The sequence below is a fragment of the Caretta caretta genome, chromosome 20, assembly GCF_965140235.1.
Source record: "Caretta caretta isolate rCarCar2 chromosome 20, rCarCar1.hap1, whole genome shotgun sequence".
Lineage (NCBI taxonomy): Eukaryota > Metazoa > Chordata > Testudines > Cheloniidae > Caretta > Caretta caretta.
Genome location: NC_134225.1, coordinates 4,676,186 through 4,962,058, shown reverse-complemented (window position 1 = coordinate 4,962,058; position 285,873 = coordinate 4,676,186). Strand labels below are relative to the sequence as shown.

General features: G+C 48.3%; 7 protein-coding genes and 1 long non-coding RNA gene across 13 annotated transcripts; 4 read left to right on the top strand and 4 right to left on the bottom strand.

Moving 5' to 3' along the window:
- Nucleotides 1-24,619: 24,619 nt before the first annotated feature.
- On the bottom strand, nucleotides 24,620-42,513 carry LOC125628910 (syntaxin-binding protein 2-like). Its single transcript, XM_075121430.1, has 10 exons — nucleotides 42,406-42,513; nucleotides 40,179-40,608; nucleotides 34,316-34,381; nucleotides 31,908-31,957; nucleotides 30,439-30,517; nucleotides 29,601-29,704; nucleotides 28,220-28,457; nucleotides 28,029-28,113; nucleotides 25,228-25,334; nucleotides 24,620-24,736 (listed from the first exon to the last, which is right to left on the bottom strand). The coding sequence occupies exons 3-7, from the start codon at nucleotides 34,350-34,352 to the stop codon at nucleotides 28,434-28,436; spliced, it is 294 nt and encodes a 97-aa protein (XP_074977531.1). The 5' UTR covers nucleotides 34,353-34,381; nucleotides 40,179-40,608; nucleotides 42,406-42,513; the 3' UTR covers nucleotides 24,620-24,736; nucleotides 25,228-25,334; nucleotides 28,029-28,113; nucleotides 28,220-28,433.
- On the bottom strand, nucleotides 42,500-80,309 carry FAIM2 (Fas apoptotic inhibitory molecule 2). Of its 2 annotated transcripts, XM_048831905.2 has the most exons (13): nucleotides 80,006-80,309; nucleotides 76,244-76,433; nucleotides 67,652-67,755; nucleotides 66,829-66,893; nucleotides 66,249-66,302; nucleotides 62,864-62,914; nucleotides 62,097-62,136; nucleotides 60,686-60,723; nucleotides 59,346-59,433; nucleotides 58,382-58,477; nucleotides 53,537-53,590; nucleotides 50,263-50,408; nucleotides 42,500-42,548 (listed from the first exon to the last, which is right to left on the bottom strand). In XM_048831905.2, the coding sequence occupies exons 1-13, from the start codon at nucleotides 80,018-80,020 to the stop codon at nucleotides 42,515-42,517; spliced, it is 975 nt and encodes a 324-aa protein (XP_048687862.1). In that variant the 5' UTR covers nucleotides 80,021-80,309; the 3' UTR covers nucleotides 42,500-42,514. The 2 variants fall into 2 exon arrangements, with proteins under 2 accessions (XP_048687862.1, XP_048687864.1); XM_048831907.2 differs by lacking the exon at nucleotides 42,500-42,548 and having other exon boundaries at nucleotides 44,794-50,408; nucleotides 80,006-80,306.
- Nucleotides 80,310-111,871: 31,562 nt separating this feature from the next.
- Nucleotides 111,872-126,679, top strand: LOC125627726 (aquaporin-2-like). Its single transcript, XM_048832161.2, has 4 exons — nucleotides 111,872-112,308; nucleotides 121,401-121,565; nucleotides 122,658-122,738; nucleotides 124,683-126,679. Exons 1-4 carry the CDS (start codon nucleotides 111,946-111,948, stop codon nucleotides 124,896-124,898), a joined length of 825 nt encoding a protein of 274 aa, XP_048688118.1. The 5' UTR covers nucleotides 111,872-111,945; the 3' UTR covers nucleotides 124,899-126,679.
- A 17,538-nt stretch (nucleotides 126,680-144,217) lies between these two features.
- LOC125627552 (aquaporin-5-like) lies at nucleotides 144,218-149,560 on the top strand. Its single transcript, XM_075121429.1, has 6 exons — nucleotides 144,218-144,613; nucleotides 146,099-146,263; nucleotides 146,728-146,811; nucleotides 147,349-147,530; nucleotide 147,632; nucleotides 148,749-149,560. The coding sequence occupies exons 1-6, from the start codon at nucleotides 144,251-144,253 to the stop codon at nucleotides 148,857-148,859; spliced, it is 906 nt and encodes a 301-aa protein (XP_074977530.1). The 5' UTR covers nucleotides 144,218-144,250; the 3' UTR covers nucleotides 148,860-149,560.
- A 19,477-nt stretch (nucleotides 149,561-169,037) lies between these two features.
- LOC125627643 (exendin-3-like) lies at nucleotides 169,038-174,870 on the top strand. The gene is made up of 5 exons (XM_048831968.1): nucleotides 169,038-169,213; nucleotides 169,973-170,081; nucleotides 171,883-172,035; nucleotides 173,076-173,144; nucleotides 174,575-174,870. Exons 2-5 carry the CDS (start codon nucleotides 169,981-169,983, stop codon nucleotides 174,582-174,584), a joined length of 333 nt encoding a protein of 110 aa, XP_048687925.1. The 5' UTR covers nucleotides 169,038-169,213; nucleotides 169,973-169,980; the 3' UTR covers nucleotides 174,585-174,870.
- A 6,685-nt stretch (nucleotides 174,871-181,555) lies between these two features.
- On the bottom strand, nucleotides 181,556-257,150 carry SLC4A8 (solute carrier family 4 member 8). 2 transcript variants are annotated; one of them, XR_007354052.2, is made up of 26 exons: nucleotides 257,039-257,150; nucleotides 233,669-233,750; nucleotides 228,546-228,680; nucleotides 226,013-226,148; nucleotides 224,798-224,958; nucleotides 221,851-222,039; nucleotides 220,279-220,370; nucleotides 218,218-218,375; nucleotides 217,717-217,804; nucleotides 216,452-216,598; nucleotides 214,028-214,119; nucleotides 211,379-211,553; nucleotides 209,308-209,441; nucleotides 208,096-208,341; nucleotides 205,185-205,290; nucleotides 201,129-201,290; nucleotides 199,291-199,404; nucleotides 198,325-198,486; nucleotides 196,873-197,124; nucleotides 195,174-195,242; nucleotides 194,516-194,689; nucleotides 193,562-193,699; nucleotides 192,550-192,650; nucleotides 191,518-191,630; nucleotides 190,421-190,523; nucleotides 181,556-189,841 (listed from the first exon to the last, which is right to left on the bottom strand). XR_007354052.2 is itself a non-coding variant. In XM_048831786.2 (25 exons), the coding sequence occupies exons 1-24, from the start codon at nucleotides 257,084-257,086 to the stop codon at nucleotides 190,436-190,438; spliced, it is 3,249 nt and encodes a 1,082-aa protein (XP_048687743.2). In that variant the 5' UTR covers nucleotides 257,087-257,150; the 3' UTR covers nucleotides 181,556-189,841; nucleotides 190,421-190,435. The 2 variants fall into 2 exon arrangements, 1 of the variants encoding a protein (XP_048687743.2); XM_048831786.2 differs by lacking the exon at nucleotides 191,518-191,630.
- A 3,412-nt stretch (nucleotides 257,151-260,562) lies between these two features.
- LOC125627729 (uncharacterized) lies at nucleotides 260,563-267,747 on the top strand. The gene is made up of 2 exons (XM_048832166.2): nucleotides 260,563-260,859; nucleotides 264,748-267,747. Exon 2 carries the CDS (start codon nucleotides 264,771-264,773, stop codon nucleotides 266,385-266,387), a length of 1,617 nt encoding a protein of 538 aa, XP_048688123.2. The 5' UTR covers nucleotides 260,563-260,859; nucleotides 264,748-264,770; the 3' UTR covers nucleotides 266,388-267,747.
- A 5,537-nt stretch (nucleotides 267,748-273,284) lies between these two features.
- On the bottom strand, nucleotides 273,285-283,582 carry LOC125627560 (uncharacterized). Of its 4 annotated transcripts, XR_012665629.1 has the most exons (6): nucleotides 283,043-283,579; nucleotides 281,529-281,798; nucleotides 280,516-280,642; nucleotides 277,886-278,430; nucleotides 276,231-276,290; nucleotides 273,285-273,829 (listed from the first exon to the last, which is right to left on the bottom strand). It is a non-coding gene; the product is annotated as an uncharacterized LOC125627560 (long non-coding RNA). The 4 variants fall into 4 exon arrangements; XR_012665628.1 differs by lacking the exon at nucleotides 281,529-281,798 and having other exon boundaries at nucleotides 277,886-278,895; nucleotides 283,043-283,582; XR_012665626.1 differs by lacking the exon at nucleotides 281,529-281,798 and having other exon boundaries at nucleotides 283,043-283,572.
- Nucleotides 283,583-285,873: the final 2,291 nt, after the last annotated feature.

Genomic DNA, 285,873 nt, shown 5'->3' with positions numbered 1-285,873 from the left:
CAAACTTACTAATTGTTATTTTAATTCCGGTTTTTTTATATTTGTTGGGCGTCTAAAGATATAAAAATACAGACATGGATTCATATCATTGTCGTGCAAACATCCCCATTTCATTGTTTGTTTTTAAAGAAAAAAGTACAGGACTAGGTTCTGGCAATTTCTGTATTGAGCTGTAAAGAAAGGTATTTTTAAGGGGTTTGAACTATCGAAACAGAGGCACAGAGATTGTCTCACATAGGGAGGAGTGGGTGATGCAGTGCACACTTTCCCAAGCCAGCAGAGTTGCTGGACCCCAAGAGATTCCCCCTCTATTCCTGAGCCAACCTTGGCCAGAAGCAAGCAGACAGAAGGACAAAAGTAGCTCTCCATTTTAATAAAGGCTCTTGTAACTTCCTGGGTCAACTGGTCCCTTCCATTCTTTAGCTGACTATTACTCAGGCTCTTTTCTTACTGGGGAACTTGAATTTTGATTTTTCTACGTCATGGCCAGTCTTTATCGTCTCTCTTGTAAACTTGAATATGCCAATCCCTGAGAGGACGTACTTTCTTGTTTTTTCCTGATTCGGCAATCATAGCTCTGGGGATTGAGCTCCCATTTAAGGTACTTTTAATGATGACCCCCAGTCCTTTATTTCATCTATCAGGATGTTCAAAGAGAGCAGCTACCCTTCACTGAATGCCACTGCTCTGACTTTGGATTCCCTTGTAGAATGTGTGGGGCTGGGGTAGTTGTCTCAGCTGGATTCTTAATCCAGAGGAAAGACGCTCTCCCCTGTTCAATCAAGATCAGGAATGGCACATAGATTTGGGAGAAAAAGTACATTTTACTTTTACTCTATTTTCTTATTTCTCAAAAGGAACAATCAATATAGGTATTGATGTATCTTGTCTGAAATGGGACAGCTGCTCTTCTACTCTCGGGATGGATGCTATATCAATAGATAAGATAAAAAGACAGGCCTAACTGAGAGACTGAACCCATAGGAGGGCCAAATTCTGCTGCTCGGTTACATGAGTACGTCGCTCCCCGACTAGGGCCCAAATCTGTGTAAAGAAGAGTAAATCTGGTCCCGAGAGTGTATCGAACAACTTCCAAACTGTATAAGGAGGGTGGTTGAGTCTACACTATAAAGACAGTTCCAAATATGGACCGCAGTTCAGGAAAGCAGCCTTATGCATCCAAGCATATGAATGATGTAAGAAAATTCTGAAAATGTGGATCTTAGATCATGGTCATAATTTAAAAAAATTAATGGACACAGCGGACACCATTCACATTTGAAACATAAAGTAGCTTAAAACTGTCCTAGCTTGAAGTGGTTTGAAACTGCTTCAGGAAATGTGGTCCTCTTAGAAGTGTAGATGTGAGGTTGCACATATGGTAAAGCCATGTATACAGAATACATGCTGATTTTAATCCTACAAATGTCCTAAACACTATACAGAATATCTAATTGCTTATTTTTGAATCCTAATCAGAGAAAAATTAAAATGATTTGTGCAAATAATTGAATTCTAAGGATTGTATAACAACAAACACTCTTATTTTCTAGATCTACTGAGAGCTAGCTCTGAGAGAACAAAACAGTATTTTCAGTGTTTATGGTTCTTTACTGAAGCAGGTCTATTCTTTATCTAAGAACAGGAAAACAAAAGAATTCACAATATTGTTATCCCTTTTGACCTGAGCAATTAGTGAATATTTTGGGTCTTGTGAGTTGTTTCCATTAGGGGGAGAAATGGATGATGGAGTCAGGCATTTTTTTGACACAATCCTGCTTATTTACAAAGAATGTACACGAAGTTCTATTTCCCTAACGACAGCAGGAATAGTTTCTTGGCTCACAATTCCAAGCCTCTTTCTATCTAGCAGTCTCCCATAAAGCGCGCACGCTCTCTCTCTCTCTCTCTCTCTCAACTTTTTCTGAGATCACACTACAAATACTTCCCTGGGGCTCCTTTGTGCTTCTGCGGTGTCACACTCCCTCTCTTCCTCCCCGCTCTGCCCCGAACTCCATACACCTGCATTTGCATTCAGACCCCAGTGAAAGCCCCTTCCACTGTACTGCTCAACTCCTATTCCAGCTTTACTTGATGGTGACTTCTATTAAGTCAGCCATCTATTCCACAAAAGAGCTTGATTGTTTTTACATTGATCGTGAATAAAGGACAACTGGTATGCCCAACAGCTTCAATAAGGCTTCCCCTTTCCCTGTTTTCATGTTGTTTTTATAAATCTGTATCTTGTACATGTCCACAAAACCCACAGCATTCTTTTATTTTTACTAACCTGAAACAGGATATTGAATGCATAATTTCAGTTACACCAATGTAAATCTGTGGTAATTCATTAGAATTATTTATCCTGGTGACAAAATATGTTAGCACGTCACTAGAGAAAACATGACACTTTTTGCCGGCATTGTTGCATTGTTGCCGGCACCGAGTGCCGAGAGGTTGGTTCGTTACCCGGTGTGCTACACCCAATAATCACAATGGGGTGAAGAAGCAGAAAAGTTTATTTGCAGCTGCAAAAAGGTACAGGGAGAATAAAATCTCCAATCCTGCACCCAGAGCAGGAAGTTACACAGGCTTTTATACATCCTTTTTCCCAGCATACCTATCCAACAGCAAGCTGCCCTAAGTATCCATATAGCCAGCCAATCCAGTTCCCAGCTAGTTCCCTTGTTCTCTGTATCATTTGTTAAACCATACATAAAGCTGCTTTATTCAGCATTGGTCTTCCATATCTGCCCTGTTTGGCCTTGTTTAGTTTCAGGCAGTCTGACTCTGCAACATATTGTTGCAGATCCTCAGCATAACTGCTGCGAGTGCCTCCAGGCCGGGGGCCAAGGACACTTGGGCCTAGTACACAGAGCTGCTGCGAGTGCCTCCAGGCCGGAGGGGGGGGCAAGGACACCTGGGCGTAGTCCTTGCCCCCCATCTGAACTCCCACATCTGAACTCCCAGCCAGAGCCCGTACCTGCTCCACCACTAGAGGCCCTGATGCAGCAAGCCACCCCATACAGCAAAACAAAACCACTTCCCACATGGCATTAGGCTGGCAAACGCTAATAGAGAAAGATGAGAACTTGCTGTAACAGGGGTTCTCAAACTTCATTGCACCACGACCCCCTTCTGACAACAAAAATTACTACGCGACCCCAGGAGGGAGAACCAAACCCTGAGCCCGCCCAAGCCCTAGCTCCCCCGGGCCAGAAGGGGCCAAAGTCAAAACCCAAGGGCTTCAGGCCCAGGCAGGGGGTGGGGGGAGCTGTAACCTGATCCCAGGGCTGAAGCCCAAGTCTCAGCCCTGCTGCCCAGGGCTCAGGCTTGGGCTTCAGCCCTGGGCCCAGGCAAGCCTAACTCCAGCCCTGGTGACCCTATTAAAAAGGGATCCCGACCCACAGTTTGAGAATCGCTGTGCAGTAACATGCACTGATTATTGGTGATACTTGGTTTCCTCACAAAGACATGCACAAGGTTACATGGAACTCATCAGATGGTTAAACCACAAACCAGACTGAGCACATGTCAGGAGACCGGGTTGTAGGTGGTCAGGCATAGTGGTCAGACTGGGAGTCATGCCTAGTGGTGAGTGTCCAAAAGCCAAAAGCAGGGATTGAGACGGGGCCAAAACCAAGAAGCAGATCCAAAGATTCGAACTAGAGTCAGAATCCAAATGGCAGAGCCAAGAATCAAGTAGGGTGACCAGACAGCAAATGTGAACAATTGGGATGGGGGTGGGGTAATAGGAACCTATATAAGAAAAAGACTCCCAGATCAGGACTGTTCCTATCAAATCGGGATATCTGGTCACTCTAGAATCAAGAGAGAGTCGGAGTCAGGAATCAGAGCCAAGGGTCAGAACCGGATCACCGGGGGCAGGGAAGAAGGGAGCAGGGCTGGTTCTGAGGCAGGAGCAAGGCTGGGTGTAGGACAGGATCTGGGCTGAAGCTGTGGAGGAACAGAGCAGAAGCAGGGCTTGGCAAGAGCTGGGCCCAGGGAGGCAGAGAATCACTGAGCACCCAGCGAGCGACTGGTGCTGCTGAGTTTAAGAACCAGACAGCTAACTTCTTCAGCCAATCTGGCAGGGTGGTCCAAGCAGGACAGTGTTGGAGGATGGTGCCGTGGGGAAGGCGAGCAGAGCTTCATCATCATGGGCTTGCTTCTGGACGGCGCCGTGCCTTGTGGTGCCGGAGGTCTATCTTGCCTGGTGGGAAACTGCGGTGCCATCATGGCAATCAAGTCCCTGGCCACCTCAAACGTGTCCAGGATGGAAGGAAGCTCCTGCTGCTCCACCTGGCACTCTCTAGCAGGAGGGTCCAGTGGCACCAGACTTGACGGATCCCCCTGCAGGCCCAAAGTCGACAGTGCTGATCCCTGCTAATATTCTGTTCGCTTTTTTGACTGCTGCTGCACACTGAGCAGATGCTTTCAGAGAACTATCCACAGTGACCCCAGGATCTTTCTTGAGTAGTAACAGCTCATCATTGATATGGTAAACCCCCCTCATTTTATATGTATTGTTGGGATTATGTTTTCCAATGAGCATTACTTTGCACTTACCAACATGGAATTTCATCTGCCATTTTGTTGCCCAGTCACCCAGTTGTCTGAGGTTCCTTTGTAATTCTTCACGGTCTGCTTTGGACTTATCTGTCTTGAGTAAGTTTCTATCATTTGCACTTTTTACCACATCACCATTTACCCCCTTTTCCAGATCATTTATGAATATGTTGAACATCCCCCCCGTACAGATCCCTGGGGGACACCACTGTTTACCTCTCTCCATGCTGAATATTGACCATTTATTCCTATCCTTTGCTTCCTGTCTTTTAAGTTACTGATCCGTGAGAGGACTTTCCCTCTTATCCCGTGACTGCTTACTTTGCTTAGGACCCCCACCAAAGGCTCTTTGTCAAAGGCTTTCTGAAAGTCCAGGAACCTCATGTCTCCTGCTTTGCCCCATGGGCATTTTAACCCTCCAGACCCATTGGGTAACAGTGTGAAGTACAGAGGGAAACTGAGGCATGCATAGAATTATTTAAAAATGTTACAGAAAATTCCCACTTTATTAAGGTCTGGTACATTTTAAACCTGATGCTGCACATGGAAATGTGTCCAGCTGTCTCTCAGGCATGGGCCATGCCCCTTGTGTGCTCCTTTCTCCCCAGTATCACACTTATGACAGAGTGCTCCCAAGCAGGGCACAGCTGGGCACCTGGGAACAGAGCTGAGCCTCCCCTGAGCACAGCCAAGGTCACTGACTCTCAGGAGAACTGGTGGCTTTCTTAAAGTCCCAGCTCCTGGAGTCATGTGAATTTGTGAGAATTCCAGTTTTTGCTTAGCCAATGAAGTCAGTGTCTAGTGCTCATGGCTGGGGAGCACAGTCCAGCAGCTCCATGGAGGGATAAATAAAGAACCCAAACTGATCAGTTTTGTAATCCCATGATTTTGGGGGCCTCACTTCTGAGCTCTGAAGCTGGTGACGCTGCATAGATGGTGGGCTCTGTGTGCCTATTAGCTCCAAAGTACGCCAGCAACAACCAGCACAGAGATGTCCTCTGAAGTAGCTGCCACTGTTAATGAGGGGAGCTGCAAGGCTTAGCTGAGCCACTGGGTGGGAAAGGGTGGGTTGTGGGGTGGGATGCTGGGTGGGGCAGGGCAGGCTGGAGAGAGTGAGGTGGCAAATGGGGAAGACTGACTGGGTGGGGGGAGGGAAGGCTGGCTGAGGGTGTCAGGGAAGGCTTATGGGGAAGGGGGTGGGGCGGTGGCAGCAGCAGGTGCTGGAAGGAGGGTGGCAGGCACTGGGTGGGAAGTTGAGGGGGTGTTGGTTGCGGGAGGCTGGGTTGGGGGAAGCAGGTGCTGGGTGGGAAAAATTGGGGGGCTGGGACATGGGGGGCATGGGCGGTGGGCTAGAAGGGGCAAAGGCTAGGCTGGGATTGGCAGATGCTGGGCAGGGAAGGCTGGGCTGGTGGGGTGGGGTGGGGAAGGCCACGGGCACTTTGCTTGGCCTTTCCACACAGCATCTGTCTGTCCAGCCCTCTTATCAGGGCGTGGCCTTGCTTGCTGATCAGTCTTCAGAGGCTGCTGCTGCAGTGCAAAGGCAATCCAGAGCTGGATTAACCTGACTGCTTCTGCCCCATGCCTCAGTGGACACCCTGCACGAGAGCCGGCAGAGGGACCCTTGCGTCCTGAGCAAAGCTCCCTGCCAAGGGGTTCTCCCAGGCAGCCTTTCCTTCTGTGCCAGAGCTTTGGGGTGAGAGGAGATGGCTGCCCTGGCAGGAATCTGGGGCCCATTGATCCAACACCCTTTGTCCCTTGGGTGGCTGTTAACAGCATCCTGGGCTCATCTGTGAGCCTGTGTGGGATAGAGGGCGGCTGCTCTTCATTGATCCCTCGTTATCTGTAGGCTCTCCCTGGCCGATAAGGGGGCTACAGGGTGAGGGCAGGGCGGGGCCTGGAGCCTGAGCTTTGGCAACCTGCCACCGACTGCCATGCCGGTGTTACGGTAACACCAGGACTCTGATTTGAACTCTGCTTCATGCTGTCACCTTGGGCCTGGAGCTTCGCCACCTGGCGTTCGCCTGAAGGGGGCGAGTGGTTTTCTTCTAATGGTTGAGCCAGCTCAGCAGCCTGTAACTAGACTCCTAATAGAATCAAAATTATAGTGGAAAGAGGAGGAAGTGCAATTAGCATGTAAAGCCCTCACAAGAGGGGGGGGGCATGCCACCAAATATTAATACCCATCCCCAGCCTCTCTCCCTTCACAGCGTTTTGGAACCCATGTCCCTTGCCTAGTGAGTGCTACTTAGTTGATGGCGAGTCCCTCCATCATAACAAAAGGCCAAGTACAGTTCCCCTGTCCTTGATTCCCATAATCAGGGTAATAACAATTTATTCTTCCTGCCCCAATAACAGAGACAATGGGGATCCCACAGCAGCCAAAGTGACCATTTGGGCAGCTATAGCCTCATTCTAGGCGGGGTGGGTGTGCCTATGCAAATGAGATCGGCCCCTGAAGTTCTTTTCCACAACTTGCCACACCTCACCACCAGATGTCAGGGTGGAGCTCATCCCGATTCTGCTTACAAGAGGAAAGTGATCAGGAACAGTCAGCATGGATTCACCAAGCGCAAGTCATGCCTGACTAATCTAATTGCCTTCTATGATGAGATAACTGGCTCTGTGGATGAGGGGAAAGCAGTGGATGTGTTATTCCTTGACTTTAGCAAAGCTTTTGACATGGTCTCCCACAATATTCTTGCCAGCAAGTTAAAGAAGTATGGGCTGGATGAACGGACTATAAGGTGGATAGAAAGCTGGCTAGACTGTCGGGCTCAATGGGTGGTGATCAATGGCTCCATGTCTAGTTGGCAGCCAGTATCAAGTGGAGTGCCCCAAGGGTCGGTCTTGGGTCCGGTTTTGTTCAGTATCTTCATTAATGATCTGGAGGATGGCGTGGATTGCACCCTCAGCAAGTTTGCAGATGACACTAAACTGGGAGGAGAAGTAGATAGGTTGGAGGGTAGGGATAGGATACAGAGGGACCTAGACAAGTTGGAGGATTGTGCCAAAAGAAATCTGATGAGGTTCAACAAGGACAAGTGCAGAGTCCTGCACTTCGGAGGGAAGAATCCCATGCACCGCTGCAGACTAGGGACCAAAAGGCTCGGCCGCAGTTCTGCAGAAAAGGACCTAGGGGTTACAGTGGACGAGAAGCTGGATATGAGTCAACAATGTGCCCTTGCTGCCAAGAAGGCCAGTGGCATTTTGGGATGTATAAGTAGGGGCATTGCCAGCAGATCGAGGGACGTGATCGTTCCCCTCTACTCGACATTGGTGAGGCCTCATCTGGACTACTGTGTCCACTTTTGGGCCCCACACTACAAGAAGGATGTGAAAAAATTGGAAAACGTCCAGCGGAGGGCAACAAGAATGATTAGGGGACTGGAACACGTGACTTATGAGGAGAGGCTGAGGGAACTGGGATTGTTTAGTCTGCGGAAGAGAAGAAGGAGGGGGGGATTTGATAGCTGCTTTCAACTACCTGAAAGGGGGTTCCAAAGAGGATGGAGCTAGGCTGTTCTCAGTGGTAGCTGATGACAGAACAAGGAGTAATGGTCTCCAGTTGCAGTGGGGGAGGTTTAGGTTGGATATTAAGAAAAACTTTTTCACTAGGAGGGTGGTGAAGCACTGGAATGGGTTACCTAGGGAGGTGGTGGAATCTCCTTCCTTAGAGGTTTTTAAGGTCAGGCTTGACAAAGCCCTGGCTGGGATGATTTAATTGGGGATTGGTCCTGCTTTGAGCAGGGGTTGGACTAAATGACCTCCTGAGGTCCCTTCCAACCCAGATATTCTATGATAAGTCTCTGCCTGCTCTAGAGCTTAAGTCTTTGCAGTTAATTTAACCCTTCTGAAACAGGAGGGAAGTTACTCAATGTTCCAGCTGAGGCCACATCTATATTGGGAGCATTTTGCCAGTATAGGTAAACTAGTGTGGACATAGAAGAGCACTACTGTCCCCCACTGAATGAAGAGCCTTTACCCTTAGAAAAGAGCAAGAATACAAAGAGGACGAACCCACTGCTCAGGCTTGCTCTGCATGGCTTTTCTATCACTAGAGCGATGTTGGCTAGGGGTGTGATTCCTAACCAATACCATCATACCAGTACATCATCTTAACACGTGGAGGCAGTTATACCAGTATAAGTGTGCTTATACCTGTACAACTAATATACACTGGCACTGGAGAGCTTAAAATAAGATACTAGACTGAGAGGACAAAAGAAAGGAGCAGATTCTCCTCTTAAATATACAGCATTCTCGCCCAGGATAGAAGACTGCGAAGTGGGACTTGCAGACAGATGTACACTGAATAGAGTTATTAGCAATATGAAAAAAGATGGCTTAGCAGCTCTCCTGCTCTGATTGCAAAGTAAAGAATTAACTGCAACATCAGATCACTTCTGCTTTGGCCAGCCAGAAGGCATCCATATAACACTGGCTGCATTTGCTCCATGGCCTGAAGTGGGAAGTAAATAGCCTGGTCCCATGAGTGAACTGTTGGAAGAGAATAGGATCCCATCACTGAGCTAGGTATTCTGAAGAACCTGTTTCACCTTTCTTCAGGGTAAATGCACTGATCTGAAGGGCATTACTAAATATGAACTGGATGCTTTTACTAAGTGGTAAATGGATGAGCGATATAAATATGAAATAAAGACGGCTTCTTCCAGCCTAATAGCAAGTGAAGGCATCCTTCTAGCAAAAGGCAGCACAGCGTACTGAGCTCACCATGCATTAGCATTTACAAAAATATGATTTCCCAAGTGCATTAGAGACCTTAACATCCCATCCTACCTTCAGAGTAACAGCCATGTTAGTCTGTATTCGCAAAAAGAAAAGGAGTACTTGTGGCACCTTAGAGACTAACCAATTTATTTGAGCATAAGCTTCCGTGAGCTACAGCTCACTTCATCGGATGCATCCTACCTTCCTGCACTTTATCAGATGATAGGGAAACCAACAGGCCCTGATTCGATGATACTTATCATAGGGACATTGTATTAACCTCTCTGGATCCAAAGCATCAACTGGAAGAGAAGGAATAAAAAGACAAAAGAAAACATTCTGTAAAACAAGATCTAAGTTCATCATCAACACAATTAACAAGAGTGGAAGCATACTAGGTACTGGAGCTGCCCTCTAACGGGGTTAAGCCATCAATTTTTAATAGCCGAGATAAAAATGCTAAACTGCTAAGTTGGCACTCACTGTGTGAACCCAACCAAATTCACTTCGGATTTTGGGTGAGTGGAATATTCAATTAAAAATGAGGAAAGCGCAATCAGTAGTGCAGAGTGGCCGGTACATATTAATGACTGTACTTATGCAGAACAGTGAGCTGGAAATAAACATTACTATAAAAACCCTTGAAGCTACCAAATGAACTAGTTGTCCAGCAGTGACATGCTAAGGACTGGCAGAAGCACGGCATTCTGAAGTAAATCCTTTTGCATTTACCTTCATACTCCAAGGCCATCTCTGCTGGATTTAGAAAAACATCAAACTAAAACAAACATGTCTGGAGTTAAGGATGCAATTTGCACTACAGTGCACTTGGCCCTGTAAAGTGCAGAGGTTGGCAGGTGCTTAAGAGCCCAACACTCTCTGAACATAGTGAGGGGCTAAGTCACAGGCACTTTTTGAAAATGTTCCCTCCTAGTCCATACTATGACCCAGAGACAGGCACGAGTCACCTTAATCACTTAACAGTTACACAGAAGGGACAAGGTAGGGGAGGACCAACTTCTGATAGTGAGACACACAAGCTTTCAAGCATACATAGACCTCTTCTTCAGGATTCAGTTTGTGTCCATGCAGCAGTTTTCTTGCCATCACAAATGTGTCTCCCCTCACACCTTCCATGCTATTTATCCGCGTTTGTATCAATGTACAGAGGGCATGCACAGAAGGAACATGGGCCAACGGACTGTGGGAGGTTTTCTAGATAGCTGGAAGTAAGGAGGACGGGCCAGATTGATTACATAAATCAGTATTTTTCAACCTTTTTGATACCAGGGACCAGCTTAGAATCATTGAATATCAGGGTTGGAAGGGACCTCAGGAGGTCATCTAGTCCAACCCCCTGCTCAGAGCAAGACCAACACCAACTAAATCATCCAAGCCAAGGCTCTGTCAAGCCGGGCCTTAAAAACCTCTAAGGATGGAGTTTCCACCATCTCCCTAGGGAACCCATTCCAGTGTTTCACCACCCTCCTAGTGAAATAGTGTTTCCTAATATCCAACCTAGACCTCCCCCACTGCAACTTGAGACCATTGCTTCTTGTTCTGTCATCTGCTACCACTGAGAACAGCCTAGCTCCATCCTCTTTGGAACCCCCTTTCAGGTAGTTAAAGGCTGCTATCAAATTCCCCCTCACTCTTCTCTTCTGCAGACTAAATAACCCCAGTTCCCTCAGCCTCTCCTCATAAGTCATGTGCCCCAGCTCCTTAATAATTTTCGTTGCCCTCCGCTGGACTCCCTCCAATTTGTCCACATCTGTTCTGTAGTGGGGGGACCAAAACTGGACGCAACACTCCAGGTGTGGCCTCACCAGTGCCAAATGGAGGGGAATAACCACTTCCCTCCATCTGCTGGCAATGCTCCTACTAATACAGCCCAATATACCATTGGCCTTCTTGGCAACAAGGGCACACTGCTGACTCATATCCAGCTTCTCATCCACTGTCATCCCCAGGTCCTTTTCTGCAGAACTGCTGCTTAGCCAGTCGGTCCCCTGTCTGTAGCAGTGCATGGGATTTCCTTCCTTCCTAAGTGCAGAACTCTGCACTTGTCCTTGTTGAACCTTATCAGATTTCTCTTGGCCCAATCCTCCAATTTGTCTAGGTCACTCTGGACCCTTCCCTACCCTCCAGTGTATCTACTTCTCCCCCCAGTTTAGTGTCACCTGCAAACTTGCTTAGGGTGCAATTAATCCCATCATCCAGATCACTAATAAAGATGTTGAACAAAACCAGCCCCAGGATTGACCCCTGGGGCACTCTTCTTGATACCAGCTGCCAACTAGACTTGGAGCCATTGGTCACTACCCGTTGAGCCCAACAATCTAGCCAGCTTTCTATCCACCTTATAGTCCATTCATCCAATCCATACTACTTTAACTTGCTGGCAAGAATACTGTGGGAGACCGTACCAAAAGCTTTGCTAAAGTCAAGATATATCACATGCACTGCTTTCCCCATATCCACAGAGCCAGTTATCTCATCCTGGAAGGCAATCAGGCTGGTCAGGCATGACTTGCCCTTGGTGAATCCAAAGCTTGCAGCCTTTCTAAACAGTGTCGGGGAGATCTGAGGGACAGGCCATTGAGAAAGACTGACATAGGTACTTAGGACAAATGGCTACTTGTGACAAAGTGGGAAGTGTCTTAGTGTTTGTATGAATACTGTGCACGCCTCAGTTTTCCCATTGTGTTGCACAAGTATCTAGGTGGTGGGATAAGGGTGTGTGACCTTTGCAGATACCCCAAGAGGGAAGGTGCAAGTGCCTTCTAGCTCCCTGGGCCCAGACAATAGATGTATCTTGGCAACTGATTGCCGGGGCCCATCCTCTGCAAGAGCCAGTGGGAGGAATTGGAGAACAAAGAGAGGTGGAGGCCAGGTGACCGGTTTGCCTGGGGAACAGCATACAGGATGGAGGAGGGGCAACTGAGTGTGACTGAAGGTGGGCTGCTGGAGGCTGGTCAGACTCCTGGTTTGGGACTCAGGAGGAGAACCCGTGGCTCTGGGTCTCCTCAAGATGAACTTTGCTGTAACTTCCTGCTTTCTGTGCTAACAAGATTCTGCTCTATGCTGTGTTCCAGACAACTAATAAACCCTTCTGTTTTACACCGCTGGCTGAGAGTCACTCCTGACTACTGAAGTCGGGGGTGCATGGCCCCTTTGGAGGGCGTGTAAGGTTTCCCCAGGTGTCCTATTCAGGTGGCTCACTGCAGGGAGCTTATGGCATGCAACAGAGATGCTGAATGCTCCGAGGTCAGACCAAGGAGGAGCTGAAGCCCAGGAGGCTTGTCCTAGTGAGAGTGTGCCCCGAGGGGTAGTCACACTGCAAGAGGGTCCTGGTCCGGGGGCTACTCTTCACCAGACTCACTGTAGCTGCACTAATGAAGGGCAGTAGTGTAAACGCACTATGAAGACCAGAGAGCGCTTTCCTGTCAGCATAATTACTCCACCTCAGCGAAAGGTGGAAGCTATGACAGAATGAGTGTGTGTCCCACTGACTTAGCACCGGTGCGGACAGCTCAGGGGGGTGGCTTTTTCATGTCCGTGACCGACATAAGTTACATCAACTTAAGCGGAAGCGTAGACAAGCCCTGAACTTCATTCAATGGTTCCAGAGCACCAAGCCCGTGCATCCATGAACTACTAAGGGGGGAAAAAGTCCCCAATGCCTCAAACCAACACCATACACCTGGCTATGCCTCTGGAGAGGGCAGCACCCTTACCTGACCATGGTACTAATTAGGGCTGTCGATTAATCACAGTTAACTCACGCCATCAACTCAAAAAAAAATTATTAAAAAAATGAATCGCAGTTACATTTCAATTGGTATTCTATTGTGTATTACACATTTTGGGATGTTTTCTACATTTTCAAATATATTGATTTCAGTTACAACACAGAATACAAAAGGTACAGTGCTCACTCTATTCTATTTAATGCAAATATTTGCACTGTAAAAATGATAAACAAAAGAAATCGTATTTTTCAATTTACCTCATACAAGTACTGAGGTGCAATCTCTTTATCGTGAAAGTGCAACTTACAAATGTAGATTTTTTTGTTACATAACTGCACCCAAAAACAAACCAATGTAAAACTTTAGACCTTACACATCTACTCACTCCTACTTCTTGTTCAGTCAATCACTGAGAGAAACAAGTCTGTTGACATTTACGGGAGATATGCTGCCCACTTCTTATTCACAATGTCACCTGAAAGTGAGAACAGGCATTTGTATGGCACTTTTGTAGCCGGCATTGCAAGGTATTTACATGCCAGAGATGCTGAACATTCGTATGCCCCTTCCTGCCTCAGCCACTGTTCCAGAGGACGTGCTTCCATGCGGATGACGCTTGTTAAAAATATAATGTGTGTGACTGAACTCCTTGGGGGAGAGCGGTGCGCCCCCTGTGCTGTTTCCCCGCACGCCGCCACAGATTCCCTGTTATAGCAGTCGCGGATGATGACCCAGCACAGGTTGCTCATTTGAAGAACACTTTCCCTGCAGATCTGACCAAACGCAAAGAAGGTACCAATCTGAGATTTCTAAAGATAGCTCCAGTACTCGACTCAAGGTTTAAGAATCTGAAGTGCCTTCCAAAATCTGAGAGGGTCGAGGTGTGGAGCATGCTTTCAGAAGTCTTAAAAGAGCAATACTCCAATGTGGAAACTACAGATCCAAGCCACCAAAAGAGAAAATCAACCTTCTGCTGGTGGCATCTAACTCAGATGATGAAAGTGAACATGTGTTGGGCCACACTGCTTTGGATCGTTATTGAGCAGAACTCATCATCAGCATGGACACATTCTCTCCTGTAAATGTAAACAAACTTGTTTGTCTTCGCAATTGGCTGAGCAAGAAGTAAGACTGAGTGTACTTGTAGGCTCTAAAGTTTTACATCATTTTGTTTGAGAATGCAATTTTTTTGTACATAATTCTACATTTGTGAGTTCTACTTTCGTGATAAAGAGATTGCACTATATTACTTGTATTAGGTCAAGTGAAAAACACTATTTCTTTTGTCTTTTTGTACAGTATAAATATTTGTCATAAAAAAGAAATATAAGTGAGCACTGTACACTTTGTATTCTGTGTTGTAAATGAAATAAATATATTTGAAAATGTAGAAAACATCCACAAATATTTAAATGGTATTCTATTATTTTTAAGTGCGTGATTACATTTTTTAATTGCTTGACAGCCCTAGTACTAACAGGATATTAACCATGTTGCGTCTGTAGCAAAACGCATTTTGGAGCCAGCCACTGGTAATAAAGTCAATTATGAATTATGGCAAGGACAGGGCCTTAATAAGAACAGTCACTTCACTGGGATGATCCCCAGGAAACTGATTTAGGCCCTGGCTGCACAAGACATGACTGTAGCTTTGTAACCAGTTTGTACCTCACACAGCAAATTTGATCTGCTAGTTGGATCATCCATTTCTCCAGACCACAGACATGCTGCAGCTGGGGGACATAGTCCACTAGGTCAATGTGGGAACCCACAAACCATGATGCACACTGTGGAGGACTGCAAAATGGCAACTTCCTGGAGGTCTTCATGCCTTGAACATCACTGATAAGAAGGCTGAGGCTTAGCTGGATCGCATACACTAAATAAATAAAAGGAACCACACACAGCTGAGTTACGCCCCCACTCCAGCCTTCCTGGCTCACAAAGGTTGGGCAGCTCAGTTATCTTTTCTTATACACGCTTAAAGTAATACTCTATCCTGAGCCCCTCCACCTGCCTGAGAGGTCAACACTTTTACACCTACCTTGTGGCTCATGATCTGTATGAAGAACTTGGTTCCTGATGTTTTAGTTAAAACAAACAAACCAAAAACACAAAGAGTTAGATTCTCTCCTGTCTTCACTGCAATTCACACAATTTGAATGCATCAGCCATCTAAAAAAATCCTTCCCCCCAAGATTATAAGTCTAAATAAGACAGAATTTAAAGGACTGCACAGTCTAGAGTCAACCTGAATCTCAGATTTGGTTGCCCATGAGAAAATATGTTTACTACCCCGCCGGCAAGTTGTCACTTCAGTCCCATGATGTGCTTTTGCTCTGAAACGTGACTGGCTAAAAATGGCATCTCCTTAGCTGGCCTGCTCTGTGTGTGTGTGTATTGGAATCAGAGCTGTGACGGTCGTGACAAAAATGAGAAGGGGGAGGATTTGTTGCATTTTGCTCATCTTAACTCTGCAGAGCCAGCCCAGCTACAGGAGGGAGAGCTCAGGTCTATTCTGCATCATCATTGTTATTATTTATTTGTATTAGCATAGTGCCCAGGAGCCCTAGTCATGGACAAAGATCTGTTGTGCTAGGCACTGTACAGTGATTAAACAAATGCAACATTAACAGAAAGAAAAGGAGGACTTGTGGCACCTTAGAGACTAATCAATTTATTTGAGCATAAGCTGAATTAATATCATATTGCCTCTATATAAATCCACACTACATTCATATCTTGAATACTGTGTGCAGATGTGGTCGCCCCATCTCAAAAAGATATATTGGAAATGGAAAAGATACAGAAAGGGGCAACAAAAATTATTACGGGTATGGAACAGCTTCCTTACAAGAAGAGAGAAGACTGGGACTTTTCATCTTGGAAAAGAGAAGACTAATGGGGTGAAAGTAAATACGGAAGTGTTATTTCTGCTTCTCATAACACAAGAACTAGAGGTCATCAAACGACATTAATAGGCAACAGGTTTAAAACAAACAAAAGGAAGTATTTCTTCACACAATGCACAGTCAACCTGTGGAACTCCTTGCCAGAGGAAGTTGTGAAAGCCAAGACTATAACAGGGTTTAAAAAAGAACTAGATAAGTTCATGAATTAGTCAGGATGAGCAGGGATGCAAAACCAAGCTCTGAAGTGTACCTAGCCTCTGTTTGCCAGAAGCTGGGAATGGGCCAACACTAGGTAAGGCGGAATTCTAGGCTACCCTGAGCTGTATGGTTATGACACTATCTGACCCCCCTGCTGGATCCCAAGGCCATAGAGCCCTTCAGCCAAATGGATGGTATTGAGATGGGGGACTATGACCTGTTCAAACAGGCTTTGCTGCTGAAGTTTGAACTGACCCCCGAGGCGTACAGGAAACGATTCCGGGGTGTACGCAAGACCCCAGGTGTCACTTACAAGGAGGTCACCAATCTGCTGGGGGAATATCTCCGTAGGTGGGGGAAGGGCACAGGGGCCACTACCGCAGAGGAGGTGTGTAACCTGGTGGGGTTGGGGCAGCTGTATGACATCTGCCCTCCAGACCTTAAGGTGTGGTTAGTGGACCGGAAGCCTAAAGATCTGCGCAGTGCAGGGGCACTAGTGGATGAGTTTGTGAACAGCAGATAGGGGTCAGGAGGGAGACCCACATCAGGGACTCAGAAGGGGAGTTGCGGGGGGGCGCTGATGTGACGAAGTGGGACTGTTCTTAATGTTTCCTCTGAATAGTGTGGGGGTGCCTCAATTTCCCCTTTGCAGTTCTTAAGTATCTAGGTGGTGGGAGAAGGGTGTCTGATCACTGCAGAGCCCTAGAGGGCAGGTGTGTGCAGGGGTCTGGACACAGAGAATGGCCGACACCCTGTTTCCTGGCCACTGATGGCCTGGGCCCTTCCCCCCTGCAAGGTGAGAGCTAAAGGGTTGGAGAACAAGGGAATCAAGTGAGCTCCTGGCCCGGGAAAGGAACAAAGCCCAGAGGAGGAGGGGCTGGAGGGAGTTTCAGTTTGGGGCTGGCTGGGACATGGAGCGAAGGGCAGATGTGGTTGTCTGGCTCACTGCCCCCCAAAATGGACCCAGCTGAGGGGTCCTGTTCTCTGCACCTACCAGCTCTGTTTTAGACCATGTTCCTGTCGTTTAATAAACCTCTGTTTTACTGGCTGGCTGAGAGTCACATCTGACTGCGAAGTTGGGGTGCAGGACCCTCTGGCTTCCCCAGGAGCCCCGCCAGAGCAGACTCGCTGTGGGAAGCGCACGGAGGGGCAGAGGATGCTGAATGCTCCGAGGTCAGACCCAGGAAGCTGTGTGAGCTGTGTGTCCTGCAGACAGTCTGCTCACAGACAGGAGACTTCCCCAGAGTCCTGACTGGCTTCATGGGGAGCAGTTCCAGAGCATCGCCTGGGGATTCCATGACAGCTATCAAATCCCCCCTCCCTCTTCTCTTCTGCAGACAAAATAACCACAGTTCCCTCAGCCTCTCCCCATAAGTCACGTGCCCCAGCTCCCTACTCATTTTCATTGCCCTCCGCTGGACTCTCTCCAATTTGTCCGCATCCTTTCTGTAGTGGGGGCCCAAAACTGGACGCAATACTCCAGATGAGGCCCTCACCAGTGCTGAATAGAGGGGAATAATCACTTCCCTCGATCTGTGGGCAATGCTCCTACTAATGCAGCCCAATATGCTGTTAGCCTTTTTGGCAACATGGGCACACTGCTGACTCACCTCCAGCTTCTCATCTGCTGTAACCCCAGGTCCTTTTCTGCACGTCCTTTTCACCAGTTCCTTATCCACCTTTCAATTCTCAGATTAAAGCCCATCTTCTCCAATTGAACTAATAATTTCCCAATTGTATCAAATGCCTCACCTACATCCAGATAGATTAGATCATTGGTTCTCAAACTGGGGGTCACAACCCGGTTAAGTGGGGGGGTCACGAGCCCTGACCCCAGCGCGCGGCTGTAAGTTGCAAGCCCCAACCCCTGCACCAGGCTGTCAGCCCTGACCCCTGTGTGGAGCTGCGGGGCTACGAGCCCCAACCCGGGCACACGGCTGTGGGTCCTGACCCCTGTGCTAGGCTGTGAGCCCTGACCCCGGTGTGCGGCTGTGAGTCCCGACCCCGACCCCTGCGCCGGGCTGTGAGCCACGACCCCGGTGTGCAGCTGTGAGTCCTGACCCCAACCCCTGGGCCGGGCTGTGAGCCCCGACCCCGACAGGGAATCGTGGTTGCGAGCCCCGACTCCAACCCCCACACAGGGCTGCAAGCTCAGACCCCAGCCCTGGCCAGGAGCGGGGCTGTGATCCCTGAGTCCGACTGCCACATGGGGTTGCAAGTGCTGACCCCAACCAGGAGTGGGGCTGTGAGCCCTGAGCTGGGGCCTCCAGGACGCTGTGAGCCCCAACCCCTGTAATGGGTTTTCAGGCAGAGCCCGGCCATGCTGAGGGTTATCAGCCGGGAGCACACACAGGGTTGTCAGCCCCGAGCCCCGCCACCCACTGTGTTTTAGTCTTAATTTAAAAGCAGTGAGTAAAGGTAAATTCATTTTAAGCAATAGGGTTTAAATTTAGTATTTAACATAGTGTTAAATATCAAAAATGTGTTTTTAATTTTTAAGGGGGGGGTCACACTCAGAGGTTTGGTGTTCGAAAGGGGTCACCAACACAAAAAGTTTGAGAACCACTGGATTAGATCTACTGCATTTCCTTTGTCTAAAACCTCAGTTATCTTCGCAGAGAAACAGATCAGGTTGGCCTGGCAGGACCTACCGATTGTAAAACCAGGTTGTATTTTATCCCAGTTACCGTTCACCTCTTTGTCCTTCATTACTTTCTCACTCAAAATTTGACCCAAGACCCTGCAGACAGTTGAGGTCAAATTAAAAGGCCTGTAGATACCTGGACCACGTTTTTTTTCCATTTCTTAAAAATAGGAACTATATTAGCAATTCTCCACTCCCCCGCCCCAGAGTCATCAGAAATCCTTGCTATTGGGCTTGCAATTCCATGTGCCAGTCCCCTTACTCTGCATGGATGGAGCTTATGGGGTGCTAGGGGCTGCAGTGAGTGGGGTGGGAGGACCCAGTAGGGGGCACTTGCCCCTTCTAGTCTGTGCCGGCCCCAGCATAGTGCTCAATTTGTGCTATTTTGGGGGTTGTAAATCTAAGTTTCTGAGCGCTTGTCACTAAGGAGCCCATGTGCAGTGCAGCCTGGTCATAGAATCATAGAATATCAGGATTGGAAGGGACCTCAGGAGGTCATCTAGTCCAACCCCCTGCTCAAAGCAGGGCCAGTCCCCAATTTTTGCCCCAGATCCCTAAATGGCCCCCTCAAGGATTGAACTCACAACCCTGGGTTTAGCAGGCCAATGCTCAAACCACTGAGCTATCCCTCCCCCCCGGCTCCCTGGCCCAGCTCCCCACGCTCTGTGCAGCGCAGTGCAACTAGGTGTGGGATTCTTCACTTGTCCTAATCTACTGTGCTGTGTGGCTGTTAAAGAGCTGCTCCGTCCCACCCCAGAGGTGGCTGCATCTCAGTGCTGGGCAAAGGATCCCTGTATAAATAGCCCCTGCACCCCACCCCAGAAGTGGCTACATCTCAACCCCAGGGATGAACTGAGTGACTGGAATACAAGTGACTCTAGTCCTGGGAGTGACCAGGGCTGCTGGGCCTCTTGCCAGGGAGGTGGGCAAGGCCTCAGCAGAGATTGGGGCCCTGGGGTGGTGCAAGGCCGGGGCCGAGATTCTTCTGGCTGTGGGAGCCCAGTGACTCAGTCAGTGCCCCGCTCCCAGCCAGCCCTCCCCATTCACCGAGCCCTTCGTGCCAGCCATGTCGCTCTGAGTCACACTAGGTGCCACTCGATAGGTCACCTACAATCACACGGTTTCTTTTCGGTGCCTTGACTGGGCAGCGGGTAATGAGCGGTGGATAACGGATTCTCCAGGCCAGGACTACAGACCTGCTCCCCCGCTGTGCCAGGGATGCCCCGCTGGTCCCATCTCTGCCCCAAGAGCCTCCCCCTGCAGTCCCTGGCAGAGAAGGGATTGCCCCACTGCCAGTGCCCAGCAGGCCTATGTGTGACATGAGTTTGGGGGTCTCAACCCCATCCCTAGGGGGATGGGTCCATGCTCTGACGGGCATTAGCTGACAGCCAAGGACTGGCCAAGAGTGCCTTCCCCGCCTTCTCGGGCAGGGCAAGGGGTGGAGTACAGAGTGATCTGCTGTGGGGCCCAGGCCCTCAGTCTCTGGGGCTGGCAGCACTGCCCCAGCGATGAACCTCCCCCAGGGGCAGGGAGCAGCTGCCGGGTCCAAAGCATCCCAGCAAACACTGGCCATTCGGCACCAGCCAGGGGAAGGTCTCGCACCCAGGCCATTCTGGATCAGAAGCGTGTGTGGGGAGATGGGAGCTGAACACGGACCCCTCTCCAAACTCCCAGCAGCCCCCAGAGCCTCGTCCCTGCGATCCCTCTAACGCCATGGGCACAGGGACACTCAGCCAGCATCCCCATAGGACCCAACAGTGGGGAACCCAGCCCCTTACCTGGCTGGCCCCTCCCACGGCCTTGACGCTGGCCCCAGTTCAGCCCAGTTCCCCCACTCTGCAGGGCACTGGAGAAGCCTCCACTGGCAGCTTTGCCGCTGGCATTCTGTGGCAGCTCCTGCCGAGGCCCCAGGGCCCAGGCCGGGCAGCGCTGCCCTCCCAGGGGGCTCGTTAGCCAGGGCCATGCAGACGCCTGGGGCCCAAAAGCCAACCATGGCTCCCCAGCCGGGAGCGGGTTTCCTTGTCACCTGGGTACCCCAGGGGGCCAGATCCTAAAGAGCAGGAGGGGAAGATGCAGAAAGAGGAGAGCTGTGCCCGGGGCCGTGGAGCGGGGGGATGGGACAGAGCGACGTTTAAACCAGAGGGGCGGAGGGCGCGCCCCATCTTCCTCAGAGCCCTGGGCTGGCCTGTGCCCCCTGGCCCCAGGGGTGGGGGCTGGAAAGTGACTTGCCTTGCCCCAGAGTGCCAAGGCCACTGGCTGTACCGGAGAGGCCGTGCGGCTGCAGGAAACACCCCCCACCCCCCCACCCCGAGCCGGGCTCCGTGGGGCCAGGATTCAGGCCTGGGGAGCTTTGGGCCTTGTGGAGGGGACTCCAGCACTGGGGAAAGGGCCAGCTCGACGGCCCCAGAGCCCAAGGCTTGCGTCACACCCCCATCCCCCACGCCAACGGCCCTGCCCTGAAGGGACCCATCTAGGGGCAGAGCGGAGCTCAGGCTCTGTAGCCCCACCGTGCCGGTCCCACAGCCGGCAGGCAACGCGGGTGCTGTCCCAACAGGAACTGGACTGAGCCCCTCTCCACAGCCACCCCCACTGTCAGACACTGCTCCCCTGGGACAGATTCGAACCCGTGCCCCAGAGAGGAGAGACGCCCCTACCCCGCTAGCCCAGAATATTATTATTCATCTTACATAGCACTGTCCAGCAAAACACTTCCCAAAGGAGGTCAGTGTCATCATCCCCACTGTACACATGGGGAAACTGAGGCAGAGGGCAGGGAAGGGATTTGCTCAAGATCACCCAGTGGCAGAGTCAGACATAGACTTCCAGTCTGCTGCACCCCAGTTCAGTGCTTTACCCACTAGGCCACACTGCCTCCCTTGAATCATAGAATCATAGAATATCAGGGTTGGAAGGGACCTCAGGAGGTCATTTAGTCCAACCCCCTGCTCAAAGCAGGACCAATCCCCAATTAAATCATCCCAGTCAGGGCTTTGTCAAGCCTGACCTTAAAAACTTCTAAGGAAGGAGATTCTACCACCTCCCTAGGTAATGCATTCCAGTGTTTCACCACCCTCCTAGTGAAAAAGTTTTTCCTAATATCCAACCTAAACCCTCCCCCACTGCAACTTGAGACCATTACTCCTTGTCCTGTCATCTTCTAAAAGAAGACTCTGTGGCCATAGCTCGGGAGCGGCTTTCCCTCCACGCGCTGCCAGGGGGAGCCATGAGATGTTTAGTATTGTCTGTCCCAAGTGTGGGGAGGCACGAGCCACCCCGGGTCCCACACAGGTGCCTCTGTCCTGATGGCAAGAAGGCCGAGCGGGCCCATCAGCTTTGGTGCCCCTCTTGTGCCCCAACATTCAGAAGTCACTAGTCAGGCCTCAAAATCATGAGATTTGCTTAAAAAAATCACAAGATTTTAATATTTGTTTGCATTCTGGCATGGCTGTGTTTGGGAGGAGCGAGGTCTGGGGCTTCTCCTCCACGCCGAGGGTGGGCACTTTATCTAACGAAAGTGAAGATTCTTCATTACTGATCCCATTCCAACTTACCCACCCACCCACTGCTGGGCTCACCATGCAATGATGGGCGTTGGCAATGCTGGCCATTTAAGGGTTAAAGTGTGACAGGGCGTTGGTCTACCTTGGCACTAGAAGGGCAGCAGGAAGAGCAGCAGCCCCACAATTGAGCTGCCTTGGAAATTTGGGGGTGTGTGTGGAACCCTTATGTTTTCACCCCTTGCAAAAAATTTTCAAAAGCCAAAAATGTATATGTGTGTGTGTAGTTTTTTCCATCCCTTCCCATCCACTTTCCAGTAGATGAGAAAAGGACAAAGGGTAGAGAAATGGGGGAGGGAGGGGTAATTTTTCGAAGGCTTTTTTTAAATTGCTCATCAAAAACCTGAAATGTTTAGAAAGAAGCAAATTTTTTCTACAACACTGTCAAGAAAAAGGCCAATTTACCAACAAAAAGGCTCAGGCTTTAGTTTAAAGAGGAGCGAAAGAAGCAGGGCTGAAATAGGTACAGAATATAATGAAAGGAGGGGGGTGCTCCTATTTGCCCCCCCTTCACCTGCCCCAGTGTTGCAAGAGCAATGGGACGCTCTGTGAAAGCAAATGTCAAGGGAAGTTACATAATTAGCCAGGGGAACTCACTGCCACTAGATGTCACTGACATTGCGAGCCTGGCAGGATTCAGACAAGGATGGTGGGGGAGCAATGGTGTCAGGACAGAATTTAGAAAACAGGGCACAAGGCCACTGCTGACTGTCAGGATGAGGGGGATATGCCCCCCTTCCCCGACTGGTTATGTCATCATTAGCCACTAGGAGAGGGTTCTTGCACCTTCCTCTGAAGTAGCTGGTGCTGGGGCGGCTGGCCCCATTGATCTGGTTTGGGGAAGGAGGCAGCAGAGAGAGGGCGGGGTACTGGGCTAGATGGGTCCTGTGACGCTAGCAGACCAGGTGTCAGCTCATGCCCAGGCCCTTAGGCCTCACTGAACACTGACAAATGCAGAGCTTGACCCAGCCTGTGTGTTAGCCGTGTAACAACAGCTGCTGATCAGCGTGTGTGGAGTGTTTCGACTTGTGGAATTGCTTGCAGGATTGATCTCTCCCATAACCTCTGTAGCCCGTGGTATAAAGTTAGAATGAACGTTTGCATCATAAACCTCTGTAACTGCTCCACACCACTGAGTTTGCAAGGCAGCTTACGTCCACCTAACACTTCATACCATTCAGATAATTTTTTACATAATATAATATAATATAATGTAAAATGTATAATGTAATAAAAATTCATAACATTCAGATTCCAGTGCCAGTCACAACAGTGTGCTGCCTGGATTCTCTGCACTTCCAGCCCCACACACTGATCACCTCCTGCCCTAGACTCTTGGGCAGCGCTGCTGGGCGGCTGTTAACAGCTGCCTGCCACTCCTTAGGAAGAATTCAGCCCTGGTGAGGAACCCCTGTATATACTGCCCATGCCCCACCCCAGAGCTGGCAGCATCTCAGCACCGGGTAAGACAACTCCCCTGCACTCATGTCTATGATTTAAGACCCCTAAGGATGGCAGCAGGAGAGGATTCGCTGATGAGCCCCTCACATGGCTAGAGCCCTGCGCAGATACAAAAATGTGGATGTGCATCAGCCTGCGATCCACAAGCCGCCTTTTACCTGTATCTGCATCCACACCGGCAGCAGCTAGCGAGGGTGGGGAAGGGGTCTTGCAGGGAAGAGGCAGTGTGGAGGGGGCAGGGTCTCGAGGAGAAGGGGCAGCTTGGAGGGGGCGGGGTCTCGAGAAGGGGCAGTGTGAGGGCGGGGTCTTGAGGAGAAGGGGCAGTGTGGAGGGGGTGGGGGCGGGGTTTCTCATCACATGCCGCTCCTGGGGGGTCACGAGCGTACACGGCAGCAGCAGAGCATGTTGCACCACAGTGGGGTGGAGGGGTGGGGTGCCGGGGCCTCACCCTCTCCAATCCCAAATCCTGCTGCTCAGGAGCTGGTGGGGACATTGGTGCTGCTCGAGCTGCTGGACAGGAAGCCACGCGGTGGGGCGAGTGGGTGCCGGACAGCCCCAACTCCGACGTGTTGCCTAGCCACTGGCTGCGGGCCGGCGGCCCCGAGTGCCCTGCGTGCCCCGGGCTGCCTGAGCTGGATGCCGCGGGCCAGGCGCTGCTGGGGAGTAGAGCCCTGCACGGTTGTATCTGCAGCCGATCCACTATCCGCAGAAATGGGGCACGGCTATGCAGGGCTCTACACATGGCTGACCCCAAACCACCCCCTTGGGCCCAGCCTGCCAGTTGTGACCCCAGTCCCCAAGGCCAGGAAGCAGATGGCCCGGTACCTCCATGATGTCCTTGAGCATGGGGATCCAGTGGGAGAGCTGGTAGCTGGATTCCAGCCGCGCCTTCCTCTTCGGTCGCAGCTGCCTGCTCTGGGGGAGGAAGGGAGAGGGGGTGAGAGGCAGCAGGGAGGAGGTGCGGGGTGGGAACGGGGGCAGACAGGGAGAGCGTGGCCTACCTGAGTGGCGCCAGCCAGGCTGGCAGGGGAGAGGCAGAGAAAACAGAATGGATCACTGAGTGAGAGAGAGAGAGACTGATGGGAGAACAGAGCTGCTTCCCCCCATTCGCCGCATGGCCACCCCAAGCAGTGGTCACCAGCTCCAGCTCGCTGGCGATCTGAGGTCCTGACTCCCAGTATCCTCTGCCAGGGCAGAAGAAGTCACCCCAGATGGGGAGTAACTCGGGGGTCACCCTCATATGGGAAGGGCGTCACCCCACTGTACAGGGACAGAGGCCACCTCTGTGCTGGGAGTAGGTCACTGCCATAGGGGGGCACCTCCAGGATGGCCTGGGCTCCCCTGTGCAGCACAGATCTGCCCCTTGGCATGGGGACAGCTGCTGGCCCCTGGCCCCAGTCCCTTACCCCAGGCGTGAGAGAGATGCCCAGGAACAGCATGTTGTGGATGATGTCTCTCTGCTGCTGGATGTTGGCATGCTGGATCAGCTTGGTGAGGTTCTCCTTGTCCACACCTGCACGGGGACAGACAGGTCAGCCCTAGCACCCCTGGGACGCACCCACAGCCCAGGCACACGAGTCCATGGCCCCAGGAGTCCTAGTTCCCCGATCAAATCCTGAGATCCTGCTCTTCCCACCCCTCTCAGAGCTGGGGGTAACCCCAGGAGTCCTGGCTCCCAGGCCCCCTCTATCCCACTAGACCCCACTGCCCTCCCAGAGCTGAGCATAGAACCCAGGAGTCCAGGCTCCCAGCACCATCCGCTCTAACCCACTGAAACCCACACAGTTAATGATCTGTGAATTTAGGTTCTTGCTGCTCCTCCCTCAACAGGTTCTCTCGGGTGCTGGGGTCAGGGGTCTCTCTAGTTCCCCCTGGCAGTGCAATGGGAGCCCCCGTCCCCCTGATCTGGGCTATTCCTATTCCTGCCTCTGCCACCTACTCCTGGCATGCTGCTCCATGCCTCAGTTTCCCCCCCTGTAACATGGGGATAGTGCTTTCACCTGTGACAGGGAGGCTTGGCAAGAGCCTCAGGAATATCCCCGGGGGGACTCAACGGAGTCACAGCAGCAGGGTGTGCACAGAGCAGGATTTTCCCTCCCCAGCGCCGCTATCAGCTCCTGAGAATAGCCCAGATCAGACTGGGGCTGCAGGCTGGAGCCAGCTCTGCTGCAGCAAGTAGCTCCGGTGGTTAACAAGCATGCTGTCAGTCTCTTCCCTGGGTAGATGGTTTGGGCAGCCAGGTGTGTGCCAGGCTCCCCTCTGGAGGCAGGCCTGTGCTGCCAGCTGTGAGTTACAGAGCATCTGTGCCATGGCAGCCAGCTATCCCAGAGGGGGCCCCCCTGCCCGAGATTGGTAGCATTATCCCCCTTTTACAGATGTGGAAACTGAGGGGTAAATAGGGGAGGTGACTTGCACAAGGTCACCCAGCTGGGAATAGAGCCCGGGTCGCCCGTCCCAGTCCAGGGCTCTATCCACTAGGCAACACTGTCTTGGTCGATGGGAAAGTAGAGAGGAATGGTGCAGTCATGGATCCACAGGGTCGGTGCCAGGGTCCCAGCTGTGGAAATCTCTGGGAGGAAGCCCTTTGCTGTGCCAGACCCCAACAAGTCTCTCTCTTCCTCCAGGACAGGCCACATGGCCTTCCCGCCTCCTGAGACTGAACCACTAGGCTTCACCCCGTGAGCCCTGCCCAGCGAGTCCAGCTGGGACAGATCCTGGTAGAGACCCGTCCACTCCACAGGGCCCGACGCCCCTCAGCCCGGGTGACAGGGCCACTCACCCAGCGTTGTCAGAACAGTCGGGTTTCTTAGGCACCTGGACCCCAGCCTGGGCAGCCCAGCCCACTGAAGGTTAAAGCAAGAGGCCGTTCTGGTCAGCCCAGAGCCCGGCCGAGCTGCAGAGAAACCTGTTTTCAGCTCCGGGTCTCTCACTCAGGGCCTGTCTACATGTAAACCACTTCAGCTGCTCCGCTTCAGTGACGCTGCCTTTCCCATACCCCCGAGCGACACAGTGGCACTGACCCAATTGCCTCGTGTAGACCAGGCCTCGGCCTGACCTTCGTCAGTTCTCAGGCGAGAGCTCCCAGCTTCCCGCACTCATCCCCCAGCTCAAACCTTCCAACCCTGTGTTCTCGAGCTGGGGGCCCTGCTCCAATTCCCTGCTGGGAGCATCCAGCCAGGAGTCATTGGAGCTGGCACGGTCTTTCTGGCCCCCAGGCTGATCTGTGTTGGATTCTCTTCATTTCACCAAGACAGGGAGGTGACACCCCCCCCCCCGCCCCGCATGACTCTTACCTTCCCCGAGAATCCTTCCCCTTCACCCCCTGCCAGAGAAGCCAGGAAATATATAGGGAAACTGAGGCACGCATCAGATTCATAAAAGATATTACAAACATTCCCAGTTGGTCACAGGTGCACAGTCTCCCAGCAACTCAGCAAAGGCTGGAAGCAAGAGCAGAGGCAACAGGAGAGAGAGATCTGGGCAGGCCTTGGATTTTACATCACTTTGCTTCTCCTAGGGGGGGCAGGAGCTACTGGGTTTCCTGTGTGAGAATCCAGGGCAGGGTGGGTTTGCAGCTGCCCTCTGCTGGGGGTGGGATGGGGATGGCAGGAGCTAGGGGAAGCCCACAGGCCAGGGCTGACTTGTGGCTAAGGCTCGGGAGAGCTGGGTTCTATTCCTGCTCTGGCAGACTCCCTGTATGCTTCAGTTTCCCTTCTGTAACACAGGCCACCCTGCCTCCCCTGGGAGGCTGAATTCATTAGTGAGATTCTGATACCATGGTGATGGGTGTAGGAGCACACACAGACAGGAGTGTCCAGGTGTGGAAGAGGCTCTGTGTGCGAAGCTTAGTTCTCTGACCGAACTGCCCTGTTTATAAACAAAGAGATTATGCTGGGCACACACTTCCCCAGTTGGTGCCTCGGTTTCCCCATCTATACAGAGGGGATAAGGACACTAGCCTTTGTAGAGCACTTTGAGATCTGCCCACAGCCAGTGTTAGAGAAGGGCTGTGGCCATTAATCCAGCCACACAGGGAATGCTATTGTTCTGCCAACCCCTCAGGATCTCCAAGGGTGTCTAGACCCTACCCCTCCCCCCGCCAGGATCTCCGAGCAGGTTCTAAATCACTCCTCCTTCCTTCTACTTCTCATGTGCTCCCCCGCGGCTCTGTCCTATGGCAAGGGCATGGCCAACACAGCTTGCTCACCTCTCCCATGCTGGGCTCGTATGCCTTGAACGCCTTGAGTTTGGCCAACACAGCGTGCGCCAAGTGGAAGTTATCTTCATGGTCCCTGCAGCAAAGACAAACCCTGTGGGTCGGAAACAGCTCCTCCCCCAGGGGCACATGCACTTCCTGTAGGAGGTAACCAGGTACCCTCGCCCTTTGGGCACACTCACTTCCTGTAGAGGATGGCTGGGTACTTCTCCATGGCACACTCACTTCCTATAGGGGATAGCTGGGTACCCCTTCCCCTGGGCACACTCACTTCCTGTAGCGGATGGCTGGATACTCCTCCAGGGTTTCACACAATGTGGCAATCTGCTCTGCCAGATTCTCCATCTGCTTGTTCTTTTCGAAAAAGCGGTAGGGGCTGAACCAGTTGTGGAAGCTCTATGGCCTCTCCAGGGAGTACACCTTGGGGACAGGGGAGAGCAGAGATCAGACCCCGGTGCCAACTGCTTGCAGCCAGGCCAGCTGTGTCCCATACCGCGCCCCTAAGATGCGCTGTTGGATCAGGCCAGCCTGGCGGAGCTGTAGCGAGCCCCTAGTGAGGGAGAGATCCCTTTGCCAGTGCCACTCCTGTTGTGGTAGAGGGATAGCGAGCCAGAGATTCATGTACCAGCCTGGGATGAAGATGCCCCAGGTTCAGGTCCTCACTTGGCTGCAGACTCCCAGGTGCCCTCAATGTTGGGGGAGGGGGCTTGGCAACGCTTCTCGTCTGGCGAAAGCACCAGCATAGCCACGGGCAAACCCGGCATCAAGGCGCGTCTGCCGCTGTCGCTTATTTCACTGGACGAACAGAACGAGCCATTGGGACAAACGTGCTTGGACACCAATAAATAGTATCGGCCCACGAAGGGTTTGCTGGCGCAACGGGACGGGTGAGCCAGCAAAGCCTCCTGACGGACACTCAGCTTATACCAGCCAAAGCTTCTCTTAGCACAGCTGGCACCGGTACCCCAGATGAAATCAGCTAGAGTGGCGAAAGGACTGCTTTGCCAGCGTAACGGCACCTACCCGGGGGCTCTGCCACCACAGCTGCATCAGTTACAGGGGGGATTTTTTCTCTCATGTCCCCGTAACAAACCCACACCAACAAAGCTTTTGTGTGTAGACCAGGCTCATGTCTCTCTGTGCCTCAGTTTCCCCATCAATGCAATGGGGCTGACACCCCAGTCCTGCCCCTCAGGGGCAGGAGGGGGGAAATCCACTGATGACACAAGGAGGGGATGGGGTGGTTGGGTAAAGGGCAGGCGTGTGGAGTATCGGGCTGTCTTGCAGGCCTAGTATAAACCACCAGTAAGAGCTGGTAAAGCCAGGGAGGCAGGGCCCTCCTCCCCCATACATCTACCATCCCCACCAGGTGCAAGCCAGCGATTCCACAGCTCACAGGGTGTGAGCAGCCAGCTAGTCCCTGCTGCCCTGTGCTGGCGTCAAACCCGGGGCCCTAGAAGGGAAAGGTTCCCCCGCCAAGCCACATGGAACACTAAGGGTGGGGTGTCGTACGTCACCATCTGCCCCGCGGACCTGCTCCTCCAAAGCCCGGCCACCCCTCACCTGGCTCTCATAGGGCAGGATGGCCATGTTGATCTCCTTGAGGGTTTTGATGACCTTGGTGATCCGTGACTTCCTCAGCTCCTTGAACAGAGGCTCAGGACAGGCTGCAAGGCAGAGGCAGTGGGTGGGAGTGACAGGCACAGGGCTCAGGACCCCCAGCACAGCGCCAGCCCCCACGGACGGGGCCAGACCGGGCACAGCAGGGGCAGTCGTGCTGCACGCCTGTGGGGAACCTGGGCAAGCCAGCAGGGCCACACAGGAGTCAACGATGAGTCCAGCCCCCACGAACCAGAGTCATGCCGGGTTCTCGCCTTCTGCAGCATCAGCAGCGAGGGGGAGCCACAATCTCTCCTACGCAGCCCCTGTCTCACACCCTGCCCTCAGCCCCCCCGCAGGGCTGAGTGACCGGAGTGTACAACATAGGATGATGCACAAGGAGGAACGGGGACTTGGGCACCCCCTGCCGCTGTAATGGGGAGAAGCAGATCTGACCCTGACACACTGGGTATTCTGGTGCTGTCCCATCCCCCCACCGAGTTGGGACTGATGGAGCAATGCATGCTGGGAATGGTAGCCAGAGGCCGCCTTTCTGGGCACATGCTGCAGGTGTCTGTGAGCCGTGCTGGCTGGAGGCAGGCCCGTGGGGGAGAAGAGGGGGAAGGGATAGGTGGGGTCATTCGGTCTGGCCTGCTGGGGCTGCATCCCCTGCAGGAGGGCAGAGCATAATCAGGGTGCTGCGCACTGGCCTGCCGGCAGAGAGAGACCCCCCCACCCCCAGGCTCCAGTGTGCCACTGCCCAGGCTCCCAGCTGGGGGATCCCCCGACCCCCGATACTCACGGCTGAGGAAGAAGACGTGAACTGCCTTGTAGTTGAAGGTGGGGGTGCCCTGGAAGTCATTGATCAAAGCCTGCATCGACTGCAAAGGGGGAAGAAAGGGGGTGTTAGCACCTGCCGAGGCCCCTCCCTGCTGCTCAAATGGCCCAGCCCATGCCCAGCCCCTGGGGACTCAGGGCCTAGCATGATGCCATCAGGAGGTGGGCTGGTTTTTACCCCCCTGGCTCTGGGCTCCCTCCCCACCTGGAGCAGGGCTTGTGCCCATGTGCCCGGGGTATCCTTAGGGCCCAGTCCTATCTCTCGCTGCCACAGAAGTGTCCATGCCCGGCCACAGATGGGGCCTGGCATTGCCTTGCTGCTGAACTAAGTGGGCTCTGAGCAGTGCCCAGGGAACAGCCGGCCGAGCAGCAATCCCAGGCAACTACCATCAGGGTCCCCTCCCTCCCCGGGCGCCATGCTGGTCACCTGCAGCTTCGCCACGCCAGCTAGCCTGGCAGGGTGTTTGGAACCTGTTCAGACCCCTCGACCAGCCATTGTGACAGGTGAGAACCTGGCTGCCCTGTCCCAAGCCCCAGGCCCCAGCTCGCAGTCCTCTCCTACAGCGCTCCCTCCGCGGGCAGCCCCTGTGGGTTCTGGGCTTCACCCTGCTCTGCCAGCGCCCCCTGCCCCTGGTCTCCCTCCACTCACCTTGCTGCTGCAGATGCAGGAGCCTCCTCCCCAACAGCCCCTGCTCCCTGAGCCTTTGCCTCAGCGATTCTCCTTGGCTTTGAGTCTCAGCTGAGGTTGCCTCTCTCCGCCTGCTGCACCTGCCCATCCAACCCCCACAGGATTGCACTGCGGAGAGGTCTGGGGGACAGTCTGTGCCTCACGTGGCAAAGAACATGAAGCCCAGCTCCGGGGAAGCAGCCTCCTGGGGAGCCCCTACTGGCCCCATTCCCATCCTGACCTTGTGCTGCGCACAGAGAAATGGAACGAGGGGAGTCTCCGTGTTCCCCTAGGAAAGCCCTGTAGGCCATTGGCCCAACATCTCCACCACCTTCCTGCCGTGCCGAATGCTCCCTCTGCCGCACCGGCCTAACCCGCTGCTCCACATCCCCCAGCCCAGTCCATGCCGGGGGCTCAATAACCTTCCTGGCCAATGGTGCATACTGCCCCATGCTTGGCACTCTCCTGCTCCTCCTCCCACCCAGGCTGATTCACTGGTCCCAGTGGTCTGATCCGGTGTGTGTGTGTGGGGGGGGGGAGATATGGGGCTAGCTGGACAAGCTGGGTCTGATCCAGCGCGGTGGGAAGGCAGACATACCCAAGCCTAGCTGGGGACGGATGATGGGCTAGACAGAGCAGGGATCTGATCCAGCCTGGAAAAGCTCAGGTTCCTAATGAATCTCAAGAGGCTGGAGGGGGAGGAGCATGATATATGGATACAGCATATCCCCAGGGGGACACCAGGGCAACAGGTTCGGCCTGCTTACCTTCCATTCTCTTTCCTTCTTCACGCTGTGAAGGACAACGCTGAGGATCTCTGCGAGGGAAAGAGATGAGGATCAGTGGTGGGGCTCAGACGGGATGGCTGTGCCCTGAGCCAGGACCCACTGGCTGGTGGAAGGACGCCTCGGGGAAGTGGCTCAGAGGCTGCTTTCAGGCCAGATAGCGATGTGCTCCTAGCCGAGCCCCCAGTCGGCGATCGTGGTGGGGTGACAGGCTAGATGGGCCATGGGTCTGATCCCCCTTCCTTTCTGCCAGGCTGGATACGAGCGCAGCTGAACGAAGGATCTGGCCCCGTGCAGGAAGAAAACAGATCCTGTCCAGCACCTCTTGACTGGAGGGGATCCAGGGACCCTCACTGTGTATGGGGGACAGCAACACAACAAAGACTTCAAATTCTGAGTCCTGCACATAGAACCCCTCCAAGGCATGCCCCACTCAGGGAACTGCTGGCCTGTCTCCTGGGCACCTTCCACGGCCCACCTAAGCAATTAGATAGTCAGCTCTTCGGGCCAAGCACCATCTTTTTGTTGGTGATGACTGGCGCTCCTGGGCACCACTGTAATACACCTAATGAATAATGTACAACGCCTTGCAAAATGGGGCCTTGGTCCATGACTGGGGCTCCTGGGTGCTACCATAATACATCTGTTTGTTTTACTCCTACGAAGCACCTGATTCTGGCTGGCCCCGTAGGGCAATAGCCCCGAGACCCTGACCTGTGCTCTCACTCTCACTCCCACTCCCGGTAGCTGGTGTGCGTGAGTGCACTGCCCAACACACTATGTTTCCCCCATAACTCAAGCAATGCCTCTCCCTACCCCACCTCTAGCCCATCAGGACTTGGCTGCTCGGTCCTAATGAGGCTCCAGGGGCTATTCTGCACCAGGACGCGCTGGCCTCCCTGCTGCTTTCCTGCAGTTCCTTTACACCTGCGGCATGCGGACGCCCCGTTCACTGGGGCACGTGGGGCTCGAGTGCACGGTAAGGGGCCGGCAGCACAGACTGGATCCAGACATGGCGAAGGCAGACACGAACCTGCTTTCTCCACGCATCTCCGCCCAGGCATTTCGACCCTGAACTGCAGCTACACCCCCCCCCCCCACCCAGGCCAGCCCTGGACTGCCCCCACCAGCTGTGCCAGTGTCCCTCACTACTGACTGGAGCCCTTGCTATCCCAGCCCTGGGCTCCCACCCACTCCCAGCTCCGCCAGTGCCCCTCACTCCTGTCCACAGCCCCCTGCTATGCCAGCCCTGGTCTGTCCCCCCCAGCTCTGCCTCACTCCTGACCTGCAGCTATTCCAGTCCTGGGATCCCTGCCTCACGGCTCTGCAGATGCCCCTCACTCCTGACTGCAGCCCCCTGCTATCCCAGCCCTTTGCTCCCCTCCCACCCCCCATTCCCAGCTCCACCAGTGCCCCTCACTCCTGACCCGCAGCTATTCCAGTCCTGGGTTCCCCCCCTCACGGCTCTGCAGATGCCCTTCACTCCTGACCCGCAGCCCCCTGCTATTGCTGTTCAGAGACCCCTCTTGAACCAGGGCAGTATGGCCCACCCCAAGTATTCAGAAGTCACGTGTCAGGCCCTCCTAATTGTGCGATTTAGTGAGGAAAAGCTAAGAGAAGAGCTAAAGGTTATTAGCACCACTGGCCGTCCTGAGCTGTGGGCCACTTTTGCTCTGTCCCAGTTCCGGGGGCAACCATGGAACATCAGAACTGAATCCACTTTCCAAGGGTCTTTTAAACCCCAGGTCTGTGGTCTGGATTTAGCCACAGGCCCCTCCACTGCAGCCTGGGCTGGAGATTCAGCAGTGGGTTGGGCTTCTGAAGTGTAAGGCTTTACCTTGATCTCTCCTACATTACAGCGATAGCCTACGCCAGCTCTGTGTTGGGGCCGGGCAGAAGTGTACTGCTTTACTATGTTACGAAGTGGCTATGACGCCATTTTTCTCCTCGCGCGCAGCTGTTACCCGTTCTGACAGGCTGTTTATAATGCTAACTTTACTAGTTTTCAGAGGTTGTGGGGGGGGGGGGGGGGGGGGGAGTGTGCAAGGTGGAAGTTTCCCCCCTAGTGCACAAAATATCCTTGCACCGGCCCTGGTGGGAGTCATCCTGATGGAAAGAGATGACGACGATGACGCCCCCGCAAAATGCAGCTCCTATGGGAGGGGGCAGCCCTTGGGGGTGGGGCAGACAGCCTCCTCCCCTTCCTGGTGTGTGACAGGCAGGCGGGGGGGAGCTCTCTGCTCCGACTGACTCCTAATCCTCCCCGAGGGTGAGACACCCCCAGGAGCACCCCTCCCAGGGCTCCCCAACTGGGCCCTGCCCCCCCCCAGATCCACACCCAACCAGACCCTGCCCCCGACCAGGCTCAGACCCCCCGGCTCCGCACTCACTCTTGCGCACCACCGCCTTCAGTCCGGACGGGGCCATCTCCGCCTCTTGCCACGTCCCCTCGAGCCCTGTGGGTAGAAGTAGGACTCAGCTGTGTGCGGGGTGGGGCTGGAGTCAGGACTCCTGGGTTCTGCCCCGGCTCTGCTCCTGACCTTGGGCACGCCCTGGCCTCTCCCTGCCTTGCTCTGGGGAGTGTCTGTGACGCTGGACGACGGCCCCTAGTGACGCTGAAATCAGTCACTGGTGGACGGGCCCGGCCCCCCCTAGTGTCACTGATGGACGGGCCCAGCCCCCCCAGTGACTGATTTCAGTATAAAGCAACTGGGGTGCTGGCGGGTCGATGTCTGCAAGGCTGAAGACGGCCGAATGCTGCAGCCCCCCACTTCTGGCGCTGCGGGGACTGGGCCTGGGCACCAAGGGGCGGGCGCCCAGTGACAGGGCCACGCAGGTCCCCACTGAACCACCACCTGGTCATGTGGGGCGCAGAGGGAGGCGGGGGCCTCGGGCAGGGTTAAGGCGAGGACTGGGTTGGGGTAGTGGGGCCTCAGCCCGCTCCAGTCAGGGCCCCCCACTGAACTGCAAGTCCCCCCTCCAACCAGTGTCCCCCCTCATCAGGGCCATGATCACTGTAAACAACAAGATGGCGGTCACAAGATGGCAGTTCAGACGCCATCTTGGATTGCTGCTCTGTCTTTACAAACCCCATATTGAATTTAATATACACATATTTTAACAGACTATAATCCTATAACACACACCCAACTGTATACAGAGCAGTATAAACAAGTCATTGTCTGTATGACATTTTAGTTTGTCCTGACTTCGCTAATGCTTTTTGTGTAGCCTGTTGGTGTACCCCCTGGAAGACCTCTGTGTACCCCCAGGGGCACCCGTAACCCTGGTTGAGAACCACAGGGTTAGAGAAACGTGTGTGAAGGTGTCACCTCCACTCCTCCCCTGAGCACACCCTGTCCCCGCTCCTCCGCCTACCTCCCAGTGCTTGTTGCCGCTAAACAGCTGTTTGGCAGCGTAGCAAGCTCCAGGAGGGAGGGGGGAGAAGCAGGAATGTGGCGCGCTCAGGGGAGGAGGCAGGAAAGAGGCGGGGCCGGGCCGGGGATTTGGGGAAGGAGTCTGAATAGGGGCAGGGAAGGGGCGGAGACTTTGGGGAAGGAGTTGGAATTGGGGTGGTGTGACGAAGTGGGACTGTTCTTAATGTTTCCTCTGAATAATGTGGGGGTGCCTCAGTTTCCCCATGGCAGTTCTTAAGTATCTAGGGGGTGGGGTAAGGGTGTATGATCATTGCAGAGCCCTAGAGGGCAGGTGTGTGCAGGAGTCTGGACACAGAGAATGGCCGACACCCTGTTTCCTGGCAACTGATGGCCTGGGCCCTTCCCCCCCTGCAAGGTGAGAGCTGAAGGGTTGGAGAACAAAGGAATCAGGTGACCACCTGGCCCGGGAAAGGAACAAAGCCCAGAGGAGGAGGGGCTGGAGGGGGTTTTCAGTTTGGGGCTGGCTGGGACATGGAGTGAAGTGCAGACATGGTTGTCTGGCTCACTGCCCCCCAGAATGGACCCAGCTGAGGGGTCCCGTTCTCTGCACCTGCAAGCTCTGTTTTAGACCATGTTCCTGTCGTCTAATAAACCTTCTGTTTTACTGGCTGGCTGAGAGTCACGTCTGACTGCGAAGTTGGGGTGCAGGACCCTCTGGCTTCCCCAGGAGCCCCGCCTGAGCGGACTCGCTGGGGGAAAGCGCACGGAGGGGCAGAGGATGCTGAATGCTCCGAGGTCAGACCCAGGAAGGTGGAAGCTGTGTGAGCTGTGTGTCCTGAAGACAGGCTGCTCACAGAAAGGCGACTACCCCAGAGTCCCGACTGACTTCATGGGGAGCAGTTCCAGAGCATCGCCCAGGGACTCCGTGACAGGTGGGACCGGGGCAGAGTTGGGCCGGGGCAGAAGGGGATCGAGCACCCATCAGTGTGAGCAGAAGTCAGCGCCTCTGTGTCAACTTACTGCGGTAGTGTACACATAGTCTAAGTCACGGGCAACTTCGAACTTCTCTGTTAGGCTTTATTCTAGCTATTAGGTCTCAATCGGATAGCTAGGGCTCACTCAGATGACCGTAAAGCCTTACTGTGGTCTTATTATGGCAACTGCACTGTTGCTAACAGTCACAATTTTATCATGGGTCTTGCAATTTTTGGTGAATTTCTTAAAGCCTTAGCTCCCAGCCTCAAGAGACTGCATAGAATCTCGGCTTTCATTTCAAACAAAAAATAATTTTCTAGTCCTTATGGTTGTAGAGAAAAGCTTGAAAATGTAGAGTGCAGCCTAAAGGCTGAAACCAGGAGTCGAATAAGTAGAACTCCAAACTTATTATTCTTGAAAAATCTCATTAGTTTTAAGCCAATCTCATGATGCTTGGGGGGTCTGGCTCATTATTTTTGAGCATTTGAGGTTGGCAATAGGGCAACTGGGCCTTGATCTGGTGTTTGGGCCTCACTCCAGATGTGCGGACCCAGATCCTCAAAGGTACTTAAGCACATAACTCCCATCAATTTCAGTGAGAGTTAGGTGCCTAAATACTTCTGAAATTAAAATCTGGGCCTAAATCTCACTTTGATGACTAGAGTTCACGGCGCAACAAGGCCTTGTTCTGCTAACTGGGTCTTACTTCATCAACAAAGCAGGAGTGAAGTTCTGGAACAGCCTTCCAAGAGCAGTTGTAGGGGCAAAAACCTAACTTGTTTTAAGACTGAACTTGATACGTTTATGGAGGCAGTGCTATGATGTGATTGCCTACAATGGCTTATGGCCCATCCGTGACTGAGAACAAGAGCAGGATTTGAAAAGGTTTGTGACACCATCATAGGACCTAATCACATTTGCCACGCCATCAGGGGCTCGTTAACCTGCACATCTACCAATGTGATCTATTTCAGAGTAACAGCCGTGTTAGTCTGTATTCGCAAAAAGAAAAGGAGTACTTGTGGCACCTTAGAGACTAACCAATTTATTTGAGCATGAGCTTTCATGAGCTACAGCTCACTTCATCGGATGCATACCGTGGAAACTGCAGCAGACTTTATATATACACAGAGAATATGAAACAATACCTCCTCCCACCCCACTGTCCTGCTGGTAATAGCTTATCTAAAGTGATCATCAGGTGGGCCATTTCCAGCACAAATCCAGGTTCTCTCACCCTCCAACCCCCCACACAAATTCACTCTCCTGCTGGTGCTAGCCCATCCAAAGTGACAACTCTTTACATAATCAAGTCGGGCTATTTCCTGCACAAATCCAGGTTCTCTCACATCCCCCCCACCCCCATACACACACAAACTCACTCTCCTGCTGGTAATAGCTCATCCAAACTGACCACTCTCCAAGTTTAAATCCAAGTTAAACCAGAACATCTGGGGGGGGGGGGGAGCAGGACAGTGGGGTGGGAGGAGGTATTGTTTCATATTCTCTGTGTATATATAAAGTCTGCTGCAGTTTCCACGGTATGCATCCGATGAAGTGAGCTGTAGCTCACGAAAGCTCATGCTCAAATAAATTGGTTAGTCTCTAAGGTGCCACAAGTACTCCTTTTCTTAATGTGATCTATGCCATCATGTGCCAGCAATGCCCCTCTGCCATGTACATTGGCCAAACCAGACAGTCTCTATGCAAAAGAATAAATGGACACAAATCTGACATCAGGAATCATAACATTCAAAAACCAGTAGGAGAACACTTCAGCCTCTCTGGCCACTCAGTAAAAGACTTAAGGGTGGCAATTTTGCAAGAGAAAAGCTTCAAAAACAGACTCCAATGAGAAACTTGGGTTTGAATAGAGCCTGTGAGTGGCTGGGTCATTACACATATTGAATCTATTTCCCCATGTTAAGTATCCTCTCACCTTCTTGTCAACTGTCTAAATGGGCCATCTTGATTATCACTACAAAGGTTTTCTTTTGTTCCCCCCCCCCCACTCCTGCTGATAATAGCTCATCTTAACTAATTAGTCTCTCACAGTTTGTATGGTAACTTCCAACTTATCTGTATATATATATATATATATATATATATATATATATATATATATGTTCCAGTCTATGCATCTGATGAAGTGAGCTGTAGCTCAAGAAAGCTTATGCTCTTATAAATGTGTTAGTCTCTAAGGTGTCACAAGTCCTCCTGTTCTTTTTGCAGATACAGACTATCATGGCTGCTCCACTGAAATCTATGGAAGATGAGAACATCCAGTTGTAATACACAGGAAAAAATAAAAATGTGGACCTGTGTAGAGGATCCAAGAGAGGTGAGGCCAAAACGAAATTAACAAAAGAAACCAACATATCCTCTTTGAGAAGGCCTCATAACCAACCCCAGCCAGTGCAATTCCTAGTTCTCTTAGGCAATGCCTACACTTAAAACTAAAACTAAGGCTGTGCGACTGTGGTGCTTGAGTGTAGACATTCACTACAGCTACGGGAGGGGTTCTCCTGTCGCTGTAGTTAATCCACCTCCCCAAGAGAGGGTAGTTAGTTCAACGGAAGAATTCTTTCCATAGACCAAGCGCTGTCTACACCGCCATAGCTATGTCTCTAAAGGGGCGTGGGTTTTTTGCATTATTGATGTCGCTGTACGTTTTCAGTGCACATTCAGCCCTTATTATTAAATTAAGTGCACTGACAGGCTCTCTCTTTTTCCCTTTGGCATCAGGTCGGGGCGGAGCTGCTGAGCCCAGATCATACAGCTCTTACCGCAGAGCCTTGAGTCAGAGCAACCAAACTTCTACTCTGAACAACAAAGGCATGAGGACCGAGGTCAGGCTAGCGATCTGGGGGGTTGCACCCTATAGCAGCCAGCATGGCTCCAAGTTCCTCCTCCCTTGCTCAACTTCCTTCTTCCTGTTTATATAGCCCAGCCCCCAGGGCAGAGCGAGGGACTCCTTGATTGCGGTCCGGCTGTCTGGGCTATCCGCTCCAGACCACTGTTCCCTCTAAGCTGTGCACGTGTGCGCACGCACCCAGATCCTAAACCCCACGCACATGGTGAAACACCACGCACACAACAATTTGCACAGAAGAAATTTTTTGCACACGTGGCCTGTCAAAAGTTAGAGGGAACATTGTTCCAGACTGTACCTTTTAGAGGTAGTACACCCCATCACATGGTGATATAAGCCCTCATGCTTCAGGGCATAAACCAACCTCTAACTGAGGGGGTTAGGAAGAATCCACCCTGGAAGATACCTTAACTCAGGTTAGGGTTTCTTGCAACTTCCTCTGAAGCAGCTGCTACTGGCTACTGTCAGACATAGGATCCTATCACTGCTTTGATCCCAGACAGCAGTTCCCAGGAGCCAGGTCACCCACCCTCCCTTTCTGAGAATTACCTGCTGTTATAGCTAATGGTTGCATAACAAGAGTGAAACTGAGCTAATTAAACGCTGCCACTCAAGAGGCCAAGTGTCAAAAGCAGCCTGAGTCATCAGCAATTGATTCTGTTGGGGATCAGGTTTCAGAGTAGCAGCCATGTTAGTCTGTATCCACGAAAAGAAAAGGCTTTTCTTGTTAAGAATCAGAACATGATTCACCACAGAGCGTTTCCCTCCTAGATAAATGTTAATGGATAGAATGATGTTTATATGGCAGTGACCCAAGTCAGTTGCTTTTCTAGGAATTCCTACAAGTATATAATATATTAGAACATAGAATATTTAGAGGATTGTAGTAACCAGATACCAGGCCCTGCTAAGTTATATAGCACATAGCTGAAGCCCCTGACATTTGTGGGACAGCAGCAGGGAAAGCCAATGTGCCTCATTTTTCCACATCCCACTTCCATTGGAAGTGGGAGTTTGGGTGTGACTCACCATGCTAGTGCCTCCTGCTGGTCATCTTATGGACCAGCTCCACAGGTTGGTACATCGGCTCCCGGTGGTGTCTCGCCCACCGTCACTTCTGCTTCTGGACCTGTGTCGCCCCAAGGACCGAGGCGTCCGCTTCCGGGGGATAGTATTGCAGTCTGACAGGCCAGCTGCTTCCTCAGTGCTAGGGGGAGGGGACCCAGGCCAATCCACTGCTCCGGGTCCCAGCCCAGGGACCCTGTAGATGGCAGCCATGCGCTGTGTTCCTTCCAACCCCACAGTCTACTTCTCTGGGCCAATTCCCCGCAGCTCTAGCACCTTCTCTGCTCTTAACTCCGGGCCTTTCTATGCCAGTCTTAGCAGCCAGCCAGGAGTTCGCTCTCACTCCCCAATCCTGCCCAGCACTGGTCTGTCCAAGGTGCCATCTTTCCTCCTCCTGCAAAGAAGCCAGTTGTCCCTCCTCAAGCTCCAGGGAGCAACTGAAGCTGCTCTGCCCTGCAGCCCTTCTTATATGGGCCTGCCTGGCCCTGATTGGTTGCTCCTCACAGCCCGTCTCTAATTGGCTGCCTCCTGTGCAGGCTCCCTACGGCTCTATTAACCCCTTATGGGCCAGTGTGAGCAGATGCCCCATCACATAGGGGAAGAGGGTTAGGGGAAATCACAAAGTGTGGCCACACCATACAAGGGTTTCAGGTCCCTATAAACCTGATCCAATGACCATTTAGGTGCCTAATTCTTACTGAAAGCAACCACAGTTAGGAATCTAAATACCTGCTTTGAGGATCTGGACCACAGTGGCTACAGGAGGCACTGGATCATGCCATGTGGCAGCAAAGAAAACCTTCCCGGAGCTTCAGTAGAGGATCACTTACTTCCCATACAAGAACTAACCCCTGAGTATAATGCATGCTTAAATCTACATGTTACGGGAATGTTAAGCACACTAGCATCACAGATTGGAGTGGTAAAGCCCATGCAGTCTCAGCATGGGGATGGGGCAAGTGACAAACAGGGGGGAATCAAACCTGGTTAGGGCTCGTCGATGCTCCTGTTGTATTAACCACAATAAATCCAGATTTAACAGGTGGCATCCAGTTATTCGAATGGAATGTTCCCCTTCTCAACTCACTCAGCTTCTCTCAAATCCCCCAGGATCTGCCTTTCTTCTCAGGGCCTATTCCCAAGGACTGGTTCAGTTAATCAATGAATTATCGCTATTTGCATGTTGGTATTATTTCTCCTTAGCCAATGGCAATGCTGGTCATTCCATCCTGCTTTTACATGCCTTTTCTTCTTTAGTTTCAGCTGGATTCCATATTGTTCTCATTTTCTGTCATGCATTGCTGTGCTATTTAGACGGCTACTACCTTCCACCCCCAGAGGCAGCTGCATTTCAGAGGTTGGGGAAAGTGCCTTGCGGGTTTGGATCCTCTGAGATGAGGAGTGCTCTGTGCCTTTAAGGAATTCTTTTCAATTCGCCACTGGAACTCATTGGCCTAAGCCAGTGGCCCTCTACCTTTCCAGACTCCTGTCCCCCTTTCAGGAGTCTGATTTGTCTTGTGTACCCCCAACTTTCACCTCACTTAAAAACGACATAAAAATACAAAAGTGTCACAGCGCACGAGTACTGAACAGTTGCTGACGTTCTTATTTTTGCCATCCAATTAGAAATATTCCAATATTCATATTCTAATTCATTTCCTTCCATTTCAGTGTATAGTATATAGAGAAGTATAAACAAGTCACTGTTTGTATGAAATTTTAGTTTGCACTGATTTCACCAGTGCATTTTGTGTCGCTCGTTGTAAAACTAGGCAAATATCTAGATGCATTGATGTACCCCCTGGAAGATCTCTGTGTACCCCTAGGGATACATGTATCCCTGGTTGAGAACCACTGGCCTAAGATATTGTGAACTAAAGCACAGCAAGATTCGAAAAGGTTTGGAGAATTCTGGGGCAAATGAGACCATCCGCTGTTATACTGAATACGCGTAAATAAAAATGGAGAAGGGTATACAGAATCTGAGAAAGGGGAGGCAAAAAACAAATTAACAAAAAAACCCCATGTCCCCTTTAAGAAGGCCTGTGAACCAACCCCAGCTAGCAAAGTTCCTAGTTCTCTTAGCCCTGGTCTAGGGGGGAGGAGGGGTGGGGGGGGAAATTGATCTAAGTTATGCAACTTCAGCTATGTGAATAACGTAGCTGAAGTTGACATACTTAGATCGACTTACCATGGTGTTTTCACCGTGGTGTGTCCATTGCGGCTGCTCCCCCGTCGACTCCGCCTGCACCTCTCGGGGGTTGATTTATCACATCTAGGCTAGATTTATCCCAGCTGGATCAATCGCTGCCCGCCGATCCGGGTATGTATACACTGCAATTAAAACCATGTGGCTGGTCTGTGCCAGCTGACAGGCTCACAGGGCTTGTGGTAAGGAGCTGTTTATTTGCAGTGTAGACATTCTAGCAGCAAGCCTGAGTTCTGGAACAATTCCACCTCGCAAGGTCCTACAGTCCAAACCTTTACCCTGCAATGAAAAAGCTCTTCCACCCAAGCCCCACGAGCCCAAGTCAGCTGGCACGGGCCAGCCACGGGCGTCTAATTACAGTGTAGCCGTACCTTTATGTTTAACAAACTGAACGGGCAGGTTTCTCCCTTTCCCTTCGGCATCACGCCGGGGAGGAGCCGCTGAACCCAGATCACATGGTCCTTACCACAGAGCCTTGAGTTGGAGCAACCAAACTTCTACTCTGAACAAAGTCACGAGGGCCCAGGTCAGGCTAGTGACCTGGGGTGGGGGGGGGTTGCACCCTATAGCAGCCAGCATGGCTCCTACTCCCTCCTCCCTTGCTCAGCTTCCTTTCCCAGTTTATATAGCCCAGAGCGGGGGGCTCCTTGACTGCACCCCAGCTCTCTTGGCTGTCTGCTCCATACCATGCCTTCTCGAGGTAGTACACCCCTCAGTGCACAGTGATATAAGCCCTCATGCTTGAGGGTGTAAGCCAACCTTTAACTGAGGGGGAATCCAGTAAACAGGGTACCCCCTTAACTCACGTTAGGATTTCTTGCACCTGCCTTTGAACCAGCTGATACTGGCCTCTGTCAGACAAAGGATCCTACCACTGCTTCAATCCCAGATGGCAGTTCCTTTGAGCCCAGGCACGCACCTTCCCTCACTGCGAATCATCGGCTCTTATACATTGCGTTTGGCACAACAAGGGTGAAACCGAGCTAACGTAGCACTGCCGCGCAAGAAGCCGTGTGTGTCAAAAGCGGCCTGAGTCATCAGCAATTTACTCTGTTGAGGATCATAACAGGCTTCAGCACTGAGAGTTCCTAATTATCCCTCTCATATATGGTAATGGATAGAATGATGTTTATATGGCAATGACCCAGGTCAGTTACCTTTCTAGGAATTCTGTCCCATGATAGGTTTCACATTTAATAACTGCAATATATACACACACACACACACACACCCCCCTACACCAGTGATACTTAGACTGAGGCTTGTGAGCCACAAGTGGCTGTTTAGTGTCTCCTGCAGCTCCTTGCAGCACAGGAAATTAAAACACCGCGTGATTTAACGATTAACCAATCTAATAGGATGCTTTTACTATGTTATTAACCAATTGTAGTTGATAAAATAATAATTCTTAGTCATTTTGCTATGAGAATAAAATTTTATATATATATGAGCTCAATTAGTTTATCCAAAAGAAGAGGCGACTTGGTTAGTGCATACATACCTTCAGGGCATAGGCCCTGACCCCAGCGCTAGAGCACCCACAGAAAAAAATTTGTGGGTGCTTGGCACCCACTGGCAGTCAGCTCCCCCCTCCCGCCTGCACCTCCCGCCCGCCTACTGCCCCGCCGATCAGTGCCTCCCCTTCTCTCCCAGCGCCTACCGCCTGCGCGATCAGCTGTTTTGAGGCATGCAGGAGGCTCTGGGAGTGACGGGGAGGAGTGGGCATGGGGCATGCTTGGGAGGAGGGGGCGGAACTGGGCGGGAAGAGGTGGGGCGGGTGGGGGCGTGGGAGAAGGGGCAGAGCCTGGGGTTGAGCGAGGGGTTGAGCACCCCGTGGGCCCGGAGGAAGCTGGCGCCTATGCTTCAGGGGGAGAAAAATATCATCTGCTAAAGAGCTCTTTAATCTAGAAGAGAAAGGCAGAACAGAAACCAAAGGCTGGAAGTTAAAGCCAGACAAATTCAAATGAGAAATAAGGCCCTCTTTGTTTTAACACTGAGGGTGATTATTGGACAAATTCAAATGAGAAATAAGGCCCTCTTTGTTTTAACACTGAGGGTGATACAGCCGTGGTGGATTCTCCATCTCTTGAAGTTTTTGAATCAAGCCTGGATGCCTTTCTGGAAAGAGATGTTTTAGTCAAACACAAGTTACTCAGCTCAATCCCGGAGTAAGCAGATGAAATCGTCTGGCCTGTTTTATACAGGAGGTCAGACTAGATGATCACAGTGGTCCCATATGGCCTTAGAATCTATGATCTAAAGGTTCTTTCTGGCCTTAAAGAAAAAAAAACAACAACAACTAATCTACAAAGCCTGCTGTACATTATTCTGCCTCTACCCTCGCCTCCACCAGAAAGAAAAACAAGGATCTTCCCAGTTTTGCAACAATTTATTAGCAATGTCCAGAGAAAATACAAAATTTTATTTACAACAGAATCAAAGGAATGGAAGGAGGGAGGGAGGAGTGCACTGGTCACAGGTGGACCTGGGATTTCGAGGCTCGAGAACAAGTGCAGAGCAAGAAGAGCTGTATGGATGGAGACAAACAATCCCGCATCACCCAAGCCCCTGTAGGGAAAACCCAGCCCTTGCCCTCTGATATGTCTCCCTTAGGGCCCCTATCCTGCGTCACTGAAACCAACAGAGACTTCGTCCCTCTCGGTGCTAACATGTTCCTCATCCCTGTTGTATCTAAGCGCCAGGGACTTTTGCTGCTGGCTTCAACGGGGAACAGGATCAGGCCTTTGCTTGGAGAGCTGGATCAGCTGAAATCCACAGAGGAGGCTAAATAGCATCAGTGACAGCAGCAACCGGAACAGATGGGACATGCAAGGACGGGAGCCCCTGCAATTCCACCAAGAAACACAAAGGGGCAGCAAGCTATTCTGGTTTAATTGTTTTCCCCTGGAGAGAGACGAGCAGGTGCCATGCAGGTGTTTTCCACTGCAGTAGCAGCAAGTCAGGCCTTGGTGGTGAAAGGTGAATCACTCCACACTGCAGAAGAGATTGGGCCAAGTGGCCATGTTGGGATCCAGATCGGGGCTTCTCCCAAAGTATACCTGGCATCTGGATCAAGCCGCTTGTAGAGAGAGGGGGCAAAGTTTGGACCAGGAGCCAGATCCAAATTTCTCCCGAAGTCCAGGAGGCATTTGGATTCAGGGTTCTGATTCAACCCATTGTAGAGACGGGAGGCAGCTGCAAAGTTTGGACTTGGATTTGGACTTTTCCTTAAAGTATGTGACTGTCCACATCCAGGTCCTTCTCAGGCTGGAAGATTGCAACTCAGGAGGCTGCTAATGCCTCAAAAAATCAGCCCTGGCCTAGGTGCAGAGGGAAGCATTTGCCCTTCTCTGCAGTAGCTGTCTGGGGGTAGGTAATGAGGTAAACTGTGTTTTCAGTTTCTGCTAAGATCCTTGCAGAGAGGGTTCGACTAGGGGGTGAGGGGGATATCCAGACAATTTCTCCCCTGTAATCGCATCCCTCAAACCATCTGTCCCCTGTTTCCAAGTGCTCAATAATTTTCTTTGTCAGGGCACTTATTTCCTTTCCTCCATCCTCCTCTCTGTATTAAGGGTTGCAGCATCCTGTGCAAGATATTGCACTGACCCAGCTAATATATACGTGCACCACCACACGCTACAAGATAGAAACATAATTCATATGTGTGTCATAGGCCCTATACTGCCAGCATCTAATGGAGATTCTCCTTTCACCCAGTGGGTTGGGCTTTTGGACTAGAAAGATCCATGGTCTATCCCTACTGTCACTGTGAAGTTCTAAATGGCCACTGCGTGCAGTGCAGCAACATCTAGGAAGAGCCAATGTGATCATGGATTTGCTACAATATATAACAGCCTATTTGCAGCTTCCTTTGCACGCCGTAGGGATTTCATAAATAAAGGAATCTGTGGATTAGGGGTTGTCTTTTGTAAGAACTCATTCTCAAGGAGACAGGCAGGGCGAATATGTTAAGAAGCAAATTGTGCTGGGACCAGTATGAACCCAGCTCTCTCCTTTCACCTGGTAGTAATCAGGCCTGCTTCTCTGCTAAACCTGCACCATGTGTCATCATTTACACCTGCATTTTGTGCCCACTTTGCACTGGTGTAAATGAAGAGTCATGTCGCAGGGCCATGGTGAACTGGGTCCCGGCTTGGAAAGCTTCTGCAGCCAGCACTTTCTCTCTTCTGCTCTTTTGATGTCCCCAGAATGTAAGGGAATCAAACTCTTAGCATTTTAACCTTCCATTAGCAATGGGGTCCTGATCTGTGAGCTCCAGGGGCTACGGCAACACAAAATAATAATAATAAAACTCACTGGCCACTGCTGATGATTTTGGCCTATATGTCTGTAAACAGCTCTGAAGACGGTAAGTGCTAATTATTATTACCAAGAAGTATAACTTGAGTAAACAGCTGCCACTTTCTGCCAGCAGATCTCTCAGGATGCTGACCCAGCCAGAGTCTATACTGTAATGGTGGCAGGTAGGCCTGCCCTCAACCACCGAGCACACCTAAAAACAGCAGTACGGGCTGTTCAAGCCCACCTGGAAGCCAGGGTACGTACTCACACTGCTAGCCCGTGCCGGGGTCCACCCTGCCAGGGCTTCGCTGCTATTTTTAACCCCGCTGGCTAGATTCAAGCCAGCAGAGGTATGCCTACCCGAGCTGCAATCACACCTCCAACTGACATGTCGACATACAACCCAGAGGGGCCAAATCCTGTGCTCTGTCCCCACTGCTGTAAATCCAGAACGACACCATCAACTCTCCCCCATTGTCGCTGTGAAGTTCAGAGGGGCTGCACTTTGCCGCATCTCTAAGTCCCTGCAGATGGAGCCTTCCACAGACGCCCATCCCCCTGGTAGAGTGCCCGCGCTGTGTCCTGAATGTGTACAAAAGTGATGTCCTTGGATCAGGCAATAAGGAACCGGGAGGGACAGGGGTGTGGGAAGAGCAGGATTATCTCTGAACATGAGGGATCAGCAGAGGCGCAGTAAAGGAACATGAGATTTACTTCCTACAACCCTGTGCACAGTAACTTTCCTCTGCTTCGCCCAGCGCGGGGCCGAGGCACGTGTGGAAGGCGTGTGCATGCCTGGGAAGCAGGACAGCAGCAGAGAAGGAATGTACAGTATGGAGATCTTGGCACAGGTTCCCCCTCCAGCGGGTTGGAATGGCTAGAAGCAACCTGCTGACGCACATGCCCTGGTCTTCCCAGGGAGATTTCAGATAAAGGGCCCTATCGGGGGAGAGATCGCCTTTTAAATAAGCATTAAATGCCTCTTATCTTATCTCAGCCTGGGGCCCTACCGTTAATTAGCCAGTTGATTTCCAAATGGGGGATATTAACAGGGCAAAGATGGAAAGATACTGGTGCACTCGGGGTTGTCCAAAGGGCCCAGCTTGGAGGGGAGGGGAGCTGAAAATGAGGGCCTGGATAGCTGAATAGCAAAGGGGCTGCTTTCACTACCTGGCATTTCAGTTAGTTCTGTGAGAGAGAGCCCCGCCTGGGTGGTTCTTGGGTCATCCTCAGTGATCCATCCGGATAGTGGGCATTTCTCAGGGTGCCACTCTGTGTCAGCAGCATGGGCATTCCCCCTTTTCTCCTTACACATCCAGGCTCAAGTCCAAACTTACCCTTTTTCCTAGTGTCCCCTCTACCTTTAAGGTCCATAACAACAATTAGAAACGTCTCACCGGAGCTTGCGCATGAGTTTTGCTGTTTCTGCAACTGCTCCCTGAAGGGCCTCCTCTGTTCCTGACCCTAGTGCTTTCTCTGTCTCAGGGAGACACTCAAAAATTCCTTTTATATCCTGGGTTGAGGCTAATAGGATCCACCTGATCTAGCTGCCAGGATGAGTCAGCAGGACAGCTCTTTTTGTCCTCAGGGTCCTACAACCTGGCACAAGCACACTAAGACCTGGCACTCTATTCCAAGTGGTTTCTTGGAATGCCACCTCGGTAGCCCTCCCTAAATGATGTGGGTATTTCCTGGGTACTCCTGGGTGTATCCCTCAGTTTCCTTCTTCAAAACTGCATTGGGTTCCCCTGAACGTGTAACAATGGGGCAGGATAACCCTAGATCAGCTCCTCTGCCACGTTATTCACGCTGGTAGAATGGACTTTTTTAAACGGGGATATTGGTATTTGGTCCAACTTCATTTGGTTCCGTCCCTGCAGAACTCATCAGACTCTCTCTCCTTAGCGACAGGCCGCACGTCAGCTATTGTTCCTTGAGTACTAAGTGCCTTCTGAGGAGAGGTGCTGAAACATCTGCTCACCAGCAAAGGGTAGTGCAAGAAACATCTAGCTCGTCATGCTTTGTGCCAGCTCACACGAGGCAGGCCTGGCAATTGCATGGAGATCCAGCTTTAGGGGACCTGCAGCTGGCACCCCGTTCTTGGGTGACTCACGTAACGTCAGTGTTTACAAGCTCCACAGTTTCAGCATCTCAGAAGTCGCCTCAGGAGAAGGAACCTTCTGCTGCCCTGCTGCGATGGAGGACGGAGGGGGGTCAGGGAATCTTGTTCAAGAGCATTAATGCCACCCAACCCTGCTGGTGGATGTGATGCTCTCCAGTGGTTAGAAAGAAGACCTCTCCAGCACCTGCTGTCCAATCTGCAGTCTGGGGAGCTTGCATGGGGGCATCCGTGCAGTACCACCAGGGTGTGATGCAGACACCTCTCTGCCCTTCCAAGCTGTGCATGCTCACCAAGCAATACAACTGCATTCGTGGTGGTGGTGACCCCGGATGCACTGTACGATGGAGCATCTAGAGTTCGAAGCCATTATTGTAGGACACTAATGAATCCATGAGTCCCTAGGGTCTTCGTCCAATCTCGCCATCTTCCCCAGGGGCACAGGATTCCTGGCTTTGCATAGGCTGGTGCTTCACCTTTTCCATCCTAGGACCCCAGGACCTGGCTCCCATCTAGCCAGGATCTAACTGGGACCTACCTTCCCTCCCCATTTAGTGATATAGAAAGGGCAAGCTGGTATCATGACCCCTTGACACCTGTTTGCAATCCCGCCTGGGGCCCATCCCTTAGACAGCTCCAATCTACTCATCCCCTGAGGCAGCTGGCTGGGTAGGTGAGTCCCACATCAGTGATCAGCCTGGCCTGGGAGGCATTATGGGAGGAAAGGGGGTTCTCAGTTTTGTGGTCTGGTAGAAAGGAGACACAGGAAGGCCTAGAGGGTGCTGGGGATGTCTCTTAGGGGGCTGCCCCTGATGGAGAGCTGCTCTTCTCGCAGCAGGTGGATGACTGCTAGCGGGACTACCAAGAGGCGCCATTCACTTCTAGGCTGCGTCTCTACTGGAATCACATGACTCAGATTGCGCACGGAGGCGGGAAGGTGGATACCTTTGCAATCCTGGAACCCTAACCTACTCCCTTCTTTTGTTCAGCTGCTGGTTCTCCTGCCAGGACCCCAACAAATTCCCAGCCCCCATCTTTTCCCCTTTCACAGCCAGGCTCTGCATCTCGGCAGCACACAGCATACCGTGCCTATATGCAATAATGTGCCGAAGCCAGAAGGGGAACCCTCTGCAAATGGGAGAGCCCAGACTTCTGCCCTGCCGGCACTACCGACCCTGCTCTGGTTTGATTTCAGGGGGTGGGAGGAAGCATAGCATTTCCACTCCAGTTTGCTTTCTGGGTCACAAAGGGTTAACAGCATATGTACAGGCTGCAGAAGGAACCAGGGGGGTTGCTCAGTAGATGGAATGGAGCTGGCAAAGGGACCAGAAAGGTTGGCTATAATTTTCCCCTCTTTTTTTTTTTTAACATTTTTCTGTTTCGCCGGGCGAGGACAGACACTTTCTCACTGCACTTACTCCCGGCTGGAGCCAAAGAGCTGGAGGAAGAAGGAGAAGATGTAGACGATGTCCAGGTAGATATTGAGGGCTCCGAAGATGTATTCCTCTGGGCTCAGTGAGTACCGGCGGTTCCCCATCAGCAGCTGCGTGTCGAATGCCAGGAACTGAGGGGAGAGAGAGGGAAAACAGACCCACAAAGACATCGCATGCTTGCCACAGGACCCTTTTGCCCCCAAGGAGCCCAATCAACAGCTACGAGAATTGCTTAATTATACCCACTATTAAAATGCAGCTGGTTCTTGGGTGGAACTCAGCTGCTGTTTACCACCCCATGACAACACTTCAAAACTTTATCATGGAGAGGCAGCATGGCCCAGCGGGCAAAGCAGCGAATGGGAACTCAGGAGACTTGGGTTCAAGTCCTTACTCTCCCACTGGCCTGCTGGGTGACTTGTGTAGGGGAGTGGATAGATATTGCTACACTCCAAAAGGAGATTTGGCCAGGCTACCACCCCATTATCCCGCAGTGCATTGGATTATTCCCAAGGTGGTCGAAGATGCAGGAGGAATTATGCGCTGTTTTGTTAAGGATGCAGCTCCCAGTATGGCTCATGGAAGCAGGTCACAACAGTGACCCAAACTGGTTTCACTCCAGCCCTGCCCATAGCGCTGGGCAATTCAATTCCAGCTGAGGATAAGGAGGGAGGGCTCTCTCCATGTGGGAGTTGAGAACCCAATCTTAATTTCCAGGCTAAACAGCAGCCAGGCACTGGTCAGCTAACCCTCTTTGTCTGAGTGCCACCCTGGCATGCACCCACTTTGCTAGAGTCTGGTACCAGCAACAGATGAGGTGACATGCAGATGAAGGGGACTGGAGTGACTGAAAGCATCAGGGTCACTGTGTTCCAGGGGGACAAGGGTGAGGGGGGCCTAGAACCAGGGACCCTGCAGGCTCGCTACTGAAACTCATGACCTCCTAAGCTTTGCAATCCTTAAGCAACTGTTTCTATGAGTTTCAGGTTATTACTAAACTTTTGCCTGGCTCCACTCCACCTCTGCCACGGACTTCTCTGATAACCCCAGGGCAACTCACATGCCATCAGGCCAATGCCTTTGCCTTTGCACCCAGCAGGGCTGCCCTCTCTCACCACAGTGACCTGGCCCCGAGCCACATCGCGTACAACCGAGGGCTCTGTCTTGTCCAGTTTGCAGGTTCTAACCCACGGAGCTTTGGCCACGTCCCCTGGGGTGACAACTCCGCAGCAGCACAGGTCTCATGGTCAAGCAACTTATGCTGATGCTACCTCCTTTCTTAGTTTCATTCCATTCCTCCCAGTTATACCCCACCCCCAGCAATTCCTTGGTGCTGACTACCTTCAGGGACTTCCATCGCCTCACCCCCGGAGCCCCCCGTCTTGGCTGCCGCTTGGCCAAGGAGCCTGATTCTTCCTTGCGAGTCCCTTCCCCCAGCCCCGGGATTGTTTCTGTTGCTGTTCTCTGCATTTCCTCCCACTTGAGCAATACCCGCCTGGTAACGTGCTGTCCCAAACCCAGCACAACATTCCAGGCACAGTCACGCTACAGCTATAAAGAATTATACCCTTCCCCTCCCCGCACGGTGACTGGGTGACTTTGCCAAACGGCGCAGAGAGGGGGCCCGGTCTAGGAGGTGGGGAATCGGGGACCTGAATGGCTCTGCTGCTCACCTGTGTGACCTTGGGCTGGCCTCTGAGCCTCCAATTCCCCCTACCACCTTACGTCTGTCTCATCTATCAACTTTCGCCGCGTCCCTGCGCCTTTTCTGGTTGCACTATGCTCTTTGGGGCAGCGTGTGTGAAGATGCAATGCCCAGCGCAATGGGGTCTGGGTCTCCTAAGGGCTTCTGTGACAGAAATAATAATTGGCCCGAGAGGCCCGGTCCATCGGCTTCAGCAGTTGAGGGTCTGATTGTATATGTTTACGAGCCAGTTATATCCCATTTAACCCTGGGCACATTTTACAGGGCGATCGTAAAACATCTGAGTTCTTCATAACTGACTTTATTAGCTATTAAAAGAATTGCTCAACTGCTATTGTATTTCCCCGCAGGCCCAGATGGCACAGCCTCGCCCCAAGGCAGCTGTCCTCCTGACCCCCCATTTGGGGTGGCACTTTCAGCGGGTGCTTCCTGCTTTCCGAACGGCAAACATGGTTCTGCTAATGTACGCTCTGGAGAAACACTTGCTCGATAAGCTGCCTGGAAGCTCCCTCGTGTACGGGCCCAACGTTTGTTTTTGGTATAATAAAGCAAGTATTTTTGACCCAAAAGGGTAGGGGCCTCGGGAGTGGGGGCAGGGAGATCTGCATGGGACCCACAGCTCTGACACCACGCCCACCCCTCCCGGGGTGCAATGGAGCACCCCTCTCCGCCTGCTATCTCAGTCCTAAATTCTACACATGGCTCTGCCAAGCGATGTCCATCCTGCCCCCGTGTCACACTCTGCTACTCTAGTCTCGGGCTGCCCGCACCCACAGCTCTGCTAGTGCCCCTTGTCAAGGGCCCCACCTTGGGGCAGGATGCAGGATTGCAGGGGGCCCTTCCCTCCAGCGCCCCCTTGTGACTGGGCTTCCTTGGCCCCACAGTGGCCCGTTTCGGTCTGGGTCACCCTCCAGGCAGGAATTTAGAAGTTCAATCCCCTTTCAAGGTAACGAAGGTCTAGCTGTAGCTCCCACTCCCAATCAATATCCAAACAAATCATTCTCTTGCCCCTGTTGGGCAACACTGAAGGTCTCTGCTTCTTGGAGCTCTGCAGAGTTCCTCCCAGCCTGCTACGTCACCAGCAGGTTTCCCCCTCACTGCCTCCCTGCCCCAATCCTAACCGCTTCACCCCCAGAGACACGCACTGCTTTGCCAAGGCCCCTCCATCCTGAGCTACTCTCCCAGCTGTGCTGATGAACCTCACTCCCGTTGCTATTCCATACCATGACTGGCCTTAAACCAGGGTCACCAGCCAGGCCAGACGCTGCCCTGATGTGGTGGGAAAGACACAGGCACACTAGGGACTAGGCCCAGATGATCCCATGGATTGTTATTTGTCATCCACCTTTGGACATGAAGGTCTCCTGAAGGGAAAGTCCGAAACACGTCCCTGCTGCTCTGCAGTACAAAACCCACCACCTCCTTCAGTACAAACACCCCACCTCCTTCCCCCTGCTCGTCTTGCCTTGCAAGGGACAGGCGATTTGCTACCCGATTGATTGATTGATTTGGCCAAGTTCAATCTCCCATTCCTTGGGATTCGGCGTCACTTACCATAGTAAAGACAATTGCACCCAGCACGGCATAGATAGCATGGAGCCACGGCACCTAAAGGAAAGAGACAAATACACCAGTCAGCTTTAGGGAGAAACCCGACCAGCAAGAAGGGAGGGCTTGACTCACAACATGGAGGACACAGTTTTGGGAAAGAAGCATAGGCACAGAGACTGGCCCACAGTATCCCAGCAAGGCAGTGGCAGAGATGGGAGTAGAACCCAGGTCGCCTAAGCCAGCAAAGGAACCACCAGACCACACTGAGCACAGGAGCCAGTGACAGAAGGATCACAATGACCCGTAAGAAGTGGCATGATCTCACACACACCTAGGCCTTACAGTTAGAAAAGGGACCACATGGATCAGGATTTTGGGTGCCCAACTTGATTCACCCAGGGCTTACTTTCAGAGGCAGGACCTCTCCCCCCCCACCCCTCAGGCCTGGTCGGAGTTCGCTCTTCCCTCATCCATCCCCACACACACACTGCCCCGGCAGGAGCTCACTCTCCCCCTTTGCCCCCCACCCCCAGGGCCGGAGGAGTTCTGTGCCCCTGACGATTATTGGGGGTGCCCCTGCTTCCCCCCACTTTGTGCACACCCCAGGCTGCCATTGACTTCAGCTGGCATGGCGAATGCTCTGCCATCCATGGCATCTCACACTGAGACACCCCACATCAGACGCCCCTTTTGAAATCACTGGTCTTCGTAGCTACATGTCCTCAAGTCATGAGCTAAAGAACGTGGCCTTCAAGAAAGAACAGGTTCCATTCAGAGGCCAGTGCTGACAGTTGCTTAAAGCAGCTGCGATCAAAGATGAATGCAGCCGTCTCCAGCCTAGAGGAACGTGCCCAGCTGCTTGGGGAGCCCTGGGAAAGCTGCTAGAGCCCAGTCAGATACAAGTAAACAACTGCGGTACCCAAAGCGATTAATGGAGGCTGCCAGACTCTGGGCAACGTCCTCCTTTGTCAACATTTCCCAGCGTCTGTTGAGCGCTCAGCGCAGAAGAATTGCAAAATAAAAGCTCCTGGATCGAGAGCAAGACGTCAAAGGCTGGGATGCCAGCACCTCCTCCCCCGCATTGCAATCAATCACCGTCATTAGCCACCTGTAGCAGGATGTCGGTCGGGAACAACCAACACCTTTGTTGCAGGTGAACAGCGTCGGGTGCCAGAAGCATCCGCCGGAGTGGAAAGAGACAGAAAACATGGCGGCAAAGGGGTGATGGCAGGAGGGTGGCGAGGTAGGTGAGCGTGACAATAATCCCCCAAGAGCTGGCCGCACACATGTGGCCCTGGGATATTGCTGGTTTTATGCAAACACACTGATCAGTAGCCAGTGCTTTAGTGGCTAGAACAGGGGCCTAAGTATCAGGATTCCTGAGTTCTATTCCCTGCCTGGGGAGGGGAATACAGGGCAAGGGTCAGAGTCACTGACTGGGCCTCTGGACTCCTGGGTTCTGTTCCCAGAATGGGAAGAAGAGTGTGGTGCTGTGGTTAGACCAGCGGACTGGCCATCAGGACTCCAGGCTTTCATTCCCAGCTTTGAGAAGGGAAGATGGTTAAAGCATGTAACTGGGCGCAAGGAAATGTGGGTTCTACACCCAGTTTTGAGGGGGCAGCACGGTGCAGTGGTGAAAGCAGCTAACAGGAAACCCACTCCTGGGTTCTAAGCCAAGCTTTAAGAGTGGGGTGTGCTGGACTGGTTAGAGCAGCTGATTTATGAGCCAGGGCTCCTGGCTTCACTTCCCAGCTCGGGCAGGGGAATATGGTGTAGTCATTAGAGCGGGAGAATGGGAGTCAGGACCCCCTGGTACCTTTCGCTTCGGTGACACCGGGGCAAAGGTCATCATTTTCAGCCAACCCAATCTCCCAGGAAGGAACAAATCCTTTAATTCAGTTGGAGCAGATCTCGTTATCGGTTACTCGAGTGTCAGCCTAGGCTCAGTGCCACTCCCAGGCAAGTCACAAAGGGCAGAGGTTGGGGCCGAATGAGGACGTCTGGCATTAATCCAAAAGGGACCGAAAACACATGAGCTGGGTTTCCAAAAATGCCCACATTGCAGTCGCAAGAGTGATTGCAACATACGCAGATGAACCCAAACGAACCTGACTCCAGCTAGCTCAGGGACCAGTGGAGCCACGGCTGCATGGGGTTCAGTGCAATCTGGGCCCGTGTGTAAGTACTCAGCCCATCCACACTGAAGTCTGGGCTGCTACAGCTTCATTGCAACTGCTTCGTGCACTAGCTAGATTAAAGTTAGCTCAGGTATGTCTATATATGCTGCAATCACACCTCCAACTGCAGTGTAGGCATACCCTAAGGGAGTTAGGCACTGAAATCCCATTGATATTCAAGGGATTTGGGTGCCTAACTTTTTTAGGGTACTTTGAAAATCCCAGTCTTGATGCCCTCCAATGTGGGGTTAGCTCTCGATGTGGACCTGAACCACAACCCCAGCTCTTTACTCACCACTTCTCAACATTGGACAGTCTGAAATGCGGTACTGGAGCCATTTCTAGTAAGTCCCCCATGTCCATCTTTGACGGCTGACATCCACCCACAAGGGAATGGAGCTTTATATGGCTTAGAGGATTTAGGGGTGTGGTGGGGAGACCTGAACCTCCAGGTATTCCGGGCTGCTACTCCCAAAAATCCCTAGGACATAATCTGGTTCAGTGCATAGGAAGGAAAATTAGCTAGATAGATGTGTATGGGACTAGATGAGAAAACTAGATGCATAATAATAAACTAGCTCTTCTCAACTGTAGATCTCAAAGCACTTTGCAAAGGAGGGCCGGATCATTAGCCCCATTTTGCAGATGGGGAAACTGAGGCACAGAGAGGGGCCCTGACTTGCCCAAGATCACCCAGCAGGAGGAATAGAACCCAGGTCTCTTGAGACCCAGTCTAGTATGCCCACCACTCGGGCACACTGCTGCCCCCTGGATGGGGCTAGATACAATGAATCACATTTGCCCACAGCACCTGGCTTGTCTATCACCTCCTTCAGGTCCCAGCGTCAACCAGCTACGGGCAATTTCCTGAGTTTATCTGTTAGCTTTTTCTGAATACAATCGCTAAGCTGATATTCAGCTCCGAGATTTAAAAGGTCTGGCTGTTTATTCAACTCTGCAGTAGCAAAGCGGGGGTAGGGAGGGGATTTTTTTTCCCCAAAGCAGTTCAAGTCGCTGCTACTCAGTGACACTGGTGTAAATCCAGAGTGACTCCATGGGGTTCAGGGGGAGTTACTCAGATGCTGTGGGGAGGAGAAAGGGGCGCTGCAGGACTGGATATCGGGGAGTTATTCGTTATTTTCATTACTGTTATATGCATTGAAGTCACAGATCAGGACCCCACAGGGCTAGGCACTGGACAACCGCAGAACAATAAAATAGTCCCTGCCCCACAGAGCTTCCAATCTTACACCCAGTCGGTTTGAACCAATCAGCAACACCAACGGACAGTGGCTTGGAGCAATTCTTTCCCCGGCCCTTTTCTGAGTGGGGAGCTGGAATGCTTCACTCCCTGATAGGACACCCCGGGCGACTCCCCAGTCTTCCTTGCCTTTGCCTTCACCCGCGCTTGGCAGCTGCTTCTGACCCATGGGAGGTTTGGCAGCTCAGCTGTTTGCACTTCCTGGTGGCCCGATTATTAACACGATTGATTGTGACGGCGCCCCCAATCTCCAAGCCTTTGTATCTGCTTCCGCCCACCCCCTCCCCACGGGAGCTCTCGTTCAGCAATTTATCCTCATTGGAAATTCTACAGCGGCTGGAAAACGCTGATAAAGGGGCAAATTACTGTGGGTTCTGGCTCACTCAGAGTCTTCGTTTATCACCCTGAGCCATCACTTCGTTTGTCTAGCCTCGCTGTGCCTAGATGCCCCACACTTCTCCTACTTATGGGCATCTATGGGGATGTATCCACTTACGGATGGCTAAAGGTAGCAATAGTTACATACACACCCATGGGAGCCGACTTACTAAGATCCCGGGGTTGCTCCGCCTCTACCCCTTCCTCCAAGCCCCCACCTCGCCCCCCTCCTCCTGCCCCCGGCCCAACCCCCACTCCACCCCTTCCTCCAAGCCCCCATCTTGCCTGACCTCTTCCCACCCCCTCCCCCACCTCTTCCTGCCCGCGCTCCTCCCCTTCCCCCCAGCGCCTCCTGCAGGCCGCGGAACCGCTGATCACGGCGGGCGGGCGGCGCTGGAAGGGAGGGGGAGGAGCTGTTCGGCAGGAGCACCAGTGGGCAGGAGGAGCAGGGCGGGAGGGGGAGGTGCTGACCCATGGGGCTGCCAGTGGGTGCTGAGCACCCAGAATTTTTTTCTGTGGGTGCTCCAGCCCCGGAGCGCGCCACGGAGTCAGCGCCTATGTACATACTGATGGGTAGCTAGAGGGACACACCCACTTACGGGCCGCTAGAGGGAAATATTCGCTCCTTCCAGAGGCAATGCTGCTCAGATCACATACATACCCCCGGAGTCACTCTGATCTGGGTTACGTTGGTGTCAATCCAGTGTGACGCCATTGGGTAGACACAGCTGTAACTCAGATCAGAACCTGTTGACTCCAGCAGGAGACGCATCCAAATTACTCCAAGGGATGAGCTTAGCCCGGAGTTTGGAGAAGGACAAGGAAGCAGCCAAAGTGGGGGAGGGAGGTCCTTCCCCACCTTTAACCCCATGCCCAAATAAGAGAGGCTGTCCTTCCTAACTAGGAATCAGGCTGCATCGAGGTTTGCACCATGGGCCATCCTCATCTGACGCTGAGCAGCAAGCACCTCCTCCCTGCGGAGAAGGCACCATGGGAGCGGCCTGGGGTCCGCAGAGAGGAGAGGTCACTTACGTATTGGAAGGGGAGGAGAATGGCCAGGATGATCCCGCTGAAGAGCAGCACCATGAGCATGACGAAGAGGACACCTTGGCAGGAGGTGAAGTCAAACTGTGGAGGTAAAAAGGGGCCGTCGGTTTGATTGGCTCGGGGCGCTGGCGGTGGGCAAGGTGCAGGCTGATAGGGCAGGACTCAGCGACAAGGTGCTGGCTCCTTCATGCCCCCTGCCCAGCCACTCACCCAGCATCACACACATCGCCCTGTCAGTCACTAGCCCACCTATATCCCAAACCCCATACCCAGCACCCATCGACCCCACCTACACCCCAAACCTGGCACCCACCATACCCTGTCTATACCCTAAATCCCGTACCCAGCACCCATTGACCTCACCTAGACCCCAAACTCCATCCCCAGCACCCATCCCACCCCGCCCAGACTCCAAACTCCATACCCAGCACCCATCAGACCCTGTCTCAACCCCAAGCCCCCTACCCAGCACCCATCAGACCCCACCTATACACAGCACCCTTCATACCCACACCTATACCCCAAACCTTCTCTTATAGCCCAGCACTCATCCTACCCCAAATCCTGTACCCTTAACCTTATAGCCCAGGACTCAACATACCCCACCTACACCCCAAATCCTGTAGCCTAGCACCCATCACACTCTGGGCCTTATAACTCCAAATCCTATAATTATTATACAGTTCCCCACCTATATCCAATCCTTATGCACCTCAGCATTGCCATCCCACTGCACCCAAAATCCAAGACCCCCCAGGACCCATACTACAACCCCCATCCCTGTCAGACATTCCCTCCTGTACACCCCCATGGCCTTTAGCCGCTTTCCCAGATCCATACTTCCTGGCCAAACCATTTGCTGCATGAATGTCAGCTCCTCTTTCCCTACCGAGATCTCCCTCCCCACTCTGAGATGCATCCCCTGCCCAACAGGCTGGGATAGTCTCACCTTGGTCTGGAAGCTGAAGATGGTGACGGAAAGACACACCAAGGCTGTGATCCCGAGGCACAAGAGAACTGACCTGGTGTTGTAATAGCTGCAAAAGGAACACAGAAACCCCCTTTCTAATTAGATCCCACAAATGGATGGAAGGAGAGAGCTAATTAGGAGCTCCCAGGGGGGCTTAGCAGGGGTGTGCTGATAAAGCAAGGGTGCTAGGGTCTGGCAAACAAGCACCAGGGGTTGAGATTACCCTGCTCTTCCCATAAACAGTGACTGGGTCATTACACATATTGACAGGTTTCAGAGTAGCAGCCGTGTCAGTCTGTATTCGCAAAAAGAAAAGGAGGACTTGTGGCACCTTAGAGACTAACCAATTTATTTGAGCATGGATGTTAAGTGTCCTCACACCTTCTTGTCAACTATCTAAATGGGCCATCTTGAGTCTCACTACAAAAGTTTTTTTTCTCCTGCTGAAAATAGCTCAACTTAATTAATTAGCCCTTACAGTTGGTATGGCTACTTCCACCTTTTCATGTTGTCTCTATGTATATATAAATATATATCTTCTTACTATATGTTCCACTCTATGCATCCGATGAAGTGGGCGGTCGCCCACGAAAGCTTATGCTCAAATAAATTGGTTAGTCTCTAAGGTGCCACAAGTCCTCCTGTTCTTTTTGCATAAACAGTGGGGGTTCCTGGCTAGATAGGTATGGAAAAGCCTGAGAAATGACTGATGTGTGGATTCTCCTTCTGCTATAGATGGAAGAAAACTGCTGGCATGGCCAGCCTTGAGCCTGCAATTTGCTTCCCTCGATCCCTCTTTGTTCCAGCAGGAGCCTGGATCTGTTAATAGTCCTTCTGTGCTTTGCACTAAGAGAGGTGGGACTGTCCCAGAGACACTTCTTCTGCTCCCTACACAGCGGCTGGGAGAGGATGGGAATGGCAGAGCCCTGAGCCAGCATTCCCACCCCTCTCCTGACAGCACCTCCTGCTTGGAGATGCCGCAACAGGAGTGGCGGTGGACTCCCCAAAAGCCAATGCCGCTGCAACGACGCGTGGTGGCGGGCGGGCTCTCTTTGGGGCTGGAGTTGATCTGAGCTTCCCCACAGCCAGCTGTTGGCAAAACACATGGAGTTCACACTGGCTTCCTCCGGAGGTCGCAGCTGGTGTCAAAGGAAGGGTCAGGTTTTGCTTGGCTATGTTAGCAGCTCAGAAAGGAACAAAGGGCCGGTGTCGCTCAGATCATTCTAACGTGGGAAGCCAAGGCAGGGGGCTGCAGGGAAGAGCTGGAACGTGGAGCCGAACTAAGGAAAAGAAATCTGATGCCTAACGGATTGACCTACCTGGAGAGCATTCCAGTGAGATAGGACATGGAGAGAGTCTAGGGATGGGGGGGAGAAAGAGAAACCGTTAGTACTGGGAGACGCACTTAGTTACTCCATGAATAATTACTCAGAGATGTCCCATAATTGTCCTTCATGGAGGCAGGGGGGTGAAGGCAGAATGGTGGTCTTGCAGAAGGCTTTCCAGTTCCCTTGGCCACTAAGGCTGTAGGCTTCGTCCAGGCCTATCCCAGTGGTGAGGCTACTTGTAGGTCAGCCGGTTGCCTGGTTTTCAACTGGAAAGTCAGGTTGAAAAGGGGACCTGACAGTGTCCGGTCAGATCTATTGACCGGACACCCACAGTCCGGTTACTGCACGTAGAAGAGGTGGAGAGACACCGGGTCACCACCCACTCCAGCCCCTATTCATCCAGGGCTGCCTCCTGCCTTCGTTGGGTGCCTGCAGCTCCCAGCCCCGACTCTGCAGGCAAGTCCCTCCTGACCCGGGAAGGGGTGGGTGGGAAGGGAAAAGCAGCGAGTGACTGGGGGAAGGGGGAAGAGGAGTGGACGAGGGTGGGGCCTCAGGGGAAGAGCTAGGGCAAGGACAGGGCTTTGGGGGGAAGAGGTGGGGCAGGGGTGGGGCCTCAGGAGGAAAAGGGGGGCAAGGGAGGTTCCGGCACTCCTGCTGGAGTGTCCAGTTTTTAAATATGACCGTGTTGGCAACCCTAGTTATGTGGACCACTTAGGAGTCACGGAGGGGCAGCAGAAGCTATTCCGACCCAGAGACCGGAGTTGGCAGCTGCGATGGGTCGGTGCTGCAATCCCACAGGCTGGGAACCAAGATGAAACTGGCATTCCTGAATCTGGCCCCATTTTGCTCCCCATCCACCCCCTCAGCTACGGCGGCGCTGCAAGCTGCATTCGCTTACTACGGACAGATGCTCGGCTCCGTCCAGAGACAGGCACCCATTTATTGCAGACGTCTTTCAGTTCCTCCAGTCGTGGCACCCAGCGTGGTCAAGAAGGCAGCGAAACCTCTTTAACAGGGGCCCTAATGGAGACTGTTTCTGGATGATGGATGCTAACCTTCTAAGCGGGGTTTAAGAGGGTACATCCCAATGCGTAGGGCTAAGAATGATGCTTTCATAGTTCCACATGGCTGCATGGGACCCAGATACCCCTCTGCCCCACTGGGCCAGCCTCCTCCTAAATTTTATTTATTTATTTTTTTACAGAGCCTCCCCCCCCCCCCCCATCTCAATTTATCTAGTTCTACCAGCAGGGATTGAGTTTAAGGTAGCAATTACTGGGCCAATCTCTAGGGCCTGTGTGAACAAGATGATCCTAATGGTCCCTTCTGGAGGCCTTAATCTCTGTGAAATTGACGACACTCCAAAAGGGCAGGTCAGTTACCGTGCAGGTACCCTACTTACAAAGATACTCAAGAGGATCAGGTTCCATGGAAAATACCTCCTGCAAGTGAGGTGAAAAGAGCCAGTCAGCAACACTATCCAAAGAACAGAGTGGTTTAAAGGCATTGCATAAGGGGTTGCATAACGCGAATTACATAATTAATTAGACATGCAGCACATGCCGCGGGACGTTAATTCTGCTGGGTAACTATAGCGCTGTGCCCAGGGGACTGCTACGTTGCAACACAGATGGATCCGCTTTATTACAGCGAAGCAACCAGGAATCCCCAGCTCTGGGACAAGACGGCAGCGTTTTCACCGTATAATAATAAACAGCATCTATGGCGGTGCATCACCGAGATGCAACAGCATCACCTCTGCTATTACAGTCACAATCCAACTTTGACTTTTCCTCCCAAGTTGCAGCTCTGACGCAGCGACTTGCAACTGCCCCGTGTGTCAGCACACAACCACGCCATGCGCCAACGCACAACCGCTCCGTGCACCAGCTCACAGCTGCATCATGTCTGCTGGCTAGGAGCACGTGGCCCCCGTGAATCTCTGGCAAGGAGACATAACTGCATTACCCCTGCTATACCGCCGCACTCAGACATGCCTGCAACCCCTCTGCTACAGACAGTGCAGAATCTGGGCTGCGTCTGCTCAGAGATACAACTTTGGCTTGTGCTGCAGCCCTTGAGTCAGGAACATACGGGATTGGAGCCGTGATAGGAAAGCACCAGTACGTCAGTTCGTTGGGTTGTTTAAAGCAGAAGGAAGTATTTTACCTGGGTCCGGAGCAGCAAGCCAGGATCAAGTATGTCACAAAGAACACTGCACTGTGAGAAAGAAGAGAGACACACAGGATGGGTGACGGAGGAAGAACCTGGTGTTGAATGCGGTTGACATGGGAGAGGGAGCGCTCTAGGGCTTGACTGTTCCTGCTGCGTTTTGCTGCTGACGCACCAGGGTGCTATACAGCCGAACTCCCTTAGAACACCCTGGGAAATGGCTTTACCATCCAGATCCAGATTGGAGAAAGGAGGAGGTTTAAGACCTATTCTTAGGGTACGTCTACACTGCAGAAAGAGCGCCACGGTAGCACGTCTCAGAACCCAGGTCAGCTGACTCGACTTGTGCTACGGGGCTCAACAGAGCAGTGTGACCATCCCTGCTTGGGCTGGAGCCCAGGCTCTGAAACCCGGCAAGAGGGGTGGGGCTTAGAGTCCAGGCTCCAGCCTGAGCCTGAATGTCTATATTGCTATTTTAGTCCCGGAGGGCGAGCCTGAGTCAGTTGACTTAGGCTCTGAGACTCAGCACTGGCGGGGGTTTTTTTGCAGTGTAGACATACCCTACGGTATTTGTATGGCATCCATTGCCCTAGTCTCCAAGTGCAACACTCCTCTGAGGCAGAACCGTGCTATAAACCCCCATTTCACAGAAGGGGAACTGGGACTCAGAGGGAGGAAGGCCCAAATCCTCAGAGGTATACTTGGGCACCTAGTGTTAGGCACTTAAATACCTTTGAGGATCTAGGCCTATGTGACGTGCTCAAGGTCACACAGGAAGTCTGTAGCAGGGCAAGAACTCAGCCCCAAGTCTCCTGAATCCCAAGTTAGTGCCCCAACCACCAGACTCTCCTTCCTTTACAATAATACATAAATAAGTAATAATAATAATAATAAATTCAACAAGAAAAGGAATCTGAGGGGAGAATACCTCACAGAGCCCAAAACCTTTTAAACTGGTCCACAAACCAAGCAGCCAAATTGCCAGAGAGTTGACCATCTCCAAAGCTGACCATCTCCAGAGCCGAACATCTCCAGAGAGTTGACCATCTCCAGAGCTGATCGCCTCCAGAGAGTTGACCATCTCCAGAATTGACCACCTCCAGAGAGTTGACCCTCTCCCAGCAACAAAAGGATCCTCCATCCCTCCCCAGAGCATCACACGGCCCTGTGTTTTTCCACAGGGTCGACAGCTATCCTGTAACGATAAACCGATAACCCCTAGTGCCTCAGGCAACCCAGCGGTAGGTGAGAAGGCAGGTTCCAAAGGCTTTGATGGTAATCAGAAAACTGGCCACTCATGTGTCTAATAAATAAGGAACGTGAACGGGGAGGCAAACCTCACAGTCTTTGATAAATGCACCATTGATAGATCTGTGGTCTGGTCCTGCAGGAAGAAGCCACAGAAAGTGCTGGGGACTGGAATAATCATGGAAGAGTGGAAGGAGGCTTCCCACAGACAGAGGGGGAGAGAGAGAGAGAGAGGGCCTGATTCTCATTACCCTCAGGCCTCATTCTGCCTCTCTGGCAGTATAAACGGACCTTTAAGAGGGTGGACTTTACAATCACACCACCGTAAGGCCCCTTTCCACTGCCAGAGCGGTGTAACGGGCTCTTAGTATATATGGGAATCAGACCCAGAGGGAATAAATAAAGCAACAGGATCAATAGAATGGATAGCGGAGAGACATGATGTGTGGCAGGATGGAAGGAAGGAAGGAAGAAAAGAAAGAATAGATAAGTAGAGTGGAGGAAAGGAAAGGAAAGGAAAGGAAAGGAAAGGAAAGGAAAGGAAAGGAAAGGAAAGGAAAGGAAAGACAGAAGTTCCATGATCCAGGATCCTTTCCCCAAAGTAGGGGTTGCAAAAGAACACTGACTGGCGTCAGGTATGTTCCCTGAATTGCGAGGGAAGAATATGGACAAATGAGGAGGCCAGGAGATGGAAAGGCAGCTGGAGAGATATCTGGGGAACCTGCCTTGATAACAAGTATGGGTCCTAATTAGAAGCTCAGATCTGGAACAGGATCTGAATCCACACTTCTCAAAAGGGGCTCTCTCAGATCTACCAAACCTTGCTCCCAGTGCTAAGGAGAACATGTTATCCTTTAAGGGCATGAACACTGCATCATCACCAGCTTCCTCCTTCTGCTGCTATTTTGGGTCTTTCTCCAACTTTCTCTAAGCTAGTTTCTCACCTCTGGGTTTTGGGTGTGAACTAACAAGAAACAGGTTCAGTGTGGCCTGTTAATGGCCATTTGCATCTCACACTCCACCTGCTTAATTAACTGCCAGCATGCAGACACTAACCTTGCAGAGGACACAGGAAATGCTACATGGGCAAATATTTTTAACACCTCGGGGCTCAGCTAAAAAGATACATTCTCCATGATTATTCAGGCCGGATGACTGGTCAGCATGCGCCGTGGGTGGGATCTGAGCTTGAATCCAGTGCATTCCAATCCAGACTCATACGTACTTTTCCGTTCCTCCTTTATACTTGTTGCATTCTTTAATGGCTGACAGAAAGATAGACCTCAGCTGGTGTAAATCTGTGCAGCTTTGACTTCCATTTACACCAACTGAGGATCTGGCCCCAATATGGCAACAGGCAAAGCACATGTAAGCGGCCAGGGATGTGATTTTGCAGCTAATGTAGACATACCCACACTAGCTTGACCTAACTGGCTCACTAAAAATAGCAGTGAGGACATGGGACTGCAGGGGAGGGGCCGGGGATGAACCTCCCCATCCAGGAGCTCACAGGCTGGGCAGGACAGTCCCGCAGGCCGGATGTGGTCCGCGGGCCATAGTTTGCCCACCTCTGATCTAGTCTGACCTCCTGTTTGTGAATGCACAGTGGAATTTTGCCACCTGGTCTTTCTCATCAATTTAAAAAGTGATAGATTATGAGTAAACTTGTCTATGGTGCCTAAGTGACTTAGGACCTCAAGTCAATGGGAGTCAGGCTTCTAAGCCACTTGGGCGCTTTTGAACATTTCACCCTGCAGCTTGGAAAATCCTCTCAGCTCTGGCTTCTACTGAATACAGCAACACCGGTGATATTTCAAAACTGGCTGCCTGGTGGGACCTAACTATATTTTGTTTAAAGTGCCCTGCAGTACATTTGATAGCGTTAAGTGTTTTGTTTGCACTCATCTCAGCAAAGCAGCAAACACTCCAGCTAAGGTTACTTTGAGGTTTCCTGTGTACACTTCTTGTTTTTCACAAGCTCATGTTTGTTCTCGTCTCAAAGGTGAATTTCCTCTCCTGCATGTGGGGTAGGTGTTCAGATGCAGCAGCAAGCTCTAAAAATGCCTCCAAATAAACTCAGCCATACACAATCGGCTCTACCATTTCTGAATGGGAAAAGGCATTAGATACTTACTAGGAAGCCCAGTACCAGGCTGGGTTTGACTGGACATAACCTTTGACTGGCTCACTGCAGGAGAAAAAGAAAGAAAAGTGTGGGGGGGTCATTCACGGGACACGGAACAGCAATCACTTCACAGTCAAGTTGCTGAACTTTTCCAAGTGACGGTGATCTAGTACGAGATCTAAATGTAATTTGATCTATGCACACCCAAAACACTAAGTTATCCGAGCTACAGGGAGCCTGAGACCTGCTTACTTGAGTATAGATAAGCTACTCCCCAAGGGAAAGATACCCGCATATCTGGGGCTGACTTGACAATGCTCAAGGGAAAAATATCCAGGTATCAGAGTGACAGATAACGCTCAATAAAATGATACACGGGTATCAATGCCAGTTAATACCCATGGAAAAGATTTCCAGGTACCTGAGTGACGGACAGCACTCAAGGGAAAGTTATCCAGGTAGCCAAGTAACTGATAATGACCAAGTGAAAACTACTCAAGGACCTGAGTGACCGATACCCAAGGAAAAGATACCCATGTGCACAAGTAAGACGTCAGAGCTGAGGATTGTTGCTAACTCAGAAACCTACCAGAAGGTGAAGAGAGCCACAATGCTGACTGTGACAGACAGCTGGAGCATAAGAATGGCATAGACCTGAAACGAGAAACCACAGTATCTTGTCAGTGTGGGTCAACAGTCACACCCGGCTAGAGGCAGACTCCGCCCCCATGCTCCCCTATGGAAGGAGGCTGGAGCCTCCGCTGATGGAAATCCTCGGTCAGCTCCTCAGGTGATGTACGTGGCTCCATTGACATCAATTAGGCTGTGTGATTTACACCGACTGGCAATCTGGCCCATCGCTTTCAGTGGAGCGACACCAATTTACACCAGCTGGGGATCTGGCCCCATTGACTTCACTGGAGCTCCACAGATTTACCCCAGTTGGGGGTCAGATCCATTGACTTCAATGGAGCTATGCTGATTGACGCCATCTGGCCCAGGAACCATTTTGCTGCCCTAATACTCCTGAAGAACATGTGTTCCAAACGCGTGATGGAGACGGCCCTGCGGTATCACCAGGATCCAACAGGACACCATTAATTAACCATTCGGGGCTCACCCTCCACAGTGGGCAGAGGTGGGCCTGAGCCAGGCAGCTCAGACGCAGATCTGAACGTGCCCCGATTGACATTAGCATTAAGGCCCTGCAGCACGGCGCTCGCTGGGTCTCACCAGCCTGAGCCATCCAAGCCCTGCACCAGGCTAGCGCATCATTGCGCTGGCAGGGACCGTGGAGCTGTGTCTTACTTCATTCTCCCCTGCCGCCTCCCCGCCTCCTCTTGGGGCCCATTAGCTTCAGCCAGGGTTTGGCGCATCCCTACATAAGCTTGGGAGGCTGTCCCAGGTGGTACCTTTCTGACGAACACTCTGCGCACATTTCTGTCATCCCAGTTGAAGGTCGTGAGTAGCTCCGTGTCCCCTGGGTACCCTCCACTGCCGTAGTTTGGGCTGGCACCTGGAAAGAGAAAGGCACATCAGATGACACCTCCCAGCTTTGCTCCTCACCCCAACTGTGCTCTGCCTCTTCCCCAGGGGGCACTGGGGTGTTGTCTGAAACCAGGGGTGGATTAAAGTTTATGGCAGGCCTGGATTACCCCCCCACACACAAACCTCAAGATTTCCCACACACATTGGACCGCCAGCCTAGGGAGATACTTCTGCTAGGCATCCCAGCTTAGACCCTGTCTTCCTGAGCCCTTGATCTTCCTACCCAGCCAACCATATCAAGGACATCTTCCTGTGGCTTTGACTCCGAATTATCCGCTGCCTCCCAATCCTGCCTGAGCTCAGATCCTACCTCAGTCCATGTCTGGCCTGAGACACAAATCAAGAAAGGGCAAGAGAAGAAAAGACTCTTCCCCAGGAGCTCCTAGCTGAGAGGCACAAGCGTTTTGCTGTCCACGCTCCAACAGTGTTAAGGGCCACTCTGCAGAGGAGGAGAACTAAAGGCGCAGATCTCCTGGGAGCTGCCCTGCCCTGGCCCGAAAGGATCGGAACAGTAGCATGCCCCCCTGCAACAACTGCATATGCTAGGGTGTGGGCGGGCAGGATTTAATGCAGAGCCACCGGTCGCCTTCCGGAGCTTGACTTCCCTCTCCATTGTAACGCACCCCGAGGCAGAGAAATCAGGTGCCAACCAGGAGCTGTGGGACATGACCGGCCTGCCTGGCATCTTTTGCTCAGCAGAAGGAAAGAGTCCCTTCAACAGGACGTTGGACAAACTGGCTGCTGGGAGACATTTCAGCTGCTGTGTGTTGTGGGGATGGGGATCTCAAGGCCGAGCGAGGCAACTCCTCATGCTCCCCAAGGATGAGCCCCAGGTCACCTTCTCTTGTACCACATTTGGGTGGGGGTCCCACAGAAGAAGAAATGGCCCCATACACCCTTGTGCCTCAGCCCACGGAGGGAGTCCTGGAGCAGAAATGCTTACGTCATACAGGTTGCAGAGTAACAGCCATGTTAGTCTGTATTCGCAAAAAGAAAAGGAGTACTTGTGGCACCTTAGAGACTAACCAATTTATTTGAGCATGAGCTCTCGTGAGCTACAGCTCACTTCATCGGATGCATACCGTGGAAACTGCAGCAGACTTTATATATACACAGAGAATATGAAACAATACCTCCTCCCACCCCACTGTCCTGCTGGTAATAGCTTATCTATAGTGATCATCAGGTGGGCCATTTCCAGCATAAATCCAGGTTTTCTCACCCTCCACCCCCCCCACACAAATTCACTCTCCTGCTGGTGCTAGCCCATCCAAAGTGACAACTCTTTACATAATCAAGTCGGGCTATTTCCTGCACATACAGTGACCCACTCCGCAGATGGGAGCCCTGGAGAACACTGCCCACCCAATTATCTTTACCTGAACTTGGGCATGGCGAGAGGGCGTTAGGCCACCATTGCACTCTGTATTCTGGGACTGTGCAGGGCTCTGCCCAGTCTCAGTATATATTAGAGCAGCCTTTGGGCTACCCTAACCTCTCATGGCTCCCTATAGGCTCTGAAAAAGAGATAATTGTCACAGCATAGTGTCCTCTGGCCAGGCTCCCTACCCACCTCCTAAGCTGGCGAAGCCCTCCACAAAAGCAGATTCTCAGGGGGTAGTTTAAACCCACTGTGAGTCCACTTTACATTGCCGGAGAGGCATAAAATGGCCTTTGATGAGCTGAGCACTGGGCCCTGTATTCTCCGCGGTCTGTAACTGTTAGAAAGGGAATACCTTTCTGGAAACCTTCCCCTTCCTCCCCTTTGAGCATGGAAAGTTTTAAGTCTGTTAAGCGAGCAGTTTGGGAGTTGCCAAATGTGACAACATAAACGGTCACAATCCACTGTAATAAAAAAAAAAAAAAAAAAAAAAAGCAGCTGTTGATTAACGAAGCCACAACTCAAAAATAGAAAAGAAAAAGTGTGTCCCCGTTCTGGTTCAACAAACTCAGCTGAAGAGCGTTTAACCTCGGAACACTGGCTGCAATGGCCACTGAGCCCAGACGAGTTCTGCCACGCCAGGAGATCAATGGTCCACTTGAAGGCTGCTCCAGGACCTGACCGTCGGGCTGTATCCTGCGGCTTGGGGGTAGACAACGGGGGCCGGGGGGGACGAATGGATTGAAAAGTCGGGGGAGGAGCGGGGAAATGTGTCCGGGCGGACAGAAAACGAGCCTTTTTTGAAAAAGTTCGGCAAGTCGAAAAGCGAAAAGAAAAAATGTGTTTGTATCCAACAAACTGGTTTGTCTCGATCCAGTCAAAACATTTTTCGTGCTTTTGAACTGGTTTTTAATGAAATCAAAAGAAAGTTTCAAACGTGTCTGGGGCGGGGGAGGGGGGGGGCAGCAGCTCTTGAACAGCAAACAAGAGGCGGAGCAGAATCCTGTTTCTGGGGCGAATTTATAGAAGTGGAATCCAGTTATCCAAACTGGAAGTGTGGCCAAGACACGGGGTGAACTATGTCATGGGATCTTTAATAGCTACCCTGAGGCCTCAGATTATACCCTTACTTTCCAGCCATGGCCGGAAGCCTCACCTTTCACTGAATGTTAAATACTCCCACATGGATGCATCTGCCCTGTCACCCACAGCACTCTGCTAAACTAGCTCTGCAATCCCCTGGCGCTGTCTAATGGCCTGAGATTAACAGGTGCCTGCCTCACTTCTTGTGACAGCCCATTTCCCTGGAGATAACTTCATCCTAGAGGCACAGACGGCTTTTTCAAGGAGGGCCTCTGCCCTGCCCCTGGTGTGAGTTACACACAGGGAGGCTGACTGACTCGCCCACAGTCATGGAGTGAGTTGGCACTGAGCCGAGATCAGAGAGAACCCAGGTCCCTTACTGCCTTCTACACCTTTTCCCAAACCACCTGCGTGGAGAGCTCTTCATTAAGAGGCCCTTTTTGCCTATAAGGACACCCAAACAGGGAAGACTATTTCACTAGGAGGGGGGTGAAGCACTGGAATGGGTTACCGAGGGAGGTGGTGGAATCTCCATCTTTAGAGGTTTTTAAGGCCCGGCTTGACAAAGCCCTCGCTGGGATGATTTAGTTGGGGATGGTCCTGCTTTGAGCAGGGGGTTGGACTAGATGACCTCCTGAGGTCTCTTCCAACCCTGATATTCTATGATTCTATGGTTCTTCTATGATTCTAAAACCAAACCTGCCCCGTGGATCATCACTGAGGTTTAGTGCACATGAGCCAGGCCTGCAGCAAATGTCACCCCTGATGTATGGGAAGGTTCAGAGCAGGGAAATCCTCAGATACATGGGACTATCTGGATGACTGAGTTGACAGTAGGGGGCAGGAGGTGATGTAACAGTAGCCATGGCAACCAGTGATGCTGTTGCAGAATAATAATCCTTAGCTCTTATCATCACTAGATCTCAAAGCACTTTGCAAAGGAGGTCAGTATCATTATCCCCATTTTACAGATGAGGAAACTGAGGGAGGGGAAGTGACTTGTTTGAGTCACCCAGCTGACCAGTGGCAGAGCCAGGAATAGACCCTGGGCATCCTGAGTCTCAGTCCAGTATTCTAGCCACTAGGCAATGCCATCTAGTGAGAGAGGGTCAGGGATAACCGAAATGGGGAAACTGAGGCACAGAACAGGCCTACAAGTCAAGTTTAGAATTCAGTCATCTCTGGCTCCCAGCTCTGTGCTCAAACCATTAGTCCATCCTATACTGTACATCAGATCAGGTAGACAGAGTGAGAAATACCATAATTAAACAGATACATAGGCAGGCAGGCACATACAGAGACAATGATGATAGAGAAGTACCATGAATGCCAGAGGCTGATCAATCTCACATAATTCACTGAGATGTAAATACGATAAGTGAGTTGACTGGAAGCCGATGGCACTGTTGATAATAATCACGGTGTGGACAGATGACAAAAATCTTGTAGCTGGTGAGAGGGGCTGGTGCTGAGAAGGAAGTGTTTACCAAGAGATTAAGAGCATACTGCACCTCTCTAGCACCTCCCAGGGAAATGGAGAGAGTCGCTGGCACTGAGAAGGAAGTGTTTACCAAGAGATTACCAAGGCCATATTGCATCTCCCTAGCCCGGCCCATCCAAAGCTCTCCATGATCTTTACAAGCAATTCTGAATTTAGCTCCACAGTCCCCTCGTGTTGCAGGCAGGTGTCAACATCTGGAGGTTACAAATGAGGACACTGAAGCACAGAGGGGGGCGTAGGTGCCTAAATATCTTGCTCAAAGTCACACGGGGAACATTTGGCATAGCCAGAAATAGAACCCAGGATCCTGAGTCCCTGTCTCCCAAATGCCTCAGCCTGCAGTCCTCGCTGCTGGAAGTCCAGTAACTCTTCTGTTCTCGGCCTCAGACCCAGGGTGCGGGTAAATTCAACTCAGCCCTCCATAATCCAACGTACCACATCTTAGCACCAGCCTATGCTACACAATGCACCTCCAATGTCACTCACAGCAAGCTCAGGGATTGGATTTGCCAAACCCAGTCAACCATCTAGATTCATAGATATTAAGGTGAGAAGGGACCATTATGAACGTCTAGTCTGACCTCCTGCACAACACAGGCCACAGAATCTCACCCACCCACTCCTGCAATAAACCTCTCACCTATGTCTGAGCTATTGAAGTCCTCAAATCATGGTTTAAAGACCTCAAGGCGCAGAGAATCCTCCAGCCAGTGACCCGTGCCCCATGCTACAGAGGAAGGCTAAAAACCCCCAGGGCCTCTTCCAATCTGCCCTGGAGAAAAATTCCTTCCTGACCCCAAATATGGCGATCAGCTGAACCCTGAGCATGTGGGCAAGATTCACCAACCAGATACCCAGGAAAGAATTCTCTGTAGTAACTCAGATCCCACCCCCTCTAACATCCTATCACAGGCCATTGGGCCTATTTACCATGAATATTTAAAGATCAATTAATTGTCTAGTCTGTATCCCAGCTCCCACCAGTGGGCTTAGTGCCCATGGCATCATGGGAAGGTGAAAAACACCACCTTGCACGGAGCCTCTTGTGCAATACCATGTGGTCCACAGGGAGCCCTCAAGAACAGCTGTTGTCATATGCTCTGCGGCCTGAAGTGCTGTTACCCTTGTAATTCTCTTATGTTGTGCACATGTTATGAATGGTCTATTATTTTAGAATCCCGGTCTCAAGGATACCCCCTGTGACAGTGAGTTCCAAAGGTTTAAACCCCCTTGTCAATGTGTGCCCTGCCCCCGGTTCCAGAGGCAGTACTCGCCACTGGGAGCCCTAAGCAGGAATATTCTCGAGGGAGGCCCCACACGCAAGACATAAAAAAGCAGATGGGGTCCCCCCTTGAGTTGCTCAGGGCCCTCAGCAATTGCTTAGTCGCTTATGCCTAGCGCCAGCTCTGCCCGCCCACCCCCCGCTCCATGCCAGAGAGGACATGAGTCTGTTACAGCTGCCAGCTCAGGCTATACAGACTCACCTGGTTAGCCCTGTTCTGTCTCTGCTGGGTTGGCCACAGCCTTCACACAAGAGTGTCAAGCACCACAGCTTCATATCTCCCCAAAGAGCTTCTCCTCTCCTCCTTCTTTCCCTCACTGCCACCTGCCCTGTCATCCAGACTTGCAAGCTCACCTCCCAATGGTTCTCATACAGCTCCTCTTACCCTGCAATCTGAACGCCTCGTAGAATCATAGAAGATTAGGGTTGGAAGAGACCTCAAGAGGTCATCTAGTCCCAATCCCCTGCTCAAAGCAGGACCAACCCCAACTAAATCATCCCAGCCAGGGCTTTGTCAAGCCGGGCCTTAAAAACCTCTAAGGAAGGAGATTGTACCACCTCCCTAGGGAACCCATTCCAGTGCTTCACCACCCTCCTAGTGAAATAGTGTTTCCTGATATCCAACCTAGATCTCCCCCACTGCAACTTGAGACCATTGCTCCTTGTTCTGTCATCTGTCACCACTGAGAACAGCCGAGCTGCATCCTCTTTGGAACGCCCCTTCAGGTAGTTGAAGGCTGCTATCAAATCCCCCCTCTCCATCTATAATGCATTTATCTTCCCAACACGGCTCCAGAGGGTGCTATATGAGCTCCAATGTACAGATGGGAAACTGAGGCACGGACAGGCTCAGTGACTTGCTCAAGGTCACCCAGGAAGGCTGTTGCAGAGCAGGGACTTGACCCAGATCCTTAGCTCACACCCTAAACAATAGGCCAGGGGTAGGCAGACTGCAGGTCAAATCTGGACCACCAGACACTTTTGAACAGACCCGGAAAACTTTTTATTTACTTGTTATCATTATTGTTATTTTTTTTATTATTATTTTCTCTGGAGCCTGGACCTTGACTATACCCTGACCAAGAAATTTGGACCTCGACAAAAAAATAATTTACCACCCCTGCACGAGGCCATCCTGCCATTTAAGCCTGCTCACCACAGGCGCCAACTCCGCGGGTGGTCCAGCACCCACTGGCAACCAGCTCACTCCCACCCCCGCAGCGCCTCCCATCCACCGGCCGCCCCACAGATCAACTCCCCCCCCCCTCCCCCCAGCGCCTCCTGCCTGCCGTGATCAGCTCTTCCGCAATGTGCAAGAGGTGCTGGGAGGGAGGGGGAGGAGCGGGAAGGGGGTTCTCTCGGGGGAGGGGGCAGGAAGAGGTGGAGAAGAGGTGGGGTGGGGCCAGGGTGGAGCGGGGGTGGGAAGAGGCAGGGCAGGGGTGGGGGCCTGGGGGAAGGGGTGGAGTGGGGGCGGGACCTGGGGCGGAGTGGGTGTTGAGCACCCTCAGGGGAAAGTACAAGCCGGAGCCCGTGCTGTTCCCTCCTTGCTTCCCAGATGCTGCCACTTCTTTCCCTGCTTTGCCCATTAACTCACTGCTTACCAAGGCAAACACTCAAAGTCAATGAGAATTTAACCTGTGTGAGAGCCTCAGGATCTGGCCACTCTGCTAATAAGGGGAACCCAGTGCTCTTGCCTATTCAAGGGCAGGGCAGGTAATGTTTGGCCTGCCACGCCAAAATAAACCAAGACGCATCTTTGTGCGCCACTCAGTGCCTTTAGGTTTGCCTCTAGGTACTTCGTACGTCACACAGTACCTGTCAATGCAACACAATGCAACGTCACACACACACACAGCCCAGGGATCGGATCCCCCAGCTTGCAGCCAGGCTGGGGTCAGAGAGATCAGAGAAAGAGGAAAGGGACCTGGAATAATAGGAAAGTGGTGGCCAGCAAGGGAGCTGCCAGGGTGAGGCTATGTGGGGGGGACTCCATATGATGGCACGTACAACTGGGCACACAACTGCAGCGTGGGAATCCTGCCAGGCTCATAAACTGCATGGGTCTGGAGTCGATAGATCAAAGCAATCCCCCAGTGTATTTATAACCTTGTAACTCGCAATTACAGGTTATTTATCGCCTCTCTGTTACGGACATGTTCACCGAGGCAGAAGGGGATGAGGGAGAAAGATTCAGAGGCAGTCAAGGTGCAAGTGTCACCAGGGAGCTCCAGATAAACAGCCCAGCGACTTAGTAGCCCTGTGCTTCCCTGCAGCAGGAGGTCTCCATGGACGCACCTTTACTGTCATCGGAGCCCTACTGATGCAGTTACAGGATGTAACAGAAATAATCCCCATACATACACACACCCCTGGAAATTCAACCCAAACAAGCCAGGAGTCAGATGCAGCCACCAAAGACAAGACCCGAGATTCACTATAACACAACCAGCTATTCGCTTACTAAGAAATCAGCCCTGCCAGGGGCTGTACAGTCAGTTCTGTCCCCCACTCTGAGAGGGGGTAGGGCAGGGGTGGCCAACCTGAGCTTGAGAAAGAGCCAGAATTTACCAATGTACATTGCCAAAGAGCCACAGTAACACGTCAGCAGCAGCCCCCACCCTCACTCCCAGCCGCCACCGGTAGCCCTGCCGATCAGCGCCTCCCCCTCCCTCCCCGCACCTCCCGATCAGCTGTTTTGTGGCGTGCAGGAGGCTCTGGGGAGGAGCGGGGAGGAGCGAGGGCACGGCCGGCTCAGGGGAGGGCGTGGGAAGGGGTGGAGTGGGGGCAGGGCCTGTGGCAGAGCCAGGGGTTGAGCGGTGAGCACCCCCTGGCACACTGGAAATTTGTCGCTTGTAGCTCCAGCCCCGGAGTCGGGGCCCAGACAAGGAGCCGCATATTAACCGCTGAAGAGCCGCATGTGGCTCCGGAGCCACTGGCTGGCCACCCCTGCAGTAGGGTCTAGTGGTTAGAGCAGGGGAGTGGCAATCAGGACTCTTAGATTCTATCCCCTGCTCCGAGACGGAGTGGAGTCTACTGATTCGAGCAGAGGCCTGGGGTTCAGGACTCCCGGATTCTATTTCTGGCTCTGCCACTGACTTGCTCTGTGATCTTGGCCAAGTCTCTGCATCTCAGCTTCACTCATCAGTAAAACAGGGACAATAAACTGGCCGAGTGAATTTCACAGCAATGCAGGGCAAGCGAGTACTCACTGGGATCCACATAAGCCCAGCTGGGGTGGAGGGGCACAGACGGTGGAGGGGAGAATGCCTCCGTTTTCATCCTTTCCCCTGAAGTTGCTTCCTCGTACGTCGGGGGTGCCGAGGGGGCGGTTGCATTGTCCTTCTTTTCTCCCTGTCCCTGCTGTCCCTCGGAGTTAGGAGGCTTGTTATTCACAGAGAGCTGCGTGGCAAAGAGAAATCAGGATTAAAATAGCCACAACAGAATGACAGGGAATAAGAACAACCTCACAGCTGGAACCATCAGCTGACACATCACAGATGGCAACTCATCTGTGGTTTGGGCCTAATCCAAAGCTCATCAACGTCATTGGAAATACACCCATCGACTTCAATGGGCTTTGGATCTTGCCTTTGGGTGAATTCAGTCCGGTACACTCAGTAACATTCAGGGTTGGAAAGTGGAGGGTGAACAGAACCTCACGCCAGGCCCCATCCCAAGAGAAGGTGGAAGGAGGTCAAAATGGAGGAGGAGAGAGAGCCAATGAGGGACAGATATGGAGTGGGAGAGGCCAAAATGGAGGAGAAGAGAGGGCCAACGAGGGACATATAAGGAGAGAAGAGGGGAGCGGGAGAAGAGAAATGGAGGGAAGAAAGGGCAAACCAGGGATAGAAAGAGAGGAAAGGAGGAGAGGAAAAAAACATAAATCAGTTGGGGAGGAGACAGAGGATAATAAATTATAAGCAACGGAGCGTGAGAGGAGGCACAGCCAGTGGAAATGACTGAGGGAGAGTCTTCTGTCCATCAGAACCCTTAGAGCAGTGATAATCAGGCCTCGGGGGTTCAGGAGCCAAATTAGCGATCAACATTACCCAAAAGAGCCATAGTCGTGTGAATTCATTGCTTCATATACTATATATATTTATTATTCTCACAGCTAAATGACTGACCACGTATTATTATTTTATCAACTACAATTGGTTAATAACATAGTAAAAGCATCCTGATTGGTTAATAACTTAGATTGGTTAATAATTAAATCACACAGTATTTTAATATCATGTGCTGGAAAGTGCCACAGGAGACACATTAAAGAGCCACTTGCGGCTCCCAAGCCTCAGTCTGAGTCTCACTGCCTTAGGGCATCTCATGGTGGGCACCTAAAATCACTAGGCACTAGCACTGGATGCCAAATGTGAATTAATGACCACGGGACATTTTTTTTAATTGATTTTTTTCCCTGCATTTCCTACAAAAAAGTTCACTTTTTCGACAAAGAAAAAGAAACCACCATTCCCATCACCACGACCCCCTTTTTTTTTTTTACCCATGAAAAATTTCATTTGGGCAAAAAAAAAAATATATATCCTCCCTCCCCTCCACAAGGAAAAGGTTTAGAGAAGAAAAAATCAACCAGCTCTACTTGACAGTTTTGAAAATTCTGGCCTCCATACTTTACACTGAGTAAAATTTTCAGAAACATCTCAGTAATTTAGGAACCTACGTCCTATTGAAAGTCACCTAGGGCCAGACTTGACAAAGGCATTTAGACACCTAAAGATGCAGATAGCTGCCTTGTGGGATTTTCAAAAGTGACTTTCAATGGGAGTTAGGCACCTTAAATATATTTGTAGATCAGCCCTTAGGTGTTTTTTGTCCACTGTCATCAGTCTCTAAGCCAGCACTCCAGGAACTTTCTGTTTCTGTTCTCAAATGGGGCCCATACAATTGGACATAAAGCAGATCCACTTTCATCAGCAGTTTCTTTGAAACTACCATTTAAATAATAGATTTGAAGGCCAGAGAGAACCATTATGTTCATCCGTTCTGACCTCCCGCATTGCCTGGGCTAGAGAATTGCACCTAGTAATTCCTGCATCAAGCCCATAACTTCTGTGCTGGGTCAGGATTAAATATTCCTGCACCACCCCTGACGTGGCCCAGCATAGGAAGCATTCTAGCCTAGCAGACAGAGCACTGGGCTGGAACCCAGGAGAACACGGGTCTATTTTTAGCTCTGACCTGCTGGGTGACCTTGGGCAAGTCACATCCCCTCTTGTGTGCTTGAGTTTCCCCATCTGTAAACGGGGATAATGGTACTCACCGAGTTCACAAAGCCTTCTGAAATCTGGGATTGAAAAGTGCTATATAAGTAGGTATTATTATGAGTATGATTGCTATTATTTTTAAAAGAAATCTTTCGCCATCCTAGTTACTGAAATAATATCCTTGAATAGGATAACTGAAATCAACGATAGCTTGTCATTGACTTTAAGGGAAGAAGGCTTGGGCTCATAAACAATCCCAAAATTATAAAAGAGCCAAAAATGTACCCACATAGAGAGGATATGTACCTGTATAGAGAGAGACAATGAGCACAATACAGGGCAAAGCAGCTACAGATGGTACCAGCCCATTACATGCCAGCCCCACAGTTTGCTTTGTATCCACAAACACCACTCAAAGACTACACCAGCTCACTACGCACCAATCGCAGGCTAAGCTTGCTCCATATGCACCAGCCAACAACTAGATAAACCCAATATCAACTAATCACTGGTTGTGTCATCTCAACGTGCACCAGTCACTGGCAATCTCAACTCAGACCGCACCAATGACGGGACAGGTGAACTCAACCAATGCCAATCATTGGCTAGAAAAAGCCACTATAAATCCGTCACAGCACAACAAGAACCAATCGCCAGCTGGCAAAACCAGTATAAACCGATCAGAGATGACAACTGTCCCTCATCAACCAATGGCAGACATTGCATCAACGCCACATGAGCCAGGATGAGATGACCTCATTCAAATGGGGGAAAAGCCCACGGAAGGTGAGGAAGAGGAACAGAGTCCTTGCAAAATGGTCTTTTCATGCAATGATTTCTTGTCTAAGGAGCTGGTACCCACCCCAGCATCTACCCTCTCCTGTATTCAGACTCCCACTGCATCCCATCAGAGAGAGCATATGGTACCGACCACATGCAGAATACTGGCTCTGACTCTCCCCCTGCCAATCAAGGAGCATCCTTGCCATAGTGACCCAGAAAGAAAACATATCTCGCTGTCCCAGGACAGACCTCTTGCTGGTTATGTAACCTCTGGATACATATCGGCCGGGGGTTATGTAACCAGCTCATATGGGGCTGCAGCACAGACAGCGGGGTAGCTGGCCACCATCTACATCTAGGCAGCCACTGATCTGGTACATACAGTGACAGCACATCATGTCCGTGTGGGCTCAGAACTAAAACTCAGCCAGAGAGAATCCTGCAGCCCAGAAGTATCCAAGATTATATATATATATATATATGTGGTAACCAGAGGATGCTGCATTGCCATGGCAACTGATTTCTCGACGGAGGGTGGGAAAGCACAACCCCCTTCCCCCCACCCCCATTCCATTAATTACATGCCAGGGGACGAGGGGTTATACCTTCTCCTTTTTAGCCAACCTGCTGGTGGTACAGAAAAAATAACCTTCACAAAGCGCCAGGATGGATCTCAACTTGGCACGGGCAGGATACCATGGGGCTATGCACAAATACAGACTGTATCGGGACACTCACCCTATAACCTCCCGGTGATATAACCCTCCACTCCATTTCCCTGCCGGATCCCTTCTGTTATAGGCCCCCGACTCATGCACGATGCAGCAGGGCAGTGCAAGGACGCCCAGGTCTCGGCTCCATCTCAACGCTACGATTTTTATTCCCTGGGCCGAAAGAGTCCCATTCCCCCTTTGCAAAGTTTGGGGGTAGAAAGGTTAGCCTGGTGTTTGGGTCCCGACCTACCTTCCCTTGGGTCATCGTGCCTCACGGATGATGCTCTCCTGCTTGGGACACCGACAGTTGGGCACCAACCCTTGTGCAGAGCTCTAGGAGCAGCAGAGAGAGAACGCCTCTTGCCTCTCTTGTGCCCGCCTGGTGATAGGTTTGCTCGCTGCAGTCCAGCCAGCCTGTGCTGATGCTCTTACGTTCCAGCAACATCCACCGAGCTACCAGTCTGCTGGAGAAAGGACTGTACCATTTCCACTCCACAGGACGGGGGAAGGAAGCCAGGCAAAAAGGGGGGAGGATGCAATCACGTGCCAGGACAAAATCCACCCAGCAAGTGCCAGGATGGAGCTGGGGGGGGGGGGGAGTGGAAGGATGCAGAAGGGATGCTCTTCCTGCAGCATCTCTTTCTCTGCTACATCACATCAGAGCCAATCGCAGCCCGGGGAGGGGGGGGGGGGAGTAATTCCCCAAGGCACTGCAACACCGTCGCTAGGGTGACCAGCCCTCCAGGATTGTCCTGGCGTCTCTAGGCATTAAAGATTAATCTTTAATGAAGGATTATGTCATGTGATGAAACCTCCCCAGGAATACGTCCAGCCAAAACCAGCGGCCCTGCCAGTCGCACATGCCGTCTCCACCTGCCCTGTTGGCAGAGGGACGGACGGCTTTGGAGTGAAAGGCTCTGCTTTGCCCCTGAGCTGCTCCGGGCTCAAAGGAAGGCCAGAGACAAGCTCTATAATGTGAGACTGAGGAGTGAAATGCGCCATGGTGCGGCTCACTTCCAGTGTCATCCCAGCCCCGGCTCTGTGACGCAGGGAGGGGATCATGAACCTCATGGCCCCCACTCACGCACCCAGTTCAAACCCGGGTCTATGGCATAGGGAGGGAATCAGGAACTTCACCGCAACGGGGTGCAACCCCCACACAGACCCCCCAACTCAGACCCAGCTCTGTGACACAGGCAGGGGGTCATGGACCCCACAGCTCAATGGATGGAGCCCCCACTCCCAGACCCAACTCAGCCCCACCCCTGTAACGCAAGGAGGGATTCAGCGGGGACTTCACAAGCCAGGGTCGGAGCCCCCCATTCAGGGGCCCCAGCTCTGTGGCCTGCTGCGTTAGGAGCGATTGTTATTAACATGATCGATCATCTGGAGGGAAATTAGAAACAACAGAGTTTGAATGAAGACAGATGAATTCAGCTACACAGATGAATTCAACTGGACAGCTGGAATGTTCAGGGTGAGACCAAAGCTTCACCCATCACACTCCACCCCAACAAGACCTCAGTGCTGAAGGCTGTACAGCAGGGGCAGCATAACATAAGATAAGAACGGCCAGACCGGGTCAGACCAAAGGTCCATCTAGCCCAGTATCCTGTCTGCCCCAGAGGGAATGAACAGAAGAGGTAAGCATCAGGTGATCAGCATACGGTGGTCTACAGTGGCCCTATGCTATGTCGCTGCCCTGGGGTAACTCCATGCCTTTCATCGAATAACCCAAACACCCAAATTACCATTCTGAGCCGACACCATCCCAAAAATCAGTTGCCAGCTGAAATCTTCGGCTTTCATTTTCCTAACAAAAAAATCCGACGTGTTCAAGAAAAGCAGACATTTTCCCTGAAAATTACACTGAGCCGAAAACCCAATTTTCTGTCAACAAGTTTCAAGAGAAGAATGCTGACTAGCTGCAGGGTTAACCCTTTCCACTCTGCAGCACTTTCACCCTTGTCACGGGAACTTTAAGATAAACTGTAACCAGAAAATGTAAGGGTGGGATTTTACTCCCTTAGGCATCTTCGCAAATTTCATCCTATAAGCAGTGGAAACAAAGGAAGAGGCACTACTGGGAGTGTTACTTAATTATCTTAATGAGCCTTCTCTTCCCTAGCTGTGCACCTTGTGTGGTCATTTGTGCAACATGGGTCTGAAAAAGCTCCCCTTCTGATCTGGGGGCATTTCAGTACACTGCCCTAGGGTGAGCGGCTTTGCAGGGTGCAAGCTGGTGAGGAAATGAGGGCCAACATGTTGCTTCACAGGACAGTTCAAGTATATCCCTATGATCAATACTATGCATCTTCTGGGTGTCTCCAAGGACTGGGCTGTGGGTGGGGATTGGCATATTACTGGCAGTAATGGAATAGTGTTCGTATTTATTTGTATTGCAATAGCACTGTAGTGTAACCCACACACCGCTTGGGTGTGGTGTTCTGTCCCGTCTAGTGGCACCAAGACCACTGAGAGATGAATGAGTCTGTCCTACGCCTGCAGCTAAGGGCCATGTGGCTTTCAGTGCATGCAGTAGAGGCTCACGCATTTAGCTCCGGAGACCCCGGATTCAATCCTGCCTGCCAACGACTGGGGTCTATCGGTGTTACAGCAACAGCTCTAGTTGTAGATCAGGACCCCATGGTGCTAGGTTCTGTACAAACACAGAACGAAGAAACAGTGCTTGCCTCGAACAGCTTAAGTCTACGACCAATTTTGTAGATTCTCCCCTCATGTCCACGGGTGTAAATCTGGTGGAAGTTCATTGCTATGAGTGCAGGGGACTGGACGAGACGACCTCTCGAGGTCCCTTCCAGTTCTGTGATTCTGTGAAGTCACTGCAGTCACTCTGCAGCAAAACCAACGTGAAAGAAACATCACACCCTGCATTGGGCCCAGAGGGCAGGTGTTCGACCCTTCCCCAGCACAAGAGATCTTCTACAAGGAGAGCATGGCTGGTCTACTGGAGCTGAGAGTGGCAAGGGCGTTCTTACAAGTCTGGGCTCCTTCTGAAACCAGGCACAATTGGCAGGAGACTTGTGCTAGGGGCTGAATTTGCTCCCAGATGTCCCAGGACAGGGGCCAGCACAGGGACAAAAGTGTCCCTATAGATCAAATCAAGCCATCCTATAACCACACAATCTATTGCCATAACCTAAGTTCCCTCTAAGCTGTGCGACCGCACGGCTGGCTATCAAGGGCCACGCAGGCGGGGAGAGGTGCCCCTCCCCCGGCCTAGCCCAGCCCCACCAGAGCGAGGCGCCTCTCCACCGGCCCCAAGCTGCTGCAGCAAGAGAAGACAGGGGGAGTCCTCTCTCCCCGCCACAGCCCCAGGGCAGCCTGCACCCCAAACCCCTCATCCCCAGCCCCACTCCAGAGCCCACACCCCCAGCCACAGCCCTCACCACCCCTCACAAACCAACCCTCTGCCTAAGCCCCCTCCCGTACCTCGAACCCCTCATCCCTAGCCCCACCCCAGAACTCATACCCCCAGCCAGAGCCCTCACCACCCCCCACAACCCAACCCTCTGCCTGAGCCCTCTCCCACACCCCTCATCCCTGGCCCCACCCCAGATCCCGCACCCCCAGCCAGAGCCCTCATCCCCTGCACTCCAACCCTGAGTCCCCACCCACACCCAAACCCCTCGGCCCCACCCCCGCCACACATCACCTCCATATTGGTGCACATAACAAAATTCACTCCACACATGTATGTAAAAAATTAGAGGGAACACTGGCATAACCCTTGTCCTTTCTCAATTCTTCCCACCCACCCAGCTATTGTTGGTCGCATTACCTTCTTTCATCGTGTTTAAAATTAGATCACAAACTTTTCTGGGCAGGCATGAAGTCACGTCTGTTCTGTTTGCACCGAAAAAAGTCCGGCGCATTTCAGGCTCCGTCTAAATAATGTGAATGATGGTCATGATAATAACAGGCTGTCGGCATGGAGGGGGTAAAGCCTGCATCGGTTACAATCACTGCAAAGGGGTGGCTTAATGAAAGGGCCACACACAAAAAAGACACCGTCAGCTGGTAAGGGAAGAATGCAGCTGAGCCGTATACAGCTGGCATCTGTACAGATGTGTCCCGCACCATTCAACTGGAAAGAGACTGAGTTATCACAAGTGCTGTGACAGCCTGTCAGGGTCACTCAGCATCAATGAAAAGACCATAACTGCAAGTTCCTCAAGGACTTTCTCCCAGGAGCTGGGGAAGTTCGGATTCTCTCTCCAGCCCCAGCTGAACGGGAATAAATCAGATGATGCTTTCGGATGCTTACCTTGGGATCGGTTCTGTTCTGACCAGGGGGAGGAGCCAGCACAATCCAGCATTTCAGAGAGAAACGCAGGGTATGTCTACACTGCCATTAAAAACCCGCGGCAGGCCCGTGCCAGCTGACTCGGGTTCGCAGGGTTTGGGCGAAGGGGCTGTTTAATTGCAATGGGACTGGCTTTTGTTTGATTGTTTTCCTTCAGTTCCTACCTGTACTTTATCAACGTCTATCCTCTCTTCTTTCCTAGGATCCAGAGCAGGGGTTCTCAAACTGGGGGTCAGGACCCCTCAGGGAGTCATGAGCTGTCAATCTCCACCCCAAATCTCACTTTGCATTTATAATGGTGTTAAATATATAAAAAAGTGTTTTTAATTTACAAGAGGGGGTTGCACTCAGAGGCTTGCTATGTGAAAGGGGTCACCAGTAAAAAAGTTTAAGAGCCACTGATCTGGAGCATCCCCTTTAATAAATCCTCCCCTGAGGGATGGGTCTACCCAGACTGTGTGCTCCTCCGCACCTGTGGGCTGTCCTCCGCCTCTCTGACCTTTTTAATTTTCCATGCCAGCCGTCTGGTTCCATTTTGGTTTAGGTGGAGCCCGTCTTTCCTGCATAGGCTTCTCCTTTCCCAATAGATTCCCCAGTTCCTAAGAAAACGAAATCTCTCCTCCCAACACCGTCGTCTCATCCACGCTTTTGAGACCCTGCTTGTCTAGCTGGCCCTGCATGTGAAACTAGAAGCATTTCAGAAAATGCTACCATGGAGGTCCTGGACTTTAATCGCTTACCTGTCAGCCTAAATTGGTATCCAGGATCTCCTGCCTCCCTTTCCCTATGTCACTGGTATGTACGTGTACCACAACCACCAGCTCCTCCCCAGCATGGCACCTAAGTCTGTCTAGCTGTCTCAAGAGGGGGCAGAAAATTCACCATGAGGTTCTCCCAGTCATCACAAACCCAACTATTTATATTTCTAATAATCAAATCCCCCAGGACTATGACCTGTCTCTTCCGCATAACAGGGGTCCCTTCCCCGGGAGAGGTAACCTCAGTACGAGAGGATACCGTGACATCATCTGGAAGGATACCATACCATCAGCTATGGGATCGCCTCCCTCTGCTCCCGCTGGATGTTCTCCTTCCCCAACACTTTCATTCTCCTCGCTGTCAGACTGGGAGTGGGACCCCTCTGCTGTGTCCAGGAAAGTCTCATCTATAAACCCCTCCACTTCCCTTAGCTCCTCCAGGTCAGCCACTCTGATCTCGAGACCCCAAACACTGTCTCTGAGGTCCATGAAGTGCTTGCACTGAAGTCATACATACGCCACCTGCCCACAGGGCAGGGACTCATCATACATGCTGCTTTCAGTGCAATAAACTGGACAGTTTATGCCTCCACTCTGCTGCTGGACTTCTGCCTGTATTATTTTTACTCTTGATGGGGTCTGTTTGTTTGCTTGTTCCTGTGTGTGGTTTGTGGGGGGATTGGAGAGTGGGCAGGGGGTGGATCTGGCTCTCACACGCTCTCTCTTAATCTCCCCTGATCGCTAGCTTCTCTGGTCACTTACAAACTGGCTTTTTAAATCCCTGTCCTCTCTGAAGGTGCCCCACCTGCTTGTCAAGGGATTTTAAAGGGATTAGGCTCAACAGGTGGCAGACCTCAGCCAGCCTTAGGTTCGGAAGCAAAAGAAACCAAAAACAAAGCATCCCCTCCCCCAGGTAAGTCTCTGAAATGGCAAAAGGAGTTTCAGGCACCGTCAGGTGTTTGTAAGACGTTTGCCTGTTGCTGAGGTCCATTACAAATGCCCAGCAAGAGGCAACCAGCCACTGCCCCAGAAAGAGGAAGGATGAGGCAGTAGTTAGCATGCTAGCCTGGGACTTGGACACCGCAGGTTGAATTCCCTGAGCTGTCGCAGATTTCCCGCATGCCCTCTGCCCGGTCACTGTGCGCCTCCGTTTCCCATCTGTAAAATGAGGCTAAAAGCACTGCCCCATCTTAAAGGGGTGTGGTGAGAATGAACACATTAAAGACTGTGAGGTGCTCAGCTACTGTGGTTGTGGGGTCGTGTTAGTACCCCGGCGTAGGTCTACACAGCAAGTAGATACCCATGGCCAGCCTGTGCCAGCTGCCTTAGGTAGCAGGGCTGTTTGACTGCTGGGTAGACACCTGGGCTCAGGCTGCAACGTGGGAGGGTCCTAGAGCTTGGGCTCCAGCCCGAGCCCGGAAGTGTACATTGCCATGAAACAGCTCTGCAGCCCAAGCCCCGCGCCCCCGAGCCAGCTGGCATAGGCGAGATGCAGCTTTTTCTTTGCTGTGAGACAGGCCCTAAGACAGAAGAGCTTTCATTCCAGACAGGGAGCAGGAAGGATCATTATTATACCTAATTTATAGAGAAGGAGCTGAAAGATCACATGACTGGCCCACGGTCATATAGGAAGTCTGCATGACTGGCCCACTGCAACTTGAGACCATTACTCCTCGTTCTGTCATCTGCTAACACTGAGAACAGTCTAGATCCATCCTCTTTGGAACCCCCTTTCAGGTAGCTGAAAGCAGCTATCAAATCCCCCCTCCTTCTTCTCTTCCGCAGACTAAACAATCCCAGTTCCCTCAGCCTCTCCTCATAAGTCATGTGCTCCAGCCCCCTAATCATTTTTGTTGCCCTCCACTGGACTCTTTCCAATTTTTCCACATCCTTCTTGTAGTGTGGGGCCCAAAACTGGACACAGTACTCCAGATGAGGCCTCACCAATGCCAAATAGAGGGGAATGGTTTGTTCCTGTAACCTCAATAAGGATTCTTTACAGCCAGCTCTCCTGGACTCCTTTCCCGCTCATGTTATTCTCCCAGGGGATCCTGCCCATCAGTTCCCTCAGGGAGTCAAAGTCTGCTTTTCTGAAGTCCAGGGTCCCTATTCTGCTGCTCTCCTTTCTTCCTTGGGATCCTGAACTCGACCATCTCATGGTCACTGCCTCCCAGGTTCCCATCCACTTTTGCTTCCCTTCTCTGTTGCCTTTTCCAATTCTAACATATCTTTTTTGAGATGGGGTTACCGGAACTGCACACACTATTCAATCTGTGGGCATAGGCATTGTTCTGGATTTACACCAGATTAACTGAGAGCAGAATTTGGTTCGATGTACTGAAATGTAGCCATTGATAATTATAGTCAATATTTTTATTTGTGACCATCTGAAGCACACAAATCCCATATTTTGTCACCTAGATAAGTGGCCTTGTTTTCAGAGGTGATGCACGCTGGCAGTTCTCGTTGATTTCAGCTGGAGTTCTGGGTGCTCAGCATATCCAAAAAGCAGACCTAGCTATAGGCATCTGAGGCTGGGCCTGTCAAAAGCACTTATGTGTTTACAAAGTGCCTAAGGCCTAAGGGTATGCCTACACTGGGATAAAAAACCCTCCGAACCCAGGTCGGCTGACTCATGTTCACAGGGGTCAGGCTATGCAGCTAAAAAGAGCAATGTAGACATTCAGGCTCCAGCTCTGAGACCCTCCCCCCAGTGGGGTCACAGAGCCTCTGCTCCAGCCCGAGCCTTGCGAGCTTATCAGCTGGCTTTGCCACAGGTCTTTTACAGCCGTGGAGACATACTCTAAGCATAGGCAGTGCTGCCTAGTGAATGGAGCACAACTGTGCAACTCAGAAACCCGCTTTCCATTCCAAGTTCTGCCACGGGCCCACTGCGTGATGGTTGGCAAGTCATTTTACCACCCCATGCCTCAGTTTCCCCATCTGTTAAATGGGAATAATGTGCCTGATCTACTTTGTCCAGCACATTGAGACCTGCTGATGAAAAGCTCTGTATAAGAGCTAGGGATTGTTATCAGTGATACAGGCGCTCACGTCCCTTTGAAAGTCAATTAGACGTTGGCTCCTAAGATACTTAGTCTAAATAAGCATTTTCCCCTAAATACGGATTTAGGTGGGTGACTTTAGATGACCACCTTGGAAAATCTATTCCAAAATTTCTTTTTTTGATTAAAACAATACTTTACAAATGACATTAGATGCCAGCACATTCTGTAAACCACATGGCTAGTGCATGTCTCAAATAACATCTGGAGATTTTTACACTACGTTATATCCCCTAGCAATAAGGGGCCAGCTACCCTCATCGAAGCTGAGGAGTAATTCATTCACCTCATGTAGACCTATATACTTCAGTGGAAATACTCCAACACTAACCAATCGTTGAGACTGTCCTATGTGGGACAATGCAGATCCCGAAGCCCAGAACAAAGCATGCAAGAGCGGAAGACAAACCATTGTGCACCAAGAAAGATCAAGCTGTTGAATGAGCTTCCAGAGGAGAGTGGGTGAAAGCAGAGCTTGACTGTCTTTAGGAAATCCTGCAGACACCTTCCTCTGAAAAGCCTTTCCACCATACCAAGAACAGCAAGGACACCCCCACCTATCCAGACACCCCAACCCTAAAAACTGTAACAAAAAATCAACCAAAAGAACCAGACAAATAAACAGATATATCCCAAGTAGAGATTTTATCCCTCAGAAATGGAGAAGGGCCAGAGATTCCATGAAGTCCATGAGGGAGTTTGCTGTTGCTACTGGTTTTGCATGCCTACAGTATATGGTAGGAATGGCAACAATATAAACCCTGAAATTTGATTGATAGATAGATAGATAGATAGATAGATAGATAGATAGATAGATAGATAGATAGTAAGGTCTACTTAATGCGAGTAGAGGGGGACAGAGTTTCCTCTGGAGCTAGTAGAAATTCTTCTTTAAACAATCAATGAAAAACAACAAACACTTTGCTAATTTTTCGCTGGTTTTATCATCGACTTGCCCTGTGTAACCATTACGCCCCAAACACAATTTAAGGTTCTGCTGCTCCTTCCTGGAAAATGCAGACATCGTCATATCATATCGACTGCTGACGTGGGCTAGGAATGAGACATCTGCAGATCCCCACATGATGGAAGGGAAACTGCTGACCCAGCTGAACTATGCTAACCTTTAGCCTGTGCCGTCAAGATCTTCTCTTGTGCAATTGTCTCCTAGTCTCAAACCTCCCTTGAGGTGGAAAGATGACAGTGATGGAGCTGGCTAGTTAGCTCCGGGCTATCCCTGCATGGACAGGACAATGTCTATGAAATACTATCTGGTTTCAGCTGATGGGGCAGAGAAGAGGTTAGCTTATATGTCAGATGATCTTCCTTGAGTGATGGATGCCAGACAAGCTGTCCATGCTGGCAGTAGGCTGCATTTTGGCTGCCTTTGCTACACCTCGTGATGCTGACAGGTGTGTATTAGGATGGCAGGACTTGCTCAGTTCCTTTGCTTCTGGGGAGGTTGCAATTGGCAGTGCTAAATCATTTCTCGTTGGCCCTTTGGGTCTGCCATTATGGAACCCTGTAACGACGAGCGTTATCACCATTGTTATTTAGTGCCCACAGCAAATCCAAGCCCCCAGAGACCTGATATTGCACTGCACAACTTAAGATGCCTCCAGCATGCTGGTGATATCCCAGATCTATATTCATCAGATCATGGCCACGCCATCTCAGTGCAGACATGCTGTCTGGCCGGACAGCAGAAGGCATGCAAGTCTTAAGGTCAAACCCCAGCCTGGATAAGATGGAAACAATATTGCATGCCGGGGAGGGGGGTGGGGAACGGGAGTGTCCTATTTACAGTATTGCCAACCCCACATGTTCAAAAATCATGAGTCAGGCTTACTAAAAATCGTGCGATTGGCTTTAAAATCATGAGATTGTGTAAAAATCCTAGATTTGTTGCTCTGTTTATTTGCCTTCTGCTTTTATTTTTTTTTAAAGCCTTTAGGGTGCACTGGGGTCACATTTGGAAGCTTTCTCCACAGCCAAGAGGGCTAGGAACTTACTTTTGCTTGAAGAATGAAGGCTGAAATCATCCCCTATCCAGTTGCCTCCAGGAGCTGGGCCTTTAAGGGAAACAATAATGACCACGAGACTCATGACCAAACCATCAGAGTTGGCATATTCAGCAGTAGCCATGTTCATCGATCTTTCCTGCAAGCAAGTTGACAAGAAGTTGACAAGCTGTACCAGTGCGGCATGGGGGGGCAGGTTGCACTGAGGGGAAGGAGTTTTCTTTTCCTCTCTGGATTAGTTCTCTCCTGGGCCGGAGGCAGTTTCACTCTGGCATAGTCAGAAGCCAGGGCCGTTCCACCTGGACTCAACGAAATGCAGCTTGGTGGCCTCTAAACTGCCAAAGCACCTCCGCGTAGGTCTATGCTGCATCTGGGAGCGAGCCAGACTTCGCAGCATCTGTCTGCCCAGGCTGGGATACCCATGCCCAGCTGCAGTGTAGACATCCCCGAATGACTCAGATGCTTGAGTCCCACTGACTTTCAAAGTATGCCACAGTAGAGCCAGTGGGTGAGAAACCGGCAGGGAATTATAGGGTTAAATTAAAAGGATGATGAGGATTCTGTTGTTGCTACCATGTGAGCTGTAGCTCACGAAAGCTTATGCTCAAATAAATTGGTTAGTCTCTAAGGTGCCTCAAGTACTCCTTTTCTTTTTTCATTATGGCTAATGACAGTCCTGAGACGGACAGGCTGACTAAGGATCACCTGATGGCTCTCAGATGCTACTGGCATTGCAAAGGCCCAGATCTGCAGATACACCTGTGTTCCCATCATTCCCTGCCACTTGCCCCTGGCCCATTCCCCTTGGGCAGGGATGGCACTAAGGGTGGCATACATCGGCATGGAAGGGATTAATCTGCAGGGAACATGGTAGAAGTTCAGAAGTTGGGTGCGCGAGAAAGAAAGACAGGTTTTAAATAGACACTGTCGATATAAAATTCAAATCGATATTTAAATGCCCTGTGGTTCAGACTGGCAGTCTCAAGGACATAGTATTGGACTGGGAATCAGAAGGTGACTGTAGGCAATTATTTTCCATTTTAACCAGCTTGCAGAGGCCCCCACCAAGTTCATGGCCCTGTTGTGCTAGGGGCTGTACACACACATGAGGCCTCTGCCTCAAAGAGCTCACAATTGAAATAGACAGGGCACGGCAAAGGGCGGGAGGGGAAACCAGGGCACAGAGAGGGGACAGGCACAAGGGTACACACTGGAGAGGTATTTCTCCAAAAGGCGTGACTTTCAGTGGGACTTTGGCACTTTTCAAAATTTTTACCCCCCTATCCCATTGAAAGCCCACAGGGAGTCAGGATCCAACTCTTCTGGTTGCTTTGGAGACAGCCCACTCCCACTGAAAGTCAGCTGAGTGGGGATCCCAACTCCCTTGGACACTGGATAATGCATTATGGGCACCTGTGTTAACCACAATCCTGCTATTCATAGATTCCAAGACCAGAAAGAGCCATTGTGATCATCTACTCTGTGTTCCTCTGTAACATAGGCCATGGGGTTTCCCCAGAATAATACCTAGAGTCGATCTTTTAGAAAAACATCCTGTCTTGATTTTAAAATGATCCGTGATGGAGAATCCACCCTGAGCCTTGGTAAATGGCTCCAATGGTTAATTACTCCCACTGTTAAAAACTGACACCTTATTTCCAGTCTGGATTTGTCTAGCTTCAACTTCCAGCCATAGGATCGCATTCGACCTTTCTCCGCTAGATTGAAGAGCCCGTTATTAGATCTTTGTGTCGTTACTTATGGGCTGTAATCAAGTCATCCTGCCCTTCACCTTCTCTTTGTTAAACTAAATGGATTGAGCTCTTTGAGTCTCTCTCTTTACGGCATGCTTTCTAATCCTTTGATCATTCTCAGGACTCTTCTCTGAACCCATGGCCGCCTTTTGAAAAGCCTTATCCTTACTACCTTATGCTTGAGGGCTACCCACTGCGGCTCATCCGGACTTTTCAACTGTGCCAGCTATAGAGAGCTGCGTGATCGATGCCTGTTTCCACAGGAGCAGACGGAGATGTCATCAGACATCCCATCTTGGCACCTGGGAACAGCATCCCCTGCTGGTCCTGAGGGATAAACTGGAGAGGAAAAGGGATAGAACCTTCCCCTAGACAAATTGTCTAATTCTCTCTGGCTCAGTTTATGTTTGAGCATCAGAATGTAGGTAGATAGGACTGGAAAGGACGTCCTTGTTCATTGAGTCCAACCCCCTTCTATCCTACAATCCCCGGCTAAATAATCCCATCCATAAATGTATCAAGCTCCACTTTAAAACAGGGTAGGAAGTTGGAGTTCCATCCAAAGGATCTTGTAGGCTTGTGGGCATGTGTTACTCACCTTCTTTATTGACAGCTGGCATTGGTTCTGTTTGCGTGGATTCCTCTCGAGGGATTTAGTCGGGCACACAGCCCTTATCTTTTTAATTACGTTAGACTTGTTCTGTGAAAGGCTCAAAGGCCTTTGGGCACCAGCAAAATTACGATGACGATGATGACTCTGCCTTTGTTGCCATTATTAATAAGAATAGTCATGGGACGCACGGGCTGACTGCCGATCCCGCAATGGCTCTCAGACGCCAGAGGCTATGCAGTCCCAGATTTGCACAGCAGAGGTGAGGGTGCATCCAGGTTCCAAACGTTCTCTGCCAGTTTCTCATGCCCTGACCCCATTCCATGGGCAAGGAGGGCTGTGATGTGGCATACATCTGCATGGAAGGGATTGAGCTACAGATAGATAGATAGATAGATAGATAGATAGATAGATAGATAGATAGTCACTCTCAGCTGATATAACAGGAACATTTCTGAAAGGAAAACACTCACAACTTTTAAATAGACACTGGCTCAGATTTTTAAAGGTATTTAGACATTGCTTCACTCATCATTACCATGCCTAACTGATTTAGGAGCCTATGTCTCATTTTCAAAAGAGAATTAGACCCTTAAAAGCCTAACTGACAATCCTTGGGATTTCGGCTCCTATGGGGCCTATCTCACTTTTGAAAATAAAATGTAGGGCTTGTCCACACTGGGGCACTCAGGAAAGTCAATCTGAATTCATTTTTAAAGAGACAAGGTTGGGGAGGGAATATCCTTTATTGGACCAACTTCTGCTGGTGAAAGAGACAGGCTTTCATGCTATACAGAGCTCTTCTTTAGGTCCCGGAAAGGTATTCAGAGTGTCACAGTTATACAAGGTGGGATTGTTTAGCATAAGCAGTTAACACATATTCTACGGGCCATTCAAAATGAACTGGCCCATTGACACCTCTGCAGTCATAAAACAAAAAATGACAGGTTTCAGAGTAACAGCCGTGTTAGTCTGTATTCGCAAAAAGAAAAGGAGGACTTGGGGCACCTTAGAGACTAAAAGAAAAGGAGTACTTGTGGCACCTTAGAGACTAACCAATTTATTTGAGCATGAGCTTTATAAATTGGTTAGTCTCTAAGGTGCCACAAGTACTCCTTTTCTTTTTGCGAATACAGACTAACACGGCTGTTACTCTGAAACTTAGAGACTAACCAATTTATTTGAGCATGAGCTTTCGTCAGCTGCAGCTCACTTCATCGGATGCATTCAGTGGAAAATGGGTATTGTTTCATGTTCTCTGTGTATATAAATCTCCCCACTGTATTTTCCACTGAATGCATCCGATGAAGTGAGCTGCAGCTGACGAAAGCTCCATGCTCAAATAAATTGGTTAGTCTCTAAGGTGCCACAAGTCCTTCTTTTTTTTAAAACAAAAAATAGCGCAGGTGGGTGGAGAGAGTCATAAATTACAGATTGTAGAAAAAAAACCATAAATCCGTTTCAGAATGGTAGCTGTGTTCGTCTGTATCAGGAAAAACTTTGTGCCACCTTCGACACTAACAAATTTATTTGGGCGTAAGCTTTTGTGGGCTAAAACCCACTTCATCACCTCTAAGATGCCACAAAGACTCCTCGTTGGTTTTGCATAAATCCTGTGTCTTTACTGAGGCTACGTCTACACTACACCACTTTTAGCGCCATGCCTGTGTCACTACAGCTGTGCCGCTAAAAGTCGCACCGTGTAGACGCTTTTTGTCAGCTCTCCTGCCCACAAAAAAAATCCACCCCCCCACGCGTGGCGTTTGCACTGTCGGCAGGAGTGTGCTCCTACGGACAAAGTGCAGTTCATACTGGCACTTGTCTTCAGCAAAACTTTTGTTTTTCGGGGGGCGGGGGGGGGGGGGAGAACACCTCTGAAAGACAAAAGTGTTGTCATCCAATTGCCAGTGTAGACATTGCCAGACCATGATTTTAACAAAGTTAGGAATTTAAACTCCCAGACATGTGTTTTTTGTCCTATAATTCTGAATAAGAGTGTCTACACTGGAACTTAATGCGGGTTAACTAACCCACTTTAAATTCACACCTTTAGTTCATACAGATTAATTTTCCTGTGTCCCTGTGTAGACAAATCCCCTACCAATTAGGCCTTGCAATGTTTAAATATCCTTAAAAATCTGTACTACCGTTCATAGAAAATGCATAGCAATTTTTAAAAGCTCTTTCTTGCATTACTAACGGTGGTTCAGATTGGGAGGCCACTTATTGACTTCGGTACTGGACTGGGAATCAAGTGACCTGGGTTCTAGTCGCAACTCTGCTGTGTAAATGTGGGCAATAATTTCAATTTTAATCATCTAATGGAGGGCCTCAACTGAGATCAGGGCCCAGTTTTGCTCGGGAGCTGTATGCACACACCTAACATGAAAATTCCTTACAATCTAAATAGACAAGAACAGACAAAGGATGGGATGGTAAACTGAGGCACAGAGAAGGGCATACGCCAGGCCACTTGAAAGGTATTTCTCCCAAAGGAACAGGAGCACACCTGTTTAGGAGACCAGCTTTTGACTTTACAAGGCTGACTGAAGTGTGTGGATGAAAAATTACGAGAGGAACATTGCAAATAATTAATAGGACGTAGGAGCCAGAAATAACCTGGCATCTAGAAGAGGGTGCAAATTCAGAGGAGCTGTTTCCCCTTAGTACTTGCAAAGCTCTTATTCGTTTTGCTAAATGTTTGAAATGCTCATATTAATTTTGCTTACAAGTCACTTCTCCAGGCACCTGGTTGTTTTGTTTTTGTTTTCCTGGCCCCAGAGAGCTTTGCAAAAGACAGATTTCACCATTTGCGGAGTGAATCCTGCTCTCTCATCACGGCACAGGCTCCCAGCTGTCAGTGACAGGCCCTGCTGGGTCTGAAGATTTAACAGACAATTCAGTAAGCACGAGCAGCTTAGCGAGGGACCTCTGCCCTCTGGTTTTATTTTTAAACCTTCCACAATGGTGCCAGTGTTGAAAATACAATTCAGAAAAACCCAGAGGGCTCATGCTGGTTTTGTTTCCATCACTTGGCTCTGGGTCAAAAAAAAAAAATACATGTTTCAAAGCAGAATTTGTTGCCGCGGATGTTGTGAAGGCCAAAAGTATAAATGGATTCAAAAAAGAATTAGGTAAGTTCCCGGAGGACAGGTCCATCAATGGCTATTAGCCAAAATGGTCAAGAACGAAACCCCATGCTCTGGGTGTCCCTAAGCCTCTAACTGCCTGCAGCTGGGACTGGAGGACAGAGAATGGCTCACTCAATAATTGCCATGTTCTGTTCATTTCCTCTGAAGCATCTGGCACCCACACTGTCGGAAGACAGGATAATGGACTAGCGGGACCATTGGTCTGACCCAGTCTGGATGTTCTTCTGTTCTTAGGACAACAGTCAGAAGCATAGACAGGGTGAATGGGAAATCATATTCATACAAACAGTCAGGGGTGAAAGTAACTCAAAGGACTTACCGGTATGCAGGGCGGCCAGGGTCATGGGCAAGGAGGGTGGCTCTGGGCCCCTGGGAGGGGTGGGGCCTTATGCAGAAGGGGCAGGGCTGGGGCCAAAATCCCCCAGCCAGCCCTTCAGCGCTGCCTGGCCCGTGCTGCCCGGGGCTTGACTGGCAATTTAAAGGGTCCAGGGCTCCCAGCCACCACTGCGGGGTAGTGGGGGCCGGGAGCCCGGAGCCCTTTTAAATCGCCAGGCCCCGGGGCAGCTGCCCCTTTTGCCTCTCCCCCCCATCACCGGCCCTGCCAGTATGGTCAGCACTTTCTTGCCGGTACGCTGGACTTACTTTCACCTGTGCAAAGAGGTGACCTGCACACCTGTTTCTAGCAGTCATAACCCATGCAGTAACCCTATTGCTGACAGTGAATTCCCCAGTTGCCTGCAAACCCAGCCATGAGAAAGAAAGCTGAGATCTACAGGCTCGATCATGTACCTGGGGGCCAGCGGTGATGGTGTTCCCTTCCTGACTCTGTCAATGATCTATGGCTATGTCTATACATAAAACACAGCACTTCAGTGTAGACACTACCTACGCCAACAGGAAGGGTTCTCCCATCACTGTAGTAAATCCACCTCCCTCAGGGGTGGTACCTAGGTCAATGTCTATAGGGGGACTTAAGTTGGCTTAACTATGTCACTCAGGGATGCGGATTTCTGAGCAACGTAGCTGGGTCAAACTAATTTTTTAGTGTAGACCAGCCCTTCGTGTGTAACCTCAGGCTAGTCACATCACCTCTCTGTACCTCAGTTTCCCCAACTGTAAAAGGGGAATAACTAGAGCTGGGTGAGAAAGAGCAACAAATTCTGCTCTGAACCATTGCTTTTTTTGACCCAGAGCCAAGTGGAAGAAACAAAGCCATCCCGTGAACATTTTTCCCACTCCAAACGGGGATGAAAAGTTGAAATCTCGAAAATTTTCACACATTGAAAATCTGAGAAAAAATTCAGGTCAATCGAAACATTTCATTTCAATAGCTTTGAAACGTTTCACCTGGATTGTGATCATTTTGTTAAAGCGCGTTTTTAATCTAATGACCTTACATTTTGAAACGAAAAGTCGTTTGGAATCGTGGGAAACAGGCGTTTTTCATTTCAAAAATATTAAAACGGGACATTTGGACAATTTGGAAACTTTTTTTTTTTTTTAGTTGGCAAACTATTTTTCAAGGCCAGAAATTCCCCAGAATGGATGCTTTCCCATGAAAAGTATCGGCTTTGATGCACTGGTATATTTTGGCGACAAAATATTTCTTCGAAAAATCCCTGACCAACTCTGTGAATGCCGCTGGCTACCCCGCTTTGTAAAATGCTTTGGCATCTAGAGAGGGGGAAAGTGCTATACATGCAAAGTCTTATTTAGTATTTACCAAATGCAGAAGGCTCAAATCCACAAAGAGCAGGGCCTGGGATCCAGGATGCCTGGGTTCGAAGGCCAGAAGGGACCACTGTGATCAGCTCATCTAACTTCCTACATAACACAGCCAACAGGATCTTATTCAGTGATTCCTGCATCTAACCCTGAGGTCTGCTCCATGTTCCCTCACTGACTCACTCTGTGATCATAAGCAAGTTACTTACAAAGCTCCCTTTCCCTGCTATGACATGAGGATAACAGCAATGACCTAGACAGTGCCAGGCTTAATTGACATGGGCAGGGGGCACCCCACAGAAATTTTTCACACGGGATGCACAACTCCCCACTTTTTTTCTCTTGGCCAGCTCCCCTAAACGGGCACTCACCACAGCTCCCGGTACTTGCACCAAGTCTTGAGGCTGAGTGAGCCCTTTGGGCACAGCAGAGGGGAAACAGGCTGCTGGAAGCAGGGTGCGGCTAGGCAGGCCTCAAGGGTCTGGTGGGGAAGTCCGGGTGCAGGAGCCGACCCCACAGCCAAGGAGAAGCAGCATTGGCCACCCCACTGCCCACTGAGGTTTGGCCCTGCAGCCCTCTGTCATGACAGAGGGCAAAATCAAGTGAGCGGAGCTATATCTCTCTTCAGTGGGGGGACCGTGGGGGCCAAACTTGAACGGTCAGGTCTGCTCCTCCTTGCCACGGCTGCAGGGCTGGCCTCTAAACCAGGGTTCCCAGGGGGCCTGCCTGGCCTTGCCCCACTTCCAGCAGCCCAAGCCCTTGGGCACCTTTACCCCCGGCACATGCTGTGCATCACAGGCCTGCAGTGGTGGACCTGCGAGGCTGCAAGTCATAGATTCATAGATATTTAGGTCAGAAGGGACCATTATGATCGTCTAGTCTGACCTCCTGCACAACGCAGGCCACAGAATTTCACCCACCACTCCTACAAAAAAAAAAAACCTCACACCTATATCTGTGCTATTGAAGTCCTCAAATCGTAGTTTAAAGACTTCAAGGAGAATCCTCCAGCAAGTGACCCGTGCCCCATGCTACAGAGGAAGGCGAAAAACCTCCAGGGCCTTCCAATCTGCCCTGGAGGAAAATTCCTTCCCGATCCCAAATATGGCGATCAGCTAAACCCTGAGCATATGGGCAAGATTCATCAGCCAGATACGACAGAAAATTCTTTCCTGGGTAACGCAGATCTTACCCCATCTAATAACCCATCACAGGCCATTGAGCCTATTTACCATGAATATTTAATTACCAAAACCATGTTATCCCATCATACCATCTCCTCCATAAACTTATCAAGTTTAATCTTAAAGCCAGATAGATCTTTTGCCCCCACTGCTTCCCTTGGAAGGCTATTCCAAAACTTCACTCCTCTGATGGTTAGAAACCTTCGTCTAATTTCTAATCTAAATTTCCTAGTGGCCAGTTTATATCCCAATACATTAATAATAAAATCCGCCTTTTTCTACATTGAGAATGATCTCCACCCAACCAATACTCAGAGAGATTTTAGCAACAGTCACAAGAACGAGCACCTTCCCCGGCACCACCACCACCGCCAAAAAAAATGCAATCCTACACCTACCAACTCTCCTAGAGACACTGTGTCTAGGCACACACCAACAGCTCCCTTTGGCAAAGATGGTTAGATAACAAGCACCTCTCAGAGGCATGGTGGCTAGACACACGCTAGCCCTCCCCACCAGCAAAGATAACGAGATAGCAGACAAATCACCCCTGGCGATGGAGTCAATTCACACATCAGCGGAACTCCCCACACAGATCGTGAGATAACACACGTACTGCCCCACCCATACACTGGGAATAGTCAAGTCCTATGCCCTTGGACTAGTGACAAAGCTAGGACAGGGGGATGGGTTTGACCCACAAAGCGACAAAGGTACCAGCAAAGTCAGCAAGATAGCTGCTCCGCCACAGAGAGGACGTGATGACGTTGCCCTCGTGAGGAGTCGAGATTTGCAGCCTGTGTAGCAGGGTGTTTCCATCCACCTGGAGGAAAGCCGAAAAGCAAAGAGGAAAGGTGTGCACCGCTGCTCATGCAACGCACTAGCAAAGGGGGCCAATGAGCCTCAGGCCCTGAGTACCTGGGGCACTAAAATATACAACTGCCACTAAAATATACAACTCAAGAAGATTAATCTGTCCCCTGTGACAGGAAGACACTTCAACTGTTGCATGATCCCTATTGTGGCAAGTTTATGCCTCTTGGGTTTCGATTTTTTCCCCCAGTATGCCAGTAGTGCAGTAGGACAGAGACCCCAAGAGTCATTTCTCCTTAGTTCAGTTCCTAGTGAGTAACAGACTGGAACACCTAGGCCAGGGGTGGCCAATGTGAACCTGAGAAGGAGCCAGAATTTACCAAGGTACCTTGCCATACAGCCACAGTAATACACCAGCAGCCCCCCATCGGCTCGCCCCTGATCCCAGCGCCCCCCACCCACCGACCAACGCCTCCCGCTCCCTCCCTGCACCTCCCGATCAGCTGTTTTGTGGCGTGCAGGGGGCTCAGGGGGGGGGAGCGAGGGCATGGCAGGCTCAGGGGAGGACGCGGGAAGGGGTGGAGTTGGGGCAGAGCCAGGGGTTGAGCAGTGAGCTCCCCACCCCCCCCCACCCCGGCACATTGGCAAGTTGGTACCTGTAGCTCCAGCCCCGGAGTTGGGGCCTAGACCAGGAGCCGCGTGTTCACTTCTGAAGAGCCGCATGTGGCTCCGGAGCCCCAGGTTGGCCACCCCTGACCTGGGCAATGTAGGGCTTACGAGATCAAAATGGCATCTCACCAGCATAGCTGGGACCTGATTGCCTCATGGTCTTGCAGCTAAGCAGCAGCAGTCACTGCGTATACATGAGATCCCCCTGACGAATCCAGGCACAGATGCCTGCGGGGTTGGTGATTTAGTCAAGTAAAGGATATTCTTTCGTCGGAAACAGCATTGAACCAGGGCCCCAGATGTCACCTAAAGCTGAGACTGGGTGCAGGTAGGGGCATGAAAAGACTCAGTGGCCCTTTTTGCAGGAGTAGAAGTTTAGGGCACAAGTCTTGTTTCACGCGAATCAATATAGCTCCGCCTACTTTGGTGGCATTCCTCTGCTTCAGGGCCAAGTTAGTGAGATGCACTATGGAAAGTGACGTGTATAAATCTAAAGCCCAATGCTTAGTCCACTTACGCCACTTTTACATTGGTGGAACTCCACTGACTTCATTGGGACTGTTCCTGATTTACGTCAGTGTCAATGAGATCAGAATCAGGGCCATTCATTTATTGGGCCTGATTCTCCCTCATTTTACACTGGTGTAATTCCAATGCCTTCCATTTACACCAATTTAAATGAGGAAGGCCAATACTGGTCCAGATCCCCAGCAGGTGCAAATCAACATCGCTCCATCAAAGTCAATGGAGTGACACTGATTTATGTCAGCTGGGAGCTGGCTCATTATTTATAGGTCATTTCACAAAGACACGACCTTGTATATTCACAGCAGCAGGGTGAATCTAAGGTCACGCTCTCGCTTCTGTCACCTGGAAATGATGTTGCAATTTGATTTTAACCTGGAGTAAGGCTCATGCTTGACTAGGCAGCAAATGAGCACAAACTGTTTAGAAGGACTGGCAAGGCTGGAGGGGTGTATCTCATTTGAAAATCTGCTTAACATGCAGTCCTGGTCTATAGCCTTATCCATTTCATGGATTGAGAGGAACAAGCTATTCTATTAACTGGTCCCCCAGAGATTCTTATGCAGAATATTCCATGCCCTGCCCATGAACTCCACCACTCTGCCAAGGGAAAAAACATTCTTAAAGGGATGTTGTCATCCAACTCAACCCTGTCTTTTGCTTTATAATATGTTATTGCTGGGCCTGGAAAGATCTCTCCTATGAAGCTGTTCTATAGATGATGCATTTTCCAAGTACAGACACAATGCTCTTCCCTCCCTGCCACATCCCCTCTCTCTGCACATTCCAGGCATCATGAGCCTCATGTTAGTATGAAAGAATGTTTCTTCATGCAAATCATGAGAAAGAAAGAAAGAAAGAAAGAAAGAAAGAAAGAAAGAAAGAAAGAAAGAAAGAAAGAAAGAAAGATTCCGCGGCAGACTCATGCACCACGACAGACTACGGACCGAGTGGCTAGGCAGCAGTTCTGCAGAAAAGGACCTGGGAGTTACAGTGGATGAGAAGCTGGATATGAGTCAACAGTGTGCCGTTGTTGCCAAGAAGGCCAATGGCATTTTGGGCTGTATAAGAAGGGGCGTTGCCAGCAGATCGAGGGACATGATCATTCCCCTCTATTTGGCATTGGTGAGGCCTCATCTGGAGTACTGTGTCCAGTTTTGGGCCCCACACTACAAGAAGGATGTGGAAAAATTGGAAAGAGTCCAGCGGAGGGCAACGAAAATGATTAGGGGACTGGAACACATGACTTATGAGAAGAGGCTGAGGGAACTGGGATTGTTTAGTCTGTGGAAGAGAAGAATGAGGGGGGTTTTGATAGCTGCTTTCAACTACCTGAAAGGGGGTTCCAAAGAGGATGGATCTAGATTGTTCTCAGTGATAGCAGATGACAGAACAAGGAGCAATGGTCTCAAGTTGCAGTGGGGGGGCAGGGGGGGGAATTAGGTTGGCTATTAGGAAAAACTTTTTCACTAGGAGGGTGGTGAAGCACTGGAATGGGTTACCTAGGGAGGTGGTGGAATCTCCTTCCTTAGAGGTTTTTAAGGTCAGGCTTGACAAAGCCCTGGCTGGGATGATTTAGTTAGGGATTGGTCCTGCTTTGAGCAGTGGGTTGGACTAGGTGACCTCCTGAGGTCCCTTCCAACCCTGATGTTCTATGATTCTATGATTCCAATCTAGAGTGTATACTGAAACCATTTCAGGATGGGATAGGACTTTGAGAGTTTAGCCTATGCTTTGTGTATACCATAAGAACGGCTATACTGGGTCTAAGGTGCCACAAGTACTCCTTTTCTTTTTGCATACTGGGTCAGACCAGTGGTCCATCTAGCCCAGTGTCCTGTCTTTCAACAGTGGGAAATGCCACGTGCATCTGAGGAAATGAACACAACAGGCAATCGTCAAATGATCCATCCTATCGTCCACTCCCAGCTTCTGGCAATCAGAGTCCAGGGACAGCCAGAGCGTGGAGTTGCATCCCTGACCATCTTGGCTAATAGCCATTGCTGGACCTATGCTCCATGAATTTATCCAATTCTTTTTTGAACCGAGTTATACTTTTGGCCTTCACAACATCCCCTAGCAAGGAGTTCCACGGGTTGACTGTGCGTTGGGTGAAGAAGTACAGCCTTTTGTCTGTTTTAAACTAGCTGCTGATTAATTTCATTGGGTGACCCCTGGAGCTTGTGTTATGAGAAGGAGTAAATAACACTTCCTGATTCACTTTCTCCACACCATTAACGATTTTACAGACCTCTGTCATATCCTCTCTTAGTCGTCTCTTTGCCAAGCTGACAAGTCCCCGTCTTTTTCGTCTCTCCTCCTATGGAATCTGCTCCATCCCCTTCATCATTTTTCTTGCCTTTGTCTGTACTTTTTTGAATTCTAATAATTTTTTTTGAGATGGGGACTACCAGAACTCATGTAGTACCCAAAGTGGGTTTACTTGATTGGGAAAGCTCATGGCTCCTGAAGCTCACCGCTGTTGATGTAAGGAGCTCTCAGTCACCCAGAACACGCTACAGATCATAACTCCAAACACACGGCGCTGTTGTCCACCTTGCCCAAGAAAGACTCAAGCAGGGCCGTCCTTACCCATACGCAAAGCACGCAGCTGCGTAGGACAGCAGAAAATTTGGGGCACCAAATTTCCCGGTGCCCTGCACAGCTGCGTGCTGCTCCAGCCCCCGCTCTGGCTCTTCCCCAGGGCCCCCGCCCCTGCTCCACCTCTTCCCTGCCCCTGCTCCACCCCAGCCCTGCCCCCACTCCCCTGAAGATTGCAGCCAGGCCCGACCCCACACTCATTGCGTGGTCAGTGGAGCGACCCGGCCCCAGCCTGCTCCGCTCCCCTGGCTCCCAGCCGCGCCACCGGCAAGTGTTGGGGGGGCGGTTCCCCCCTCCCCCCAAGCCTGGGAGCCAGGGGAGCAGAGCAGCCTGGGGCCCCAGGCCTCCACGGACGGGAGTGTGTGGGGGGGGGCTGGGCCCAAGCCTCCGTGGGGGACGGGGGCTGGCCACTTCCTGTGGGAAGTGGAGTGACCTGGCCCCAGCCTGCTCTGCTCCCCTGGCTCCAAGGCTTGGGGGGAGGGGGGACCCACCCCCCAGCACTCGCCAGCGGAGGCCTGGGGCCAGCCCCCCTCCCCGCTCCCCCCCCATAGAGGCCTGGGGCCCCACACAGCCCCCTGCGGGGGTGCTGCGTAGGGCACCAAAATAGCTAGGGACGGCCCTGGACTCAAGGAGTGCAACCAAGACTGGACTTATAGCTTACTGAGTTGGAAAGAAAAGTGCCTTGCTAACACACCAGACCCAATCCTTGGCTGACCCTCAGGTACAACGTCAGTGAAGTTATTGAAGTAAGTCAGGGGTGAATTAATCCTTCTGTCACTGTTAAAACAAGAACACCAAACACCGTGGAAGCCAGTGGGACTCAGGATTCGGCTCTAAATGCCAGAAACTGTTGACTTTTTCCATGGCTGACCTGGGCTACGTGTCACGTTAATACAACATGTCAATAGAACGTAAAATCTGATTATCGCCTTTCCATAAAGAACAAAGAGATACTGTGCTCCCGCGATTCTCCTCCCCTGGTGCCAGCAAACTGAGAGGAGAACAATGTTACAATTGTGGCATGCAATTATGAACACATCCGTGCGTACACTGCAGCGACGGGTGCATCTCTTGCACCGTAGCCCAAACAGTCCGATTCCCATCGGCACCTGGTGGAAAGTCTCTTAATGTTCTTCAGAGGGTTCCCACAGCCGGTGGGCCTTGGTACAGGAATGAGGCATTTCGGCAGGATATGAGAACACTCAGGATTTCCTGCTTGATCTCATTCCCTAAGCCGGCGAATTGTCTTGGAGAGGTGCAAGGCAGCACAGCACTTGCAGGAAGCGTTAGCAGCGGACAACCTGCTGCGAGCGGCACATCCAAGTGAGAGCGCGTTGCTCGGCACAGGCTCGGTGGGGGAAACCACAGGCGCCGACTCCGGGGGTGCGCCGGAGCTGGAGCACCCGTAGGGGAAAAATAGTGGGTGCTCAGCACCCTCCAGTCACAGCTGTTTGCCACCCCCACTCATCAACTGATCGGGGGCGGGGGGCGCAGCTGCCAAAAACCTGATGGGGGCACTGCCACCGCCAAACAGCTGTTTGGCGGCTCGGGGAGGGGCCAGGGGGAGGGCGGACAGTGGGTAGGAGGAGGGGGCGGAGCGAGGGCAGGAAGAGGCGGAGAGAAGGCGGGGCATTGGGGGAAGGGGCGGGGCCTCAGGGCTTTGCTGAGGGAGAGCACCCCCCGAGGAGAAGGAAAAGTCGGCACCTGTGGTGGAACCAGAGAAGGGGAGGACAGAGACAGAAGAAAGCGTGGAGGGAAATAGAAGTGAAGGAGCAGATCCAGCCACCAGGTCTGACTCTCCACTACCTTGCGCCTTGGGCTGCTGCACATGGCCATCCGTAGTGGGTGTGAAATGCTAGCGAGCCAGAATTGCTTGGCACGGATATCAATAGCAACCAAGGCAACAGGGAATCAGGCTCAGACCTGACAGAGGCACAAGCCTTGTCTACTCAACAAAACCCACCCTGTGTGTGTCAGCAAGGAATCAGTGACCAACACAGCTCAAGTTGCAAGTATACCTGCCTCTAATAGCACTATATGACCCCCGGCCACCTCACAGTCTTTATCCTCACAATATCTCTGTGAGGCAGGGCCATGCTATTATCGCCATTGTACAGGTGGGGAAACTGAGGCACAGAACAGCTAAGTGACTTGCCCAAGGTCACACAGGAAGCCTATGGCAGAGCAGGGAATTAGGCTAGCATCCTAACGAGGGAACCGTCCTTCCTCTCTTTAGGGGTAGGGTTTCCTGAGGGCAAACTGCCTTTGTCTCTATTTCAGGACACTGTCATGAGAACCCACCTAGAAGCTATGGCTCCATTACTCCATCCACCCATACTCCAGCCCATTTCTGGATTAACACTGCAAATGTAAAAAGGCTCTTCACCAGACACATCACATTCAGATGGACCAAAATTAAAGTTCAGTGGATGAAGAGAGAAGACAGGCAAGGCGTTTTCCCCTTGGCAAATGCCTGTCTATGGTGCCACATACCAGATAAGTTTCCTCCTGAATAGCTTAGACCAGTGGTTTTCAACCTTTTTTTTCATTTGTGAACCCCTAAAATATTTCTAATAGAGGATGGGGTGGACTGCACCCTCAGCAAGTTTGCAGATGACTCTAAACTGGGAGGAGAGGTAGATACGCTGGAGGGTAGGGATAGGACACAGAGGGACCTAGACAAATTAGAGGATTGGGCCAAAAGAAATCTGATGAGGTTCAACAAGGACAAGTGCAGAGTCCTGCACTTAGGATGGAAGAATCCCATGCACTGCTACCAAGTGGGTAGGCAGCAGTTCTGCAGAAAAGGACCTAGGGGTTACAGCGGATGAGAAGCTGGATATGAGTCTACTTGTTGTCAAGAAGACTAACAGCTTTTTGGGCTGCATAAGTAGAAGCATTGCCAGCAAATCGAGGGACGTGATCATTCCCCTCTATTTGACATTGGTGAGGCCTCATCTGGAGTACTGTGTCCAGTTTTGTCCTCACACTACATGAAGGATGTGGAAAAATTGGAGAGAGTCCAGCGGAGGGCAACAAAAATGATTAGGGGGCTGGAGCACATGACTTATGAGGAGAGGCTGAGGGAACTGGGAATATTTAGTCTGCAGAAGAGAAGAATGAGGGGGGATTTGATAGCTGCTTTCAACTACCTGAAGGGGGATTCCAAAGAGAATGGATCTAGGCTGTTCCCAGTGGTAGCTGATGACAGAACAAGGAGCAATGGTCTCAAGTTGCAGTGGGAGAGGTTTAGGTTGGCTATTAGGAAAAACTTTTTCACTAGGAGGGTGGTGAAGCCCTGGAATGGATTACCTAGGGAGATGGTGGAATCTCCTTCCTTAGAAGTTTTTAAGGTCAGGCTTGACAAAGCCCTGGCTGGGATGATTTAGTTGGGGTTGGTCCTGCTTTGAGCAGTGGGTTGGACTAGATGACCTCTTGAGGTCCCTTCCAACCCTGATATTCTATGATTCTATGATATCTTAGACACAGTCTGCGGACCCCCAGGCATCTGCAGACCACAGGTTGAAGGCCACTGTTCTATGGTAATGACAACCTTTCGCGGACCCCTGAGACAAAATCTGCGGACCCCCCCATGGGTCCATGGACCACAGGTTGAAAACGACTGGCATAGACAGCATCAAGATGCATTCAAGTCTCCCCGGTCAAAATGCCTATGTGTAATTCCTGCTGAATGGGGCTCTCCAGATTTTTAAAGAGGGGTGTGGAGCTCTTCCAAGAACCTGCAATGTCACAGTCACCAAATTGGGGAACTACAGTACTGGGCAAGAGGCAGAAGATGTTTCCACTGATGCAAAAAGAACCAGTGATGCTAGGGAAAGGAATGCAGAAGAGGGACAAGAGGGGGACTCCATGAAATACCTTATTTTTACTCATTTCCCTTAGCGGAGCACTTTCAGAAATAGTCTGCTATCTTTGCTCCGTTACACAGCTCTTGACAGAGAGAAGTGGGAGCAAATTGTGGGAGGGACCAAGGACCTTCATTGTCTACAGAGCCAGGGAGCAAGAGCTGTAGCAAGCATGCAGGCCACTGGACCCAGATGATTGGATACAAGCAGGAAAATTGAAAGCAATAAATACTTATACAATAAATATCCCATTCCTTGTGCCTCTGAGGTATTTTACATAGAAAAGAGATAGCATCAGGTGTTTGTGCTGATAGAAAGCCAGGCTATCTGCGTAATCTGGGCACTCGCAGAGGTAAATTTGCACAAAGCACATTATCGGGCTGTTTCCCTAGTTCCCTGCCAGCTGGAGGAAGCAAGCAGCCCCTTGTCCATCCCTCAAGACGTCAGAGGCCAAGAGGAAGCATTCACAAGAAGCATTAATGTTTGATTGCAGTTAAGAGCTGATAACGGCATTACGCATCAGCAGGCTCATTGGTATGGAGTTTTTCTGATTCACTGGTCAGAATAATGGAGTCCGCTGACCTAGTTACAGGATTCGAGGGCTGGTTCAGTCAGAGGCACCAACTTGCTACTGTGCCGGGGGATGCTCAGCCCCCAGCTCTGCCCCAGGCCCCACACCCACTCCACCTCTTCCCCCCAGACCCCACCCCTGCCTTGCCTCTTCCGGCCCCAGCTCCACCCCCCTCCCCTGAGCGCACCCTGCTCTCACTCCTCCTCCCCTGCCCTCCCTCCCCCAGCACCTCCGATCTGCAGTGGGCAGGAGGCGCTGGGAGGGACGGGGAGGCGCTGATCAGCAGGGCTGCCGGTGGGCAGGAGGCACTGGTGGGAGGGGGAGGTGCTGATCAGGGGGAGCAGCTGATGGGTGATCAGCACCCACCATTTCCCACCCCCCATGGATGCTCCAGCTCCAGAGCACCCACAGAGTCGGTGCCTATGGGTCCAGTGGCCCACAGCTACACTAGTAACTCAGCTATCCCTACTGGACCATTGGGTTAACGGTCGAACCTTATTATGGCCTAACTGTAGAAAGGGCAAGGAACTGGGAGTCAGGACTCCTGGGTTCTATTTTCCAGCTGTCTGAGAAAGTGTGCTCCTAGTCACAGGGCCATAGGGAGTCCAGGCTAGTTACTAGCAATAGCCCAGTGACCCAATACCAAGGTTTTCATATTACCCCAGGTGGCAAGCTTAAGGCAGGCAGCATGGTACAGTGGGGTAGGACACTGAACTGGGAGTTTTTGGAAACCTGGTTTCAACTCCTGACTCACCCGCTCACTCACTGCGTGAAAGAAAGTCCCATCTCTCTGTGCCTCAGTTTCCCCATCTATAAAAGAAGAGTAATGATACTGACCACCATTATAAAGTTAGATTGGTGAAAGTTGCAACATATTATCATTAACAACGATTGGAGCACCCTGACTCACAAAGCTGGGAATAGAACCCAGGAGTCCGAGATGCCCAGTTCCCAGCCTTAACTACCGGCCTGCTCCCTTCTCTAGTTAGATTAGGGGAGTGAGAGTCACCTTCTAGGTTTGTGCCAGCAGAATCCCAAAGTTTCAAGATGGGTCCAGGTTTGGTTTGGTCCTTACAGTATCTCACCTAAATATTACCCTTCAGTTTCGAGGACAGAAGACAACCTATATCCATTGCATCAATAGCCATATATTGACTCACCCACAGCACAAACACCCTGGATCATCTGATGAGACAACAGCTGCGGTGGCTCCCAGGTGCACCCCCCTTTGGAAGTGCAAACGATGAAGATTTCTTTTTGCAAAAGCACTTTAGAGAATTCATGCTGCTTTGCTGCTCATTAATTGTAATAGCAAACTGTTACTCATGAATTACCACCTTGCTAGCCACTCGTTAGTATTAATTGCATGAGCGATCCATTATTATTCTCTTTAATTGCTTATATAAATGATCTCACATAATAGCCTATCATTAGCTCAGTGGTTTGAGCATTGGCCTGCTAAACCCAGGGTTGTGAGTTCAATCCATTTAGGGATCTGGGGCAAAAATTGGGGATTGGTCCTGCTTTGAGCAGGGGTTGGACTAGATGACCTCCTGAGGTCCCTTCCAACCCTGATATTCTATGATTCTTATGTTATTTACTGAGTACCGCCAAGTTCTCTGTGCTGCAGCATATAAGAATGTGCTCTCTGCCCTACAGGTTGGTCCCAGTCTATCTAGGTCAGTGGTTTCCAACCTGTGGTCCGTTTGGCTGTTTGGCGGCTGAGGGAGGCGCTTGGGGGTGAGTGGAGAGCAGGGGGCAGCGGGGAGGGGTTGGAGCAGGGGCAGGAAGAGGTGGAGCGAGGGTGGGGCCTCTGGGGAAGGGGTGGAAAGGGGGTGGGGCCTCGGGTCAGATCAGGGACGGAGCCCCCCTGGGGAAAAATAGAAGTCAGCACCTACGTGTAGACGTGCACAAGTAGGTCGATGCAAGGTGGCTTACGTTGATCTAACTTTGTAAGGCAGACCCGGCCTTTGAGAAAGAAGAAAACAAAACCTCATGAGAACCGGTGTCATGTTCCCAACAAATCAATCCAAGCCTGTCAGGAATACATTCACTTGTGTGGCCGGTGCATGGGTTAGGATGGTCTCAGCAAGCCATAGAAAATAAAGATGGATCTGTTGCAGAGCTGGTTAAAAAAAAAAAAAAAAAACCCTTTTCACTGAACTTTTTTTTCCCTCATGAAAAATGGCTTTTAGACAAAACAGAAATTTTCACACACATAACTGATGCAGCAAGCCCAGAGGTGCCGGGGCTGTAAACTGCCAAATTAAGCACTGCTCATAGGGTCGCCAACAATCTCTTATTGCAAGGGACAGCCTTTATTTTTTTCATCTCTTTACAACAAGATCGGGAGTTGCTGCAAAAAGCAGCTGGAAATATCCCTGGCGAATGTAGGTGGGTACTGCATATTCATTAGGATTATTATTAATATTAATAATGATGATGGCTATAATAATAATGATGATAATATCAGGAGGTGGGGTGGGGCAGAGGTGCTAAGACAACAGTCCCTTAGTTTTGAAATACAGTGTTAGCAACTGTAGGGTTCACCTTGGTTCAGCATGATCCTATTAATCTGGTACAGAGAGCAGCAGCATCCATGTCTGTCATCGGGATCCCTGAGCAAACAAAAGCAATGCTGGATACCCCAGGAACAGCTGGGTAGTTGACTATTGTGGTAAGTGACTTGAGTATCTCGGCAGTCAGACACACTGAGTCATTACCTGCACGTTGAGGAAGCAGAGCAATTGTTCGCAACAACAGGGAAAGGGCGATTATGGGGTGTGTAATGCCCACGCACTCAGGAAACGTGATGGTGACTCTGAGAACGAGGCCATGGTGCGGAAAGGCCAGCCCAGGTGGCCAAAAAAGAACCGGCTCAATCCTCCAATTCTCCTCCCCACCCCACCCCCACCCCCGACTCTGAATGAAACTTTTAAAAAGTTCATTAAACCCTCAAGCCACGGAGCATCATTTGCACTGGTCATAATTTCTAGCCAATCATTCTTAGAGTCCAGGTCCTATCTCTGCCTGGTACTTTTGACCCCACCTCACCGGTAGGGCACTCTGAGACAGGGATTCCTTGGTCATAAAGATAATGCACTCTGGAGGCCTGCTGAATCAAGCTCCATTGAGTTTATATATCTCTTTATAGACGCAGCTAGTGGCAGTCACCGATGGCTTTATCATGTGGGGAGTCTGGAATGGCTGGTGCAGGACAACAGTTGCTCTTTCAGACTCCAGCTTCTTTCTGGTATTACAGATGCATCTTTGCAAGATGAGCTCTGCCAATGCAGCTCAGTCCCAATCCGGAGGCCCCGATGCTGTGCCAATCCTGGGCTATTCCACGTCTCTGCCAGTGCACCGCAGGCCTGACCCACAGTCCCCAGGCCCCTTGCTGTTCCAGAACTCCCCAGGCCACAATCCTGACCCACACGTCTCCCCTATGCAAACCTACTATTCCAGTCCTGGACTCTCATATGCACAGTTTTGCCAATGCACCTCAACCCTCACCCGCAGCACCCCCAGTCCAGGGCCCCCATCCAATTCTGCCACTGCAAAAGAGACTTGCTGGCATCACTGTATCCGTCCAGTTCTGGGTCTTTCCTTGGCAGATACCAGCAACCACGTCAAATTGATTGGTGGTTTATGGATACAGACACAAATGCCCGTTATGGACAAGGCTACACCCCACCAGCCAGATTCCGTTTGTGTTCTAACACAGGCTTTGAAAAAGCTAGAGGTTGTGTGCAGCAATGGGCCGGAGCCACAAAGAGCAGCTCGAGCGCCGTGTTCAAACCTTCTCAAACTTCTGGGGCTTGGGGACCCAGGACTTCTAGCTCGGCCCAGTAAAAAAATATGGGCTAGTCCTGCCAAACTTCAGATGGACATGGCGAGGAGCAAGAAAGAAAGAAAGCAAAAGCAATTAGATAGATAGTCAGATAGATAGCTGTGTATGGGGATAGATAGATAGAGTGGGTACATGGGATAGATAGATAGATAGATAGATAGATAGATAGATAGATAGATAGATAGATAGATAGATAGATAGATAGATAGATATTCAGACCTGGATCCAAACTTCAAAGTTTGAGGAAGTTCAAGATTGAGACAAGCTGTTCAGACCTATCTCTAGTTCCCCCAAAACACACTTCCTTATTTTCCCATCCCCACTGAAAAGGCCAGTGGAGGCGAAGAGAGGGGAGAAAGGAATGACTGACACAGGAAGAGGGACCGTAGAAAAAGGAAAGGAATAACGCAGCTCAGCTTTGTGTTTTATGGCATCTCTAGAAGCTAATTTATGAGCACCTGAAATGGGCACATGCCACATTCGCAAGTTAATAGAGGGGGCAGGGTCTGAAGCCAGATACAGCTGGAAAAAAAGCATCATGTTTCCAAAGACCCTGACCCCACCTCCTGCAGCAGCAGATCCCTGGATTTGCTGCACACAGACATATATAGATAGATATCTCGCACACCAGCACCTTTGCAGGCAGCAGCCACAGCAGCAGCAATCAGGCAGCTGTTAGGGTCGTTCCTGGCAAACCCCATGATGTGGGAGCTCCGTTCCGTAGCCTTCACCCGGGCTGTCTTTGCTGAGTTTCTGGCCACGCTGCTCTTCATCTTCTTTGGCCTGGGCTCTGCCCTCAGCTGGCCTTTGGCCCCCCCAGACGTCCTGCAGATCTCGCTGGCTTTCGGCTTGGCCATCGCCACACTGGTCCAGGCCCTGGGGCACATCAGCGGGGCGCACATCAACCCAGCAGTGACAGTGGCGTGCCTGGTGGGCTCTCACATCTCCTTCCTCAGAGCTGTCTTCTACATGGCGGCGCAGCTTCTGGGGGCAGTCGCCGGGGCAGCTCTCCTGTACGAGCTCACCCCGCCGAACATCCGGGGACACTTGGCCGCCAACAGGGTAAGGATTCCACCAGGGCAGGAGCTCTCAGGGGGACAGGAGTGATGGATGGGTAGGGCTTTTGGGGAAACAAAGGCAAGTCAAGCAAGGTCACGTATAGCTGGGAATAGAACCCTGGAGTCCTGCCTCCCAGACCCACCTTGCTCTGACCTGCCTCCCTCCTTCTGCTGGGAATGAACCCAGGTGTCCTGACACCCAGTACTGCGTTCTATTAAACTGTGCTTCCTTCTAGATGTGGGAATAGAACTTGGAGGTCCTGGCTCCCAATTCCCCCCACTCTAAGCATTCCCCAGTGCGGCCTATGAGACCAACCAACAGGAGTCAGGAAATTCACAGCCAAGCTGCCATTTTGACATAAGAGATGTTGCAGAGTTCCTGGCTCTGCCATGCTTAACCCTTCTCTGGGAGCATATTCCACCACCTCTACAATATCCTTGTTGGTGTGGGACTATGTAGTCTGTCTCCTTGCCACGTTAGGTCTTGCCAGTATTTCCAGGATGCTGGTTCCACTCCAGGCACCCGGGCATTAGAGCTGGTACGACGGGTTTTTTTAAATACAATCGCTGCTTCGCATCAGATAATGCCACTCAATGCTTTACTTTCAAAGGCTGGTAGCGGACCCACCTGGTTAATCACAAGTCCCGGTAGAGACCCCTGCCCTGGCAGTGCCACCTCGAGGCCTCACCTGCCCTGGTCTGTAGCAAGTTAGAAGGATTTGACTCTGGTTTCGTACACTGTGCAACATCAAATTGCAGGGAGACATTTAACGCTCTGACTTACAGGCAGAAAAACAAGGGAACTTGGGGAGTTGTACCTAGAAACCCCAGCTGATGCCCTGTCATTAACACACCGGCTCCGGATTCTCCACTGCCTTGCATTTTGTGCCATCATTGACACCTGGGAAAAGGGTGGGGTAGGGAGGTTAAGCAGCTACAAAATCAGAACATGAGCATTATGAATCCACTTTGCAAGGTGTAAATGACACCAGGTTGCAAGCCAGTGGAGAATCTGGTCCCATGCTGACCTAGGAAGACAAGAAAAGCATCTATAACAGCACTGCCAAGTCTCATAATTTGATCGCGAGTCTTGAGCGATTTGGTGTCTTTCTTAAATCCCCAGCTCCTGGAGTCATATGATTTTGAGACAGGCAGTTTTTATTTTTAAAACTTGTAAGTTTCCAGCCTTGATGGCTGCAAAGAAAAGTTTGAAAATGACCCTAGGGTATCCTAAAAGTTCAAAAACTAAAAGGCTACAAAAAAGAACCCCAAATATATTAATAGTTTTAAATCTCATGATTTTTGGAGGCCTGACTTGTGTCTTTTAATGCTTGGGGTTGGTAATACTGCTGTTAACTCCAGCATTCTCATTATGTGGGCTCTCCTTTACCATGCCCCTAATAACAAAAACATTATGGGTCAGGTTCTCGGTTATGTAAACTAGCCTGATATCTCTGGACCAGATTCTCATCCAAATCATCCAAAGCACAGGACTTGGTTGTGACAGGGGACTTCAACTACCCAGACATCTGTTGGGAAAATAACACAGCTGGGCATAGATTTTCCAACAAGTTCTTGGACTGTATTGGAGACCATTTTTTTATTTCAGAAGGTAGAGAAAGCCACTAGGGAAGAGGCTCTTCTAGATTTGAGTTTGGCAAATGGGGAACAACTGGTTGAGAATTTGAAAGTGGAAGGCAGCTTGGGTGAAAGTGTTCATGCAGTGGCAGAGTTCATGCTTTTAAGGAATGGGAGGAGGGAAAAGAGCAGAATAAAGATAATGGATTTCAAGAAGGCAGATTTAAGCAAACGGTTGATGGGTAAGATCCCTTGGGAAGCAAGTCTACGGGGAAAAACAGCTCAAGAGAGTTGGCAGTTTTTCAAAGAGACATTACTAAGGGCACAAAAGCAAACTATCCCACTGCACAGGAAGGATAGGAAGTATGGCAAGAGACCACCCTGGCTTAACCAGGAGATCTTCAATGATCTGAAACTCAAACAAGTATCCTACAAAAAGTGGAAATTAGGTCAAATTTTGAAGGATGAATATAAACAAATCACACAAGTATGTAGGGACAAAATTAGAAAGTCCAAGGCACGAAACTAAATCAAACTAGCTAGAGACATAAAGGGTAACAAGAAAACTTTCTACAAATACATTAGAAGCAAGAGGAAGACCAAGGACAGAGTAAACCCGTTACTCAATGGGAGTTTGGGGGACAGCAACAGAAAATGTGGAAATGGCAGAAGTGCTAAATGACGTTTTTGTTTCAGTTTTCACCAAAAAGTTTAGTAGTAATTGGACATCTAACATAGTGAACGCCAGTGAAAATGAGGTTGGCTCAGAGGCTAAAATAGGGAAAGAACAAGTTAAAAATTAGACAAATTTTCAAGTCACCAGGATGAAGCACATCCTAGCATTCTCAAGGAGCTGACTGAGGAGAGATCTGAGCCATTAGCGATTATCTTCTAAAAGTCATGGCAGACTGGTACGATTCCAGAGGATTGGAAAAGGGCAAATATAGTGCCCATCTAAGGACAACCCAGGGAATTACACACCAGTCAGCTTAACCTCAGTACCCAGAAAGATAATGGAGCAAATAATTAAGCAATCGATGTGCAGACACTTAGAAAATAAGAAGGTGATAAGTAACAGTCAGCATGGATTTGTCAAGAACAAATCATGTCAAACCAACCTACTTGCTTTCTTTGACAGGATAACAAGTCTTGTGGATGTGGGGAAGCAGTCGCTGTGGTATATCTTGATTTTGTAAGGCTTTTGATAGTGTCTGGCATACCCTTCTCATAAACAAACTAGGGAAATACAATCTAGATGGAGCTACTATAAGGTGGGTGCAAAACTGGTTGGAAAACTGTTCCCAGAGAGTAATCAGTGGTTCACAATCAAGCTGGAAGGGCATATCAAGTGGCGAAAAGTTAGTTCTGTGTCTGGTTCTGTTCAATATCTTCATCAGTGATTTAGAGAATGGCACAGAGAGTACACTTATAAAGTTTGTGGACGATAACAAGCTGAGAGAGGTTGCAAGTGCTTTGGAGAATAGAATTAAAAGTCAAAATGATCTGGACAAACTGGAGAAATGGTCTGAAGCAGGGATCGGTAACCTTTAGCATGCGGCCCGTCAGGGTAAGCTCCTTGCGGGCTGGGATGGTTTGTTTACCTGCCACTTATCATAGAATCATAGAATATTCTGGGACCTAGTCCAACCCGCTGCTCAAAGCAGGACCAATCCCAACTAAATTATCCCAGCCAGGGCTTTGTCAAGACTGCCTTAAAAACTTCAAAGGAAGGAGATTCCACCACCTCCCTAGGTAATGCATTCCAGTGCTTCACCACCCTCCTAGTGAAAAAGTTTTTCCTAATAGCCAATCTAAACCTCCCCCACTGCACCTTGAGACCATTACTCCTCGTTCTGTCATCTGCTACCACTGAGAACAGTCTAGAGCCATCCTCTTTGGAACCCCCTTTCAGGTAGCTGAAAGCAGCTATCAAATCCCCCCTCATTCTTCTCTTCTGCAGACTAAATAATCCCAGTTCCCTCAGCCGCTCCTCATATGACATGTGCTCCAGCCCCCTAATCATTTCTGTTGCCCTCCACTGGACATTTTCCAATTTTTTCACATCCTTCTTGTAGTGTGGGGCCCAAAACTGGACACAGTACTCCAGATGAGGCCTCACCAATGTCGAATAGAGGGGAACGATCATGTCCCTCGATCTGCTGGCAATGCCCCTACTTATACATCCCAAAATGCCATTGGCCTTCTTGGCAACAACGGCACACTGTTGACTCATATCCAGCTTCTCAGCCACTGTAACCCCTAGGTCCTTTTCCGCAGAACTGCTGCCTAGCCATTCAGTCCCTAGTCTGTAGCGGTGCATGGGATTCTTCCGTCCTAAGTGCAGGACCCTGCACTTGTCCTTCTTGAATCTCATCAGATTTCTTTTGGCCCAATCCTCTAATTTGTCTAGGTCCCTCTGTATCCTATCCCTCCCCTCCAGCGTATCTACCTCTCCTCCCAGTTTAGTGTCATCTGCAAACTTGTTGAGGGTGCAATCTATGCCATCCTCCAGATCATTAATGAAGATATTGAACAAAACCAGCCCCAGGACCAATCTTTGGGGCACTCCGCTTGATACCAGCTGCCAACTAGACATGGACCCATTGATTACTACCCGTTGAGCCCAACAATCTAGCCAGCTTTCTATCCACCTTATAGTCCATTCATCTAGCCCATACTTCTTTAACTTGCTGGCAAGAATACTGTGGGAGACTTCCGCGGGTTCGGCCGATCGCGGCTTTCACTGGCTGTGGTTCGCCATTCCAGGCCAATGGGGGCCGCAGGAAGTGGCGTGGGCTGAGGGATATAAATAGGATGGAATTCAATAAGGCCAAATGCAAAGTACTCCACTTAGGAAGGAACAATCAGTTGCACACCTACAAACTGGGAAATGACTGCCTAGGAAGGAGTACTGCGGAAAGGGATCGATCGGGGGGTCAAAGTGGATCACAAGCTAAATATGAAACAACAGTGTAATACTATTGCCAAAAAGCAAACTTCATTCTGGGCTGTATTAGCAGGAGTGTTGTAAGCAAGACACAAGAAGTAATTCTTCCGCTCTACTCCAGGCTGATTAGGGCTCAGCGGGAGTATTGTGTCCAGTTCTGGGCGCCACATTTAAGAAAAGAGATGGACAAATGGGAGAAAGTCCAGAGAAGAGCAACCAAAATGATTAAAGATCTAGAAAACATGACCTATGATGGAGACCAGAGTTCACGTACCTGTTCTGTCACCGATTTCCTGTGTGATAATAGACAAATCACATAGCCACTCTGCGCCTCAGTTTCCCCATATGTAAAGGGGGATAATAGCACACCTCTGCCTTACAGGGGAACTGTGAGGATAAATACCTTAAAGACTTTGGATAGTACAATAATGGAGGGACATATAAGTACCTTAAATAGATAGTAGCCTTTGTACAAGTCTTTAAATCGTGATTTGAGGACTTCAGTAACTCAGCCAGAGGTTCGGGGTCTATTACAGCAGTGGGTGGGCGAGGTTCTGTGGCCTGCGATGTGCAGGATTCAGACTAGATGATCATGATGGTCCCTTCTGACCTTAAAGTCTATGCAGGTGTGAATGATTACTCAAAGGCAAGGACAAGTAGCATCAGGCCCTGTATTTTTCAAGTGATCTAGCAATTTGAATCAAATCCAGGTCAGGACCGACAGAAAGCTAACAGCATCTCTCAGCTCTTGTCACGCGTAGGAATAGCGTACTATCCCTTTAAATAGTTCGTGTGCCCTCTGGTAGTGCTCACCGTGTTTATGCGATGAAATCAGCCAGAGCAGCAAGGATGCATAGAGCTAGGCTTTGCACATCTGAAAGGACCACAGTACTGAGCTCCCCTCCAGGTCAGTGAGCAAGGTAGGAAAAGCCTACACAGTCCCGCTGCTCCTTGCATGTACCTGTCCTGGGCACAGACAGATGCCTGCCGTTCCAGAGCTCTATCACTCTCCCCCCGGGATGCAACATGCCTGTGACATATAGAGCTCCTCACGCTACACAGGGAGGTGAAAGGATCAGCTCTGGTTTGTAAATAACACAGTATTGCCAGGCCCAAATGCTCACAAATCATGAGTCATGCGCACCAAAAATCCTGAGATTGGCTTTAAAATCATGAAATTACGTCAAAATACTAGATTTGCTGCTCTTTTTATTTGGCCTCTGCTTTTTGAGCCTTTGGGATGAACTGAGGTCACATTTTGAAGCTAGAAACTTACTTTTTCATGAAGAACAAAGGCTGAAATCATCACTTGATTCCAGGAGCTGGGGCTTTAAGGAAAACAATAATTATCATGAGACTCATGACAAACTCATGAGAGTTGGCAACGCTGGACTAAAAGGCTAAAGAGGGGGGCTAGCTTCTCTTCTCAGGCCTTGTCTACACCCAAAAGTTCACTGCTTTAACTGAACCGACATAGCGAAAACAGTGCAACCTGCCCCAGTGTGAATGCAGTTATGCCAATATAAAAATCCTCATATCTGTATGACTCATTCCTGTAAGGGAGGAGGAATAAGGTATGCTGGAATAAAGCACTTTTAGACCTGTAGAACTGCCTCGACAGTAGGAGCTGTACCAGTATGACTAGGAATCACATTCCCGAAATGACTGCACAAAGTCTGCACTGCAATCAGAGGTGTGATTTAATTTGCCGCACTTGTAGATAGACATCCCTAGTCTGGATATAGCTCGTGTCCCTAACAATAGCTGAGAACCCAGCTCACCAGATTTTGCAAAGGGACTGCTCAGTGCAACAAAAACCAGTCGACTCACAGGACCACAGGCAGGAAACTTGTTTCTTTGTTTTTAACTGCATCACAACAGAAGAGGGGGATGGGGAAAACTTCCCATGGACTAAACAGAAAGTAAGGGAGAAGTGGATCAGGGCTCCAACCCAGAGTACTGGGAGTAACCTAGTTAACCCTTTGATGACCACTTTACTACATCACTGCGATTGCTATTCTAGTGACTAGATCAATGCTAGCTCAGCTGGGTCTGTGGTCACACCTCCGACAGCAGTGTGTAATCCAGGCTTCAGTAACGCCCGTGTAAATCCGGAGTTATGCAATCCCTGGCTTTATACCAGCGTAATGGAGATCAGAATGTAGGCCTTAACCTTCCTGGCTGGCAAAGAGGTGATACAGTGAGGGGGAAAAAAACTGCAGGTGGAATTTCTGGTTCTGTCTAAAACATCTAGATTTCAGTATTTAACAGTGCATGGCTCAGGCTCCAGCAGCGTAGCTGGACCAGAGATAAGATCTCAGCCAACCCCAGAGCACCACTCGCACCGCAAATTGGTCAATTCACCAGCAACGTCCCGTGGTACCGTCACTTACATTGGATTAAGGAAACACGAGCCGCCATTTATATTGCAAAACGTACACTGGAGATGTTATCTCGAAGTGTGGTCAGATTAGGTTTAGTGCAATTGCTGAGCAGAGAAGTGACTGCTTGGAAAGGCTGACCTGGACACTGGTACATGCTAGGTGCATACTGTGCGTGCGTGTGCACGAGAGAGAGAGAGAGCAAATCAGTGATTACCATTGTGAAAAATAAAAGTCTCATTTCCCGACACTTGAACTTTTCAAAAACTGTCTCGGGTCACAAGTGACATGAATTTTGTGGGTCTCATTAGAGTCCTTGACGGCACACCTCCCAACTACTAGACATTTGGCAGGATCTCCTTAAAAGAGGCACAGCATGGGAATAGCACCGTACAAGAACAAGGAGACCGATACGGAAAGGCAGCAAACTCTTCAAAACCATGCACGGAAATACTCTTACACACAATGCACAATGAGCCTGTGGAACTCATTGCCACAAGATAGTATTGAGGCCAAAGAGTTTTGAAGGGCTCAAAAAAACCTAGGTGGAGCCCTGACTCCGATCCACTCTGGCAGTTCCTACGTTCCTTGCAAGTCAAGACGATATGTTGACAGAGATGGAAGGATCCAGACTAGGAGCACAAGTGAGGACTGAGATGCATTGACAAAGCTGGAGTGGAGGAAAGGCTGACAGAGCAGGGATTTTGCAGAGCAGGATACAAGGGCATCAGCTGGGCTGTGTGGGGACCTGGGACTGCAGGGGGTGATGCTGGTAAGACCAAGGTGCCTTGGCAGAGCTGTGGAGCAGCTTACACAGCCTATACTTACTCTGTACCTTCTCCAAGCCTTCCAGATGGAGGGACCAGGCAGGGTTTAGCAGGGAGATTCATAGAGTCCAAGGCCAGAAGGGACCATTTGTGATCATCTAATCTGACCTTCTGGATAACATAGGCCAGAGACCTTCCCTCAAAATATTTAAATCCGTCTTGATTTAAAAATGGCAGTGATGGAGAATCCCCCATGATCCTTGGTACATGGTTCCAGTGGGTTCATTACTCTCACCATTAAAAATGCATGCCTTCTTTCCCATCTGAATGGGGCTAGCATCAACTTTCAGCTCATGGATCGCGTTAGATCTTCCTCTGCTGGACGAAGAGCCCACGATTAAATATTTGCTCCCCGTGGAGATATTTGTAGACTGTGCAATCCAGTCCCCCCTTCACCTTCTCTTTGCAAGCTAAATAGATAGACTCAAAGCGCTCAGTTTCGATGTTTTCCAATCTTTTAATCATTCCCCTGGCTCTTCTCTGAACCCCTCAACATCCTTCTTGAATTGTGGGCGCCAGGGCTGGACACAGGATTCCAGCAGTGCTCCCGCCAATGCCAAATACAGAGGTAAAATAAACTCTCTACTCATAGGCACCAGCTTCCTCTGGGCCCAGGGGGTGCTCAACCCTGGCTCCGCCCCCACCCCCGCCCCCACCCAACCCCTTCCCCCAAGCCCCCTGTCCTGCCTCTTCCCGCCCCCGCTCTGCCCCAAGCCCTGCCCCACCCAACCTTTCCCCCAAGTCCCCGCCTCTTCCTGCCCCTGCACAGTCTCTTCCCCGCCTTTTCCAGCCCCCTCCCCCGAGCACACCCCATCCCCGCTCCTCCGCTTCCTCCCAGAGCCCCCTGCATGCCGCGAAACAGCTGATTGTTGTGAGTCGGAGGCAGGGAGAGGAGTTGATCGGCAGGGTTGCTGGCGGCCGGGAGGCGCTGGGGGCAAAAGGGGGAAGCTGGCTGCCAGTGGGTGCTAATTTTTTCCCATGGGTGCTCCAGCCCTGTCTCTATGGCGCCTCGTCTACTCAAGATTCCCCTGTCTGTGATTCCTAGGATGGTAATAGCCCTTTTTGGCCACAAATGTCACACAAGGAGCTCGGACACAGCTGATTCCCCACCATGACCCCCAAATCTTTTTCAGAGTCACTGCTTCCGAGGACAGAGCTCCCCTGCCCTGTAAGTCTGGCCTGCATGCTTTGCTCCCAGATGTCTTCATTTACATTCAGCCGTATTAAAACGCATATGGTTTTCTTTTGTGCCCAGTTCACCAAGCCATCTCGATGTCTCTGAGTCAGCGACCTGTTCCTCTTCCTAAAGCACCGGGGAAGGGCGCGCGCTCATTACTGAGAAGCTGCTTTCCTCTCGTTTCAGCTACACAACGACACGACTCCAGGCCAGGCTGTCACCGTCGAGCTGTTCCTCACCTTCCAGCTGGTCCTGTGCATTTTTGCTTCCACTGATGACCAGAGAAGCGATAATGTCGGCTCTCCGGCCTTGTCCATCGGCCTTTCTGTCGCCGTGGGTCACTTGCTGGGGGTGCGTCACAATGGCCTGGCTTTTGCATTTTAGAGCCATGACACAAGCATGCCCATGTCCCAGATAGTTTCACTAGGTGGGGTGCTCTACCAAGCAGAGGAAGAATGGTCCAGTGGCTAGGGTGTCAGCTTGGGATTTGTAAGAGCTGGTTTTGATTCCTTGCTCTGCAACAGCTTTCCTGTGTGACCTTAGGCAAGTCACTTAGCCTCTCTGTGCCTTCCCAAAGGGGAAGAGTAGCAATTCCCTGCCCTCAGGGGTGTTGTGAGGCTAAGTCAGTTAATGGTTGTGAGGTGCTGAGGTACGACAGTAATGGAGAACATTCTGTGTTTGCCCAGTCCCTAGCACAATGCGGTCATGTGCATGGCTCCAAAGCACTATGGTAACACTACAAATAATAAATACCCAACATAGATCGCTCCAGCCCCAGACTCCCCAAACTAGAGATGCAGCAGAGACTAGTATGCAGATTCCCTCCACGGATCTTGAAGCCCTTTGCAAACATGAATGACCCCCTTTTGGATCTAAGTCAGTATCATCTCCATATTACAGGGGAGGTAATTGAGGAGACTTGCCCAACACCTGTGTAGCCGAGCAGGCAACAATTCTGTGCTTTACCCATTAGTCCGTGCTTTCCATAAGAGCTCCCAGAGCTGGAGGGAAATTCCCAGCTACTCAAGGCCCAGCCCCTTCCAGCAGGAGCAATGAGAGAATTTAGCTCATTTAACTAGCTATACGACTGGTTGGTGAAAGATGCCCGTCATTCTTTTCCTGCCTGGAGGACTAAATCATAGAATCATAGAATATCAGGGTTGGAAGGGACCTCAGGAGGTCATCTAGACTGACGCCCTGCTCAAAGCAGGACCAATCCCCAATTTTTGCCCCGATCCCTAAATGGCCCCCTCAAGGATTGAGCTCACAACCTTGGGTTTAGCAGGCCAATGCTCAAACCACTGAGCTATCCCTCCCCCCCAAGGCTTGCGCCAATGAACGAAGCATGCTAACAGCAGGCTAAGGCGTTTAAAGATAGTCTTGTTGCTGAAAGAGTTTGGTGGTTAATAATAACTGTGCCCCTTTTTCACCCCCACCCCTTAGATCCACTACACCGGCTGCTCTATGAACCCCGCCAGATCTTTCGCCCCAGCTGTGATAGTAGGAGACTTCAGCGCCCATTGGGTAAGAATTCAGCCCCCCGCATTCCTCATAGCTGCAGATCTGGGTGCAGTTTTGGCAGGACGAGCTGCCGTGCATAGGGTTGCCAATTGTGGTTGGACGTATTCCTGGAAGTTTCATCACATGACGTAACCTTTAATGAAAGATTCATCTCTTATTCCAGGAGACCCAATTCTAGCCCAGGCACTGTGGTGTCGATATTTCTAGAACTCTCGAGAGTCAGCCTAGCTGCTGGCATTTTAACAGTGAGAAGGGTGATAATAATATTATCCAAACCAGGCTCTGGTTGCCACCTGGAAGAAAGATCTAGAGATTGGGAGCAATAGATACAGCAAACCATAGCCCGGAATTGCCTAACCAACTGGCTAAGTTGCAACAGGAAAAGGGTGTGTGGTTCGTTCTATGTGAGTTGGCAGTAGGCACAAAACCTACAGAGACTTTAACTCTAGTTATTATCCAACTAATCTTTCCCGATTCTAGTCTGAACCAGCATGGTTCAATTTTTCCATCAGATGTGGTCGGCATCTGTTTGGAATCCAAGGTTTGTGTTCAGCGAACCAGAAAAGGGGTAGAGAAAGAGACGCTTTGCTCATTCTTGGCAAGTTTTAGCAAAAGTTCTGTGAGTTTGATCGACTTCCTGGGTCAGAGGTCAGGCAACAGCCATCTTGAAAAATGTTTCTTTTGCATGTTGACCAGGAAAATGTGCCTGCCAAGAGCAGATTCAGAACTAGAGTCCTGGAACACATGGAAGCTGTGTTTTAGTTTTGCAGAACTGCATTGCTTCAGTCTGGGGTTTTGCATAAATCAAACCGAGTTTGGTGGTCATCTCAGTCTCATTTTACTCAAATCACCAAGGTGATTAAGGTGACTAAATAAATAACACTGAAGTTATACTACTTAGCACTTATCTACTGATGCAATCTAATGAACATTCAAAGATCTCAAAGCACTTTATAAAGGTGGGTAATATCACTATCTCCATTCACCCAGATGGACAAACCAAGCCTCAGAGAGGGGAAGGGCCTTGCTTTAGATCAGAGAGCAATTTAATACTCGAACTGAGAAAAGAAAAGAAATCCTGCCTCCCTACTTTAACCACTAGACCACTTTCCCTTCCAGAACTGGGACCAGAACTCAGGAGTCCTGGTTCCCAGTCCCAGCCCTGATCTAACCACTGGTCCTCATTCCCCACAAAGGCTGGGAAGAAAACCCAAGAGTCACAATTCCCAATCTTCTATTCGCCCGGCTGAGCACAGAACCAAAGAGGTTAAATGCTCAGTAGTGTGTTCGAACCACAAGCCTGCACCACTTTCCAAAGTTTTGGTTTCATCACAATCCCTAAACCAGGTTTGGGCAATGGCTGCACTAGAGTTTAAGACGACATAAATTATGTCACTCCAGTGGTGTGAATTAGCCACTCCCCTGAGCAACATAATTTATGCCAATTTAAGCACCACACTGTGAAAAGTTGGGGGTGGATTAATTAAGTCAATGGGAGAGCTCTTTCCCACCGGTTTAGAGCGGCTACACAGAGAGTTTACAGCGGACTTAGATTTAGTGTTGCAAAAGCTCATTGGTTTGATCTTGGTTCCACAAAACCAACCACTAAAAAAGCCAGTGTTGTTTTCAGATCCATTTTATCAGAACCACCAGCGCTTTGGGGATGGTAGTTCGGACAAAAGGGTCTGTTTTGGGTCCAAAAAGCAGTGGAGATCAAGATGAAGCAAATATAGATGGATGGATGTGTCCCACTGGGATGAAAAGGTTATGGCCATGGGCAAATTTTGAGCCCCGTTGGTTCCCAAATGCAGAGAGAACTCAAGGTTAGGTGGCTAGAAGACCAGATTCAGATCCATAAATATCTGCTGCTCATCTCAAGTTCCAGATAAATTTCTGAGTCCTGTGGCTGATTCGGGAGCCTTATTTTTTCTCTCTCCATCTGCCCAGGTCTTCTGGCTGGGGCCCTTGGCTGGTGCAGTGGTGGCCTCGCTGATCTACAATTATATTCTCTTCCCACACACAAAGACCCTATCAGAGAGACTCGCCATCTTCAAAGGCCTCGAGCCTGAGGAGGACTGGGAAGAGCGCGACGTTCACCGGAGGCAGTCGATGGAGCTGCACTCCCCGCAGACTCTGCCAAGGGGGGTGACAGAGAAAGTCTAGCTAAGCCCCCATGGGCTTCAAAAGGAGCTAGCCATGTTCTCCGGCATCTCTTTTAGACCAGCACACGTTCGGACGAGTGACAAATGCACTTTCCCCACTTTCGCAGCAGAGTAAAGCGGCCAGAAGTTGCCCCAATGAGCCGTAAAAGGTTTGCTCCCATTGTTAGCTGTGCCCCATTCCCTGGGCAATTCACTTAACCTTCCCTATGCTCGCCAGCTTTCCACCTTTACGGTCCGTCAACAACCCCTTGCCTGAACCAAACACCGGCTCTGCCTACAGAACACACCGACCCCAGCGGCCTCTGGATGGCAACCCCAGGAGGCAGAACTCCTGGGCCCGATTCCTAGCTCTGCCACCAAATGTAATTTGGCACATCGCTTCTTTTCTCCATACCTCAGTTTCCCCATTTGTAGGAGGGTAATACTACTTCCCACCTCACTGAGCTCTCGTGATGGATTAATATTTGCTGAGCACTTGAAAGCGCTATTTATTAGCGTTGTTTTTATTACTGTTGCCATTTAATGGAGCAGGGTGATTGCTACCTATTCTGGTCCGCTCCCCCAGTGTCTCACACTTCTCTCACTGCAATGGCTGCTTGGACCCAGACTGGAGTGTGTCCCATGTAACGAGCAGCAAGCGGCTCATCATCCATCCTATCAGGAGAGCTTTGATAAACTTCATCTGGCTGGTTCCTCCAGTGTGCCAGCTCCCATGTTTCTACAGAGAACGACAGCCCCTCTGTATTCCCCAGAGCCATCTCCCGGCTTGTTCCCTAGACATTTGCCTCCAAGTCTAATTCACTGTATGCCCAAGCTCCTCCTTATTCTTGTATTAAATTGTCACAGGCATCCTTGTGGCTCTTAAATCCCACCCCAGAGGTGGCTGCATTTCCCCCGGCAGGTAAAGCCGCGGTGCCCTAACCTGTTCTGCGTCAGGACTAAAAATATGGCCCCCTGTGCCCTAAGCCTCTTCTTCCAATCAGAATAGTTTTAAAACAAAAACAAAAAACTTGCCCTGTCTCTCTGTAGATTGAACTAAAGTGATAGAGTTCACTGATTTAAAATGTGATTTGAGTCAGGTCCAAACAATATCATTTAAATCACCAATTTTCTTTTCTTTTTAAAAAATATTTCTTATTGTAGTTACTTTCCTAAGGAAAACGTAATTCTTACTGGCTGACAGAAGAGCCCAAGGAACTTACCCAAAACTTATCCTCGCAATCAGCTGGCATAAATAATGACTGCATATATTTATTCAGATTCTTCATTTTTACATTCCAGTACTAACCAATGTCAATGACTGTTCTCTTTCTGCTATAGACATTTTAACTTATTGTTCATTGTGATTGTGAGTAAAGCTAAAATGAAATGGAACGGAGCCATGAAAATGATTTTTTTAAATATATTTGAATATTTGTTGTATTAATTTCAAATAAAGCACTTTAAATTTGCATTTACATGTCAAATCAATAAAATAAGAGACTCGCATTTATATAGTAGCTCATCCCAAAGTGCTTTACAAACTGGTTCCGCATTAGACCACATTCTGCTATCCTGACACAGAATAGTCATTTATGTCCTCAGAATGAGACCAGATGGTAGAAGTGGGTGCGTAATGATTACTCACCCACCACTGAAATGCAGCCACCTCTGGGGTGGAACGCAGCCCCCTTTCTATCACCAGCAACACATTGTAGCTTTTTTTACTTGTTTTGGATGGTAAGACCGGACATATTAACCTTTTATCAACCCAGTCCACATCATCTAACTGGGGACACAAAATAAAGATCCGTCCCTTACCAGTACTCCAGTGTGTCACATTTTTATTACCCGCTTGTGATCTCTGCTACACCTGTAGGCCAAATTCTCAGCAGGCATCAACTGACCTACAGCAGTCAATGGATCTACACCAGCTGACAGTCTGGCCAGTGACGTCAATGGATTCATGCTGATTTACGCCCTCTGGGGATCTGGCCCCTTGGCCCCAGTGGAGCTACACCAATTTACATCCGTTGAGAATCTAACCCTCTGACATCAAGGGAATGACACTGAATTACAACAACTGGGGTAATGGCTTATTTACTTTAACGTAAACCAATTTACACCAGCTGGGAAGCTGGTCCCATCCTCTCCAAGGTATTTAGGTGCCTAAGCCCCAAATGGGAGTTAGGTGCCTCAGTACCTCTGAGGAGCTGGGCAGCAGATCCTTCACTTCACTGGCGGGGCGGCAATTTACACCACTTCAGAATCCGGCTCCTTTGCTGCAATGGAGCTATACCAGTTTACACTAGCTGAGAATCTGCCCCGTTTACACCAGGGGAGTCGCTCCAGATTTACACTAATGTAACTCAGATCACACCTGGTGTCACAGGGATCAGATCTGCCTGAAGGAAACCCAGGACTAAGCCAAAGGAACCACACTTTGCAGCTGAGCTTCTGTTTATAAATAGTTTTAACAGGGGTCAATAAAAGAGAAGGCATTGTTTTAATAAGCTGTTAATCACTTACAATAGATTGCTGTAGAATCCAGCAGGTCTATGGGGTTGCTTATTACCAACTATAACATCTGCTCCTGAGGCACTTAGAAGCATGAATAATGGTATGTCTGTAACATGTATTATTAACCCTTTATAAACCATATATCAATGGACCCTCAAAGCATGGCTGCCACATCAACAAGGAAAATGGAAATATTGCACGGGATAACCTCTTGCTCTCCCTGACTTGAGGTTTATCCTTTGAGTCCTGATGCTCCAGACCTCAGGCCCATTGTTTTATTGATGCCAGTGGAGAAGGGTGAAACGCTGGTACTATAGATATGCGAGATCCTATCATTTCAGAAATGCTCAGCCCCACTCTGCTCTGAGATGGCTCCAAGACACCAAAATGAACCTGTCCTTTTAGCCCCGAAAACAGCAACCTAGCCACCAGCATTATGCAGGTACTCAGCATCAGAGGGATGCCACAAAGGGTTTTTATTTTTCTCTTTCTTCCTCAATTATCATCTGGCTCACTTTGGCCATTACCCTGTGGCCACTGGATTAGCTGCCCATGGGGATCTCCCGCAGCACCCTACCATGCTTCCCATAGCTTGGTGCAAGCCGCCACCTCATGGCTGCAGTCTCCGGAGAATAATATTAACACCACCTCAGCAGATTGCAAAGCACTTGACAAAAGTGGGCAATTTAATTATCCCCATTTTACAGATGGGGAAACTGAGGCACAGGGGGCATGATTTGCCCACGGTTACCCACTGGCAGAGCTGGGACCAGAACCCAGCTCTAGGCCAGAGCACTAGCCACTAGGCCATGCTGCCTCTCATCTCATCAAGCAGGCACACAGCCTCTTTATTGTTTTGCCCCTTGGCTGGCGCTGAGTCGCTGCAACCTAAAAACCATCAGCCGTTTGGCGGGACGTTTGCCAACTCTCATAATTCTATTGTGGTCTCAGGATATTTCCTGCTGTTCTTAAACTCCCAGCTCCTGTATGTGTGTGATTAGGTGACAATATCAGCTCACATTTAAGAAAAAAACCTAAGTTTCTAACCTTCATCGCTGCAGAAAAAAATTAACTATTTTTGGATGTTTTCTACATTTTCAAATATATTGATTTCAGTGACTACACAAAATATAAAATGTGCAGTGCTCACTTCCTGTTATTTTTATGACAAATATTTGCACTGTAAAAAAAGAAATAGGTTTTTCAATTCACCTCATAAGTACTGTCGTGCAATCTCTTTATCGTGAACGTGCATTACAGGGTGGGGAATTACCGGTAGAACCCCATAAATGTAAACAAACTTGTCTGTCTGAGATGGCTGAACAACAAATAGGACTGAGTGGACTTTCATAGAGGGTAGGTCCATCAATGGCTATTAGCCAGGATGGGCAGGGATGGTGTCCCTAGCCTCTGTTTGCCAGAGGCTGGGAATGGGCGACAGGATGGATCACTTGATGATGACCTGTTCTGTTCATTCCCCCTGAAGCACCTGGCACTGGCCACTGTCAGGAGACAGGATACTGGGCTAGATGGACTTTTGGTCTGACCCAGTCTGGCCATTCTTATGTTCTTATGACTTGTAGGCTCTAAAGGTTTACATTGTTTTATTTCTGAGTGCGGTTATGTAACAAAAACAAATCTGCATTTGTAAATTGCACTTTCATGATAAAGTGATTGCATTACACTTACTTGTATGAGGTGAATTGAAAAAGACTATTTCTTTTGTTTACCTTTAGTATAGTGCAAATATGTGTAATCAAAAATAAGAATATAAAGTGAGCACCATCCAAGTTGTATTCCGCATTGCAAGTGAAATCAATATACTTGAAAATGTAGAAAAACATCCAAAATATTTATAAGGAGTTTAAACTCGTATTCTACTATTATTTAACAGTGTGATTAAAATAGCTATTAATCGCAATTAATTTTTTAAATTGCGGTAATTTGTTTTGAGTTAATCGCTTGAGTTAACTGCGATTAATTGGCATCGCTACTGTAACCCTTCTGCCAGTCAGAGTTGGCAGCAACAAGGGCCGGGTTCAATATCTAGGGGTTCCATTCCAATAACACAATGGAAAACCGGCTCGAGCCCCCACCCAGTGACCTGGGACAAATATATACCACCCTCGCTGGGCGCCTCCAAGAGGCAATACTTCCCCTCTCGCAAGCACATAGTCTGAGTGTAGCAAAAAGCCTTTTAATAACAGAGAGAAACAATGTGGCATTATGTTGGGGAAACACCACCAACAGGATTCGTAACACAACCCATGAGCAAAAAAAAACCCACCCCAAGCAAATTGGGGCATGCCCCTTTCCCTTTGGTTCTTGAGTCCAGCAACCCCAAATCACCCAAAGTCCCAAAAGTCCAATGACCCAAAAGTCTCTGTCCCTGGTCAGAGTTTGAAAGTTTATCTGCGGAGCTTTACCTCCCAACCTGGGTGGAGATGGGATGGGGGTAAGAGGCACCTTACATGATCTGAAGCTGAACGCCCCACAGGCCTTCGCTCCGCTCCGCTCGCCGCCCCACGAACTGCTCCACCAGCTGGTCCAGAAGGCACTCCAGCCATCCCGCAAACTGCTCCACAATATATCTTCAGGCTCCCCCACTACTTAACACAACGCTCAGTGATTTCAGCTCTTAGTCAGTTCAGCTCTTTGGTGAATTCAGCTTGTAGTAGGGGAGCCTCAGTGCTGGTGCACTGTTAGCCCAAAGTGAGCTCAGCAGCCTGTAACTAGACTTCTAATGAAATCAAAATTAGCTCTGATATTCCACAGTGGAGAGAGGAGGAAGTGCAATTAGCATGTAAGGGGCCCATGCCACCAAGTATTCATACTTGTCCCCAGCCTCTCTCAATTCACAGAGTTCTGGAACCCATGACCCTTGCCTAGCAAGTGCTACTTAGTTGATGGTGAGTCCCTCCATCATAACAAAAGGCCAAGTACAGTTCCAAGCACAGTTCCCATAATCAGAGTAATAACAATTTATTCTTCCTGCCCCAATAACAGAGATACTGGGGATCCCACAGCAGCCAAAGTAACCATTTGGGCAGCTATGGCCTCATTCTAGGCAGGGTGGGGTGCCTATGCAAATGAGATTGGCCCCTGAAGTTCTTTTCCACAACTTGCCACACCTCACCACCAGATGTCAGGGTGGAGCTCATCCTGACACTGCTTACACTACTATTAACCCCATTTTACAGAGGGGGAAACTGAGGCACGGGGTGGCTAAGGCTATGTCTACACTAGCATTTTTGTCGGTATAACTTATGTCGCCCAGAGGTGTGAAAAAAACCACCCCTTTGAGCGACATAAGTTACACCGACAGACGTGCCAGTGTGGACAGCACTCTCCCACTGACATAGCTACTACTGCTCGTTGGGGGTGGTTTAATTATGTTGATAGGAGCGCTCTCTCCTGTTGGCATAGAGAGGCTACAAGAGAGACCTGCATCAGTACAGCCGTGCCACTGTAAGGTCTCTAGTGTAGACATAGCCTAAGTGGCTTACCTGAAGTCCCAGAGGAAATCTGTGGTACACTAGGGACTTGAACCCAGCTCCCGCAAGAGCAAGTCAGGTGTCACAGCTACCTTGCATGGACCAGTTGTGCAAGATGGGAAAATGGAGTCTGCTGCTTTTGCAAGATCCGTAGGGGAGATAAAAGAAGCCACGGGGACTTTCCTCCTAGTTTTCCACCCAGGGCCAGAATTACAAGTCCTCATTCCTCCCAGGTCTTTTCACTCCTTCCTAGCTGGCGCCCGGCCCTCACCAGCCACAGGGCCTACCAGCATATGTGTCAAGAGACTCTTGCCTCATTCACAGACGGCACTGCTGGTTGCTATCAAAGGCTGGCCTCCCGTGCTGGCTCTGCGCTCGGTGGCTGAATTTCCAGTCCAACAGGGACACGGGCTAGGGGAATCCACACGCAGAACCGGATTTTCTGGGACCCTGGGCATTCTGCAGAAAATAATGCATTTCGGCAGGGATCCTTTAGTGCTGGTGAAAGGTGCTAGACGGACAGTCCTGGAGGGAGAAGTTCTTTAATTATCCCCAGGGGGAGCGAAGCTTCGTGCGCACGATCGCCACTGCATCTGAGCACACGCAATACCTCCCTCTACTCCCCCATCAAAGTCGGTCATCCCGAATCCAGCAGGAAGAATTACTGGGGAATGAAGTTTGTTCAGCAAAGTGATCCATTCCTTCTGGGCCTTCTAAAGTCCACTGCATCTGGAAGCGAGCCTCCCAGCCTGGGCAGACAGACGTGTGCTAGCTTACTAAAAATAGCCGTGCACAAGTTGCAGCTCAGGCTTTGAAGCCCGGGAGAGGGCTTGAAAAGCCGGGATCCAGGCCAAGTTGCAACATCAAAGCAACATCTACACAGCTACAAAGCAACATCTATTTTTATCACGCTAGCGCAAGCCTTACTTAGCAGAAGGCTGTCGACCCGGGCTGGGAGACTCAGTCCCAGGTGCAGTGAAGAGATCCCCTCAGATTTGAGAGGCACTGGGGCTGATGCTGGCCTGTCTTATTACAAAGTACTGGATGATAGCCGTGTTGCCAATTTTATCGCCAGTCTCAGGACATTCGGTGTTTTTCTGAAAGCCCCAGTTCCTGGAGTCAGGTGATTCGGCGAGACTCTCAAGCTTTCATTTGTAGTCCTTGTGGTTGCAAAGAAAAGCTTAAACGATAGAGCTGGTGAAAAGGCAGAATTTCCCTTCTGTGAGAGGTTTCAGAGGAGCAGCCGTGTTAGTCTGTATTTGCAAAAAGAAAAGGAGGACTTGTGGCACCTTAGAGACTAACAAATTTATTTGAGCATAAGCTTTCGTGAGCTACAGCTCATGCTCAAATAAATTTGTTAGTCTCCAAGGCGCCACAAGTCCTCCTTTCCTTCTGTGAGAAATTCTGACATTTCAAAATTTCCCATGAAACAAAACGTGTCGGAAAAATTCATTTGGGATCCATCAAAATCTGATTTTGAGACTCTTTTTTTTTAAATAGATAATATAAAATTTCAAAATGAAAAATCAAAACAGCCCATTCCAGTAAGAACCTCATCAAAAGCCTTTTGCATCAAAATCACCACGTTTCCACTGGAAAAGTGTTGATTTTGATTAAGCTGCGTTTTCTGACGGAAAAATGTCCCACTGGCAAATTTTGGACCTGTTGTATGAAACCATAAACAACCCCCACAAAAAGGTTCAGAAACCCAAATACAAGAAACCCAATTTCCCTAATTTTAATCTCATGATTTTGGGGGCCTAATTTATGATTTTTGAACATTTGGAATTGGCCCTACTTCAAGAGTCAAGGTGAACAACTCCAACTGAGAGAAAGCGGTGTTCTTGTGGGAAAGGGACTCACTTGGAATTGAAGATCTGAGTGTAATTTACAATCTTCTCTGTGTCCTTGGGCAAGTGCTTTCATCCCTTGTGCCTCAGTTCCCCCATCTCTAAAATGTCTCCTCTATTTAGGTTGTAGACTCTTTGGAGCAAGGGTTGTCTTTGATTATCTGCATGGATGACATCCCCAAGCTCAGCTGGCCTACTGTGATACCAACAATAATCCAAACAGCCAATTTGCTTTCTGTCCCCCCAAAATAAATAAAACCCCAGAAAATTCATAAATAGAATAAAAAGAGTCTAATTCAGCCAACGAATTATTTGGTCTGTGGAGTTTGCTTAGATCTAGGGTAGATTCTCCTCTCACTCAATCCAGAATAACTCCTCATTTACACCAATGCAAAAAAGAGCATCAACCCCTTTCTCCCCCACTCCCCCGAGAATGCCAAGGACAGAGAAAGAGAGAGAGACTCAACCGCTCTATGACTCTTGTGCCCTTGGTTGCTGGGTGTTGCAAAGACACCATCCTTTTTTGGGGTACTTTACACACTAAGCTGCAGAGGAGGGCGCCAAGGGACACCTGTGGCCTCTGTTTAACCAGAGAAAAGAAAGGTCGGTGCTTCTATGAGTCCAAAACTTTTCCACCTAGGATGGCAGATGGCAAGAGCTTTCAGCGTCCTCTAGTTGGCATTGAGTTACGGGATGCCCCTACACACACACACACACACCAAGGGATGAGCCATGGAGCCATTGTTTTTGCACCATATGCCAGCCACACCTGAGGAAATTGCATAGGTATCTTTGGAACACTCTTGCTTGTCTTCTTTGGCCTGGCCATTGGCTTTCCTTGGACTTCCTCCCTCCCATCCATCCTACAGATCATGCCAGCCAGCAGCCTGGGTGCAGACGCTGGTGGCACCCACGTGAACCCAGCAGGAGCCTTCCTCTTTGGGGGGCCCATATCTCTTTGCTTCAAGCTATGCCCATATTATGTCCCAGCTTCCAAGGGACATGGTCGGAGCAGCCTTGCTGAGTGAGTTGACTCCAGGGGCTGCCCAAAGGGAAGCTGAGCTTGACGGTATTAAGTTCATTGACAGGGACATGACGAGCAAATTCTATGCCAGTTTCTGTAGCTGCTGTTCTCTATGTGCCTGACCTAGGTCCACATGGAATCAATGGAAACCATCCCAACAGTGCCAATGGGAGCTGGGTCAAGCCTTTGGTGTGGAGAGGGTCACATGTAGCGGGAATCCGGAGTTCTTTGACTGAATCAGTGTCTTTGCTGAAAAATGCCAATTCATCAACATCAAAAGGGTTTGTGGGAAAGGATCCGTGCTGATGAATTTCCTGTTTCCTGTTGAGAAACGTTTCAAAATTGTCAGTGTCCCATTTCAACCTTTTCCACAGGGAAAACGGTTGGGGTTTCTGATTCCAAACAAGGTTTTGTTTCAAAATTCAAGGTTCAAAAAACCGAAATGGTCCAAATTAAAACAAAACATTTCCAAGTTACAGGGATGAAATATCTCGGTCAACCTGAGCCAAACATTTTGGTGGGATTTTCCGTTTGTGACAAACGTCAAGATTTTGATTTTTTTCATCCTGATGCAAGAGGTGACCATTTTTCAACATCTTGGAAATTCTCATGGGTTGGACAAACCACTTCCCTCCCAGCTCTTGGCATATGTCATCTTTACCAAGAGATCGTTCACTGGGGGATTCATTTATTGGACTTCCTTGAGCACTGCAAAAACCAGCCCACTGCACCTCCACGGGGCGCGCTGCGATATCCCCCACACCCCACCCTGGGGTGATATGCTGCAGATAACACCAGCTAAGACTGTAGCCAAGATGTTGCTGATTGCATCTCCTTGCACAGTGGGAAAGGGTTCCATGGTTTGTCTCAGGAACACAGGCATAATTGTGGAGGACTGTCAGGTAACAGATCCAAACTGCCTCTTCCTGCTAATCACTCCCCCTCTATGCGATGGGCTGGATTCTCCCCTACCTTGCACCGGCACTGATGTCCGTGTGAAACAGACTCATTTTGATCAGGCAGTTTTCCACCCATCTTGCATGGGTGGAAAAGGTGACCGTGGCCCAGGCTCTCAACTGGTGTAAATCCACATAGCTACTTTGACTTCAGAGGAGTCACGGCCATTTACACCAGTTGGATCTGGCCCACAAGGTGCAATGCAATCTCGAGTCTATGCTGTTCAGCATGTGCATGAAAGAGCTCACAGCGCTTTTAGAGCAGTGGTTCGCCCCAGCATCCTCGGCGGAAATTTCCGCTCCACGCTGCAGCTGTGCAGCATACTATATTGTTCGCCTCCACCCCAGAAGTGGCTGCATTTCAGCTACTGTTTGTAACGGCAATATGTTGGGAGGAAAGCAACCACATCGTTGATTTATTGTTACAGAGCCATGCACGTTGTAGTTTCTACAGGCCAAGCGTATGGCACACATCAGGGGCTCTTTGCATGCTTCCACCCCCCCGCACATACACACACAGGTGCCCTGCAGACTCCTCTATTTCAGGGACTCCCCCCTAGCTTCTCCTTACCAGGTGTTCTGTGAACCCCCCTAATTGCCCTTTCTCCAATACCAGGATCCCCCATTTAGCCCCCCATGCCCCCCATTCCCACTTCTCCATGCCAGGTCTACAAAGCCCCTCTCCCCAGTTTGCGACTGGACGAAAGATCTATTTCATTCAGCAGCGGGTTCAAACAGCATGGGCTGTTGGGGTAGTTTTCATTCCCACTAAATAGCAATGCAACCCCAGGCTAAGCCATTGTTGTTGACCTATTCCCGACCTCTGCAGCTTGCCCTTTGCCTCCCATGACAAAGCATGGCTGTGTTCCTCGGACACCTCTTGGGGAGAAGGTACTCAAGTCATCAGGCCTGATTCTCCGTTCTGTCAGAGCAAGGTGCCACCAGATCAGAATGGTGCACCGGTGTCGAAATGAAAATCAAGGAGGGAGGAAGAGTCACTTTCACAATGTCGCTCGTTTTTCTTGCACTACTTCACCCTGCTGCCTCATGAATCCCATCCAATCCTTCAGGCCAGCAGGTGTAACGGGAGACTTGAATTTCAGACAGCTCAGGGGCTGGTGCATTTCAAAAGGTATGCACACTCCCAAGGGCAGATCAGATCTTTGTTGCCTGAATCCTTAGCACATCAGTCAGTGGTGATGGGACACATTAAAGAGAAATCAGAGTACTTAACTGGGAGATAGATAAGTCTGCAGTTGTTGTTGGACAAGAACTGGAGCGTATGTTGGGAAGTTATTGGTAGTGGCATCAAAATGGGAGAGAGGGTTGAAGCTGAAAATCAGGATTCCTGGATTCTAATCCCCGCTCTGTCCTGGATTCCCTGGACAAGTTGTTTCCCCCTAGCTGTGCCTTGCTTTCCCCATCTAGATAATAATACAGACCTGCTTCACGGGAGGGATAATGGTGCATAAATAATGTTTAGGAACACAGGAATTGCTAGACTGGATCAGACCAGTGGGTCCATCTCTACTCCAGTATCCTGTCACCAGTGGTGACCAGTATCAGCTACTTCAGAGGAAGAAAGCCTGAAGTAGACAGTTTGGGTTAATCTGCCCTCAAGGAAAATTTCTTCCTCACCCGTCCAACAGTTAGAAACCCTGAAGATTGTGAATATGTCTAGTGCTTTGAGATCTTTGCATGGAAGCCACTAGAAAAGAGTGGAGGATTACTGTTAGCAAAGTATTAATACTATTTAACACCTCCCGTGCTGAAGCATCCCAAATGCAGTCACCTTTGGGTGGAGGCTGCCAGCCAGGTAGACAAAGCATACCACAGAGACGTGGGAAATGTTTGCAGAATAAACTTCTCCTTTTAAAGGGCCAGCTGAACATAGCAGCACCGAGGGCCCCAACTAGGGTGACCAGAGGGCAAGTGTGAAAAATCGGGACAGAGTGGGGGGCAATAGGAGCCTATATAAGAAAAAGCCCCCAAAATTGAGACTGTCCCTATAAAATCGGGACATCTGGTCACCCTAGCCCCAACCGAGATCAGGGCCCCATGGTGTTGCGTGTTGCACAGACACATAGGATTTGACTAGACAAAGTGGCTGAGGTCTTACCTAACCCTGACCACAATTCCTAATCAAGACAAAACCATTGCAAGAGAGAATCCCTGCTTCAGACGGCTTAGAGACAGAGGGTGCGAGAGGGAACCGACTTGCCCAGCACTATACCAGCGAAAGTTCTGGGAACAGAAGCCAGCTCTCCTGGATCCCGCACCAGTTCCCCAACCACTAGACCACAGCACCTTTAACAACCAGTCTGACCGTACAGGACCTCACCCTTGAGGATCTCTCCTGAAAGATTCCCCTCCAACATACACGTCATAGAAGGATGCTGGACTAAGGCCATGTCTACACTACAAAATTATGTCGACATCCAGCCACCGCAATTATTACATCGCTTGTATGACCGCACCCTTGGCTCCTTGCTTCGGTGGAGCGTGTCCTCACCCGGAGCGCTTGTATCAATTGTACTGTCAGCATGGGGCATTGTGGGACGGCTCCTGAAAGCCAGTAACAATTGACGTAGCACCACCAGGTCGACACGGACACCGAGTCGACCTAATTACATCGACTGTGACTTGGTGCCACTCGGGGGAGAGGGTGTAACTAAATCGGCTCAGAGAGGCACTTACGTCGGCGGGAGCCAACCGTCTACGCGGGGACTTAGGTCGGCTTAACAATGCCACGCAGGGGCGTGGATTTGTCACCCCCCTGACCAACACAGTTAACCCGACCTAATTTTCTCATGTAGACCAGGCCATAGACACCGCTAGGTCGACGGAAGAATTCTCCTGTCGAACTAGCTACCGCTTTCTCGAGGGGGCGGATTAACTACGGGGAGAGAAAAAACACCCTTCCATCACTGTAGCAAGTGTCTACACTCCAGCGTTACAGTGACACAGCTGCAGCGCTCCGGTTGTATCATCTGTCACGTAGACAAGCCCCACATGTGGTTCTACAGAAGTGCTGGAGGTGATGGGTGCCTGATCATTAACACAGTAAGCCATCCCCTCTGGAGAGGGGGGGATTAACAAAGGGAGTTGTGCGCCGGCTAATTACTGGCTGTCAGCGTCTCATGAAAAAACAAGACAGCGAGGGAAGTGGCTCCACTGAAGGGTAAGATCAAGCAATCTTTATTCTGACTGACAGAGGCTAGATCGTTTCACCTGACAAGGGAGGGTTCATGTTTAGTTCTGATTGTCTGCCTCATCTGCCCTAGAGTCCCTTCCAGAATGTTACAGCTAGAACGAGAACAGGGCTCCAGTCACAAAACTCAGGTCAGGGTCCAAACTTTTGCCATTTTCACGCATCTGCAAGTTTCAGATCCAGGCTGCTGGTTCAGCCCGTTGCAAAGAGAGGGGCTGTTTGCGAGACCAGGAACTCTAATCCCCCTGCAAGAGTCAGGAGGAGTGTTTGCATGTGGGGTTGTGGCCCACACCCGTCTCTAGGTAACACCACAACTCCCTGCTGCTGATATGATCTAAGAGGCAGAGATTGCGGGCCTGACTTCCATTGCCATGCACCTTGCATCATCATTTACATCAGTGCAAAGTGGGTGTGCAACTAGTTTGCTGGGCTGTGATTAATGCCCCTGTGTGCATGCCGGGAGAGAACCAGGCCCCATGTCTCTCACTTATCTGCAAAGTACCACACACAGCAACAGCACTAGATACATACTATCACTGTGTCAATTCTCCCCTCTCCCCCAGGCAGGAGCCCTAGCAGCCATCTTTCTTTAATAGTGCAGATCTATAACCTCATCCTGCCCCACGTGAGAAAAAGTTTGCTCAGATGTCCTGGTGATTTGGAAAGAGCTTCTTCTACCCCAGGATCAGGCAGAGGGAGGCTGGAAGGAAGAAAGGCAATGGATCATCCAGGCCTTATAACCATGGGAGGAAGATTAAGAGTGTAACACCCCGGATAATGAAGCGATGAACTGGGCATGATTGAGCAGTTCTGATTCTTGCTAGTGGAAGGTTGTGGTGCTTTTACACACACACACACACACACCCCTCTCTTCTGAGCCTGGACACACACACAAGGTAGTTCACTACAATACACAGTTAATGTCCACATTGTCACTGAACATTCTTTCATGTATCATCTGGAGTCAGCAGTTACGATTAAATACTCCAATGGCAAGAGCACATGGGTAGGAAGGGGAACGGAGGGGCAGCTGATATTTGCCATTTTGTCTGCAACTTTTATCATTATTCTGATCAATACATGCCTGACATTTTTCAAAACTGAAATCAGGTTATTTTTGCTTAACCCCATCATATTCATCCTGATGGTCGGTTTCATCGGAAGGATTCGATTTCCTAATGTTATTACATATTTTATGGTAGCACCTATGAGCCCCAGTTGTGCTGTACAAACCCAGAATGAAAACGGTGATGCCCGCTTCATGGAGTTTACAATCTAATCTAATTTGACAGGCTCATCTCCCACATTGAAACTGACCAGTCAGAAATCTGGGCTGATTGGAAATTACAAATCAGTAGCTTCCCAGTTGAGGATCAGAAAATGAAATCAGCCATCCAGAGATTACAATAAGCAGAAATTTATCCACTGAATAACATACACACCTTCATGGGAAAGGACAAGTCTGTGTGACAAACCTTGCAAAGAGCAGTTTGGCAAAAGCTCTGACAGTTCCAATTTGTTCACACCCATCAGGCTCTGGAAGAAAAGAGCTCCTGAAGTGGATGATTTTGATTTTATTAGGTTACATTGTTTGTCTAAGAGCAAAATTAAGATTGCAAAGATTATTAAGGAGGGCAAAGAAACATCCCATCTTCAGAACGACCACAAAGTGCCTTTCTTTTGCATTCCTGAGATTTTTCCCTATTAATCTAAGCCTGCCTCCCCACCCCTGGTTGGAGAATTTTCACTCTGAGACCCAATTCACCAGGGTTCCCTCCCCCGCCCCCCGACAAAAGAAATAGATCTGGAGTCAGATTCAGACTTGATGGAAGAAGGGGAAGGACTCCATTTTAAAGTCAAGGGAGTTTCACCCACTTACACTAGTTCTGGTTTGATTGTTAACAGTCTTTAAATGGGGTGTTGGGTGACTGGCCTTTGATTTATTTAAGGCCCAGTGGGTCTGAAACTGCACAATGGATGGCATGTGTGTTGATCGCTTGCCTGACAGGGAGATGCAGCCTCCTCTAGGGAGGAACACAATAGTACTTCTTTGCTAGCAACATTGTGAAAAAGTGCTCAGGAAGGGGGGAGAGGAGTTTATGGGTAGCCAGCTGACACTGCAACTAGGTTTTATGGGAGGTGGAAAGTCATTACTCATGTTGGAATCTAGCCAGCTCATCTTGAGGACCCAGCGTACAAAACTTTCACCAGAATTTGCCAATGGGGCAAGCTGGGTTAGGTGTTTCTTGGCTTAACAGACTTGGTTTTTCCTTCGCTTTACTTTCTACTCATGATCCACATAGCTGGGGGAATGTGATTATTATGAAGTCTGCTGTTTCCAATCCATATTCATCTAGGACCTTATGGCTGTCAGTTTCCTGCATGCTTAGAACTTCAGGGGGACAGCAGGAATAGAATTCAGCTTTCTTCTGCTCTTAAAGTGCAAGTCCCTGATTCTCAAGTTAAAGGGAAATCTCCCCAAGCTTTTAACATTATAGAGAATAGAACACACGCAGTTCTGATTCCAAATCACTTTGAAGACTGTGTCCCTGTATGGGTTGCCAGAATGCAGCCACCTCTGGGGTGGAACACAGCAGCTCTTAGCAATGCTACAAACGAGTTTTCACTAGTAGAATATAAACTGCAGAGAGAATTTTAGGGAGATGGAATGCAATTTGTCTAGCAAACTCCCTAAACCTTGCACACAAAAAATGTTCTGGGATTTGCAGTGAACATGAGGGGAGTCATGGCTTCAGGGATACATGTGAACTAGGGGCTTTGCTCCACCCAGTGAGCTCAGCAATTAAAAATATCAACACCACGTCAGCTTCCTGCAGTACAGAGCTCAGAACCTACACCCTCTTAGAGCCTTTGTGGGGTTTTGTTTTTGCTCTGGACGAGCAGACTGACATGGGAAAAGAGGTGTAAATCTGGAATTATTCCCATTCAAACCCAAGGCGTTTACACCGGCACCACTGAGATAAAAATCTGGCCCTTGACCTTGTTAATGGGCTTTAAAAAAAAAAAAAAGGGAAAATTACCAGGTGACACATACTCCTCTGCAGAAAGCATCCCGGCCTGGTTCCTGTAGCCCTCGTGCAGCGTCGGCGTTAGTCCAACCTGCCCGCACCTCTTGCTCATAAAACCGCCGTCTCTCACTGTGCTCTGAAGTAAGTGCCAGGGCCCAGAGACGCAGGGAATTTCAGAAAGAGCTCAGGGCCAGGTTCCAAGAAATTGGATAATCTGGTGAGGCTAAAGAGCTTCCCTTCTACAGAAGCGCCTAAAGGTGGTCCAGAGTTTCAGGCGCCCGCTGTGAATTTCCCGGCCAGAAATTTTTTTAAAGGCAATCAGCTGACCAGGTGCCGAGTTCTTGTGAAAATCCAGCGCCGGAGTGGGAGCTGAGCTGTTTTGAAAAATCAGGCCCTGTCGGTGCAGGGCAGAGCTCTGCAAGATGGCAGCAGGTATCTTAGGCTACAATGAGCAAGGTGCCATGGCGGCTAGCCAGGCTACCCTGAATGTCAGGGTCATTCCCGTACTCACTGCTACCATCATCCATTGTGATTTTTTCTTCTGGGTGCCACTTATCTGGAAGAGTTACCCCTGCTCTATAACACATTCTGGGGGCTACTTTATACCCCGAGGGCTCTGTGCTGATCAGCACCTTCACCTCCATGTCTCTGATATCTGGCGGCTGCTGCCCAGGAGAAATGGTTGGAGGGCAGGGGGTAGGGTGACCAGATGTCCCGATTGTATAGGGACAGTCCCAATTTTGGGGTCTTTTTCTTATAGGCGCTCCTATTACCCCCCCCCCCCCCATTCCCTGTCCCGAGTTTTCACACTTGCTGTCTGGTCACCCTAGCAAGGGGTGTGTCCTGGAGCAGTGGTTCTCAGTCAGGGGTACGCATACCCTTGGGGACACGCAGAGGTCTTCCAAGGGGTACCTCGACTCATCTCTAGATCTTTGCCTAGTTTTACACCAGGCTACAGGAAAAGCACTAGCCAAGTCAGCACAAACTAAAATTTCATACAGACCATGACTTGTTTCTACTGCTCAATGTAGTTTGCACTGAAATGTAAGTACAAGATTTAGATTCCAATCGATTTCTTTTATAATTAGATGGTAAAAATGAGAAAGGAAGACCATTTTTCTGTGCGAGTACGCTGGGACACATTTGTATTTTTATGTCTGGTTTTGTAAGCAAGGAGTTTTTAAGTGAGGTGAAACTTGGGGGTAGGCAAGACAAATCAGACTCCAGAAAGGGGGCCAGTTGTCTGGAAAGGTTGAGAACTACTGCCCTAGAGGTACCTCAGGTCTCAGACAGGGAAGGGGTTGGGTGGGAGGAGGGTCCCTCTAAGGAGCAGACCTGGGAGAATTGGCTGTAGCTGGGGGGAAAGCCCAGTAGCAGAATTCCCCTGCCTTTGCACAGAACAGCCCATGGTAACCCTCAACAGCACCTCTCCAGCCCGGTGTACTCTGGTCTTGCAAACACTCCCCTGCAAAGGGGAGAAGGGCTCTGTTTATTTACCATATGTGTGTAAATCTCTGGCTTGCGAAAGCCAAGGGGGTAGAGTCAAGTATGTGTGTGTTTGCAGGCGACAAGCCAGCTTTGCTTTCCAAAAAGCTCTGCCAATGCGCCTCACCTGCAACGTGCCTGGATACCTAGGACAGCTCTACCTCCCCCTTGCCAGCACCTCCCTCCTACTCCAGCCCTGAGCTCCCCCAATACCTTTGTTCTACTGCAGCATCCCCTGCTATTCAAATCATGCGCCCTGCCCCGGTGCTGCCAGTCCTTTGCTCTTCCAATTTGCTGGGCACCCACCCAGTGCAGCTCACCGCTGCAGACCCAGTCCTGGGCTCCTCTGCCAGCCATTTTTCGCCTTCCCAGTGGTACCAGCTGTTATTCCAAGCCTAGGCACCCTTCAGAGCTCTGCCAGCCTGCATTACCCAGCTTGTTCCCTTCCCAAGCTCCCCTGCATATCTGCCGACCCACCTCAATGCTGCTCAGCCCCTTCGGAACTAAGACAGCAAAGCTGTGTGGTGCGGGGAACAAGCCCAAATACCCACCGGGCCCTAGGCCGCGACCCAGCCAAACACATTCCACTAGGGCGCTTAGACAGGATTTGAACCCCAGCTAGGAGGCAAGAAGTGTATTAACCTCTGTTCCCCACAACCACCCACCTGCCGGATAGGACCAGAGCAGCAGCAAAGAGGGAAATATTTCCCTTTAGAGCACTGGCTCTCAACCTTTCCAGACGACTGTCCCCCTTTCGGGTGTCTGATTTGTCTTGCGAACCCCCAAGTTTCACCTCACTTAAAAACTCCTTGCTTACAAAATCAGACATAAAAATACAAAAGTGTCCCAGCGCATTAGTACTGAAAAATTGCTTCCTTTCTCGTTTTTACCATCTAATTATAAAAGAAATCAATTGGAATGTAAATACTGTACTTACATTTCAGTGTTAGCAGTGTAAACAAGTCATTGTCTGTGTGAAATTGTAATTTGTACTGACTTCGCTAGTGCTTTTTTTATGTAGCCTGTTGTAAAACTAGGCAAAGATCTAGATGAGCTGCGTTATGCCCTGGAAGACCTCTGTGTACCCCCCAGCGCTACGTGTATCCTGAAGGAGAACCACTGCAGCCATGCAGGGGACTGGTCTGCAAAGCCTCAGCATTTGTTCTACATAATTGAAGTCCCAGTTCTAATCCCTGAGTTCCTCCTGTGCATTGCTGGTCTGCACAATATAAATCCTCTAGCAAATCCCCACCTCCCCCCGCAACATCCTGCATCAGCTAAGCACCAGGGCCAGCTTCTAATCTCAGACATGCTGGTGTAAATCAGCAGTGAGAGTCACTCTGGATGGACCCTGCGAGGAGAAAATGACCAGGAGAGCTTCCCCCATCCAGGCAGTGAAACTGGCCAGAAATAAGGACTTTGCCACCTTAAACCTAAGGAGGCAAAAAACCAAATACATGCTCCAGTTCAAAAATAAAAGCCAGACCCAAAGAGGCAACCTGCTAGTTATGCTAACGACCACAAAGACATCGGATAGGGGGCTATTGTCTAGAGAGGAGGAAAGAAACACTGCCAATCAGCTGAGTCCTTCACTCTCTGAGAGGCACTGAAGTTCTTTTCAGCTGTAAACTTTTCCAGCTGCCCAGGCGGGCTGGCCAATTTCTTGACTCCACCCACCACTTTGGCAATGCAGCTACCTGCTGCTCCTGTATATATATGGCCCTGCGCCTGGCTGTTGTTTGCAGAGCCTAGACAGAAGAAGCCTGACACTCCTTTCTCTCCAATTACCCCCTCCCGATCCCACCATGTATAAGGAAATTTGCACCATGGCTTTTCTCCGGGCCATAGTGGCCGAGTTCCTAGCCACCATGATCTTTGTCTTCTTCGGCCTCGGCTCAGCCCTGAAGTGGCCTTCAGCCCTGCCGAGCATCGTGCAGATCTCCCTGGCTTTCGGCCTGGCCATCGGAACCATGGTCCAGATGTTCAGTCACGTCAGCGGTGCGCACATCAACCCGGCGGTGACCATCGCTTTCTTGGTGGGGAACCACATCTCCTTCCTTCGGACAGTGTTCTACGTGGTGGCCCAGCTAGTGGGGGCCATTGCTGGGGCAGGCATTCTTTACCTGGTGACCCCGAGCAACACCCGTGGAAACCTGGCCATCAATGCGGTAAGTCTCTTCCTGCCCACAGATGATTAATTGTGCCCAGGGCCTCAGCAACCCTACGCATGGGTTCCGGGCCTTGTGTGAGGAATCGGGACCCACCACGAGGGTTGATGAAGGCCGGTTCACCCTGGCGCTGGAGATACCTATGTCCATGCAAATGGAGAGAGATGGGAGCACCATGCCGGCAGTCTTAGCATAACTGACATGGTGCTGACAGCACAGATTTATTGTGCTGTGCAATTAATGAGGTGGGTTTTTTTCCCTACATGCTTCTCTTATCCGGAGGGCACGAGTAAGTCACAAGCACCTTTCAGATGGGCTTGACTCCAACCTCTCTTCCTGGAGCCAGGGAGATCAGAGCAGGGAAAGGAGCTAAGCCAGGACTGGAGGGGAACCCACTTAAACCAGTGTGGGGGTGTGGGTGGGGGGAGAGTTAGGAGCCCTTTAGACCAGTATGCCCAGTCAGAGGAAGGAGGTTGGAAGACCCCCTTAAACCAGTGTGGAGGGGATGATAGGCACCCACTTGGACCAGTATGAGGAACATGGTTGGAAGATCTCTTTTTCCAGTATGACCAGTCTGAGGAAAGTAGCTGGGAGACCACTTAGACCAGCAGAGGAGAGATTGGAGGAGGAAGGGGGGGCTCTTCGTTTTTTGGGAGGAGAGGGGGGGCACTGGGAGATCTCTTAGATCAACAGTGGGGAGTGTGGATGTGGGGAGTGTGGATGATGGGAACCCCAGTTAGACCAGTAGGAGGTGGATTCCAGCCCCCTTTCAGACCAGTCTGAGGTGGACCAGTTGCTGTGCAGGTGTTGATTCTTGGAGCCTTCAGCCTCGAAGGAGGGTTTTCAGGGGCTGTGTGTTCCTCACTGGTTGTTCTGTGCCCCTCCAAACCCTAAACTCCCCCCACCCCCCGATAACTGTGCCTTGTGTCCCTTCATTTCCCAGTGCTTCCTCACCACTTCCCCCTAACTGGGCCTCAGCCTCATCCCAGCCCAATAGGGCTGGATCCTTCTGCCACGCAGCTGGCAAGAGATGAAAACAGGTGCACTGACATCAGGTGGTAATGGCCCATCCCACCCCAATGGCATCCCCGCTGGATCCCTGCTGTTACCCCCTCGAGTCCCCGTTTAGGGGGATCCTACCCCAGTCCTCACCTCTTCCTCCATGTATTGCTTATGCCCTCACTCACTGAAGAGCGGAGTGTCTCTGGCTGTTCCGGGGCAATTTGGATGTTAGCAAAGGGAGAAATCTGAAGGTGATAAGTGATTTGTAAATGCCTAGGGGGAGAAATGCACTTTCAGAAAGAGCGGGGTAGATGGAGGATACATAGATAGATCAGATAGACCCAGTGGCATCTCCTTGCTAGGAACTTAAATGGGGTCGGGGGGGGGGAATACTGTAATCCCCTGTGTTTTTTAGGGGGTCACAAAACCCTTCAGTCTGGCTCAGCTCAGCAGCCATTCACAATCCTTCTTGTTCACATGCAGCTCAACAACAATACATCCCCAGGGCAGGGGCTGGTGGTCGAGATCATCCTCACCTTCCAGCTGGTGATGTGCATCTTTGCCTCCACGGATAAACGCCGGACTGACGCCATAGGCTCCCCAGCATTGTCCATCGGCCTGTCAGTCACCCTGGGTCACCTGGTTGGGGTGAGTGTCTGGGTCACCGGGCAGGAGAGCTGGCCCTGGGAGAGCTGGCCCAGCTACTCTCATCCCAACCTCTCCCAGTCGGGGGTGCTGTAAGTAGCTGGGCTGAAGGGCAGGCTATTGGGGGATTCTCCCAGCTACTCCAGCCCTTGGCTCTCCCAGCAGGGGGTGCTGCAGGGAGCAGGGCAGGGGGAAATGAGGGCTGCTCCAATCCCAGCAAGAATCCAGGGAATGGTGCATGGAACAGCACTGTAAGGAATGGGTCAGGAATGCTGGCTGTGGGGAAGCGTCCAGTTATTCCAGTCCCAGCCTCTCCCAGCAGGGGGTGCTGTAGGGAGCAGGGCAGGAGCATTGACTGTGGGGGGAGCCCCCAATTCCTCCAGCCGCACCTGGAGCAATGCCCCGGTCGCAAAAGGACTAGACCGAAGGGAAACGTGATCAGTCTTAATTCCCATGTCCCTTTACAGATCTACTTCACCGGCTGCTCCATGAACCCCGCCCGATCCTTTGCACCTGCCGTTGTAGTGAAAAGATTCAGCACCTCTCATTGGGTAAGAATCCCCCTCCAGTAACAGTGGCTCGCAGCATGGGGTCTGCAGCACACTGGTTGCTGGTTGGCAGGGCCTGGACCACTGGTCGTTGGCAGCTCAAGAGCAAGTGAGGTCAGGGCTGAGAACGTGGGGGGAGGGTGTTTGAGTATAAGGAATTTGAGGTGGAGGGGAACCTGCTAGGAGACGACAACTGAAGGGGGCCATTAAGGAAGCACTTAGAGGCCAACGGCTCCACTGCGCTAGGTGCTGTATGAACATGGAAGGAAAAATCCCCTGGGCTTTCCCACGGCTCGCTGTGGGGAAGCAGTGTGGCCTAGCGGATAGAGAAGTGGGCTGGGACTCAGTACATGGGGATTCTGTTCCTCACTCGAACACTGGCCTGCTGTGTGATTTGGGGCAAGTCACGTCACTGTGCCTCAGCTTCCCCATCTGTAAACTGGGGATAATGATACCAAGCTTCGTACAGTGCTTTGAGATCTACAGCTGGAAAGCACTACTGAAGGATTAGAGATTAGCATTCTACCCTTGGCTTCCCAGGTCTTCTGGTTCGGACCCATCATCGGTGCAGTCCTGGCTTCCCTGCTGTACAACTACTTCCTGTTCCCCTATCCGCTGAACATGTCCGAGAGGGTAGCCATCGTGAAAGGCACCTACGAGCCAGAAGAGGAGTGGGAAGAGCAGAAGGAGCAAAGGACAAAGTCCATGGAGCTGACCTCCCCGTAAGAGCGATAGCTGGAAGGGAAAAACCAAAGAACAAGCCAAGACTCTCAATCTGTGGCCTCACACCCCAAAGACCAATAGTCTCTCTATGCAAAAGAAGGGTGCATGTGATATCTGTGCATATACCCTGCAATTGTGTGGGTGACTGATACAAATATTCCTGGCCAAAGAATAGAGACCCACACCCAGCAGAAGGGGTCCCACCAACATCAGCCCTAGGCCAGACTGGCATTGACCCACTGCGCCTCAGAAGGGCTTGTCAATGGCTGGGGTGTGCCAGGATTTTTAGCATTATTCAGTTGTGCCTCAACTACTTGACTTTGTCTTTGGGACAAGCCCCAGATCCGGACATTTCCCCCGATCCAAATACCCCCAGACTCTCTTTTTTATTTTTGGAGCGGGGGAGGGGGGCATTGGTGGAGGTGATAACCTGGTTTGAATTTCACAGCCCACCTCAAATGGGTGTGGGTGATTTCCACTGATTTTTCTTTTAATGCTCCCTGGGTGCCCCGACAGGGTGCCGTGCAGTATTGTAGCTGTGTTGGTCCCAGGATATTAGAGACAAGGTGGGTGAGGCGATGGCTTTTTTGGACCAACTTCTGTGGGTGAGAGAGACCAGCTTCTGAGCTACATGGAGCTCTACCTGAGCAAACCCAGATGTGAAAACCAGTTCTGTGCAGCTCCAAAGCTTGTCTCTCTCAGCCATTACCTCGCCTGCCTCATCTTTCACTTACAGGATCAACTTAACAGGGTCCCCTTGTGATCCTGGATGATGGAAACCTGGACCGTCCTCTGCAGGGTCAAGGAGATATTCAGTAGCTCTTTGTGGGGTGGGGTGGGAATCTCTTAGAGACAGCCTGGCCTGAAGGGATTGGATCTCCCATTTTGGTAGCCCCATAATTGGCTTTGGGGGTAATTAAAAAGTCCATGAGAAACAAGCACAAGGCCTTTTAGATTATTCAGCTTCTGCCTTAGAGTATGACTAGGCCTCACCTCTGTGCATTGGGTATCCCACCCCCACCCAAGCAGCTGAAGGTCTCTGGGCTCCCTGCCCCCCAGCCGACTTTTGTGTAGGACTATACCCCACGGCACAGCAGAGATGGGAAGTGGGGGAGGGACAGAGAAAGGGGAACAGAAGGAAGGAGACACAGCAAAGGGGGGAAAGGGCCGGGCAGATGAGTGAGATTAATGGGCCCAAGTCTTTCTGTCATCCCTAGGCCCGGCATCTTCTTGGCGGGGCTGGAAATTCGATTGTTCCCCAGCCACGAAGCACAAGGTCACAACTGCCCAATTGGGAGGTAGCCCGAGGAGCTGGGAAATGCCTGTAACCTCCAGTCCTAGCTTGCTCCATAGTCCTGACGGCATATCCCCGTAAGTCCCAACCACACCCCCAGCTTCTGCTTGTTTTCTTCCCCTTCCTTCCCTTCCCAAGCTTCTCCTGAGAACCACATAATACTGACTAAGCTCTAAGGAGTTAACCCGGGGAAATAGCCTTTCTCTGAATTTCTCTCCACCCTCTGCTTAGGCCCTTGGAAAGGGCAAGACAGCAAGCGTAAAGGAGCAAGACTAGGTGGTTTGTTGTAGAGGATGCTGCTGCTTCTTCAGACGCGCTCATCTCCTCGGTAGCCTGCTGCGCCTTTACCTCCATACAGCCGTAGGCCTGACCTTTCACAAAAGAGCACGATACAGGCCGGAGACCGCATTTCTCCTGCGTCCAGAGCAACCATTAAACCCCATGGAAGCACTGGGTGCCCAGAGCAGGGGAGGAGAAAGGGATGGGATGTGGCCTAAGGGCCAGCAAGGTTGGTATCGACAGACAGTTACGGCAAATATATTTTTCCTGTGGCGCATCCTACGTCCAAAACCTTTATCCCCAGGGGAAGCTGCTCTTTCCTGCATTCGCTGGTGTTGGCGATTCCTGTTTGTTCGGTGCATGAAGGATATGATTTTGGACATTGTACTTGAATCTCTGTAACGTATTGTATTATTTATTGTCAATAAAAGACACCAAGGGTTAATCCTGAAAGCACAGCTGATCATTTTTGTTCCAGGATGTGTTACACTAACCCTAGGCAACACCCCTGCTAGGCTCCATTAAGCCCATTTTGCAGATGGGGAAATTGAGGCACAGCCATGGGTTAATTTCCAGGGGAATTGTGGGCACTCAGCCCCTCTGCAAATTAAGTCCAAGGTGTGTCCTGAGTGGGCACTCAAAAAATAGAGGCCTAGGTACTCAGCAGCTGCACGGCAGAGCTGGGACTGGAATTCAAGATCACTGTCCCACACCCTGCCCACAGGGCAATGCTCCGTCTAAATGTGCTAAGAGGAGTCTGATGTTGTGCTAGGCCTGCTCGCCACAGGACGAGATTTCAGAGCTGGCGTTGAGGCCAGGGTGCAACAATTGCCAGAGGATTATTTATATGTATGTTTTGGAGGGCATTTATTAAGTGAGCGAAGAGGCAGAGCACAAGTAGGGTTACCAACGCTCCAGGATCGTCCCGGAGTTGCCAGGGAATTAAAGAGAAATCTTTAATTAAAGAGGACATCGTGTGATGAAACCTCCAGGAAGAGGTCCAACCAAAACTAGCAACCCTAAGCACAAACATACATTGGACAAGCCTCCTTCAAGAGCTCTCCCAGTTTGTCCTGAGCAGCCAGACCCTCTGCTGTTCCAGCCCTGGCCTCAGGACACACACAACTCGGCCAAACACACACCTTAATCCCAACCCAAAAATCCTACCCTCTTGCCCTGCCGGTCCTGAGCTCATACACCCGCAGTTTAGCCAAATACACACCTTAATCCGGACCTTCCGCAGTTTGCTTGCTTTTCTAGTTCTGCCACTCGCATTGGCCAATGCACCTCATTCCTCACCTGGAATACCCCCCCTGCTATCCCACTCCTGGGCTTTCACCACAGAGCCCTGCCAATGCCCCTCCCCCCACAGCCCCTCTGCTATTTCAGCCTCCACACCCACACACAGCTGTGCCAGTACCCCTCAATCGTGCCCCACAGCCCTTCTGGCAGGAGTTCTCAAACCGGGGGTCGGGACCCCTCAGGGGAGCGTGAGGTTATTATGTGTGGGGTCGTGAGCTGTCAGCCTCCACCCCAAACTCCGTTTTGCCTCCAGCATTTATAATGGTGTTTAATATATTAAAAAGTGTTTTTAATTTAGAAGGGCGGTTGCACTCGGACGCTTGCTATGTGAAAGGGGTCACCAGTACAAAAGTTTGAGAATCACTGCCTTCTGCTGTTTATTCCAGACCTGTGTTGATCAATATAGGATGGGCTAATTATAAATATATCACATTATCAATATGTATTAGTCACACCATGTATATTAATATACATTAAGCACACAATATTAATACAACATTATATTGTATATATATTTCTAGCAGTTGCATGGCCTATGTTTTCTATAATCCTATGCAGTTTAGTTCTAGCTATGTCAGTCCCGGGGTATTAGAGAGAGAAAGTGGGTGAGATAATCTCTTTTATTGGACCAACTTCTGTTGGTGAGAGAAACAAACCTTCAAGCCACACGGGACTGAGCTCTTCTTCTATAATCCTGTTCACTTATACTCTCTATCCCGTAACACTTTGAAAAACTGAAGGCAATATTGGCATGAGAAAATAAGAAACGTATCACAGAATATCAGGGTTGGAAGGGACCTCAGTAGGTCATCTAGTCCAACCCCCTGCTCAAAAGCAGGACCCATCCCCAATTAAATCATCCCAGCCAGGGCTTTGTCAAGCCTGACCTTAAAAACTTCTAAGGAAGGAGATTCCACCACCTCCCTAGGCAATGCATTCCAGTGTTTCACCACCCTCCTAGTGAAAAAGTTTTTCCTAATATCCAACCTAAACCTCCCCCACTGCAACTTGAGACCATTACTCCTTGTCCTGTCCTCTTCCACCACTGAGAATAGTCTAGAACCATCCTCTCTGGAACCACCTCTCAGGTAGTTGAAAGCAGTTCAAAGGCAAAAGACTTGAGTGTTCTGCTTCAGTACAAGATGGGGAGGTACCTTCACAAATTAGTACCTGGAGTGCTGGTCTCCAAAACAAAGGTAATCAAAGGTATAGAACAACAAGGTTAGGAACCGGTCCAAACTGATGGGCTGGATTTTATGTGATGTGCAAAGAGTTTTGTAACTTGTAAAACCATCCACTCAGTACTCCAAGCTGAAATGTGTAACTCGGGGAGCATGCCTTCCGTGTATGGTGAATTTAACAACGCTGCACAAGATGGCTTCCCAGAAACTGGTGTCCTTTTGCTTTCTTCCTGGACTGCACTATCATTGACTTTCAGCAATAAACTTTATTGGTACAGATTATTTGGTCTCTGGAGACTGCATATTTCATAATGAACCAAAGTGTGGTCACGCAGTTGACTAAGCAATTTACCCACACACACACAGATCTGCCACAGTATCTCATTGCTGATTTTCAGCAACTCTTGCTGTTCCAGTCCTAGGATCCCTGACACACAACTGAGCTGATCTACCTCCATCCTGGTCAGAAGCAAACCCCTCCTGCTATTCAGGCTCCACAGCATACCCCTTCTGATACCAGATACCTGTACATTTCCAGGGCCTCACTGGGCTGAATATGACAGGGCCACAGATATGATGCTCGATTGGGGTTAGACTGAGGGTGGGCAGATTTCCTGACGGAGGTGCAAAAATGTGGACAATGCTAATGTTCTGCTCATCACAAGAGCTTCTCCTCATGGCTCTAGTGAATTAAGCTGACCAGAAGGGGCTAGACCCCCTTGTGTGGTCTTTCACAGCAGTGCAAATCATGACCATTCCGATCTAGCAGCGCTTTATACCCACTGGTGAAAGTGACTACGTCAAGGTGCAGGGCACTGTGACCCACAGGCCTGGCGATTCTGGGATGTTTGACAAGCGCTCGCCATGAGCGGAAGCATGGTCCAGCGTTAGGAGAGCTGGATTCATTACAAAAGCAGGTGCCTGTTCTTTTACTGGAGGGGAAACTGAGGCCCGGTGACTGGATCAAGGTCAAGGCAGTAGCAGAGGTGAGATTCATAGACTATAAAGCCAGGAGGGGCCATTGTGATCATCCCCTCTGCTCCCTGTATAACGCAGGCCACAGGACTTTCCTGAATTAATTCCTGTTTGAACAGAGAAGTGGTTCCCAAACTTTTTCCCCCCTGCTAAGGACCCCTTTGGCATCTAACTAAATGTTGCAGACCCCGTTCATTTCTGGTACTACCAGAATACCCCCACCTGTGCAGGAATGCCCCCCATCTCCACGCCAGCATTGTGCGGAGGCGGCCATTTGAGAACAAAATGGCATACTCCATGTGGCAAAACAGCCGGAACACCCTTTCGGTGCATACTGGCCCTGGCTCAAGGCCATGACCTCCCACGTGGCCCATGGCCAACCCCCCTCGGTTCCCCACTTCGGGAACCACTGAAGTGGAGCATTCACTGAGGAGAGCCTAGGCCGGCAGCGTCAATGAACTAGTGAGCTCCTCTGGTTCCTAACCAAGCCCTAGCCACGTGGGGTGTGCTCCTAAACCGCATGTAGGGGTCAACCGTGCCAGCTTGCAGTGTGAACAAGGACTAATGCAGCCTCCTGACCTGAAGGCCTCATCTACCGTATAGATAGAACCATGGTAAATGTAACAAGGCAATTTGGCATGGCATTTGGGGGGGTGCCCAGGGAGAACACTGTAGCTCCCCAACACAGTTAAAACCATTGTGCCTGGAGGCAGGACCAAGCTACGGTTCGATTGTGCACCTTGCTTTGCTACAGCACTATTAATGCACAGGGGTGGAGCGCAGCTGTGAATGTAGCCTCCGTGACTGGGACTCAAAACACGGAGGTTCTAGTCCCAGCTCTGCTACTATCCTGCTCCGTGACTTTGTGTAGATCATGTCCCTGATCTGTGCCTCGGTTTCCCCATCTGTAAAATGGGGATAACGATGCTGATCTCCTAGAGTAAAGTGCTTTGAGAGCGCTTTTGGTGCAAAATTCAATATAAGAACCAGCTGTTGCTATTAATATAACCAGGTTGCCCAACAGTATACTAATTACAGGGTTGACTAAACTCAGAGCAGTGACCCAAAAGTGAAAGATCACCCATCACTACCCTGAGGCATCCACTGTCACCCCTCAGCACAGAAGTTGATACAGCTAAATTCTGTCTATCGGGCTGCATCATCTTCCTTCAGTTAAGCCACTGGGGTGATATTAAAATGTGGGGGTGCTGTTTATGAGGATGGCTACCCACACTCTAGAATTCAGCCACTGGGAGGGACAGACTGAAACCCCCACTGTCTTGCTGCGTGACTGTGGGCAGGTGGCGCCCCCTCTCTGTGACTCAGTTTCCCCATCTCTGTAACGATACTCTCCCTTTCGGCAAAGCACGTTGAGCTCAATGGATGAAGAATATGACTGCGCTTAGTCGCATTTTATGGTACCCAACCAAGATCAAGGCATCATTGTGCTGGGCACTCTACCGACATGTTGAGAGACAGTCCCTGCCTCTCAGAGCGGACAATATAACTAGATAAAACCGGCAAGGGATGGGAAGAAAAGCGACTTGCCCAGGTCACCCCGCAGGTCAGAGACAGATCTGGGAGCACCATCGAGATCTCCTGAGTCCCAGTTGGGTGCCTCAGCCATTAGCCCCACTCTGCCTCTCTGTACAAACACGAAGCGGGATTATTATGAGACTCACCAAACCTCATTACACTTGTGACGTCCGGGCTTGTCTACATGGGGACAAAGTGAATTAAGCTAAACCCAACTGACGCCATTCGAATACTGGACATCGGCATCCACACCAGAGTTTAACGAATCTGCTTTAAAGACATATCTTTGGTTAATTCAGATGACATTGGATCTTTGTCTCTGCTGCTTTGGATTCAAAGTAGCTACACAGGGCCACTCAGAAAAATTACTGCAGCCCTTCAGGTCTGTCAGCTGAACGCAGCCCCGCTCCCTTCTGGGCAATAGGGCTTGGCATGTCCTTTATTCACATACCATTGTGCAAATGGCTCAGGCAATTAGCAATTAGGTAGAAGAGCCAGATCCAGAGCCAAGTCTAGCAACTGTGAGAGTGACTGCAGGGGAGGGAGGGTCCTGGAATTCAGTCAGCCAGCCTGGGGGGCACTGGAGAAAGCCTGCATCCCCCACCACTTTATCAGCAAGCCTTCCAGAATGGCTGTTTAAAGTCCCCCTGACTTGGGGGAGTTGTCTGCACTTCCAAAGCTGCAATAGGGCACCCTCCAGGCCGCACAGTGGCAATGGACACAGCCCTGTCTGGTGTTTGTAGACCATGCTAATGCAATCCCCAGTGCAGTGGGCTGCAGGTTGAGACCCACAGCACACCCCTCCAACCCCCACACAGACCCCTATGCCCAGTGCCTCCCACACAGAGACCCTTCCACAGAGTGGGGCCAGGAGTAGAGCCCCCGGTGGGGGGGGTCATGCAGCAGGGACCCTAGACCCCACTCTGTGGGGCCAGGTAGCAGCCCTGACCCCACAGGGCCGGCCGGCCCAGACCCCTGCCACACAGGGCCGGCCAGCCTGGACCCCACCATGCAGGGCCGGCCAGGAAGCCAGGAACCCAGATCCCGTGCGGCTCGGCAGCCTTTAGCATACAGCTGGTGTCTACAATGCAGGGGCAGAAACTGCATGTAAACCGGGCTAAATACTTCAGCTCCACCATCTCCCCCCAGCCCCCAAAAAGTCATCCTTTCTAGGCCTTAACCCTGTGCCTTCCCATTAATACACATCATAAAGGTGGTCTGGGGATTGGGGGGGGGGACGGGACGGGACGATCCATCAATCCCATGATCTTGTCACACACGTACGGATGAGAGGGGTGCCATATCCTCTTCGTCTCTGCTTCTCCCTCCAGCCTCCCCCTCATGCCATTTGGAAGCAGGGTTCTAACCATTCTTTCGGAGCTTTCTTTGCGCCCTTCTTGGTTCCTTGTAACCTTGCCGCCCCGGTGGGCGGTTTTCGATTCTGGTAAGTGACAGGCGGATAACAAACCCAAGGCAGCTGTCCAGAGGTCAGCGCCTGGAGCAGTTACAGCACCTTCCTCGTCTGAAATCTCTTTACATAAGTGGGATCAACACCTGGAACGATACTTAATACCGTGCATTTCTATAGAGCTTTTCGGCAGAGGAGGCCACATGGAATAGGGCGGCCTTGAGGGGAAAGGTTTCAGAGTAAAATAAAATACATTTGTTAGTCTCTAAGGTGCCACAAGTACTCCTCGTTCTTTTTGCTTGAGGGGAAAAGGCACTGCTCTAACCACTAGACCCCCTTCCCGGAGTCAGCTTTAACCAGTAGAATCCACTCCCAACCCAGAGTCAGGCACGAAACGCAGGATTCCCGAGTCACCAGCTTCGCCTTTCTCACCACTAATCCCTCTCAGAACCAGGAACAGAACCCAGGAGTCCTGACCCCAGTCCTATGATTTACTATGCTGTGGAAACACCAACTGCGATCCCAACTCCACCTTCTAGAGCGGAGGTGGGCAAACTACGGCCCGCGGGCCACATCTGGCCCGCGGGACCATCCTGCCGGCCCTTGAGCTCCCGGCCAGGGAGGCTCGCCCCCAGCCCCTCCCTTGCTGTCCCCCCTCCTCCGCAGCCTCAGCTCGCCGCGCTGCCAGCGCTCCGGGCGGTGGGGCTGTGAGCTCCTGCCAGGCAGCGTGGCTGGCTCCGGCTCGGCTGCCAGTCCTGGTGCTCTGAGCAGCCTGGTAAGGGGGCAGGGAGCGGGTGGGGTTGGATAAGGGGCAGGGGGTCCTGGGGGGCAGTTAGGGGACAGGGAGCGGTTGGATGGGGCGGAGGTTCTGAGGGAGGGTGGGTCAGGGGACAGGGAACAAGGGGGTTGGATAGGCTTGGGAGTCCCGGGGGGCCTGTCAGGGGGCGGGGGTGTGGATAGTGGGCTGGGCAGTCAGGATACAGGGAGCAGGGGGGTTGGATGGGGGTGAGGTCCCGGGGTGGGGGGGCAGTTTGCGGCACAGCCTTCCCTACCTGGCCCGCCATACAGTTTTGCAACCCTGATATGGCCCTTGGGCCACAAAGTTTGCCCACCCCGGTTCTAGAGGCAGCTGTTGTCAAAGAAACGCCGCGTGTCGAAGTGGGGGTGGAGAAAGCCTCAGTCCTACATTTGCAGCAGCATGCTCCAAGCATCAAAGCCAAAACCTCCAGCCTGGGTGTGAGCCATTCTCAGCGATGATTCAAATAATCCCACGATAGGATCCAGTAGCTTGTGTCTGCAGAATATAAACCAGAGCCTAGAATGGAAACATGTAGGCCAAGCCAAGAACTTGGGAGCCTCAGTGGAAATGAGTAAAGAAATCAGCACCCTTGGGGACGACGGGTCTTATCGCCCCCAAGTCATGGATGACGCAGGACTCACTATCTCCTGTTTAGGATTAGCCGCCGTGTTAGTCTGTATCCGCAAAAAGAAAAGGAGGACTTGTGGCACCTTAGAGACTAACAAATGTATTTGAGCATAAGCTTTCGTGAGCTACAGTTCACTTCATCGGATGCATGCAGTGGAAAATACAGTGGGGAGATTTTATGTACACAGAGAACATGAAACAATGGGTGTTACCATATACACTGTAAAGAGAGCAGGAGAGAAAGAAGAAGAAAAAAAAAACCTCAAGGGGTCCATCCACAAGTTACTTCTCTCTTCCCCAGCACAAGGGAGAGTGGCCACGCTGCAACTGGGTGCTGCAGGGGTTACTGGGATATCACAGAATCTCAGGGTTGGAAGGGACCTCAGGAGGTCATCTAGGCCAATCCCCTGCCCAAAGCAGGACCAATCCCCAATTTTTGCCCCAGATCCCTTGCTCTTGCTGGTACACCGGACCTGACCGGCTTACTTTCACCTCTGCTGCCTACCCATTCGCCTCCTGCCAGGGCTAAAGCTACTGAGTTATCATTTGCTTATGAGCTACCCAGGAAACATTTCACATGTGTTCATTTGCATCTCAACAGACGCACTTCCTGTTATTACAGTAGATTGCATTGCAAAGCTAGAGCAATCTGTGTGTGCCTATTGAATGCTTAATATGTATTAGGATAGCACTTATTGCTCATCATCACCAGTACCGATAGAGGATCACGTTCTCACCAATGACAGGTTTCAGAGGAACAGCCGTGTTAGTCTGTATTCGCAAAAAGAAAAGGAGTACTTGTGGCACCTTAGAGACTAACCAATTTATTTGAGCATGAGCTTTCGTGAGCTACAGCTCACTTCATCAGATGTTTACCGTGGAAACTGCAGCAGACTTTATATACACACAGAAATCATGAAACAATACCTCCTCCCACCCCACTGTCCTGCTGGTAATAGCTTATCTAAAGTGATCAACAGGTGGGCCATTTCCAGCACAAATCCAGGTTTTCTCACCCTCCACCCCCCCACACAAATTCACTCTCCTGCTGGTGCTAGCCCATCCAAAGTGACAACTCTTTACATAATCAAGTCGGGCTATTTCCTGCATAGATCAAGGTTTTCTCACATCCCCCCCACCCCCATACACACACAAACTCACTCTCCTGCTGGTAATAGCTCATCTGAACTGACCACTCTCCAGGTTTAAATCCAAGTTAAACCAGAACATCTGGGGGGGGGGGGTAGGAAAAAACAAGAGGAAACAGGCTACCTTGCATAATGACTTAGCCACTCCCAGTCTCTATTTAAGCCTAAATTAATAGTTCTCACCAATGTAGAAACATTCACATACTTGGGCAGCACCATCAGCCAGGACAGTGGAATAAGCCAGGACATCCGGAAAAAATCAATAAAGCCAGGAACACCTTCAGGAGCTTAAATACCATCTGGAAATCATCAGAATACACCACCAAAACCAAAATCAAGATTTATCAGAGCTGTGTACTTTCAACACTACTTTATAGTGCAGAATGCTGGGGAATGAGAAAGTACGACATGTTCAAACAGTCTTCAGTCCATACAACCTGCCTCAAAAAAATCCTCCATATCTTTTGGCCCAGAACAATCTCAAACCAAGATCTATTAACACAGTGCAGCCAAGAGGATCTGAGCACCAACATTGTCAGTAGGCGTTGGAGATGGATCGTTCATGTGCTTTGGATAGAAACTGATTCCATCACCAGTGTAGCAATAAGATGGACACCGGAAGGCAAGCGAAAACAAGGCCACCCGCAAACAACATGGCGAAGAGCTGTGGAAGCCGAGCTGAAAAACCTGGGGCACAGCTGGGGAGCCATTGAAAGCTGGGGAACCATTGCCAGAAACAGACAGGAGTGGAGGAGCTTCGTCACTGCCCTAAATGCCAGAGGCGTAGTAGGATGATGATGATGTAGTAGGTGCAGACCAAAATTAGGGCTCCATGGGGCTGGGTACTGTACAGACACCCAGGGAACCGTCTTCACTGCAGAGATAACTCGGGTGATCGGCCCCCCAGGTTAGCTTAGCTCTGGTGAGGAGTGAGGAGCCACACTGCAAAACCCTACTTGAGTCACTGGGGCTACTTCTGGGGGCACAGCCCCAGGGTCTTTGAGCTGAAGTGAACTGAGCCATGCTATATTTTTTCCCAGTGAATTGTGGGAAAATTTGTCTGTCCTTCTCGATACACAGGGGTTTGGGGGGAAGGCACTGGAGGACTAGCAGCCCTTGAGTGGTTTGTTAGCTTATATCCACACTGCAAAATGGGAGGGTTACCAGCCCAAATGAAAGCCTTGCTCGGGTTTTAGCCTATACCCCAGGAAGGACCAGCTAGTTCAGGTGTAAAGCACCATTAAACTCTGATGAGAGGGTTGAATGTGTGGACAAGAAGGGGAGTTAAGGGCAACACCCAGATAATAGCCCAGGTTAAATGTGCAGTGAACATATAGCCATAGTAAGAGAAAGTCCCTGCCCCAAAGTGGTCAGCGCTGGCCTACCTCACCTCCCATGGAAGTCAATAGTTGCTTTCAGTGGCCCATGCTAGCTGACTAGTGCTGCTTTCCCCCTACCTCAATCAGCAGGGGTGTGTGCTCACTGCATGGAAGAAGGTAAGGACACGTGGTATGGGCTGTAACCAGGCTGCAACTTCATTAGTCAAATTACCTCCAAGGTTCCAAGATAGGTAACAACCCAGCACAGTCACCCGCACCTCAATGATCCCTTTGACAACTCTTTGGGTGCTTCCTCACCACAGTAGGGGGTTCTCCTGGTACCTGCACCCCCTAACATCCCTCCCCATTTTGGGGGTTGAGGCAAGAGGGGACTCTTCCCCCCCGCCCCATGAGCACTGCCATAAAGTGCATTGTTGGGGCCAGAGCTTCCAGAGTAGTGTCCTGGCCCCTGGTTCACCTCAGGGCTTAAATTCAGCTGGAGCTCTTTAGAGTGGAGCTCTGGTAAATATTTTCAAAGCTGCGGGGCTGAAGCCCCAAGCCCTGGCACCTCCTGTGGGTGGCTCTAGGAAATGCTCTATGAGAATTTAAGCCCTGGTTCGCCCACTCTATGGTTCTTGCTCTTTGGGGTAGAAGGGTCCAAGTTCTGTCCCTGCCACTCCCATGAAGTTCCAAGTGTCCACAGCAGGACATCCAGGAAGCCCTGGATTGATTACAGGATATTTGGACTCCCCAGCTATTTAACTACATGACTTTGCATCCTGCATCCGTCCCAGCCCCCGTCTGCTTGGCATCTAGCTAGCTTGCCACCTCCAGTAATCGTGCCAGGAAGTACAATACCGTGGGATAACTCAATGGCTCTTGACCCACCTTTGTTGAACAATACGCTCCTTGTCATACGTCTCCTGTTACTGAGGGTTGGACTGGAACTAGAAACCAGTTCAAACTTTTAAAAATTTCTTTGCTAGGTCATTTTCTGCAGTGCTAAAAAAAAAAAGATGATAATCACTAGCACATCCTAGGATATAATAGGAATGAAAATTAAACAAGAGAGCCAAAGTATTTGCTCTAGAGACTTATATAGAATTTTTACCCTTGCTATAAGATTTTATAGAAGTAGATTCTATAAGTAGGGCAGAATTTGATTTTTATTATTATGATGGATAATAGCAATGTTTATTTTTAAGCTTTTTTTCTGGTTTTGTCTATTTCAATGTTCATAGTAGCAGGAAACTATGGGGGTTTGGATAATAATTATTTAACGACCGTTGTCATTTAGATGCAAAAAGTTAAAGCTTCATAACCATTATAATACAGGTTTCAGAATGGTAGCTGTGTTAGTCTCCAAGGTGCCACAAAGACTCCTCATTATAACACAAATTGTCAACATCACAGGTCAAACGATCCAAAGTCAATAGCCTTAAAAATCAAACTCCATTTTTCTTTCTTTGCCTGTCTAAATTTTGATTACTGTTGGTGGAAAAATCTCCTTTCATTGGTTCGTACAGTGAAATCAATATTTACTGACGTTCACCAATAAAAATCTAAACTTTCAAAACCTACCTCTAAATGGATTCCGGACAGGATACGTCAACAGGAGCTCGTCAAAAATTTGCCAAATTTTAATTGTGGGATGAAATTTTTCAATGAAATTTAATCAGAAGGGGGTGGGGAATGCCACAGAAACCCACCACAGTCGCATTTACTTCAAAGACAGGAACTACACAAAAATGAGGAAGGTAGTTAAATGAATATTAAAAAAGGGTCCCATCAGTGAAATGCCTTCAAGCTGCATGGAAACTTTAAGCACACCATAATAGAGGCTCAAACTAAATGTATAGCCCAATTTAAGGAAAAAGAAAGAGGACCAACAACAACAACAAAAAAAGCCATCCTGACCAAACAGAGTTAAAGAGGCAGTTAGTCAAAAAGGCATCCTTTAAAAATTGGAAGTTAAATCAGACTGAGGAAAATAGAAAGAAGGATAAACTCTGGCAAGTCATGAACAATTAGGCAAAAAATAATTTGAATAGACAGCTCATAATTGCAAATCCCAGTGTCTCCTGACCTTGCTTCAGAGAATGGCCTAAGAGCTCAGTGTCAATGGGCACCTGGATGCAAGGAGCAGAGATGGACAAATGGCTACCAGGGCTCAGGGAACTGTTTGCTGCAATCTACAGAAGGAGCCTCGCTCTAGCTCCTGGGCCAGAGAGCAACACAATGCCACTCCGACAGCCAGCCACGTGTAAAATTGTGTCTAACTGCGGTTGTGAGGGAGGAGACAAAAAGGTTCGTGTGACCAATAGGAAAGGGAGTAGGGCTGATTCAGAAGGCAAAGGTTGTGGCTCACAGGAAGTTATTTACAGGGTGGGACTTTTCCTTCCCCCACAACCCCCATCCTTCTATTTAGTGGGAAGTGGTTTCAGACTAGGTTGGAGTCTAACCTGCAATAAGGTCAGGTCTCACGTTGTGCTTATCAGGAAACCGGCCGGAACATCATGGGGCTCCAGTCCACAGACTTTGCAAACCGCAACAATTGCTTTGGTACATTCTGTGGCTGAATACTGTCCCCCAGTGTGGTCTCATAGCAGTCATGCTAAACTCCTCAATACTCAACTCCATAACTCTATGTGCATGGCGTCAGGGATGCTCAAAATCGCCTCCAGTGGACTGGCTCCCAGTACTCTCTCATACCCAGCCGTCACAGACTACAGGAGCTTTCTCAACCAGGTCAATGAAAACACGAGGATCCCGTTGCACGGCAGTCTTGCAGAACCCACCAAAGACAAGACTAAAATCCCACAACCCTCTATGGAACCACATGGAGACCTTTACACTCAACTTCGATGCCGAGGCTCAATGGAGAGTCACATGCAGCGTTTTGACTGCTCAAAAACTAACATTGCCAACTCTGACTGAAGCTATTGCGGGAGATGTTTCCCCCCTCCCCCCAACATGACAATGTCATTTTCTTAAAATATCCTATTAAAATCTCCCGGATTGCTTTCAATAGTCACCAGGAGATCGATGCCGATTCCGACAGCCTCCAGGCCAATCCTGGAGGGTTGGCTACCCTATCAAAAACAAACAGTTCATCGTCGACCCTGTTGAGGAACCAGTGGGTTTCGATTTATGTCGGAGAGACTGGTGCAGATTGAATCACACCAGGACAACTCATGGGAGATGTGGACAAGCCCTCTTCCAATGGAAAATGAGCCAGACCCCCGTATGTGACGGTGGTTGCCAGGCATAGAGGATGGAGCTCATCATATCCGAGTGTCCCTTTATTTCACCGGGGGTCTGGAGGACCGGCACCAGTTCACTGCTATGGCAATGTGCTGGCTATCAAACCTAGATATCCAGTTGTAATTGCCGCACATGTAGACATAGCGAAGCTAGCTTTACTCTAGCTAACTCGGGTACCAAGAGCAGTGAAGCTGTGGCAGCCTGGGCCTCAGGTTGGGGACACAAGGGGGTGGCTGATTCATGCTTTAGCACCTTCACCACTATTGATACCTGAGCTAGCTAGATCAAAGCTAGCTCGGATCCATCTACAATTACAGTTTAGACATAGCCTAAGTGATAAGATAGTACCCTAACCAGTAGGCCATCCTTCCTCTCTACCTTCTACTGCCAGTCCCCATCACCTGCTCTCATCTGAGGATTGAGGGGAAAGGTTCCTCCCCTGTCACTGAGACCAAGTTATCAGAGGCAGTACAGCCCCTCAAGGGAAAGGCACAGATGAAGCACACAGGACAGACTAGCGCTGACAGAATCTACATACATCAGTCATAACATACAGCACGCAACCCCTCCTCCTGCCGAAGAGGTCACCGCTGGAAGGCTTCGCCACTGAACAGACTCTCAGGAAAACAGACAGCAACCAGGGCCTGCAACGAAGCGAGGCAGCCAAGAGCCACAGTCGTGTGTCTCTACCTGCTGCAAATGCTCTGCAATGAACATGTCTGGGATCCTTACAGCAGGCTGGGCAGGTGAGATCTGGGCTGAACCATTCAGCACACCTCTGATCTGTTCAGACAAGACAGGCCGGGAGAAGGCCCGGTTTCAATCTCAGTTGGCACATGCAGAAACAGTAGGCTGGCACTCAGAGGGGTCTGCACCATTTAGTTACACGTACTCTAGGATATACAATAAAAGGTACAAGCAGGGGTCGTGTGCTCTAACGGTTATGGGGGAACTAGGAATCAGGAGTCCTGGGTTCCATTCCCAGATTTGGGATCTAGTATTTAGAGCAGGAGACCAGGGATCAGGATTCCTGGCTCTGAAAGGGAGCGTGTTTCCCAGTGTTTAGAACCAATCCATGCCTGCTCTGTATTACTGCTGTGCTGGGGAGACACCCTGTGGTGAAAGAAGATGGCACCACAACCCTCCAAAAATTAGACTACGTATGGGCTGGAAGAAGGATCTTCTTCATGGAAACATTCATTATCTGTGAAATAGCTCCTCCCCTCCCGTAAATGTGTCTCTCCCCGGTGTTGCTGACTCTCACAGTTTGCTCATGAGTCTCACAATATGTGGTGTTTTACTTAAAGCTCCACCTCCCAGAGCCATGGGATTTGGTGGGACTCTCAGCTTTCCTTTGAAAGACTAAAAGCTAGTTTCTAGCCCCAGCAACAGCAAAGACTGGAAATGTGACCTGAGTGCACCTTATTATTATGATTTACCTTCAAGTCTCAGAAACCAGCCGCCAAACAAAATGAACCCCTGAAATATAGATATTTAAATCTAAGGATTCGTTTAAAGCAAACTCATGATTTCTGAATGTTGGGGGTTAGCAATACCACATATGTTCCCTTCTCCACTCCATATCATGATCTCAGAGCCCTGCAGGGGGTTGGACTAGGTGACCTCCTGAGGTCTCTTCCAACCCTAATATTCTATGACTCCCTTCCAAGCGTGCATGTGCCAAGGTTCCTTACTATTCTAGCCAGCACAGCTGACGACATCTACAGTTAAGTTAGCCCAACACTTTCCACCATAAGACCCTATTTTCAATGGCTTATAACTTTGCCACGTTTTAATCAGTTTGGCTGAAGTTTTTCCAGACCGGGTGTCTGCCTCAAGCTGAACTTTTTTTTTTTTTTTTTAAAAGTTTCAAACTACCACACTTCAGATGTTTCCCAGGATGAGGTCAGGGAAAGTTACATTAATTCACCCATGGTAAAAATGCTTTTTTACAACTGTTGAGTCAAGAAGCTCCAGCCCCTCCATGCTTTGGAGCAAGGGCTTGAAATTTGGCAATACAATGAGAGAAGTCACCACCTGCACGCCCCCTGGCAGCAGAATGCAGTATTACAACGTCCCTCATCTCCTCCTTTGGCTCCCAGTGGCCTGTTCTGGCATGTTGGCCCTCCAGCCAAATCAAGCTCAGTTTGCTCCCCCTCCTGGGGTTCAGGGGCAGTAAATAAAAGCTCCAACAAAAGAATCTTCATGTCCAACACAGACCAAAATAATCTCCTGCCCTGCCGGGGCTCAAAGCAAAGTCCTTTTGCCAGACTGCTGACTCTCTGGTTTCTTCCCCATGGAGAGTCCAAATTTAGTCAACATGCAATGGGCACCCATTGCTTCCCACCCGTCATAGCCCAGCGGCTTTCAAGGGCTAACCTAGTTCAGTCTGTCTGGGCTTCCTGGACCACACCTTGCTCCCCTGACTTATCTGACAGGCCTTTTGCTGCTCTCTGCTGCTTCCTTCCTTGCCACTGAGCGCTCTCTGTACTATCACAGAATATCAGGGTTGGAAGAGGTCATCTAGTCCAACCCCCTGCTCAAAGCAGGACCAATCCCCAATTTTTTCCTCAGATCCCTAAATGGCTCAAGGATTGAACTCACAACCCTGGGTTTATCAGGCCAATGCTCAAACCACTGACCTATCCCTCTCCCCCCAACCCAGCCTCCTTTTAGCTGAGCCTATTAATTCATGCAACCCCTCTAACTGATATCATCTAGGGGTGTGGCAGCTGAGCCAGCAAAGATGTGGCTGGCAGAGCCTGGCCACCTTTAGAGCCCTAATCAACCTCTGACAGGCAAGGGAGTGGCCTCTGTGTCCGGAATGTGTCTTTTGCTGTCCCACTGGGAAAGCCGCCCAAATCTAACCAAGGGATAAGCCGTTGGAAAAAAATTCAGTTTGCACATGCTCAATAGAAACTTGTTGGTGCTCAGCAGCTACAGTTTATGATGATTCCATCTGGCACAGAGCATGCTCCATTCCCTCACAGCTACTATGAACCTCCATCACAGCGCTCCTGGGCAGGACTTTCTCTACAATTGCTATTCCTGGCACCAGTACAATGGTTCCCACCCCGCCCCCAGCAGAAACACGAATTGTCAGTTATGCCCAGATGTCAAATGTTAATCTTTTCCAGAGCTTGGCAGATCGCTTAGAAGAACAAAATGCTTCCCCGCCAGGAAAGGAAGGGCTCAGATTTCAAACACAACTGTGTTAAGAGCCACCTATTTTGTCTCAGGGCTAACTGTTCATTTTGGATCCAAGCCATTTTCTTCATGGATTGATGCCTTTCAGGAAATTCTTTAAAAACAGCACCCCTTGGACAATGTTCACCCATAAATCAGTATATCCTGAACGGCTGAGTGTGGAGTTTTTGTAGCTCATGCAAATCTTTTTTGTTACAGTAAAATTCACATTTTTGATCATTACTGGAGTGTTCATCTCATTCTGCAGCTATAAGAATCATGATGAAACTTCATATTTTTAGATATACAGGTTGAAACTGGATCCCCCCTCCCCATCCCTAGTAGCTGTCACAGCTGATGTCTGGAGTTCCTTACAAGGTCATGAGATCATTACACTATATCATAACAATGTCCCTGCAAACTAAATTGGATAGCACTAATAAACAGGTAATATGGAGTGACGTGCTAGAGAGCAGTACAATTTGGACCTGTTTTCCAAAGGTTGAGCTAATTAATCTATTATTGCCTTGCTTTTGTGATGTCAAAAGCTTTCTTTTAAAACCATGATTATACCTAATTAGCAGAAGGCTCTTCTAGTCCAGCACCCGTTTGAACCACAATGATATTTGGACAGTGATATTAAAAAACCCTCTTTGGTGGAAAGATAATTACTTGGCTGCAATAGGACTGTTCCGAGACTGAAAAGCGTGAAGAATGTAAACAGCAGAGAAGTTAAAAAGTGGAGCCATTGCGTCTGCGTCAATACCAAAAGTTATAGGAATCAGACTGGGTTAAGCAGTCTGAGAAGAAGAAGAATGAATCAATCCTGCAACAGAACAGGAAGTAGGAAATTTTCAAAAGTGCTCAGGGCTGTTCCCAGTGAAGTAAATGGTCAAACTCCTAGGGCCAGATTCTAATCTCATTTATACTAATGAGTTGTCTACATGGAAAGTTACTGCACGGCAAGCCATTGTGTGAATCTACAGCACCCTAGCTTGTAACATCCGGTGTGGACACTGCTACGGTGCACATAAAGTCTCCGAGTGCACCTTGATGTATATAGTAGATTCACATCCTGTCAGAGCTTTAGAGTAGCACATTACCCTCTGTTTTGGAGGGCATACTTCATAGTATCTTCTTCCTCTTCCCTCCTTGGTCCATAATTCTTGCTGTTTCTCTTTTAATAGTTTTCTTGATAAACTTTGAAATTCCTGCTTACTCAAAGGAATCAGTTTGTTTGGCAATTCTGAGTAGTTGGGGTGGAAAAAATTATAGATTTAGGGTCAGACCAACAAGGAAAATATTGAAATTTCTGGCAAGTCAAAGACAAGAAAAAAAAAACTTTGTTTCTGGTCAAATGAAATGTTTTGTTGCAACAATATCAAACCATCTTGTTTCGATTTTGGCCATTTGTAATGATGCTTTTGTTTGTTTTTCCTGCAATGAACAATCAGCCCCCCCAAAAGTCAGCAAATACCAACAATCTGGCAAAAGTCAACAAAAATTCACAAGACATTTCTGTATTGCCAAATCTGCTTTTTGGGAAGAGGAAGGGGGCAAAAGAAAGTTTCAGCCAAAAAATTCTGGCCGATTCCACACATGATTAAATGCCAGTAGTTTATCTAAAGAGCATAACCTATTGTTAAAAAAAGGTATGTAACATTGTCCATAGATTTGGAGGACCAATAAAGTTGGACTCCAGTTTACACAGTTCTAAACAGGTGGTGAAAATTCTAATTCCCACTGGAGTTCCGCCATTCAAACATTTGCTCCAGAATAGCATTGTAATCAACATGAGACTGGAAGATCAGGGAAATGAGACAAAAAGGGCCGCCGACAGGCCCAGGTCTTAGGGAAAGAGTGTGTAGAGTCCCAGGCTAACCTAGCTCACAGGGGTAATGGGAAATCTCCAACAGTTCCAGGCAACAGAAATTGTCCACCAGTGTTTAATGCTAGACCTGAAAACTCTCAGAGACAGGTCTCTCAGCCCTGCTTTCCCCAAGAGCAAACCTGCAGCTGCCTCACTCCCTCCAAAGCCGGTGGACAGCTCCTACAAATGGCAACAATGGATGCAATACAAGCACTGACAATTACCTCTGCCCTAGGCATAAAGTATCTCCCCACAGCTCCCTTGACTCCTGGGTAGGGGGTGAATAACCTGACAGCATGATTCCTCCACAGTAGGGCTGAGGAGAGGGTGTAAAGTTGCTCCCAGTCACCTTCCAGCCTGAATGGATTTCTTGCTGGAGGGAGTTAAAAGGACTTGCAGCAAACCTGTGCAGAATTCTTCACTGCAAAGACTAGTGTGGCATTCACGCATTGGCAGGGAGCACTGGGGCAGAGGCCATATTGGATAATAGTGCCCTGGCAGGGGGCTGGGCTGGATGACTCTTAAGTAGTTTTCCTTCTCTAGCTTCAGTGATATAGAAATGATTAGAACAATTTTCACAGAAGGAAAAAACACCGTGTCCTTTCCCCAGGACACAGCTATCAAAACAAGCTGGTCTGATCAACTCCAAAATACTCCCCAGAGCTGGTCTGAGAACAAGCACCAAATCAAAAGTGGGACCAGATCCTCAGCTAATTTGAATCGGCTTCGCTCCATCAAGATCAGAGTGATGCCAGTTTACACCAGCCGAGCATCTAGCCTGTTGTTTCAGGGGAAGTTAGAGGTGGCCAAAATAGGGCTTGGGATGGAAAGTTTATCCTCAGTAGACAAGTTCGATCCAGGACCATAATTTAAGTAAGTCGTTATACGACAGTGAGATTCCTTATTCATTTATATTGCAAGAGCACCTAGGTGGCAAGCTTGTGAGCCAGGACCCCAACACGTATTGAATCCCTGTTAAGTTATTTGAGATTCATGGCTGATCTTCCAGAGATCAAGGAAGATTGTCTATTTAAGTATTTTTGTCCCAAAATGGGGTGGGTTTATTTGGCACTCTCGCTCTTTTCTTTTCACTTGAGCAGAAAGGTGTTTGGAACAGAAACCCTGCAGGCTCAGAAATCATTTCTCCACATAGGATGTGTTGTGGCAATAAGGGACCAGTTTATCTACAAGGGAAAAATTGATAGGTAGGTTGATTGGTCCGAGCACTGTAAAAAACAAGTTGCTGAAGGCGGACGTTGAAAAATGCGGCAACTGTAGGTTTTGCAATAGACCCACTTAAAAAAAAAAAAACACATGTAATGATTCATAACGACCCATGGAACTAAAAACCAGAGTACCGGTGACCCACCTGTCATCTTTTAGCATCCTGCTAACAAGCTTAAAAGCACTGGTGAGGAGCAGAGTTTAGCCACAACCGGTTTGCACAAGGAAAACAAGATTCTGATTTTAGGAGAACATTGGTTCTTGTGCAAGGTAAGCCTTTTCCCCCTTCCTAGTATCCAGTTTCAGCGCTTTGAAGAAGTGAAGTCAGGGTGATGTATCTGATGGTAGGGAAAGGGTTAGAAATTCTAAATTATTCATAAAACTAGGGAGATTTTTTTAAAAAAAAATTAAATAATCATTTGGATTTTGACTAACCTTCTCAGGAAACAGTCTGATTTACTTGCTTCAGTAATGTGTCACTGTCCTAGAAGTGACCAGCTAAAGGAAGATATGGGGATAATGAGCAATTTCAAACATTGGAGCTGGAACTAGGGGCGTAGGGGACACTGCTATGCCTCCTGGCTTGAAGTGGATTCCATCATCTACTGGGTTTATAATTTGATTCAATGACTCTCAGCATCCCCACTATAAAAATTGTTCCAGCACCCCTGATTTCAAACCTTTGAACCATTATTAATTAGACCTTCTAAAGGGTGTGTAGATATATATAAATAAAATACACTAAAGATTGTAAGGTGCTCAGCTGCTGTGGTAATGGGGACCATATAGACAGGAGTGCAGGGTAAGGTTTATTACCATTAAACGAGTCTTTGAAATATACAGCTGTTTTCTTGTAATCATGTACTTTTGATTATATATGCCTATAGGCAACCAGGTCCTAGGATCTAATTTTCTACCCATCAAAATGCTGGAAATGCAGTTTAAAATTACTTGTGTTGTGATTCATCCAGCTAAGGCTGGCTTTAATTTGTTGGCAAATTGTAACGTCGGGTGTTATTTCTTGTACAGAAGGCCAAATGAAAAGCCTACAGTGGCTCTACCTATATGGACTAGTAATCGCGGTGTTGATCCCAGCCAGCTGGCAGATTGTCCTCAAAGATTTGTCCGATGAGTCTAGGTAAGGTGCATTTGAGACTGACAAGTACACCATGGGTTGGTGGTACTGGGCTGAAGTAGGTGGAGATATCAGAAATGCTACCATCAGATACAGCTTAACAATGTCAATTACTCTGTTTTATTTGACAGGTTTCAGAGTAACAGCCGTGTTAGTCTGTATTCGCAAAAAGAAAAGGAGGACTTGTGGCACCTTAGAGACTAACCAATTTATTTGAGCATGAGCTTTCGTGAGCTACAGCATCCGATGCAGTGAGCTGTAGCTCATGAAAGCTTATGCTCAGATAAATTGGTTCGTCTCTAAGGTGCCACAAGTCCTCCTTTTCTTTCTGTTTTATTTGGCTTTGCTGCCAGGTGATGATACGGCATATTACAATGTGCAGCAGATGAAAAAGTGAATAAGATGGTGAGGTGTATTAGGAAAGCAGCACAGAATATGGACCATGTCATTATGCATTGCAGTATCGTCTAGGAGCCCTGGTGATCATAGAATCATAGGACTGGAAGGAACCTCAAGAGGTCATCTAGTCCAGTCCCCTGCACTCCTGGCAGGACTAAGTATTATATAGACCATCCCTGACAGGTGGTTGTCTCACCTGTTCTTAAAAATCTCCAGTTAGAGATTTCACAGCGTCCCTAGGCAATTTATTCCAGTGTTTAACTATCCTCACAGGACGTTTTTCCTAACGTCTGACCCTAAACCTCCCGTGCTGCAATTTAAGCCCATTGCTTCTTGTCCTATCCTCAGAGGTTAAGGACAAACAGTTTCTCTCCCTCCTCCTTGTAACAACCTTTTATGTACTTGAAAACTGTTATGTCCCCCCTCAGTCTATTCCAGACTAAACAAACCCATTTGTTTCAATCTTCCCTCATAGGTTGTGTTTTCTAAACCTTTAATCATTTTGGTTGCTCTTCTCTGGACTTTTTCCAGTTTGTCCACCTCTTTCCTGAAATGTGTCACCCAGAACTGGACACCATACTCCAGCTGAGGCCTAATCAGAGCGGAAGAATTACTTTTCATGTCTTACTTACAACACTCCTGTCCTGCTAATACATCCCAGAATGATGTTTGTTTCTTTGGCAACCGTGTTACACAGACTCATTTAGCTTGTGATCCTCTATGACCCCCAGATCCCTTTCTGCAGTACTCCTTCCTAGGCAGTCATTTCCCATTTTGTATGTGCACAGCTGATTGTTCCTTCCTAAGTGGAGTCCTTTGCATTTGTCCTTATTGAATTTCATCCTATTTACTTCAGACCATTTTGAATTTTAATCCTATCCTCCAAAAGAACTTGCAACCCCTCCACAGCTGGGTTGCTCCTAGCTCTGCCACTGGTTTACTGGGTGACCTTGGGCAAATCATTTCACTGCCCCATGGCTCAGTTTCCCCATCTATAAAATGTGGATACGATGCTGACTCCCTTTGTAAAGCACTTTGAGATCTACAGTAGACGCACTAAAGAAGAGTGAGGTATTATTAATTGTATATAGTGTAGCTCTATGTAAGGAAATGTATGTTTTGGTTTTATGGTAGCACCTACAGGCTCAGACCAAGATCAGGGCCCTGTTACACTAGATACTATCCAGAAAGAGATTGTCTGGGCCCTGAAGAACTTAGTCTAAACACACACAGGATGAAAGGGATGTGACTTACATACAGTTACATTGCCATAGCAAGTCAGCAGCAAGGGCAGGAACAGAATTCATGCCTGCCAACTGCCACTACGGTGTGCTATCCACAGGACCCCGACCCATCCCATCCCAACACCCTCCTTAACTTTTCCCCATCCCTCTCTCCCAAACAGATGGCAATCTTTCGAATCGAAAAGCGCTCGGAGTTTTACTTCCAACATCAAGAGGCATTCCGAAGGCACCTTCACCAGTGATTTTACCAGATATTTGGACAAGATGAAGGCCAAGGACTTTGTGCACTGGCTTATCAACACGAAACGTTACAGGTATGCAAGTGGAATATGGCTGAAATGGAAGAACAGGGACACGGTTCTCGGCAGACTCCTGAGAACTGAGTGACTCAAGGATTGGAAGGGGACAGCCTCGGACTGCTCGAAAGATTTCCGTCAAAGCTGTTTCACAGTGGAAAATTGGGGGTTTTGACAAAATGAATTTTTTCATGCAAGTATTGGCTTTCTGTGGGAGATTTTGATCTTTTGTCAAAAAGCCAGAACACTCACCAACCGAAATAGTTTGGCCAAAAACCAAAATAGTTTGGCCCAAACCAGAAAATGGATCCGTTAGTGGCCCATTTTTCAGGGTTCAAAATTTCCACCCAACAAAATTTGAAGATTCTGTAGAAATGTTTAATTTAAAAAAAAAAAGCCACCTCTCTTCATTTGTCAAAATTTTCATTGGAAATTTTCTTGCGGGATGGGGAGTGGGTCAGATTCCCACAGAGAGGAGTCAAGGCTGGGTTCTTTAGGACAAACTCTGGGGTATGCCTCCTAGGCCAGGCAGACAGACAGTCATGGCTAGCTCTCTTCGAGCTACTGCACTGAAAATAGTTGCCTAAATACAAGCCCACCTGACCCCCTGGGTGTGTTTTAGGTGGCTGGCCCAGGCCATAATCTCCACACTAGCTCGAGCAGAGGTAGTACATGACCGTCTACCCAGGCTGGAAGGCCTGCTGTTCCCAGCTGCAGTGTAGACATAGCATAGAGACAGGGCCTCTGAGGGTACCAGAATCCCCCTCTGATCACCCAAATGGCAATGCTCCAAAGCGGCCTGGGCAGCTGTGGGGGGGCAAGCACATGGGCACAGGTGTCTTGGCTGGAAGACTCAGAACCGGTAGAACAGAAGTCAATGAGGGGCAGTTTTTAAGGGGGAAGAGTTTCCAAAAGATCGGGCAGAAGGGAAAGATAAGGCATAAATAAAAAATAATTTCTTCTGCTCTTTAATAATGCAGTATACCAAGGAGTGAGGGTTGAATGGCTGTTTTGCACAGTTAGTACATTCACAGATGGATTTTTCTTACTTTCCACAGCTCTACAAAGAGGTACATAAAAGGAGACCACAACGTTATCTCCTTCCCTTCTGACCACTCACTATTTAGGTAAGTCAGATACACGTTGAATTTCCAAACGTCTATTTCTTGCAAACTGCTCCCACAGCTGGGTTGTCCTGACTTCTGAATCAGACACCATGAGCTAAAGAACCAGTACATCAGCTTGAGGTCAGTAGCAAACTTTGAGCCCCTGCAGCGGGGGGGGGGGGGGGGTGTTAGCCTGGATTACACACTCCCTTTGCCTGGGGAAGACTGTCCCAAACAGAGCGGGTTGAGAACATTGGGTCAAAGTCAAAATGTTTCATGCGACCGTATCGATATCAAAGATATTTTCCCCAGAAATTGTTTGAAATCATTCAAATTTGCAATGGCCTATTTTGTTTGGACAGTCCTGGTTTATTGCTCTGATTTTCTCATATTAATTTTAAATATACTTCTACATTATCAAAGCAAAAATGTTTCAATGAGATTTTTCGGTGTTTCCAAACTGACATTTTTTGGCATTTCTGTTCTGCAGAAAAATATGAAATTTCAATTTTTCATCCCAATTTAAGACAAAAACAAGTGTCAGATGCCATTTTTGACCAGTTCTAGTACCAAGCGTTAGAGGTCTGAGCAATTCTATTTAAATCAGCAACAGATATTGAACGAGGGGCTTTCAGATCAGAAACCCTGGGCTCCTACCTTCTCAGCTAGACAATCCTTTGCCTAGCAGCCCCATAGACCTATGTATATGGTCTAACCGGTTGAGCTGGACATTTTGTTAGTGTTGGCCAGTCAATCTCCCGAGCAAAAACAATTCATGGAACTAATGCAGTACTAGACTATGGTAAGGGTGTAAGTTAGACTGCCCAGAGCAGAGCCGGACTCCATATTACTCTAGTCCCTGGTACCTCCTGGCTGGCTGGGGAAAGTCATACCTGGCACAGACCATTTTCCTCTCCGTGTTGGTTCAGCTGCTTTGGCCAATGCGTTTGATGGGACAGACTCAAGGCTCCCCGCCCTTGCCAAGCTGCTCACTGCCCACTGGCAAAGGGAGGGTAGTAGTAGGCTGACAACAGTGCTTGATGGGTAGCAATACTGGTAGGCTGCACAGGAGAAAAAGAGGGAGCTTTATGCCCCGTTACTCCCCTGTGCTGAGGCATGTGAAGGGGCAGCATTTCCGTGAATAAAAGACTAAAACCAAAACAGCTGTCAGCTGATTGCAGACTGTTCACAAACAGAAAGAGAAGGTGACTTAATTATCTTTCTAGCCCAACAAATAAATTGGTAGCAAACAGTACACGTTAACCAGACCCTGTCTAAAGTATTGACCTAGCAGCTACTGATTTAGGAGGAAATCTATACTTATTTTAACCCCAAATGTAAGCCATCCATTGCAGTCCCAGGAATCGCTGAACAGCAACGGCTAACACCACTACCATGTTTCACTGCCCTATATTTCTGAGCTCCTATGGCGTTCTGTGTTTGTTTCTTAGGTCCAATTAGCCACCAGACCAAGAAATCAGCTTTGTGGAAGGATCTTCCCACAGCTGTCTAGTGGATCTAGTCACATCTGACAACGATCAAAGGATTCTTCAATGAAACTGAATTGTACTAAGTGTTCATGGCTCCCCGGGTATTGTCATGACAAGGTATAGTGAAATATCCAACATCTGTGATGAAATGATGTCAGCACGCCGATTTGTTTCGACCCTTTACACTACTGTTTTAGTGTTGTCTGTAGGCTGCTTCTCTGGCACCAGAGTTTCTGCACGTTCTCGTAAATGACAATAAAAACCATGCTAAATGAAGCCTTTTGTTTTTTCAAGCCAAGATCTGCCATATTTTAGAGTAAGTCATCCTGATAATTTTCCAAGTGGAATTTTTAGTGGGGGGAGGGGGGAAGAAATCTACAAAACAGCATCCAAGGGCCAAAGATATTTAAGGTTTCAAGTCATACACACACCCCGAAGCATGTGCTAAACATTAACATAAGCCTGTGTGAGAAAGGCCTTTGCTCCAAGACAGCCATCGCTCTGTACAACAGCTGGACAACGGGGTCCTGGTCCGTGATGGGGGCTCGTAGGTACTTCATATCATGCAAACAGGACAAGACTGGTAGTTGTAAATATAATTCAGCCTGTTGGACTCAGGTTAGAAAGGACACCCCTGCAAGCCCCAAAGTATGCAGTTAGGTGAGATTGAATAGCCATGCCTTGCTCTTATATAAGAAGACTTTTCCCCCATAGCTCTCAGAGCACTTTACAGAGGAGGTAAGTATCATTATCTCTATTGGGAAACTAAAGGCACAGAGGCAAGTTGAGTTACCCAAGATTACCCAACAGTCTAGCCAGGAATACAACATGGTTCCTGGGGATCCCTGTTCCAGGTTATAGCCACAGAACCAGGTCCATGTTCTGCCCTAAAGCCACCGTTTGAGCACTTTCTTAACTTTAAGCAGCTGCTTGAGTCTCATTGAAGTCCATGGGATTTCAGCAGGCACTTTGCCAAGTCAAGGCATTAGCTCAATCCAGACATGTCTTCTGACTTCATGGGGGTCAGGGACACGTGGCCAAAGGTGGAGCACAGCTGCTGGCTTTATGCATTTCCCCCCATCCCAGGGTACACTCACCATAGATAGCACCTCCTCCTGGCCGCTCAGGGGACTAGCTCTTTCCAGGTCCAAGGCCCCATTCCACTGCTCACGGCATTCCCTGCTTCTGCCTTCCCCAGCTCGCCGTGACTCAGCCTGTTCCCTCTTCATGACTTGACCCTCCAGCCAAGTCACTGTGTGAATTTCCCCTTCCAGGGGGACCAAAATCTTTCCTTATCAGCAGTCTTCTCATTTGCTACTCCTATGGAGCCACTTCCCCAGGGCTGGTAAGGGAACCCACGCTCACTCTCTGCTCCAGGTTCCAGTCCAGGGACCCTCTAATGGGCAACTGTAGGATCCTGTTGCTCTTTTCCTGGACTCCCTCCTACAGCTTCCAGCTTTCAGGAAATAACTGCAAATCACTCAGTTCTCCCATACCTCTTAACTCCCAGGGAACAACTGCAAGCTACTTCCCTGCAGCCCCTTTCTTTTGCTAGCCTTCATCCTAGCTCCACCTTTTCCTTCTCAGCTGAGCATCGTCATCCTTACTTTGGGCACCCAATTCCCCTTAGCTGTGGCCTTAGCTGGTTAATTGGCCCCTTCTCAGCCTCATTAACCTCTTCCAGGCATAGTTGCTAGAACTAAAGTGCTGCAGCTCGGGTGACCAGATAGCAAGTGTAAAAAATTGGGACACGGTGTGTGTGTGTGGGTGGGGAGGGGTAATACATTCCTATATAAGAAAAAGCCCCCAAAATTAGGACTGTCCCTAAAAAATCGGGACATCTGGTCACCCTAGCTGCAGCACCCCCTGGTTTGACATGGTTTCCATCCTATCCCGGATTTAGTTTGGTCCAATGGCTCTCAGCACCCCCACTATACAAATTGTTCCAGCACCCCTGCTTCCGGGCTGTTGTGGGGTGAACACCTTCTCCCCCCAAAAACAGCTGTAGCTGCATTAGGGTTTGTAGAACTTGTCGTTGTTTTATAGCACTTGCTGACAAAGAAAGGAGATTCTCATCACTGAATCTTGACTTTATTAAAGGTGTCTCGCCCCTTTCTGAAGGGGGGGAAACAAAGTGAATCTAAAACTGAAATAAAATGTCTCTCCTAAGCGGCTCCATAGAATAAAATGCAGGAATGTTGCTATAAGAACTCAACAGCTGTGCTCTGTAGCGGTCATCACTACATTTGTGGATTTCAACTTCTTCTTTTGTTTTTAATCCATTAGAAGTTGGGGGAATTCGCTGTAGTTTGGGAGTCAGGCATCCAACTCCCCAACAGGAGCCGGACTCCTTTCTTGCACTGCTGAGAAATCTTTAAGTGCATGGGGGAAGGTTAAGCCCATTGAGAGGCTTCCTAAAGACATAGGTGATAAGGTCACACTGTGTCTATCCCAGGGGTGGGCAAACTATGGCCTGTGGGCCGGATCCGGCCTGCCAGCCATTTTAAACCAGCCCTCGAGCTCCCACTCGGGAGCAGGGTCTGGGGTTGGCCCACTCCGGCACTGCAGCCAGGAAGCAGAGTTGGGGACCGCTCCACGCAGCTCCCAGAAGCCGCGGCATGGCCCCCTTCCAGCTGCTACGCGGTCCAATGGCCTCACTCCAATGGCCCGCTCCGGCACTCCAATGGGAGCTGCAGAGGTTGTGCCTGAGGATGGGGCAGCATGCACAGCCGTCTGGCTGAGCCTCCACATAGGAGACAGAGAAGGGACATGCCACTGCTTCTGGGAGCTGCTTGAGTTAAGCGCCATCCGGAGCCTACACCCCTGAGCCTCTCCCCATGCCCCAACCCCCTGTCCCAGCCCCGATCCCCCTCCCATCCTCCAAACCGCTCGATCCCAGCCTGGAGCACTCTCCTGTACCCCAAACCTCTCATCCCCAGCACCACGTCAGAGCCCACATCCTAAGCCGGAGCCTGCACGCCCCCCGCCCCAGCCCAGAGCCCCCTCCCACACCCTGAATGCCTCATTTCTGGCCCCACCCTGGAGCCCACACCCCCAGCCAGAGCCCTCACCCCCTCCCACACCCCAACCCCAATTTTGTGAGCATTCATGGCCCACCATACAATTTCTATTCCCAGATATGGCCCTCGGGCCAAAAAGCTTGCCCACCCCTGGTCTATACAGTAGGGTGCTGGGAAGCTGGGCATGAAAAGAAAAGGGGAAAACATGAATAAATCTTGTTAGAAAAGCTGGGAGAGCTGGGGACGGTGTTGACGGAAATCGGTGAGGAGAGGCTGGCCTAGCCCATGGCATCAGATTAACGTCTATGTCTCTAGCCATTTATTGTGCTACACAGACACTGCCTAATTTAGAATCAGCTAGTCGCTTCTTTCACGAATCCTCCCCAGCCCACCCCCAAGCTAAATGACAAAAGATCTTGTCCGCTTTTGCAATAATTAGGGGCAAAGCTTTCTCTCTACTGTTAGGACACCCTTTCTCTCCACTGTCCTTTTTTCACCCGCAAGTTATATACACTCTTCCTACAGACACTGTACATCAGCTACACTCTGCCACGTCTCTTGTGCCCAGGAAAATCAGCAAAACAGGTTGCATTCACAGTGCATTTTAATTTGGATCTCTGTTACACCCTTCAGGCCTTGACTCAGCCAGGTGTTTGCCCAACATTAAGCAAGCAAGTCATCCCATGTGACTCCTCACAAGCTTAAGGTTGATTTCCATGGGTTTAGTGTTTGCTCCTTGTTTAAGTATCTTGCTGAATAAAAGCCAAAGGCTGTAGAGTTTGTTGAGTAATACGCGGCAAACGATATTTGTGGTGGATTTGGGTAAGGTTTTCAATTTTTTTTTTAAGGTAACTAGCAGGATCAAAAGGCACCTAAATCTCATTCATTTTGGCTTTTGAAAACCCCATTAGGGACCCAAATACCTTTTAAAATCTGGTCCTAAGTCTGTAGGAGTAGAATTGGGGTTTTGTTTGTTTTTTTGGCCCCCAAAAAATGCAGATTTGATGACACCAAAATATTTCACAAATTCATGTCAGTTTCACCAAATTGTTTTAGCTGGAAAAAACCCTAAAAAAAAAAAATCTGAAAAAAATCAAAACATTTCAATTTTTCCTTCTGAAATTTTTATTTCAAAACTTCGTTTTTTTAAAAAAACTCAAATGTGAAGAATGGTTGAAATGTAAACAAAATGTTTCAGTCGACCCCAAATGGTTTGGGGTTTGTTCTGCTGACATTTCGATTTTCTGGAAATTTCAAAACTTTTAGTTGTGAATCTTGAAACTTGTTTCAACCTGAAACAATTTTTAGTTGTGTAGCTGTAGGAGCCTAAGTCCCATTTTCAAAAGTGATGAAGGGCCACATTTTTAAAGGTAGTTAGGCACCTACTGGGGTTTTCAAAAGCATGTAGGCAGGCTCATTGGGAGAAATTTGGGGCCCCAGCACGTCATGTTTGCTAGGGCCGCCCCCCTCCCACTTCATTTGATTTACACAGAGATTTGGGGAGAGGGGGCCTGAGCTCAGGTCCCCAGTACAATTGTCTCCCTTTCCCTGCTCTTGACAGTTCTGCATCTAGCCACCTAACACCCACTGAAATTAATGAGATCGAGGTGCCAAGGTGTTTCTGAAACTCCCACTAGGTGCCTAAACATTTTCATTGAGATTTAGGGTAAAAATATCCAAAAGCACTGTAATAGGGTGTCCCTGCCTAGGGCGCCCTGCAGTGGCAGGCCACAGCATGACCTGCACACCTGCCTCAGTTTCCCTTTTTTCCTGCCCACAAAAGAAGCATAGCCCCTCGGTGTGAGATACAAAGTCCCTCCTCTGGCGATGATTTATTCATATACACCCCAGTGCAGTAGTTCCTCCAAAACCCTGGTCGTAAAACCATTCTCGGCAAACCCACAGTCAAAGTATACAGGTTCCTCAGTTTTCCCAGTCCTCTCTATTGGGACATCACCTCCAGGTCCCCCACGCAGGCATCAGTAGCAGTACTATGTCCCCAGTTCCATTTGTCTCTAGTCCAGGGCCCCACACTCCAGGTCGTCCTTCTGAGAGTGAGCCATCCCCTGACTCTTACCCCCAAGAGAGCTCCCCACAGGGTCCCTCAGGGGAAGCGCTCTCCAGGACCCATCCCTTGTCCTCCTCACCCCTCCGGCAGCTCTCCACTCCAGTCCTCACCTCAAGGGCTACCTGCAGTAGGCAATGAAGCCTGGGGAGTGGAATGCAAGTCCGACCCCTGCTCAGGCAGGGCCTGACCAAGCTGGATCTTTCCTTTTCCTAAGGGTCCCATGGACCAAACCTTCCCCAGCTTTGGTCAGTTCTCACCACCGGTTCTGCTCCAGCTCTTTGCCGAACTCAGCTCTCTTGACAGAGTCTCCTGTAGCTCTCTCCTGCAGACTTGTTTTTTAGGCAGCTCTCACTTGCCGATCACCTCCATTTAGAGGCCAGGTGCCTTCTCGAGCCAGGTACGTTGGCCTCTTCCTTCTCAAAGGGAAGCACCAATGGGATTTAGGTGCCTAAATTCCATTTTTAAAAGTCACTTAGGCGACTATGTGTCACTGAAAGTCAATGGAATTTAGGATCCTGCGTGACTTTTGAAAATGTTACCCTGAGCAACTTCTGATTAACAACACCTGATTAACTTGCCATATCTGAGAAGTCCCATTGAGCTCAATGGGGCTATTCATCTGCTTAAAGCTAAGCACATGCTGAAGGGCTTATCTGGATCAGGGTCAGAGTGCACTGCCCCGCCCCGCAAAACTGAGCTCCTTGGTGCAGTGCTTTTCCTCCACAAAAAAGGAAAAAGCAGTCGAACACAACTGTGGTTTCCTTTGGATATGTCCGCAAATCCACCCCAGCACTGTTTACTCAGTGTTCCCTTCTCCCCTTCGGATTCCTGCCATCTCTCTCAATGTGCAGCGCCAGTCAAAAAAAGCAAACAGAATGTTAGGAATCATTAAGAAACGGATAGATAATAAGACAGAAAATATGACATTGACTCTATATAAATCCATGGTACTCCCACATCTTGAATACTGCGTGCAGATGTGGTCGCCCCATCTCAAAAAAGATATATTGGAATTGGAAAAGGTTCAGAAAAGGGCAACAAAAATGATTACGGGTATGGAACGGCTTCTGTAGGAGGAGAGATTAATAAGACTAGGACTTTTCAGCTTGGAAAAGGGACGACTAAGGGGGGATATGATAGAGGTCTAAAAAATCATGACTCGTGTGGAGAAAGTAAATAAGGAATGTTATTTACTCCTTCTCATAACACAAGAACTAGGGGTCACCCAATGAAATTAATAGGCAGCAGGTTTAAAACAAACAAAAGGACGTATTTTTTCACACAACACACAGTCAACCTGTGGAACTCTTTGCCAGAGGATGATGTGAAGGACAAGACTATAAGAGGGTTCAAAAAAGAACTCGATAAATTCATGGAGGATAGGTCCATCATGGCTATTAGCCAGGATGGGCAGGGATGGTGTCCCTAGCCTCTGTTTGCCAGCAGCTGGGAATGGGTGACAGGAGATGGATCACTCGATGACTCCCTGTTCTTTTCATTCCCTCCGGGGTACCTGGCATTGGCCACTGTCGGAAGACAGGATAGTGGGCTAGATGGACCTCTGGTCTGACCCAGTGTGGCCGTACTTATGTTCTCTCCAACAGAAAGATTTTTTCTCTTTCAAATACACTGAAGGTGGCACACAGAGTCAAACAAATTTTTTTTATTATTTGTTTCCATTATTTTCGATGAGCTACAGATCAATCAAAGACAGGCACCGTTCTGACTGTTGAGGTACCACGATCACCAAGCAACATTTCACAGACACAAAGCACGAGACAGCAACAGTTTTTTACATAACAAACCCAAACAAAACCCCCAACCCTGAAATAAACTCAATCAAATCACATGTCGGACTTTTAGCAAACAGTTTAATTTGTAAATAACACGTCGTTCCATACTGTTTCCCCATTTTATTTACAATGTGGAGTGTTTGCAAACTACATCATCTCTTACAACAAAATAAATATATTTCGGTATCTCTACAAAGAAAATAAATTTCTCCATTTCTACATGTAGCGTAAGAGGAGGAAAAAAATATACTAGAAAAAATGTGCCAGCACCATTTTGCCTTTTTCCCTTTCTTGTTTAGAGACTATTATGCACTTCACTTTAGCTCTTATTTCACGGGGACCGAAGGGAACTAGGCATCAGATTCCCTTCGCGAACTTTGGTGTCTAACTCCTCCCAGCCTTCGTCATTCTCTGAACTAAAAAAATCAAACAAATTAGATCTATCGGATTTACAGGGGACTATTAAAATATGCCTTACGAGAGCGAGCAAAGACATGAACTTATGTGAATGTAAAATAATCCACCCGTTAGAAATCATCTCTGTTTCTTGGTACTATAGGTGTTTAAAAAGAGAAACGGTGCCCATTTAAAACACCTTGAGCTGATGGTACATTTTGCTCCAGAGGGAAATTTTCAAAGTCACACATGGGAATTAGGAGCCTAATTTGTAGTGAAAGTCAAGGGAGTTAGGTACCAAACAGCCACGTGTGCCTTTGAAAATCTTTCCAGAGTGTATTACAGTATTGCCAACCTCGAGTAGTCAAAAATAATGAGTCAGACCCTCCCAAAATTACAAGATGAATTAAAAGCATGAGATTTTTGAAATGATAAATTGGGGGGGGTAAAGGGGAGGTCCTGATGGTTTTTTTTAATGTTAGGGTTCACTGGAGTAACATTTTCAACCATGAGAGCTAGATTTTTTCTTAAATAAAAGCTGAGATTCTCATGTCATCACCTGACTCCAGGACCTGGACCTTCAAATCAAAACACCAACATAACATATGTGAGAATATCACAAGAGCTGGCAACACTGTGGGATTCTGACTTCATCATCTTGGAGGAGCTAGTTCTATCAGTAGTGCCAAGGCAGAATGTAAAAATAATCCTCGAAGGAGAGCTATGAAATGGTTAGAGCGATGCTTGAAATGAATGAAAACAAAGAATTTATTTTAAAGGAAGGGAAAGGTTAGTAATGATGCACGGGTAGAAAGATTTTGCCCTGAGATGCAAAAAGATAAAAGATCTTTTATGAAATGTGATTCGCCCAGCTCTAGTAAAGGTCACCTAGTTGTTCCAGAGAGAGGTTCTTTATCAGTCCTTCTGCCCTGTTGTGTCTTCCATCCACCGCAACATCTCATGCCCTTCTGTCCAGCACCCTCCCAATCACAGCATAGCTACCTCCGCCCCATTACCTCAGCACAGTATCATCTCTCTCGCCCCACACAGCATCCCTTTGAATACTCTCCCCAGAGCACATTCCTCAGCACAGCATCATGTCCCACAGCACAACATCCCCCATAAACCCCCGTACCTTCCCCAGCCCAGCCCCATGCTCCTGCATTCTCCACTAAGATTGGTCTATCACCATGCCCCCGTGAGGCCTTAGGCATGTGTGTAGAAGAGGAGGCATGGCTGGGGACTGGACATTGAAGTGTTCGCAGAGACACTGCCCTACATCCTTTGGGGAGCTGCACAATTCGACCCTGCTCAGTGGAAGAAGAAGGGGACTCACACATTTCTATTTGTTATCAATCTAGTGTGAAATCAGTGATGGGACAGATTCTCCATCATTTACCCCAGTGCCAAGTGTAAAATGCAAGGCTCTAAAACACACGAGGCCAACCAGAATAGAAGCCCTTCACATTGGTGTAAATGACTGCACAAGAAGAGCAGAGAACCAAGCCTTTCTATGGGATGTCTTTAGCTGACGGATTACAAAGTAATTAGATTCTTTGGTGTTTGCAACCTGCTTCTGCATGTCCTGTTCTAGAAACAGGTCAGCTATCTAGTCATTACCGTTAGGTAACAAGTCAACCAATCATGATACGTGGTAGGAAACAGAGGCATGCTCAAAACATAGGCAATGAAGATGGCAGCTAAACATTGATGTTGACCCTCGGGATCTTTGGTGTTTTCCTTAAAGCTCCTGCTTCTGGAGTCATGTTGTTATGCAAGAACCTCAGCTTTCATAAAACAAAAAAAGCTTCTAGCCTTCCTGGTTGCAGAGAAAAACTTGAAATTATGACTTGAGAGCACCCTACAGGCTCAGAAACTAGAAGGCAAAATGAACCCAAAATGTGACTGTTTCCTCCCCGCCCTCCCCATTTGTTAGTTTTTGGTTCTCTTGATCTCATGGTTTTTAAGTCAATCTCATGATTTCTGAACAGTTTGGGGACTGGCCATACTGGTTACGTCTCTTGACTGGGACTGTCTATTTTGATTCTAGCTGAGGGCCCAGTTCCTGGCAAAGCTCTGCAGTTTTACTGTAGGTTGGGTTTTACTTATTTAAAAGGAGGGGATGTGGTATTGAAGGCAGCTGTGGCTGTGTTGTAAACAGTTCCACAATGTGCGTCATTTTACTCCATCCGTAATACAAGCAAAAGCAGGCCACTTTTAAAGATATAGCCAGCTCTCCCTGCGCAATGTCATCACTTTCAACCACTCCATAGTGCTCTCATTTTTAAAGTAAAAAACAAAAATTGTTGCTAAAGACACTTAAAGGGACCCAGTAGTTATTTTTTAGAGAAAGCATATAGAAATAAGTGTTCTCCTGTCCAGTAGAAACAATTGTAACCATTGCATAAACAAGCCATTTTATTATTTCACGGAACTCTCATTTCTTTTTAAAATGGCAGGAAAATCATGGATTTTCTCCATGCTATATTTTTCTTCCCTGGCGTGGTCAGCGGGAGCAAACAATCTAACTAGTTTGAACACAGAGCTTGATACATTTATGAATAGAGTTATATGATGGGGTGACCAGGAGACTGGATTGTATCGTTATATGGAATAATGATATAAATGAGCATATGCGGTAACAGGAGACTGGACTCAATGATCCCTTCAGTCTTATTTAATGAAGGAGCAGATGCTTGTTTCAGACACTGACGGGTCAGCTACAGCAGGTCCTTACTCCTACAAGTGCTTCTGGATCTGAATGCAAAGAACGCGCCCCCTCGACCTCAGCTCAAAGGTTGTAGCTGACTCACGAACGTCTAACCACTTGAGGGACACAGACAGCCTCGCTGCGTAAGGATGGGTTACACTGGCACAGACGTCCAGGATAAAATAGCACGTTACATTAATGGATCCGCGCCGTCACAAGTTCTGTGCAGACGCAGCCAGGCAGGAGTGAGAATAAAACCCAAGTGGCCTGTTATCAGGGAAGGGAAAGCAGAGCTAGAACAAGAGGCCTGGCCTTTTGCTTCCTTGAGCTGACACATTTTCAGCTCCCAGGGCAGTTGACCTGAAGGTCCCTCCCCACTAATGGTCATTAGCAGAGAAGAGGACTGGAATTCCGCTATGCTTCAGTGGGCCCTTGGTGGATGACTGGATCAGGAACCCCACCCCACCCCTGCATCAGACTGAGAATCAAAATGGACCCTTCTGATCTATCAATCTTTGAATTCTGGGCTGAGGGAGATTCCCAGCTTTTGACAAGGGGCCTTAGATCTCTCAGACCCTAGTCCTTACTGCAGCACCCTACAGATTGCGGTTGCCTGATGACTAAGTCAAGCCTATTAGCATCTTTATCATTCAATAGCTGAAGGAGGGCATTATGCAAGTGCCCGAGGGAACCAGGCAGCCCTTTGCCAATGGAGGCAGCCGGTAAATGTGTCGCCAACATCTTACTGGCCGCAGTAGCAAAGGCAGGAGTTGCGAAGGATGTAATGCATCCACATTCCCAATGTGTACCCTGTAAGGACCCTGCTTCAGCAGGGGAAACCAAAGCTGCAACCAACAGGCCAACTCTTTTAGATCCTGGCCAGCACGGATTTTCAAGCTGCAGCTGCGCATAAGAACCACTGCAGGTTCATAGCTGTAATTGCTATAGGTAGTGTGTGTGAGGGAACAGGGACGAGTAAACGGTATTCTAAGTCAGTTTTCCCACCCCATGGCACTTTCATCACTCCTGCGACAGAACTTCCTTTCCTTCCCGCTCCGCCAGGTGTCCCGTCAACCATCTGCAGAAGTCTTCTGGGTTCCCTCACCATCTTTTCTCAAGATCTGTTTGTATTTTCATGATCCCCCCTTCACCCGCCAAACTTACTGGCTGCAAGCTAGGAACTTTTTTTCAAATTAGTCTGTTTGTAGGCCATTGGGCTGCTCTGAATTGATCCTGCAAGCCTTGGAGAAAATCACTTTTCACAGAAACAGGAGCCACAGAAAAAAATCCTTTCCAAAGCTTTCGCGCTACAAGCGGTGGTCAGTCTGATATATAAAAACCATAGGCGGGTAAAAGACTATTCTAAAGTTTCCATCTCACAAGGATGGGTGTAAAGATCAAGGGGTTATAACAAAGCTCTACTGTGATACAAGAAAACAATATAAAGCGCTGCCCAAAAATACTACCCAATGGGTTCCTCTTCAACCAAATCTGTTGGGGTAGCAAAAATAATTCAATCTTTCCCCGCTACCACCCCATTCTTATGCTAAATTTAGAAGGCCTGATTCTGATCTCACTTCCACCATTCAGATGCCAGCATAATGATGGAGTTACGCCCACTTTACACCAGCGAGGCTGGAATGAGGCTCGGCCCCTGTGTAACACTTTCCACAGGCACTTAATAATACAGTAGATCGGGCAACTGTATTAAAAGAAGAAATTTCCACTGAAACTATTCCTTTAAGAGTATGAGCGATGTACACTGACATCATGGATGCTGAAAAAGCAATTTACAAAGCAAATAAATCAAAGTACATTCGTTTTATAATTCAGGGCTCCACATTCAGCCCTCTGGATGATCATAATCAGTCAGATCAATCATTCTGGACGGAATAAATGAAAGCATTTTAAAAAGAAAGGAGACATATGTTTGGAGTGAGTTTCACTGCAGGCGAAAGTATTTACAGTAAACAATCAAGTCCTGTTCGGGTGAGTAAGTGCTACCATAACATCTATCCACGCTGCAGGACGGTCAGTAAACTGGGAAAGCTCTGGATCGTAGACTAGTCACATTTGCTTGCAAAAAGCATAAAAGATTCCACCAATAAGAAATCCATGTGCTTTTTAAAAACATGGGCCCTGATCTTGAAAAATCAAACCTTTGGGGACTCTCTTCTTGAATTCGATGGGAACTGAGTTTTGGCTGAGTAAGAAGGGCAGAATGAAGCCCTGATTCAGCAAGGTATTTAAGCACCTGATTGAATTATAAGCATCTGAGTAGGCCCGTGAGAGTCAACAGGTGAGATTCTGGGTTGTACCTCTAAGAGGCACCGCACAGAGGAGGGTGGGGCTATGTTACCTTTGTGCCTTTCTGATCCTGGCCTGCACCAGGGACTGCAGTGGCCCCTGCTGTAATTTAGAAACCCCTGGGGGCCTGTCAAAGTTACGGCAGCCTCCCAGGGCTGAGCTATGGGCCACAGCACTGCCTGGGATCGCTGCGCCCTTTGACGCAACCTTCCCAGCTCTGGCATGCCCTCTACTGCAGAGATGTACAGAGGGTTCATCAGAGGACAGCCTTATGGTGCTACCGGTGGAATCCTCCCCAGCTGAATCTGTGGCTTGTAGAATCCCTCTGCTCCAGGGGAACGGGACGGAGAGTTCTGCCCCAGACTGGGATGAAGGACTAGATGGCCCCTCGAGATCCCTTCCACCTGTATGATTCCCTTATGCACAGAACTAGATGTATTTAAAGTTACGTGCTTAAGTGCTTTGCTGAACGCGGCCTTCAGACGAACCCTGATTTCGAAAAGGGATTTGATAGCTGATCTGATTGTGATACGCTGCCAAGCGGTATAACAAAGAGAAAGTCCCCAGACTATGATACAGCTAGACGATATGACAGTCATCTGACAGCTCTTGTTTTCAGATGACATATTAATTATCATTGCCTCTTTCCGCCCAAGAAGTGAGCACCACGAGACTGCAGTTTTCTCCAAATCGTGCAGGGTTAGAACCTATTCGCTGAAGAGCTGGTGTGAACAAATCTTGGGCTGACGCTCACACAGGGGCGCGTCATTGCGGCATTCAAGCTTTTTTGATTGGCCTCCAAGGTCACAACCAATGTTTCTGGCCCATCACAGGACGAGGGTGATTCTTCGAAGCAGGCTTATGGCATGAATACTCACCATTATGAATCGTCTGCAATGTTCCCTGTTCCCATGCACAGCGTGAGTTAACATAGGCCCGGCTTCAGCAAAGCACTCAGGCACATGCTTAACTCTAAGCAGGCGAACAAGCAAGAAAGAAGCATTGCCTGATGGACAGAACACACGACTGAGCCGTAGGGCACCTGGGTTTTATTCCTGGCTCACTCACCCTGAGCTGGCCTAGCAAAACAAAGCCCTACAGTCAACTCAGTGGCCTTTCTCTGTTTGCCTGCCAGTGAGTAACGCAATAACTTTTGAATGCCACGGCCGATCAATTCTGAAAGTTCAGGGAGCATGCTAGGCATCAACGGGCAGAACCCTATTGAGTTTGGTGAACACTGGAAAACCCATTTCCGCTGCTGTTTACTCTCCTTGCAGAGAGATGTGTAACAGCCAGGGGGCAGATGTTCAGCCAGCAGGGGGAGTCAAAAAGAGGGGAGAGTAAAGGCAGCTTCATTCCTTTCTCCCTCCTTGAGGGGTAGGGGGAGGGAGAGAGAAAGTGAGAGGACCCCAGCTGTCCGTCCGTCCCTTCCAATCTGGAGGGATAGAAAGGTACTTTGGAGGGGGGAGAAAAAAGCAGACACCCAAAGCCCCTGGCATGGAGCAGGAATAATGGGGGACCCTGGCATGGGAGGGAGGGCAGAAGGGTGGTACACAGAACCCCAGGCATGGGGGAGAAGAGGAAATGGGGGTACACAGAGCCCCAGGCATGGGGGTTGAATAGGGGCCCATGGTATGAGGGGCGGGGGAGAGGAAGTACACAAAGCCCCTGGCATAGGGGGTTTAATGGAGGACCCTGGTCTGGGGGGGAAGGGGGCATGGGGGTACACAAAACTCCTAGCATGAGGGAGGTGGGGGTTGCAGGGACTCCCTAAAACAAAGAGGGTTGGGAAGGGGTACTCAGGGAGCTTGTGGGGGAGGAATGGAGGGATGCAAGGAGCCCCGGTGCGTGCACGGAGCTCGGCCGACAGAAGCAACAATGCCCGCATGACCCTCCTGTCTAGACAGACTACAAGCTCTTTGGGGCTGGGACTCCCTTTCAGCACAATGGAGCCCTGATCTTAGTCAGCGCCACTAGGGGCTACCATAACACACACGATTCATTTACATAATCAGGAGAGCTTTTCATTTTAAGCACGTTCCATGAACTTCGACGGGACTTAAGAATGTCCTTAAGGCCCAGATTTTTCAAGGTATTTAGAGGCGTCGCCATGCACAGCGTTGCAATGCCTAACTGATTTAGGAGCTTAAGTATCATTGCCAAAAGGGATTTAGACACTTAGAAGCCTCAATCCCGCCAATCATCCACCCTAAATTAGGCACCGCACTGCCGAGCGCGGCCGGCATGCTTTGCTGAACCCAGGCCTTAGTTGCCAGAATGTGTGCAAAATTGCAAAAACTCAAATGAGCGTGCACTGAAAAACCAGTTTGCAGCTTTGGTCCAGATCTGCTGAAGATATTCCCATTGCATTGGCCCCCCAAGGTCTGTCGCTAGATGGACCTGTGACAACTATTAAAATACACGAGAAGAGAAATCACTGCAGAAACTTAACCAAGAACCCAACCAGCCCAATAGCCAGTAAGAGAAGACCGGTAAATGGAGGGTGGCCCAAAAAGACCAGAAAAAATGAATTTTGTACATTCAGAGTTTATATTTTTAAAAGAAAATCAGATGGAAAATCTATACCGCTCAATGGCTGTGCGGTAGTAATCTCTCTACCACAAAAAGAACAGAACGCACGCATAGAGAGAGGCTTAATAACACTGAACTGTCATCGATTGCCATGGCCACCTCAGCTTGCTGGTCTGAAGAGAATAAATGCCCACCAAAGCACACCAAAGATCATTGAAAATGTCTGAATGGCTTTAATGGGAATCCAGTTACTTGAATGAAAAAAGTACCAGAGGAGAGTGGTGGGTTTTTTTTCCCCCTTTCTCCGTTTTTTTCAGAGTATTTTCTCCCCGTGTCTGTACATCTTGGCTCATCCCTGAGTCATCTTCACGATCTCCTCCCCCGCCGCCAAAGTCAAGGTCCCTAAATGGGAAAATTAAGCATAGAGAGACGGCCTCATTGGCAAGAGAAGGTAACATCAGCTGTCAGATGCTGAATCATTCCTGCACATAGGAAAATCACACGGGTAGGGCGTGGATTTCTGCCAAGGGCAACTCGTGGGAGGGGCACAAAGAGTCAAGTGACCCTCCCCAGGGTCCAGTGCCCCCAGCAGCCGGCCTGGGGGGGGAGAGGAGGAGTGGGGGAGGGGGCAGAGACATAAGAGACAGGGACAGATCCTCTCCTGGGATGCTGCCCGGTGCAGTGCAGCAGCTGCCTGTGATAGCACCTGGCTGTGGCTGCAGCAGGCTGCCCCCCAGCCCCGGCTCAGCTTCTTGGGACAGTGGCCGAGCGAGCCGGAGCCCAGCCCCCGCCCCTCCGGTAGGCTCCGAGTTGGCTCCTGTCCCCAGAAGCTGAACCCGGGCAGATCAGGTCTCAGAGAGAACCCCCAAGCTAGCTCTGCATCTACCAAACACACGCTCACACCCATCCAGCTGGCGTACACACGGACATGTGCAGAGGAAGACCGCAGCTCAGTTAACCCAGATCATGCAATCAGTTTACCTCTTCTGCTTGGATTTAGACATTTTCTGTGTTCATGCTGAGAGCTTTCCATACAGTTGTCTTAGGCATTTCATCTGAGATGTTTATCTCTGCAGGATCGTCCCTGCAACAAATATTATAGGTGTTGATGGCCATGATCGCTATCAGCTCCATTCAAGCAAAGCACTTAAGCATGTGCTTATCTTTAAGCAGGTGAGCGTCTGAAGTCAACAAGATTGCCCACGTGGTTAAAGTGAAGCATGGGCTTAATGCCTTGCTGGATTATTGACTTTAGCAACCAACCCATACAAGTGCTGAGCATCTACTGGGGGCACCGGGAGTTGCGGGCTCCTAAACCACTGGTGGTGATAAAAACCCTTCTGGACATCATTCTAAATGGGCCGGTGTCAATATGCCAGGATTGCAGCCAGCTGTTCACTGAGAAAGCTTCTGTGCAAAATGTGCGGTCGAGAAAGCAAAAGCGTGTGGTCCGTGTGGCATACTGTTTGCTCACAGCTTCGTTGCCCACTTAGCTAACTTGGGAGTCCCCAACACAAAGGACAAATGGATTGCTTCTTTGGACTGCATTTGTCTGATAGTCCCAGCCTGGGTGCACCAGAGAGAGGGCTGGTCTTGACAGTGTTTGAAACTGCCTCTTAAAACGAGCACGAAGGAATGTCAGTAACACTCTGAAGAAGCAGAGTCTGGAGTTTTTACTCCCATGCAATGAGTTTCCAGTAAGATTAAAAGCAACAGAACAGCATCCAAGTGGTGAAGTGACTGCAACATCCTTTAAAGCAGAGGACCAGGGTGCAGGAGGCATGTCTTGGCTGCTGATGCTGCAAGTGCTGTTCATAACACCTAGGCTGACAGGGCCCAAGGGAGTAGTAGGTAGGATCCACAATAATATTACACCACGCTTTCCATCTGCAGATCTCACAGCACTTGACAAAAGGAGATAATCACCATTCCCCCATTTCCCAGATGGGGAATGGAATCAGTTGACCCAAGATCAACCAGCAGGCCAATGGCAGAGCCAGGCGTAGAATTCAGGCCTCCCACATCCCAGTTCAGTGCCCTACCCACAAGCTGCACTTCCTCACAAAATTTAAAGGTACCTTAGTTTTCACATCCACCACCAGGTCTTGGCTTCAATGGGTTTTCCCATGAGGAAGGGGTGAGAAACCTCACGTCACTTTCATTTCAGGACATGTCAGCCACTTGATTCTGCCTAACGGGGGTTGCCAACAAGGATCAATGGGAAGTCTGGCTCTTAAGACTCATGAAAAACCCCTTTCACACCCTTAATCGTTCTCCTTATGAATAGAGCTGGTCGGAAAAAAAGTCGGCAAAGCAGGTTTCTGTGGAAAATGCCGTTTCAGCAAACCTGAACTTTTTCGCAAAATCGTATAAATTTGCAGAGGAAAAAAAGGCAGGTTGGAAATGTTGAAATCTCCCATTTTGACATTTTCAGAACACAACGTTGCAATTTTCATTTCAAAAAATTACTTTTTGTTTTGAAATTGACTTTATTTTAGAAACGGTTTTAAAAATAAAAAGGGTCAACATTGAAACAAAATGTGTTGACTGATCCAACACTGTTCTTTTTAAAATTTCACTTCCCCAGTTTGGCATTTTGTCCCAATTAGGGCTGAAAAAAATGTGAAATCTTGAAATTTTCGTAAGATGGAAAATCTGTTTTCCAACCAACTCTATTTTATTAACACATCTGATCTCACAAGCGGTTATGAGGGAGGGGAGTGGAATCAGTTCGCGTTAGGAACAACACACCGCAGATGTCTGGAGATTTCTCTCTGCGCACTCGATCTGCCTGGGGAGTGCTAAGCCGTGTAACGGCCTTTGTATTTATTGGAATATGAAGGACATTAAATATGTGGCATTAGAAGAAAGTCAACTTTTCTTTTTTTTTTTTTTTTTTGGATTATAATGACTAGGGCTTGGATGTTCAAAGTGCCCAAATCTCATTGAAATTCAACTCCCTTAGCCTGCTGTGAACAGGCCAGCCTAGATCACGAATGCTTAGAAAAGCCTGGATTGACGGAAATACAGCACATCCATGAAGATACCAGTGGAGCAAAGAATGTGACAACAAAATATTCCTGCTGTGGGATTTCCTTAGTGAATTGTACCTGGTATTGTTATTTCGTCCTGGAACAGTCATATATTTTGTTTTCCCCAATGATAACTGCATTACATTTGCTTCAGCAGCTTCCATCATTTTCTGAGACTCCTGTTTTAAAAAAACCAAAACAAGTTCTCTCTCTGTTGGGAAAGAAATTAAGGGTCTCACTCGCTTAATTCTGCAGGCCAGAGTCCAGATGAAGTAGAACCGTGAGAGCAAAAGGTGTTGGATCTTCTGCTCCAGGCACAAGTGGGTTTTTTTGACCTTGCCTTCTCTGACATAAATAAAGAGCAACATGTAAATTAAAAAAAAACAACCCTACCCAAACAAAACACTCCACGGAACACACAGGATGAGAGAATGAACCACATGTGACCAGATGTTAGCCACATCACTTCATGCACGACTGGAAGGCATTGAGATACTACAGTGATATGTGTGATATAAGAACCCATATAGTATAGTACAGTGATACTCAGACTGAGACTCAGGAGCCACAAGTGGCTCTTCAATGTGTCTCCCGTGGCTCTTTGCAGCACATGATATTAAAACACTGCATGATTTAACTATTATACAGTCTAAGTTATTCAGGAATCAGGGTCCTTTTGCTATGTTATTAACCAATTGTACTTGGTCAGTCATTTTGCTGATTATATATATATATATATATATTCACACTACTGTGGCTCTTCTGGGTAATGTAGATCATTAATTTGGTTCCTGAACCCCTTAGGTCTGGATATAACTGGTACAGTATATAGTATAGCATAGTTCTGGCCCACCTGGTGTGTTGTATAGCCCACAAAACATTTCAACTTCAATGCAACTGCATTTTCCAAAGGAAAACTGTTCCGTTGAAAATTACCAGCCCTAACCATCCTGCTTCCAAATACATTACATTGCTCTTTATTTTTGGTCCTCCAGCCAGGTTTCAATCTATAAACAAAGGGTTTACTGGCAAGTAGAAGTGTTATGAGTTCATAGGCACTGTCTAGTCTGGGACACTCAATGGATATTACCTCTTCTTCCTTGGCTTTATTTTTGGCATCATCCAGTTTTTTCTTCTTGCTTTCTGGCATGAGATCATCGAGCCAGCTGAGCTCCCGCTTCGAGAAACAGAAATCCATGACTTGCCGGACAAAGACCAGAGCCAAGACCTACATCGATACAGATGAACAGCTAATCAGTTCAAGCCAATTTTCATATTAGAGTTCACCAGTGAAGTCCATTTGGGAATAAATGGGTCAAATGGACCAAGTCAATGATGGTTCTACTCAATTTTCAGATTCAGAACATCTTTTGTTTTCAGGTATGCCTCAATCAACATTCTAAAACTTTCTGAAAACACAGTGGGCCTGATCCTCATGTACGGTGAGGCCCCTTAACAGTGCTCAGGTGATGCACAGGGGCCTTGACTTCATTAAGAAAAGGTGTGTTTTTAAAACGTGATAAAATCCTAGTGTAGACAAGGCAAACTATCATTTTAGCAGGCATTAGCTGGTCGAGTTCAAGCCTGGACTCCGGCTCTGGGTTGTCCTCAATCAGCTAACTACAACTGCCTCGTCTACACAGGGATTTTGACATGGTTAGTTCACATGTGTTAAAAATACATCTTTTTCCTAGTTTGGACATGGCCCCAGAAGCAGGCCCAATCCCTGTCCAGTTAACCTAGCAAGCATAACAAAAATGCTGCCCCGGCTCATTCCGAATGGCAGGCTTCAATGAGACTGCTCATATGAGTAAGGGATATAGACAAGGCCTTTAGGGATCTCTTCTCGTTTGCACCATGCAAAAGAGCCTGAATAGGGAATTATATTGACACTCATTTTACTTTGGCATTGGAGGCCGTAGGGGAAATGAGACTCAGTAAGACCCTTACTAATTCTTGAACAAAACCACTAATCACACCCTAAAGCAGATGGCTGGTGTCTATCGATACAAACCATCCAGCTAGTAAAGAGCAAGAGCTTTACCATCATGGGAAAGACAATGGCAGCAGGAGAAGCTTTGATGGCCCAGAGTAAAACGAGGCACGTCAGCTGGATCACGGTGAAGAGATGTACTTTTCGCAAGGGGACGTGCCGTAAGTAGATAAAGTCGGGCTGGTGTTTTGCTGGCATTCCAAACAGCTTCAGGCGATCAAAGAACTGAAAAGACCATATACAGAAGAAGTTCTGATTGCACAGGATTTCAAATGCTGGCCGAGATTTGCATTTAGTAGTTTAAGTTATTAACAGGAAGAGAAATAAAAGAGTCTCCTTTAAAATAACAATCTAGTGGGATGTTGAAAATTACCATATGCAAACCGGCGTGAGTCTTTGTCCTCCCCCCAGTGGCTAGATCATGTGTAGAGATTTGTGATTCTACTACTGCCTGTAAGCTAATGGACCAGGTCCTTTAGCTCAAGGAGTAATAACACCACCATATAACTCTTATACAACACTTTCCAACAGTAGATTTCAGAACACTTTACAAATGGGGAAACGGAAGCACAGGGTGGGCAATGACTTGCCTAACATCATCCAGAAGGCCAGCGCCGGGAATAGAACCTAGGTCTTGGGAATCCTAATTCAGTGCACCATCCATTGCCATGCTATCTAGCACACAGCCTTGCGCTACAAAATTACACACCTGAATCCCTCCGAGTGAAGAAACGCCCATATAAAGGAACACACCATAAAGCACAGGCATCGGGATAAACTGCAAAGAGAACGTAAGTATTAAAGATAAACCTGTATACAATAAATAATAGCCATATAAGGCTCGCCTATCATTAAGGCTGACATTTTTCATGCTTCAGCTCTGTATCAGAATGACTTTTGGGGGGAAAGTTACATCAAAAACGGTTTGGTCGTTTCCGAGAACGAGGTTAGAGGAAAGTAGGTCATTTTGCCAGTGTTCAAATGTACTTATCTCAATGCTGCTGCATTCTGTGACAGTAAAGAAAAGCCATCCCCCTAGTTCACTGTGACTACATATAAGACTAGCATGCTTCATCTCAGCCCACAGGTGACGTTTTGGGGTGAAAACTTGTAAGACAGTCTGTGCAGCCGCTATTGAATGGTTAGCCTTTACGAAAGCAGTGCATGCTGGGAATCACAGTCAATTGTAACTGGAAGACCAGCAGCTGGATGCGGTACTGGTCTAAATAAGCTTGATTTCATCCAGTTTTAAAAGCTAAGAAGGGATGAGCCTGGCCCTGGCTGGAAGAAAACAGGAGTTTATGGCACATGCTCATGTGCTCCAGGGTGATGGCCTAGATGTGACCCGAGTCCAGACTCTGCCTCCATGTCTCCCTTCAGTTTTAAATCAGTTCCACAGACGGAAATCCATCCAGGCAGGCTTTCCCCCTCCTCAGCACTCTGGGTCTTACGGCTTGCACACGCCTCCCCATCATCGACACATGCGAATGGTAGAGCTCCTGTGTGCAGAACCCACAGCCAGGCACATGGGGCTTTTGCATGTTAATTCACATGCACATGTGGTGTGGGCATGAAAAACACATGCACGGAAATATACACGCACAGAGGGCTCATTTTGACAATCTGGCTGTAGGGGTCTGCCACTTTATCCATTAACCCTCTTTAAGGGCATGTCCTCACCGCATAAAACTGTGTGTTCTTAACTCAGGTTAGCTCAGTCACGTGAAAATAGCAGGGAAGACACAGCAACTTGGATTTTAACTCAGGTTAGCAGCTCAAGATAAAGTCCATGGGGAGACTGAGGTTGAACACAAGTTGCTAACGTGAATTAACGGCTGAGTAGACATGTCTTCACTGCTGTTTTAACCAGGGTTAGCTAACCTGAATTAAGAACATACCTTTTTTTTTCAGTGAAGAGATACTCTAAGACGGAAGCCAGTTCGGAGGAAGCGAGTACAGCGAGCTGCCACCTCTTATGGTAATGCCCCTTGTAATATTTCTTGTCACATTATCCGTGGAAATAGGAACATGGGAGTTGCCAGACTGGATCAGACCTGAGGTCCATCTAATCAGTACCAGATGCACCAGAGGAAGTGCAAGAAACCAGCAATAGGCAAAAGTGGGATAATCTGCCCTCCCATGAAGTCTCACCTTAATACTGAATAGTTAGAGATTGGCTTAAACCCTGCAGCACAAGAGTCTCTGTCTCTTTTTTTCCCTTGCATTATCTGTTATAACTATGGATATTATTGTTATCCACATAAATGTCCAATCCCTCTTTGAATCTTAATAAGTTCTTGGCCTCGGGGACATCATGTGGCAGTGAGTTCCACAGTACAATCACAAACACAATATTTCTCCATATATTTATTGTCCCGATGAACTTTGGGTACTTTGTGTCCTGTTACCTTTAACACAGCAGTCATGAAGACGGAACAGCCCATAAGCACAAAGATCATGAGGCCAGTGACTCTTTGCTCTCGTATCCCGAGAAATTTCGGTTGTTCTCCCGGAGCTGAGCAGCCAGACTCTAATTTAAGGCTGTTCACATGGGTGATGGATAGAACAGTTGCAGCAACAAACCAGGGCAGCCCCATCACGGAGCACACACCAAGCATTATTGCTACCATCAGAAGGTCCAAGTGGTAGCCACATCCTTTCTGCAAGAAAACAGAATCCAGTGAGACAAGACACAAGCTTTATCCAAGGGGATGATCTTTGAAAACAGACTCATGGGTTGAAATCCTGGTTCACATTAATGGCAGTTTTGCCATTGACTTCAATAGAGCCAGGATTTCACCCACAGATATTAAGGCCAGAAGTGATTGTTATGATTAGCTAGTCTAATCATAACAAAGGCCATTCACAGAATTTCACTCAGTTATTCCATATCTTGAGGTTGAGCTGGAGCACATATTTCAGAAACACAAACTAAACCTTGATGTACGATGCACAAGTTATGTTTTTTAATTAAATGCCATGTAACGATCTGAAAAACACCAATATTACTACAAGAAATAAAGAAGCGCTGAGTTATTTGTGTTCATAAGAATCCTTTCAGAAACAGAGAATTCATCATTTTTATCCAGAAACATTCCAGCAGGAAGATTTTCTGCTTTAATAAAGCACCTTGGAAAACTAACATCCTTCAAGTCTATAATTGTCCAGTCATGTAGAAATTAACTTTGAAGTAGAGTTTGGTGGCGAAACATTTTAATTCCTTTTCTTGTAAAAAAATCGATAAAAATGAAAAACACTCAAGTTTGTTGACATTTTTCTTGAAAAACTGTCCAAAAAAATCTCTTTAGCTCTTGGAAACTGAAAACCAACCAAAAAAAATTAGCTTTTTTAAATATGAAAACCTGGAAATTATCAACATAACCAGATTTTTCTGGCAGAAATTTCCATTTAATCAGAAAGCTATTTTTCATCAGAAAAATTTCGACTGGTTTTATTTTTAAGTAACTAAGAGGAAGTCATAATATGAGTTACTTTGTGGTGTGTCAGACTAATTAATTCCCGTCAGAGATAGTAATACAAACCTCTCCTCGATATTTTAGTTTTAGGCTAATTTACCTGTTAGGAAGATTACCTGCCGAATTCTCTGTTGCTCTGCTCCTTGTGTAGTCATTTAGGGCCTAATCCAGGAAAGCATCTTTATTTAGGACAGCAATTAAGCAACTGTTTAAAGTTAAGCATGTGCTTAAGTCAGGGCCTTGCAAAGTGAGTGCAAAGCTGATGTAAACTGCTACCATTCCGATGTGGAAGCATGTCACGCTCACTTTGCACAGCGGTAAATGACACAAGGTTCAGAGTAATGGAGAATCAGGTCTCTTCATCCACTCCTCAAACACTGTTACCTTGAGTTTATGCTCCTTTCTGTTTATGATAACAGCAGTGATTTGCTGGTCCATGAATATCAAGATGGTGCAGAGAAGAGCTGGGATGAGAGCTGCTAACACCGTCCACCAGGGATTGGGTCCTATCGGGCTAATAATCCACCCACGGTCATCTCTTGTCGGCTACAGCAAAATACACACAGCATAATAAAAGCCATTTATTGAAGCAACTGTACCATCCATTCTCAGTCATTTTTCTATCTATGTACTTATCCAGCTCCCAGCTCCAGAGTACCTAAGGGCCTCACAGTCTTGAATGTATTTATCCCCACAATACCCCTGCAAGTTAGGGCAGTGCTATTGTCCCCATCTTACAGATGGGGAACATGTTACTAAAGAGAACATTTTCAAAAGCTTCTAAAGGATTTAGGAGCCTATGGCCCATTTTTTTCAAAGTAATTTATGCAAAGTAATTTAGCCCATTGATTTAGGCTCCTAAGGCCCAGATCCTCAAAGGTATGCCTTACTCTCATTGATTTCAATGGCAGTTAAGTGACTAAATATCTTTAAGGATCTAGGCCTAAGTGCCTAAGTCACCTCTAAAAACAGAACATCCCCAAGCCACTGGAGTGCTTTTGAAAATTCCACCCTGAGAGTTGAAGAGGCTTTCCAAGGTCACCCAGGGATTCAGTGACCATATCAGGACAGAGCTCAGATCTCCTAAGTCCCACTCCTCCCTGATCCAACCACTAGATCCCACCGCTAGGAACTGTACCCAGGAATCCTGTCTCTCAGTTGCCCCTGCTTTAATCACTAATCCATACACCCCATCCAGAAACGGGAATAGAACCCAGGAGTCCTGAGTTCTAGTCTGCCATCCTCCATCCACTAAACCTTGCTGCCTTTCACAACATACAGCTCATTTTAAAATGTCATTACAAATGTGGATTGTTCAGTGAAACCAAATCTGTTACACCATTTGATTACCTTGAAGACACTGGGCACTTGTAGCTTTGGTGATGGGACTCCAATTAACAAATCAAAAGTCACCATAGTGACGATAGTTAAGAAAACAGCAAAGTCACTTATCATGGCTCGTACCTGGTATGAGAAATTAAAGAAGCAGTTGGCATTAGTAAGGCTGCGAGTTTGTCATGGAGGTCACGGAAATCACGGATTCCGTGACTTTCTTGAACCTCCGTGACTTCTGCAGAGGCCGGTGCAGCTGGCCTAGGCTGGCTGCTGCTGGGGCAGTCTCAGACAACCCCCCACCCCAGCAGCAGCAGGTGTTTGGGTGCATGTGGGAGGGGACTAAGGGTTGGGGCAGGGGAGGGGGTAAGGGCTCTGGGTAGCACTTACCTTGGGGGGCTCTTCAGAAGTGGCGACATGTCCCTCCCTCAGCTCCTAGCTCCACGTGCCACCTCTGCCCGCAGGCACCGCCCCCGCAGCTCCCATTGGCTGTGGTGCCTGGCCAATGGGAGCTGCGGAGCCGGCGCTAGGGGCAGCACGTAGAGCTAGGAACTGAGGGAAGGACATGTCACCACTTCCGGGGAGCTGCGAGGAGCTGGGTAGGGAGCCTGCCAGCCCCGCCAACCCCCGCCCAGCTCCAGTGGGGGTCCCGGGCTGCTGTCCCCTGAGCACCCGCAGTGCCCCCCGGACCACCCGCCCAGGCACCTGCGGCACCCCCAGGACACACCCCCATGACCACCCACAGCACCCGCCAGGCCGCCCTCCCACGAGCACCCGCAGTGCCCCTGGGCCATCCCCCACTAAGATTGTCAGCAGTATACAGTACACGTCATGGACAGGTCACGGGCCGTGAATTTTTGTTTACTGCCCGTGATCTGTTCATGACTTTTACTAAAAATACCCATGACTAAAATGTAGCCTTAGGCATTAGTAAACTGTCAAAACAAAGCAACAGACAGTACAGTCAAAGGCAAATGATCTTCCCATTGAAATTCTTTCCCTTTTTATTGTTAAACGTAATGTTAATTTTTAGCAAACACCCAGATTCAAGCATACTTTTTAATACATGATTCTACCATTCAGAATTGTTTTTAAATCCCCAGATTCTTCCCTTTAGGAACATATCAATACCCACAGTCAATTCCAATAGTCCTATTACTTTATCCATATTACTGCAGTCTCAATTTAGCAATATTGGTGTTAGTCCAAATTCTTCAGATGCCTTGGAGTGCATGCAATGAGGTTTGTGGGCACTGGCTAGATCTCACTGGACAAGGATCATTCTAAATATATCACATATATACCCTGATGTGCCAGAATCATGCCATGACATCTGCTTCAATACATGGAGAATTTGGTGATATTTCCACTACAGCTGTTTGAAAAACGTTTTTTTTCTCCCCCAGGAAAAATGTTGATTGTCAGACAAAATATTTCAGGCAAAACTCAAAATATTTCCATTTGGAAATGCTACCATGATGCTGCATGGGAGATGTAGTCCAGGTGCCTCAAGCTCTCATTCCCCTCTATAGTCTGGGCTCCCAGCTCAAACTACATCTCCCAGGATGCACTCTGATCATCCCTCTTGTAAGGGGAGGCAGTGCAGCACAGGAGTCCCTGGCCATGGTGCATCATGGGTGATGTAGTCTACCTGGGAAACCCAGACCATAGTGGAGGATCGGGACATGAGATCAATGAACTATAGTTCTCATGAGGGACCATGGCAAAATTTATGACCAGTCCTAATTTCCTCACAGCCTTGGAATTTATATCAATATACACTAACGAGAGCTACCATGAAATACTGGTCTTTCAGGAAAGAGAGGGGTGGCAGTTAGCCACCATCTTCTACCTACTCTTGTCGGGAAATAGTGGCTGGTTTTAAACATCTTCAGTGCGCCAGACATGATGAAGGTGGTGAAGAAGAGAATGCAAGACCAGAAGAGGACATCCGGTGTGTAGGGGCCATGGTGCCCACAGGCAGGTCCAGTAAATTCACCACGCATTTTCCGACATTCCTGGAGAAACAGGTAATCAAGACACCACCATAAACACACACAATGCCCATGATACACCACAAATGTCATGTGACATCTCAATAAACGGGCTCTTTAAAGGCCTTAGTATCTGCATAGTCTAAAGACAGCATTCAGAACTAAATCCTGCAATTCTTACATAGGCCAAACTCCCACTGACTATGATGTGCCTTTGGCTGACAGCATGTAGCTTTAATATGCATTAGGTAGCAACATGTAGGAATGATCAGAAGGGCTGTAATGATTTATGGATATTAACACCCTCTTGTTACAAGTGTTGGCCGCTAACTTTTTTCATTCAGAGATTTGAAGCCTTGAAGGGAGAGTTAGATCATCTAGTAAGACCTCTGATCCCCTAACTCTGAACTTGACGGGAGTAAACTATTATTTACTTAAAGTCTCCATCCTGCAAACACTTAACAGATGAGAGTCATCTCTTGGGGTCACGTTTTCAAAAGCGTTCATCGCTCTACGGTTCCTGTCATGACACGTAGGGCCAGATTTTCAAAACAGCTCAGCACCCAATCTGCTGACTAGAGCTGGTCAGAAAATGAATTTTCTGTCCCTGTGAAACATTTTGGAATGTTGAGAAAAAAGGAAAAAAAAAAAAAGGTTCCAAACCATGACAAAAAGCCCAAAATTTTAAAATTTTTCGCAAAATGAGATTCTTAAAAAAAATTATTTTGGGGGGGTCATTCGAAACGTTCAATAAATCTGAAAGGTTTTGTTTCGATTCTGAGCACTTTTAAAAATGTATTTTTATTTTTTATACAAAATAAAGTAGGTTTCAAAATGAAAAATAAATTTGAAACAAACAAAAATAAAAACTTTTGTTCCAAATATATCAAACCGGGGACATTTCAATGTGTTCTGTTTTTTTCCTTTACTTTTTTTCGAAGTGAAATTTTACTGCAAATATAATTTCACAGAAAATGTAAGTTGCATCAAAGTAGAATTTTCAGATAGAAACCTGTTTGGACAAAATTTTTGGGACCAGCTGTAGTGTCCACCTCTTTTGACAATCTCTTCCTAATCATTGGCATGCTTATGCCTTAAGTCACTTATTAACCTTGGGTAACCAAGAACTCATCTAGCATGACATCCGATGAAGTGAGCTGTAGCTCACGAAAGCTTATGCTCTAATAAATTTGTAGGTGCCACAAGTACTCCTGTTCTTTTCACCTGAATCGTTGCACTAATGACCTAATTTGTGCAAACAGTGCTGTTTACTAATGGAAAAACAGTAATGGAAATGTAATGGAAAAACAGCTGAGAGCATTACAGTCCTGCCAAAGTGCATGTGATCTTAATAGAGTGGAAACGACACCGGCTTTATTTAAAAACTACCCCCTCAAAAAAAAATGCAATAATGTTTTACATCACAAATTGCTAGCAGAATATGGGCTATATTGGGGTCGCCCTGTAGCGTGCGCTAGAGTGCTGAAAGGGCAGAGAGAGCTCACGCACAAATCGGCTGCAATCTGTCACCTAATGGGTCAAGGAAATTGGGGGGAGGCAAAGAGACACAACATTGCTCCAGGTCTCACAGGAAGCTAGCTAGGAATCGTCCCCTGCTAGCAGCAGCAGGCTACCGAGCCAACACGAGAGGAAACGCAGGCTATGTAGCTACAGAACAGGTGCAGTCCTGGCTGCTCCTGAGCATGGGGCACTGTTGCCAAGTCTTATGATGTTATTGCAAGTCTTGTGATTTTTTTTTGCTCATGGTTTTTCAGGGGACTGGACTCATGAGGCATTATGCCTGCCCAGGGCAGTCATACTCTTCAGATTTGCTTGCTCAGGCAGGGCTCCTCCAACCTCCCCTCTCAGCTCTGACCGGGCTCACAGAGTCAAATCCTCATAGGTGCGGGCTTAGACATTACCAGTAAAATACATTTAAACTGGCAGCTACCAATGGAGATGCCTACTCGCTGCACAATGGCCATCGAACAAGCATGGGGTAAGTTAGGGTGCAGTAAGGAGGGAATAGGCAGCAGGTTTAAAACAAACAAAAGGAAGTATTACTTTACACAACGCACAGTCAACCTGTGGAACTCACTGCCAGGGGATGTTGTGTTGTGAATGTTGTGTTGCCATCATGTCTAACAAGACTAATCAATTGAGGTGGGCTAGTATCAGCAGGAGAAAAAAATCTTTTGTAGTGATAATCAGGATGGCCCATTTCAAACAGTTGACAAGAAGGTTAATTGATTAGTCTCATTACAGTTGGTAATGGCAACACCCATTTGTTCACGTTCTCTGTATATGTATATATATATATATATCTTCCTACTGTATTTTCCACTGCATGCATCCGATGAAGTGGGTTTTAGCCCACGAAAGCTTATGCCCAAATAAATGTTAGTCTCTAAGGTACCACAAGGACTCCTCATTCTTTTTGCTGATACAGACTAACACGGTTACCACTCTGAAACCTCTCACAGAAAAAGGAAGAATTCAGGACAGGCGAGAGAGGGATGGAAAGGAGGGTTAAGTCAATGATAATGATGGAAGGAGAAGTGAGTTCTCATGGAAAAACCCAAATGAAGTGATCAGAAGATTTTGGGAAAAGACCTCTATGTTCCACACAGGGTCCCCGATTCCAATAAAGGACTTAAACACACACCTAGTTTTAAACAGTTCCCCATCTCACATGCTTAAAGAAAGCGATATGCTTAAGCACATTACTGAATCCGAGTCCCGGGCTTGGAGTAATGAGGCCCCAAATCAGGAAAGCACTTGTGCACGTTCTTAACTTTAAGCGTGCGCTTATGCCCCATTGACTTCAATAAGACATAAGTGTGGACTTAGTGCCGAGCACAGGATTGCTTTCCTGAACAGAGATGCTTTCCTAAATCAAGGGCATAGGCAGGCTTCTTTAACTGCTTGGGTCTTTGCGGATGATCACCTCCCCTGGCCAAGAGAATGCTGGTCCCAAGCATTTAAACTCGAGCTGGTCAGGAAATTTCTGACAAAAAGTTTTTCCATCAGAAAATGCCAACTATAACTTTTGGTAGGAAGGGGTTAGTTTTGGCAACATTTTCACAGAACCTGGATGGAATGTCAGGGGAGTGGCCCCTGAATAGCCAATGGCCTGGGGACTAGGGCACTCAGCTGGGTGATAGACAGAGCAAGGACTTGAAACTCCCGCATGCTAGGTAAGCATCCTATCCACCAGGCTAGACTCAGTCTCCCTCTGCCCCACTATTTTCTGGCAGAAGGTTTTATTTATACAAAGTGCAGCAGCCCCAACTGAGATTCTGACTATATATTCCAGCTGTTATGACACTCACCTGGAGACCCAGGTTCATCTCTCCTCCATAACAGGTAGAACAGGTCTCCCCTAGGCCAGGTGAGCACTGTAACCACCAAGCTATTGCGGAGCAGCCCTTAGGCTCGCTTGCTCTCTCTCTCTCTCGTATTCACAGGAAACGGTGGAAGGTTTCCGTTTCATTGCGGTGAAAACAAATGCTGAAACCTTGACATTTTTTTGCAAAAGAGAATTCCTGTTTTCCAGCCAGCCCTAATTTTAAACTCACAAGAATCTGAACTGCATTATTTCTATTACAGTAGTTCTAGTCCGGTTTGAGGCCTGGGGTAACTTAGGGAACATAAGTAACAATCAGCAGCATGAAAAGGCAGAGCTAACATTAGCGGGAGTGTGACATGATGGTTATTTGGACCTTGACACCCTTCTGCTCCCTTCTGATCTGTATACGGTGACCATACTGCAAGTGTGAAAAACTGGGACAGAGGGCAATAGGCACCTATAGAAGACAAAGCCCCAAATATCAGCATTGTCCCTATAAAATCGGGATATCTGGTCACCCTAGATCTGTAATATGCCACAGATAAGAGCACAAAGGCCCAAGCACTTACACTGACAGTGAGGTTTGCCCACTCAATCGCAGAAGGGACAATCTTCCTGTCGCTCCAGAACTGTAGGGTTTGATTGCTGGGATTGTCAGGAGCAGCACATTTACAGCTAAGAGCAAAGAAAACATATTAGGGTTAAAGTATCAAAAGAGGGGAACTCCTCAGCAATAACAGAACCTCGTTGCATAATAATTATACTTCGCTTTTAATTTTGGGGGAAGATATCCTGTATTCTTAGGTTTAAGCTCAAAAACAAAAAGGTTTAAGAGCAAAACTGAGCTCAGCCTCCATTACAGAGGCACAACCAGCACCTCCAAAGCGAATTATGTACCATTATCCACGCTGTGCAGATGGGGAAACTGAGGCAGAGAGCGGGGAAGGGGCTTGTTCAAGGGCTCCTGAACGCTAATGTGATGCCAATTTTTAAAAAGGGCTCTAGAGGTGACCCCAGCAACTACAGGCCAGTAAGCCTGACTTCAGTACCGGGCAAACTGGTTGAAACTACAGTAAAGTACAAAATTGTCAGACACATAGATGAACATAATTTGTTGGGGAATAGACAACATGGTTTTTGTAAAGGGAAATCATGCCTCACCAATCTACTAGAATTATTTGAGGGGGTCAATAAGCATGTGGACAAGGGGGAATCCAGTGGATATAGTGCATTTAGATTTTCAGAAAGCCTTTGACAAGGTCCCTCACCAAAGGCTCTTAAGCAAAGTAAGCAGTCATGGGATAAGAGGGAAGGTCCTCTCATAGATTGGTAACCAGTTAAAAGACAGGAAACAAAGGGTAGGAATAACCAGTTTTCAGAATGAAGAGAGGTAAATAGTGGTGTCCCTCAGGGGTCTGTACTGGACCCAGTCCTATGCAACATATTCATAAATGATCTGGGAAAAGGGGTAAACAGTGAGGTGGCAAAATTTGCAGATGATACAAAAGTACTCAAGACAGTTAAGTTCTAGGCAGACTGCAAAGAGCTACAAAAGGATCTCTCAGACCTGGGTGACTGGGCAACAAAATAGCAGATGAAATTCAGTGTTGATAAGTGCAAAGTAATGCACATTGGAAAACGTAATCCCAACTGTACATATGAAATGATGGGGTCTGTAGCAGGGTGATCACCCACTCCGGGCCTGAAAGGGTTACAGCCAGCCCTGGGAGAGGGTTGGTGCTGCGAGCCAAAGGCTAGGCTGATGGGGAAGGCAGCCACAGCTGGGGCCACACCCCAATCAGGCCACAGCTGACCTTATAAAAGACTATGAGCCAGGAGCTCAAATAGTCTCTCTCTAGCTGTGAAGAGAGAGGGGCCTGGCTGCTTGGGAGCTCACCAGGGTGCCTAGAGTGAAGCAGGGCTGGGGAAAGGCCAGAGGAGCTAGGGAGCTCCAGGCTGGAAAACCCCCAGCCTGCAGGCCTTGCTGAAGGCCTAAAGCAGGTACTGGGGTTGCAGAGGGGCAGCCCAAGGTTAGGTAAAGGCAGCAGGTCCAAACCCTCCTTGCCAATGATGAGTAGTGCAGACTGCAGTCTGCTCCAGTGTGCGGGGGGCTAGATGAGGACTGGCAGTAGCCGCTGAGGCAAGGTGGGATAGAGGATGGGGATTCCCTGGAGAGGGGAGACCCAGACTGTGGGGGTACTACAGGGGGCAGAACCCTGATGTAGAGGGGCACTGGGTCTCGGAGGGACATGAGGGCCTGAAGCAAGCGGGACACTGGCCTGCAGAGGCGCTCCAGAGGCTGGAGAGAGAATTCCCAGGATGACCAGCGGGAGGCGCTGCACTGGTGAGTTGTGTCTTGCTACAGGGTCTAAATTAGCTGTTACCACTCAGGAAAGAGATCGTGGAGTCATTGTGGATAGTTCTCTGAAAATACCCACTCAATGTGCAGCAGCAGCCAAAAAAGCAAACAGACTGTTGGGAATCATTAAGAAAAGGATAGATAAGAAGACAAAAAATATCTCATTGCCTCTATATAAATCTGTGGTATGCCATAATCTTGAATACTGAGTGCAGATGTGGTCACCCCATCTCAAAAGAGATATATTGGAAAAAGGTTCAGAAAAGGGCAACAAAAATTATTATGGGTATGGAACAGCTTCCATATGAGGAGAGATTAATAAAACTGGAACTTTTCAGCTTGGAAAAGAGATGACTAAGGGGGGATATGATAGAGGTCTATAAAATCATGACTGGTGTGGAGAAAGTAAATAAGGAAGTGTTGTTGTTTACTCCTTCTCATAACACAAGAACTAGGGGCCACCACATGAAATTTATAGGCAGCAGGTTTAAAACAAACAAAAATGTATTTTTTTTCACACACAGTACAGTCAACCTGTGGAACTCCTTGCCAGAGGATGTTGTGAAGGCCAAGACTATATAACAGGATTCAAAAAAAGAACTAGATAAATTCATGGAGGATAGGTCCATCAATGGCTATTAGCCAGGATGGGCAGGGATGGTGTCCCTAGCCTCTGTTTGCCAGAAGCTGGGAATGGGTGACAGGGGATGGATCACTTGATGATTCCCTGTTCTGTTCATTCCCTCTGGGGCACCTGGCATTGGCCACTGTTGGAAGACAGGATACTGGGCTAGATGGACCTTTGGTCTCACCCAATATGGCTTTGTTCTTATCCATGGACTAGTGCCGGTCCCCGAGATCCCCCTGACAGAGTTTAGGAAGGCAACAAGCTGGTCTCTGTTATCAAAAAAGGGTGAGAAACGCTGCGCTAGATCATCCTCATCTAATCACATGTTTAAACCCTTCTTATTCAGCAAGGTGCTGCAATCCTTCTGAAGTCAATGGGAATTAAACGTGTGCTTAAATGCTTAAGCACATACTTTGCTGAATCAGCATCTTACTGTCCTGTTTGAGAGTAGCTTTAGAAAAGGAGGGGGGGAAAACCCACAAGATGAACTTACTAGTAGAAGGTAAGGTGGTCGAGCTGGCTGTGCATGTGGACGGGGTAGGTTGCCCCTAGCTTAATCAGTTTCTCTAGAGCTTCGTAGATGAAAATGATACAGATCAGAGAAGCAAACGCTTCTTCAGTAAAGCGAGTGATGTAGCGTACTAGGGAGCTGGAGTCTGTTGCCACAAGGACGATGCACAGGAAAGCAGTCCACAATCCAATACTGGTTCTCAGGGAAAGGTAGGAGAGTGCGTAGTCTCTGCAAAAAGGAGCCAGGGACATGCGCCAAACGTCAGAATAAGCAAACAGGTGCACAGTTTTCAGTGAATGGCACAGGACATTTTATTCACACTAACACTCTTATGAGGACCAATTTAGTACATCATAGCTCTCCAGGCCAACTACCACCAGTCAAGGGTGTAGACCAGGCAGAGAAGAGCTCAAATCTATTATTATTTATTATTTATTAATCAACCTAGCAACAGCCCAATTAAGCCAGGCACTGTACACTTCTATATTAAAATTTCAGTCCTTGCCCTTAAGAGCTCACAGTCTTCAAACACACACAGGCATAACATTAAGAATGTACAGTCCTTAAATTCAATGGAACTAGTTACTATGGCTGGTAGGAAATTTTCCATCCAAAAAAATTTCCATTGAAAGAAAAGTGAATTTCCAATGAAATTTTTTTTAAAGTGTCTGCTTTCTGCAGAAAATTTGAGTTTTTGTCAAAAAACTGAATGCTTGGAAACGAAAATATTTCAGCCAAAAATGAAAGATTTCACTTTTTGGACAATTTTTCAGTATTCAGCTTTCTACCCAACAATCAATATTCTCTATGGGGGAACCACTTTTCCATCAGCTCTATTAGTTAAATGCTTGAAGTTAAGCATGTGCATAAGTGTTTCCAGGATCCAGACCTAAAAGACAAGACATATGAAGTGGATGAGACAAAGAAGCATTTGGGGATGGGGGCTAGGAACTTGAGAATGTGCGTAACTTTAAGCATATGAGCGACCCATTCACGGCTCATGAAAGTAAGCGTATTGTTTTCTGTTCCAATTTTGATTAAATCTATTCAAACTATTCCAGTCTTACACCACCACTCACAAAAGCAGCACCGTTTTCTTTGCAAGGAGGAAATAAAACTGTATTTTACACCCTGTTATTCTTTTAATCTGCCACCTGGGTCAATTCTGTACATTCTAAAGAGCACACGCCTTACTTGCAGAACTTGAACAAAATCTTTTCAAACACCAACACCGGTCCGGTACTTCCTAAGATAGTGAGGGGTTGTCCAGCGAACAGAGAGTACACAACTCCAGTCATCGAGGCGCCAAATAAGGATTCTATTGCACTCTGAAGTTAAAAACAAACAGATAAATATTCCTCCATCTTTAAGTTTTACACACATTGGGTCTGAATCTCATTTACACTTAATCCACTTGACACTGCTCTGTCAGTGCATAAGGGTGGGCGTAAACTCTAGTCACACCATTTTAAGCTGAGTATACGCTTCCAGAGCGCTGTACGTGGCCTTAGTGGAGAATCCAAGTGATTATTTTCAAAAGAGACTAACACCTGAACAGATTTTTAATGGGAATCCGGCACCCAAATCCCTTAGGTGGTTTGAAAATCTCAATTTGCGTCTCTTTGCTTGGATTTTACATTTCTAAATAGCAATATGTATATGGATGTAGTACTAAGGGACTTTACTCAGCGACCGAGGAGGTCCTTCCCTGTTCTATATTCCTTTTGATGGAACGAAATACACTGCCTCAGTTTTCCCATCTGTACAATGGAGATAATGATAATGCCCTCTTTGTAAAGTGCTTTGAGGGCTACTGATGAAAAGTGCCAGATAAGAGCTAGGGATGAGTATTGTTTATGGATTGCAGTGTATTGGATTTAGTGAATAAAATCTGGAAATGCCTCTTCCTTCCTTAAGATTTTATACAATTTGGGGGGTTGTGGACTCTATCCCATGACTGCAAAATGCAGGGCCAATCAGAGGGGGCCCAGGAGGGCCATTTGGCGGGGGCCTCAAATTTAGACTCTTTTTAATTTTTTGGCATTTGATAAGTTTCACAACTTTTTTTTCTGCGCATCCCTATCAGACCAGAATGTGACATGCTCTCTCAGCTTAGAGCTGCAAATTTAAGGAAATAAGAGATGTGATTTGGTAAAAGACCTAATTTTTTTTTATTAACTGATATAGATTTTGTCATATTAAAGAGTTTAAAATGTTCATAAATATTAATAAAAATATATTGCACAAGATTAGACCACGTGTCGTCATTTTTTATTTTTATTATGGCTAGGGGCCTCAAAAGCTGGAAGTGGCCTGGGCCTCTCTGGACCTCTGAGAGGGCCTGCATACAAAAGAACACATGCATAGTGCTGAATGAAAGTGGCGTGGGCTCATGGCACATTCTTGCAAACCTTTACATAAATACACAACCTGTGGGGGTGCGGGGAGATAGTAACAGCAGCAAAGACAAGACGAGGAGTTGTATGGTCTAATGCGGCGCAATGGGAAACCAAATTACGAAAGACATTGGACTCGTGCCCACGGCGGCTAGCCCCTGCTGCCCCTCCTATTACAACAGCTACACTTAGTTTTTAGCACACTAGCTCAATCGGAGCTGGCACAGATCGGCCTCCTCCAGCTAAAATCTACACCTCCAGCTCCAAATAAGTGTAGATGTACCCTGAGAGTTTTACACGGACACCCATCACTTTCTATCTATGCCTCTCATCCTACCTCCAGCAGGATCTTAACTTTAAATAGCTATCACTCAGCCAGGTTAGGGTTATTCACCCATCCAAACTGAACGGGCTGCCCCATGGAATAACAGCTTTGAAAATGTAACATTGAAAGCTACGCTTTGTTCGCGTGCCCGAAGCGTAAGCAGCACATGCCATGGAATTCCATGGGACAGCGGCTTTGCTGATGTGAATTGATATCGTTCCACCAAATCAGTCCGTGTTGCCAACTCTCACGAGTTTATCACGAGCCTCATCAAATTTGGTAGGGTTTCTTAAAGCTCCAGCTCCCGGAGTCAAGTGATTACACGAGAATCTCAGCTTTCATTTAAAAATAAATAAATTTTTCTAGCCTGCCTGGTTGTGGAGAAAACCTGCCCCCTAAAGGATCAACTAGCAGAAGGCAAATCAATAGAACTCAGAACATATTAGCAGCAGTGAAATTCAATGCCTATTGCTCTTGGTGTTCCCTGATGTAGCTTGTTCTCCTGGGAATCATACATTATGCATTAGAAAAAAAATATTCTTACTATTTGTCCGTCGGTCGCTTCTCCAAGCAGCCCCCCAAAGGTAATCACGGGGGACATGCAGGCACAATATAGGAAGAGGAAAGACGCCAAGCACTGCAAGCTCAGAGCATCCCTGAAGTCACTCCAGAACCAAGGAGCTTTTCGTTTCACATCCATGATCAAACCACCAAAGAGCCTGCAAAAGAAAAGAAAAAGAGATATTTTCCCCCCTATTAGGGACAAGAATGGCAGGTTTTGTTTTGTTTTTAACAAGAGACAAGCAATGCTGTCCTGTAAAGTCTGTTATGTTGCAAGCCACCCTACGCCTTGCTCTGACACTATTCATAATGAAATGATGCCTAGCTCCAATGCTTTCCATCAGATCTTAAAGTGCTTTACACAGGTCGTAAGTTTCAGGAACCCCATTTAAAGATGGGGAAACTGAGGCACAGAGAGGGGCACTGACTTGCCTGAAGTCACCCAACAAGCCAGTTGCAAAGCCGGGAACAGAACCCAGGTCTTGTTAGCCACAGTCCAGTGCTCTATCTGCTACTGCTATACATTAAATTTTCTGCGTTACTGGGCATATGAACAGCGTTACGTTCTCAATCATTTTTATACACACATATACCGCACCTAGCACAATGGGGTCCTGGTCCCTGACTAGGGCTCCTAGGTGCTACGGTGATACAAACACCAGTATAATGAGGCGTTCCAGTGCTGTTCAAATAATTGTTTTCACCCCACAGCGAGAGATATCTGGATGTAACAACACCCCTGGTTGTGATTGAACCTAGGATCCCTAGATCTTAAAGCATTAGCTGCTACCGCTTGACCTAAAGAAGTAGCCATTAGGATGGAAAGATAGGTAGGTACGATAGCCTGGTGGATAAGCCACTAGACTATAGGGAAAGAACCACACTCAGTCCCCAGCTCAGCCAGAAAACATCCCGCGTGACTGTGGATAAGACACCTAAGGTATCATGTGTCTCATTTCCCCATCTGGAATATGGCGACAGTCCTCCTCTGCCTAGCAGAGATGCTGGGAAGATAAAATCCATTAGTCATTGGCAATGTTCCCTCTAATTTTTGACAGGCTGCGTGTGCAAAAAATTTCTTCTGTGCAAATTTTTGCACTTCTGTGCAAATATTTGTGCGTGCAGTGTTTCGCCATGTGTGCGGGGTTTAGGATCTGTGTGCGTGCACACACGCGCACAGCTTAGAGGGACCAGTGGTCATTGGGATATACTCAGATACTACACTAAAGGGGGTCATATGAGCACAGAAGCTCGGGGATAGTTGCAGGACCTCTCTACATGGTCTAGTCTCTAGAGAGAAACAAAGAGCCATATCATGCTAATGAGAGTTTCCCCTATGTTTTGCTACCCCTTCCTCCATGGAAAATTTTGACAAAAAATGATTTCCCCCTCCCCTTCTTTTTGTTTAAAAAAATTCTGAGAAAAATCTCAGCTTGTCTGTGTAATACTGAAATCCTAAGATTTTTATTTAAAATGGCACTGCAGTGCCTCATGGGCATTGTAGTTCAACTACTTTATGTTCCCATTCTCCTGTACAGGCCAGGCACTCTGGCAGGACTGCATCTCCCATGCTACACCACCACCACAAATTGCGATGATGCAGACACTCCCCTCAAAAGGGGGAGAAAGTGGTGCATCATGGGAGATGCAGTCCAGCTAGAAAGCTCCAACCATAAAGGAGAATGGCAGCATAAGCCACCCAAACTACAACTCCCACGAGGCACCATTTTGAATAGAAATATTTCAGTTACAATATTTAGGTTTCGATATTGTGCCAAAAAGTCAAAATTTTCCCTTAGAAAACCTTCCCATTTTCCAGCCGGTTCTGTTGTTAAGGCTTATGTTCTTCCTTTAATCATTAAAATGCACCTTGTGGTATCTGACTCAAATTAAGGCTCTTTATCCAAATGTTCCTACCTACAGATATGCAAGATACAACGCATTACTGGTCATAAACCACGTTGCCTTGTGCAGGAAACACACTGTCTTTACTAAGCCATCCCCTTCAGCGATTCTTGTCGTTTGTGTTTGTTAAGAGCTCCAACAAGCTTGATTGGTCCCACAAAATCCAGGAACTACTCTGCTTAGACTGGAGCATCATCATATACTGGGCACCTTATCTATTAACTAATTGATAACTAATTAACAACTGTATTAACTAATATAATACACCTCTCCATTTTAAAGTGGTCTCAGGACAAGTATTGACCCACATAGATCCATTTTTCCCCCATGAGCACATTTCTGAAACAAAATATTTTGATTTTTCAATTGAAAAGGACTTTTCGTTTAGAAATTTCCTTCACTTTGATTTTTAAGAAATTCGCGCATGTGAAAACAATTGCTCCAAGTTAAACAAAACACTTCATTCAACCCCACATTAATGTTCTAGACTTTTCAATTGACCAAACAATGTTTTGTGTCAACTTGAAACTTTTTTTGCCCTGACTGTTAAAAAATTATTATTATTATTTATTTGTATTATCTTAGCAGGTCAGGGCCCCTGTCACACTAGGTGCTGTACAAACACAACAAAAAGACAGGTGCCAACCCCAAAAAAATCTATTATTTGCAAAGCTCTAGGGCAAACTTTAATGAGAGGCAGATGAATGTTTAATCTGGTCGCACTAACCTTCCTGTTCGTTCAAGTTCGGGTCCACTGTGCTGTTCTGGCTCAGTATGGCAAGCAGTGCCATTAGGGACACCTGGCATCTTCCTCTTGTCCTGTTAAAACAGAAACACAAGAGCGAGATCTTCGTGGTGTTCTCCTCTAGATCCCAGGCATCTGATTGTAAGACACTCTTCCGTGCTTAGTAGAGTGTGCAGGAACTGGGTAGTAGCCAATGAGAAGCACAGTCAGGAAAGTAACAAATACTGTCCTCACGGATTGTATTTTCTAAATGGACAACCAATCTGATTCTTAATTACTGTGGGACAATCTCCACTCATTGATACATTTTGTTTTCCACAACCAAATCTCTGTACAACTTTTCATGAGCGATGTACGCGAGTATTCGGATTCTAATATCTAAACTGTACTGTTAAATCTATTCACCTAAATTTGGGTTTTTGCTGATTATATACTCTATGTATCATATGACTTTTAAAAACTAACTTTATATTTGTGGATAATCTAAGCACTATACCCAGATGTACAGACACTCTTTTCCTAACCTAGGTATTATATAATTTTTTTAACATTAGCTTTAATACAAATTTTAAATTCCCTTGTGTGTGAGCTGCTCTGGGAGGTTCTGGTGGCTTCTGCCATAACAGAAAGGCCCACTAGAGAGCTACCAAACTATTTAAAGGGGTACTACCCAATTCCTATACACTACACTAACGCCTTGATCTTGCAAACACTGATGCATGCTGTTAATTTTATGCTGTCAGTAGCACTTCACACACAAGTAAAGTGATACTCATGTGTAAGCAGTGGCGGATTAGCCACAGGCCCAGGGACCAGCCAATCAGGGGACCCCAGAAAAATAGGTGCCCCCTGCCTTTACCCCGCTCCCGCCACCCGCCCGGCACTCCTACTGGGGAGCAGGGTTGGGGCACGGTGTCTTGCCCCACTCTTCCCACCCAGCTCTCCTCCTGTGTCCTGATCCCGCTCGCTGGCAAGAGTGCTGGGTGGGCGGGGGAAGCCCCCACGCCCCGACCCCATTTCTTCGTCAGCAGAAGCTCTCCTGCCAACAGAGAGCTGTGTGCACAAGCGCTTACGTCAGTGTAACTTAACATCGCTCAGGGGAGTAGCTTGTTCACGCTGTTTCTTTCACATTCTATTTTACCTACGGTGACAGACGTCCTGATATTAGGGGCTTTGTCTTAGATGTGCAACTAAACCTTCATCCCCCCGAAAATAAAAGTGTCCCAATTTTTCACACTTGCTATCTAGTCACCCTAATTGTATCCAGGGCAGCATTAGGACCTTGCCAATCACATCTCTACACTGAAATATCCAGCCTCATTAAGAAACTCTGCTGCAATTATTTATTGATTTGTGTTCATTTCTTCTGACTTGCACACAGTGCTCGGCCATCAGTTGCAAAACCAGAAATAGAATTAAACAGCCCCAAACTCCCACTCCACAAATCAACCCCTACCTGCCTTCGAAGGTTGTACTAACAGATACACTTTGCACAGGCAAAAAAGATGAACACACCATAGTCTAATTTTGGACTGGACTGACACAGCTAGATCCAGAGCTGATGGTCTCTCGCACAGAACAGTGTTCCACCAGCCCCTCTCTTTGAAATCCAGACTGGCCACCTCTGCTATCTATCTAAGTACTTATATGGCCACCATTACTGTAGTATCTGCATGTCTCACAATCTTTAATGTATTTAACCTCACAACCCCTCCGTGAGCTAGTGAAGTGTTATGATTACGGCTTGGTGTTTGCCATGGAGGTTGCGGAAGTCACGGATTCCGTGACTTCCTGCGACCTCCGTGACTTCTGCAACAGCCAGCGTGGCTGGCCCCAGGGCCACCCAAGCAGTTGGCCCCGGGGACCACCAGAGCAATAGCCAATGCAGCTGGCCCTGGAGACCGCCTGAGCAGCGGCCCCGGGGCGGACGGAGCAGTGGCTGGCCTCGGGGCTCTATCCCTCCAGCAGCAGCCAGAGCAGACGCTGGTCCGTCCCCCCCCCAGGAGGCTCCCCCCAGCAGCTGGTGCTGTGTGCTCCCCTCTGGCAGCAGCCCCCCAAGATTCAATCGGGGTATTTATGGTATAAGTCATGGACAGGTCACAGGCCATGATTTTTTGTTTCTCGTCCATGACTTTTACTAAAAATACCCATTTAAGTCGTAGCCTTAGCGATGATCCCCATTTTAGAGATGGGGAAACTGAGGCAGAGAGAGGGGACGTGATTTGCCCCAAGCATGGACGACAGTTGCAGAGCCATGAATAAAATCCAGGTCTCAAGTTCCGTCCTGTGCTCTGTCCAGTATGACACACTGCTTCACAGGGGTCTCTTTTGTACAGTTCCTGCTCAGACATCCCCGTCAGCCATTCTAGTCTCTCTCTTATTCTGGAAGTGAAAAATGTTACCTACCTGGGAAGGTAAATTTTTCGGTGGTTCAATTCTAATCGATGGATCCCATTCTCCAGGAGGCAATACCGTCACCTGATCCAGGAATTCATCAATACCAGCTACAAGGTCAGCACGGTCTTTGGCTTTATAAGCAACGTCATGGAAAATCTACAAATAAGAGAGTAAGGGTTAGGCATGCTTAGCTTGGGAAGGGGAAACTGAGGCAAAGAAAGATGGAGTGACTTGCCCTTTGGGGGGTTAGACTAGATGACCCTTGCAGTCCCTTCTAACCCTATGATTCTATGTCACACAGCAGTTCAAAGACAGAGCAGGGAACCAAAAACAGGTCTCCTGAATCCCAGTCGAGTGCCTTATCCACTAGATCACACTGCCTCACTTGAGTAATAACAAAAAGACCATAATAATGGGCCAGATTGTCAAGTGCTAGTTGACTAGAGCTGGTCAGAGAATGAGGTTTATTCCCAGATAAAATTTCAAGAGCTCAGTGAAAAATTAAAAAAACAAAAATATTTTGATTCTGAAATGCCACTGATTTGCCTCATGGGAATTGTAGTTTGCTGACCTCATGCTCCCATTGTCCTGTAAAAGCCAGGTTCTCTGGTCAGACTACATCTCCCATGATGAACCATGGCCTCCCCTCTTGGACAGTCACTGGCTGTGGTGCATCATGGGAGATGTAGTCTGGCTGGGGAACCCAGCACACAGAGGAGAATGGGAGCCTGAGGTGCTTGAACTACAAGTCCCATGAGGCACTGGGGTGGCATTTCAGAGTCAAAATATTTCAGGATTTGGCCATTATATTTCAGCTTTTGACTAAAATATTTCAAATTTCAGGCATTCATTTTTTCAACAAATAAATCAGAATGTTCCACAGAACACGCTTTTTGCAAAATATTTTGCTTCGTTGAAATTAAACTCAACCTTCCATCAAAAAACAGTTTCAATGGAAAATTTTCAGACAGCCTATTCCTCGCCCATAATAAGGGCCTTTGAGCGGAGTTGTTGAAAAGCCAGGCACTTATTTTGATGCCTAAATGGGGGCTGAGCTATTTTGCAAATTTGGATTTTGGCTGCTGCTGGGGAAGAGAACAAACTTCCCTAGTGTTACACACCCATCCTGATCTCATTCTTTATCTGATCAGTCTGGAAACAGACAGTACATGCCCTTAAATCCTGGGCTGAGAGAGGGAATGATTTAGAAAAGGGCAGAAAACAAGGAAATGCAAAGGAGAAGAGCTGAAATTGTCACTTGTGCCATACCATACCTCATCTGTCATGAGAGTAGCCATTGACCTGCCAATCTCATGGTACTGATGTGCTTTCCCTTCTGGTCCCAACAAGAAAAATAAGAACCTGGCCACATAAAACAGAGAAAAAATGCCCTTATTAAAATCCTGGTAAAGAGCAAAAAAACTGTGTGAAGTTTCCAAAGGGATCTGCACAGTAAATCAGCTTCAACAGGAGTTAGCACACAATGCTCACAGACTTGCAATGGGCGTTAGGCACATTAATGCCTCTGAAAATCTCTCCCTTTAAGTGTATTGCTTCTCTAAAAACTTCACTTCACCCACTGGACGGAGTTCATTCGGAACCCATCCCTGTGCACTGAGCTGATAAAAGGCACAAGAGTAAAGCTGGCCTGAGTGTACGGGGACTTTCCATAGATTTTTTTTGGATCAGATTTGAATATATAGACACATTTTAATTTAATTTTTTAAATATTTTTTAATTTTAAAAAAAGGTGAAGTGTTTTTTAACAGCCTTACCTTGTTGGGATCGGGACTTCTGTCATGCCTGAGAGAAGGACAGCTGGCGTCAGACGCACGAACACCACCAGGGGACGAAGAAGGAAATCCAACTCTCCCACTAGAACGTTGGAAGCTTCTGCTCCAGTAGGAATTTTCTTCATGAAATGAAGCTCCGCCTAGTTATGAAGAAATAATTTTTCAGACAATTAGGAGTCACTTCTGCAGATCAACAGCTGCACCTTTGAGGCCTGCTCTCTCCACAGGTTTTATATTAGTTTAATTATTCTGGTTGGAGGGCGTGCTTTTCTACTGAAATCATTAAATCGATACAACCGTAGCATGGATGCAGTTGTACTGTTATAAAGGTGCCTTTGGATTTGTTTACATGGGAAAGTTTTTTCTGTATAATCTAAGGAGAAGAGATGAGCTAATATTTGATATTATGTTCGGGGGGGGGGAAGAGGGGGCAAACCAAAAAAATCTGAAACAAAATTCAGTTCGGTTCCAGTCAAAAACTGAATGTTTTCGATTTTTTTGGTAATGAAACGGGGGGAAAAAACTGAAGAAAAAAATTGGTTTTGGTCAAAGAAAACATTTTGGTTGATCTGAAACTAATTTTTTTTTTCATTTCATTTTCATTTCAACCAAAAATGTTTTGTTCAACCCACAATGAAATGTCTTTGGGGGTACTTTTGTTTTGGGACATTTTGGGGTACTTTGACTTTTTGGAAAAAAAAAACACAATTTTTTTTCTGTTGAAACTATTTGCCAAATTCAACCCAAATTTGTGAAGTGTCACCACCCGGAAAAATCTATTTTTTTGGCAAATTTCTCAAAAAAATATTCCTCAAAAAAACTTCACCCAGCTCTAATAACGAGTGAATTTAAATCTATATAGTTATTCCAGTATAACCTCCCAATGTGGAATAAGCATCACATGCCAATGGTTGATCTCAGTGGACAAATGGTTAAGCCAAGATGGCCCAACCCAAGGGCCAAACCAAGTTGTAAGAACTCAGGAACAGATTTTCAAGTTCTCAGCACCCACAATTGGGATCTGATTTTAAAAAAGCTCACCTCCAGTTTAGGCACCTAAATAAGGATGTCTGTCAAAGCACTCAGCACTAGCCCTCTGCAAATAACCAATTTTTTGGTTTGTGGCCCAAACCAGAAAAAAACGGGGGCAAATAATTGTTTCGGGTCACATGAAATATTTTGTTCAACCTGAAAGAAACTTTTTGTTTCATTTTTCAAGGGGAGGCGTGTATTTTTTTTTTTTAATGGAACTGAGGTAAAATTCCAAAGGAAAAGTTGTTTCCAATCAAAATGATTCGGTCAGAAAATGACGCAACCAAAACATGTGTTGGGTTTTTTGTCGCCGTTTTTTTCCCAGCTGAAACATTTCAGCAAATTCAACACAAGTACCCAAAAGGTTTCAGACAACCCAAATCTGCATTTTTTAGCCAAAAAAAGCTTTGGCTAAAAAATGTCACCAAACTCTACTTCACCCCCCATTATGAAATGTATGGCCAGTTTTTTCAAGCAGGCTCCTCATAGACTCATAGATATTAAGGTCAGAAGGGACCATTATGATCATCTAGTCCGACCTCCAGCACAATGCAGGCCACCGAATCTCACCCACCCAATCCTGCGATAAACCTCTCACCTATGTCTGAGCTATTGAAGTCCTCAAATCGTGGTTTAAAGACTTCAGGTTGCAGAGAATCCTCCAGCAAGTGACCCGTGCCCCATGCTGCAGAGGAAGGCGAAAAACCCGCAGGGCCTCTTCCAATCTGTCCTGCAGGAAAATTCCTTCCCAACCCCAAATATGATGATCAGCTGAACTCTAAGCGTGTGGGCAAGATTCACCAGCCAGATACCCAGGAAAGAATTCTCTGTAGCAACTCAGATCCCACCCCCTCTAACATCCCATCACAGGCCATTGGGCCTATTTACCATGAATAGTTAAAGGTCAATTAATTGCCACCCAGCATGCTGAGCTCTCGAAACATCTGGGCCCACCAGATTATCCACATTGCTTGTATTTACCTTGAGTGACAGCCACACATAGCCTCTCACCTTGCTTAAATCCATAGGACTAGCGTCCTGGGTCACTCCGTTTTTAACTTCTAGATTGGTAGTGCCAGGCTGAGGAGACAGCGTGTGCGTTGCTAAAAGAAAAAGATATCAGAAAGCCCAAGGAAGCATGCTTCCTGTGCACCATTTCTGGCCAACACACACGGTTGCAGGACAGTAGTTAGTACTTGTGATGTACTGATCAGCATTGTATTTGCATGAATGCTAAGTAGTCACACACTGCTACCATCAGCTAGAAGGACTCTAGAGCAAATATATAAACAGCTTTTGAGCTGCCGAACATCAGCTCCTTCTCCCAAGGTCCCATCATGAAAAAACAAAATAACTAAAGAGAAATAAAGAAAAGAAAACCCTTATAAAAACTTCCTCCCAATTTCCCTGAGTCCCATTACAAGAAGTCTTCTTATTTTGGGGCGTCTTGACAAGCGATAGCTTCATGCGTTTTACAGGATCACCTGCATCCGATGAAGTGGGCTGTAGCTCACGAAAGCTTATGCTCTAATAAATTTGTTAGTCTCTAAGGTGCCACAAGTACTCCTGGTTTTTTTGCAGATACAGACTAACACGGCTGCTACTCTGAAACCTCTCTTTTCTAATGCATGTTAAAGGCTTTAGCTTCACTGCAGGAAAAGGTGTATCTTTTACAAGGCCTGGGTAGTTTTGACCTCAGTGTAGCTATTTGAGGTTAATTGTATACCCCTCACCTAAAATGCATTGTCTCCACTAAGATTTTACATTGATACTTATCAGAGGGGTAGCCATGTTAGTCTATACCCACGAAAACGAGGAGTCTGGTGGCACCTTAAAGATGAACAGATTTATTTGGGCCTAAGCTTTTCGTGGGTTGCATCTGAAAAAGTGGGGTTTTTTTACCCACGAAAGCTTAGGCCCAAATAAATCTGTTTGTCTTTAAGGTGCCACCGGACTCCTCATTATTTACATTGATACTTGTGACCCAGCAGTCCGTATTGCATGAATGCTAAGGAGTCAAAACTACCAGCCAGCCGGCTTCATCATTAGAACTAAGCGCCGTTTTTTGCCTGAAGCTTTTTTCAGCAAAAACGTGCAGAGTCAGTGACAATGAAACATTTCATGGATTCGTATCAGTTTGGCCGAATTGTTCGTCTCGAGAAAAACAAACAACCACAAAAAATTCCAAGAACGTTGAAATGTTTCATTTCGACATTTTCAAAACAAAATAATATGTTTCTTTTGGGTCGAGACGACACACGGCACAGAAATTTCCTTTAATGTTATTTTTGAAATGCATGACATTGAAATGGAGCATTTTCTTTGACCTGAAATAAGGTGGGTTTTTTATTTTTTTTTTACTTTTTTGCTTCACAAAAATTGCAAAATATTTCATTTTTCCGAACCGCCGGCAAATCGTAAAATCTGTTATTCCCTCAGCTTTCCAGCTTTAATCGTGAGGTAAAAAACCAACACTGTGGTTTTTTTCAGTGAAGTCATAGATAATCCTTGGTGATTTAGGCTTTTGGAAAATCCCATCTCAAAGGGTCAGGCTGTCTGAAGACGCGACCCAGAAATCCTCACCCGTTTTGTCCAATAAGTGTGGATCTGACTGCTTCTTGCTGACATCAGTGAAAGAGCGGACAATCGGAAGGAGGTTGTTCCTCTTCTTCTCGTTCTGGTGATGATGCTTTTTTAAGAGGGCATCCCGGAGTCTCTCTCTCATGCTTTCATCAAACTCACTGCTTGGTTCTTGCTGATCCAGGATTATATCTGGGGCCGGGGGAAAAAAGGCAATTCTCTAGCTTGCAACAGGTACAGATTGTGTCACTGATGAATGTCCATGTGCTAAATGTACAAGCCAATAGGAAGGGTGGTACAGTAATTAGGGCGCTATTCTAGGACTGAATTTGTGTCCCTGCTCTGCTACATACGTCCTGTGTGACCTTGGGCAAGTCTCCCTATGCCTCAGTTACACCTGTAAAATGGGATAATAGCATTACTCTATCTCCCAGAGGGAGCTGTGAGGATAAATGCATTAATGAATGGGAGGTGCTCGGAGTCCTCAGTAAAGCAGGCCGTATAAGTACCACAGACAGAACTAAACATGCCCCCAAACTATTCTTATTTAGCTCTGTGCTTAGAAAGACTTCATGGCCCCAGCAATCACAGATTCCCATATCTGAATTACACCTCCACAACCTTCCCATATGATGGGAAAGGACTATCCCCACTTCACACATGGGGGAAACTGAGGTACCACACAGATTAAGTACCTCCATCAAGCCCATGCCTGAGCTGAGAATTAAACCCTCCCCCTTTGTTTCCTGGTGAAAAGCCTTAACCACAAGATCATCCTTCCCCGCTGCAAACCACCCCCTCATGTTCGTATTGCAGTCATGCTGACAGCAGGCTACATGCTTTCCAAACACTGAGGAAGAGAGAGGGTGAGACAGTAACTTTGGTGGATTCACTCCAAGAATCACAACAGCCCCAGCCAGCCATCAAAGAACAAAACCTGTGATATTCTCAACCCATGATAAGCCAGGAATAAGGTTGCACGCCTCATAGGAGAGCATTACTACCGCCAGGCGGAACAGCCAACCAATGCCGAGGCAATCTTATTTAGGGAGACGTAGCATTGTTGATACATCTTTGGGTATGCCTGCACAGCTGCTGGGAACGTATTTCCCAGCATGGATAAACAGACACACGCTGGTTCTGCTTGAGCTAGCATGCTAAAAGGAGCAGCGTGGCCACGGTGGCACACGCAGTGACTCAGGCTAGCCCCCTGAGTGCATACCCAGGGGATCAGGCTTTTACTCAGACAGCTAACTCAAGCAGAGCGAGCACACGTCTGTCTAACCATGCAGAGAAGCACACTCCCAGCTGCTGTGTACTCATATTCTTTGTCTTTCAACGGAGGCAGGAATTTTTCTTTGCTAAAAAGTCTCTGCGAAATGATTATTCACTGCTTAGCGAATGCAGTTGTTATTCCCCATTCTCAGTAATGCAGTTTTCTTTCCTGATTGCATTGATCTACACATTTAACCAAATTATAACCAATCTATAACTGGCTTCCCTGAGATTTCTTGGATAATTGACTGTAACTGGCAGCACTCGGGGAGGAATGTTCTAAGAACGGATCTGACATCACCAGACCTTGAAAGAGTTTGAATGGAGACCTGCCAGTCAAAAATAATTTCTACAAAGCTGCTTTCTCAATTACCCTCAATTATCTCCTCAACAGAAATGTATTACTTGGTAATCTGCCAAAGGAAGCCTGGCTTTGAAAGTTAGGTCTTGTCTACACATTGCAAAATAAACTAGGGACTGAATATAAAGTGCAAAAGCTAGTCGGGAATTGGTCCTGCTTTGAGCAGGGGGTTGGACTAGATGACCTCCTGAGGTTCCTTCCAACCCTGATATTCTATGATTCTATTCTATGATTCTATTCTGCACTAACTTCCTGTATGGACACGCCTATTCCACAGTAAGGTTTTATCTACATGGGGAGTTATTCCAAACCGACTATTCTGATTTATTCTGAATTGTCTCAATCCACTTTGGAAATGGATTAAGGTAATGCAGAATTAGGATTTGTCCACATATGAAAATCAATCCAAAATAAGATTGGGGCATGAATTTAAAGAGGATTAACTATTCCGGATTATCTCCATGTGCAGATGTTCTTACCCCAGAGTAAGAGTGCAATATTCTGAATTATTTATAATGTAATTATCTTAATCCCAACTATTTGGATTAAACTAATAAGAGTGTCCACTCATGGCATCAATCAGGAATAGTTATTACACTTTAAATTTATACCTTACCTTATTCTGGATTAATTTTCATGTGTAGGCAAACGCTAAAAGTGTCTTTTTGCAGTTTAGCTTAATCCATTTTCAAAGAGGACTAAATTAAACCAGATACAAGCACCCCTGGTGTGGAATAAAAGTGTCCACATGGGGAGTTCATGCCTGCAATAGCTAGTCTGGACTGTTTTCCTAAGTAGATAAGCCCTTAAAGAACTTGCGCAGTTCACACAGATTCCCGTGTCTTAAAACAGAATAAACGTAGGTGAATTATTTGTAACAAATAGTTTATTCAATGAATTTTACCTCTTTTTCTGACCCCTACTACAACAACAGCATGTTAACCTATGAGACTCATTTCTGTTATCTGAAGTTATTCTCCAAATGATTTCTCTGAATCATTCTAATTCTGTAAAACATGAGAGAATTTGATATTTGAAAGATGCACTCTTTTGATTGTCACATGGTCTGTTTCCAGACCTTGCTTGGATGAATGTAATCAGGATTTCAGGGTGGAAAAATCATGATTCCAAACCTAAAGTTCGGTTTCTGTGCATATTTGCTTAACATTTGCTGTTTTGATGACATCCCTACCTAGGATTTTGCAGGAACAAACATGGTGCAAAGGGAATTTATTTCCTTCAAAAATGCACAAGGATATTCCCTGAAGCTTTTTTCTCTGACATGACACAACTGATCCCTCGCTAGAGCGGTACCTGCAATTTCCTCGATGCTGTTGGCGCACATATCCAGAAGGACAGTCCCGTTCATGATGCAACTCCTCAGCTCAAAGAGACTGTGTAATGAAAGTGTCGCGACATAGGGTTTGCTCCAGCGTTCTCCTCCATCCTCCACATCCTCTTCGAACTTCAGCCACCTGGAAGCATGGCAAACCAAACACAAATAAATACCGTACTGGCAGCGACCACTTCCAGTGAAAATACTCTTAAGCAGGTGTTGCAGAGATACAAAGCTGTGTTTGAAATCTACACAACAGACATTCGGTAACTCAATTAACGGTTCAAAGCTGGAGAAGGGAAGAGGATCGAGTGCACATTTTGTTTTTTAAGCAGCTGAGGCAGAAATTTCCACCAGCTCTAATAATGTGCTGAAGGGTCTATTTTATATTTATTTTACATAAGGCAGATCAGCTGCTGGGATTGGACGACAGGGGATGGGTCACTTGATGATTGCCCTGTTCTGTTAATTTCCTTTGAAGCATCTGGCATTGGCCTCTGTCAGATGAAAGGATACTGGGCTAGATGGACCTTTGGTCTGACTCAGTATGACCATTTTTATGTTTTTAGTATAATGCACAAATGCCTCATAATCTTTAAAGCATTTTTTCCTCGCAACATCCATGCCTTTCTGTCTTATATGGTGCCCATTATCCTAGTACCTAAGCATCTCTCAGTCTTTAATGTATTTAGCTTCCCAAGCCCCTGTGATGCAGGGCATCACTACTGTCCCCATTTTACAGATGGGAAATTGAGGCAGAAAGAGACTAAGTGACTCGCCCAAGGTCACACAGCAAGCCTGTCTCAGAGCAGGGACATGAACCTATGTCTCCCATGTGCCCAGGCTAACACACTGATCACTGGATTACACTGCCTCCCCATGTCTGTACATCAACATGCCTGCCTTTGATCTTCCACATGCTGTTATTACACCAGAGGTGCATGAAAAAGCAGAGGTGCTGTGCTATATACAAGGGATCTGCATCATATCTTCCTCCCACACTGCTTTACCAAGTCACACTCTAGAAATGACAAGACTATGAAAGCCCTGTCTAGCAGCAGCATCTCTTCTTCCAGCAGGTGGTGTCACTGGGCAGCACTTCAAGGAAATGGAACCAAAAACATGGCCTGATGGGAGGTCACAAAAACACATTCAGTTTCATTGAGCCGGTGGAGTATATAGCTTTGTGTCACCTGGCCGTTTCCTTCCATTCTGCATCTTCCCCTTCTTTCACACAGATTTCATCCAGCTCTGTGAACAAATCATGGGGAACATGCTCCTCATCCTCCTCCATACCAAGGATAAACTGAACTCGCTGAGACGGGGTGTCTAATTAACAAACAATTAAAGAGGCATCTGCTGTGACCAGGTTACGCCATTCAAAAAATGCCACATTTAAAAGGAAGAGGTTGCTCATTGTTATATGTATCGAAAAGAAACAGCACGCCAAAGATGCTTGGTTTCAAACCAACCCACATGTCAGAAGCCAAATATAAAATTCATAGGCACCGACTCCATGGGTGCTCTGTGGCTGGAGCACCCACAGAAAACAAAAGTGGGTGCTCAGCACCCACCGGCGGCCCCGCCAATCAGCTCCTCTCCCTCCCGCCGAGCACCTCCCGCCCACCGCAGATCAGCTGTTCAGCGGCGTGCAGGAGGTCCTGGAGGGAGAAGGGGTGGGACGAGGCACTCGGGAGAGGGGGCAGAACGAGGTGGGGTGGGCTCTTGGGGGAAAGGGTAGAGTGGGGGTGGGGCCTCGGGCAGAGCACGAGTCAAGCACCCTCTCCCCGCGCCCGCCCCGGGAAATTAGAAAGTCAGCACCTGTGATAAAATTTGTAAAAAATTGCATTATTTGGACCATGAGCTCTTTGGAGCAGGGATTCTTGTTCTATGTTTATACACCACCTAGCACAACAGGGTTCTAGCTCATGACTGGAACATCCAGACACGACCAGATCAGTAACATAATTCATAATAATAAAAGGAGAAGAAGTAGAAGGAAAAATTCAAAACACTTGATTAACAGGCGTTTTAAATAAATGCAGGTGCTGAGCAAGTACAAATCTGGGACTAAGATACTATCACTTCCCCAAAAAGAGGGCCCATGTTTACATGATGTTGTTCACATGAGACACGACAGCAAGTAGATTTACATAAAACATAACAGAATAAAGCCCCAGTGTTGAGTATTGTCGTGGCAACACCTCAAATTCCCTATTGAGTTTGGTCCTAAATACACCATAATGTTAGTGACCTTTCAGTTAATGCCTCTGTCTTTTCCGCTCATTCATACTTCCCCATCTCACCTCACCCCTACTCCAGGAGTATCATATGTAAGATACTGGAGGTAATTGGCCCACGCTACTCAGCACTGGCAAGGCCTCAGCGGGAGTACTGCGTCCACTTCTTGGCGCCGCACTTTAAGAAAGATGTGGAAAAATTGGAAAGAGCCCAGAGAAGAGCAAAAAAAAAATAATAAAAGATCTAGAAAACGTGACAGATGAGGAAAAGGTTTTAAAAAAACGGCTGTGTTTAGTCTTGAGAAAAGAAGACTGGTTGGGAGAGGGGACAGGATAGCCATTTTCAAATATGTTAAGGGTTGTTAGAAAGAGAACAGCAATTAATTGTTCTCCACATCCACTGAAGGTAGAACAAGAAATAATTGGCTTAATCTGCAGCAAAGGAAATGTAGGTTAGATAGTAAGAAAAACTTTCCAGCTATTCAAGAAGGATAGTTACATACTGGAATAGATTTCCAAGACAGGTCGTGGAATCCCAGTGATTGGAGGTTTTTAAGAACAGGTTAGACAAACACCCGGCAAGGTATATGTGGTCCTCCCTCAGTATAAGGGCATGGACTACCTGACCTCTTGAGGTCCCTTCTAGGCCTACCTTTCTGTGATTCTATTATTATAAATGTATTTTGCAAATTAAAAATCCCCCAAAGAAAAGAACAGAGCCAAAAAGTAAAAACGAATCATGAAATAACACGACTGTTCCCAGCTTTCACTTGGATAACTTTGCTGGTATGCTGCATGTTTCTCTTCCACCTTTCCTCTGTCTTATCTATTTCAACTGTAAGCTCCTTTATGATAGGGATCGCTGCTTGCTATGTGTCTGTATCACGCCTAGCATAATGGGGCCCCGATCCTAGTAGAGGCCTCTGGGTGCTTCCTCTACAAATAATAAATGCTGATCATAAACTGAATTACTAGGAGTAAATTCTTGGCCCTCATGAAGCGAACGGCAAAAGCTCCCACTCACTTCAGTGGAGCCAGGATTTCCCCTCTTAATTTTCGTACATGCTAATTAGCACGAGATTGGCTCCAACTATTTCAGAGCGACTACAATGACTAAAAATTTCAGATGTTGCTTTCATTGGGGTGAGATTGGGCAATGAACTTTCAATGTCCAGTTCCCCATGTTATCCCAAGAAGAGCAACACCAGACAATTTACCAACTCTCGTGGTGGATACTCCATCCCTGATAACTTTCAAATCAAGACTCTGGGTTTTTCCTAAATGATCTGCTCTAAGAACTATTTTGGGGAAGATCTCCCGCCTGTGTTATACAGGAGTCACGCTAGATGATCATCATGGTCCCTTCTGGCATCAGAATCGATGGATCTACTAAAAAATATTTATTCCCATTACCTACATAAGTTATGCTTCCATCATTAAACACACACTATGTTCCCATCATACATTAGCCTGAGGTTTTATTTACCATGAGATTCCTGCTCTTCTTGAATGGCTCCCTTTGCCCGGTCTCGTTTCCTATGTTTTTGGCCATGATTCCTGTGATGTCTGTGGCTTTGTCTCACCAAAGGCATCCGTACCCCAACGTACAGTGTTCTGTGCCCTGCAACAAAGCAGAAACACATTAGTCAGTGTCACTCTTGGCCCCACAGTGCCTGTCAAGATGAATGGTGCCCATGGTATAACATTGCTCTTCATATAGCTGCTCTTCATAACTTATAATGTTAAAAGTCAGTAAAAAAAAAAAATAACACTTAGGTCAGCGTTTCTCAAACGGGTCCACGAGGGTACTCCAGGAGGTCCGCGGGCCCCGCTGATCAACTCCTCCCCGTCCCTCAACTCCTCCCTCTCCCTCCCAGAGCCTCCCTCACGCTCGGGAACAGCTGTTCAGCGGCGTGTAGGAGACACTGGGAAGGAGTGAGGACTGGGCACGCTTGTGGGAGGGGGCAGAAAGAGGAGGGGCAAGGGTGGAGCGGGGGGTGAGAAGAGGTGGAGCCTTGGGGGAAGGGGTGGAGTGGGGGCAGGACCTGGGGCTGAGCAGAGGGCTTGAGGCTCTGCAAAATATTTGACATCAAAAGGGGGTCCTCAGGTTGCTAAAGTTTGAGAACCGCTGACTTAGGTCGTACAATGATAGAGTTGAGCAAAACATCAGAATTTCATTCCAGGGGGAAATTCCAATATTTCAGCTTCTGTTTTCATCCTGAATCGGGAAAGAAAAAGTGAAATATCAAAAGTTTTCATGGACCAAAACTTTCAGGAACATTTTGATTTGGAAACATCGGACTGTTTCGTACCAAGTCAGTTCAGCATTCATCATGATGGAGTTGGCTGATGACCCAAAAATTGGCAGGGTGGTAAATAATGAAGAGAACAGGCCACTGATTCAAAGAGATGTGCATTTTCACACAGCTACATCCACATTTATACACCTAAGGACAAAGAACGCAGGCCATGCTCACAGAGTAGGGGACTCTATCCTGGGAAGCAGTGACTCTGAAAAAGATTTGGGGGTGGTGGTGGATAACCAGCTGCACATGAGCTCCTAGTGTGACTGTGGCCAAAAGAGCTAATGCAAACTTGGGATGCCTGGGTGCCGGACCTGCTGGCCGCTTCCGGGGCACAGAGTGGTGCTGGGACAGGTAGGGACTAGCCAGTCTTAGACCCGCCGCTGACCAGGAGCTGCCCGAGGTAAGCCCACGCCTCAACCCCGAGCCCCAACCTCCTGCCCCAACCTTGAGCACCCCAAACCTGGAGTGTCCTCCTGCACCCCAAACTCGTCATCCCCAGGCCCACCCCAGAGCCTGCACCCCCAGCTGGAAGCTTCACCCCCCCTGCACCCCAACCCCCAGCCCAGAGCTACTACCCACACCCTGAACCCTTCATCCCTGGCCCCATTCCAGAGCCTGCACCCCGCAGCCCAGAGCCCATACCCCCTCCTGCACTCCAACCCCCTATCTCAACCCACAGCTCCCTCCCGCACTCCAAATCCCTCGGCCCCACCCCCTAGCCTGGAGCCCCCTCCTGCACCCCAAACCCCTCATCCCCGGCCCCACCCCAGAGCCCACACCCCCCTGCACTCCAACCCCCTGCCCCAGCCCGGTGAAAGTGAGTGAGGGTGGGGGAGAGTGAGCCACCGAGGGAGGGGGAATGTAGTGGGCGGGGGCGGGGCCTCAGTAAGGGGCGGGTCAGGGGGAGGGGCCTCAGGGAAGGGGCAGGGCTAGGGTGTTCAGTTTTGTGCGCCACGGGTCTCTGGCCTGTGTTACACAAGAGGTCAGACAACATGATCACAACGGACCCTTCTGGCCTCGGAATCTATAAACTGCACCTACCGTGGGGCCCCAGTGGGAGACATCGTTCAGTTACCTTTCATTCTCGTTCTCCCATATGGCCCCAGCTCCCCAATCTGACTACATCGCCCATGATGCACTTACACTACGCAGCCTGGCCAGAGGGCAGACCACTATGCATCATGGGAGATAGAGTCTGGCAAGTGGATTGTGTAGAATAGGAGCATGAGGCTCCAAAACCGCACCGCCCAGAAGGCACTGGGGTGCCAAAGTTTAAAGTTGAACTGACTCAAACGTAAACATTTTGATTCAATTCAGCAAGCCGAAATTATTTGATTCGGGCAGAACTGATGTGAAACAAAACACTTCATTTAAATGAACCCAACAGAAAATTGGAAAACATCAGCAAAATTCGAATTCTGATTGTGCAGAAACTGCATTTTCGGTGGGAAAATATTTTCAATAGAAAATTCCCAACCAGATCTGTAAGATAGGAAAGTTTGTGTAAGAAGCAAGAGCATCAAACATACAAATCTAGCCTCCTAATTCTTTAGTCTGGACTGACAAGATGTTGTTTGCCTTTAAACTAGGTTTATTTTGGTTTGTCTTCGGCCAACTGGAAACAGGTTAAAGCTAAACAGAAATAAGCTGCTCTTAAATCAAAATAAGAATATCCACATAGAGGTTTGCATTGACTTAACTATGCGGGTTTAAAAACCGATTTAAGTAAAACCAGTGCAACTTTCTCATTTAGACAAGAACTCAGCCTATATTCTCTCAACTGCGTCAGTCAGATATCTGCAAAGGAGCCATTTTCACAGGGCCTCTTAAAGGTCATGGACTTGTTCTATTTTAGATCTGACATATCTGGTTTATTTTATTATTACAAAGTTTCAAAAACAAGGCGGCAGCTTGATTTAAAACGCCCTTAAGAAAGAAACAACCCTCTTTGCAATTTACAACTTTAATAGGACAACGATCCCAACAGCTCATTAAGCAGAGGCAGAAAGTAATTATTTTCAAAGCTTGCTTAAGGCATAGCATGAGAGGAGATTGGGCCAATCTCCTGATAATGAACTGTATTAGACAAATCACAGCCAGACACCTTAAGCATTCAAATTATTCCAGTGGCCTATCAAAGCTGGGTTTTTCTACCTGCTCGACTGAGAAAACATGGTGATTAGTCATCCCACCCCTCTACTATTTCTAATGTTGTTTCCTCTGGAGTTTTTTTGTTCCTTTATTTATAATTTTTTTTAAATATGAAAAATGTTTGCTGCCTCTCTTATTACTAATTTAAGCCCATTTTGCCAGAATTAACCTGAAATTTAATGCGATTCTCTGGCCTCTGTTATGCAAGCCGTCAGACTTGGTCATCATAGTGATCCCTCTTCTGGCTTTGAAATCTGTGAAAGCAGGGACGGGGATGAAGCAAAAATCAAAAGGTCGGGTTATATGTTGCCCTGTATTCTGGGTCATCACCGGCTCCAGTGCAAGGCAAGTGCAGAAATCTTCAGGCCAGGCGTGTTGAAGACACAGCTTGAATGGTGTATCTCCGTGCCCTGAACAACGCACACAGAGTCAGCAGAACCAAAGTGCTCTCTCTCTTCTTTTCTAAATATGTTTTGAGCCCTCACGAGGGTTGGTCTTTACTCAAAACACTAGGCTGCAATTGGACACAGCATGGAGGCAGCGCCAGACATGGCTCTGCAGCAGGGGCCCACGAGCAATGACGTCAGAGATTTGTCCACTTTGTCAGCTGGATAGTCTCTCCCTTGGCTGTTCTTCCCCACGTTCTTTCTCCCTTCCCTCTTCCACCCAGTCCTATTCCCCTCTGCATCCCCTCTCCCCTCCCTCATCTCTCTATTTAGCTAATCCCCTCCCAAAAACTCCCCACCCGGAAAAAAATCAAAACTGATGGGATTCACATGCCGTTTGCCACCCATCACCTTGATCGCTCCCACCAGGCCTACACTATGAACGTACATCAGTATAACTACGTTGCTCAGGGGTGTGAAAAATCCACACCCCTGAACGATGCAGTTGTACCGACCTAACCCCCAGTGTAGTCAGAGCCATGTCACGGAGGTGGATTAGCTACGCTGACGGGAGAAGCTCTTCCATCTGCATAGTAGCATTTTCACTGAAGCACCGATGCAGTGTTTTAAGTGTAGATCTGCCCTTATGCCCTTTTTTCCTCTCCTTAGCCGCTCTCTGCACCTCCGTCCATTGCTCTATGTTTGTATAGCACTTAGCACAATGGGGCCACGTGCTCGGTTGATCTCTATGCACAACCAAAATAATCATCACAATTAAAAACTCTCAGCAATTGACAGAATGTCCAATACAATGTGGCATTCCGTGCAAATAGGAACTCTCCTGCTTAGCATTGGGTCAGCTAATTCCTGGGTAAACTAACTGGGTTCCTATTTGTTTCTTTCCTTTGGGAGCTTCTCAGCAGAAGGAATCATAGAATCATAGAATAGAATCATAGAATATTAGGGTTGGAAGGGACCTCAGGAGGTCATCTAGTCCAACCCCCTGCTCAAAGCAGGACCAATCCCCAACTAAATCATCCCAGCCGGGGCTTTGGATCCCCAGACAAAGTTTGCACGCTGTGGTCGAACAGGTTGTGAGAAGGAACACATTTTATTCATGGATAACTTGCAAGCCGAAACAGGGCTCAGTTTGTCAAATGACAAATCACGGACTACCCACAGATTGCCCAGATCTGCTCTCAAGTCCCACTGCTTCTCTTTAGCATGAGGCCAGTTAATGGGCCAGAGTCTCATGCACACTAGCACCCCAGACTGATGGGAATGAGACTCCATTGTCTTTCACAGCTTGGGCAATGACTCTTTAAGCATTTTGTCTTCCAGCTGGTACAAAAATGTCATGCGGGTGAATTAGCATTGCAAAGTTCAACCGTGTCCAAAGAGTCTGATTCTCTGTTGTTCTGCCCTCGTGCTGCCATTTACGCCAGTGGGCGTAAAATGCTGCCAAGCCTGAATGCTGACAATTTACACCTCCCTTTGCACTGGTGTAAAGGACTGCACAATGGAACACCGGGCCTCAGGTGTGTAAGGAAAAGTAAATCTCAGCGCTAATGGAGGACGGGGGGGGGGGGGGGGGGCAATCCAATCGCAAAGAGACCGATGGAAGTTGAGTTATGGCCAATCATTTATCTGATCTGGAACTTTATTAGCCAAGAAGTACATTTACTCCAGGTTCCATCTAGCTAGACATTAACGATGTACTAGAAAAACTGCAAAATATAGTTATCAGCTGCAGGCTTGGACCTTACCTTCCAGCTCTTCTTTCTCATAATGAATATTGACGACATTACTGGTCCCACCTTGATCCACCACCGCCTCTTCATCAACTCTCTGTTTAAAAAACAACACAAAAATGTGCAACTAGATAGAAGCAATTTCCTAATTTACTCACTGTGCACAAGATTTTCAAAGTGACTTAGGAGAAGAGTGGGGTGCTATTTATCAACCAAAAGTCCTTGCTGGTGAAAAAATGCAAATTTGGTGGCATCGAAACATTGGCACAGGTCTACTTAGAAGCACAGCATGGGATTCTCAAAAGCAGTGTTGGCCTAACTCTGCTCCCACTGGTAAAACTTCAACCATGTGTCTTCCTATGTGTTTGTACAGCACCTAACATAGGGGTGGGCAAACTTTTTGGCCTGAGGGCCACATCTGGGTATGGAAATTGTATGGCGGGCCATGAATGCTCACAAAATTGGGGGTTGGGGTGCAGAGGGGAGGGTGAGGGCTCCGGCTGGGGGTGCGGGCTCTGGGGTGGGGCTGGGGATGAAGGGTTGGGGGTGCAGGAGGGTGCTCCGGGCTGGGACAGAGGGGATCAGAGGGCAGGAGGGACATCAGCACTGGGGCAGGGGGTTGGGGCAGGGGGGCAGGCTCCGGGTGGTGCTTACCTCAAGCAGCTTCCAGAAACAGCATGTCCCCCCCCTCTGGCTCCTACGCAGAGGCGCAGCCAGGCGGATGTGTGCGCTGCCCCGTCTGCAGGCACCGCTCCTGCAGCTCCCGGCCAACGGGAGGAGTAGAAGCCAGAGGGGGGATGTGCTGCTGCTTCCAGGATCCATGCGGAGTGGGGTAAGAGCCTGACCCTGTTCCGCAGCTGGAGCGGAGCAAGCCTCAGATCCCACTTCCCAGTGGGAGCTTGAGGGCTGGATTAAAACGTCTGGAGGGCCGGATGTGGCCCCCGGACCATAGTTTCCCCACCTCTGACCTACCACAATTCAACCCCCATCCTGACTGGGACCAGCAGAACTCTTGAAAAAGCAAGGAGCTCAGTGAAAGGCTGTTAGTTAAATATCAGCAACATAATGGACCGCAGCATTGCCAACCCTCATGATTTTGCTGCGAGTCTCGAGATATTTGGTGGTTTTCTTAAAGCCCTAGCAACTGGAGTCATGAGATTCTCATGCAACCACAGGTTCCTTTTTTTAAAAGCCCTCGTCATTACAGAGAAAAGCTCAAAAATGGGGGGGGGGGCAAAGTGTACCGTAAAAGTTAAGAAAAACACAAGATAAATAAATTGATCCCAACCATTTGGAGGGGATGGGGTAAAGCTCATAATTTTTAATCCAACCTCAAGCCTTGTCTATGCACAAAAGTTGGACCACTTTAACTATACCGGTATAGTTTAACCAGTACAGTTAAAGCGATAAAGCTCCCCTGGTGTGGAAGCAGGTATAATGATTTCAGTGTGCGTATACCGGTATAATTTATTCCCACATGGGATGGGGAATAAGTTATGCTGGTAGAAAGCACCTTTAAATTGGTAAAACTATGTCCACACAAGGGTCTGACTATATTGGTTAAAACAAAAAACAAAAAAAACCCACATAGAAGGGGACACAACACACACTGACCAGCGGGTCACACGTGCAGTAATTCCCAAAACGGTTCAGGCCAGAGAAAATGTTCATATCTCAAAATTCACAGGAGACAAGCTACAGAATTGAAGCTTAGCAGCAACCAATAAGGACACACACGAGTCCTTCTTGCTTCTCCCTGTCCTCGGTGTTGCGGAAAGGGGTTACCCCTTTCTGACCAAAGAAGCAAAGACCACCCGCATTTCAGACTTATGCTGCGGTTTTGGCACCTTCTGGGAAAAAACTGAACATATTTTGCCCCTCTCTTCATGATACATTTCTGCTATTAAAATTGAAAATCAATACAATTGCAAGAGTTGGCAATGCTGCTATGTGGAAACAGGAAAACTACAATGAATGTTGCTTATACATATTAATTGGCTCGAATCAAACAAGAACACTAAGCTTGATTTAAAAGCATATGTTATGTCAACATCCATAGTGCACTAACTTGTAAATGGAGAAGTAATTAACACCTCCATCTGCTTCAGAAGGGATACGCACAAGCAGCTCCTTTCTTTGTCACCCACTCCTCCACCCTTTTATCCTTGAATTGGATTTTTTTTCCTGCATGCCTTTCTGGGTGACTAGCCCTTTAAATCTGGTAGAGGCAAACAAACCACTCAGCTCTGAACCGGCCATTCTGGCTGATGTTTGCTGCATCTCACTCTCTATTACTGGATGGGGTAGCACATTCTCACAGTCCAGTCTGGACATGTGGGTGCAGCACACTGGGCATGCATGGATTTTGTTACAAAATACACTCTGTAATCAAGACCCTTGGAAAGAACAAAGTTTAGAGACTCCCACGACTTGTGTGGGGTGCCCCCAACAGATTTACAACCTCTAACAGGGAACAGGCAGCTGGAATAAGTCAACTTTTTAAAATAAAAACGCTCACCATGAGCTTGTTCCAGTTCCTTAGACCACAAGCTCTTTGGGGCAGGGATGGTCTCTTACTGGACTAGCACAATGGAGCCTAGATCTTGGTTAGGGCCTCTGGATGCAACCATACTAACAAGAAGGAGAACAGCGGAGGATTGAGGGATCCAAAAGCAAACAGCTGAACAGAAGTGGTGAGGCAGGTAGATAAGGTAAATCAGGAGGTGAACTGGAATTGTGCTGTCTGGGGCATTACCTGAGAACAGAGGGGCTATTGTAACCCAATGGTGATCATGTGTTACAGGCTCCCTTCTGTGTCTGATTCACAGAGCATATAAGCCCTAGCTTTAGCTCAAGTTATAATAGCTTATGCTTTTTCAGCTCTGGAGATCTGCAGTTCAAACCCGGCCAAAATGGCAGCTATCACTCTCTGCTTAATTTTGGCATATTTATGACAGACCCAAGTCATGTTGATGTTTTGAATGTGCTGGAGTTTCGTTAAAAAGAGAATGATAACTCCACAGAAAAAGACCTTAAATTGGAATTGTCACCTTAAATTGGTGGTGCTGGGGGTTTGTTTGTTTGTTTCTCTTTTGCATTATTATTTCAAAGGAGCAACAGCGCTTGTAAATAAGCAACTTTCATTCCTAGGAGAATCCTAGCTATGGCGACTAAAAATAACAGGAAACAGCTGAAATACCAGAGGTGGTTCCAGTCGGAGAACGAGAATTAATGCTTAGTAGCCCCCCAAGTTCCAATTTCAGAGTAAACTTGTTACTACTTTGTTGCAAGAAAGCAAATTGGTCCTATTCTGCAGAATTAATTCATGTTACCTAGCAGCAGGCTTATCATTACAAGACCAGTTGACTTTCCATTTCCTAATTACTCCTGTAACTATCTCTGCCTCTGTCTGTCCCTTCTTAGCAACAGTCACCCAGATCACCTCTGGCAAGGTTTCAGACAGGCATGGAACCACCGCAGAGAGTAAGTGGCTTCATTTCTGAGACATCATTCAGATCCTGATTAGCATTTGTCTTATCTGGCCCTTCTTCAAGGGAGCATATAAAAGCAATAGCCCTGCACCACTGTTGCAAAACTATATGTAATGCAAATTTAAACTCTTCAGCACCGGTTGTTTTTCATAGATTCATAGATATTTAGGTCAGAAGGGACCATTATGATCATCTAGTCTGACCTCCTGCACAATGCAAGCCACAGAATGTCACCCACCACTCCTGCGAAAAACTTCTCACCTATGCCTGAGCTATTGAAGTCCTCAAATCATGATTTAAAGACTTCAAGGAGCAGAGAATCCTCCAGCAAGTGACCCGTGCCCCATGCTACAGAGGAAGGCAAAAAACCTCCAGGGCCTCTTCCAATCTGCCCTGGAGGAAAATTCCTTCCCGACCCCAAATATGACAATCAGCTAAACCCTGAGCATATGGGCAAGATTCACCAGCCAGATACTACAGAAAATTCTTTCCAATTAAAGCCTTCAGTGGTATTGCCTGCCCTTTACATTCCTGCCTGAGCTAGCATTTGCAAAGAGGTCTGACCAAGGTGGGAGAGGCTCACTGTACTCAAGACCGTGGATATCACATTTATGTAGCCCATTCCCAGACTTGCTGTTCAGGTACATCACCCACATATTCAAGTATCAGGAGGGTAGCCGTGTTAGTCTGCATCCACAAAAACAATGAGGAGTCTGGTACCACCGGACTCCTCCACATGTTCAAGGATGTCAATTGCATGCCGACCAAAACATGCCACCTTCGAACGCATAGAGTGGATGAAATAACCCATGTGACGTACACTACACATCAGCCGATCATGGAAATAGGACGGTGAGCTGCACACCTCACCTCAGTGCATTGCACCCTTTTATGAATCCAATGCAATTTAACTAACAAAGCAGATACAGTGCAACAGCCACTAAAGCTGCTAAAACAGTCTGCAGCAACGCTGCACCGTGTGGCTTCGGCGAACCCTTTGCCTTGTATTTGCTAATGAAAAGAATCACTATTGCTGGGAGTTAAAACAGCAGTGGTTGCCATTTAAACAGTCAATATTTGCCACCTGATACCACAGGGTCAATATATTTATTAACTTCCTTAGTTCTCAGAGGAAACTGTGGTAATGTGGTAGCTGTTGGCAAATATTGACTTGGGGCCAACTCAGAGGTGAGTCAAAGGGAATCTAACTGGGTATAATTCACACCTTTTCCCAACCCCTTCTATGTGTAACTTAGATCAGTTTGGATCCCCTTACACTGGGGTAGACTAAATGTGTGAAATTCAGAAGTGATGTGTAAAACATTGGTAAATGGGTGTGAATCTAAAGCCAGATCTACACTAGGAACTTTTGCTGGTAATGTAATGTCTACAGGGGTGTGATTTGTGGGTGGGTAGGTTTTTTTTTTGGGGGGGGGGGGGTTCAGCTCACGAAAGCTTATGCTCAAATAAATTGGTTAGTCTCTAAGGTGCCACAAGTCCTCCTTTTCTTTTTGCGAATACACACTAACACGGCTGCTACTCTGAAACCTGAATATCGTCAGGTGTTTTTGTGGGTATCACGGCGGAGGAGAGTGAAGCTAGGTCTATGCTAGCAGATTTGCTGCCACGCCGACAAAGCTTTTCCGGCGTGGACCTGGGCTAAGTAAGGAAAAAGATCAGCCTCGAGACGCAGTGAGAACTTCCCACGAGCACTAATGCCAGGGGTGTCTGTTCACAAGGCGCTGCTTGGATTTCTCCGACACCACAGATCGGCCGCTAGGTCTCTGCGATTACTGCTTTAAAATCTAGTACATGAGGAACAGATCAAACAGGAAACCCAGACTTGAGCTTAGCACGAAGCAAGTCAGGAGCTGTCATTCTGAGGCCCCCTAATGCTTATACCCCGGGGATGGCTGCAGTATAAACAGCCTGATCCTGTTCCAAACTTTGGGCCAGATTCTACCATTAAGGCCCAGACTTGAGTAAGGGGGAGTCCAGCTGTTGTGCACCCCACCCCCACCGCAAAAGAGGGTTCACCTTCTGCTCAACTCTGCAGCCAACCAGCTGCATCGGATGGCCCTCGGCTCTAACTCCTCCCTGCGCCTTTTAGGGTCTGATCCTACTGCACCACTGAAGTCAAAGGATTCCAATGGGCACAGATTAGACTCCTGAGAGCGGCCCAGGCGCTGAAAAGCCCTTGTGACTGGGAGAATGTAAGCACCCAGTTGGATAAGCAGAGACATTTCATCCAGCAGGGCTGTGACTCCTGGCTCCTTTCACCAGCACTTTGGCCCTGATCTGTAACCGATTTCTATGGCAGTTAGGAGCCTAAATACCTTTGAGGGTCTGGTCCTAAATCCCTATAAAGAGAAAAATTCCAAGAGCTCGAATCACTGGGCGATTTGGAGAAGTTAGCAGCCTAACAGGAGGCTATTGCCGAAATACGATAGTCAATATTCCTGATCAATCAAGGACAATCTTGAAGGGTAGAGTCATAGTTAGAGGGGAGAAAGTTACCTACAGCACAGGAATAACTGTCATTGGCAGGGGAGTGTTTTCGTAGCCCCTGCCCTGCTTTGAGAAGTGGTTGCAGCATGTTACGGAAGCGAGAACAGGAGTTCTCAATTCTCACAGGGCAGCAGAGGAAAGCTGGGGCACATGTAACATTTCTCCAGCGGTAACAAACGGCCTAATCACCTGCTCCCCCAGAGAAATCCCAGGGAATGACAGGAAACCTACACAGTTCTTTCCATAATCTCCTACTAAGCATGCCCTTAAGGGGGAAGTTTGGTCAGGACTTTACACCTTTTCTAGGTGGCAAATCCTCTCAACCTCAACAGAAGTTTGTGGACACTGAATCCTATCATATGAGCGTTATGAAGGTGCATAACCCGGACCTGAACCAGGGGACTGGGACCCGGAAATGTCAGAACCCCCAAATAAAGGTACCCCCTTTATTACTCTCAGGGAGTCTCTGCTTTGTAGCAGCTGTCAGACACACATCTATCTAGTAAAAAGAAAAGGAGTACTTGTGGCACCTTAGAGACTAACCAATTTATTTGAGCATGAGATTTTGTGAGCTACAGCTCACTTCATCGGATGCATACTCTGGAAACTGCAGAAGACATTATATACACAGAGAATTTCATGGTCTCTGTGTATATAATGTCTTCTGCAGTTTCCAGAGTATGCATCCGATGAAGTGAGCTGTAGCTCACAAAAGCTCATGCTCAAATAAATTGGTTAGTCTCTAAGGTGCCACAAGTACTCCTTTTCTTTTTGCGAATACAGACTAACATGGCTGTTACTCTGAAATCTATCTAGTACATCCTCTATTCAGGATATTCAATGCAGGATTCTAGCCGCATGAACTAACTGCATACTTACATTGGTCCTTATTCCTTCAACATTCCCTTTGCTGTACTAAATTGCCGGAGCCCTTTCCTTCTTCCCCTTTTCTATTCTCCTAACACCCGCTGCTGTCTATATCCCTTTGAAATGTTCTCAGACATTTTGCTTCCAATGCAACACCTCTCTCTTTCTTCCCCGCTCCTGCTGAGAAGCTAGCGCATTTCACTTCCTAAAGTGATCATGAGGTTTGCCACTGGTTTTTTATATTTTATTAGTAACATTATTCTTTTTAAAATCCCCATCCTGTTAGCGGCAGCCCAAGCATCTACTACCTGCAGTTCCTCCGATGTCATGGTGGTTTTCAATTCGGCCACAAGGCTGCGAAGTTAGTCAATCCCCTTTTGTATTCAATTCAGTGTCCAGATCAGACCTAGGACCAAATTCACCACAGGTATCGCTGAATTCAGCCCCTAGTTTGCTGCATGCTCCATTTGAGCCACAGGGATAGAGGGCAACTTTACAGCAATCACTTTTGATTAAAAAAGAAAAAGAAGCCAACTTAAAACTTGATTAGCCCTTAAATACTTCGATCCTAGTCGTTGCGCCAATGGGGGGGAGGGGGGGGAACAATGGTCACTTAAATACTACTCTAGTTAGTCCACCTGGTAACCCCTAAGAGGCATATGACTCTCCGCTCTGGTGACAAATGGCCCAGCATGGCAAACAGCAAGTGGGGGGTTGATTCTACTGGCTTCTGAAAATACGCATCACAGCCAGAAAGGTTCTATGCGGTTTTTAAAAGATATTGCACCTGAATCCAAGAGATCTGTGGAATGGGTCCATCCCAGATGGCATTTACATGGATGCTATATCCTTCAGAGCAAGCACGGCCATCACCACAACAAAATTCAAGAGAGTTTTCTTTCCACTTAGTTTAAAATCTCTTTGATACATAGGCTTCTTGAACTTGGTTCCCGTGACAGGAGTTTTTGCATAGAGTCAGCCTGGAGAAAGGCCTCTGTGGGCTTGTCTTGACTGAAATCAAACGAAAGACTGAAAAATAAAGCTACAGACTTGTGGACCTACCAAAGAACTCGCATAGCATGCAGGGAGGAAGATGTTGGGGGCATGGCCAGAGCATATAGCACTCCACCCATCCTGAACTGGTATAGATTAGAGCAACCCCTAGGCTGCTTTAATTATCCTGGGGGCACAAATCTGTTCTAAAAACCAGGGAGCCATAAATGGCACTGTCCGCTACTGCATATAGCAGAAAGTTTTTGAATAAGTGTTAAAAGCCCCAGCATGCCAAGGGTAAGAGGCACATTCAGCAGAGGTAATACATTTAAAGCTAGAGGGGGTCAAAAAAAATTCCGATAGAAAAGTTTTCTTTCGGAAAGTGCTGATCTGACAAAAATCAAAATGTTTTGCATGAACATCTCAATTTCGTCAACATTTTCAACAAAAAATTATCAAAATGTTCCGTTTTGATACGGTTGGAGTGGTTCATTTTGATACAGTGTCTCCGCTAACCGGTGTGCCAGGCTGCCAGGCCCCTCTGGGTTGTTTCACTCACAATAGACACAGTCCATTTCTTTTCCCCATGTGGATCTTTAATCTTTAGAGTCTCAGCATCGCAGACACAGTACAGGCAGGCATCAAGAGAAGCCTTCCACCCAACTTTCTCTACCACACCCAGCTCATTCTCTGTTCTCCCCACTTACTTCCTGTTCCTGCCAATTATATATCTTCCCTTATTGAGCTAATTACCTCATTAGCCCAAGTATCAACAATCTCCACATAACGGGTTAATTGCCTGCAATCGTCTCTGTTAGCAGCTATCTAAGTGACTAGGATACTACAAAAAGAAAAGGAGGACTTGTGGCACCTTAGATGTCAGTGGAAAATGGGTATTGTTTCATGTTCTCTGTGTATATAAATCTCCTCACTGTATTTTCCACTGAATGCACCCGATGAAGTGAGCTGTAGCTCACAAAATCTTAGGCTCAAATAAAATTGTTAGTCTCTAAGGTGCCACAAGTCCTCCTTTTCTTTTTGCGGATACAGAGTAACACGGCTGCTACTCTGAAACCTAGGATACAGCTACCATTCTGTCACATACAGTCAAAGTATTTCATTTTGTACATAATATTACATATAATATTTAATTTATTGTATATAATATGAGATTAAATTGATAAAGTCAAAATGAAACACTTCGCCCTTTAGCTAAATGAAACATTCCAAGAAGGTTGTTTCAATACTTCCAAAATGACATTTTTCTAAATTTTCATTTCAAAGGGAAAATTTGAAACTTCAAATTTTTTTTTTGATTCGGGACAAAAAGGAAATTTCTAAATGTCAGAATTTCCCATGGAACAGAAATTCTGAGTTTCAACCATCTCTATTTAAAATCCATCCTTTCTTTTCAGATTGCCTGAAGTCAGACGGGTGGTTCCTGCTTCATTGAGTCTCCCAGCATGCATTGTGCAGGTGATGCAATAACTTCCACAGAGCCCCAGTCGAATATGAACCTGGCATATACAGGGATAATCCAATCACTTATTTATACTGTGCTCATCTCCTCTCTCTCACAAGTGATAAATTACTTCTCTTTCTTTAAGCACGGCTAATTAGTTATATGCTACAAATTCACTTCTTGTAATGGGCTGGCTTACTCCTACTCAGGACCAAGATCAACTGCCCAGCTTTAAAGGAAATGCGACACTTAGTGTAAAATGACCTGGTACATGAAAACGACACCAAGGTCTAATCAATTAAAATCAGGTCATGATTCAGTCTCAGATCCCGGCTGCATTTTTATTATTTAACAGTAAAACCTCAAAAGGAAACAACTGAAGAAACGGAAGAGGCAATCTGCAAGAAGTAATAAAAAGAAAGAAAGTATTATGGTCAACTGTTATGTTTCACGGCATACACACAAAGAAGTTAGATAAAAATATGAAATACTCTTGTTGGAAGGTTGCAACATAACACGACTCTCTTCCTTAGAATTCAGACTGATAAGAACAAGAACCCACAAGCATAGACCAAGCAGGCTGTTCCACACAAGAGAGAGACACAACTCAACACACCTTATTCTAGCTAGAGTCTGCTGAACTGACTCAGACGCATCCTTGCTTCCCTGCAGAGCCCCTCACCATGCAAGCAGGATCAGGAAAGCCCTTACAAATTAAAGTGACAGCTTACAATTCCAGCACAGTTTTCAAATATTCCACACCAACTGTTTCAAATTTAGGAGCCTAAACGTAATCAGGTAGGGCCCCACAATTGGAGCTAGATTTCCAAAAGAACACAAATCCCGTCTAGACACCTAAATAAAGCTATTCATTGTATGAAAAATTCTACTATTATGACTTTTTGTCCTGTTTTGGGATGAAAACAAATTTTGAAATACCAGAATTTCCCACGAGACAGAAATTCTGATATTGGATCAGCTCTCATATAAACAGAAAGGGGAACAGGCCAGTTTACACTCATTATTCACACTGGGCAAAAAGTTCAAGCATCATAAATGCTGAACAATTGCAATACAATGGTTACAATAATTTAACAATAGATTAAGGCGTGATTACTAGGGCTAGTTGAAAATTTTCCATCTACTTTTTTTTGATGGGACATTGGGTTTTCAACTCAACTAACAGTTTTGCATAAAGTGTCTGCTTTCCTCAAAAAAATTCAGTTTTTCATTGGGACACTGGCCATTTTGACAAGTATCAGGGGGTAGCCGTGTTCGTCTGTATCCACAAAAACAACAAGGAGTCCGGTGGCACCTTAAAGACTAACCGATTTATTTGGGCATAAGCTTTCATGGGTAAAAAACCCCACTTCTTCAGGTGCATTCAGATGACCATTTTGAAACATTTTGGGGGGGGGGGGGGTTGGTTTCAACAAAAAGTTATAATTTTCTGCCAAAAGTTTTGATGACACATTTTTTGCTTTGAATCAAACTTTTCAAGGGGCGGGGGGGAGGGACATTTTTCAAACACTTCTCATCATTAGTAAGACCGGGAAATAATTATTTTTATGTAAGATTTTAATCCTGACTTTAAAATGACAAACAGGTTGTGGTGATGCTCAGTTGCATAAAATTTGCAATGAAAGACCGCTGCCATTTGGAACAATTTCTCTCTCCTGCTATAAATACTTTCCGATGAGATAGATCTTTTAAAAATCAATGCAATCGCTCTCACAAAGTGTCTGGAGGTACAATAGGCAATTCTCAGAAAGAATCCTGGCTGATGAAGGGAAATGTTTATGAATTATTCCAGAACCAATAAAGCTGGTCTAAACAGGGACTTTCTCCTGAGTGACCTCAGGCTTTCCCAGATCTGAGAGGAACTCAATAAATCATCCTCTTTATCCACAGGAAGCTAATAAAAGAGGACTGAATCGAAACTGGATGCAAGCAGCGTGTGAGGATAAATCCATTAAAGATTAGATACTACAGTAATGGAGGCCAGATAAGTACGTTCGATTCCTTGGTCACTGTCAGTCTGGTTTTAGATCTGGAAATCTAAGTGCTCGGTTCCCAGTCACCTTGGTATAGAATGCCTGGTGTATGATACAGAGAAGACACTGGCTAGTGATTTATTCTTAGCAATGTACCAGGATCAGAGATCCATGCTGATGTTTTTTTAAAGACTTAGCAGCCGTCTTGGTTACTACTGGACATAAGATGACGTAGATTCTACTGCAAACTCTGGAAGGTGTAGATGGTACTCTGCTTGCTTCCTAGAGAAATCCCAGAGCGCAACAACTGGCATTTTTTCATCCACCATGAAGGGTCTATTGTCCCAGCATTTCACAGTGTTCTATTGTCACTTGTCACTATGCAGTTCTCTGTCCCTCATCTAACCTTGAAAATGTCCCACCCATGCTACCCTAGTGTCATGTTGACACAGGTATAAGGCTCAGTCCAGATTAAGATGGCAGTGATGTTAATTAAGGGAAGCAACCACAGAATATGGCAGGATTAGGGCCCACTCCCATGACTGAAGGGTGTGGCCATAATTTGCCAAAAAGGGTCACAATCTTGGAGGAGGAGGGTGGACTAGAGAGTCAAGGTGGTCCATTGGACAGTGCACTGGACTGGGAGCCAGGAGACGTGGACTCTGCTCCCAACTCTGCTGATGTCCTGCTGTGTGATGTTGGGGAAGTCACCACCTGTTTCCCCTCCCACCCCTTGTCTGTCTTGTCTAAGTTCTGCAGGAAAAGGACAGTCTCTTGCTATGTGGATGCACAGTGCTTAGTATAATGGGATTCTGATCTCAGGGCTTCCAGGTGCTACTTTAATACAAACAATAAATAATATTAAGTGACCACATGCATCAAACTTAGAGGCCGTTAAAAAAAACGTAGCCCTAAAAGGGGATGCACGCTCTTCTGAGCAGACTTTTGAATAGGTTATGATTGGTTATTATATTGAGGGATTTAGCAATCTAATAAAGCTGCAATATTATGACCTTTGCAACAACACAACCTATTCAGAAATCTATTATCCTGCCTCCACTTCCTGACAGATGCAAACAGTTTTTGTCATCCTCCCTTGATCTCCCTTGGATATCTTCAGTTTGTGTAATTCTCTCTCAGGCTGTATGGCTGAGAATTCAGACTCCCTCAGCAGGCGTCCAGGACTCGAAGCCTTGATTCTTAGAGCTAAGTAAGCCGGTCTTTGAACAGCAGTCAGCCAGGGAATTTGCTATTATCCAAACAGAACAGATTTTTCTAGCTTTTTGGCTCTGTGCCTGCTACTTTCACAAGTTTGTCATCCTTCTGATTCCCTAAAATAAACATTTGATGCAGAAGTTTCCATAAAACGGAATATTAAACTTGCCTAACCCTTTGGAAAATACCAGAGTGCAGCTGATCCTATTAACTCTTTAAGCAGCTTTTTGGTTTCATAAGTTGCTAGCCAAAATTTTTCACCCAGGAGTGCCTAAGCTAGGCTTCCGAATTCACAGTTGGCCATCTAAATACAAGTAGCCTGATTTTCAAAAGTTCTCAGCACCCACAAATCCAGCCGAAGCCCCTGGAGTTTGCCAATGCTCCACACCTCTGAAAATCAGGCCGTCTTTATCTAGCTGCCCGCGTATGAATTTAGGAGCCTAATTTCAAGCACTCGGTTTTGAAAACATTGCCCATTCTATCCAGTCATATGCAACACCCTGCACTAGATGTAGAAAAATGCTGAATCTCAACCACTATCGCTAATCAAATTAAAAACGAGGCTTCTCTCTCAAGCACCGTGTTGCAATGCCTTTGGATGCTCACTGCTGCAGCGTAGTTTGTCTGTCTAGTGTAAAGCTGCCGGACAGTTGCTATAATCATCCGATGAAGTGAGCTGTAGCTCGCGAAAGCTTATGCTCAAATAAATTGGTTAGTCTCTAAGGTGCCACAAGTCCTCCTGTATCCGCAAAAAGAAAAGGAGGACTTGTGGCACCTTAGAGACTAACCAATTTATTTGAGCATGAGCTTTCGCGAGCTACAGCTCACTTCATCGGATGCATGCCTATGAAGTGAGCTGTAGCTCACGAAAGCTCATGCTCAAATAAATTGGTTAGTCTCTAAGGTGCCACAAGTCCTCCTGTTCTTTTTGCGAATACAAACTAACAAGGCTGCTACTCTGAAATTTATAATCTCTGGATATCCTTGTTGCACGGTTCAGTTATCACGCTGTGGCAGGCTCAATGAACCACAATGGCTGACTGCTGTTCCCTGTTGGAATGACCTTTTCCAACCTGTGTTGCAAGGCCAGATTTGCCTTAACAGCTGGCGGGTATGCCCAGCTTTTCTTCACCAAACGTCTTCTTTTGCCCAGGAGGCCAGTTACGCTAGCAGCTCTACTGGGCCTTTTCTAACAGAATGGACAACACGACGTGTAACCTTCAATTAAACCATATACCTACGTGGGCAAATGAAAGTGACTTGAACAGCAGCCTGACTTGCTGGTTCACATGGATAACTTCAGCAATCAACAGGCAGAGAAGAAAGCAAAGAAACCATTAGAGAAGAATTAATTGATATTCCAGCTTGGCCATCTGGGAGGATGGAACCACTTCTCTCACTTACACACCATCAAAAGCTTTCAGGGAAAAGAAAAAAAAAGAGCAGGATCAATCAAATAAGGAAAGAGTTTATCAGGAAATCTGCCCCAACATCAACCAGTAATGTGACGTGCGAAGACTGTTATTGAATAAGGATATTATGGTCGTGCTCTGGGGTGGTCCCCAGTCCTGATCTGCTAGGCACGATACAGACATAGCAAAGTTTCCTGCTCCAAACAATTTATAATCTAAGAACAGAGGCTATTCTGCCCCACTCAGTAAAACACACGGGAAAGATAAACTAAGCTGACAATGTTCCAACTGTCCATTCCCACAGGCCATCTTCTGTGTTACTGAAAACTTTCAAAAACCTTGAGGAAGGAGCACAATTTTAAGGATTAGAGCACCAAATGAGGAACTCGAGATACCTAATTTCTTTCCTGGCTCTGCCACTGCACTGCTGTGGGCAAGTCACTTTCAAAGAATCATAGAATATCAGGGTTGGAAGGGACCCCAGAAGGTCATCTAGTCCAACCCCCTGCTCGAAGCAGGACCAATTCCCAGTTAAATCATCCCAGCCAGGGCTTTGTCGAGCCTGACCTTAAAAACTTCTAAGGAAGGAGATTCTACCACCTCCCTAGGTAACGCATTCCAGTGTTTCACCACCCTCCTAGTGAAGAAGTTTTTCCTAATATCCAACCTAAACCTCCCCCACTGCAACTTGAGACCATTACTCCTTGTCCTGTCCTCTTCTACCACTGAGAATAGTCTAGAACCATCCTCTCTGGAACCACCTCTCAGGTAGTTGAAAGCAGCTATCAAATCCCCTCTCATTCTTCTCTTCTGCAGACTAAACAATCCCAGTTCCCTCAGCCTCTCCTCATAAGTCATGTGTTCCAGACCCCTAATCATTTTTGTTGCCCTTCGCTGGACTCTCTCCAATTTATCCACATCCTTCTTGTAGTGTGGGGCCCAAAACTGGACACAGTACTCCAGATGAGGCCTCACCAATGTCAAATAGAGGGGGACGATCACGTCCCTCGATCTGCTCGCTATGCCCCTACTTATACATCCCAAAATGCCATTGGCCTTCTTGGCAACAAGGGCACACTGCTGACTCATATCCAGCTTCTCGTCCACTGTCACCCCTAGGTCCTTTTCCGCAGAACTGCTGCCTAGCCATTTGGTCCCTAGTCTGTAGCTTTACTTATCTGTGCCTCAGTTTCCCATCATCAGTAGTACTGAAAGTGCTTTACGAAGGAGGTCAGCATCATTACATTCATTTTACACACGGGGAAAATGAGGCAAGGGAAGGGGAAGGGACTCACCCGGCAGCAGAGCCAGGAACAGAACCCAGGGCTTCTAAGATCTAGTCTGTCTCCATCCACTAGACCACACCACTTAATGTACTAATGGTGGGTGCTTAGATACTGCAGTGATGAGGGCAGTATAAGAAGCTGTGTAGAAAAGAATTCAGGCAAAGGACTGTCTTTTATTATGTGTTTGTACAAGCACGGGCACAATGGAGCCCCGATCCTAGTTGGGGGAAATAAAGTAATATAAATAACTCCTAATAGAAGAGATATTAATTCAGATTTTGGTATAGCCAATACTGAGAAAAGAGAGATCCTGTCTCAAAAAAAACCCCGACATTTATACAGAATAACAAGAATCCAACTCATTTCAAAGCAACTGCTAGTGCCAGCATCCCTTTCTTGGCGGGATACATACTCTTTCCATTTTCTAAAATTGTACCTGCAGTCGAGGCACCGCCGATAAGCCCCCAAGCCAACCCACCAGCCACTGCATCAAATAATATTCCCAACAGCAGCAGGCTTTCAGACCCTTTCCTTCAAGGATGAGTTTCATTTCTCCAAACCAAAGGAGTTCAAGATAAACCAGGATCTACCTCCTACAGGAACCAACCCACTCCCTACAGACCTCACCCTCTAACTGAGCTCAGGCTGCCCTTTATATCTCCCAGCATGCCTAGTTCTAAGTCACATGCTCCCATCACATGACCTCTAGACTCATTCTCTTTATGGGAAATGTAGTCTGCTCAGGGGACCCTGGCCAATAGCGGAGAATAAGGGCATGAGTCACCCAGACTACAGTTCCCATGTGGCACCATAATGGCATTTCCAAATTGAAATTTTGGGAGGTTTCAGACGTTCAGTTTTTCAACTAAGAGTCCATTTTTTCTACAGAAAAAACAAAACTTGAAAAATTGTTTTGTCCAAAACCCGATTTTCCACAAAAAACAGTTTCAATGGAAACATTTCAACTAATCTTCATTTTCACCCACTGTCTTTCTATATGGTTGCACAATACAATGACCCCTGTGTCATTATTCTTATTACTAATTTTGTGTATTCCAATAGTGCCTATGAGCCCACATCATGGACCAAGATGCCATTGCGCCAGGTGCTGTACAAAGACAGAGCAAAAAGACAGTCCCTGCCCCATGAGTGTTGCAATCTATCATGTCACTGCTGTTGATGCTGCCAGAAGCAGCTGCTAATTAGATTTTATTTTCTTACTGATCACTTTGCCAAATGCAAAGTTATAAAACCACAGCACCACTTTCTTTTTAAGGCCACTTCTTAGGATTTACATCTCAGAACTTGGAGGACAAATTCGATGCAAAAACCAAAGATGCATGTGATCCGTTTCTGCATTCTGTAGGTTGGATCGGCTGGGCCTGCTCACTGAATACAAAGGCGCAGATGACACTGGTGGGCCAGGTTGCAGGAAAAAAATGGACGAGCATGTACAGTATTCGCATATGGTGATCCAGTGTATTCCTGGGGAATCACTCAGTTATCCACAGCCCAGCTAAATGCCCAACTCGTGTTTCACCACCTACTTGATCATGGTCATCAGAGGTACTAAGAATCAGAAAAAGCTGATTCACGTCTAGGAGCTATGTATCCTCCTCTTTCTCCCGTGTATAATCTGCAACCTTTAGTTAGCGTTTCTCAAGAATGCCCCAAAGTTAGAGAAGAGGACTGGGAGTCAGGACTCCTGGGACTCAATTGATCAGTTCTGGCTGGCTGCTTTGTTCGAGCCTTCAGGCTGCATGAAGCGAGGCCCTGTCTATATTGTGGTTTTGTGTTTGGTTCCTTGCTTGGTATAGTTACAGTAATAGAACTCACCCTGGGAGATAAGGCTCCGGTATGCTGTGACCACTGCCTATCGTATGCTGACCAATCCTGTCTCATTGTTTCCTTGTACTCCCCTGTCTGTCGGTATCCATCTGTTGATCTCTTCGCTCATATCTACGCTGTAAGCTCTTTGGGCAGGGAATGTCTTTTGTTCTGTCTTTGCACAGCACCTAGCGCAAGGGGGTCCTGGTCCCATGACTCGAACTCCGAGGCACCACAGTCATACAAATAATAATAACAGATACACAGCAACTGTGTAAATCAGTGTTTTCCCCAGTGCAACTTACTGGGGGAAGTTTCAGTCCCATTTGTACTGGTGTAATGCGTTTGCGTTAGGCGTTTACACTGGTGTAAAAGCAACAGTGTCAGAGGGCTTATTTTGAATCTACCAGGCGCTAGAGCCATTAGGCTAGAGGCCTTTAATACTTGAGTCATGGTACACCTGGTATTAAGCGTGTATAGCACGGATGGAGGGATGCCCACACAGGGGAAAATGACCCTGTGGTTAGAGTATTTGCCTAGAACTTAAGAAGCCTAGGTTCAAGTCCCTACTCTGCTAGAGACCTTTGGCATGTCCTTTAGCCTCTCCGCCCCTCAGTTGCTCATTTGGTATATAACAGGCACTTCACAATCTCATAGGAGTATTGTGAGGATAAATACATTAAATGTTCAAGGTACTACAGTAGAACCTCAGAGTTACAAACACCTTGGGAATGGAGGTGGTTCGTAACTTTGAACAAAACGGTCGGGTGGCTCTTTCAAAAGTTTACCACTGAACATTGACTTAATACAGCTTTGAAACTTTACTCAGAAGAAGAAAAATGCTGCTGTCCCTTGATTTTTGTGCTGCATTTGCCTTTTTTTCCCTCTCTCTCTCGTCTCTGCGGCTGCATGATTGCGTACTTCCGGTTCTAAACAAGGTGTGTGGTTGACTGGTCAGGTGGTGACTCTGGTGTTCAGAAATCTGAGGTGCTACTGTATGTTATTAGGGTGATGGGGATATATAAGGCCCTCAGATACAGTTAGCACGTATGTGAACCAGTTGAGTAGGGATGATTACTTTGAGGTCCTGGCAGAAAGGTGCTTTCTACAGCAAGTGCAGAGCACAGTGTAATCCTCATCTGTCCAAATCCACACTTGTCCACGCCTCCCTTTCTAATCCATTATCTCTTCTACTCTAGTCGCTTGATTCCTGATCATTCTCGCCCCCAGGCATCGAGAGCTGGCCAGTGATTTTTGAGCACTGCATTTTTCCCATCCGACAATGCCGGTTTGTCAAAACCAAAAGGGTGGGTGTGAAAGGGCCAGTCCTGATTAATTTTTTCAGCCTGAAAAAAAACCTGTGAAAAAGTAAGTTTCAAAATTGTTCAGACATTTTGTTTCGGCATGTTCCAAATGAAAACGTTCCCCATTTTCTGGGTCGAAATGACTTTTTTTTTTTTGGCGCTGAAATTTAAGCTAATTACAGCCCCCACAAATTGATTCAAAATGGTGGCCATCGAAACAAACTTTTCAAACTGATCCAAATGAAATCTTTTGATGGACCCAAGCAATTCCTCCTCCCCCCGCCCGAGATTTTCAGTCCGCAAAAAATCTCGACTTTCTGTCCTGATGTGAGACAGGCAAATTTTTGCAAACCTTGAAAAATGCTGCACAACAGGAAAGCCATTTTCTGCTCATTTCTACCTCAAACTGAGCCAGACTACATAGAAGAGCAAGGAGGCCTAAGGTGACACCCTACTCTGTTTCAAGAGCTGCCACCCTTGCATGTCACAATACACTGGGCTCGGGAAGAGCAGCTGCCCCTGACTGCAATTCACCCTCATGCACAGGTGAATGGGAAGCTGGCAAACTTTGGCTCTCTCCCTTCCAGCGCACTGAGCTGGCGAACAGGGGGAAGTAGACTGCACCAGGAAGAGGGTCACGATTCAGTCCCTTCCTGGGGCACTGCAGCGCCGCACTGCCCATTACTCAGGGCAGACTGCAAAGTACCAGACTTAGCCCATGTTTGGTTCTGTCCAAGTAGATGGTTAATAGTAACAATAATGCGGTGGAGTCCACCACATTATTATTACTATTAACCAGAACGAATGTGTTCTTCATGCTGCGCTTTGGCCCATTAATGGCCTTTTTGGGATCCCATGAGTAGATACCTCTTAAAAAGGTAGAGGATCAAATTGTTAAGCGTATCATCCTAGGAGCTGTAAACATATCTTGCAAGCTAGCCTGTTTGCAAGTTGAACTGGAGCCAGCTGTAAGGTCCTTCTTAGACCTTTCAAGCAAAAAATCACATTTCCAGGCAGTGAGGATGTGTAATAGACATCCAAGTGAGAAATGATGAGACACAACAAGAGCCGTCGGAATGGGGGCTGTTGGTCACTTTCAGGGTCTCTGTATTTATTTTCAACATACATAGCCCGTTATTGAAAACAATGAATTCAGCCATTGACGAGACCGAGGGGGATGGAGAGATGTAGAAAAATGGGGTTACAATCCACCAAAAAAAAAAAGACAAACAGTTTGAAACTGAGTGTCATTTCCTTATTCCTGCTTTTTTTATTTATTTATTTGGTTATTTTCACTCACCACAGATGTCCTCCCTTGCTAATCTATCTGCTACCTGTTTATTCTGCTAACCCCTGGACCACTTCCCTGCTTTAATGACGATTGATGAAATTAAGGGCTGGATTCTGTGCCTTGTTCGGCACTTCAGCACAAAGCAAAGACAAAGATTTGGCTGTCCTTCTGTAGGCAAAAATCTCCAGGTGGTGCAGAACTAGCAAAGTGCACTCAGCAGCCTCTTCATCCCAGACCATGAGACATCCCCGGAGGAAAGGTGGCATGGGCAGAGGGGCTCTTTGGGGCAGGGATTGTCTACTACCCTGAGTTAGTACAGCACCTAGCACAATGGAGCCCCTGTTTTCAGACAGCCCTTAGGTGATACTGTAATAAACATGATCTCTGCACCCCATGCTCCACAGCTACTGGAGGGGACTGTTGGGCCAGGCAGACCCCAGGATTGGCGAGCGTAAAAGTAGCTTAAAACGAGTCCCTGTCCCAGTCCTGTCCTCAGTACCATTTGCCTGGCCTAGCAAATGGCCTTAGGTTACTTTTCTGATACTCACGGAGAGTTGGGGAAAAACCAGTCACAAGATGTGAAAAATGTAACTGATTCACAGATGATTATAATGGGGGGAAGCAAACAGGACATTTGTAACCGAAACTACTATAAGCAGGACTAAATCCCTAGCTCGGGGAAGGGAAAAGGAAAACAGACTCCTTGTTACTGTGTATAGGGGTAAACATCACTTATTTTGTGTAACCCAAGCAAATGCAGTGGATGAACTGTCCATGCTAAAGTACACAATACTGCGAGCTGAAGGATGCTTCTCCGCCTTTTAAGGGTGAGGCAAGCGGCGTCTTTAGTTTTTGCATTTGTAGGCTGGTATTGTTTGTTCAAGGTTTTCCCTTCTGCTCCTGCTCTGGAATTTTTATCTGCCTTTATCGCCTTTGCAGTGGTAAGTCAGGACTTCGGCTGATGTGTGTTAAGGTGACCAGAGGCTCACAAACACAGCGGCTTGCACGTTAAAAACTGTCACTTCATTATACATTGGGAGGAATAGAATCACAGGTGTGTAGTGCTGGAAGGGACCTCAGGAGGTCATCTCATCCATCCCCCATGCTGAGAAAGGACCAGTAGACCTAGACCATCCTTGACTGGAGTTTGGCCACCGGTTCTTAAAAACCTCCAGTGATGGGGATTCCACAACCTCCCTCGAGAACCTGTTCCACCCCGACACTATCCTTACAGTTAGGAAGTTTTTCCTACTTTCCTGAATCCTTCCTCCCTCCCTGTTCTACTCTGGGCAGGACATGGTGAACAATGGTGTCAGCAGAGTCGCGGCACTAAGCAACAGCACCGGGGCTCAGAAGAGCTGGCTTGTATTTGCTGGCTCAGCCACCGTCTGACCTTGACCAGATTAGTTCACCTATCCGTGCTTCTGTTTCCCCTCTCACTGTTTGTCTATTCAGGCGGCAAGTTCTACAGGGCAGGGTCTGTTTCTTACTATGCATCTGTACGTTGCCTAGTGATCCAAGGCCTTTGGGTGCTACCGTAACACAAATAAATCACAAGGATATTGAGTCGTTATTATAAAGCCAACAGCTGCTATATTCCCACCCCTCCAATATACATCACTAAAAACCTGATAACTAACAGGAAAATCTGGTGGGTATTAGGTGCCAAACTCCCCTAAGCTGCTTTGAAAATCCCACCTATAATATCATTAAGATACAAGGAAAAAACAAGCTTATTGAAAATCTATGTCTCCCATTCTCTCTTCCTCCATCCTCCCTCACGCATGTGCCCACACACACACATTGTGCAAGAGAGAAATAAGACAGCAGTGATCTGTCAATCGTTATAGTAAACTGCAATTTCAGGGAGTCTGAGTCCTCTGCCTCCCCCACACCCCACTCCCAGCTGACATTGAGCATGCAGCGTGCAATCCTTCCGCCTGTTGTCCATACCGGACTGTCTCTTTGTGTTGTGGAAGCTCATTCAGCATTTGCCCATATGCCTCCCAAAAACTCAGCCTCTGTATGTAAAGCCACCAGTTTAGTGACAAAGGGAAGCCAGGTGCCAACTGGGGAGAGTGTTTGGATTCCACTCGGCGGCTTCAAAAGGGCGTGGGGGGAATAAATGGGTTCTTCTTATATCTCCGTGTACATCGTACACCCCAAAGGTCAGTGCACCCAAACAGTTCTACACTGTTGGGGCTAGGGCTGGGCCCATCGGATTCCCCTGGGGCATTGTCTGTGCATTGCCCCCACCCCACCCCCAGAGGTAAGTGGGTTTGGATGGTTCTCAGCTCTCGGGGGGGGACGGGACTGTTCTCCCCTTACCTCTGAGGGGCAGTAGCTATGTAACCCCCCCTCCCAAGGTGAGGGCATCTGGACTGCTCTCTGCAGGGGGGCAGGAGTAAGGGGAGCGGCGGGAGTCAGTCTCCCCTTAACCCCAGGGGCAGTAGCTATGCATATCTCCCCCCCCCCCCCGCGATGATTTTATCGGGACAGCTCTCTGCAAAGGGAAAGGGGGAATTTAGTCTCCCCTTTCAACCAGGAGCAGTAGCTGCGTATCCCCCCCCCCCCCGCAAGCCCCCCAAGGCGAGAGCATCTGGACAGCTCTGTGCGGTAGAGAAGGGGTGGGCTGTGGGCAGGGAGGGGAAGGGAGGAGGGATTTGTGGACAGCTCCCTGCAGATGGGGGCAGGGAAGGGCGGGAGGGATTTGGTCTCCCCTTATTTCCCAGGGGGAGTAACTGCGTCTATCCCCCTTCTCCAAGGTGAGCGCATCTGGAGAGCTCCCTACAGACAGGGAGAGGCGAGGAGGAGGCGGGGGGCTGGGGGGCTGGAATAATCGGTATAATGGGTGTGCTGAAAGCCACTGAATCAAACTGTAAACCCTGTCTATAGTGGAATCTATTTCAAGCCAAGGGGTGCTCCAGCACCCCCACACCTCTAGCTCCAGCACCTATGGGAGGGGGTTTGGACTCCCCTTACCGCCACAGGGGCTGTAGCTATGTACCCCCTCCCCCCCCCAAGATAAGTGCATCTGGACAGTTGTCTGCATAGGGGGGAGGCAGAAAGGGGAGACAGAAAGGGAATTTGGTCTCCCCTTAACACCCCCCCCACCCCGCGCCGCCACGGGGCAGTTGCTTTGTATATCCCCCACCCGCAAGGCGAGCGCACCTGGACAGCTCCCTGCAATGGGGGCTGCGCGCCGGGAGGGGAGCGGGGGGGGGGACGGGGTCTCCCCTTAGCCGCCTCAGCAGTAGCTGTGCACCCCCCCTCTGCAAGCCCCCCACTCCGGAGCCAGACCCCCTCTCCTCCTGCAAGCCCCCCACTCCGGAGCCAGACCCCCTCTCCTCCTGCAAGCCCCCCACTCCGGAGCCAGACCCCCTCCCCTCCTGCAAGCCCCGCACTCCGGAGCCAGACCCCCTCCCCTCCTGCAAGCCCCGCACTCCGGAGCCAGACCCCCTCCCCTCCTGCAAGCCCCCCACTCCGGAGCCAGACCCCCTCCCCTCCTGCAAGCCCCCCACTCCGGAGCCAGACCCCCTCTCCTCCTGCAAGCCCCCCACTCCGGAGTCAGACCCCCCCCCCAGCTCCAGCGCTAGGAAATGGCTCTGCCGCAGTGGGCAGCAGCCGCAGCTCCCCGGCTCGGCTCGCAAGCTGGGCTCGGCCCCTGGCGCCGGGCTGGGGACCGGCCCCCGCCCCATCCCCGCGGCGGCGGCGGCGGCGGCCCCGGCCCGGTACCTGGTAGCTCAGGACGATGCCGTCCGGCTCGTTGCTCCCCGCGGGCATGGCTGGGGCAGGCGGCTCCGCCGCGCCGAGCTCCGCTGCGCCAGCTCCGCCCCCCCGCGGCTCTCCCGGCCCGGCCCGGCCCGGCCCGGCCCCCAGCGCCTGCGGGGCGGGCAGCTCCCCGGAGCCCAGCCACCGCCGGCCGCTGCCTCCCGCCCGGCTCCCGGCGCCGCGGCAGCCAATCCCGGCCCGGCGAGCGGCCGCGGGGGGGCGGGGTGCAGCGGGGGACAGAGGAGAGGTGGGGTTCGGGGGGGAGGGGAGCGCTGGGGGTGGCAGGGGGAGTGGAGAGATGGGGATGCAGGGGGAGGGGCACGGGGGGAGCGGAGAGGTGGGAGATGCAAGGGGGGGACAGGTGGAGGGTGTGGGGGCGGGGAGAGGTGGGGTTTCAGGGGGAGGGGAGCGCTGGGGGTGGCAGGGGGAGTGGAGAGATGGGGATGCAGGGGGAGGGGCACGGGGGAGCGGAGAGGTGGGAGATGCAAGGGGGGGACAGGTGGAGGGTGTGGGGGAGGGGAGAGGTGGGGTTTCAGGGGGGAGGGGAGCGCTGGGGGTGGCAGGGGGAGTGGAGAGATGGGGATGCAGGGGGAGGGGCACGGGGGAGCGGAGAGGTGGGAGATGCAAGGGGGGGACAGGTGGAGGGTGTGGGGGAGGGGAGAGGTGGGGTTTCAGGGGGGAGGGGAGCGCTGGGGGTGGCAGGGGGAGTGGAGAGATGGGGATGCAGGGGGAGGGGCACGGGGGGAGCGGAGAGGTGGGAGATGCAAGGGGGGGACAGGTGGAGGGTGTGGGGGAGGGGAGAGGTGGGGTTTCAGGGGGAGGGGAGCGCTGGGGGTGGCAGGGGGAGTGGAGAGATGGGGATGCAGGGGGAGGGGCACGGGGGAGCGGAGAGGTGGGAGATGCAAGGGGAGGGGACAGGTGGAGGGTGTGGGGGAGGGGAGAGGTGGGGTTTCAGGGGGAGGGGAGCGCTGGGGGTGGCAGGGGAGTGGAGAGATGGGGATGCAGGGGGAGGGGCACGGGGGAGCGGAGAGGTGGGAGATGCAAGGGGGGGACAGGTGGAGGGTGTGGGGGAGGGGAGAGGTGGGGTTTCAGGGGGGAGGGGAGCGCTGGGGGTGGCAGGGGGAGTGGAGAGATGGGGATGCAGGGGGAGGGGCACGGGGGGAGCGGAGAGGTGGGAGATGCAAGGGGGGGACAGGTGGAGGGTGTGGGGGAGGGGAGAGGTGGGGTTTCAGGGGGAGGGGAGCGCTGGAGGTGGCAGGGGGAGTGGAGAGATGGGGATGCAGGGGGAGGGGCACGGGGGAGCGGAGAGGTGGGAGATGCAAGGGGAGGGGACAGGTGGAGGGTGTGGGGGAGGGGAGAGGTGGGGTTTCAGGGGGAGGGGAGCGCTGGGGGTGGCAGGGGAGTGGAGAGATGGGGATGCAGGGGGAGGGGCACGGGGGAGCGGAGAGGTGGGAGATGCAAGGGGGGGACAGGTGGAGGGTGTGGGGGAGGGGAGAGGTGGGGTTTCAGGGGGGAGGGGAGCGCTGGGGGTGGCAGGGGGAGTGGAGAGATGGGGATGCAGGGGGAGGGGCACAGGGGGAGCGGAGAGGTGGGAGATGCAAGGGGGGGACAGGTGGAGGGTGTGGGGGAGGGGAGAGGTGGGGTTTCAGGGGGAGGGGAGCGCTGGGGGTGGCAGGGGGAGTGGAGAGATGGGGATGCAGGGGGAGGGGCACGGGGGAGCGGAGAAGTGGGAGATGCAAGGGGAGGGGACAGGTGGAGGGTGTGGGGGAGGGGAGAGGTGGGGTTTCAGGGGGAGGGGTACAGGGGAGGGGAGCGCTGGGGGGGCAGGGGGAGTGGAGAGATGTGGATGTAGGGGAGGAGGCAGGGGGAGCGGAGAGGTGGGAGACGCAAGGGGAGGGGACAGGTGGGGATTATGGGGGAGGGGAGAGGTGGGGTATGGGGTGGGAGGCAGGGGGAGGGGAGCGCTGGGGGTTGCAGGGGGAGTGGAGAGATGGGGTTGCAGGGGAGGAGGCAGGGGGAGTGGAGAGGTGGGAGATGCAAGGGGAGGGGACAGGTGGGGTTTCAGGGGGAGGGGGTACAGGGGAGGGGAGTGCTGGAGGTGGCAGGGGGAGTGGAGAGATGGGGATGCAGGGGGAGAGGGCACGGGGGAGCGAAGAGGTGGAAGATGCAAGGGCAGGGGAGAGGTGGGGTTTCAGGGGGAGGGGTACAGGGAAGGGGAGAGATGAGGTTGCAGGGGGAGGGGGTACAGGGGAGATGAGAGGTGGGGGTTCAGGGGAAGGGGTACAGGGAAGGGGAGATGTGGGATTGTTGGGGAGGGGTACAAGGGGTTAGGATGTGGGTGTTGGGGATATAGGGGAGAGGGTATGGAGGAGGTGGGAGATGCAAGGGGAGGGGAAAAGAGGCAGTTATGGGGTAAAAGAGAGATGGGGCTGCAGGGGGCCAAAAGGGGGAGGGGAGAGGTGGGAATGCAAGGGGAGGGGGTACGGGGAGGAGAATGTGGGGGTTGCACAGGGAAGGGGGTACAAGGGGAGGGGATATGGGGGTTGGGGTAGAGGGGAGAGGGTATGATGGAGGCGGTACAGGGGAGGGGAGAGATGGGGGCTAAAGGGGGAGGGTGAAAAGGAGGAGAGAGTGGTGGGGATTGCTGGGGGAATGGGTACAAGGGGTGGGGATGTGGGTGTTGGGGATATAGGGAAGAGGGTATGGAGGAGGGGGAGGTTGCAGTGGACGGGAGTTCACATGGAAAGGAGAGGTGGGGTATAGTGATATAGGGAAGGAGTGGGATTGCAGGGGGAGGGAAGAAATGGCGGTTGCAGGGGGAGGGGTACAGGGGAGAGAAGAGGTGGGGTTGCCGGGGGAGGAGGTACAAGGGGAGAGGATGTGGGGGCTGTGAATATAGGGGAGAGGGTATGGCAGAGGAATATGTGGGGGAGGGGGAGGTTGCAGGGGAAGGGAGAGGTGGGGTGGGGTGGGGTGTGGTGTTATGGGGATTGGTGGGAGTTGAGGGGAGAGGGGAGATGTGGGGTTGCTGGGGGAGGGGTAAAAGGGGAGGGATGTGGGTGTTGGGGATATAGAGGAGAGGGTATGGAGGAGGGGATAAGGGGGAGGTTGTAGGGGAGGAGAATACACGGGGGGAAGAGGTGGGGTATGGTGATATAGGGGAGGGATGCAGTTGCAGGGGGTGGGGAGGAGTGGGGGTTGCAGAGGGAAGGGTACAGGGGAGCGGGTACAAGGGGAGAGGATGTGAGGTTTGGGGATAAAGGGGAGAGAGTATGGGGGAGATGGTACAGGGGTAGGCTGAAAAGAGGTGGGAGAGAGAGTAGAGACAAAGGTACGGGGGAAGGGGGGGTAGAGGAGATAGAGAGGTTGCGGGGGGAGGGATAAGGAGGAGGGGGATGGGGAAGGGGCTAATGGAAATATAAGGAGGCAATGGCAAATCAAGGAGGAGAGATGGGTGGAGAGGGGGGAAATGGGGGAGGAGAAAGAAATCCTGTTCTGGGTCCGAGATGGATGAGCAGGGGGATGTGTTAGGACGGGACAGTCAGGACAGGAGCGCCCCAAAGCTCTCTGCTAAAATTTTGCCTCCAAACTGGAAGGAGAGCCGAGGCACTTTCCCTGCCTCTGATGGAGTCCATGGCTTTCCTCCTGCCCGCCCCCAAGCTCCCCGTAATGCTAAACCCTACCTGCCGGAGAGTATTTTATTCCTTTATTTATTGCCAAAGAGCAAATCCAAATGCTTTGCCTATGGAATGGACCAGATTGAACCAAAGGATGCAAATTTCCAGGTAACATTACCTGAGGGATGGAGATCAGGAGACACCCAGCCCTCCAAACTCCCCACACCTTCATATTGCATATCTGACACCTGTGTTATCGTCAGTCCTCTCAGTGTATTTTTTCAGGAGCAAAGGATAAGCATTTCCAGCACCTTGCAGCTTAGGAGAAATGCATTTGCCCAGCAGCACTGCCTCCTTCTTCTGCTAAGGAATAATTTATTTGCCAAAAAGTTGCTTGTTTTGGGCAACTGAAACTATAGAATCATAGAATATTAGAGTTGGAAGGCACCTCAGGAGGTCATCTAGTCCAACCCCCTGCTCAAAGCAGGACCACTCCCCAATTTCTGTCCTAGATCCCTAAATGGCCCCCTCAAGGATTGAACTCATAACTCAGGGTTTAGCAGGCCAATGCACAAACCACTGAACTATCCTTCCCCGCAAATTCAGGTCAGATCTGGCAGATAAATGCCAGATGATAAAAAATGTGGTAAAAAATGACATAGAATTTCATAGAACTTCATAGAATATCAGGGTTGGAAGGGACCTCAGGAGGTCATCTAGTCCAACCCCCTGCTCAAAGCAGGACCAATCCCCAATTTTTGCCCCAGATCCCTAAATGGCCCCCTCAAGGATTGAACTCACAATCCTGGGTTTAGCAGGCCAATGCTCAAACCTCTTGTTGTGGCCTTTTATTTCAAAGTAACGTTTTGGTTTGCAGTTGATCTGGATTTCTTTTTAAAGAAAAAATTTAAAGGTTTAAAACCACCAGAAAAATGTAACTAAACGAAACCAACAACCAACCAAAAATAGTTTGGGTCAAACACAGTGTTTTGTTTGACCCAAAGCAAATAATTTGGTTGGTTGGTGTGTTTGTTGAGGAGAAAAACACAAAAATTTCAATTTCAGTGTGACCCAAAAATATTGTTTGTTTATATGTTTGTTTGTTTGTTTAAATTTTTCAGTTCAGCCAACAATCCCCTCCCCCCAAAAAACCAACAACTATTCACTCAGCTCTAATTGTAATTCAGATTCATACTCACAATTATTCATTTAGAATCTGCACCATCTCGTGTTAAAATTAATGGCCGTTGGCTCGAGCCTTGAGAAAAATCTAATGAAATATAGCTCCTCTGAATGCAGACATTGAGAGCAAAGTCTATTCTATGTAAACCACATGGCAACAAATTGTCTTTTTTAGAGATGTGAATCATAGAATGATAACTTATGAGTTTCTCTGATTCATGATGGTGTGGGGAATGGACCTATGCTCATGAAATCATGAGAAAAACCATAAACTGATGTGTATGGGCCAGATGATTTTTATAATTTTGAAAACAGATTAATAGATTCTAAGGTCAGAAGGCACCACTTTGATCATAGAAACATTGAAATATAGGACTTGAAGTGACCTTGATAGGTCGCCTAGTCCAGTCCCCGGCACTGAGGCAGGACTTAAGTATTATCTAGCCCAGTGGTTCTTAAGCAGGGGTACACATACCCCTGAGGGTATGCAATGGTCTTCCAGGGGGTACAACAACTCATCTAGATCTTTGCCTCGTTTTACAACAGGCGACATAAAAAGCACGAGCGAAGTCAGTACAAACTAAAATTTCTTACACACAATGACTTGTTTATATTGCTCTATATACTATACACTGAAATGTATGTACAATATTTATATTCCAATTAATTTATTTTATAATTATACGGTAAAAATAAGAAAGGAAGCAATTTTTCAGTAATAGTGGGCTGTGACACTTTTGTATTTGTACGTCTGATTTTGTAAGCAAGTAGTTTTTTAAGTGAGGTGAAACTTGGGGTCTGCAAAACAAACCAGACTCCTGAAAGGGATACAGTAGTCTACTGATCAAGACCATCCCTGAAAGGTGTTTCTCTAACCTGTTCTTTAAAAAACCTTCAGTGAGGGAGATTCCACAACCTCCCTAGGCAATTTGTTCCAAGTGCTTAACTACCCTGACAGGAAGTTTTTCCTAATGTTTAACCTAAATCTCCCTTGCTGCAATTTAAGCCCATTGCTTCTTGTCCTATCCTCAGTGAAAAAGAACAATTTATCTGTCTCCTCTTTATAGCAACCTTTTTACTTGCTTGAAGACTGTTATCATGTCCCCTTCAGTCTTCTCTTCTCCAGACTAAACAAACCCAATTTTGAGAGTCTTTCCATGTAGGTCATGTTTCAGAGGAACAGCCGTGTTAGTCTGTATTCGCAAAAAGAAAAGGAGTACTTGTGGCACCTTAGAGACTAACCAATTTATTTGAGCATGAGCTTTCGTGAACTACAGCTCACTTCATCAGATGCATACTGTGGAAACTGCAGCACACTTTATATATACACAGAGAATATGAAACAATACCTCCTCCCACCCCACTGTCCTGCTGGTAATAGCTTATCTAAAGTGATCAACAGGTGGGCCATTTCCAGCACAAATCCAGGTTTTCTCACCCTCCACCCCCCCCACACAAATTCACTCTCCTGCTGGTGCTAGCCTATCCAAAGTGACAACTCTTTACATAATCAAGTCGGGCTATTTCCTGCATAGATCCAGGTTTTCTCACATCCCCCCCACCCCCATACACACACAAACTCACTCTCCTGCTGGTAATAGCTCATCTAAACTGACCACTCTCCAAGTTTAAATCCAAGTTAAACCAGAGCATCGGGGGGGGGGGGTAGGAAAAAACAAGAGGAAACAGGCTACCTTGCATAATGACTTAGCCACTCCCAGTCTCTATTTAAGCCTAAATTAATAGTATCCAATTTGCAAATGAATTCCAATTCAGCAGTTTCTCGCTGGAGTCTGGATTTGAAGTTTTTTTGTTTTAAGATAGCGACCTTCATGTCTGTGATTGCGTGACCAGAGAGACTGAAGTGTTCTCCGACTGGTTTATTAATGTTATAATTCTTGACATCTGATTTGTGTCCATTTATTCTTTTACGTAGAGACTGTCCAGTTTGACCAATGTACATGGCAGAGGGGCATTGCTGGCACATGATGGCATATAGGTCATGTTTTCTAGCCATTTAATCATGATTTTTTTCTCTCCGCTGGACTTGCTCCAATGTGTCCACACTTTTCCTGAAGTGTGGTGCCCAGAATTGGACACAGTACTCCAGATGAAGCTGTTTCAGTGCTGAGTAGAGTGAAAGAATAACATCTCGTGTCTTGCTTACAACACTCCTGCTAATACATCGCAGAATGATGTTTGCTTTTTTGCAACAGTGTTACACGGTTGACTGTCGCTTAATTGGTGATCCACTGTAACCCCAGATCCTTTTCTGCCCTACTGCTTCCTATGTGTTTAACAAAAAGAAAAGGAGTACTTGTGGCACCTTAGAGACTAACCAATTTATTTGAGCATAAGCTTTCATGAGCTACAGCTCACTTCATCGGATGCATACTGTGGAAAATACAGCAGATGTTTTTATACACACAGACCATGAAAAAATGGGTGTTTATCACTACAAAAGGTTTTCTCTCTCCCCACCCCACTCTCCTGCTGGTAATAGCTTATCTAAAGTGATCACTCTCCTTACAATGTGTATGATAATCAAGGTGGGCCATTTCCAGCACAAATCCAGGGTTTAACAAGAGCGTCTGAGGGGGGGGGGAGGAATAAACAAGGGGAAATAGGTTACTTTTTAGAATGAATCAACCATTCCCAGTCTCTATTCAAGCCTAAATTAATTGTATCCAATTTGCAAATTAATTCCAATTCAGCAGTCTCTCGTTGGAGTCTGTTTTCGAAGTTTTTTTGTTGAAGGATAGTCACTTTGAGATCAGAAATCGAGTGACCAGAGAGATTGAAGTGTTCTCCGACTGGTTTATGAATGTTATAATTCTTCACATCTGATTTGTGTCCATTTATTCTTTTACGTAGAGACTGTCCAGTTTGCCCAATGTATGGAGTGGAAATCTATCAACTGCATGAAAAAACTTGTACAGATACAGACAGACATCATCTTCCTTTCCAAATGCAAACAGATGGACATCGTACCAAAAGGACTGAAGGTAAAAAATCCATTACAATCTACATACCACACAGACTATGCTGACAGCTTGTGCCACACGCTCTCAAAGAAACTGCGGAACCACCTGATCAACATCCTCTACAGCAAACAGGGAAAGATAAAGAATGAGCTCTCAAAACTGGATATTCTCATAACAAACCAACCTTCCACACAAACTTCCTCGTGGCTGGATTTTACTAAAACTAGACAAGCCATTTACAACACACACTTTGCTTCTCTACAAAAGAAAAAGGACACTAAACTTTCTAAACTACTACATGCCACAAGGGGCCACAGCAATGGTTCCCTCACCCCACCCAGCAATATTGTTAACCTATCCAACTATACTCTTAGCCCAGCAGAAGCAGCTGTCCTATCTCGGGGCCTCTCCTTCTGCCCCTCCACCCCCACGAACATGATACAGTTCTGTGGTGACCTAGAATCCTATTTTCGACGTCTCCGACTCAAGGAATATTTCCAACACACCTCTGAACAACATACTAATCCACAGAGACCTCCCTACCAACACTACAAAAAGAAGGATTCTAGGTGGATTCCTCCTGAAGGTCGAGACAGCAGACTGGACTTCTACATAGAGTGCTTCTGCCAACGTGCACGGGCTGAAATTGTGGAAAAGCAGCATCACTTGCCCCACAACCTCAGCCGTGCAGAACATAATGCCATCCACAGCCTCAGAAACAACTCTGACATCATAATCAAAAAGGCTGACAAAGGAGGTGCTGTTGTCATCATGAATAGGTCGGAATATGAACAAGAGGCTGCTCGGCAGCTCTCCAACACCCCTTTCTACAAGCCATTACCCTCTGATCCCACTGAGAGTTACCAAAAGAAACTACAGCATTTGCTCAAGAAACTCCCTGAAAAAGCACAAGATCAAATCCGCACAGACACACCTCTGGAATCCCGACCTGGGATATTCTATCTACTACCCAAGATCCATAAACCTGGAAATCCTGGGCTCCCCATCATCTCAGGCATTGGCACCCTGACAGCAGGATTGTCTGGCTATGTAGACTCCCTCCTCAGGCCCTACGCTACCAGCACTCCCAGCTACCTTCGAGACACCACTGACTTCCTGAGGAAACTACAATCCATCGGTGATCTTCCTGATAACACCATCCTGGCCACTATGGATGTAGACGCCCTCTACACCAACATTCCACACAAAGATGGACTACAAGCCGTCAAGAACACTATTCCCGATAATGTCACGGCTAACCTGGTGGCTGAACTTTGTGACTTTGTCCTTACCCATAACTATTTTACATTTGGGGACAATGTATACCTTCAAATCAGCAGCACTGCTATGGGTACCCGCATGGCCCCACAGTATGCCAACATTTTTATGGCTGACTTAGAACAACGCTTCCTCAGCTCTCGTCCCGTAACGCCCCTATTCTACTTGCACTATATTGATGACATCTTCATCATCTGGACCCATAGAAAAGAAGCCCTTGAGAAATTCCACCATGATTTCAACAATTTTTAGCCAATGAGAATGCAGAGGCAGTCTGTATCTGATTGTTACTGCAAAATGAGCTTTTGTCTACGCAAAACCAAGAGGGGAAATTTCCACTCTCAGTTATGGGCATAACACTCATTGACTGTAATGGATTTACCACAGATTGATACCAGTGTCACTAACAGAGAACAGACTTTGGCCCATATTTGGTCACCATAACTTTATAATGAGTCCCAATTGCCCTGGTTCAGTTAATTTGTGGCAAAGACTCATGGAATATATTTATCAATTTTCCCCCCTCAGAAACAAAAATAAAATCATAAACCAGTGTTTAAATATGAGTAATATACACCAGCTATTAGGCAGTTACATTAGTACTTAGCCTTTGGCCTCTGAATGCACACAAGGTGTACTATTATGTTTGTGTCGTTTAAGGCCTCTCATGTGTTATCCCTAACTGAATGCACACAAGGTGTACTATTATGTTTGTGTCGTTTAAGGCCTCTCATGTGTTATCCCTAAATTAACAAACTCCCAGCTGATATCAGGAATAGGTCTGAGACAGTGCCATAATCAGGCATCATGCCTTTTCAGATGGATAGCAACTGTAGCAACCTGAAGGATTCATAGATTCTAAAACCAGACTTGGCCATTGTGATCATCTCTAGTCTGACCTCCTCCTCTATAACACAGGCCATAGATCTTCCCAAAAAGAATTCCTAGAGCATGTATATATAGGATATAATTCAGCCTACTGATTTGTATGAAAGCAGGAAAAAATGTTACTGTCATTAAAGGTTTGATCCTGCACTAGAAATCAATGGGTGGTTCTCCATGGACTTGAATGGGAGTCTAGGATCCACCCCTTAGGGAAGAAACTTAACTCAGATGGAATCTTAACAGATGCGATTATAATAAACAAAAAACAATTCCCCCCAACCCTGAGGGAATCTAGTCCCAGATGGAGCTCTGAGGAGCTACTTATTCTCCTTCTGTCTGCATTCTGCCACCCTCTCAAGCTTGGCAACCATCATTGGATTGAGGGGGACACAATTAAATACGTTTGATGGCCTTGGTCCATAGGGCCTGATTTAGCCAAGACCTTAAACACATGTGCTTTGCTGAACAGCGATGGGATTACCCAATCACTTGAGGGCTTGACTGAATCAGGGCCATATTCAGCAAGAGATCCTTGTTCATGTCACCAAAAAACACCAGATGTTTGAGACGTGACTGCAGGAGTGGACTGGCCCAGGATGTTTGAGGTGCTGAAAGCATCCTAACCTGTTTAGTAAATAGTTACATTATTGTCTGATCCAAGTGACCAGTGGCCATTTCAAGGCACATCTTGTGAACCAACAAGGATATAAACCAGGTTGGTCAAAAATTTTCCTTTGAATCTTTTTTTAATGACAGAAAAATGGGCGTTTTGAGCAAACGAAAAATGTTGCATAAAGTGTCTGCGCTTCTTGAACATTTTTGACTTTTTGTTGGCAAGCTGAGAAAACAAACATTTTCAGCCCCCAAAAAAGCCCAACTCTTTTGAGCCTTTTTCAGCTGAATTTTTTTTGTTTCTCATCAGAAAATTGGCAGAAAAATGAAAAACAAATTAAGTTTCACTTTGCTGCAGAAAAGTTGAAATTTTCCACTGCAAATTTCAATGTCAACTTTTTCTGGTTGATATTTTCTGTGTGTGTGTGTGGGGAGGGAAATAGCGTTTTCTGGCTAGCTTTAATATAAATTATATGCTCCGGGAAAACCGAGAATCTCACCTTCCCACTAAGACAAAGACCTGAGAAATGTATCCACTAACAACATTCCCAGCTGGGTAGATGATTGCCAGGGAGCGGACATGCTCATTTCTGAGGGCAACAGTATCTATAATAAATTCCGTAGTAAAAATAAAACCTTACGGGGGCTATTGCACATCCTATGCAGCGTCTGAACTTGCAAACATCAGCCAACACATGCTTATTCAGAAGTGACACCGCATCCATTTCAGTGAGCTCAACACAGCCCACTAGACTGAGATGCCACCTACTCCCTCTGCAGTTCAGACAAACATGCTGAATTGAAGGTTATTTACCGAGCAAAGGAATTGTCATGCCAGTGAAAAGCACTAGATTAAAAAAAAAGTTTTTATGTCAGTGTGGACCATCTGCCTAGTTGGGGTGACTAATGGCTCCTTACAACATGACATTTAAAAATGCAACAAAGCATGATCAAAAAGTAAAGCTAGTTTTTATGGCACTTGGAAGGGGGGTTCGGCTGTGACTCAGTTAGGCAGGTGAGCATATGACTCACTATAAACCTGTGAGTAGTGCTGTTGAAGTCAATGAGGCTACTCACATGCTTAAAGTTAGGCACATGCTTAAGTAGCTTGCTGAATCAGAGACCCAGAAAGGAGAGAAATGTCCTGTTAGCACAGGGTCCAAAGATGCACTCAGTGCAATTACCCATGTGGTGCCACCCCTCGCCAGTGCAATGCAGCCCCACACAGACACACACACACACTCAGACACAACACAAATGCTCCAAGCATGCCTCACTATTAGAGTATCATATACTATTACTTTATGTAAAAGAGATTGTCGATCAGCAATACACCGAAGACATGTTTAGTTCCTGAGAAAATCCATCTGTACTTCATTATTATTTTTAATAAAATTTGCTACTCTGGCTTTCAAAGCAGAAAAGACCTCGCCTTTTCCTTCTGGCAAACTCTCAGCTTCCCGATGTCAGCTAGAACTTCATACCAACCCAAGGTATGGCCACTCTCCCTGTGTCGGCTTTCTGACACACTCCTTCCAGTAACTCAGCACTCGGTGAATATTCTCTGGACCACAAAGGAGCGTAGTTAAAAGCTGTCCTCTCGTTATGACCTGGAGTAGCCTAGCTGCAGAGTGAGTGAGTGTGTGTGTGTGTGTGTGCACCCGTGCACGCTTCAGGGTGGGGGTGTTGAAGCCATTTCTTCTGGTTGCGGTTATGAAGCGAACAGGAAGGGGGAAAATTATAAGACTTTTGTCCGAACGCTTATGAGTGAACACATGAGGCTTAGCAGAGTCCTAGGAACTGGAATATTCCTTGGCCTACAGCAAAATAATCAGTCTGATTCTCCTCTCACACAGCTGCGAAACATTAGTAACTCCACCGAAGTCAGAGGCCTCGCACCTGTATCAAGATACAATGTTGTGATGTACGTTAAGAAGTTGTTGGTCTCTGCGTGGAGGAAGCTCCTGTGACCAATGGCTCACACCCAAAAAAAACTGAAACTGTCATTAATCTCCCCTAAGAAAAGCCTGTGTATTGTGATACATTATAAATATGACTTGGCATTTGTATAAGTCACAGTGACACTACTGTCACCCATCACCGTATACACCCACCTTCATCCAGAATCTCCGCTGCATTCACATTTGGTGCCAGATGTCAGAGCCTTAATGGCACCTCAGATCAGGAGGAAAGGTTAGACGCTTTATGTCCAATGAATGTTCGATTTAATTAGCGCCCCTTATATTGGTGACTTAGAAGTCCAGCTCAGTATAAGTTCTTCCTTTCTTTTTCTTTTTCTATTTTTTTTTTGAAAGTTACAAGGGTGATTAAGAGGCTGGTTGCCACCAACACATGACAGAACGTGGCTTAGGAGAATTAACAAGCTCAGACATTGCTTTATTGGAGAGGCTACATTTCTGGGAGGAGAAGCAGATATTATTTTCTCTTTGCCAGCACAAAACCACAAAATTTTGCTGGAGAATGAACCCAGGCCTGGAACTATTGCAAGTTTTACCTCTGATTTCAGTAGGCCTAGGATCCAGGCCGATATGTAAATGATGCCAAATAACTTTAACCTGCTATTCTGCATACATATTGTGTCCCGGAACGATAGGGTAGGTGTGGGGTATTGAGGACTGTACTGGAATAGCAAGCTGTCACTTTACGAGTAGGCGAGGAAGGTTTTCCTGGTCTTGCTTTCAGCCAAAGGGGTCTACAGGGAAGTAGAGAGATGATCAGAGACAGTCAGCATCGAAAGAACCAGCCTAGAACAAGGCAGGGTGAGTTGTGCTGCTATGGCTTACTTTTAAGGGGTGTACCTCTTCCGCCCCACATATGTAACCTGACTTGGGAATGAAGCACGTTTCTCTGTGTTACCTCTACAACCATATTTCTGCCATCTCTTTAGAACCCCGTCTAAGTTTTGTCAGCGTTCCTTGGAATTCCTCCCCAGGTCTTAATATGGCATCAGAATAACAGACAACACCATTTACCAGGGAACAGCATACTCTTAAAGGGATAGCTTGCAATTCCAACACAGTCCTCAAGACACCACAGTAGGATTTTCAGCAGAGCTCAGGGTTGGCTTAACTCTGCTCCCACTGAAGTCAGGCTGGATCTAACTCAGCGCCCATTAAACCCACCCATGGACTTCAGTAGGGGCAGTGCTGGTTGCTACAAAACTCCCACCCATTTGAGTAGGGGCTTACGATACTGAGCAGTCGCTGGGAATGATACATCATTCCCAGCGACTGCATTTGCCTCCTGTTTTTCTGAGACTCCATTTCCCGGTGCAACTGAGGGGGGGCCTCTAGTGTCACTTATATTACAAAGTACCTTCCCCACATACGGAGGTGCAATACAGTCCATGTACTAAACAGGAGCACAAAAGAAGGACACTCTCTCCCTGGCCGGATTTGTGCGCATTGTTGTATTGCCAGCAGGCTGGGTGAACCCCTTGAGTGGATGATAACGTGGGACCATTGATGAAAGGACAAGTCTGGAGGCTGAACTTGAGATTTCTAAAGCTAGGAGGGGTGTTAGCCACGTTAAAATTAATTGGAGTAGAGTGGCTAAATTCCGATATCTGAAGGCACCTGTTTTCCAGCTGGCAATATGGCCTAGCACATAATACACTGGACTGGGACTCTGCAGACCTGAGTTTGATTCCTGGTTCTACTAATAGCCTGCTTTGGTGACCTTGGGAATGTCATTTACCCCCCTGTGCCTCAGTTTCCCAATCTGTAAAATAGAGATAATGATACTGATCTCCTCTGTAAATTGCTTTCAGACTGACTGATGATACACGCTAGGTAATATTATTATTAGAGCTAGGGAGTATTATATTTTTAGGGCATCATGAATTACTCCCTTATAGTAGATTAATTGCCACTCTTAGTAAAGGTAGGAGCAAAGTGAAGATCAAAAGCTTGCAAATAGAACTGATCCATTACAAGCTGTGGCTCGGGAGCGTTTGCTCGAAGTTACACAGGAAGTCAGAGCAAAGAATAAAGTCCAGGCCTTCAGAGTCTTAGTCTAGTGCTTCACCCACTTGTTTCCACCGCCTCCCATTGGAAAGCAGCTCTTCCCAAGGGACTAAATAGAAAAACAGAATAATGACATGCCTGTCCCATCTTTGAGCAGGAGGTATCTTCTGTTCGTATCACCATTTTCTGCTTAACACCTCTCTAAATACACAGAAGGCCCCGGGAAAAGCTTGTGAAGATCAAGACTGTAACAGGGTCCAAAAAAGAACTAGATAAGTTCATGGAGGATAGGTCCATCAATGGCTATTAGCCAAGATGGGCAGGGATGGTGTCCCTAGCCTCTGGGAATGGGCCACAGGGGATGGATCACTTGATGATTCCCTGTTCTGTTCATTCCTTCTGGGGCATCTGGCACTGGCCACTGTTGGAAGACAGGATACTGGGTTAGATGGACCTTTGGTCTGACTCAGTCTGGCTGTTCTTTTATTGTTATCACCACTAGACGGTGCAGAACCTTGCTCCTGCTCATTAGGGGATCGATTAAACAGGTGCCGATGAGGTTTTAAGAAAGAGTGAGAACTGGAGTAGCTTTTGCCATTCGTGATAAAGAGACTATTTAACAGGGGCTTATCTGTGTTAACTTTGTTTTTCATCTAAGTTAGAGAGACAGCATGGTCTAGGGAATTGGGAACTAGCATGGGACTCAGGTGATCTCAGCTCTTTCTTAATTCTGCCGTTACCCAGCTCTGGGACCTCAGGCAAATCATACCAACTCTTTGTGCCTCTGTTCTTCCTCCTACCTTGTCTATTTACGGTACGCTTTTCAAAGCAGAGACTGTCTCCTACTATGGGTTTGTCAAGCACCTGGCACAATTGGACCCTGATCTTGGTTGAGGCCGCTAGTCCTTATATGAGAACAAATAATAATTCTCTACTTCCCTGCCCAGCAGCTGCTTCCATGGATGTTCATTCATCTGGTTCTCTATGGCAAGATTTCGAGCTGAGTCAGAGGAAGAGCCGTGATATGAATAACTGTTCAGTGCCATGAGAAGGCACTGATCTTTTCCCCAGCCGTACTGCTGGGATAGTTTCTGCCCAAGTAAAATGCTTGGGATACCCAGCCATGGATAAGTCCACTTACCGCATCTGACCATGTACATATAAAAGCATGTGACCTAATAAAAACATAACCGCCTCTCTCAGAGCCAGCAGAACAGAAGCTGCTTTAATACCCCTGAAACCCACCAATCAAAGGCCACCAAGCTGATGCATTAGCCAATTGGATCACAGGAACAACATTTCAACGTTCAATTTAACATCTGAGCCACAACTGCCTGAGCTAAAAGATCCAACTCAAAGCCAACCAAGCTCAACAAACTTTTTTGTGTGATTCATTTCCGCTGCCGCCGCGTGAAAAACCTGCAGATTTGGACGGAGCAAAACTATTTGGGAGGGGAGGGATAGCTCAGTGGTTTGAGCATTGGCCTGCTAAACCCAGGGGTATGAGTTCAATACTTGAGGGGGCTATTTGGGATCTGGGGCAAAAATTGGAACTGGGTCCTGCTTTGAGCAGAGGGTTGGACTAGATGACCTCCTGAGGTCCCTTCCAGCCCTGATATGAATTCACAAATTTGGGTCAATTTTCACAAATGAGTTTGGTCAAATATCAAAAAAATCAGAACCGTTGAAACAGTTCATTTTTATTATTTTTTTTCCATTTTCAAAATGAAACATTTCGTCTTAGAGTGTCACTTCATTTTCACAAATTGCTATTTGAAAAAGATTTAAAAAATAAAAACTCAGAAATTAAATAAAATGTTTCATTCCATTCAAAACAAATTCTTTTTTGACTTTTTGAGCTTTGCTGGAAACATTGAAACTTTTTTATTTTGGGTCAACCCAAACAAAAAATTCTTTTCACCTTTCAGTTCAGCCACTGAGTCAAGATGTCACTTATTCCAACAACTCTACAGTAGGCTCATAAACAGAAAGCCATCCTTTGTAATCTGGGTTACGAGTACATGATGATACCAATCCTATTCGATATGAGCTATGAGATGCTTGTAATAGTCTCCTTGTGCTGTTTCCCCAGCTGCGAAAATGACTTGGCAAAAGTCACAGGTCTGTGTATGCAGAGTACCCTTGGAGTTCACAATCCCCGCTGTGACCAAGTGGACTGTCTTCTACTGCCCATCCTGGAGTCCAGGAAGTCTAGAAAATTATTAAAGGGAAAGAGTGATAACTGGGTTAACCAAGATAGGGGTATTATTTGTGTTTGGCTTTTAACTATGTTTATTTCCATGGGTCTTTAGTTCCCATGATCAATCTTGGCATCTTGTTTAAAAATAGGCACCGCTTTCAGGAAACTCTGCTTGACCAGTGGCTGGCCTCTGCTGCAGGGGCTATAAAAAGAGATCACACTGGTCCCCGGGGAATTCCCCTATGCAGGACCACCCTAGAGCTAACCTCTATGCCCCTATGCTGCCCCCATTGTTCCACAGCGTATCAGGTGTGCTGGGGGCCAAGGCAGGAGGAGGGGTGACTGTAGTGCTTAGCAATACAGCTGTCCTTAACACAGAGCAGCCCCAGGACTGCTCTAACTTACCCCACAGCCACGCCAACCCTTGGAGCAGGCAGAAGGTGCAAATGTGGTTTAAAGCCGGCTTTTGCCCCTGCCCCTCCTCTAAGGTTGCACCTCCTGAGAGACCCAGCGCAGAATCTATCCAGCTGTGTCTCGGGCCATAGAGTCTGATATGTCCTTCGCAGCAGCCCCTCTGTTCGCACTTCAATTCCTTCAGAAGCCCCTGGGTGATCCCCCCCCCCATCTTATTTATTTATGGCACTTGAGTGTCTCAAGTTGCCCATCGCTTCCTCCTTGGAGACTCCAATCTCTGCCAAAGCCACAATGTGATCAAAGGGCTTTTGTGAAAGGTCAGTTGGAAAGCTCTGTAATTTCCTTTTTGCTGCTTTATTATTAAGTCCTGATAAGGCACATTTGGATTTTACAAGACACGTCCATTTTTTTCCTTCTTAAAAAAAAACAACAACCCTTGATTCAGTGCTGACCATCCTTAGCAGTTACTATTAATAGTGTAATTATAACGAGATCCCCGTTTTTGGAAAAGTGAAAAGAAATTACGCAAAAACATAAACTCCCCCCCAACAACAACAACCTGTATATTTCATCTATCTGTTGTGTCTTGCCATTATTATTTATTTGTACTCCCACTGCACCTACGAGCCCTACTCATGGACCAGGATCCTATTGCACGAGCCGCTGTACAAATACAGAACAAGGTGATGGTGCCTGCCTGCAAAGAGTTACAATCTGACAAGAGACATACGGACAGAAGGAGGAGCAAAAGGAAGCAATCAGACGGAGGGATTTAAAGGAGGCTAATGAGGTGCGGTCTTATTTTTCTACTATGGACTTGAACAGTGCCTTGCACAATGGAGCTGCGACAGCACGTGAGTACCCTAAGGTGGACTCCTCGATCTGTGCACCTCTGCCAGCATCCCCACATGGGCCAAAGAAAGGTGATCAGTGGTTAAGGACTGGATGGCTAAACACCCGTCAGAATGATTTAGCTTATCAGCAGGGGACAGTTAAAAAGAGAGACAGAGAGGAGATGGCTAGACCAGAGAGGCCTAGGAGAGATCTTGCCTCGCACACCATTTTTTAATTTTTCTACAAGATCTGCTCTAGGAAGTATTATGGGGAAGTTCTCTGGTCTGCATTATCCAGGAAGTCAGACTAGATGATCACAATGGTCCCTTCTGGCCTCTATGAATGGGAAAATGTTGCCTCTAACTTATTAGGGGTCTGTAACAGGGCTGCCCCTTTTAGGGCCCAGGGGGACTGGGGAGCAGCCAGCCCTGTTCTTGAGAAGAACACAGAAAGCATGTGCTGGGAATCATCTGACCCAGCTGACAGCATCAAGGGATTGGGTCTGATGAGTCCCAGCTCTGGGATATAAATGATGGTCCCGGCTCCGTGAGGGAGCCTGGGACCAGGAGAGGACCGGGAATCGTATTCTCTTGGGGCTCTAGCAGAGAACCGCGAGAGGGCAAGCCAATCCTGCAGACTACCCTAGACTGGGAAATATATAGGGCATTAAGCTGCTGGAGCCCAGCTTGAGAACAGGGCTAAGGCTATGTCTACACTTAGAATGCTATAGCAGCAGAGTCAGTGTAGACACTCACAAAAGCGACCGGAAGGGTTCTCCAGTCACTGCAGTTAACCCAGCCACCACGAGCAGTGGTAGCTAGAATTCTTCCATCAACCTAGCGCTGTCTATACCGGAGGTTAAGTTGTCTTAACTGTATCACTCAGGAGTGTGGATTTTTCACACCCCTGAGGAATGTAGCTGGGTCAATCTAGCTTTTTTGGTGTGGACCTGGCCTAGTATTTTGTGGCGGTCTGGTGTTCCATGTTTCTTTTTGAGTGTGTGTGCGCTGAAGGATAAACGGGGCCCTGAGGTAAGGGCTATAACTGGACGTGGCAGAGTGTTGTACCAGGCTGGTGATAGGGCGTCCAGGCCTTTGAAAAAGATTAGTGGGGATATTACACGCATTTGCAGCGTGCCCAACAGAGCAGTGGCCGAGCACTTACCCTAGATGGACCAAATCATCTATTTTTCAAAAGGCTTTGGATGAAGTCCTTTGGACGAGGCTGTGAAGGAAAATATCAATATGGGGTAAGCAGCAAAGCCTTGCCAATGAATTAAATATGGCTTAGTTATAAGCAACACGGAGTTAGAGTGCAAGGTTGGTCCCTCTGAGGTGCAGAAATGCATGGCAGGGTCCCTCAGTATTTGTTGGGGTTTGGACGATATTCTAGACTATTCAGAGAAGGAGGCGGGCAGTAGCTGAGAGTGAAATGGCCCAGAGAAGGGCAATGAAGGTGATTAGACCCTCCAAGAGTACTTGCAAATGGGCTGTCGCCTAAATAGGGCTTGGTAAATTTATGAGCAAAGACAACATATATGGTGATGTGTTACAGCAAGGTTATCAGATCTCATGCTCAGGGCATCAAATGGCTGTCCCAAGGCTCAGGAAAGAATTGCTCCCCATGTGTACAGAGTTAAAAAACTGGCTAGGTACAGTATGGGGGGGGAGTGTTAATTTTTTTCTGGTGATGAATCCAGCACTTCCCCCTTGAAAACATGATGCTAGAGCGGATGGGCGAATGGTCAGATCCCGCAGGGCAGCGTTTCCCAAATTATGGGTCACGACCCCAAATGGGGTTGCGCCATCCGCAGACGGTGTCATGGATCCCTAGCATGTGGAGGACACCATTTTGCTCCACGCAGCATGTCCTCGCACCCAGTACTTAATTTGTAATGAAAGAGGTCCCGGGGCTCCAGCAATGAGGAGCTGGGGCTCAAGCAATTTTTTTACATTCATAACTGACGCAGGAAGCTCAGAGATGGCGGGGCTATGAACTGCCAAGCCAAGAGGTGCTGGGGCTCAGCCCTGGCAAGCCCTGGCACAAATTAAGCAGTGTGCTACAGTGGATGCTCAGCACCCACCAGCCAGAGCTGTTCAGGGGCATTGCCACCGATCAGCTGTTTGGCAGCACTGCCAATCAGCTGATCGGCGGCTCAGTAAGGGGATTGGGAGAGGGTGGAGAGCAGCAAGCAGGTGGGGGCCTCGAGGAGGAGGTGGAGCAGGAGTGGGAAGAGGCGGAGCGAGGGCGGGGTCTCGGGGAAGGGGGCAGAGCAGGGGCAGAAAGAGGCAGAGCAGGGGTGGGGCCTTGGGGGAATAGGTAGAGTCGGGGCAGGGCCTCGGGGCAGAGCAGGGGTGGAGCACCTCCGGGGAAAAGTAAAACTCGGTGTCTATAGTCCCGGAAGGAAAAAAATCATTAAAATTGGATCGTGCTGGCAAAAAGTTTGGGGAACCACTGCTGTATGGCAAATCCTACAATCTATTGGAGAAAGAGGATAGCCCCATGATTAGGGAGCTAGCCTGGGACTTGACAGACCTGGGTTTATGTCTTTGCTCTCCACAGACTTTGGGGCATGCCACTGAGCTTTTCTGTCCCCATCTGTAAGGTGGGACTGGTAATAATTCCCTCTTTCACCAGGCTGTGGTGGGGATAGCTATGCTGGAAACTGTTAGGTGCTCAGATACTACAGTAAAGGGAGCAATAAAAGTACCTAAGCAGTCTTTTTGTTCTATATTTGTACTGCACCTTGCACAATGGGGTTTGGTCCAGGGCTATAGTAATACAAATAGTAGATACTGTTATGTAACCATATACTGTACCTGCGTGGGTCCTCGTATTTCTATAGGAACTTTAATTTCTGCAGCTGGAAGGGAAGTACTTTCCATCTGTAAATCCTGTGGTGCTTCATAAAGATCCAAGAAACTGGGAAAGGAGCCTACATCCTCTGGATTTAGGGTAGCAAGCTCTGGAGGTATGGGAGGGGCTGTGGATTTTTCCTTGTCCGCTTTCAAGGCAGGAAACGTCGTATAATTTTTCAACAGCGTGTCACAAGCCGCCTTCTTGCCCACGTGCGGTTTGTGGTGGTTCTGGCTGGAAAGTGCTTTTGCGAAATCTGCCTTCCCCTTGGCGCCGCTTGACAAGCCGTTGTTTGCTGCACTCAGGGGGTACTTAATAGCAAAATGAGAAACCGTGTCTGCATCTTGTGGCTGGTCCCGAAGAACTGCAGCGTTGGGCCATGTAGGAACTGTTGGGTTGGAAAGGATAGAGCTGGGAACCTTTGGTAACTGCTGTTTGAAGAAGAGTCTCTCTGATTGTGCTAACCCCCCGTCGTCTGTGCACTGGATTGGCATCGAAATTGGCATGTCTTTAAAAGAAAACAGTGGGGCCACTTACTCATGGGACTGAAAGAAGGTTATTGCTTTTGTTTGCATCTCCCCCCAATGGTATCATTCTCCTTTTGTGAATCATAGCCCTGGCAGACAAACACTGGTGACTGGGCATTGTCTTCACAGCAGATATGGCTACCCCCTCATCTCAGTGGGCTTCTCCTGAGCAGGAAGGTAAAGGCAATTCCATCTACCATTCCTCACCTTGCTTAATTATGGGACGATGGTAAGTGCTCTATACCAGCACACAAATGCAAATGAGCCTGCCTGGTAGCTAACATCACAGGCGAAGATAGCCTTGAATCTTAGTAAATCCCTTCTGGCTTTGAATTCAGGAAAAATGACAAAACTCTACTAAGTGAATGTGGGTTTTTTTTCTTTTTTGCATCTTGTGGAACGAATGATGTCAGTGATGTCACAGGTTGATGCATTCTGGGATTTCTCTAGCAAACCAGGAAGTGTCAGAGAGGGAAGAAAAGAATGTTTAGACAGGTGCGTTCTTATACCACACTCATCACTGTAGTAATAAAAATAACAGCCTAGCCCTTTCATCAGCAGATCTCAAAGCAGTTTACAAAGGAGGACAAAATCACTAGCCTCTCTGCATCTCAGCTTGCCCACCAGTAAAATGGGGAAGGGGCTGTGCGCTAAGCCACATTGCTCTGAGTAGCTAAGCACCTTCCAGTATTGCATTAAGCAATCTGACTAACTTCTCTCATGGGTGTGTTCTCTCATCTTCTCCCCAGAGGGAGAAGTGTGTGCGGTGCAGTGACTTGTTTTGGATATTTTTTTTATCTAATACATAGAGACACATATTGCTATATGCTTATGTTAGAGAAAGCATGGTCAAAGACATGTGCATTGCATTCTGTGGCGATGCTTATTTATTTGGTGTATTAGGGTAGCACCTGGGGGCCGTAGTCACAGACTAGGAACCCAGTGCTGGTCAAACAAGGAACAAAAAGACAGATCCTGCCCCCAAAGAGCTTTCAACCTGGCTAGCGGGGTAATCCAGAAAGTATTTCTGATCTTCAATCCGCTCTCCTGGTAACTTTGCATCTTTTAAAAATGTATGATCATAAGCTCTCTGGTGCTCTGGCTTTGATTGAGCCCCTCTCTAATACCAAGAACAATGGATGGAATTTTGGTTACAAAACTGTTTGAAAAAGCCGGATTTTCACTTGGGGGAAGGCAGGGGGGGAAATTGCAAAAAGAGGAAATTTGCTCAGTTCTATTGCTAGTTTCCCTTGGTGAATTTTTTGCTTCATAAATGAATCTCGTAGGGCACGTCTACGCTAGAGGTATAATTTCCAAACCTCGGGTGGATAGACCCACGCTCGCTCGGACTGAGCAAGCACGCTACAAGTCGCGGCGCAGCTGCAGTGATACCATTGGCAGTCAAACGGGACAAATGCCCAGTGTGGCCAAAAAAAGTCAGGACGGCTGGGACAGGGCTTAAAAAAGGGACCGTCCCAGCCAAAACGAGACGTATGGTCATCCTATGTGGACGTATGGTCCATAGACTATTAGGGTTGGAAGAGACCTCAGGAGGTCATCTAGTCCAACCCCCTGCTCAAAGCAGGACCAACACCCACTAAATCATCCCAGCCAGGGCTTTGTCAAGCCGGGCCTTAAAAACCTCTAAGGAAGGAGATTCCACCACCTCCCTAGGGAACCCATTCCAGTGCTTCACCCCCCTCCTAGTGTTTCCTAATATCCAACCTAGACCTCCCCCACTGCCACTTGAGACCACCGCCAGCTCCAGAGTACGCATACTCTAAAAGACGCTGCATCTGCCATGAGTCCTCCGAAGAGTCCAAGCATGATTCTTACCTTGTCTGTCTGCTTGGTATTCAACATCCTTATTACGATGTATAGGGTAGTTCCCATCCAACACAGCATAAGCAACTGCCACAACAAAGTGTGCCCCCTCGGACCAGCTACATGCCGAATCCAATTCTAAGGTATGTGAATTCACGTTTGCCTGAGCTTCACACCTTCTTTAGGGGGCCAGAAATTGTAACCAACACAAACCGAAGCATGGAGTTAGCAGTGTCCCTTACCAGTCATTGGTTCCTTCTTCACAGTCAACTTCTGTAGCAGCTCAGCCTGCTTTGCACATAAATCTTGCAGGTGTGTGAATTCTTGGTAAAGCTGGAAAAACGCTTCTTCCATTTCTCCAGTGCCTGGCTAACGGAAACCAAAAACTAGTATAAAATGATTAGCCCTGAATGTTACTAAAGAAGAAACACTAGCAAGGAGCCAGGCAGGCACTGTGATGCACTTTTTTTTAGGAGGAGCTGTTGCAACTGATATGATTATTATTTATTTGAATTGCAACAGTGCCAACAGAGATCAGGACCCCATTATATTGGACACTGTATAAACACATAATAAGAAGCAGTTTCTTCCCCCAGTGCATTTGCAATCTACCAGGAAAAGACAAAGAGTGGGTGGGGGAAGAAAGGGGAAGTGATTTGCTCAATGTCACAAGGTCAGTGAGTGACAGCAGTGGGACTAGAATTGAGGTCTTCTGACTCTTAGCCCAGCAGTCTAGCCACTAGGCCATGCTGCTTCTCAGTAATTAAAAGTGGGAAGTTTGTAATTACCCTTACTAAAGACAAACCTGCCAGGCCTGAGTTTCCTCACTGATTTGAAGAGGGCGCAGAATAAAGCCGTCATTCAGATATGTTTAGGGCTGCTTCCTCTGTGGGGGGAAGGTTTGCTTTTGCATCACCCATGAACCATTACCATCAACCCGTGGGGAGTCATGAATTTCATCCCACCTGTGACCACTAATGCCGTGCAGTAGCATAGCAGCAAACTGACTCCAGGGAGACAGACATGAAAGGGGAAGATTGCCAAAGGCATATGTGGGAACTAGGAAATGATTTATTCTTTTCTTCAGCCGGAATTGGGACACAAACTGCCCTTTGTGCCTTTTGAAAATCTCCTCCTAAAATACCATGCAAGTGGAAATCTAGTTCATGGCCCACGGGTTACTCCATATCAAAACAGTTTTGCCACAAAGAAAAATATCTTTGTCTTATATTTAGCACATTCTTCCTTGCCTTACCTGCCATATTGTGGATTTGACTTTGCTATTTGCACCAATTACTGCGGGGCGGGGAAGAAGGAAAGGAAATAAAACCAATGCTCAGAGGAGTTTCCCTTCAATTTCAATTGTCGTTTGAAGGGCTCATGCATCTCCATTAGCATAACTACGCAAATCAGCTTTGCTTCTTGTCATAATTTCCAGTTTTTTTCAGCAGCTCAGTTCTGAAAGTTTAAACTCTAGCTCCATAATTAGGGGCTCGGTTAATCCGTCTGATGAAACATCCCCTGCCTGTTAGGAAGATAGGGATGATTCTTTATGGGCTATTGCTGCAATCATTAGCAAACAAGGAGCAATACGCACGGCACAAAGAGAACTTTTGACAAAACTGTAAAGGAAATTACAGTGCGGGATGTTTACATATCTGTCACACCATGAACACAGCTAGAAAAATATTTAGATCCTATTTTCTGCTGTCTGGTTCCCAGTGGTTCCTTTCACTTTTACAGAATATACCAAAGCTATTTTGGGCTCTTCATTAATTTTACAAGCCTAAGATGCACTAGCCAGCGCCTGATCTAATGTCCCGGGGAATCAAAAGGAGCCTTTCCATTGATTTATTGTTATTTATGTGCACCTAGCAAGCCCAGTTATGGCCCAGGGTTGCATTATGCTGGGCATTGTATAATTATAAACACATAACAAAATACTTCAGTGAACATTGCATTGGACCATAGAAGCATAAGCCAATCTCAGATGTACCATGCTACAAAGCAGTCACTGTAGAAATCTTGTGGGAAGCAAACACCAGGAATGTGTTACAGAGCCTTAATACACATTTCATACAAGAGTTATAAATTAATATACCAGTGAATTATTAAAAAGTGCATGACTTGGGGGTTTAATTACTGAGTTTGCCTTCATTACATTGATTGCATTCAATAAATGCTTTAATAGTTTATTGCTATTTAATTTCCAACAATTACTGTAGTGAAGATGAGATCACTGTAGAGTTAGGAATTTTAATCTGATATGCAACCTGCCAGTTATTCACAGTTTAAGATCAAAGTAGTGATCCCAAAATGGTAAACCTTCCTGAACCTTGATTGTTTGGCTGACGACTTCTGCTTCAACCTTTTACTCTGGTTCTGAACCCAAAGGAGCATGCTCGTATGACTTCTGAGACTTCAGTAGAATGGCATTGGTACAACTCAGAGAAGCATGCGACCCTGAATCTTTCGCCTATCCCCCAGTATGTTAGCCAGGTGAAGCTCTGTTGCTTTCGATGTGAAGCTCATAACAATAAGTGGGGCTGTGGTGACCCCCCCCACACACACTTTGCTCTTGTAGCTAGTTAAAAGATGTAGGCCACATAGCTGCAGGCTGCAATCATCAGCAATGGCTGCCTGGTTCTCTCCGGGGCTTGTACAATGCCCTTCCCTTAAACAGTCAAATCAAGCGAGTTACTCTATGGAGATGCAGTCACACTATACACCTGATGAGCACAAAGGACTAAATTTCCAGCGACAACTTACTCGTGCCGGGTCTCCTCCTTACATTGCCTCTCTGCTGTTGCGTGGCATTTGGGTCTGTGAGTTTCAACCGAAAAAATTCATGGGGAGCACTTTGGGGGCAGGGAATTTCCCTTCAATTTTGATGTTAATAGTGAAACCTCAGAACAGCGACAGAACAGGAAATAGAGTAGCCGTGAATTAAAGCTGCAGTCTGTGCAGACTGCAGAGCAAGTCTTCAAAATTAGGTTCTGCAGGATGCGTTGTATCCCTGAAGGACGACATCAGAGGGGACTGGTATTCAAGGTAGTGTTGCCCAGGGGTTAGCACAACTCTTCTGAGCCCCATACATATGGCTCTTCCACTAACTGCTGTGTGACCTCTGACAAGTTATTTCATCTGTCTCTGTTTCCCCTCCCACACTGTTTCTGTCTCCTCTGTTTATTGGGTGAGGTCTTTAAGAGAGGGGCTGTCTTTTTACTGGACGCTTGTGGGATGGTCACCCTCTTGGTCAACACACGGGGGCTGAACCTCCGAGCTAAAACTAGGGGTTTGAACCCCTCCAATCGTCTGTGGATTGGCACAGAGGGGAGAAACCTGTAACATGCTCTTATCGGTGGGTTACATTTGTACACTACCTAGCACAGGGTAGCTCATCCTTGGCCAAGGCCTTTAGGTGCCACGCTGATATGTGTAATAATATGATTTACTCTTTCATACAGAAAGACGTTCCTCGTGGTCAGGTCATCCTTGTCCATTGGCCCCTGTTCAATGCAAGATCCAGGCCAAAACTGTCCGCCTTTTTTTAAAACCTCTCCTTGGACTTATTCCTGATGATTTTAAGAACCTAGCGTGTGGCTAGTTGGTTTCTCACGCCTGCTGATGCAGCGTCTTTCTGCTCTCTCCCACCATCTCATCAGACCATTCCTGGGGTGTGGGTGCAAGGTTCCAATTCCTCAGCCCTTTCGCTGCAGAAATCAGAATTTCCTCAAGCAATCTAAAACAGATGGCTGTCCCAATAGGTTAGTGTTTCCTAGCACTGTGGTTTTTGTGTGTGATGTCCCAACGTAGCCGCTTGCATGCCACAGCTCCTTCTTGTGTTGCAAATATTAAAACTAGCCTTTGACAACACCTGCCATGGCAATTGCAAAAAAGTTCCATCCCTCTGATGGTGCCCTTTCAAAGTTTTGTCCCCAGCCACAAGCAGCTGTTCGCCACCACTGATCTCCTACCGTACTTCAGATGTCTTTTAGCTGGAGAGCAATCCCAGCAGTACTTCTGGATTTCTAGAAGCCACGGCTTTCTTGCAGTAATGGAAGCTGTAGTAACTGCATCCCCCTGGATCTGAGATTTGTGAAGCTACCACCATCTAGTGTTAAAAATAGGTCTTCATGAAAAGGAAACCATTGCATTGCATTCAAGTTGAAATATTGGGGCTGAATCTTCAGATGCTGTAAATCAGCCCCACTTAACATAGTTTCTTAGCTTTGGCGAAGACAGGCCACTTTACACCAGCTGAGGATTTGACGCTTGCTTTTAGCTGTAGATCAGAACAATCAGGATTGTATTAGGCACTCTGTAAAATACACGGGGTAAAACAATTCCTGCCCCCAAGAGTTTGTGTTAAAATTTAAGATAAAATGCAACAAGCTGGTGCAATAAGCATTCAGAGAGGATGAAAGAGGAAGGAAAGTAGTCACGCAGTTGCAAGGCCTAGCAGGTTTCGACTCAGGAAGTTTAAAGGTATAAACCCACTAAACAAGAATTATTAATGTTCTCGGTTAACCCTGTGATCAACTTGCCTAGCCACTATAAATTGACAGCTGACTGTTATGTTGAAAATGGGCCTTGGAAAGGGATCTGAAGGAAGACAGGGGCTTCAAAGATTAGTTTGGGGAAGGCATTCCAAGAAGGCGTAGATGTGCCAGAGAAAAAAGTGGAGAATTAGGTTCTTGTCCGGCCCATGTTGCACCAGAGCACATTGATCCACTGCAAAAGAAAACAAACATTTTCTGTGAATACTTAAATGCTTTTAGATAAATGGGAAACAACAACCCTGTGTCCTTAGCGATGAACCAGTGCCCTTAAGCAGTGAAGATCAAGGGGCTTTTTTTGTCTCTGCTGCAGTAAATATTTATGGGCAATTAAAACTTTGAAAGGGTTCAAATTCCTCCTAATTTCCATGCTAACTCTTCAGGCCAGATCCTGTGTTCCTTATTCAGGTCTTATTCCAGCAAAACTCTACCTGGAGTTGGACACTAGGGAGCAGATGGCCAGCTGATGTAAATTGCCAGAGCTCCATTGATTTCAATGGCGCTGTGACAATTTCCATCCACTCAGGCTCTGACCTTGGAGATGCGTTTTTCAAAAGCGCTCTCTGCGTTGGCTTAGCTCTGCTCCCAGTGGAAGGCAAATGATGGTAAAACTGCCATTGATTTCAACAGCAGCAGCGTCAGGCCAGCGTTAAGTGCTTTTGAAAATCTGGTGGCAACGTTGTCATTTGTCTGACTGGGGCTTGGTCCCTATACCAACCTAAACCTCAGTGTAGCTGTTCCCCGGCCCCTGCCAATCAGCTGTTTGGCAGCAGGTGGGAGGAGCTGTGGGGAGGGGGTGGAGCAGCGGTAGACAGAGTGAGGGCAGGGCACTCAAGGTTGGGGAGGGGCAGGGAGAGGTGGAGCAAGGGTGGGACCTTGGGGAAGGGGCGGGGCCTCAGGGCATAGCAGGGGTGGAGCACCCACCTAGAAAAATGACCGTCAGTACCTGTGGTCCAACCTGTTCTTAAAACCTCCAGTGATAGGGAGCCCCTGGGAAACCTATCCCAGAGCTTAAATGCTCTTAGAATTAGAAAGGTTTTC

What these genes read in the sequence shown, in the direction of transcription:
- FAIM2 (XM_048831905.2), bottom strand. An exon ending in GTGCAATTGTCTTTACTATG is followed by an intron (nt 50,409 to 53,536) that starts GTAAGTGACGCC and finishes CTCTCCCCTCAG; the next exon opens with TTCCTGGCATTCGACACGCA. An exon ending in CTCTTTGGCTCCAGCCGGGA is followed by an intron (nt 42,549 to 50,262) that starts GTAAGTGCAGTG and finishes TTTTAATTGCAG; the next exon opens with TGTATACATACCCGGATCGG.
- SLC4A8 (XM_048831786.2), bottom strand. Translation starts at nt 257,086, where the DNA reads ATGCCCGCGGGGAGCAACGAGCCGGACGGCATCGTCCTGAGCTACCAG. An exon ending in GAACTTGAACGAACAGGAAG is followed by an intron (nt 211,554 to 214,027) that starts GTTAGTGCGACC and finishes TTTCTTTTGCAG; the next exon opens with GCTCTTTGGTGGTTTGATCA. An exon ending in GACCACCTTACCTTCTACTA is followed by an intron (nt 205,291 to 208,095) that starts GTAAGTTCATCT and finishes CTTTGCTCTTAG; the next exon opens with CTGTAAATGTGCTGCTCCTG.
- LOC125627729 (XM_048832166.2), top strand. Translation starts at nt 264,771, where the DNA reads ATGGAGTGGAAATCTATCAACTGCATGAAAAAACTTGTACAGATACAG.
- LOC125627726 (XM_048832161.2), top strand. Translation starts at nt 111,946, where the DNA reads ATGATGTGGGAGCTCCGTTCCGTAGCCTTCACCCGGGCTGTCTTTGCT. An exon ending in GACACTTGGCCGCCAACAGG is followed by an intron (nt 112,309 to 121,400) that starts GTAAGGATTCCA and finishes CTCTCGTTTCAG; the next exon opens with CTACACAACGACACGACTCC. An exon ending in GAGACTTCAGCGCCCATTGG is followed by an intron (nt 122,739 to 124,682) that starts GTAAGAATTCAG and finishes CCATCTGCCCAG; the next exon opens with GTCTTCTGGCTGGGGCCCTT.
- LOC125628910 (XM_075121430.1), bottom strand. Translation starts at nt 34,352, where the DNA reads ATGGCCCCGTCCGGACTGAAGGCGGTGGTGCGCAAGA. An exon ending in AGAAGGAAAGAGAATGGAAG is followed by an intron (nt 30,518 to 31,907) that starts GTAAGCAGGCCG and finishes CCCCCTTTGCAG; the next exon opens with TCGATGCAGGCTTTGATCAA. An exon ending in TCACGTCTTCTTCCTCAGCC is followed by an intron (nt 29,705 to 30,438) that starts GTGAGTATCGGG and finishes TCTGCCTTGCAG; the next exon opens with CCTGTCCTGAGCCTCTGTTC.
- LOC125627643 (XM_048831968.1), top strand. Translation starts at nt 169,981, where the DNA reads ATGAAAAGCCTACAGTGGCTCTACCTATATGGACTAGTAATCGCGGTG. An exon ending in GATTTGTCCGATGAGTCTAG is followed by an intron (nt 170,082 to 171,882) that starts GTAAGGTGCATT and finishes TCTCCCAAACAG; the next exon opens with ATGGCAATCTTTCGAATCGA. An exon ending in ATCAACACGAAACGTTACAG is followed by an intron (nt 172,036 to 173,075) that starts GTATGCAAGTGG and finishes TACTTTCCACAG; the next exon opens with CTCTACAAAGAGGTACATAA.
- LOC125627552 (XM_075121429.1), top strand. Translation starts at nt 144,251, where the DNA reads ATGTATAAGGAAATTTGCACCATGGCTTTTCTCCGGGCCATAGTGGCC. An exon ending in GAAACCTGGCCATCAATGCG is followed by an intron (nt 144,614 to 146,098) that starts GTAAGTCTCTTC and finishes GTTCACATGCAG; the next exon opens with CTCAACAACAATACATCCCC. An exon ending in GATTCAGCACCTCTCATTGG is followed by an intron (nt 146,812 to 147,348) that starts GTAAGAATCCCC and finishes TTGGCTTCCCAG; the next exon opens with GTCTTCTGGTTCGGACCCAT.